The sequence below is a fragment of the Symphalangus syndactylus genome, chromosome 11 (assembly GCF_028878055.3).
Source record: "Symphalangus syndactylus isolate Jambi chromosome 11, NHGRI_mSymSyn1-v2.1_pri, whole genome shotgun sequence".
In the NCBI taxonomy this organism is placed as follows: Eukaryota; Metazoa; Chordata; class Mammalia; order Primates; family Hylobatidae; genus Symphalangus; species Symphalangus syndactylus.
Genome location: NC_072433.2, coordinates 74,584,629 through 74,872,986, shown reverse-complemented (window position 1 = coordinate 74,872,986; position 288,358 = coordinate 74,584,629). Strand labels below are relative to the sequence as shown.

The 288,358-nt window shown below is 36.8% G+C and overlaps 3 protein-coding genes, 2 non-coding genes and 1 pseudogene across 13 annotated transcripts; 4 read left to right on the top strand and 2 right to left on the bottom strand.

The window, feature by feature from the left end:
- Positions 1-49,418: 49,418 nt before the first annotated feature.
- LOC129457859 (U6 spliceosomal RNA) lies at positions 49,419-49,525 on the top strand. Its single transcript, XR_008649411.1, has one exon. It is a non-coding gene; the product is annotated as a U6 spliceosomal RNA (small nuclear RNA).
- A 7,376-nt stretch (positions 49,526-56,901) lies between these two features.
- Positions 56,902-158,559, top strand: CCNH (cyclin H). 7 transcript variants are annotated; one of them, XR_010114453.1, is made up of 11 exons: positions 56,931-57,192; positions 58,526-58,648; positions 60,473-60,546; positions 61,647-61,857; positions 64,809-64,972; positions 68,076-68,146; positions 70,345-70,456; positions 74,721-74,781; positions 76,922-77,056; positions 90,760-90,888; positions 93,200-93,467. XR_010114453.1 is itself a non-coding variant. In XM_055233032.2 (9 exons), exons 1-9 carry the CDS (start codon positions 57,076-57,078, stop codon positions 75,371-75,373), a joined length of 972 nt encoding a protein of 323 aa, XP_055089007.1. In that variant the 5' UTR covers positions 56,902-57,075; the 3' UTR covers positions 75,374-75,542. The 7 variants fall into 7 exon arrangements, 3 of the variants coding, with proteins under 3 accessions (XP_055089007.1, XP_055089005.1, XP_055089008.1); XR_010114454.1 differs by lacking the exons at positions 90,760-90,888; positions 93,200-93,467 and adding an exon at positions 157,238-158,559; XR_010114452.1 differs by lacking the exon at positions 90,760-90,888.
- Positions 77,912-200,889, bottom strand: RASA1 (RAS p21 protein activator 1). 3 transcript variants are annotated; one of them, XM_055233024.2, is made up of 25 exons: positions 199,492-200,889; positions 138,262-138,414; positions 137,117-137,252; positions 136,434-136,504; positions 131,715-131,832; positions 128,598-128,629; positions 123,195-123,247; positions 120,563-120,713; positions 116,733-116,811; positions 106,280-106,400; positions 105,462-105,618; positions 99,829-99,916; positions 97,533-97,610; positions 95,362-95,519; positions 94,718-94,794; positions 93,153-93,325; positions 92,675-92,834; positions 91,171-91,313; positions 89,859-89,974; positions 89,111-89,197; positions 86,052-86,119; positions 84,442-84,530; positions 82,940-83,017; positions 80,302-80,436; positions 77,912-79,037 (listed from the first exon to the last, which is right to left on the bottom strand). In XM_055233024.2, the coding sequence occupies exons 1-25, from the start codon at positions 200,028-200,030 to the stop codon at positions 78,954-78,956; spliced, it is 3,144 nt and encodes a 1,047-aa protein (XP_055088999.1). In that variant the 5' UTR covers positions 200,031-200,889; the 3' UTR covers positions 77,912-78,953. The 3 variants fall into 3 exon arrangements, with proteins under 3 accessions (XP_055088999.1, XP_055089000.1, XP_055089001.1); XM_055233025.2 differs by having other exon boundaries at positions 136,434-136,500; positions 137,113-137,252; positions 199,492-200,794; XM_055233026.2 differs by lacking the exon at positions 199,492-200,889 and adding an exon at positions 138,781-139,399.
- Positions 96,958-97,075, bottom strand: LOC129457959 (uncharacterized; annotated as a pseudogene).
- Positions 146,413-153,501, top strand: LOC129457638 (uncharacterized). Its single transcript, XM_055233034.2, has one exon. It carries the CDS (start codon positions 150,292-150,294, stop codon positions 150,940-150,942), a length of 651 nt encoding a protein of 216 aa, XP_055089009.1. The 5' UTR covers positions 146,413-150,291; the 3' UTR covers positions 150,943-153,501.
- LOC129457870 (U6 spliceosomal RNA) lies at positions 170,263-170,373 on the top strand. The gene has a single exon (XR_008649420.1). It is a non-coding gene; the product is annotated as a U6 spliceosomal RNA (small nuclear RNA).
- Positions 200,890-288,358: the final 87,469 nt, after the last annotated feature.

Genomic DNA, 288,358 nt, shown 5'->3' with positions numbered 1-288,358 from the left:
CAAGTGTCTCAAGAACTCATACCAATTTTCCTGAAACTATTCCAAAACTGTGAAGAGGAGAGAATTTCTCTAACTCATTCAACAAAATCAGCATTGCCCTTAATACCAAATACAGATGAAAACATAACAACAAAAAATAAAACTACAGGCCAAATTTCCTAAGAATCATAGGTTAAAAAAAAAAATAACAGCAAACAGAATCCAACAACATATCAAAAAGATAATACACCATGATCAAGTGGGATTTATCCTAGGGGTGCAAGGATGATTCAACATACCCAAATCAATAAATGTGATATGTCACATCAACAGAATGAAGGGCAAAATTTATATAATCATATCAATAGAAACAATCATTTGACAAAATTCAACATACCTTCATGAGAAAAACACTCAACATACTAGGCATAGAAGGACCATTGCTCAAAATAATAAAGGCCATATATGACAAACCCACAGCTAACATCATACTGAATGGGGAAAGAACTAGAACAAGAATAGAATGCCTACTTTCACTTTTTCTATTTAACATAATACTAGAAATCCTAACCAGAGCAATCAGGCAAGAAAAAAGAAAAGGCACACAAATTGGGAAAAAAAAAAACAAAGGAAGTCAAATTTTTCCTCTTTGCAGATGACATAATCTTATATTTAGAAAAATTTTAAAACTCCACCAAAAAACTCTTAGAGCTGATCAACAAATTCAATAAATTTGCAGGGTACAAAATCAACATCCAAAAACCATTAGTATATCTATAAACCAAAAATGAAATTGCCAAAAAATAAATCAAGAAGGTAATCCCATTTAGAATAGCTACCAAAAAATAAAATAACTAGAAATAAATTTAAGGAGACAAAGGATCTATACAAGGAAAACTAAAACACTAGTGATAGAAATTTAAGAAGACACAAAAATGAAAAGACTTCTCAGGCTCATGGATTGGAAGATTTTATATCCTTAAAATGGCAATGATGCCCAAAGAAATCTACAGATTAAATGCAATTCCTATCAAAATACCAATGTCATTTTTTACTGAAATAGAACAAACAATCTTAAAATGTGTATGGAACCAAAAAAGAGGTTGAATAGTCAAAATAACTGTGAGCAAAAAGAACAAGGCTAAAGGCATGACACTATCTGACTTCAAAATATATTACAAGGCTATGGTAACAAAAACAGCACAATATTGGTATAAAAACAGACACATAGACCAATGGAACAGAATACAGAACCCAGAATAAATCCACATATTTACAGTCAACTGATCATTGCCAAAGTTGCCAAGAGCATACACTAGGAAAAGGATACCCTATTCAATAAATGGTGCTGGTAGAAGTGGATAACCATGTGCAGAAGAATGAAACTGGATCCCTATCTCTCATTGTATACAAAAATTAACTCAAGATGAATTAAAAACTTCTTACACATAAGACTCCAAACTATAAAATACCAGGAGAAAACATACAGAAAATTGTTCAGGACATTGGCCTAAGCAAAGATTTTACAGCTAAGGCCTCAAAAACATGGGCAATAAAAACAAAAATAAACATATGGGACTATATTAAACTCAAAAGCTTCTGCACAGCAAAGAAAAAATCAACAGAGTGAAGAAACAACCTTTTAAATGGAAGAAAATTTTTGCAAATTACTCATCTGACAGGGGACTAATATTCAGGATATAAAAGGAACTCAGACAACTCAAAAGTAAAAAATGAACAAATAATTCCATGTAAACATGGGCAAAGGACATGAATAGACATTTTTCAAGAGAAGATATACAAATGACCAATAGGTGTATGAAAAAATTCTCAGCATCATTAATCATCAGGGAAATGCAAATCAAAAACCACAATGAGATATTATCTCACCCCAGTTTGAATGGTTATTATTAAAAAGAAAAAAAATAACAGATCTGGCAAGGATGCAGAGGAAAAGGAGCTCTTATCCACTGTTGGTAGGAATGTAAATTAGTACAACCACTATAAAAAAATTGTATAGAGATTTCTCAAAAATTAAAAATAGTACTACCATACAATCCCACTACTGGGTAGCAGCCTCACTACTGGGTATCTATCCAAATGAAAAGAAATCAGTAATCAAAGGGATAGCTTCATTGGCATAGCACCATTCACGATAGCAAAGATATGGTAAAAAAATAATGTGATATATACACACAGTGGAATACTATTTGGCCATAAAAAAGACTGAAATCCTGTCATGAGCAGCAAAATGAGTGGAAATGGAGGTCATTATATTTAGTGAAATATGCCAGGCACAGAAAGACAAATACCACATGTTCTCACTCATATGTGGGACCTAAAAACCTTGATCTAATGGGCACAGAGAATAAGGCAATAGATACCAGAGACTGTGAAGTGGGCGAGTGTGGGGGTGATAAAGAGATTGATGATGGGTACAAACATACAGTTAGATAGAAAAAATAAGTTCTTATGTTTGAAAGCAGGCTAGGTTGACTATACTTAGCATCCATATTATATATATTTTAGTAACTAGAAGAGAGGACTTGAAATGATGCCAACACATAAAAATGATAAAAACTCCTTGTCAAAGATCAGTTGGTTGTAAGTACTTGGGTTTATTTCTGGGTTCTCTGTTCTGTTCCATTGGTCCATGTGCCTATTTTTATACCGGTACCATGCCGTTTTGGTGACTATGGCCCTATAGTATAGTTTGAAATCAGGTAATGTCATGCCTCCAGATTTGTTCTTTCTGCTCAGTCTTGCTTTGGCCATGCAGGCTTGTTTTTGGGTGATACAAATTTTAGAGTTTTTTTTTCTAGTTCTGTGAAGAATGTGGTGGTATTTTGATGGAATTGCATTGAATTTGTAGACTATTTTTGGCAGTATGGTCATTTTCACAATATTGATTCTACCCATCCATGAGCATGGGATGTGTTTCCATTTGTTTGTGTCATCTCTGATTTCTTTCAGCACTGTTTTGTAGTTTTCCTTGTAAAAGACTTTCACCTCCTTGGTTAGGTATATTCCTAAGTATTTTATTTTTTTGCAGCTATTGTAAAAGGGGTTGAGATATTGATTTGATTCTCAGCTTGGTCGCTGTTGGTTTATAGAAGACCTACTGATTTGTATACATTACTTTTGTATCCAGAAACTTTACTGAATTCTTTTATCAGTTCTAGGAGCTTTTTGGAGGAATCTTTAGGGTTTTACAGGTATACAATCACATCATCAGCAAACAGAGACAGTTTGACTTTCTCTTTACCAATTGGGATGCCCTCTATTTCTTTCTCTTGTCTGATTGCTCTGGCTAGGATTTCCAGTACTATGTTGAAGATAAGCAGTGAGAGTGGGCACCCATGTCTTGTTCCAGTCCTCAGGGAATGCTTTCAACTTTTCCCCATTCAGTATTATGTTGGTTGTGGGTTTGTCATAGATGACTTTTATTACATTGGGGTATGTCCCTTGTATGCTGATTTCACTGAGAGTTTTAATCATAAAGGGATGCTGGATTTTTTTCTGTGTCTACTGAGATGATCATGCAATTTTGGTTTCTAACTCTGTTTATGTGGTGCATCACATTTATTGACGTGTGTATGTTAAACCATCCCTGAATCCCTGGTATGAAACCCACTTGATCATGGTGGATTATCTTTTAGAAATGTTGTTGGATTTGGTTAGCTAGTATTTTGTTAAGGATTTTTACATCTATATTCATCAGAGATATTGGTCTGTAGTTTTCTTTTTTGATTATGTTCTTTCCTGGTTTGGGTATTAGGGTGATACTGGCTTCATAGAATGATTTAGGGAAGATTCCCTCTTTCTCTAGCTTGTGGAATAGTGTCAAAACATAAAGTGGGGAAAGGACAACCTATTCAACAAATGGTGCCTGGATAACTGGCAAGCCCCATGTAGGAGAATGAAACTGGATTCTTATCTCTCACTTTCTATAAAAATCAACTCAAAATGGATTAAGGACTTAAATCTAAGACCCAAAACTTAAAAATTTTAGAAGATAACATTAGAAAACCCCTTCTAGACATTGGCATACGCAAGGATTTCATGACCAAGAACCAAAAGCAAATGCAATAAAAATGAAGACAAATTGCTGGGACTTAATTAAATTAAATATCTTTTGCATGGCAAAAGGAACAGTCATCAGAGTAAACAGACAGCCCACAGAGTGGGAGAAAATCTTCACAATCTCTACATCTGATAAAGGACTAATACTCAGAATCTACAACGAACTCAAACAAATTACCAAGAAAACAAACAAGCAAACCCATCAAAAAGTGGGCTAAGAACATGAATAGACAATTCTCAAAAGAAGATATACAAATGGCCAACAAACATATGAAAAAATGCTCAATATCACTAATGATCAGGGAAATGCACATCAAAACCACAATGTGATACCACCTCACTCCTACAACAATGGCCATTATAAAAAAAAAAAATAGATGTTGGCGTGGATGCAGTGAACAGGGAACACTTCTATACTGCTGGTGGGAATGTAAACTAGTACAACCACTATGGAAAATAGTGTGGAGATTCCTTAAAGAACTAAAAGTAGAACTAACATTTGATCCAGCTATCCCACTACTGGGTATCTACCCAGAGGAAAAGAAGTCATTATATGAAAAAGATACTTGAACACACATGTTTATAGCAGCATAATTCACAGTTGCGAAAATGTGGAACCAACCCAAATGACCATCAATCAACAAGTAGATAAAGAAATAACACAATAGACTTAAGGAACTCAGGGGAAAGGTGTGGAAAGAAGGTTAGGGATAAAAGACTACAAATTGGGTTCAGTGTATACTGCCTGGGTGATGGGTGCACCAAAATCTCATAAATCACCACTAAAGAACTTACTCATGTAACCAAATAACACCTATTCTCCAAAAACCTATAGAAATTTAAAAAGGTAAAAAAATGATAAAAAACTCAAGGTGGTGAATATACTAAATACCCTGACTTGATCACTACACCTTCTCTGCATGTAACAAACACTCACATATATGCAATAAATATATAAATTATTATATATCAATTAAAAAGAAAATACAATTTAATAAAATTTCAGTTCCAAATGGAATATTTAGCAAGACACACAAAAGCATAGTGGTGATTTTATTCTAACTGATAGGACAATTGATAATCAGTGTGGAAGAAAAATGGAGCTAAGTCCCTACCTTATACCATACCTAAAAGTCCATTACTGAAGGACTAAAAATGTAAATGTAAAGGATAAACCATAAAGTTTTTAGAGAAAATATATATATATGCCCTTAGGATAGGGAAAGATTTTTTAAACAATCTATGAAAAATAATCATAAAAGAAAACACTGCTAAGTTCAACTATATTAAAATTAATAATTTCTATTCATTAAAAGACAAAGTAAAATGGTACTACAAACTGTGAGAAGATATCTGCAAGAAATACAGGCAAAAATTGAATTTTATCTCAGTACAGAAAAAGCTCTCACATAAAAAAGAAGACAAAAGACTCAGAAAAGTAGGCTAAAAAATTAAAAGAAAGGAAAGCATTTTGTGGATGAGAATTATGAATGGCTCATAAACATAAGAAAAGAGGCTCATTAGCAATTATTAGTTGTCAGGAAAATGTAAATTAGAAACACAATTTGATATCATTTGGCACCTACTACATTGGCATAAATTTACAAGCCTGTATTGTAATTTACAATACCAAGTATTGGCCACAATACAAATTATTCAGGAGTCTGAGACACTATTGATGGCAACATAAACTGGCATTACCACTTTGGAAAGCAATCTGTGTATAGTGAATCTGTAAATAATCACATTCCCTACAATCCAGCAATTCCAGACCTGGGTATAGAGCATCTCTCATACATATGTGAAAGAGATATGTGCAAGAAGAGCAGCATAGTTAATGACAACAACAAAAACCCTGGAAACAAGCTAAATTCTATCAACAGTAAGTGAACAGTCATGTATATGTATACTCACCTAGTGGAATATTATACAATAGTGAAATGAATGAATTATACCTAGCTGCTTCAGTATGAATGACTCTTAAACACATAATGTTGAGAGAAAAAGCAAGTGCATAAAACTATACAAAAAACTGCTATTTTATAAAGCTCAAAAAAGTAATGCATTGCTTAAGTATATATTCATGTCATTAATCCATTAAAAAGTAGTTGATAAACGAAAATCAGAATAGTGTTTACTTTCTTGAAGCGAAGGAAGAGGATGAAAGAGGAAAGGAGAATACAACTGGTTGCAAAGGCATTTATAAGGCTCTATTTCCACACTGGATGGTGTTTTCATCATTAATATTTGTTTATATGTATCAAACACTTTGTAACTAAACATTTAAAGTTACATGTGTGTTATGGGCTGAACTGTGTGTCCTCCCCAAATTTATATATTGAAGTTCTATGAATGTATTTGGAGAAAGTGTTGTTAAAGAGATAATTAAGTCAAAATGAGCTTACTAGGGTGGGACCTAATCCAAGATGACTGATGTCCTTGTAAGGAGAGGAAATTAAAACACAGACATACACAGAGGAAAGACCATGGGAAGACAGAGGGAAGAGACTGCCATCTACAAGCCAAGAAGGGCCTCAGAAAAAATTAACCCTGTTGACACTTTGATCTCAGATTTCTGGCCTCCAGAACTGTGAGAATAAATTTATCTTTAAGCCACCTAATCTGTGATATTTTGTTATGGAAGCCCTAACAAATTAATACAATGTGATTCTATAAAACAGGATAAATTACACGTTTTACTTAATTTCTTTAGTTATTCACAAACTTAATTCATTTTTGTTAACTAGGAAGCTAACTACTAATGACATCATTTACATCATTTATGATGTTATTTCCATTAGGAAATACAACACTAGGTTTTTAAAACTTGACTTATAAATTAACATTTTGATTATAATTCATTCACATACACAAGGTTCAGACATTCTCATCTCAACGTTCTATTGAGGGACCTGATATAAACTCTTTAGTCACTCCGGTACTCAACCTTGATTTCTTAAAAAAGTACATAATCCTTTTTGAGAATGGTGAAATGCATTTCCTTCACAAAGCAGAGCCAGGGATAAGGACTTGGGTTCAGGTGGTTTATTTGAGGGGTGACTCCCAGAAGCAGGAGTGATGGAGTGAAGAGTGAAACAGGGAAAACGAGAAAGCCAATAAAAGAGAAAGCCAATGGAGCTACTTTGTGTTGCAGATAACTGGGGCTCCATAGAGCTGGGAAGCCTTGTAAGCATCCATCAACTTCTTTCCTCCACTAGTTAAGAATGTCTCCCAGAAGCATTAACTGCCCCCATGATTCCATATTACCTTGCTTCTGGCTGAATGGTCCTTGGCTTGCAAAAAATACATAGATATAGATATAGATATAGATATAGATATAGATATAGATATAGATATAGATATAGATATAGATATAGTATAGATATAGATATAGATATAGATAGATACAAGTATATCTATAAAATAGATATAGATATATAAGCAGAAAGACCTGATAGGCACTTGAAGTGGGGCTGTGGTACTATGCATAAAAACTCTCCACCACAGCTTGTAGCTCAAGTCAGAGGCAGGCTGAGGGGAAGTAAAATGGGGTACAAAAGGTATCTGTTACCAAGGTGTATTTCACCAATCTGAAAACAGTGTCTGTGCTCTTCACAGTAACAAGAATTGTCTTAGCCTATTGCCTATCAGCCTATTGCAGGGAAAATGACTTTATTGGGAAAGCAAAACCAAAAAAGAATCCCAAATATTAGGACTAATGATCTCACCAAGGAAGACAAATTAAAAAGAAATCAACACCTACCTGGCTGCTGTCCAGGCTTGATGCAATAAAAGTGCCAAAAGGTTAAATGTTATGAATTACATATAGTCAAGCCATGGACTAATGAGAATAAAACTAATTGAATACTTATCAAATTGGGGGGAAGGGGTGGAGGAAGTTTAAGCTAAACTTATAAGTAGTATAAGAAATCGCAAATAAAAGTATCTGTACATCTGAAATAGATAAAATGTAGTAAAACATTAGATATAAAATATATACATTAGATATAAATATATACATTAGATATAAAATATATATTAGACACAAAATTTATGTGTTTAATTAATAACAAATTATGATCATATTATTTTAACTTCTCTTTTCCATTTGATTTAAATAAATTTTGTTTTTCTGGCTAAAACAATGACACTAATGTCAATATTGACAAAAATAATAAATGAATTAATGAATCTGACTCCCTATCATAGTATAAAACTTCAGAAACAAGTACATGCTTGTAATTTGCAAATAGAATGATTTTACTGGGAGCTATGATCAAAAGAGACTCCTTAGTTAAATAGACCCTGAACTGTTGCTGAGAAACTACGCAGAATCACCTTAAACTATGTTGTAAAACTTCTTTCTATTCAGAATATAATCAGCGAACAAAATGCAAAGCCATATATCACCACTTCCCATTCAATTCTTTCCTGTAAGGCCATGTGCCGTGGCTCATGACTCTAATCCCAGCACTTCTGGAGGTCGAAGTGGGCAGATTGCTTGAGCTCAGGAGTTCGAGACCAGCCTGGGCAACGTGGTGAAACTCCATTTCTACAAAAAATACAGTAATTAGCCAGGCGTGGTGTGCACGTCGGTATTCCCAGGCTGAGGTGGGAGGACCGCTTGAGCCCAGGAGGTTGACGCTGCAATGAGCTGTGATTTCACCACTGCACTCCAGCCTGGCATGACAGAGTGAAACCCTGTCTCGAAAAAAAAAAAAAGGAAAGAAAAAGGAAAATTTCTATAATCCCTCAAGAGCCTTGTTTTTGTTAGTACTTTTTCTACCTAAATGTCTTCCCCTGTTTTTTTTTTTTTTTTTAGCTAAATACTTCCCATTCATTAAGAAACAGCTCAAATCTGTTTTCTCGGGGAAGCTGCTTTGTCTCCTTTCCTGATTCCATCACCCCCAATCCTGGGAAACAAATCTCTCTTGCCTCAGGTCTCTCAAAATTCTGGAGCTTCCATTATAGCTATTTATGATCTCCTTCACCCCCACTAAATTATGAAATCTTAAGTGCAGAATTTATATCCAATTCATCTTTGAATTCCTACTGCATCTAAGATGAAGTGTGAGTTCTAAAAATATTTATTGGCTCAATAAGTTAAATAAACTATAAATTATTTGTTACTGTTTGCTTCTATCTCTTACAAGCCACTTGAATCTCTACACATACAGAAATTTAGTTCTTTCATTAGTCTGATCCATTTAATAACAGATATTTTTCACATTAATTCACAAATTACTTATTGTTAATCATTGGCAATTTGAACTTGTTCAAGTTTATCTAATGAGAATAGATTCTCAGAAACTTCTAGTTGGGCCAATGATAGGACTAATAAATGATAAGGGACAGAATTTTCAAATGAAACACTTGTCTCAATTTTTTTGAAAATAGAAAGCTTATAAATGAGTCTGTGAGCACACATAATAGTTCCTTATTTATCCTAGATATGTTTGTAATTATGATATCTTCATCCATAGAAATTATTGAAAATTTAATTGTGATTCTTGCTAGTCAATCTTTCTGAAAGTGATTTCTAAATAGTACAGGGAATTGGGAGAGAAAGAAATTTGCTTGACTCAGCCAGTTGGCAGAAATAAAACACTCATATTCTTCTTTCTCTATTTCTTCTCTGTAATGGCATTCAGAGAAGGCAAGTATCACTCTAATCAAGGAGATTGGAATGAAACCTCTTTTTGAAAAATGTATGGTTCTCTCAGTTTAGTCACTCTGAATCCACACAGCATATGTTTACATTCTAAAAATAATGATTATAAAGAAAGTCCGCAAAGAGCTGGTTTCTGTAAGATATTCTTTATTCTATTATGCTAATACAACAACCTGGAATGCTAAATCTGCAAAGAAGTTTTTCCAAGAATGTATAAAAAGGTATGAACAGAATTAGTTAAGTTACCCACTGTTTTCTAGTCTCTATAATCATATTATTATCAACTTAATTATGGTCTATAAGACAAATTTTGGAAAGGTTTTTATGAACATTTAAGCATTTTTTCAGGAGGACCTAATATTGAATCTAGAAAACATTGCCAAGCTATAAACTTTTCCAGACATTTCAAATGATAGATTTTTGTCTAAGAAAAACAGTATTTCTATAGTATCTGTATCTTAACCTATGGAACTGACTCTCAAATGCCCTTGGTGATATTTTATGTTCTAGACCAATATGTTAGCCACAAGCCACACATGGCTATTGAACACTTAAAATATGGCTAATCTAAATTGAGGTATGCTTCAATATAAAATACAGTCAGATGTTAAAAGACTGGGTATGAAAAAGAGTAAAACATCTCATTAATAATTTTCATATTAATTGAAATAAAAATGAAAATAATATTTTAGCCATATTTGTTTTTCTTTTTTCTTTTTATAAAAGATATTCAAAAATTTAAAATTAAATATGTGACGTGTGTTTGTGACTCACATATTTTTATCAGATAGCATTGCTCTATACTTTTACCTAGTTTTGCTCAAATTAGAAATTTTTTTTCAGGAATATACAACTATTTTTAGTGCTCAGGACTTCACTAACTGTGGGTAAGTCAGGAAATTTAAAAAAACAATAAACAATGACTGACTATTCAAAGGTGGGCCAGTGTTTGAGAGGTACTAGTTTGGAAAGTCATCTTTTCTTTTATCATAGTTGCTTTCAGATAGTATGGAAATTTTTTACTTAACCTGCATTCAGTACTCAGATACCAAAATTATGCCTGGTTGTGTAATATGAAATACACATAAATGTTATGAAATGCTGATCAGCAACTATGGAGAGCCATATTTAGCATGCCATTTCTCATTTCACAAATAATGACTAACAATCACATCAAAGTATTAATACTCTAACATCAAGATAACACAAAAATAAGTGAAGAATTCAGAAAAGAATAAAGTCTTTAAAATAAGATCACTATAAAGAACTAGAATGAAGTTACTAAATTAGAGTGATATTCTTACCTTCTTATCATATAACATAATCTACAAATTGTTTTTTAGTGACTGATGTAGAAGGATAATTTTTAAACGTTAAAAATATAATGGGAATTTTTAAATAAATTTTTAAAACCAGGCTTTTTGCAAGTCCTTTACCTGCTTTGTCTTTGTGAGAAGTAACTATTTCCCAGTGTCATCTAATAAAAAGTGCAAAAGCAATGGCACACCAATAGGAAACAGATAGTTTTGGAGGTGCCTATCAACATACAAAAGTATATTGCACCTTCATCAAATTTCTAAATTCGTTTTTAGACAGTGCTTGTTTGCTGTAATTTCATACACTAGAAATGATTCAGAATCAGATACTTAGCATTCAGACCCTCTATCTGTGTTACTTAAACCAGAGGAAAAGAGCCATGAGCAGTAGATAAGTAGTGTGTCTCCCCCTGCATGGCTATTGTTGCTAGGGAAACCACTTCCTTCTAATCCTTACGTTCAGCTTGTCCATCCCACTATCTGGCATCACTGCCCCTCAAGAAGGGCAACATCACAGCATAGCATAAGAACAGGAAACAAAAAAGACAAAAACCAGTACATTATCCTGCTGCACACAACATTTCTCAGAAAATCTGCATGGCAGTGACTTCTGGGAAATGGAAAAGCAGAGCCAGTCCCTAAAACTGCTATATGCACATGTGCTAGTGGCTACAAGGTACTGCATTCACACATACAAGTATGCAAAAACACCAATTTCCAAGTCACACTTACGATTGCAGAAGAGAATATAATGTGTCAGGCCTGGACAGGACAGGGCTTGGCAGATCAGCATCCTGGAGCATGCTGGGTCAGTAATGGAGCCCTGTGATCTTTCTAAGAGGAAAAGTTACTGGCTGGCAGCATCATCAGTGAAGTGACTTTGTAGCTTCTGAGAACAGTCCAAGGAGAACTGAGACCCTGTAGGTCCTGGGGACAGTATGAGGTGTAAAACAGTCCAACTAGCCAAATACAAGCATCATTATGACTGAATAAAAAGAAAGCCGACAGGTTCTGGTTAAAAAAAAAAAAAAAAAAAAAAAAAGAACAAGAAGAAGAAAGAAAAAACCATAGCCTACGAAGGCAACTGTTCTCATAAATCAAATATTGGCTTCCCCCTGGCTATCTTAGCAACCTACTCACAGACCCAAACTGGCTCTACAAAACAAATAAATGAAACTTTGGAAAGCTATAATACACAGTAGCTAATTTGAATTAATGCAATTAAAATCACAGTTCTAATCTCATCTGTATATAAGACACCAAATAGTCAGTTCCTCTACTGTTTTTTGTGTTACTCTGCTTTTCCAGCATTTATTACATGTGTGTACTGTAAACGTTTGTTAAATTGAGTTGAATATACAAGATTTAGTATGGCAAAGGGTAGACAATGTCTACCAAATTCTGAAGTCAGTTGGCGATATAAAAAAGCTGCAGTCATAGCAGATAATTATGCAACTAACTCTGCTATAAGACTGTAAAAAATAAAATATTACACTGATATGAAAGAACCATAACTCAAAAGGTGCTTACTATGAATCAGAAGTACTAATGGGTATGGCTTGGTATAAGGCCATATTCAAAAACTCTATTCAGGGACAGTCAGTTTCCTTTATTCTTTAATAAACCAGACCACATGAGACTTAACTCCTTTATAATGTATGTATATTTGTGTCTTCTTCTTGAATTATAATAGAGGATGGTCTCTGAACATTGCCACTATAAAAAGTGCTTCCTCGGATAACAATACAAATTTTAAAAGTTGTTTTTCTCAGAGTCTCAAGAGTGTCATTCTGTGCAATCGTATAATACAATCAACATAATGCTGCCTCAAAATTAAACAGCAATTTATCTATAGACTAAATGAAAACAGAAGCAAGTTGCCTCAAGTTCTGTATCACTGAGAACCAAATTCACCCATTAGTTTCTTGACTGCTTTTATAGGCAGTGTCACAAAATAGGAATATGCCTGCTCTCCTCTTGCAAACATATCCAAACTGTCACCTGAAACTCCCTTTTTACATATTTACATCATCTGTTTTGAGACTTTTAGATATACCTAAGATCTCTAAAAAAAATCCAAATTCATTTTTAAAGGATTATGTAGAAAAAAAGGGTAAATTTCTTTGCTCATATTAATTTTAATTTCCTTTTTTTCTAGATAGGCACTATCTTCCCCGTCATCCAAGACTGAATACAGGATTTCCTTCCTCAAAATTTGAGAAGTTAGTTGCAAATACAATGAATCTCTAATCTCCAGGCAATGTAGGAGCTACTTAGTAGGTTATGCCAATAGAAAGAAAGAATACGAGGGAGGTAATATTCAAAACTGTCTCATTGTTACTCGTGGCTGCACTCCCAAAATGCAGTTTTGGCACTTTAGCACCAAAGACAGAGTCAAAAAGACAAGTTGCTTTTTCCAAAGTTGTCTGCTTTTATTTTACTCTGCAATCTAATGTAATGGCACAGCCCTTTGTGGTGTTGTCTCCCTTATACTCATAATATTCCTAACATGAGTATGAGGTTTCATTTTATTATTAGGCATGAAACATAGATACAATTTAGTAACTTAGTTCTGATAGCCATCATGAAATATCAACTCTGTTTGACCAATCAAGGCATTTATGCGTTCCAAGGGCTTGAATTAACTTGCAGTTTGTTTGATGGGTTCAAATGTCAGTCACTGATCCACAGACAATAGTACTATTTGAGAAGACTTCATATATAGTGGAGTAATATTTGATATGTTTACATATCAAATGGGATTAGAATATCCAATGTGTGGAATGTATACCCTTCCCTGCACCATCCTTATGCCCCATCCCCATCCCCCAATGAGACTGAATTTGGGAATGTCCCATTTAACATCTCTTGTTCCCTGCTCTCTGAGAGAGAGACAGCGGGCAGCGCAAGGTGTCTAAACTCACTCAGGCAAGTCTTAAGGGAGCCACTGGAAGCCAAAGATGAACTCCTCTTCACAGGAGGCTGAGTGTGGTGGGGAAGTGGTGAAGTGTCTGGCAAGCTCCATGCAGGAAAGTGCAGCATGGTGGAGAGTGGATTTCGAAAACATAAGAGGCTAGAGAAGAGGAAGCATATGTGAGAAAAGACTGGAATCTCCATTTGTAGTGTTCTTCTTGAAATGCCATTCTAATGCAAAACTACATCCTTTGGGTATTCATTTTGTAAGCATTACACAAATAGTAACTATCAGGTAAATATGAAATATATGGTGTTCAGGTTATGAATTTCTTTAGATAAAATTCCTTAAACCTAATGTTTCCTCTAAAACAAAAAGTCTAAAGAAAATCACAAAACAATCTTATAACTTGGAAGAATCTGTAGTAAGATTATGTTTATGTGCCACAGTCAAGTGTACCTTATCTCCTGGTAGGATGGCACCCATTCAGTGTGCATAAGATCATCCTTGCACACTCAAGCCACAACTTGGGTAGCAGCCAAGGTTAACTAACATGAGAGCTTCCTCCAACCTTCCCTTGCCTTTTACACTTTTCTTTCTCTTCAAGTAGCCCAAAGCCACATTTTAAAAGTGATCTTCAACAAGCAGATTAATTTCTTCAGCACATGGGTACATTCAAAAGCTTTGGAGGATTTAGCTGTAATAAGTAGTCCTAGCAAATAAATGGACTTACAAAGCCTTTGAAGTCTCTAAAAACTTCCCTTAAATAGCCTCAGCTGAAGGTTTGGGATAGATGATTTACAGATCTTCTTGCAAGGCAAAAATCTTATGATTCGAGATCCAGCAGAACTAGCTGGATATTACAGCTTAGTGCTGTTAATATGGCTTTCCCATCTTTAAGAGCACTTTTGGATCCAAAACAGGCAGCTTGAATTGTTCAGCGATTAACTACTAGTTAATGTCCAGTATTCACTGGGATAGCAACAAAACCAAATGAGGCAGAAAGCTTTATTTCCCCAGCATAAAGAATGATTCTATAAACATTTTTCATTAAATGCAATTAGAAAATATTGCACAGTATTGCAAAGTCACAGATATTTTCTATGACTCTAGATTGTCACTTAGCACACTCAGGGCTTGTATTTTTCCTTCAAGAAACTCCTGTACTTGACTTAAAACTCATACCCTCCGCATCTATTTGTGTAATTTTGTAAGCAAATTTGAAAATAATATAACAATATGTTCTTAATATCTAATTTTTCAGTTAGAGTTGTAAAATATCACAGATATTTTCTCTGGTTGGTGAATAGATCAGGTTTCTAATCAGGTTTTCACTAAGTACCTTTTTTGATGTTTTTCAATGAGTTTTTATAGTAATTACTGCCTTTCAAAATAGTAATTGCATACTTAATCATGTATAGCATCTGGGGCGTGATTTTTGGAGAAATTAAATTTTAAATCACCATCACAAATAATAAATACATAAATAGAGAATAATAATCAACAAAAGTGTAGAAATTCATAGAAAATCAATCTACTAAAATCAATTAATTTGACAACAAATTCCTGAATGTTTGACAAACTTTACCAAAAAAAATTCTAAAGGATATTCTAAAATACATTCTTAAAATATTCTTTTAGAATACAAATATTTTACATTTCAACTTTTATTTTAGATACTGGGGGTATATGTGCAGGTTTGCTACATGGGACTATTGTGTGATGTTGAGGCTGCAGGTGTGTTTCCTGTCACCTAAGTAGTGAGCATAGTACCCAATAAGTTGTTTTTTAACCCATGCCCCCTCCTTCTCTCCCCTCTCTAGTAGTCTGCAGTGTCTATTTTTTTCCCATATTTATGTCCATGTGTGCTCAGTGTTTAGCTCCCACTTATAAGTGAGAACATGCAATATTTGGTTTTCTGTTCCTTCATTAATTTACTTAGGATTATGGCCTCCAACTGCATTCATGTTGCTGCAAAGGACATGATTCCATTCTTTTTTCTGGGTGCATAGCATTCCATGGTGTATATGTGCCACATTTTCTTCATCCAATCTACCTTTGATGTCTTGCTATTGTGAATAGTGCAGCGATGAACACACGAGTGCATGTGTCTTTTTGGTAGAATGATTTATTTTCCTTTGGGTATATACCCAATAGTAATAGGATTGCTAGATCAAATGGTAGCTCTGTTTTAAGTTCTTTGAGAAATCTCCAGACTGCTTTCCATGGTGGCTAAACTAATTTACATTCCACCAACAGTGTGTAAGAATTCCCTTTTCTCTTTTTCTGCTAAGTCCCTAAAAGCAACAACAACAACAACAACAAATAGACAAGTGGGACCTAATTATAAACTAAAGAGCTTCTGCACAGCAAAAGAAACTATCAACAAAGTAAACAGGCAACCTACAAAATGGAAGAAGATATTTGCAGACTATGCATCCAATAAAGACCTAATATCCAGAATCTATAGGGAACTTAAATAAATCAACAAGCAAGAAACAAATAACCCCATTACAAAAAGTGAGCAAAGGCCATGAACAGGCACTCCTCAAAGAGAGACATACAAGTGGCCAAAAAACATATGAAAAAATGCCCAGCATCACTAATCATCAGACAAATGCAAATCAAAACCATAATCAGATACTATCTCACATCAGTCAGAATGGCTGTTATTAAAAAGTCAAGAGAAATAGAATATATTTAATAAAAATAAATATTTTAAATATATCTACTTAATCGAATATTTTATTTCCCAACATTTATTGGGGACTTAAAATATGTTAAGCACTATTTTATGTGCTTTATGTTAGTTATTTACTCTTCACACAATCCTGTGAGGTATATTTTATTATTACGCCCATTTACAAAGAAGGAAACTGAAGCAGTCATGCTGAATAACTTGTCCAAGTTTACACAACCAATAAGCTACAGAGTGTGGGCCACTATATCATGCTGCTTCATAAAATGACACTCATCGAAATTATATTAACTAATATATTTAGAATATAACAAATATATCAGAAAATAAGGAGATCAAACCTTGTTATTACTCAGCTTTCAAATGTTTGACTATTTTTTAAAATACTAAGAAGAATATATACATTAGATAAATGGATAAAATTTAAGGAGAACATATTCACGTTTACTAAATGTATTTAAGAATATCCACTAAAACATACCATCACTTAGGATTTATTCTGTTCACTAGAAAGAAGTCACCAAATCCAAGAAGGAGCAGAATTAACCTCCACCTCTTGAAGGAAGAATCAAATAATTTGTTGACATAATTTTAAATCACTATATGAGAAAATTGTAATCAAGAGAAAATCTCAAATATAGATTTTCTGTGAGGATTTCATAAGGTTAAGTTTAGAAATATAATAGGTTAGATGTCCTATGAACACTTCATTGAGATTAAGGGTTTTCTTTTTAAATATTTTTAAAAAACAGAGATAAATATTTGGTTCACTATCTGCTTTACATTTTTCCAATGCTGAAATTTCTGAAGCCCCAGTCAAAGACCTGGACTACTTAAGGCAAGGAGCTCTTATTTGTACAATATATACAAAGATACAAAATCTACTCCTTAATTACATTATTAATTTGGTTCACTGATAGCCCCTCAGGCCAATTATATGGGGAAGTAGTGGTTCTTACACTCTGAGTCATGTCTCTGTAACAGGGTCCTCAGGTTTCATGAGATGATTTAAATCCTAATCCATTTTGGAGTGTCTGTAGGACATTCAATTTATTTGTCCCCTCTTAATTCTCTTAAATCTACTATTAAACTTAGTCATTAGGGCCCCACATAGAATTGCATTAGTCAACCTGGCAGAAAATTCAAGAATAGGATTATATATCTCTTTCCAGTGTTTATTGTAAAGATGATTGTGTTACCCCTTACGTTATGTGGTATGCTCTTCATTAAGACCTATAGGTCTTTCTTAATCTCAGTATCAGAAAAATGAGTTTCTCTTAAAGAATTAATGAATTTTTGTCTTATAGACACTGCAAATCATATTTTCATCTTTGCATTGGCAGTTAGTTTAGAGCCATGTTTGCACCTACTTCTAATTCAGTGTATAGAATTTTGTGACATGATTTTGGAAACAGCTTGCTCCTGCTATATCATTTTCCCCCTACATTCATTCTTTTTTCCAGATTGCTTCATCATTTGTTTTAAATGTATGTTATTATTATACAGGACACAGTTGTAGAGACTGATTCAATTATACCTTAGAACAATTTGAAAAATAGATAAATATATAGATGTACCAGTCAAACCTCTTATTTGTCATTGGAACACTTAAAACATAGTTTTCATCTAACTTTTCCACTGTTCACCTAAATACAATCATTCTTTAATAAATCCTACTTCAAATATCTCACACTGAATTTTCTACTAGGGTATCTCATCCACATGCATGTCTTCAGTTTGCATCTGTACTAGATGTGATAACCAGGAAGGTGTGCCATTCACATCTCCCTTCAAGAAGGGACTTGTCATTCAGCAGTAAGGAAGACTGTTAGGTGACATCTCCACTGCAGTTCTTTCTGGATTCATCACAATGTTTCAGCTAAGACCATTCTTTCTTGCAAACACTCTGCCAATGACTGAGCACAGTGGGTGTACCAGGGCCTACCCAGTCTGTCCAATGACAGACTTATTAAATGGCCAGTCTTTGGTCTGGGGATCACAACTGAGTTGGCCAGGACTCTGTCATATTTACATCACCGTTTAAGGCTCTTGCTGCCCAATTCTGCTCCTTTCCTGTTTGATGTCAGATCAGCACCATGGTCTGATAGCTTCCTATGCCCAATCATGTTTTCTCCTTTATCTTTCTCATGGGTATTATCAACCTTCTACATCCCTGACCAGTAAACTTCTTGCACTCCTAACTCCAAATCAGCATCTTATTCTGGTTTGACACAATGAATAAATGACATAAGAGATAATACACAAATGTACAATTCCTTGTTCTAGGCCTATAAGTATATAAATATATTTAAATTAATCTCCAGGGTGTCTCAAAGATACCTTAGCTGGGACCTAGCCAAAGAGAACTCATGATCTAATTTTTTTCTGTTCTGCTGTTCCCTATCAGTTGATAGTTCTAGCTTCCTTTTGATCGTGCAAGTCAAAAACCCAAGAGTTATCCTTGACATTTCTTCTTGCTCATCCCACAGATCCAATTTATCACCGATTCATATTGTTCTTACCTACTAAATATATTCCTCCTTCTATTATCTCTCCAGGTCCACTGCAATAGTTTTTGTCTGGAATACCATCATCCTTTGATTTTATTCTCTACTGGCCTTCGAAGATCCATATCCACTGTAACCACCATCCAATACATTTTGTCCATATTACCTCCAGAATTATTTTCAAAAGACAGATCTAATCATGTCACCACTTGGCTTAAAATACCTTCTGTTGTTTCCCATTGCTCTTACAATAAAGATAAAACTCTTTCACACAGCCTACAAGTCCCTGTAGTCAAGTTACAGACTCATTTCCCATTCCCCTGACCCTGCCATATTGTAATTCCACTGTGGCAAGGACTGTGCCTATTTCATTGATCTTTTTTATCTCCACTGACTGCTTGAGTACCTGCTATGTGCCAGGTGCTCACTATATAGTTGTTTAATACACAATGAAATGACTGAGTAAGTTAATTGATCGAATGAATCTATTCACAATCCACTAAGCACACACAATTTTCTATTGTAGCTCTTTATTTCAGAGTTGCCTATCTACATCTCTATTCCATAATTCTCAGCTCAAATGTCACTTCAACCAAGAGGGCTTGCTTGACTTATCTAGCTGATAATAGTTATGCTACCCTATTATAAACTTCTATATTCTTATTATGTATGATACTTAATATTTAATCATCTGATTAAGAGCTTTAAGATTTAATATAACTAATATATGCAATTAAACTCTACATTCCTTGAGGGCAAATGTTGAGCTTACTGTTTTATGTATTCTGCCCGTGACCTAACATACACATATGTGTATAACTGTGTGTGCTTTAGTTGATTGAATGATTTGATTGACTGATCTGGCAACATCTGGATGATTTTGCCTGCCACTACAGCAACACTGTTGTGATATTACAAAGAGTAGATGTGGCTAATAAAAATGTGATGGCCCAGTAAAAATGTTGGTAAGGCAATTTATCTCTTGAACCTAACTTTATGTATCAACAATAGGAGACTCATTTGGCCTATAAATTTTTGTTGGTTTTCTAAACTCAGATATTATAAAATCTGCTTTGTAGCTACAAAATGTGCAGTGGCTGTAGGCATTTAAGAATTGCCAAAGCTTTATATTAGAAAAATTTTTCAAAATATTAATATGTGTACTATTGGGACAGGAAAGTATGTTTAAGACAGTTGATTTTTAGAGACAAACTGTCTTTAAAATTTTTGTTATGAATATTTTAATGTATATTAAAAAATAAAGTGCACTACCACATTGTGATATTTCTCACAACATTTCAAACATTTTATTATTATAATATCTGTTATGGTGATCTGTGATCAGTGATCTTTGATGTCCTATTGTAATTGTTTTGGGGCACCACAAACCACAGAAGACAGCAAACTTAATCGGTGAATGTGTGTGTTCTGACTGCTCCACTAACCAGCTATTCCCTATCTCTCTCCCTCTTCTCAGGCCTCCCTATTCCCTGAGACACACCAATATTGAAGTTAGGTCAGCTAATAACCACACAATAGCATCTAAGTGGTCAAGTGAAAGGAAGAGTCACAGGTCTCTCACTTTACATCAAAAGCTAGAAATAATTATCCTTAGTGAGGAAGATATGTCAAAAGCTGAAATGGGTAGAGTCCTCTTGTGCCAAACAGTTAGTCAAGTTGTGAATGCAAAGGAAGAGATCTTGAAGGAAACTAAAAGTGCTTCTCTAGTGAATACACAAATGATTAAAAAAAAAAAAAACGTGAAACAAACTTATTGCCAATATGGAGAAAGTTTGAGTGGTCTGAATAAATAAAACCAGCCACAACAGCCCCTATGCCAAATCTGAATCTGGAGCAAGGCCCTAACCATCTTCAATTCTATGAAGGCTTAGAGAGGTGAGGAAGCTGCAGAAGGAAAGTTGGAAACTAGCAAAGGTTGTTTCATAAGATTTAAGGAAAGATGCTCTCTCCATAACATAAAAGTGCAAGATGAAGCAGCAAGTGCTGACGCAGAAGCTGCAGCAAGTTAATCAGATGATCTAGCTAAGATCATTCTTGAAGGTGGCTACACTAAACAACAGCGTTTCAATATAGATGAAACACCTTTCTATTGGAAGAAGATGGCCTCTAGGACTTGCCTAGTTAGAGAGATGAAGTCAATGCTTGGCGTCAAAGGACAGGCAAACTCTCTTGTTAGGAGTAAGTGCAGCTGGTGACTTTAAGTTGAAGTCAGTGCTCATTTGATATTCTGAAAATCAGAGGGCCCTTAAGAATTATGCTAAATCTATTCTGCCTGTGCCCTATAAATGGAACAAGAAAGCCTGGATGACAGCACATCTGTTTACAGCATGGTTTACTGAACACTTTAAGCCTCCTGTTGAGACACGCAGTTCAGAAAAAAAATATTTCTTTCAAAATATTACTGCTCTTTGACAATGTGCTCAACAGCTCTGATGGAGATATACCAGAAGATGAATGCTGTCTTTGTGTCTGCTAACACAACGTCAATTTTGCAGCCCATGGATCAAGTAGCAATTTCAACTTTTAAGTCTTATTATTTAGGAAATACACTTTGACAGGCTATATCTGTCATAGACAGTGATTCTTTTGATGGATGTGGGCAGAGTGAGTTGAAAACCTTCTGGAAAATATTCACCATTCTAGATGCCATCAAGAACATTTGTGATTCATGGCCAGAGGCCAAAATATCAACATTAACAGGAATTTGGAAGAGGTTCATTCCAACCCTCATGAATGACTTTGAGAGGTTCAAGACTTGAGGGAAGGAAGTAACTGCACGTGTGGTAAAAGTAACAAAAGAACTAGAATTAGAAATGGAGCCGGAAGATACAGAATTGCTGCAATTTCATGATAAACTTGAACAATGAGAAGTTGGTTCTTATGCATGAAAAAAGAAAGTGATTTCGTGTGAAATAATCTGTTCTTTGTGAAGAGGCCGTGAACATTGTTGCAATGACAACAAAGAACTTAGAATATTGCATAAACTTAGTTGATAAAACAGCAGCAGAGTTTAAGATGATTGACTCCAATTTTCAAAAAACATCCTATTGTGAGTAAAATGATATTAAATCACATCTTATACTACAGAGAAAACTTTTGTGAAAAAAAGAATCAATCGATATAGCAAAATTTATTGTTGCCTTATTTTCAGAAATTGCCACAGCCACCCCAACTTTCAGCAACCACCACTGTGATCAGTCAGCTGTCAACACTGAGGCAAGACCTTCTGCTAACAAAAAGATTTTGACTCATGATGATCATTAGCATTTTTCAGCAATAAAGTGTTTTGTTATGTACTTTTTTAGACATAATGCTACTGCACACTTAATATAACTACAGTAGAGTTATAAACAAAACTTGTATGTGCTGAGAAACCACAAAATTCATGTGACTTGCTTTATTGTGGTAATCTGGAACCAAACCCACAATATATCTGAGGTATACCTGTAATATGTGATATCAGATATGGCCAAACCAATGACTAAAGTTTAAGAAGCATTTTTTTGTTTGTTTTTTTTTTTTTTTGAGATGGAGTCTCACTCTGTCGCCCAGGCTGGAGTGCAGAGGTGTGATCTCAACTCACTGCAACCTCTGCCTCCCTGGTTCAAGCAATTCTCTGCCTCAGGCTCCCAAGTAGCTAAGATTACAGGCGCCCACCACCACGCCTGCCTAAATTTTGTGTTTTTAGTAGAGACGTGGTTCCACCATCTTGGCCAGGCTGGTCTTGAACTCCTGACCTCGTGATCCACCCGCCTCAGACTCCCAACATGCTGAGATTACACGTGTGAGCCACCACGCCCAGCGAGAAGCATTATTTTTAAGGACTGAAATATTATTCTAGCTCTTTATTGAAAACTAGGTTCTTACCACTATTTAATAATTGTGTCTGCTAGCTTTCATTCAGCTGTCAGATATTTATAGAGTACTGCCTATGTGTAAAGCACTAGGTTTAGAACTACAGAAATAAAATAATTAAGAAAGTTTCTTCCCTCGAGGAGCTCATGACACCAAGGGGAAGGCACTGTGGAATAAATACATAAACCCAGTAGAAATTCCCCAGTAGAGGCACATCTATTGAAAGGTTACTTATGGAGGAAAAAAAAAAAGTAGGAATGATCAGCTGTGCTTGCTGAAGGTGGTGTCAACAAAAGGGGTCAATACAAGGGCTGCATTTGGGATGCTGAGTAAAAACAAGTGTGGTCACATAATTTCAGGTGAAGGCAACAGTCTTTGTCAATCCACAGAGGCTACTATGACAGCAAGTAATTCCAAATGTCTGGAGCATGGGATGCAGCATAGTGGAGACTGGAAACTGAGGCAAAGCAAGTAGAGGCCTTCCATGCCATGCCAAGGTGATATGATCAGGCTTCTATTTTAAAATAAATAATGTCACAGGAATTTTGTTCCTTATGAATTTCAACGCAAGAAGTGTGAAACGTGCTTTTTCTACAAAGATAATTTTAGGAATAAATGTTTTCCAAAATTTCCAAAAGTCAGATTTGGAGAAGACACACAAACTTAGGTGAGGCGAACAGACTTAATAAACCATGAAAGCTTTCTAAGCTCAAGAATAAACCAAGCATGCCCACTTTTGCCACTTCTATTCAACATAGTACTGGAAGTCCTAGCCAAAGCAATGAGGCAAGAGAAAGAAATGAAAGGCATCCAAAGTGGAAAGAAGATGTTAAATTGTCCCTATTTTCAGACAACCTAATCTTAACCATAGAAAATCTTAAAGATGCTACCAGAATACTGTTAAAACTAATTTTTTAAATTCAGTAAAGTTGCAGGATACAAAATCAACATGTAAAAATCAGTAGTATTTCCACACACTAACGATGAACTATCAGAAAAAGAAATCAAGAAAACAATCCTATTCACAATAGCAAAAAAAAAAAAAGTTAAAGATACTAATGAAATTAAGGTAGGAAATGAAAGGCTTATACAATAAAAACTATAAAACAATGATGAAAGAAATTGAAGGCACAAATAAATGGAAAGATATCCCATATTCATGGAAGGAAACAATTAATATTGTTTAAATGTCCAAATTGGCCAGAGCAATCTACAGATTCAATGCAAGTTCCGTCAAACTTTTGATAACATTTTTCACAGAAATAGAAAAATCCTAAAAATGTGTATGGAACCACAAAAGACCCTGAATAGCCAAAGCAATCTTGAGCAAAAATAACAGAGCTGGAGGCATCACACTATGTGACTTCAAAATATACTACAAAGCTATTGTAGTCAGAACAGCATGACATTGGTAGTAAAAGTAGACACATGGGGCCGGGCGTGGTGGCTCATGCCTGTAATTCCAGCACTTTGGGAGGCCGAGGCGGGCAGATCACAAGGTCAGCAGATGGAGACCATCCTGGCTAACACGGTGAAACCCCGTCTCTACTGAAAATACAAAAAAATTAGCCAGGCGTGGTGGCAGGCGCCTATAGTCCCAGGTAATCAGGAGGCTGAGGCAGGAGAATGGCATGAACCCAGGAGGCAGAGCTTGCAGTGAGCTGAGATCTTGCCACTGCACTCCAGCCTGGGTGACAGAGTGAGACTCCGTCTCAAAAAAAAAAAAAAAAAGTAGACACATGGACCAATAGTACAGAGCAGAGCTCAGAAACATATCAACACATTTGCAAACAATTGACTTTCAACAAAGGTGCCAAAAACACACAATGGGGAAAGAACAGTCTTTTCAGTATATGGTGTTAGGAATACTGTATATCCACATGAAAAACTGAAATTAGACCCCTAACTCACATACAAGGATCCACTCATTATGGATTAAAGGCTTAAACATAAGACCTGAAACTGTAAAACTACTGGGAGAAAACTCTTCAGGACATTGTTTTGGGCAATGATTTTTTTAGAGATAGCCCCAAAGCACAGGGAACAAATGCAAAAAAGACAAATGGGATTACATCAAAGTAAAAAGCTTCTGCACAGCAAAGGAAATAATCAACCAAGGGAAGAGATAAATCTACAAAATGGGGGAAAATATTTGCAAACCATACGTCTAATAAGGGATTAATATCCAAACTATATGAGGAACTACTACAACTCATAGCAAAATAAATAAATAACCTGATTTTTTTAAATGGTCAAAGGTCCTGAATAGATATTTCTAGAAAGAAGATATACAAGTGTCCAGGAGATATATGAAAAAATGTTCAACATTACTAATCATCAGAGAAATGGATATTCAAACCCAATGAGATACCACCTCACACTTGTTAGAATGGCTATCATCAAAAACATGAAAGATAATATGGAAGGTGAGGATGTGAAGTGGGAACCCTTCCACAGTGTTGATGGAAATGCAAATTAGTAGAGCTATTATGGAAAGCAGTGTGGAGTTTCCTCCAAAAATTAAAAATAGAACCACCATATGATCCAGCAATGCCACTACTGGGTATATATCCACAGGATATGAAATCAATATTTTGAAGAGATATCTGCAGTCACATGTTTATTGCAGCATTATTTACAGTAGCCAAGATATGGAAGCCACCCAAGTGTCCATGAACAGATGAATGGATAAGAAAATGTGGTATATATAGCACAGTAGATTACTATGCAGCCTTAAAAAACAAAAAGGAAATCTTGCCATTTGGGACGACATCGATGAACTTGGAGGACATTATGCGATGTGAAATAAGCTAGGCACAGAAAGACAAATACCACACAATCTCACTTACATGCAGGATCTAAAAATCTCAAATTCATAGAAATAAAGAAGAAAATGGTGTTTATTAGGGGCTGAGGGTGAGGGGGAAGGGTGGAGTTGGGGAAATGTTGGTCAAAGGACAAAATTTCAGTTAGGTAGAAGGAGTATGTTCAAGCAATTTATTGTAAAACACAGTGACTGTGGTTAGTAACTATTATATTCTTGAAAATTGCTAAGAGAATAGATTTTACATGTTCTCATTATAAAAAATTATACATATGTGAGGTAATGCTTATGTTAATTAGCTCTACTGAGCTATTCCACAATGTATACATATTTCAAAATATCATGTTGTATATAATAAATATGTACAATTTTTGCCTATTAAAAATTAATAGAGTGAACAAAATCAATAAAAACAAAAGTACTTTATAAATGATATTTCCAATTATGAGTATACTTACATCACATGATATGAATTATGGCATTCCGTTGAAATCAAATTAAAGATGATATATTTTTATTTAAAAAAAAGGAAAAGAAAAAAGAGACAAGGCAAATAAATGTAAGTGTGAATCTTTGACTGGATCCTGATTTTAAAAAAGCAGCTATGAAGGATGTAACTGGAGTGAGTGGAGAATTTTGAAAAAAGATATATATTATCTGTGCATTATATAATTATGGTGTTATTGTTAAATTTCCTTAGTTTGATTTTTTTTTTTTCTTTTGAGATGGAGTCTGGCTCTATCTCCCAGTCTGGAGTGCAGTGGCACAATCTTGCTCACTGCGCTCACTGAGGCTCCCTGCAACCTCCACTTTCTGGATTTAAGGGATTCTGGTGCCTCTGCCTCCCGAGTAGCTGGGATTACAGGCATGCATCACCACGCCCGGCTAATTTTTGTATTTTTAAAGTAGAGAGGGGGTTTCACCATGTTGGCCAGACCGGTCTTGGACTCCTGACCTCAATTAATCCGCTCGCCTCGGCCTCTCCAAGTGGGCCACTGCGCCCAGCTTGTTTTGTATTCATATGGAAAAATGCCTTTGTTCTTAGGAGTTACATGCAGAAATATTTGAGTATAAAATTGTATAAGTTGAGAGTAAGTTATTCTCAAATGTTTCAGAATAAAAAAATATATTAATACGTATATAAACAGTGAGGTAGAGCAAGGAATGTGAGTGTTGATATATTATTCCTATAGACGTTCTGTAGGCTTGATATTTTTACAAAATAAAATGTTAGAAAATAATGGATTCCTGAGTCCCACCCCTAAAATTTCTGATTTAATTAGTTGGAGGAATAGCCTAAGCATGGGGATTTTTTTTTAAGCTCCGTAGATTTTGCTTAGGTTGAAAACCACTGCAATAGTTCAAAATTGTATTTTACAACTATCTGGGGTGTAGAGGAATCACAGCTCCTTCAGCATAGCAATTCTTGAGCTTTGACTTTAGGACAACATCTTTATAGGTGCTTAACATATATTAACTGGCTACATTTGAATAGCATAGGGTATAGGCTTGGATACTTGATTTTAGTCTTTTATTCATTTTTATAAGATATATCTGTGAGTGATTTACTTTGTACCAGAAACCCACCCATTTCAACCCATAAATAAGGCCAGACCATTTGAAATAACATCTGCCTTGAATATGTAAACTACTAGACCAGAGAGTTAAAATTTGAGAATGTTATGTGAAAAACACTCAAAATTATATTCAGTCAGGATATATATCACTGAAGGGCAAGAGTTTTCCACACACAAAAAAATATATTAATGCAAGAAAAGATGTGTTAAAATATGTATGCATCTTTCCCACACTGAATGACCAGAAATATAAATTTCTAAAAATCAATAGCTGAGTAAAAAATAAAAATTCAACTTTACATCTGACCTTCATCCGGAAAAAAAGACTAAAGGTGAAAATCTCAAATTTAGTTATATTTTATGTAACATTTTTAAAAGATTTAATGGATGATATACTATCAAAGGAACCTGATATCTCTATGGCCAAGTATAAAATTTAGATTTCATTTGGTCCTAATTTCAAGGATTTGTGCTGCTTGCTATAGGAAAATTAGACATCATCTGAAGCTATAATTATATCTAACTTTTGCCCTGACATTTGCCAGCCAGTCAATGTCCTTGCTCTTTCCATGTTTTTGCATGTAAAAAAAGTAAACAAATTAAACAGTAATATTTCTATAAAAGGGAAAGTTACAAGAAGAATGAAAAATAAATACTCTTCAATATAACAGATTCATAGACAATCTCTAGGCTTTGATAGTCTCAAACAACCCATTACTTCTTTATCAATAATTAAATCTATCATTAAACAAAAGTTTATCCTTTAAGAAAGTGCATATAATTGGTCTATCTCTTTGCTATATGTGTGTTAGGTGAGGTCTAGTTGCACAGACAAAATTCCATATCAAGCTTAGCAGTTACTTTATACTCTTAAGCATACAGTGTCTTTATCTTCTAATCCTAAAAAACAAATTTTATTTGACCATTACTTCAAACATTACCTCCATATGTACATTAAGCAAAGAAATTCAGTTCTATAATTGTTTACTAGAAAAATAAAATCTATTCCCCCCTCCTTGACTCTTCACTAACATCTGCCACCAAGATCAGAAGAGAATGGTGCATTATTTAAGAGCAATAATGTATACACTTTTGTTTGGTCATATACAGCTAAGAAAGCAGGTATAATGAGACACCTGAACTGGTTATTTACTTTATACCCAGTAGCCTTATGAGATGCAATTTAGAAATGAGGAAGTAAATGAAAAAAATGTTAACACCACCAGAACAAACTTTGGATAACAGTGGCATTGAAAATTATAGGGAAGAAACTTGTTTCTCGTCTTCCTTATGGATTTAGTCTTTCGTGTCCCTGAACGTTATTTGCCCAGAAGAGAGATGTGTATGCATTTATGTGGTGTGTGTGTGCATGTGTGTGTGAGAGAGTGTGTGTGAGAAAGAGAGGGAGTGTGTGTGTGAGAGAGAGAGAGTGTGTGTGTGTGTGTGTGTGTAATCCAACAGCTACCCAAAGAACACTAAGATTAAGGATGCCCATCTGCAACTCACACCGTTGGAGAGATTTTTAGAGATGAGGCTTGTCAAGGCCATACCCATTCTAGACCTTTCTCTAAGACTTGGAGTGTGAATGCCAAATCTGCACTGTCCTTCTTGAGCCCCCATGAAATTATTCCAACTCATACTTGGGAGAATATACTTCCGGGAGGGAGGGAAATAAATTCTAGAGTAAGACTAATTTGTGGATAAGAAATAAAGTTGCTAACCGTAGATAAAGAAACTGACAAGGAGAAACTCTTAGAAACCTGATGATAGAATGAGGTTAGAAATTGGGACACCTTCCTAAGAGGCCTTGCAGCAAAGGTAGAAATTTTGGGACATTTTCCCTTTGGACCATGAGAAAGCCATGTCACTCTCATTTACAATTATTTCTCCATTGATTTTTGTTTTCTTCAATCTTTTAATAAATTCAGATATAATTTAATAACTGTTTGTGGTATTTGTGACATAGAAGGAAGGAACAGGGCCATAAAGACAGATTGGACCTGTAACACTTTTACCACACACACTTCTGCAGAGGACTTTGGCAAGCAGCACCATTTCTCTGAGAGGCCTTGAAGCTCATGAACATGATTTATTTTTTTTTAAGTTTTTTATAAAAGGGTTTTACATCTACTTTTTTGTACCATACTCTATTTCCTGCTACATCTCTTTTTCCTGTGTATTACACTAGATATTGTGAAAAAGTATTTTTGAAACTGAACTTATATCATCAAAAAAGAAAGAAAACAAAGAACTAGAAAGGACTTGTGTAAAATGTTGGATTTCTGTTCCCAGAACTCATTGAACTTACCTCTCCCTCAACCATCTGTAGATGAACATGGGCTATCATAAAATCATAGTTGGAACCTTAGAGATTTTGATGATAAAAGTCTACTGTCAGAGAAACCAGTTTCAAGTCATTTCAAGAAGAATATTAAATGATTTTCATTTGGGAAATTCTGGTTAAAAAAAAAAACATGTTGATGTGGGTCCAAATGAACTCAATGTAGGTACAAGACTTGACCACATCACACGAGCAGTAAACAGCAAAATAAGAGTCTGCCTAGTTTCGTCTAACTCCAGAACTCTTGCTGTTCCCCACTACGCTGCACTATCCCCTAGCTTTATCATGTCAGCCTGCACACCTAAGCAATCATTATGAACCTATCAGTTCCCTGGGATCTTGTAGAATGACAGGAAGCCCTGTTGGAACCCTAGGAGCAGGTTATGACAGCATCACTTCTTTTGAAAATGGGGAAAACTGTTCTGCTTATCAGTTACCAACCGCATAAGGACACTAGTCTTTTTGTTCTTTATTCGGAATTAAGAAAGGGACATGGGGGCATCAAATCTGACGTGCAGCAAGATTCTTCTGCCTGCATCCCTGAGAAGCTGTGAAATTTAGGTAGTTAAAAGGTGACTGGCAGGAGGATCCAATCCGTTGTGTTCTCTGCATTGACACATACATCATAATGTTGGGTAATAGTACAACTCTGAATGCAGAATATAGATTTCTTGTCATATATCATGTGTAAGAGATGTATTTAATATTCACTATTGAATATTAAAACTATATTCCCTCGAAGCAACAGAGTCATCAAGAAAGAAAGAAAAATGACATGTTATCTTTTTTGACATGATAAACATCAAAAAGACTCAGAATAAATATTATCTTAATCATGATAGGTATGCCTGGGGAAAGAACAGGGTAGTTGCTGGAAGCACAAGAGAATCAGATGAGTCCAGCAAGCCCAGTTCTGTTCATGACTGTGACATTAAATATATAAGCTTTGACAACCTTAAGTCCCTCACCTTAGTTTCCTCATCTATTAAAGCCAGCTATTTACATGGCCTGTATCTATCTACCTATTAGCTTATTATGAGGAGTAAATAAAATAATGGGGATGATCACAACAAACTTCTATAAAAACAAAAGTTTGTCTAATACTTTGATAGGATAGTACATCTATTATATGCAAATTTTACTTAACTACAGAATTATTTTAATTAGCAACTACAGATTTGTTGAGTCATCCATCTAAAATTAGAAAATAGAGCTATTAAGTATACATATTTAAACAGGAGTGTGGGAAACGTTGAAGCACTATTTATTGAGTGTAGTTTCTCGTGTGATTCAATTCTCATCCCAAAGACATAGAATGTCTTTTGTTTTCCCAGATTAAATATAGTATCTTTGGGAATTATTGACATTTTAAAAAAACATTTTCAATTAATATTAAATTCTGAGTGGTGCAATATTTTGAAAGAGGAAAGAGAGCAAAGAATAAACAAATGAAATTGATTTTTAAGTCTAAAAGTTTAAAAACATAAAAAGTAGGAATTAAAATATTAAAATGGTGGTGTCAGATGTTGGATAGGCACAACGTCTTAGTCCACTTAAACTGCTATAACAAAATGCCGTATACAGGGTATGTTACAAACAACAGAAACTTTTTACTAACAGTTCTGTAAGGTGAACAGTTCAAGATCAAGGCATCAGCAGATTCAGTGTCTGGTGAGGGCTCCTTCCCTCATAGATGACATCTTCTAGCTGTGTCTTCATGTGGTGGAAGAGGGAAGCAACAAGCCTCATAGTGTCTCTTTTATAAGGACAGTAACCTTTTATCTGGATGCTGAGGAGCCCTCATGACCTAATTGCCTCCCAAAGGGCCCCACCTCCTGATACCATCACGTTGGAGATTAGGTTTCCATCTTTGAATTTTCAGAGGACAAAAGCATTCAGACTATAGTACATAGGCCTGCATATTTCCAGTTCTAGAAGGATCTCACACTTTGGAGTGTTTTTCTTTGCATTTTCTATAGCCTCCTCTATGCCTGGTAGTGGGTAGACCAGCAGTGCCATCCAATCAGGGTTCTCCAAGCTCAGATCATAAAACACAAGGTCTTCATTCTCCATTTCTCCACTGAGGTATTTCTCCAACCCTCTTTCCAGGACATGGGTTCTACCAAATGCCCATGGAGCCCTAGGGCTCATGCAGATGGGATTGTCCTGAGACCCCTGCCTGGCCTCTAATCCAAGAGAGCAGACTGAAGAGTGGTAACTCCCAATGTCAGCATAGCATTTCTTTTTGTGGGACCACACAAGACTGAGTTTTCAGAATGGAACCAACAAGCAGCAGGTGTTGGCTGACTCTCTTATTGATGTAAGACAAATTCAGGACTCAGGGCTACAAAGAATCTACTGCTAAAACTTGAGCTTGATCTGATTGTGTGGTCTAGAACATGGGCTTACACTCATCTCTGTTCTGACCACGGTACCACCTTTGATCCAGCACTGAAGAGTATTCTTTACCCTATGTACCCTTGGCCATCCCTGTGGCAGATACCTACCCCTTCTTTAGGTTCCATGCCCCATGTCTGGCAGTTCTCTGGGATTTGGTCATATTATCTACTCTAAGGTCTTTGAATCTATATCTACTCTGGCTATTGATCACTGTGGTAATGCCATGCTTTTGTAAGATGGACTTCCTCACATAAATTGGACCATTCTTTCCCTATCCCATTCCCCTTCCCCTCAAACTCCTCATCTATTCTCTCCTCTGGTGGCAGTGTATAGAAGGAAGAGAGAGTCAACTTTTAAGAAGATCATGTTTTAGATATGCACTGATTATAGCCTAAGGAGTTCAAAAGAAAACATAGTTGGAAGTCATGTTGTTCTATGCTTATGCATTAAAATTCAAAACGAGAAATTTAACATGAATGGAGAATGAATTGTGGTTCACATGTTTCTGCATAGTCTGGGTAAGTTTATATTTCTGTTCATCATCAACAAAACATAGTAACAACATTTAAGAGAGTCTTTGGGGGCCAGTAATCATGGAAGGCACTATGGATGATGCAAAGTCATGAGCAATCATGTAACCAGAATTAAATAAATGGTATTAGGGAACTGCAGAGGCAAGATCTATATTTTTCAATATAAGCAGGTTCCAGCAAGCCATGACCTTATGAGTAATAACAATGTTAATGCCTTTTTCTTTGAGTAAGAGATATAAAATTAGCCAGGAATGGTACATTTTACAATAAAGAAGAGAGGGCTCCTGTACCTGAACAGGAAAAGATGATGCCTGGATACTAGTAGAAAATGTCATCTGCCATGGGCCTGATCAGGCTTGCACATTCTTGCTCTGTGTGCCAGATTACCAGCCTTATCCATCCGCTGTTACTGATCAGGGGCACATAGGCAGTAAGGAGGTCAAAGTGACCACAATAAGACTCCAGGTTTGTAGCAGGAGGGGTCAGAATGATTTGCTACCTGCTACAACATTTTGTAGCTTGCTCAGAGAGTCCTGGACCCTTGGGACCCCTACTTTAATGCAACTCACTGCATGTACAGGTGTCATCTAAGCCCATTTCGTCAAGCCTTGATACTTGGCAAGGAGAACCAATGCAAATATGCTGATGCTCATGCTTTTTGCCGTACTGTGAGCAATTAAATCCTTTGTCTCTGACCCAGGAGTCCCCTGTTTTTTTGCCAGTGTCCTCGAAATAGTAACAAACTAACTTGTTAGATTGCATTAGGGTAAACTCCCAGAACCTTCACAGTTTTTGGCAGATACTACAAAGAATCTCTTCTCAACTCATTATTCTAAATCACCATCAACATATCACTATAACTCACAGGGGCCTGTGAATTTCATAACACATTTTAAAATCAAATTAACCACATAGACAGGAGCCTGACAAAAAAGTTTTGCCCTGCACTCTGCACACCCTATGGATGGCCCTAGATAGGTTCCCATTATTTGAATGGCCACTTATGTCATAAAGTAGAAAATGTACCCAAGTTTGCTTTTTGTTTTGTGAAACTGAGGGTCTAGAAATAATTTAATAATCAAAGCATGTTTGTACAAGTAATTAAGAAAGATAATAATTTTAAAATAACTTTTTATTAAATTAATATATGCCAGACAGCGATCAAATATTTGAGGAATCTAATCTCTCTCCCCAACTGCAAGACCCCATTGTAGTGGTTCCTATACCTATTACTGTGAGCCTCCCTGGAATAAAGTCTGTCTTTCCATCTTTAAGAAAAAGAAAAAAAAAGCTGAGCACAATGGCGTGCACCTGTAGTCCTAGCTACTCGGGGGAGGAGCTCTTGAGACCAGGAGTTTGAGTCCAGCCTGGTGTGATGTCTCATTAAAAAAAAAAAAAAATCACTTCTTGATCTTTTGGCTAAGATCAAGTGTGAATGTTTGATATATATTATCTCATTTAATCCTACAATTCCATTATCCTCAAATTTTTCTACCAATTAACAACATGTATGAAGTTTCATCCTTAGTTAATATATCAAAGCATTCTACTTAAAGGAACGGATAAATGTAAACTTAAGATAAGGAGGGTCTTAAAAAAGAAGGCGGGTGTATTTGCAGATATTTTTAAAGGACACTGGATCAGCTCATAGATTGAACATGAATGACCAAGACCAGGAATAACAAAAATTAGGGTTCTTGAGGACCTCAGGAATTAGAACTAGACACATGAAAAACCTTTTCAACACTGTTTCTTGTCTTCTTTTCTTTGGTTCCGTCTTGTCTTTTATTCCTCTGTCTGCTTAAAACTCTCATTCCAAGGCTGAATCACTACCACTAGTGAATGCTGGATTAATATCCTTATATCTTTACCATCTGAGATAGAAGGGCTCATTCCTCTAACTCAAGCTTAAATTCATAAGGAAGAGTCTGACTGGCATGACATATGTCTGGTGCCCACTCCTTGGACTAATCACTGTGGGCACAATGTACTATGATTAGCAATCTTTACTAAAGGTAGTCTATTAATCCCAGAAGGAGGAAAAGATGCTGGGAAAACCAAGCAAAGTAATATCCAAAATAATCGTTTAAACAATTATGAGTTTATCTTTACTTTAAAATTATGAACGAACCACATCAATATCATTCACTTATTTTTTGATAGAAAGAATTCTTATTCAAGTCCACAAATTGAATGCCATCTATGCCAGAACCCACACAACTAAGAGATTCCTGCTATTTAAGAACATGACACTGAAGTTTTTTTTTTTTTTTTTAAAAAAGATGCTCTGTGTAGCCAAGAAAAGTATTCTAAACACATTGTAGTTATCAAGGATCATCAACCTTAAAATATTACTATCACAGAAAAGGGATTCCCTGATATGGCCAATACAGGCAGTAGGGCCTACTATTTATCTTTAATAAAGAATTATATTAAACCTATTCAATGTCATAGAAATACTAGTTGATTGGGAGGGTGGAGCCAAGATGGCCAAATAGGAACAGCTCCGGTCTCCAGCTCCCAGCCCCAGCGACACAGAAGACGGGTGATTTCTGCATTTCTGCTTGAGGTACCGGTTTCATCTCACTAGGGAGTGCCTAACAGTGGGTTCAGGACAGTCGGTGAAGCGCACTGTGCGCGAGCCGAAGCAGGGCGAGGCATTGCCTCACTCGGGAAGCGCAAGGGGTCAGGGAGTTCCCTTTCCTAGTCAAAGAAAGGGGAAACAGACGGCACCTGGAATATCGGGTCAGTCCCGTCCTAATACTGCGCTTTTCCAACTGGCCTGGAAAACGGCTCACTAGGAGATTGTGCCCCGCACCTGGCTCGGAGGGTCCTATGCCCACAGAGTCTTGCTGATTGCTAGCACAGCAGTCTGAGATCACGCTGCAAGGCGGCAACGAGGCTGGGGGAGGGGCACCCGCCATTGCCCAGGCTTGCTTAGGTAAACAAAGCAGCCAGGAAGCTCGAACTGGGTGGAGCTCACCACAGCTCAAGGAGGCCTGCCTGCCTCTGTAGGCTCCATCTCTGGAGGCAGGGCACAGACAACCAAAAACTCAGCGAGAACCTCCACAGCCTTAAATGTCCCTGTCTGACTGACAGCTTTGAAGAGAGTAGTGGTTCTCCCAGCACGCAGCTGAAGATCTGAGAACGGACAGACTGCCTCCTAAAGTGGGTCCCTCACCCCTGAGCAGCCTAACTGGGAGGCACCCCCCCAGTAGGGACAGACTGACACCTCATTCAACCGGGTACTCCTCTGAGACAAAACTTTCAGAGGAACTATCAGACAGCTGAATTTGTGGTCTCACGAAAATCCGCTGTTCTGCAGCCACCGCTGCTGACACCCAGCCAAACAGGGTCTGGAGTGGACGTCTAGTAAACTCCAACAGACCTGCAGCTGAGGATCTTGTCTGGTAGAAGGAAAATTAACAAACAGAAAGGACATCCACACCAAAAACCCATCTGTACATCACCATCATCGAAGACAAAAAGTAGACAAAACCACAAAGATGGGGAAAAAACAGACCAAAAAAACTGGAAACTCTAAAAAACAGAGCACCTCTCCTCCTCCAAAGGAACGCAGTTCCTCACCAGCAACGGAACAAAGCTGGATGGAGGATGACTTTGATGAGTTGAGAGAAGAAGGCTTCAGACGATCAAACTACTCTGAGCTACGAGAGGAAATTCAAAACAATAGCAAAGAAGTTAAAAACTTTGAAAAAAAATTAGAAGAATGGATAACTAGAATAACCAATGGAGAGAAGGGCTTAAAGGAGATGATGGAGCTGAAAGCCAAGTTTCGAGAACTACGCGAAGAATGCAGAAGCCTCAGTAGCAGATGCGATCAACTGGAAGAAAGGGTATCGCTGATAGAAGATGAAATGAATGAAATGAAGAGAGAAGGGAAGTTTAGAGAAAAAAGAATAAAAAGAAATGAACAAAGCCTCCAAGAAATTTGGGACTATGTGAAAAGACCAAACCTACGTCTGATTGGTGTACCTGAAAATGATGGGGAGAATGGAACCAAGTTGGAAAACACTCTGCAAGATATTATCCAGGAGAACTTCCCCAATCTAGCAAGGCAGGCCAGCATTCAGATTCAGGAAATACAGAGAACGCCACAAAGATACTCCTCGAGAAGGGCAACTCCAAGACACATAATTGTCAGATTCACCAAAGTTGAAATGAAGGAAAAAATTTTAAGGGCAGCCAGAGAGAAAGGTCGGGTTACCCACAAAGGGAAGCCCATCAGACTAACAGCTGATCTCTCAGCAGAAACTCTACAAGCCAGAAGAGAGTGGGGGCCGATATTCAACACTCTTAAAGAAAAGAATTTTCAACCCAGAATTTCCTATCCCGCTAAACTAAGCTTCATAAGTGAAGGAGAAATAAAATACTTTACAGACAAGCAAACGCTGAGTGATTTTGTCACCACCAGGCCTGCCCTAAAAGAGCTCCTGAAGGAAGCACTAAACATGGAAAGGAACAACCGGTACCAGCCCCTGCAAAAACATGCCAAATTGTAAAGACCATCGAGGCTAGGAAGAAACTATAGCAACTAACGAGCAAAATAACCAACTAACATCATAATGACAGGATCAGATTCACACATAACAATATTCACGTTAAATGTAAATGGGCTAAATGCTCCAATCAAAAGACACAGACTGGCAAACTGGATAAGGAGTCAGGACCCATCAGTGTGCTGTATTCAGGAAACCCATCTCACGTGCAGAGACACACATAGACTCAAAATAAAGGGATGGAGGAAGATCTATCAAGCAACTGGAAAACAAAAAAAGGCAGGGGTTGCAATCCTAGTCTCTGATAAAATAGACTTTAAACCAACAAAGATCAAAAGAGACAAAGAAGGCCATTACATAATGGTAAAGGGATCAATTCAACAAGAAGAGCTAACTATCCTAAATATATATGCACCCAACACAGGAGCACCCAGATTCATAAAGCAAGTCCTCAGTGACCTACAAAGGGACTTAAACTCCCACACAATAATAATGGGAGATTTTAACACCCCACTGTCAGCATTAGACAGATCAACGAGACAGAAAGTTAACAAGGATATCCAGGAATTGAACTCAGCTCTACATAAAGTGGACCTAATAGACATCTACAGAACTCTCCACCCCAAATCAACAGAATATACATTTTTTTCAGCACCACACCACACCTATTCCAAAATTGACCACATAGTTGGAAGTAAAGCTCTTCTCAGCAAATGTAAAAGAACAGAGATTATAACAAACTGTCTCTCAGACCACAGTGCAATCAAACTAGAACTCAGGATTAAGAAACTCACTCAAAACCGCTCAACTACATGGAAACTGAACAACCTGCTCCTGAATGACTATTGGGTACATAATGAAATGAAGGCAGAAATAAAGATGTTCTTTGAAACCAACGAGAACAAAGACACAACATACCAGAATCTCTGGGACACATTCAAAGCAGTGTGTAGAGGGAAATTTATAGCACTAAATGCCCACAAGAGAAAGCAGGAAAGATCCAAAATTGACACCCTAACATCACAATTGAAAGAACTAGAAAAGCAAGAGCAAACACATTCAAAAGCTAGCAGAAGGCTAGAAATAACTAAAATCAGAGCAGAACTGAAGGAAATAGAGACACAAAAAACCCTTCAAAAAATTAATGAATCCAGGAGCTGGTTTTTTGAAAAGATCAACAAAATTGATGGACCGCTAGCAAGACTAATAAAGAAGAAAAGAGAGAAGAATCAAATAGATGCAATAAAAAACGAAAAAGGGGATATCACCACCGATCCCACAGAAATACAATCTACCATCAGAGAATACTACAAACACCTCTATGCAAATAAACTAGAAAATCTAGAAGAAATGGATAAATTCCTCAACAAATACACCCTCCCAAGACTAAACCAGGAAGAAGTTGAATCTCTGAATAGACCAATAACAGGTTCTGAAATTGTGGCAATAATCAATAGCTTACCAACCAAAAAGAGTCCAGGACCTGATGGATTCACAGCTGAATTCTACCAGAGGTACAAGGAGGAACTGGTACCATTCCTTCTGAAACTATTCCAATTGATAGAAAAAGAGGGAATCCTCCCTAACACATTTTACGAAGCCAGCATCGTCCTGATACCAAAACCTGGCAGAGACATAACCAAAAAAGAGAATTTCAGACCAATATCCTTGATGAACATTGATGCAAAAATCCTCAATAAAATACTGGCAAACCGAATCCAGCAGCACATCAAAAAGCTCATCCACCATGATCAAGTGGGCTTCATCCCTGGGATGCAAGGCTGGTTCAACATACGCAAATCAATAAATGTAATCCAGCATATAAACAGAACCAAAGACAAAAACCACATGATTATCTCAATAGATGCAGAAAAGGCCTTTGACAAAATTCAACAACCCTTCATGCTAAAAACTCTCAATAAATTAGGTATTGATGGGACGTATCTCAAAATAATAAGAGCTATCTACAACAAACCCACAGCCAATATCATACTGAATGGGCAAAAACTGGAAGCATTCCCTCTGAAAACTGGCACAAGACAGGGATGCCCTCTCTCACCACTCCTATTCAACATAGTGCTGGAAGTTCTGGCCAGAGCAATCAGGCAGGAGAAGGAAATAAAGGGTATTCAATTAGGAAAAGAGGAAGTCAAATTGTCCCTGTTTGCAGATGACATGATTGTATATCTAGAAAACCCCATTGTCTCAGCCCAAAATCTCCTTAAGCTGATAAGCAACTTCAGCAAAGTCTCAGGATACAAAATTAATGTACAAAAATCACAAGCATTCTTGTACACCAATAACAGACAAACAGAGAGCCAAATCATGAGTGAACTCCCATTCACAATTGCTTCAAAGAGAATAAAATACCTAGGAATCCAACTTACAAGGGATGTGAAGGACCTCTTCAAGGAGAACTACAAACCACTGCTCAATGAAATAAAAGAGGATACAAACAAATGGAAGAACATTCCATGCTCATGGGTTGGAAGAATCAACATCGTGAAAATGGCCATACTGCCCAAGGTAATTTATAGATTCAATGCCATCCCCATCAAGCTACCAATGACTTTCTTCCCAGAATTGGAAAAAACTACTTTAAAGTTCATATGGAACCAAAAAAGAGCCCGCATCACCAAGTCAATCCTAAGCCAAAAGAACAAAGCTGGAGGCATCACGCTACCTGACTTTAAACTATACTACAAGGCTACAGTAGCCAAAACAGCATGGTACTGGTACCACAACAGAGACATAGATCAATGGAACAGAACAGAGCCCTCAGAAATGATGCCGCATAGCTACAACTATCTGATCTTTGACAAACCTGACAAAAACAAGAAATGGGGAAAGGATTCCCTATTTAATAAATGGTGCTGGGAAAACTGGCTAGCCATATGTAGAAAGCTGAAACTGGATCCCTTCCTTACACCTTATACAAAAATTAATTCAAGATGGATTAAAGACTTATATGTTAGACCTAAAACCATTAAAATCCTACAAGAAAACCTAGGCAATACCATTCAGGACATAGGCGTGGGCAAGGACTTCATGTCTAAAACACCAAAAGCAATGGCAACAAAAGCCAAAATTGACAAATGGGATCTAATTAAACTAAAGAGCTTCTGCACAGCAAAAGAAACTATCATCAGAGTGAACAGGCAACCTACACAATGGGAGAAAATTTTTGCAACCTACTCATCTGACAAAGGGCTAATATCCAGAATCTACAATGAACTCAAACAAATTTACAAGAAAAAAACAAACAACCCCATCAAAAAGTGGGCAGAGGACATGAACAGACACTTCTCAAAAGAAGACATTTATGCAGCCAAAAAACACATGAAGAAATGCTCCTCATCACTGGCCATCAGAGAAATGCAAATCAAAACCACAGTGAGATACCATCTCACACCAGTTAGAATGGCCATCATTAAAAAATCAGGAAACGACAGGTGCTGGAGAGGATGTGGAGAAATAGGAACACTTTTACACTGTTGGTGGGACTGTAAACTAGTTCAACCATTGTGGAAGTCAGTGTGGCGATTCCTCAGGGATCTAGAACTAGAAATACCATTTGACCCAGCCATCCCATTACTGGGTATATACCCAAAGGACTATAAATCATGCTGCTATAAAGACACATGCACACGTATGTTTATTGCGGCACTATTCACAATAGCAAAGAGTTGGAACCAACCCAAATGTCCAACAACGATAGACTGGATTAAGAAAATGTGGCACATATACACCATGGAATACTATGCAGCCATAAAAAATGATGAGTTCGTGTCCTTTGTAGGGACATGGATGAAACTGGAAAACATCATTCTCAGTAAACTATCGCAAGGACAAAAAACCAAACACCGCATGTTCTCACTCATAGGTGGGAATTGAACAATGAGAACTCATGGACACAGGAAGGGGAACATCACGCTCCGGGGACTGTTGTGGGGTGGGGGGAGGGGGGAGGGACAGCATTAGGAGATACACCTAATGCTAAATGACGAGTTAATGGGTGCAGGAAATCAACATGGCACATGGATACATATGTAACAAACCTGCACATTGTGCACATGTACCCTAAAACCCTAAAGTATAATAAAAGTAGATATACATAATAAAAAAAAAAAAAGAAATACTAGTTGATTAATTCAACAGCGTGTTTGAATTTACATTAGAAAAGCAAAACCACTTGTTTTTGAATATCTGCACCATCATCTACATGCAAGCATTGTACATAAATGTCGTTCATATTCTAATCATGAATTTTGACATCAAAAGTGCTCAGTTAATGTGAGCACTTTGCAATGAGTAACATTTTCAAAAACATTTATTTTTATAAACTTGAAAACTTTGGCAACCTCTTTCACTAGAGGGCATTTGATAAGACTGATTCTAAGAAAATCTGAGTATAAATGATAGGTCACTATGATTTTTATCACTATACCCATTTCTACTATTGGCATCTTTCCATTAAGGCAACATCAAGATGTATCTGTTCGATATATAGACCAATGGAACAGAATAGAGCCCTCAGAAATAACACCACCATCTATAACTATCTGATCTTTGACAAACCTGACAAGAACAAGCAATGGGGAAAGGATTCCCTATTTAATAAATAATGTTGGGAAAACTGGCTGGCCATATGCAGAAAACTGAAAATGGACCCCTTCTTTACACCTTATACAAAAATTAACTCAAGATGGATTAAAGACTTAAACCTAAGACCTAAAACCATAAAAACTCTAGAAGAAAACCTAGGCAATACCATTCAGGACATAGAGGCATGGGCAAAGACTTCATGACTAAAACACCAAAAGCAATGGCAACAAAAGCCAATATTGACCAATGGGATCTAATTAAACTAAAGAGCTTCTGCAAAGCAAAGGAAACTATCATCAGAGTGAACAGGCAACCTACAAAATGGGAGAAAATTTTTGCCGTATATCCATCTGACAAAGGGCTAATATCCAGAATCTACAAGGAACTTAAACAAATTTACAAAAAAAAAAAAAAAGTCCCATCGAAAAGTGGGCAAAGTATATGAACAGACACTTCTCAAAGGAAGACATTTATGCAGCCAACAAACATATGAAAAAAAGCTCATCATCACTGGTCATTAGAGAAATGCAAATCAAAACCACAATGAGCTACCATTTCACACCAGTTAGAATGGTGATCATTAAAAAGTCAGGAAACAACAGATGCTGGAGAGGATGTGGAGAAATAGGAATGTTTTTACACTGTTGGTGGGAGTGTAAATTAGTTCAACCATTGTGGAAGACACTGTGGCGATTCCTCAAGGATCTAGAACCAGAAATACCATTTAGCCCAGCTGGGTATATACCCAAAAGATTATAAATCATTCTACTATAAAGACACATGCACACGTATGTTTATTGCAGCACTGTTCACAACAGCAAAGACTTGGAACCAACCCAAATGCCCATCAATGGTAGAGTGGATAAAGAAAATGTGGCATGTATACACCGTGGAATACTATGCATACATAAAAAGGATGAGTTCATGTCCTTTGCAGGGACACGGATGAAGCTGGAAACCATCATTCTCAGCAAACTAACGCAGGAACAGAAAACCAAACACTGCATGTTTTCACTTATAAGTAGGAGTTGAGCAATGAGAACACATGGACACAGGGAGGGGAACGTCACACACTGGGGCCTATTGGGGGCTGAGCGCCTAGGGGAGGGATAGCATTAGGAGAAATACCTAATGTAGATGACAGGTTGATGGGTGCAGCAAACCACCATGGCATGTGTATACATATGTAACAAACCTGCACGTTCTGCACATGTATCCCAGAACCTAAAGTATAATAAAAACAAAAAGATTTTAAAAAAAGATATGTCTGTTCAAAAGGAGTAGCTTTGACATGCTAAGTGACTCACTTGGATATAAGAAAGGTACATGCCAAGTGAAAAATCAGGTTGGAAGTATGATTACAGGAACATTCTAAAGTTGTTTGATATGTGAGTACAAGCAACTAACTCTGCTTCTCCTGGGAAGGGGGTGGGAAACTGTATTGAGATAGATACTGATGGTCTGAAAATAAAGACCAAGATAACTTACTACCTGCTATCAGTATTACATCATCTGGCAGGCACATCTGAGGAGACATTTTAGGGCTGAAGGGCTCCTCGCTAGTTTTTCTGAAATGAGGGCCACATGACTTTCCTGGGCCCTAGCTGCTTTTGCCTTCATGGCCAAAATAAAACAGAATTACAAATTGTATTTTATCACTGTGTTGACATAAAGATTACTATATTACTATTTTATGTTAAAACATTTTCTTTGATGCAAAAGGGTTTTTTTGTTTTATTCTTCTAACTTAAAGGACATTAAAACATGATCGTGGGCCCCTAAAAGCACTGTGGTCCTTGGGCACTGCACCTACTGTGCCTAAAGGAGAAGGCGGCCCTGACTAAAATCACACCACTTACTCTTCCATAGTATCCACTCTTGAAAATCCAGTTCAATTAGGGTCTTGGCAGTTTTAGGATGAGAACTATTATAAAGTCAAAGATTCTAAATGACTAGCTAGTGAATACGACCATCCACTAATTTAAAAAGAATATCTGCACCATCATCCACATGCAGGCAGTCCATTTTCTGTTGACTGAAACAGAAATGTTAGAGTTGAGAATTTTAGACTGAAAAGAAGTACAATGTAAAAGCAGCTGTTTCTAAGGAAGTTTCTGATGTTACCTTTGAATTCAATAAGTTGGCAGAAAACTGTCCTCTTTAGAATATAGTTAACATCTGTTGGTTGATCTAGTGCCACGTTCTGTACTCTAAGCCACCGAAAGGCAAGCAAATACTTGAGAGTTGTTTGACAAAAATAAACATCCCTGTCCTAAATAAGAGGAAGCCATTTTAGAGTATTCATCTAGTCATTCAATAACTATTGATTAGTGCCTAGTGTATTAGTTGCTAGAGTTATGAGGCAATTCTGGAAGTGTGAAAATGCCTGGTAAGTTTAGAAGCCTGCAAGCAATTCTTTAGACTGGAACTCTGCATGTGCTGCGGGGTGGAAGATGGTAGTGATTCTAGAAAAGCAATCGTCAGATGTTGAAGGGGATTGTTTGCCTTGTTAATGAGGTTGATTGTATCCTAAAGTTGATGAGGAGCCAATGAACAATTTTAACTGGAAGACTGGTGTGATTAGATTTATAATTGAAAAAGGTGTCTACAGTGGTAGTATGCACTGGTTTGCAACCTTGCTTTCAGGATAGAATCACACATGGAGACTTTAAACATGTGCCAATGTCCAGACTCCACCCTGCAGACTGCTGCTCAATTAGCCTGAGGTAGCGCCCTCAGCATGAGGGTTTGTAAAAATTGCCCAGGAGTTACCAATATGCAGCCGAGATTAGCAAATCACTGCTATAGAAGACAGACTGGAATAGAATAAGATTGCACTCTGCTACAGTGCGATATAATAAGGAACTAAACTAAGAGAACCAGAGAAAACCGCACGCAGGAAGAAGAAATTTGGTTGGTTGGATTTATCATGAGTTATCACAAAACGATGAGGATAATAAAATTGGTGTCTCCAGGATCTAGCCACATGGCTCCACCATGTGGATAAACTGTGATGTGCCAAGTTGGCTCATTGCTTTTTTTCCTTCTGATCCTGGTTGCTGTTAACATGACAATATTAGTTTAGAAATAAATTTTAAAAAACAAAAGTAATGTGCTGATTAGCAGAAAAATATGTATTCATACCTGAAAATATTTAGAATTCCAATACTTTATTCAAACCTGATATAGTACTTACATGTGAAATTCCTTTATAATGTTTCCTTGGGTACTACATTTATTTTTAAAAATGTACTTATTTGCATTTATTAAGTCCCAAATGTATTAGTGAAATTATTATATTTATTTTGAGGTAAAGGATATAAAGAATATTGCTTTAAGAACTCAAAAGTTGGCCAGGCGCGTAGGTCATGCCTGTAATCCCAGCACTTTTGGGAGGCCAAGGCAGATGGATTGATCACCTGAGGTCAGGAGTTTAAGACCAGCCTGGCCAACATGGTGAAACCCCGTCTCTACTGAAAAAAAAAAAAAGACAAAAATTAGCCAGGCGTGTTGGTGGGTGCCTGTAATCCCAGCTACTCAGGAGGCTGAGGCAGGAGAATTGCTTGAACCCGGGAGGTGGAGGTTACAGTGAGCCCAGATTGTGCCATTGCCCTCCAGCCTGGGTGACAGAGTGAGACTCCATCTCAAAAAAAAAAAAAAAAAAAAGGAACTCAAAAGTTCATAAAATGTCAAATATTTATAACTGCTTTTTATATCTGTTAGATTCCTTGAAAGCAGCTTCATATTCATACTACTTTTATTCTTGGAATATGCTAAAATAGTTCAGGTAGAAATTTTAAATTGATTAGAAGAAGAGCAAAGTAAATTGGCTAATTTTTATGACAGCAGAAGTTTCTCATCTTATTTAATTACTCACATAATTCTCTTCAAAAGCTGGAATGTGTGATTCTTAATGGCAAAATAAAACATTTTCATTGTAAACTTTCATACATGATTGGCTATTGCAATTTATCAATACCTCTTCAAGCAAATTCTGAAAATGAAATTATTAAACTAGTGAAATTAACATTGCATTTCTAATTCTCCAGCCTCCGGGCAATTTGCACAATAAGCAGTTTTTCAGTTCATAATTAAGGTGTACTTTTCATCCCAAGGCTTGAGACGTTTAAATTTCAATTCTATAGCCTGATTTAATGTATTAATCCAAAGACTTGTATTTTACTTCAATACTGTCTTTTGTTCAGGAAGAAGAATAATTCTTATCACTGAAATTTATCAATATCATTAAAGAGAAAAAATGAATTAGTTCTAAAAATGTATCAATGACTAAGCATATCACTTCATGTACTGTGATGATGTACTGTTGATTTAACTATATCCTCTCTAGGTGTGGAACAGTAATTAATTTAATAACTATCTTGAGAATATCTTCTATATGTAAGGTACTATGCAAGCCTAATAGGTAATAGATGTCTCAAAACAGAATATCTAAACTTTAAATCTTTTGAAGGAGTTAAGATAGTCACACATTAAAAAGTCAGGCTGGGCACGGTGGCTCAAGCCTGTAATCCCAGCACTGCAGGAGGCCGAGGCAGGTGGGTCGCCTGAGGCCAGGAGTTCGAGACCAGCCTGGCCAACATGGTGAAACCCTGTCTCTAATAAAAATACAAAAATTAGCCAGGTATGGTGGCACCTGAAATCCTAGCTACTTGGGAGGCTGAGGCAGGAGAATCACTTGAACCCTGGAGGCGGAGGTTGCAGTGAGCCAAGATTGCGCCATCGCACTCCAGCCTGAGGGACAAGAGTGAGACTTTGTCTCAAAAAAAAAAAAAAAAAAGTGCAACAACTGGGGAACACAGAATACATTTAAAGTTTAAGAATGTGAAACAAAGTAAGTACAATGAGGAAGAAGAGTTCACAATAAGATGAAATAGTTGGGAGAATAAATAGAAGTAACAGGATTTAAGTTCGATGAACCTAAAGAGAACCTGCATAGGCAGGAGTTTAAGTCATTATAGTTAGGGACTATGAGAAGAGCAAAAATTGAGAAATAGAATGTACAGTTTTCAGTCTAGCAGCACTGGCCTCACCCAGGAGCATGATAGTGATGGAGAATTTTGGCTATGACCTACTGAATCTGAATCAACAATTTAACAAGATCCCCAGTTGATTTGTACATATATTAAAATGTTAAAAGCACTCTCTTAGAACATTGGTGAGCAAAATTTTTTATTGTAAAAGATCAGATAGTAAATATTTTGGGTTTTGCAGGCCAAATGGTCTGTTTCAGCTCCTCAGCTCTGCTGTTGTAGCTTGAAAACAGCCAAAGATGACAATATGGAAATGAACAAGTGTGGCTTTGTTTCAATAAAACTCACTTAAGTGGTGGTTAATTTTATATGTTCACTTGACTGGAACACATGGTGCAAGGTATTTGGTTGGAAATTGTTCTGGATGTGTCAGTAGGGACATTTATAGGTGAGATTAACATTTGAATCAGTAGACTAAGTGAAGCAGATTGCCCTCCGCAATGTGAGTGGGCCTCCGTCAATCCATTGGAGGACTGAATACCACAAAAGGTGAAGTAAGGGAGAATTCACTGTCTGTCAGACTGTTTTCTTCTCCTGCACTTCAGCTGAAACCTCTACCATTGGTTCTCCTGGTCCTTAGCCTTGCACTGGAACTATAACACTAACTCTCCTGGGTCTCCACCTTGTAGAATGCACATCCAAATCATGAGACTTCTCAGCCTTCACAATTATGTGAGCCAATTCCTTATAATAAATATATACATAGGGGCACTGATAGTTCATGGCATGAACTGGCAGCAAAGATACACAAAATACCTGCACTGAACACTCCTAATTACCCACTTACAAGAAGCAACAAGTTGGGTGGCTGTGTATATGGTACTTCCAAGCTTTTTTGGAAAACTAATCAATACAATAAGATTGACTGGTTGTTCCACTGTTGCTGGACAAAGTGGTGAAGGAAAAGAATGAGCTCAGGGATTCAAATTCACAGCTTGAGCACCACATAAATGACCTGAGTTTCTATCTGTGTCCTAAAGGAGACCCTTATCTCCTATAGCCAAAGGGCTAGGTTGAAAATTGAATGCAGAATACCAACCCTAGACTAAATTACAATTTAATTTCTTATAAATCCCCAGCCTTGTCGAATGTCTACTGTTAAAGTGTGGGCATTGAGTGGGAAAGAATAAGATTTAGGATGAGGATGTGTGGGAAGACCTTGACAAAGCTGAGGATATTTTGTCTCTAAATTCTGATGTCTCTTTACCAGTGGAAGAGGCCTCTCCACCCCCAGAAAGTATGCCTCCCCATCCCCAGTGGAAACAGCCTCCCCATGCCCCAGTGTTAGTGGCCTCCCTACTACCAGTGGCATCAGCCTTTTTAATCCAGTCTGAGATTAACCCTGCATTGCCTGAGGAAAGTTTAATGGCCTCCCATGAGACAGTTGCCATGCAAGACAATGCTGACTGTCCTAAGACCCACCTCTCTTTGTTTCTAGACCTATAACTAGACTCAAGTCCCAGCAGGCCCTTAAAGGTGAAGTAAAAAGTGTGACTCATGAGAGAGTTCACTACATGTCAATGGAACTGTTTGAGCTTTCTAATTTGTACAGACAGAAGTCCAGGAAACATGTGTGGGAATGAACATTAAAAGTGTGAAATAAAGGAAGATAAAGTTAGGTCAGGCTGAATTTATTGATATGGGCTCACTAAGCGTAGCCGGCATTTAGTGTTACAGCTCAGAGAGTTGGAAAGGGCACCATGAATTTGTTCAGCTGGTTGGCTGAAACATGTTCTAAAAAGTGGTCCACAGTAAGTGAACTGAAAATGTCAGACTTGCCTTGGTATAATGTGGAGGAAGAAATTCAAACGCTTAGGGAGATTGAAATGTTAGAGTGGATTTGTCATGCAAGACCTATCCACCCATACTGGAAGGATCCATAAAACAAACTTTTACCAGTACTGAGAGAAATAAATGTGTGAGGGGGGCCCTGGCATCCTTGAAGAGCTCTTTGATGCCTCTTCTCTGTAAGCAAGACCATCTTAAGTATGGATTTGCATGCAATGCTTCCACCAAAACTGTGACCCTGGACTTACAGAATGCCTTATCCACAGGCACGGGATTCCACAGATTCCACACAGCATTGCTTCTGATTAAGGAACTCACTTCACAGCAAAAGAAGTATCGTAATGGGTCCATGCTCATGGAATGTATAGGCCTTATCATGTTGCCCACGATCCTGAAACAATTTGTTTGATAGAACAGTAGAATGGCCTTTGGATAACTTAGTTACAGCATGAGCTAGATGGTAATATTTTGCAGTGCTGAGGCAAGCTTCCCCAGAAGGCTGCACATTCTCTGAATCAACATCTAATACATAGATAGAGCTGTTTCTTCCATAGCAAGGACTCATGGGTCCAGGAATAAGGGGCAGAAACGGGAATGAGTTTATTCACTATTACTCCTCGTGACCCCCTAATAAAACATTTGCTTCCTGTTGCCATGACCTTATGCTCTACTGGCCTAAAAGTCCTAGTTCCTGAGGGAGAAATGCTTCCACTAGGAGACACAACAATGAAAACTGTGCTCACTTCAGCAGCACATATACTGAAATTGGAACGATACAGAGAAGACTGGCATGGCCCCTGTGCAAGGATGACATGCAAATTCATGAAGTGTTCCACTGAAAAATAAACTAATTAATAAAACTGCTGCCCAGCCACTTTGAATTCTTCATGCCTCTGAATCAACAAGCAAAGAAGAGAGTTGTGGTGACTGATCAGAACTAGCAAGGGGAAATTGGACTGCTACTGTACAATGGAAGTGAGGTTGAGTATGTCTGAAATGCAGTAGAACCTGCAGGATGTCCCTCTGTACTACATGTCCAGTAATTAAAGTCAATGTAAAATTACAACAACCCAATCCAGGCAAAACTCCTAATGCCCCAGATCCTTCAGGAATGAAGGCTTGGGTCACTTGACCAGGTAAAGAACCAGCTGAGGGGCTTGCTAAAGGCAAACAAACAAACAAAAAAAACAGGATAGTTAGTGAAAGAAGGTAGTTATAAATATCAACTACAACCATGTAATCAGTTACATAAATGAGGACTGTTAGGAGTATTCCCCCTTATTTTGTTAAGAAATGTTTGTGTGTGTATAGTAAATACCTTTTTCTCCCCCTCTTATTCCTTTATTATGTATTATATGATGTATTGATTTATTAACATAATATTTAAGTATTGTTCAATTTACATCATAGTATTTGTTAAGTTACAGGATGTCAAGGAGAAGAGTAAACATCAAGAACTTTACCTCCTTTTCTGGGGATTGGGTAATGCATATTCAGTTGTATGTGGGATAGATGTATTATGTAAAGTGGAGTTATGACCTTGTTATTGTGTTTATTTGGAGATTAAATATGATTTAAAGAGATGTGAGTGAATGCCAAGCTGAGAAGGGATATATTTTGTTGACTAGGACAATGGGGTGCCCAGACATTTGGTTGAACATTGTTTTGCGTGTGTCTGTGAAGGGTTTATAGATGAAATTAACATTTGAATCAGTAGGGCCAGTGAAGCAGTTTGAGCTCCCCAGTGTTGATGGGCCTTATCCAATGTATTGGAAGTCTAAATGAAGCAAAAGATAGTATAAGGAAGAATTTTCTCTTGGTACCTGACTTTTTTTGTGATGGTGCATTGATCTTCTCCTGTACTTGGACTGGAACTTACACAGTCAGCTCTCCTGGGTCTCTAGCTTGCAGTCAGCAGATCATGGAACTTCTCAGCCTCCACAATTGTGTGAGCCCATTCCAATATCCAAAATATTATGTATTATATATACATATGTATATGTACATGCACACACACACACACACACACAGACACACAACTCCTATTGACCTATTGGTTCTGTTTCTCTGGAGAACTCTAATACATTTATAGACATCAAAATTTGGATTTTGTATAATTTTCATGAGTCATGAAATAATACTCTTCTTTTGATTTTTTTCAACCACTTAAAAATGTAAAGGCCATTCTTGGCTTGTGGACCATACAAAAATAGGCATTGACTGAATTTGGTCTGTGAGCTCAATTTACATTTTACTGACCCCTGTCAATACAGAAACCAAAAAAAAAAAAAAGTATCCTTTCAATTACCTTTATCATCTGAATTCTAGACTTTAAAACAACAGAAGAATAACTAAAGTGGTTGATAATTTTTGTTACTCTACAACAAAAGTATATTTCAATCCAACTGTGACAGAATACACTTTTTCTTCACCTTTTATTTGTCCAGTGAGAATGTTATTAGTCTTTTTTTTTTCAAATGGATATTAAATTTCACCATGGTCACGTTGTCTGGATAAGGCCAACAAATGACTAAGTATCCTCCATTTTTTTATCTTAGGTAACAAAGAATAAAAGTATGGTTTTGTTCAACCAAATAGAAAAGGTGAAGATTCTTAACAATACGGACACCATCATTCTCCCCATTACCCAGGCTATAAAAATCAACTGGAGTAGTGGTTCTCAAACTGTGGTGGTCCACGTTCCAAGTATTATGTGGAAATTAGTTAGAAACGCAAATGCTTGGGTCCGCCCAGGACTGGCTGAATGAGAAATTCAGCAATCTGTGTTTCAACAAGCTTTCCATATGAGTACGATGAACACTAAAGCTTAAAAATCACCAAACTCAAGGTAACACTTAAGGATCCAGATTCTTGGGGCTTCATTCCAGACCTACTGAATTGGAAACACTGATTTGTATTTTAACATGATCCAGATGTTTGATAAGTTGATTCATATTTGAAAGTCACTACTTTTTAGAGTTGCTGTTCCTCTTTCATCCCACCACCTTATCCATCCTATTTACCAAGTCCTGTAAATTTTACATTTGCGAAAACTTTCAAACATGATTTTTATAAACCAAAATTCCTAGGCCCTACTTCATAATTTCACACAAAAATATATTATATGGATTGGTTACATCTCATAGAGCATACGTTGTATGATATACATGATATACTACCTATCTCTCCGTCTGGAGACATAGTGAGGAATTCCCCTTTATAATCCTGAATCTCATGTAGCTAGTTCAAGAACACAGGCATTTGGGTATCACTTATAGACTTAATCCCCTGTTCTATTTCAATTATTTTAATGATGGCTTTATAAAGTCCTCACTATCAAAAAAGTCACAAATAATTTGCAGATTAAAGTAATGCAACTCTGATCATTTCATTCTCCAATTGAAAAATTTTGACATTCAAAGCCCTGTTATTTTCCAATCAATCAAGCTATTCTACTTCCTAGTCTTTAGACACACCCTGCACATTGTGCCCTTTTGCCTTTACTCAAGCAAATCCTATCCACCAACAGTGCCCTCTCCCTCAGTATCAATACAAATTCACAAAAATGTTATACCTTACAATTAGCCTATGCCATGTGTCAACGAAGTAGTAATTAACAATTTAAAACATTTTATAGAAGCCAGCCAGTCTGCTATATCTTCACATGTATTAACTAATTTAATCCTCACAACCACCTTATGAGGTAGCTACAACTATTTTCTTCACTATGCAAGAGATGAAACTTAGGGTAAGATAGGTTGAAGTGACTTTCTCAAAAATGCTTTATGAATGACACTTGTGAAGAATGGTGAGATAGACCTTTTCAAAGTCAGCTATGGAGACAGGTTTTGGGACCATTGCAGTAAGGTCTTGCAATGGGGGAGTGAGATTGGACTCAATTCTAACTCCAATAAGGACAAGTGGGAATTTATAACCAACAAGCAGGGTGGGGAGCAATGGATGGAAAATTACTAAGAGGAAACACCAAGGATAAAGGATTTCTGGCTAAACTGACCTGATAGGATTATTGCTGAAGGCAGGTCAGAGTGATAAGATATTGAGGATGGTCTGATACCAAGGGTGGGAGATATTCATTAAAGTGACATGTCAGGATTCTTGCTCCAACTGGATTCTACAGATGGTCTCCAACTTACAATGATTTGATTTTATGATGGTGCGAAAGCCATATGTATTCAATGGAAACACTACCAGTTTTGAATTTTGATCTTTTCCCGGCGAGTGACTTACAATACAATACCTGCTCCTGATGCTGGGCAGTGGCAGTGAGCCTCAGCTCTCAGTCAACCATGCAGTCACAATGAGCATGTTTAAGGTAGGCTAGGCTTGAGCATGTTTAAGGTAGGCTAGGCCAAGCCATGATGTTCAATAGGTTAGGTATATTAAGAGCACTTTCCACTTGGAATATTTTCAACTTATGATGGGTTTTTTTTTTGCATCGTAACTTCATCCTAGGTCGAGGAGCATCTGTACTAGAACAGAGAGGAAAGCCCAAGATCAGACTTAGTCAAGCAGAGGACTCAGAGAAAAGCCTGATTAAAGTTTTGGTCAAAGGAAAGAGTGTGTGTCAGCCCTATCCAAGGTTACCGTCATTGAGAGGGGATTGTATTCGTACATGCCATAATTCTACTACAGTCCAAGGATCCTGGGACAAGAACTATGAGATAGTCATTTTTGTGATCCCATCACCGTATCACTACCACCTAACAATTAGTACTAGGCCTTGTGTATAGTGATTTACTAATTTTTGCTGAATTGAAGATGGCTTTATAGGATTTTCTCTTTAGTATGTTGTCATGTCTTCTTTATGCCTTAATTTGAAATAGTCTTAAAGCAAAATAAAAAGCATTTCAATTTTGAGGGGGGTCACATATAGATCAACGATATTTTTTAAATGCTATTTCTTCTTATTATTTCTTTTCCTTTAGTAGTATTCTGTTTTCTAGAAACTAGGTACTTGCTTCAGGCAATTCCTTTTCTTCTCTTAGTTGTAACTTGACATCTGAGAATAAAACTAAGAAAGGATTTTGCAGACAGTGCTCCAAATACAAATTTGTTAATTGTGCATTAACCAAATACAATTGCAAAGGGTTATTAAATACTCATTGTAAAGCTGTATTTTAAATGTCAGAAATCCATGTCAGTAGCTGAAGGCATATAGTTTTATGTTAGATTTTAAAGTAAGAAAGATATCGTGTGTTTTTGTGAGCATAGATGTGGTTTAGTCTCTTCTATCCCTTTTGTGTGTATGTGTGTGTGTTTGTGTGACCCTGCAATCAGAAATGGTGTGAACGTTGAGTAAGCTGATGTGTTTGGGAAATGAGGACTATAAATTAATCTGGTCACTTTATAAGATGTTTTATATTAGATTGCAAAATTATTTCAAAAATATATATTGCAAACATATTTACTGGCCACTCCCACAACCTTTTAATTCCCCTTTTCTTCCTTTTCTCCTCAGATCAGGCAATATGACCTTTTTACTTTTATTTTTCCCTAAACATTAAGATCACTAGGTAGAGCGCGAAGAAGAAGGAAGACTGTCCTGAAGCAAGAGAAAGGAAATCCTAATACACTTACGGGAAATTTTGGAACAGCATGTGGATAAGTACAGGACATTTCTGTGGTGGCCAAACAGATGACACCTGCTCGGCATCACCTAATCTCTGATTGGTAACCCTTAGTTTACAGGTAATGGCTGCAAGTCAAAATATTTGGAATTTGTCTACAAGTACATACCATAGCACGATTTAACAACTGCAGCACAATAAAAGAGATTGTATTTACTTTTAAAAGTCATTGAAATATTTCTTAACATTTCCCTTCTGAGTAGTGTCTAATGAAATTCAACAAGCTGTGAATTTCCCTATTAGTCTTCTAGGAAGAATAGGTTCTGTCTGGTTAGTTGGTTTGTTCTTGTTTGAAATATCTTCATTTAGTAACAGGGACATTGTGATTTAAAACTAATGGAGTTGGGAGGCCCAGGCAGGCGCATCACTTGAGGCCACGAGTTCTAGACCAGCCTGGCCAACATGGTGAAACCCCATCTCTACTAAAAATACAAAAATTAGCTGGGAATGGTGGCACGAGTCTGTAGTCCCAGCTACTCAGGAGGCTGAGGCTGGAGAATGGCTTGAACCTGGGAGGTGGAGGTTGCAGTGAGCGAAGATTGTGCCACTGCACTCCAGCCTAGGCGACAGAGCAAGACTTTGCCTCAAAAAAGAAGAAGACGAAGAAAAAAAAAACCTAATGGAGGTGTGGGTGCAGGGTAGAAGGGAATTGGCCATGTATTGTTTCTCTGTATTCTTTATATTTGAAATTTTCCATAAATAAAGTAAGTAAAAATAATAGAAGTGAAGAGAAACACTTGCTACTTTTTAGTTGAAACTAGAAATGGAAATAGGTAAAGGCACAAGTTCTGCATTCCAGTGTGCCTCCTGTGGTAGCAATAGCAAAGAAACACTGTCGCACAACAGGCTGAGTAGGAGACTGTCACAGCATCCAGTCTGCTTACTTTAATAAGAAAAACCATACATGAGCCTTAATGTTAGGGCATCAGCAACAATTGTATTCCACAGACAGTTAATTTAGACAGAGCCCAATTCCTACTACATCTGAAAAATAAGATCAATGTCAATTTACATGGACTAAAATTTGTTCAAGGTTTAAAAAAAGTTACACCAGCAATGCCAGGTTTTTCATATATTTTTCCTAAATGATATTCAGAAATTTTACTCATATCTCTGTGGAAATCACAGTCTGCCAACTCTTTTAAATGCCTATTTTTATTTTCCTTTACATAAAACTAAGGAGTTGTCAAATACCTTTCAGAAAAACAAAATGAAAAGAATTTATATGATATATATAACTGTCATGGGTCTAAGACTTTATATAGACATTTAATTATCTAATCACTTATTTTCCTATCTTTTGTACCATTACGTTTTTCTCTTTTAAATTATTCTTTTCCCAGTATGCGACATTTTAGGTTGTTCACAATTCATTGTAATCAATTTGCCATGCCCTTCAACCTTCTCTCTTTTTCTCTCTTAGCCAATTTACGAGACCAGATTAGCCACATATGTTGAGTGTCTGGATCTCCAAAATTATAAACCACAAATGGCATAAGTTTGAGGAATTCAGATAACTGTGGCAAACTCTAACCTCAACTGTACCCAACAAAAATGAAAAAGAAAAGACTTTCCCTTTCTTAAGCCTCTAAAAACATTTTCATAGAAAGCAGAGTTAAAGTCATCCTGCCACTTCTTTTTACCTGTGTGGGCTTTTCAAGACCTAAATTCTCTATGTCTCATCATCTTTCTCTTTCTTTTTATTTATTTATTTTTTAGAAAAGCTACTTGCCATAGGGAAATCCATTTTTCGGATTGGATATATAATCAATACATGAGAGAATAAGGTATGCCTAAATGGGACAAACCAGAATCAATGTAAATTTTGAACCTCATCTGCAATTTTGAAAGTCCTATTAATTTAAAAAATAGTAAATACCTTAATATTCATGATAGCTTACTGTAAGGCTCCGTAGAGGCAATGAAAATGGGAATCTCAATAAAATGAAAACTACCATACATCCTGGCTTCAGAGATGAAAACAGAGGGAGAGGATTGGCTAGTTATCAACAGAAGGGTAAGGAAAAAAAGCACAGAGAAAGAATAGACAAGGCAACAGAAGTGGCAGAACTGTAAGGGCCAATACACATCCACTGCTTCAAGTTCTTCAGCCATGTTCCATTCTCCGAGATTTCTGGTAGTGCCTCAAGAATACTGGTCTCCAAACTCTTCCTGAAAAGGGCTAGGAATGCTTCTGCCTGAAGATCTTACCTGTTCTTTCTGGGCCCCATGATCTCCCTACATGATTGATCAACCTACTATTTCAACTCTTTCAAGCCTTTTCACAAATGTCAACTTCAGTGAGGCCTCTATTTAAAAATGAACACCCTACGAAATCCTTTCCTCATTTCTGATTATCCCCTGTGAATTTACACCAGCCTACTCCATACCCTCAGTTTATGCCCCTTGAACACGCTTGCCGGGCGCTTCTCCTTTAAATCTTGCTTGGAAGGGGCGGAGCTTTGTCCCAGGCTCACTGAGAGGAGCGTTCCCTAGGCTCCGCCCACCTACGTCTCAGGGGGCGTCCCAGCGAACCTGGGATACGGTCTCTTCCCAGTCCGCTCCGGAAATGCAACTGCGTACGGGCTCGCCACGTAATCGTGACGTCAGCGCGCCCGCGCCGGCTGGCCGGACGCCCTAGTCTTCCGCGAGATCTTCGGTGGGGGTACGGGTGCTTTACGCCACCGCGCTGCTGCGTTTGGGTTCTCTTCTACATACTCTGTGGACCTGGTCACGATTCCACAATGTACCACAACAGTAGCCAGAAGCGGCACTGGACTTTCTCCAGTGAGGAGCAGCTGACAAGACTGCGGGCCGACGCCAACCGCAAATTCAGATGCAAAGCAGTGGCCAACGGGAAGGTGAGGTTTTCCCGACGGTTGCCCAGTTGCCCGGTCACCACATTCTGAGCAGCTGCGGGAGCTCTTCTGGCTCCCAGGACAATCTCACTCCCTCATTTCTCTACCTCAGCGGCGCGGAGTGCGTTTATCTATCAAAATAAGCGAGCACCTTCCCAGGTTCAGTGGGTACAAAGACGAACAACGTCATTCCTGTCGTCGAATGGCAGACAAGTAACCAGTCTTTGTAACGTAGTGAAGAAGAGACTAAGTAGTGTGCTAAGGTAGTGCGTGGCAAGAGCCGTTCACTTGTAAAGCGGTGATGTTGGGGAAGGTTTTTCCCAGTAGCCAATGCGGAGAAAGTAGGGAAAGGATGTTCCATGCAGTTAGAACTACCGTGCAGAGTGGGAGGGAGGTCAGAAGTTACAGGGCTGGTGCGTGGACGTGTTTGTGGTTGTATGTGGCCGAAGTTGAGTACCTGTGCAGGAGTGGCTGGAGAGGGTAGGAAGGGAACTTGTTAAGTGGAAGTGAGGCGTTTAACATTTCCACTGAAAGGATGAGGAACCTTTGAAATATTTAAAATGGGAAGCTAACGTTATCAGATTTCCGTTCTGGAAACAGCGCTCTAGCAACCTCGTGGTGAATGGGTTGGATGAGGGAGGGAGACCAGAGACCAAGTACAAACCAAGTGACTGAAGATGGTTTGGACTATGGCCCGCTAGCCAAGTCACTTCTGTTACAGCTCTCGGACTGGTTTAATCTTTCCTACAGGCTCCACTCCAGCAAGTGTTCAGTGCCTCCAAATTACTGATACTGAGTTACTTTACTTTCTACCTTTAATTCACATCTATTTCATATCACTGATTTTAGCACCTGAATTAGTTTCCTAAGGGCTGCCTTAAAAAAATCACCACAAACTGGGTAGCTTAAAATAACAGAAATTTATTGAAACATTTGCCGTTTTTTACAATTTGTGACGTAATGACTGACCGAGAAACGGATGTTGGAAGCTTTCCAATCATATTTTAAAAAGTCTATCTACCTTTTAATTTATAAATAATGATATCACAACTGTGAGCATGTGCACACAGCCTGTCATGATTGTTTATACTTTAATGAAGCAAAGGTGTAGCTGATATTCCGAAAAGTCGTGAAATGATGGTACAGTTTTAGTTTATTAAATATTTTCCTACAGCTATTTTGTGTAATGATTAGCTAATCTATAAATAAAACGAGGCGTGATATATTCCCCTTCGTTGGATATATAAACTAAATTTAATCTGGATAGAGAAAAATGTTTTACAATTGTTTAATTCATTGAATTCATTGAACTTGTGTTGTAATTGTTGATCTAAAGGTTCTTCCAAATGATCCAGTCTTTCTTGAGCCTCATGAAGAAATGACACTTTGCAAATACTATGAGAAAAGGTTATTGGAATTCTGTTCGGTGTTTAAGCCAGCAATGCCAAGGTCTGTTGTGGTAAGTTACAGTAGTGATGAAATATAATGTGCTTTAGTTGGCTTGTGAAATTTGACCTCTCTAAATTCCCTGTCCACTCTAGTCTTAAAAATTCACCTTAGTTACAATTAATTAGTTTTTGGCACATTATATATTTTTCAATACAGGCCTTAAATCATGAGTTGCTGTATCATATCTTCAAAAGTATTTCAAGTCTCATTTTGTGGTCAGAAAAACATTTGAGGTCAGGTAATGTCATAAAGAAAGAAAAAAATAAATTACTTTCCTCTAAGTTCTCAACTAGTGAGCCATAGAACTGGGACTAGAACATAGACTACTGCTTTTCCAACTCTGTGACACCCAATAAATGTTTGAAATAATGCATTCATTCATCATTGGTAATCATATGCCCCAGCTGAAACTGATACCATAAGATTTTTTAAGCCTTGATTAGTAGAAGCTGGAGTTTTATCTTTGGTTAAAAAGATTGTCTTATTGTTTCAGATATATAGTTCTGAGGACCTATTTGTTTTTTGCTGGGGTGGGCAACCGTGAGGGGAAACAGCTGAGATTAAAAAGCAGAAAGATAAAAAAGCTAGAGTGGGAGGGTGTTCAAAGTGTTTTTACATTATTCTCTCACAGGTTTGTTGTAAAGACCAAATATAAAAGTATATCTTAAGTAAAAGTCTTTTAAGTTTTAAAGTTATACAGTGTGACTAGCTTATGACCCAGTAGAGAATAATTTTCTAGGAAATTATTTCCAATTGAAGTATGTTGAAAATATTAAGTCCATAGAATTTATAATTTTTTTTTCATCTGAGATGTCAAAGATTCAGAGAGAGTTTTAGGTATGCTCAATTAGTTTATATCTTCAGATTTGGCTTATTCTTACAAAAGAACTGTAAAATGAGGCAGTAAATTTAAGTGATCTTATAAAATGAAGAAAAAAATCCTTTAATGAACTTTATGGAATTTATTTTTAAATAACATGTTTATCATTGGTGAATAATTTTTTGTTTTACATAATGACAAAACTAAACTTTTAAAATACTTAAAAGGAAATATTCTTTTTTCTATCATAAAATAGATAAATGGTTATTTCATTGGTTCCAGCCAAATGATATAACGGTTAAAAGTACAGGCAGGTCTTACTTGAATTCATTCCTGTTCCTTATTAGCTGTGTGACCTAGATAAGTCAGTTGACCTCACTGATACTCAGTTTCCTTCTCTGTAGAGGTAATAGTACTTCACCAAGCTGTTGTAAGGATTAAAACATGATGATAGTTTTGTGCTTAGCACAGAGTCTGGCACATGGTATGCATTCAGTAAATGGTAGTGCTGCTTCTGCCATTCAGTTGGCAGCAGTGATGACAAATCATGGAATGGATACATGGTTATATCACAAATACGGAGTGGCTTTACAGAGAACGCTTATTGCCTTGCCCACGTTTTTTTGTCAGTATTTTTATAAGATTGGTCAATCTGTGAACGTTTGTATTTTCTTCCTGAATTTAATTCACGACATTTTTGATACTCTGAATTCTAAAACACACACACACACACACACACACACACACACACACACACGTATTTTTAAATCCAGTGACCATAGGAAGGATTAGCCAGAGTAGGCTGGGGATAGACAAGCAAAGGATGGGAAAGAATCTTTTGGCTATGGCATTTCTTTAGTAATTCATCAAAATTTATTTTGATTAAAGAAGAATTAATGAGTATTAGTATTTTTCTGGGTAATCTCTACAAAGAAACCTTTCCATAAATAAGTTCTGTTTCACAACATTTAACATTTGTGAATAGATACTGATGATATTTTTTTTAACCCTTAGGGTACGGCTTGTATGTATTTCAAACGTTTTTATCTTAATAACTCAGTAATGGAATATCACCCCAGGATAATAATGTGAGTATGTCTGTCTAATATATTGTTTTCATTTAAGAAGACCTTTATACTCTTGAGTATTTTTTGGGAGGAGAGAATTGTGAAGAATTGTGAGAGAGAGAGAGAACTGACTTCCTAATACAGGGTAATTTAGACTTGAATTCTATTTTTTTTTTTTTTTATTCAGAACTTGAGATATCTATTTACCTGTACTTCAGTAATTCTGATGGCATCTGAACTTCAACTTGTCCAGATTCAAATTTTGTTTTTCTCAAATTAGCTACTTCTCTATTAGACACCTTTGTTCTTCCAGTTGTTCAGACTGAGAATCATTTGTAGTGGCCTCTCCCACATCCAGTTTACAGATCCTATAGCTTCATGCTAATTTCAGTTGAACAAAGGTCTGTTGTTGCTGCTCTCTGCTGAGCGCTGTGTCTATCATTAAAGATGAAATTAGTATGAAACTCATCAAAGAGTTTGCTCTCAATGACATTGTACCTGTTTTCTCTTTTTGATTCCCATTTCCACCAGTCAAGATTAGGCCCTTGATCTCACTGCCAACTGTTTTTTTGCAGTAGCTTTCTTACTGTTTTCTCATACTGAACAGCATGAAATGGCCAGGTGAATTTCACATGTTTGTCCCTTAAATAATAGTTCCTTATTCAGATGCCCTTAGAGACTTCCACCAATGGCCTTCCACAATGTTCCTTTAACCTACTTTTCTTCCCATACTTATATGGTACATATGTGGGTACTGCTTTATTTTTAACTCTTCCATCTACATTATACAAAGGACTCTTATTCCTCAGTTAATTTGTTTTTCCAGATACTTAGGTTGTACTGCATAACACTGTCATTGAGTCAGTGATGTTTGAATGCCATGGCAATATTGGTTTGACCTAATTTTATAGTTTGTCTTATGTCTCCTAATGAAGTGTGAACAGGAACTGTCTTTTTAAAAAAAATTCTTGCAATGTCTAGCAGTCACTTTTCAATATTAGGCAATTATAGAATATACTTTTAGAAATAAATTCTTTAGATACTTCTCAAAGTATATGCATGTTCTTCCACCCCACCCGCCCCCCGCCCCCTGCCTCCCGCCTCCTTATTTTTTCCTCTAGGCTCACTTGTGCATTTTTGGCCTGCAAAGTAGATGAATTCAATGTATCTAGTCCTCAGTTTGTTGGAAACCTTCGGGAGAGTCCTCTTGGACAGGAGAAGGCACTTGAACAGATACTGGAATATGAACTACTTCTTATACAGCAACTTAATTTCCACCTTATTGTCCACAATCCTTATAGACCATTTGAGGGCTTCCTCATTGACTTAAAGGTAAACTTGATGTAAAATAAACTAATACTACATTCTCCTTTCCTATTCTTTAACAAAAAGAATCCAAAATTTTAAAACTCACAATCATCCTCGTTGTTATAGCATGGATACGACCTGTGGGTCTGGCCTGGTCGTCTAGGGCAGTTGTTTTCAAACTTCAGTGGGCATCATCAGTCATCTGGAGAAATTGTTAACTGAGATTGTTGGGTGGGACTTACAGAGTTTCTGATTTAAGTGATCTGCAATCTGATTTAAGTGATCTTCATTATGTCCAGGGATGTAATGATGACTATTGAGAGTTTAGAACGGTGCTTATTATAAAGGCTTAAGATAACTCTTCTAACTTTGAATTATATTGTCATGGATCTGGGCCTGATTTAAACCATAAAAAATTCTTAAACGAGAAGATTGCTAAGTGACTTAAATTTTTAGAGGTTTGTGAACTTGAGTCACTATGTAGGCATCAATAATATACATAAACAAACATTGACAAAAGCAACTTCTAAGTTGTTTTGTTTGGCTCTAAAAGAGAAGTTGGATAGTCTGAGTCGAATCAAACAGAAATCAGGAACTGGTTCATTCATATTAGATTAGTGGCTCAATTTGGGTACCTTCTATGTGCCAAACTTTGTGCTTGAGGATGTAACCAGAAATAGGACAGGAACAGTCTCAACTTTTGTAAACCTTACAATCTAAAGGTTTTAGACAATCATATATCCAGTGTGCTCAGTGATACAGAGGGGAAAATATATTTTAGAGGGAGATAACAAATTAAGGGGTAAGGAAAACATTCTGAGAACGTATCATTTAAAATAAAATTCAGAGTAGGAATAGGAGAGAGAACATTCCAATCAGAGACTTCCCTGGTAAAAAGCTCAAATTCAAGAAACCATTCCGTGCTAAAGAGCCTGAACAGAGCCTAGTAATGCAGGGGGAAGAGATCACAGACAGCTGCTGCCAGAGTGGAAGGCAGAGTCTAGACTGGAGACAGTGTTACAGATTTTGAATAGAGCAAAGAGAAGCTAGTGAAAGGTTTAAATTTAGAGAGTGGCATGATTAGATTTGCAGCTTTAAAAGATCATGTTGGCAACCTTATGGATCAGGTATTTATTGCGCATCTGTATGTGTCAGGCATAACGTGGAGAATGGATTAGAATAGATTAAGTGAACAACGGGGTACCGTTAAAGGAGTCCAAGCAAAAGATAGTGCTGGGCTTCACTCGTATGAAGGTTGTGGATACAGAAAGAGCTTCCTGGGCTTCAGAGATACAGGATGAGTATCTCTTATCTAAAAAATTTGGGACTAAAAGTACTTGGGATTTCACTTTTTTTTTTTTTTTTGATTTTCCAATATTTGCATTGTGCTTACTGGTTGAGCATCCCAAATCCAAAATCTGAAATGCTCCAGTGAGAATTTCCTGAGTGTCATGTCAGTGCTCAGAAAGTTTCAGATTTTGGAGCATTTCGGATTTTGAATTTTTTGGATTTGTGATGCTTAGCCTGTAGTCAGGTAGAATCAATAGAACATGAGGATTGATTGCATATAGAGATGAGGACAGAGGAAGAATCCCCAGGTTTCTGACTGGGTGAGAGTTTTTTTGTTGTGTTTTGTTTTATGGAAGAGACTGATGCACATTTAAATACTGATGCAAAGAGCTAGTAGTGAGAGAAAGATGAAATACAAAATAGTCTCTTTGGAGTAAGATGGAAGGGGTTGGCATGGGATTTGGAAGCAAGGTATAAGAACTGGCCTTAGAGGGAATAATAGCTCTTTCTCTTAACAGTGGAAAAGGGGAAATTATGGGTTAGGATACTGTTACGCCTCAGGATTTGGTGTTGACAGGAAATAGCGCCTTTCTTTGGTAAGAGATGGTTTTCTGAGAGTGATGGAGTTTCTGGGAATTATCAAAGACATTAAAACAGATGGAAAATATTTATGCAGTCACTGAAAAATGGGAGAGTAAATTGTGGAAATACTATGGTTGCTTGGCAGTGTTCAAGAGCCTTGCTGAGGTCAATGAACATGAGTTTATAGTAACATTACCAGACTTCTGCTCGTACGGTTTTCTCTGGCAGCCCTCAGAAATCTCGGTATAGTTGCAAAGCGAAAGTTTGTTGGATTCAACCACTGTTCAATTTCTGGTTTTGCCAGAAATTTGTTGGCAGCATATTTGGGCAGGGAATTCAGGAGAGAAATGAAGACCAGAGGACACTGGTGAGTTGGAGCAAGTAGAGGGATAAGTGAGCAAAGGTTCAGAGGAGGGAGAACAGCTGTGAAGTAAATGAGTAAATATATTAGGGAGGCATTGTGGTCAGAGTAGTGGGTCTGAATTTCCCTCATCACAGGTGAGGCATTTTTGCACAATTGACTGAATATTTTGTTTCAGAGTGTAGAGAAGCTCTCTTACTGCTTTAGGTGTTGAATATGGATATCTGAGGACTTAGGATTTATGGTTTATTTTATAAGGTATGAAGAACTGTCAGGAAATAGGAGGTCTTCCACATCTCTTGGGCATACTCTAAAACTTTTTCTGTGGGAATTTGAAGTCTAGTGTGTTCTAATCAAATCGAGATTCATTTTTATTTACTTCTTCCTGAAAGCAAATTTTAAGTAGAAGGAATTTCATATAAAAGTAAGGTGTATTCCTAAATGTGGCCTTACATTTGAAACACCTGGGTTGCCTGAGAGACGCATTCACCTGGGAATATGTATTTTTTGGCCCTACTTTAGACTCAGTGGAATCTCTAAGAGCTTCCCTTCCCTCTCCTCCTACTCAGGTGGAAAAGGACCAAGAGAAGGAATGTAAATTGAGGACAGTGTCAAGTACTGTGCTAGGAACTTTAGATATGTTATAGCACATATTTCTTAATAGGAGTTGTGTAATTTTAAACTGTTGTTATACTCCATTTAAACCCTCAGAAATGGTAACATTTGCAAACTTTCTTTCTAGACCCGCTATCCCATATTGGAGAATCCAGAGATTTTGAGGAAAACAGCTGATGACTTTCTTAATAGAATTGCATTGACGGATGCTTACCTTTTATACACACCTTCCCAAATTGCCCTGACTGCCATTTTATCTAGTGCCTCCAGGGCTGGAATTACTATGGAAAGGTATTAATTAGTTTTTTAACTTAGGTCAAATTCAGTCACTGGGTTTATTTATTCATAGAATCATTTCTGACTATAATCTTTAATATTCCTTGTGGCTGGGATTGTTGGTGAAGAGAAGAAATGAAATTGCCTTTTGAGGAAATCTTTAAACATCACGAAAAATATTGTTGAACTAAGAGGACACATTTAGGATTAAAGTAGAAGTAAACCAGGTGATCCTTGAAAGACTGATAAAGCTATCAGTATATGACAAATTTAGAAGTTCCTGTGAACTGGTGAGCAACTTGAGTGCAGCAAATGTCTGCCTTGTTTTGTCTTTATTCCCCTTCTGTAGAGCATGTATGACACGTGGAAGTTAAATATTGTTAACTAACTGAAGCACAAGCTAGCAGCCAATTAGACATTTTTAGTTTCTATATTAAGTTTCTCAATTTATGACCTTTGAGGTTCTGCTTGATTTCATTCCTAGAAATAGCTGAGGAAGAAAGATAAAACTTCCTAAAGTTAATTAAAACTATTTTACATGATTATAATCCCTTATCCATAATTTCAGAATCCATTGATAAAGTGGCAGCAAATAGAGCAGATTGTATTTAGTTTTTATTTCACTTAATAGGAATATTTGTGTTCCCTTGCAGAAATCTTAATATTCCTGATTACAGACATCACTTGGGTATTTCACATTTCATAATATATACACCAGATAACTTTTCTAAGACATGAATACTTATTAATAAGAATTTCACAACACATCTGCATCTAGGATAAGGGATTGTAGGTTTATATTTTATTTATGATACGCCTCTTCTCTGCAAACGCAGCTCACTAACTGTATATAAATGTATACATTTAATCCCAAAGTGATTTATATCGCCACTTATTTACTAAGCGAACATTTATTAGATACCTTCTATGTACTACTGTGCACTGTACTACACTTTAGGAATATGAATAAGATAAATCTCTGCATGAGGAAAGATAGTCATGTAAATTATTGATGTATATGGAGTTAAGATGTGGACTTCCATTAATTTTGCGGGGTTGGTTGGTTATTTTTTTTGAGACAGCATCTCACTCTCACCCAGGCTGGAATGCAGTGGCACAGTCATAGCTCATTGCAGCCTCAACCTCCCAGCCTCAAGCGATCCTCCTACTTCAGCTTGCTGAGTAGCTGGGACCACAGGCACACACCACCACACCTTGGCTAATCTTTTTGTTTTTTCGTAGCGTTGGGGTTTCCCTATGTTGCCTAGGCTCATCTCAGTCACTCCTAGACTCAACTAATCTCCTGCCTAGGCCTCCCAAAGTGCTGGGGTGACAGGTGCACACCACCATACCTGGCCTGCGGACTTCATTCTGTAAGGGAACAAAAGTCCTCTTTTCCACAATTCAAATAACCAAAAGTTTGATTAATCTTGAAGCATTGTATATAGTACATCTATAAATTCTTCAGTGATGAGATTTTAATTACATAGAGTGGGATGAAGCATCCTAAGGTCCAAATGAGTTTATTTCATCTTAGAAGTTTAGTTCATTATAATTCCAGGAAGGCAAAATTGAAATTGCGATACCTTTGGCTCCCTGCAAATTTAATAGGCTTTTGTAACATTCCCAGAGACTAGACATTGGGCCTTTTTTTTTTTTTTTTTCCTTTAGGGAAATGCTTTCCAAACATTTTTAACTTACAGCTGATTTACAGGCAAATTTTTGGGATATGTGGAAATGAGGTTTACATTTATTGCTGATTTCAAAAGGGAAAGCCCCTGTGCTGTTGTCATACTCTGGATAATGCCTCAGATTATTAATCATAGGATTATTACCGTTATTTCTGGGTTTTCTTCTCTTTCTTGTAGATTTAGAGCTTTATTTTTCATCTGCTACTTTAGGTATTCTTATTTGCCTGTGGATTTTATTAAAACACCACAATATTAAAATTCAAATTCAAAAATGAGGTTAAGAGTTGCTAACTTCACAGAGATAATGAGTCTAGTCAGCCAACTCTTAGCACCAAACCTATGACCCTTATGCTTAAGAAATCAAAAGGAAATGAAGAGTAAAAATTAAGGAAGATGACAAAAATGGAAGAAATTTTAGGTAGGAAAGGGAAAGGAAAAAACTAGTTATTTTGAATTACTAGTAACTGGAAATGGATTAGTTGTCAGGAGATTTCCTGATTTTCAGATCCAAAATTTATTCCCACAGTAGATGATGATGATGTAATATCAAACAATTATCAAAACTTTATAATAAAATTTAAATAAATCTGGATAAAGACAGCAACAAGAGTTCTTAAAGCATTGCTTTCTATTTTTCTAACTATTACCCCCAAGAGAAAAATAATTTTTTTGCATTTGTGTTTGAAGAACTATTTAACACTTTGAGAATCTGTTCATTTGGGCTTTTATCAATTATAGGTCAAGTTCAGGTATGTAAAACTTCAGAGTAACTAAAATTTTAATATAGAAATTGTATTTTCATACTGTCAGTGGCTCTGAGAAAAACAGGTAATTTGGGTTTATATCACATTGATAAAGAAGTTTAACACCTTTGATTTGGACTTGATGCAAATAAGATGTAATAGATTTATAAAGCATTAGGTGATAGTCTTGTTGGTTTGAATGTCTGTTACTCCACAAAAGTGCAACTATAGATAAAATGGCTTTCATATTAAGGGAATAGAGAATCCTTACTAGTGCCAGATTCCAGTTTTGCTGCTTCCTAGTTTATTACTTTGGGCAAGTTACAAGATCATGACTTGTTCATCCCTGTAACTCAGATTCCTCATCTGTAAAATAAGGTTAGACTCATTGGGCTTCTATATTAAAAGATATAAATGTTATAAGTACTGGCTATTACTGTTGCTTTCATACTATTTTCCCTCCGAAAGGTTGTACCTGAATGTCACTAAACTTAAAGGAACAATAAACATCTTTTAATGTAAGTGGTAATAAATCCTTAAAACATAGGAGTTACAGATTATACATTCATAAATTTAAAAGTTTTTTAATTGCCTTTGATGAGGATGGAGGAAAATAATTTATGATGTCATGTTTTCTCAATGTGCTGTATGTTCTCAACAGATTTTTTTTCTTTTCTTTGCTAGTTATTTATCAGAGAGTCTGATGCTGAGAGAGAACAGAACTTGCCTGTCACAGTTACTAGATATAATGAAAAGTAAGTAAAAGAGAACACTTTACAAAATGTTCTTCTAATACAAAGCTCCTTTCTAAATAAATATCTTGGTGTTTAACTAGAAATATAACATAGATTTTTGTTTAGATTTCTTTTCATTGAATTACTGTATTATGGAAGCATGAAAGACACATTGGTCTAGAACAAATAGAAAGTACATAGAAGGAAGTAGTGTTCATATACATGGAACTTATGCAAAGAGTGAAAATAGAGTCAGATTTAGAAAGGATTTAGAGATTGACAACAGGATCCTTTTAAAGAATAAAGAAACATACTAGGCACTGAAAAAGTTGTAATGGGAAATAACTTAAGGATAATGTTTAAATTTGGAACTTCTATTTTGTAGATAAATTTTTTTTTAAGAGAAAGGTAGACGGAGATTTGACAAACTCAGAGAAGGCACTGTTAAGACAGCAGAGAAAGATTTAAAAATGCTTGCCGTGAAAATTGGAGTGATGTGGCTACAAGCCAAAGGAAGCTGGCAGCCACTGGAAGCTGGAACAGGCAAGGAGTGGATTCATCCCTGGAGCCTCCAGAGAGATTATGGCCCTTCTAGCACCTTAATTTTGGCTCAGTGAAACATTTCAGACTTCTGGGCTCCACAACTATGAGAGAATACACTTCCGTTGTTCTAAGCCACCACTTTTGTGATAATTTTAATAGCAATGTCGGGAAACTAATATAGCCCTGTGTAACCAAGACTTATCCAGCCCAAAAAGTTATTAGTGCTGGTGTTGAGAAACCCTGTCCTAAGAGTTGAGTAAATCTCTACTTAACTTATTGGCTGGATTAGCCAGCATTCTCCATTCTTGCCCGTGGCACACTTGGTCATGCCTGCTAAGCTACTCTTTGGGGTTAAAAGTCAATCATGTTTGTTTCCAAACCTTCTTGTATAAATTGTTCTTGTTAATTAAATGTGTATTATAATTAAATATTAAACCAGTAGAATATAAGATTGAAATCTTGATCTTCGATGACAGTAAATGGGTATACATTTTATATATTTTGTGTTTTAAAATTTAAGATGCTTCAGGGCATCTATGTATCAGGGCATCTATGTATCATTTCTTGATTCTCTGCTCGAAGTGATCCTGAGGGCTTCCTTCTTTGAGAATGGCGGCTGTGATTCATGAATTATAAACTGTAGGTCTTTAGTTACACCACTAGGGGGTTCACTTTAAAAGCTAATTGTGATTTGACTGTAGCTATTATTAGGATCATAGAATTTAGTAGGTAAAAGGTCTTATTCCACTGTACTCATTTCATAGCTTAGTTTTATTACTGATTTCTTCTCAATACCTTTATTTTGCTCCACTTATTTTAAAATGAAATAAAAACAGCTCTTCATAAAACACTCAAGTTTTAATGCTACTAAGATATTTGTAATTTTTGGAACATAGATACTGTCCTAAGGGTGTTGAGTTACAAGTATTAATTCAGTTAAAAATACGGCTTTGTTTGCATTATGAAATAGGTCAGTAGTGTAGTCATTTGGATCACATGGCTGGCTAATAGTAATAATAAGCCCATTGGATCTCTCATCATTCCCCTAATCTTGAAATTTGTATCCTTTGGTTTATTATAGTTGAATAACAAGATCAGCTAGAGGATGCTTTTGCAATTATAAAGTTACTGATATAGTGTTTGCTTTTAACCTAAAGTGGACATTTTTGTATAGGGTCTGCGTTTTGTTAAAGCAAAGGATTATTAACAAATTTTTACTAAGCATCCTCCCTTTATTGCATGTTGTGTAATAACAGTTTCCTTTGAAAACAGGAAGTATACTCTTGGCCCACTACGGGATAGAATACTACGAAGATGGTTGGTGACAGAGAACAAAACATGTTCACTAAATCATTTAGGGATTTTTTTTTTTAAGTCTTAAAACTGAACAAGAAGTGACCCCAGTAGGATTTGCCAAAAATTAATACTAGATTATACAGTGTGCTTTATGCTGTATATGATATGGGCGAAACAGCAGAGAGCCGTAATTACTTGAACTAAACATACCGTGCTTATTGGATTTTAATGTAGAATGAAATGCAGAATAATGCAAATCCTGAGAATAACCATGTCATTTGAAGAGTGTTGTTTCCTGTGACAAAATGGAAAAGTAACCAGCTCCCTTTCTATGAGGAGGTTTGCTTATTCAGTTTAAATTCTTTTTGGTATCCACATAGGCATGAGAAACTTAGTAAAAAAGTATGAACCACCCAGATCTGAAGAAGTTGCTGTTCTGAAACAGAAGTTGGAGCGATGCCATTCTGCTGAGCTTGCACTTAACGTAATCACGTAAGTTAATGTGACAGTGTTAATCAATAGACATAATTGTTATCCAGTCCAAGTGGTTCGTAAATCATTTTATTGGTGTTTGCTCATTTGAGGAAAGCTGACTGATCCATTAAATCAGATTTTCTTTATTGAATGGACATTTCTAATGAGATTAAGGTAATAGTTCGGCATTCACTGTGCAGCTCTGATCCTGCTGTGACTCATATGTTCTTTGGCTTGCAGGCCCTGTCCTGTTCTGTTACTTCTCATGGGATTTCAGGGGTCAGGGTCTTCCTAAGGAATCCTTTTACCTTTTCCTGTCCTTTTAATCTTTCATCTCTTTGAAGTTGTGATATCTGGTCTGAGGAACAAATATGCTGTTCCAGACTCTTCTGTTAGCTAGAGTAGAGGAAGTTGGCATACTACTTTTTTTTTTGAGATGGAGTCTCGCTGTGTTGCCCAGGCTGGAGTGCAGTGGCGCAATCTCAGCTCACTGCAAGCTCTGACTCCCGGGTTCAGGTCATTCTCCTGCCTCAGCCTCCCGAGTAGCTGGGACTACAGGTGCCCGCCACCACACCCGGCTAATTTTTTGTATTTTTTGTAGAGACGGGGTTTCATTGTGTTAGCCAGGATGGTCTCGATCTCCTGACCTCGTGATCTGCCCACCTCGGCCTCCCGGCATACTTCTTTCAGTGACAAACTTTATAGTGATGATAAAGCCAATAGGAAGATAGGCCGTTTAATTTCTTCTTGTGGCTAGCCATAAGAACACCTTTAATGTCTCTTGATTTGTAAGCTGAATGTGAAAATCACCATAAAATTGGCAATTTATGCTTTGCAAATTGAAAGATCCACTGAAACTTTTTTAGGTGTTTAAGCAGTTGGGAATTTGGACAGGTACTAGGATTAATGAAACTGCCATTTTCTGTTTCCTGTGGGATGCATTTTGTTAAAGTTATACCTTATTTGTATAAATTTAATGGGAGTTATCTGTGGCATCTTATATTTAAGATGTATTTGAGGTATTATTTCTGCAGTTGGTGAATATGTGCTGCTGGATACCTATGAAAAGCCAGAATAGCATTCCAAGGCCCTTATGTCAAATACACATGACTCAAATTCCTTACCTATACTGTTGTAGTCGGGGAATATCTACGGACTTAGGAAGCGTGCAGAATATGAGGTTGTTTTATTATAGTTATAGCTATAACGACAAAGCATGGTTTAGCATAGAACTTGAAATTGGTGGATTTCATTCACTCCCGGGTTTCAGTGGTAACAGGAATTTTTCAGAGTGGTTACAGAGAAGTAATGTTGGCTTTAATGAATGAAAGTATTGCAGCACTGGTTATGTTCTTTTTGCATTGATTTTGAAATGGGATTAGACCAGGGGTTGGCAAACTGTGACCTACCAGGCATATCCAGCCCACTAGCTGTTTTTAGAACACAGTTTCTTGGAATGTACCACACCTATTCGTTTATATATCACCTATGGCTATTTTCATGATACAGCAGAAAAGTTAGGTAGTTGAAACAGAAACTGGTTATAGGGCCTGCAAGGCCTAAAATATTTACTGTCTCTTTAAAGAAAAAGTTGATCCACCCCTGGATTAGACCACTGAACTACTAATCCTACCCTTTCTAGCTAAGTAACTGAATGGACCATAATCCAAAATTCTTAACTGCCATAGCTTACATTTTATTCCAGATTGCCATCTGCCTTGTACTGGGCCAAATTCTGAATATCTGTGAGTACTTGAGGGGTGCTTCTCAAACTGTGAAGGACTTTTTAAAAAAAATCACTTGATGTATACTGTAGTAAAATTCAATAAAAAATGAATTACTAGAAAAGTGAAGACAAAAACATAAACTCAAGTGTTATTAGATTCAGCAGTCATAAAATTATTATATCAAATTGCTATTAAAAATTTCTAGAGCCGGGCACAGTGGCTCATGCCTGTAATCTCAACATTTTGGGAAGCTGAGGCGGGTGGATCACCTGAGGTTGGGAGTTCGAGACCAGCTTGGCCAGCATGGTGAAACCCCATCTCTACTAAAAATACAATAATTAGCCGGATGTGGTGGTAGGTGCCTGCAATCCCAGCTACTTGGAAGACTGAGGCAGGGAGAACTGCTTGAACCCCAGAGGGGTCGCAGTGAGCCGAGATCACGCCATTGCACTCCAGCCTGGGCAACAGAGCAAGACTCTGTCTCAAAAAAAAAAAAAATAAATAAAAAAAAATAAAAAAAAACAATTTCCAAACACAATTCCTATACTTAATTCACTGCAAACTGGGAACTGTTCACGGACCAGCTCTGGTACTCGCTACCATGAGTAGTGCTACTTTAGGACTAAATATTTGTTTTCCTTGATCTTCAAAATTATTTTACGTTTATTTTTCATGACACAAAAACTGTTTCATCATTGTCAGTCAACAAGTGAAACCAAAGTTCCCTTTGATCAAAACCCAAATCTGTCATGACCTCAGAAGTTACTTAGCAGTTGTTTACCTTTGCCAGCCTTTTCTCTGCATGTCTATCCATAAGTGTATATTTATGAAATAAGTCACGTTTTTTTCTTTGCATTTTTCATACATATTGTACAACAGGTAATTATCAATGCTTAGCTTTTGCTAGTCTGGGTGAAAAAGTATCACATTGGTATTTTAATTTGCATTTTCTTGATTATGGGACATTGAACTTTCCATATTTAACGGTCACTTATATTTCTTCTGTATTGCTTATTTATCCCCTTTGCCCAATTTTCTGGGTTTTTTTTTGTTTTTTTTTTTTGAGTTGGAGTCTTGCTGTGTCACCCAGGCTTGAGTGCAGTGGCGTGATCTCACTGCAACCTCTGCCTCCCGGGTTCAAGCAATTCTCCTGCTTCAGCCTTCCAAGTAGCTGGGACGACAGGCACATGCCAACACGCCCGGCTAATTTTTTTTTGTATTTTTAGTAGAGACGGGATTTCACCGTGTTAGCCAAGGATGGTCTCAAGCTCCTGACATGATCCGCCTGCCTCAGCCTCCCAAAGTGCTGGGATTACAGGCATGAGCCACCGTGCCTGGCCACATTTTTGTGGTTTGTAGTGCTTTATAGACTCTACATACGGTCATCCTTCAGTATCCATGGGGGATTGGTTTCAGGACTTTCTGTTGATAACCAAAATCCACAGATGCCCTAATACAAAATGGTGTATTTGCATATAACCTATACACATCCTCCCATATACTTTAAATCATCTCTAGATTACTTATAATACCTAAATACAATGTAAACGTTATGTAAATAGTTATACTGTATTCTTGAGGGAATAATAATGACAAGAAAAAAATTCTGTACGTTCAGTACAGATAGAATTTTTTTCCTTGTTTTCAATCTGCAATTGGTTTAGTCCAGATGTGGAACCCACAGGATACAGAAGGCTGATTGTACTTATTTATATATGATATATTCCATTGTTTTTCACAACTTTTTTCCAAATACTAATTTTTGCCCCAGCTGCTCCCATACCCCACTTTTTTGAGAAAAAGTCTCTGTCATCCAGGTGGAGTGCAGTGGCTCGATCTTGGCTCACTGCACCCTCCGCCTTCTGGGCTCAAGTAATCTTCCCACCTGAGCCTTTCGAGCAGCTGGGACTACAGATGCTCAACCACGTTGGTTAATTTTTTAATTTTTTTGTAGAGATGAGGTTTCGCCACATTGCTCAGGCTGGTCTCAAACTCTTGGGCTCAGGCGATCTGACGCCTCAGCCTCCTAAAGAGCTGAGATTACAATTGTGAGCTCCTGTGCCCAGCAGGTCCCAGCTCATTTTTTATTTCATGTTTTCCTAGTTACTTGAAACACTTCTTATCATACATTAAATTCGTACTTCTGCATAGTCATTACTTTGCTTATCTAGTCTGATCATTGATCTGTTTAATATCTCACTTTTAGTTACCGTAGCTTTCGTAGTGTGCTTTGAAGATAACTGGGACAAGGTCCTCCAGCACTGTTCTTTTTTATATTCTCTCCTATTTTTTCACACTCTTTCCTAGGTTCAGTGTTAGACTTGACAAATTCCATGAAAAATTTTATTGGGATTTTAATTAGAATTGCATTTAATTTAAAGATTGATTTTAAAAGTATCATTTTCCCTACCCATAGCTCTTTATCTTTTTCCATTTATCCAGGCCTTGTTTTTCAGTAGATACATGATATTGCCTATAGCCTTGCTAGTTTATTTTACATTTTATAGTTTCTGTGGCTGGTATTGGATTGCTTATTGATAGTTGCTTAATTATAGGAAGAAGAGGAAAGGCTATGAAGATGATGATTACGTCTCAAAGAAATCCAAACATGAGGAGGTATGTTTTACTCCAAAAATGAACTCTGAGTCATTTTTGTTATACATTCTGGTGTGACTATACTGTTAAGATTTATTCTCCAAGAGTACAAGCATTATAGAGTTGTGCGTTTTTTCATTTTTTGCATACTTCCTTACGTACAGTACTGTTGTCCATTATTAAAGGGATTTTTCTCTCTTCTGTCTTTACTTAAGAATCCTTCCTGTGTTCATAGGAAGCAGAAGCAATACACATACATACTACATTTTTGCTTTATTTCTTATTCTCCAAGGATTTTTCCCTTACCCCCTTTTAAAAAAAATTTTTGTATCTGTCAAGTCAGATAAGTGAATAATCAGAGGAAAAAGGTCACAGCTGTAACCTTTATTCCTCATTGGAGGGGTCTGGTGAGACCATGCCAACATTACTAACAGTGAACTATTATAAAATTTCCTGGTTTATCTTTTGTAATCCACATGGTTAAAAGGAGAACATTTTCCTTAAGGGGAGGTAAGAGGTAAACAATACTGGTTATGCTTCAGTTTATCCTTACCACACTTTTTTTCCTTCTTAGGAAGAATGGACTGACGACGACCTGGTAGAATCTCTCTAACCATTTGAAGTTGATTTCTCAATGCTAACTAATCAAGAGAAGTAGGAAGCATATCAAACGTTTAACTTTATTTAAAAAGTATAATGTGAAAACATAAAATATATTAAAACTTTTCTATTTTCTTTCCCTTTCACAGTAACTTTATGTAAAATAAACCATCTTCAAAAGAGCTAGAATAGCACCTGTTTTGAATATTCTTATTCCATCATGACTAATATCAAATTAAAGCTGCAACTCATTTGACTAATTTTTTAAGCAAAATATGATAGGCAAACCTATGCTGTTTTAAAAAAAGGCACCACAAAAACCAAAACTTAGCAGCCAGCTTTAAAAGTGTTAAGGAATGTGTTTTGCCCTCTAGAAACCTTTATAAATGGCTTTTTGAATGCCATCCTAATATACTTAGCTATTTGTCCATTACTATTAAACTGCAGAAGGTATTTCAACTGTTACATGGTACTGAAATCCAGTCGTCTGGGTAATGAATATTATTTTTCTTTACTTACCCGAAAACATTTCCAAATGGGTTTTTTAAAAAAACCAAATATATGATTTTGAATAGCTGTCTACATCAAACTCTTATGCTAGTATAGATAAGTAGGTAGCAGCAAATTGTATATTCAGTTGTGGTTTTTTAATTTTGTTTTGATGTAGGGTCTTGCTGTGTTGCCCAGGCTGTCTCAAACTCCTAGGCTCTAGTGATCCTCTGCCTCAGTTTCCTGAGTAATTGGGACTACAGGCACACGTCACCACAGCCTTATAATTAACCTATTAGATCACCTATAAGTGAATCCGTGTAAGTAGATTATAACAGTTACTAGGAATTTTGCAGATTAAATATGTTCGAGAAATGTAATTCAAATTGAAATGAGTCAATATAAAAATATAAAAGCACAGACTATTACAGCAAATTACTTAGATATGAATCATGGCTACCTGTATTTCACTATGTGACCTTGGTAAGTTATTAAACCTCTAAGTGCCAGTTTCCCACACTGAAAATGGGGAAGATAAAAATGCCTACTCTTCATAGGATTAATTAGAATAGTACCTGCATACACTAGTATTCAGTAAGTGTTAACTATTATAATTGGAACCAAACTGTGGACATCTGTTTATCAAGCCAGATTTTCTTCAGGAAAACTGGCTTGAAGGAATTCCGAGTAATTCAAGTGTCCTGAATCTAATTAAATTGCACAAATACACACACCTCCTCAGTCTCAATACATCCCAGGCTGTACTTTGCAGAAAGGTAGGTACCATTATAGTTACATCTATTTTAAGGCAATACTTACTATATGCATATTCACCTCTCTAACAATTCTTTACACTGTAGGCTTGAGTTCTGTGTTTTTTCTTTGTTGTTTTTTTTTTTTTTCTCATTCTAGAGTGAAAGGAATAAACTTCGTGATGTGAGATTTTTACAAAAGCAGAGTGGAAGAAGCCAAAAGTTATAACTCCTCCATCATGGTCCTAGTTAAGTACATTGCTGCTAGGCTCTAGAAAGAATTACAAAATGTTCACAATTTGTCTCATTTTCCCTTTCAGATCGCCAAACTTTGGCATCAGAGCAAGGTCCACACTTATCACTGAAAATTTTCCCACCCAGCCCCATTAAAAAAGTTAAAGTGTGAGAGATTTTATTTCAACACTGACAAGCTAGTTACTACAGGGCCTACAAAGGTAAGTAACAAGTTTCCATTTCAACTTGAGAGACAAATGATGTTAAAATATAAGAAGCAGGGTAAGTCAGGTTTGTGATTTTAAATAAAAGGGAGAAGGATTTCAGACGGAGGAATGACAGGTTAGTATGGCTAAAGATTGAGGCATGATTAGCGGGAGCCAAAGTGCACAACAAAAATATCTTGACTAGTCCATATCCTCCCTGTTTTCTATCCCAGGAAGGAGACCACCTGGGATACTATGTTGGTCCAAATCCAGCTAAAAACAGAAGGGATGGAAAGGAGAGTAATTTGATAAAAGAGCCAAGAAGGGAGAGAATGGAATGAATTGAGTTGATTTCAAGGAAAAGGAGCATGGGACATGTTGAGATTTTTGGTATCAGTGTTAAACTGTGATTGAAGCCACATAGATTAGCAGCCCCCATAGAAATAATTGCCTTCTGTAGCTTGGAACTATTAAGCAGACATCTTTTAAGCCCTTAGCATTTTTTTTCCCTGTATTTTATACATTAGAGGAATAGCAAAAAGTGTTGCTCTTGGAATCTAGGCCTTTCCTTACTGTGAGAACACCTCCTTGGGTTCCTGTCTTACTCACTTTGATTACCAATATCATTCTGCCACATATATTCTATATCTCCTATCTATCTGCCCTGCACAATTATGAGAGGGAAGGGATTGTTGCATATATAGAATCCTTTTCAAAAGAGGCCATTAGCAAAAATACTAATCTAAAGCTTCAGCTTCTCCCTGGGCCTTGCTCTGGTGCTAAGGTTTAAATTGCCTCCGAAGGAGGAAGAAAATAAACAAATTAAATGCTTAGCTCTATTTAGACTGATTATTAGACAGAAGTAATCAATTATGCAAGATATCCCTTGGTTTTATTTTAACTTAACCTTTGTGAATACTTCACAAAAATACACATACAGAAGTAAATAAAACTATACAGTTGAACTAAATATCCAGCAGATACAACAAGTAGTCAGAAGTTCAAAGATGGATAAGTTAGGCAGCTGATGAGGTTGTCTGCATAATCAAAGGGGTAGCACAAATAATGAACAAATAACTTTTAACAAAAGCATTCTAGTTAACATAAAAGAAATTGGTAGTCTATAAAATGGTTGAATGGGTAACATGCATTGATCAATACAACAACCAATAATATTTACTGAATTCAAACTATTTACTGTTGTAAACATTTAACAAAGCATTATGAGCTCTAAATACAGTCTTTGACAATTTCAACAAAATAAGTAGTATGTTTAAAAAATAAAGCTGATGAGCAATAGATCATTCTATATATTTTCTTTCAACAGTTCCAGCAAGAGAAATAGCAGAGTATTTTTTTTAAAGTATACAGCAAAGATTGTTCCTATTATAATGATAAACTCTGGAAACTGTAAATACAAATAATCATTGAACAGTCAAATGGTCATATTCCTAATCAGGAAGTAGTTACAGTAAGAACAGTCTGCAATCCAGTTATACACAATTGTCAATAAGAGAATGTGTTTCTTGTCAGTTGATTACATAGTTCTTTCTCTAAGAGACAGCAAAACTTTGGCAACTGGGTGTACTGAAAATATATTTTGAAAGTTCAAGATATCAAGATATAGTCATAGCATTTCATTTTGTGAAAGGTGATCTGTACACCAAGGCTCAGAGGTTGTTAAAGAATTGATTCCATGTGGAAATAGTGCAAATATCCTGCACAGACAGCTTACAAGGTTGCTGGCATAGTTATTCACCAGCAGAATCTTGGATTTTGTTTGCATAGCTCACACATCACTGGAATGTGGAAAAGTGTGCTATTTTTTGGCAAGAGCAAAGGAGACATTAAACTGAAGTGAATTACCATGTTGGGCATGCTGAATCCATGCAGAACACTGGGGCGAAGGCTGCTACCTGACATCATTGGTTTTTGTATACTGGTTTTGTTTTTGTTGAAGCAGTTCTGTTATAGCCAGAAGCTTTTTCAATACATGCTAGACAGAGGAAAAAATGGTATGAAAATAAATGAAAGCTCGGTCAGCAATTTCAGGATGGGAACCTGGATTTTAAAAAAACCATATCAAACCAAAGGATGCATAAAATATTACAATTCCACTCAAAACATAAGTTTCTATTATTCAGTCATTGGCTGAGTATTTCTGGTAATAACTAAGAGAATTTTTATACCCTAAAGCGAACAGAAACTCGTTTGTGTTTGGCATGCTCCTATTTTTTAGGCCAGAACTATCACACTATCACATGCTGCCAGAAGCAGTTTACCTCTCTTTTTTTTAAAAAAAAAAAAAAGGCTTTTATTTTTTATTTAATATCTAAGGCAAGTCCAAGTCGTTTATTAGTTTTGAAAGCTGGTGGGGGAGGGGCGGGGAGGAACAGGACTTGAGGATTGTAGAGAACTCAGTCACCAAACTCAATGCTTTAAAATCCCTTCTACAAAATCCCTGCCAATGGTTAGCCAGTGCAGTGACAGCATTCACCATCTCCTGAAACTACATTAGAAACTAGTCAAAACTGTCCCTGTGGTCACTTCCTCTCAGTGGCCCTTACGTCAGCTGAGGACATTCAAAATGTAACTCATTTTGTTCTATATCTCCAATATCTTAATTGACCTAGTGTTAAGTCCCTTCAAATTCTGGTCTGGTCTTTGAATACGTCCTAATCTGTATCTGTTTGGTGCAGACGGCAGATAGAAGTCTTATCATTGTAGTCTACTGTTTCTCAAAGTGTAGGCCATGGTTCACTTGCATCAGAATACCTATAAATTCCTGTTAAGAGTTTGTTAGACGTGCAGCTTTCAAGGCCACACTTCAGAATCTCTGGATGTGAAATTTAACAAACATCCCAAATAATAGTCATTTGTTTCACAATTTGAGAATCACTTTGGCCATGCACTGTATCTGTATGTGACAGAGAAAAGACAGAAACTGAAAGAAAAAATAAAATCAATATTGACTAACTAGCCATTTTCACATATGCCACCAAAGTATTGTTACACTGTTTTCCAGTAGAATTAACATTCGGACTCAAGAGCAAAACCTGATGTTTTTCAGTATTAAATGTACATCATTTTAGTCTGGGCCGGTTATTTCTGTCTGCTGAGATATTTTGTAATATGATGCAGAGTCTCAAAAGTTTAATGTAACAAGATAAAAATGTTAACCAGAATTCAGCTATTTATTACCTCTCAAAAGTGTTACATCCTTGAAATATCATTGTTAATGAAGGCTGGCAAAAGCCTACCTGCTGTGCACCACGCTCATTACTGAGTGTTCGAAGTTCATCTGAATGAGCCACGCAAATCTCATGCAATGCTGCTAAATCACGGGACAGGTCCGTTCTAGAATGCTCTGTAGTGTCCGGAAGTTCAGGTACATTCTTTAAGGGAATCGTAAACTTGCATTTAGAAATACAAATCTTTTTTTTTTTTTTTTGAGACAGAGTTTCGCTCTTGTTGCCTAGGCTGAAATGCATTGGCATGATCTTGGCTCACTGCAACCTCCGCCTCCCAGGTTCAAGCGATTCTCCTGCCTAAGCCTCCCAAGTAGCTGGGATTACAGGCTTCTGCCACCATGCCCGGCTAATTTTTTGTTACAAATACAAATCTTTCTTTAGATTCTAATTGGGTATATTAGATAATTTTTTTTTAATTCTCAAATTTCTCTTAAAATTCTAAAGATTCTTATTGAAATATAATATTTAGTATTAATGATGGTAAAAATACAGACTTTGTAACCTTTGTATTCACGAAAGCCAGATTCCATTTTTTTCCATAGCATGATAGATGTGGTACAATATTATTGCTATTCTAAAAATAAGGGTCAGGGGGTGTGGCTTCCTAACAATTAGCTTTATATCTGAAATCTAGAACATATGCCAAATAGTGTAGGTTAACTGCTAATCTGGATTAAATGCAGCCTAAATTTAAAATTCCTACATGAAATTTCATTATTAAGCTCCTGTAGTTTGTCTAAGTTGATAACGCATATAAGTAGGAACTGTACTATGAAAACGCAATGAGAACCTGTCAGGTTTGCAATTATCTGTGGACTATGCTCAGAATACTTGCTAATGTGTGGGAATAATCAGTATTAATTATGGTACTTTCAGATAAGGTTCATAAAGTAACTTAGTCACTGTAATTAAAGTTTATAGTATAGGTTGAGTATCACCCAAAATGCTTGGGACTAGAAGTGTTTCGGATTTTGGAATACTTGCAGTATACTTGCCAGTTGAGCATCCCTAATCCAAAAATCCGAAATTGGAAATTTTCCAAATAGCATTTCCTGTTGGTGCTCAACAAGTTTTGGATTTTTTAGCATTTCAGATTTCAGATTAGGGATACTCAACCATTAGGGATACTCAACCCGTACTTTATCAACACTAAATGCCAGTGTTATTTTAAGCCTTGGAGTAACATTTAACAAGGGCTTGGATTACCAGTAAAATGGTGACAGTATTTGCTTTACATTGCTAAAAACTGCAAAACAATGTTTTCTATGGGATAGAGAAACACAGATACTCAGAATACATTCAGTGATTAAAGGATTATAGCGATGAAAGACACCATATTTGCCTTCAGAGAACTGACTCTAGTAGAAAGGACTTTAGAAAAGTAATCATAGCAACACAGAGTTACATATCACAGATACGCAGGGGATGCTTAGGAGGTAAAACAAAAGTTATTTTATTCATGTTTGGGGTTCAGCAAAAGCTTCCTGAAGGAGATAATAATTGAGGTGGGTCTTCAAAAATAAATTTGGCTTATACAGGTGGTGAAGAAATATAGTAGTATCATATTTGGATTCTAAGCAGTATGAAATCCTAGATTGTGTGTCATAACTTCTCACACAGTTCCTTAAACATTATAGTAAAAATGTTTGTTTGTTTTCCAGTGATTGACCAGCTATATCCCAGTTCACATATAGAAGCATGATGGACTTTTAGCATTTTTGTCAATTTCACTATAAATTTCACTATAAATATAGAGCTATGCCATAATTTTTCATACGCTAGTTTTTATACCTGAGGTTGTAAACTAGTGACTCACGGCATTCCTGATTTGTTTGCCACAAATTGTGGTGGTTTTTTTTAACTGAATCTGAATACATTAAGACAGAACATGAACACCTCAATCTCCAATCCTAGCACTCCCTAATACCATGCATTATACCTGGCTCTATTCACATGTACATGCACCTTCCTGGTTTCTCTATATATGAACTGAATTACTAATAAGTTTAGTTTAAAACTGACTCAGTACCTGAAAATCTGTTCAATCATGAAAATTTAACTTAAGAAAGGCAGGCTCCTAGAAATTACAAAATACCCTCATTCATAATTTTGTAATCACATTTTATTTATTAACAAGGCCCAAATGAGGCACAGATATTCCCACTGAATCAAGTGTTCCCACTGAATCAAGTGTAACACCAAATCCATGTCTTTTATTCCTAGAAAAGAAGACTTTTCAGTCTATTTACTTATTTAACCTGGTTAGAACTGTGTCATCGTCTTGCTTCAAGCCCCACATAGTAGCAGCAAAGTAAAAAAGCTAAGGAGGCAACAGAATGTCATGGCAGTCAGATGTGATAGCTTTAAAAGGATATGAAAAGCAAGATATAGACCCTAAAAAATGATGGAGGTAGTCTAAAAGCAACAATAATGTATGCTTTGGTGTAAACTATGTAGTGTAAGAATAAATGGTTTTAATTACAAACAAAAATGCTGTTTTTTGTTTAGGAAGGCAGACAAAAATTTGCAGGCTTTTTGTTTTTTTAGTTTTGGATACAAAATCTTTCTAAAGATTGCTGCTTAAATGGGTTAACTCAGCTATACCAACTATAAGTCTTAAAAAAGTACCTAAAAACTATATACATACCCCAAGTTCATCTAAAAACATGATCATACGATGTTTGTTGCTTTTGATGAATGGATTGACACCTTCCATGTAGGGCTCCTGAAAAATAAAATGCTTCTATTATATGCACCAGAAACAAACCACTGACCTATTAGATTGGTGCAAAAGTAATTACAGTTAACAGCAAAAATTGCAATTACTATCGCACCAAATTAATATAGCAAAACCTACACATGTAGCAATACTTCTTATAAATTAGGTGTAGCAGCAGCAACACATTCACAAGAATTAATTAAATCATATAATGACAGTATTTTCCTTCTAGTATATAAGCAAATGGCTATACGGAGGAGTATGGGTATTTTTAATGAAAGAAAATTCTGGACCCAAGCACAAATCATAACACATAGCCTGGCAGACACAAATTGCTTACATATAAATTCACTCAAACATGGCCCCAAATCATAGGTTCCAATCCAGCAGAGATTACAGGGAATTAAAATACAATATAATAAAGACTGCAATAGTTAAATATCTTATTTGTAACCTGCCTCAAGATTCAGATGAATTCAAAACCTAGGCCATACACGTAGTTAACTGCTCATCATACTAAAATCCTGACTACTTAAAACCATGCTATAAATAGGGAAAAGGTTAAGATTAACACACACTTTTAAAATCAGTAAGAAACTCAATGAGATAAGGACCTCAATAGGCAATTCCAAAGATAAAGACATGAAAGTCTCTCTAACAGTAATAAAATAATGAAACACAAAATATTATGCCTCTCAAATTGGCAAAAAAAAGTACAGTATCCAATGAGTTTTGGCAAGGCTGTGAGGAGCAACAAAAGTATCTTAAATTGCTGACAGGAAATTTTGTAACATAGCAAAAGCCTAAAACATGTATTTACTTAGTAATTTTACTCCAAAGTTCAGCTAATAATTGAACAAGTATGAAAGGAAATGTATGCAAGAATGTATGTTACAACAATAACAGGGACAAATGGAAGCCATCTAAATATCCATCATTAAGAATAATGAAATAGTTATCTATTTCCACATATGGCAAGAAGTCTGTCATGTATTAGGTAACAAAAGCAGGAGGCATGATATAATCCCAACTGAATATTAGTCATTATCCTTAGTACAATTACGTGTAGGTGTTTAAAAAAATAAAATCTTGAGTTTTAACATTTACAGTGAATGTTTGTGAAATTTTTCAATGAATTTTTGTATTAAAATGTACTCATTGATTATTTTTATGTTTAAAAGTGGGAGAATTTGAGTATACTGGACCTTGAAAAATTTGTTTTCTATAATGGCTAAAGTGGTGTTTTTTAAAGTTCCACTATTAAAATGTAAAATTTAAACAAGATGCTTTAAAAACAAACTTACCAACAAAAATAATCTTTCATTGCTAAAAATTTCACTGCTAAAAATTTACTTAAGCCATAATTTACGGTTTTATCATGTCAAACTTGCATTCATAAATTACATTTTAATGTATTAAAATATTTTTACCTTAGCTCCAAATTCCACAAGATTTGCTAAGTTCTGCACAGATTTAGCCACTAATATCAGTGTTCTTGCAGCTATAGGAGATGGAGAGTCTGTAATAGAATTGGGCACAGCTAATGACACCAAGTCCAACAGCACTTCCAGCTAAACCATTATAAATTTAGCACTTTAATATTTCTTTACTGTTAAACTACTACCCATTCTTCCATTCAGAACTCAGAATGTTTTTTTGAAAAATTTATAATCTATAGAATTCAAAAGAACTTGAGTTAAAAGAGAAAAACTGAATATGCTTATCAGTGCTTCTAGGCTTGCGAAAAGGGTACTACAAAACTCAGCAATTTCCAATGGTTGATATTATTTCAAAGAACCTCAAAGCTTTACCTTTATCACTAAAAAAGACTGTCACTCCTCACATCTTTTGTGACAGTTCACAAAGCTAATTTCAACCTACTCAGGTTAGCAATCTGAGCAATTCCCTGCTCCCAACATTATTTGCAGTCCAAATAATTCGCTTAAAGCTCAAGCAGCAAGATAAAGTCTAGGACCTCTGCTTTATTTTGAGGAGAAAACCATGAAATTTAATAAACTTTTAAAATATTTTAAAGGTAAGTCAGGAAGCATTTCCCTGTGGAACACAGATAATAGGATGTAAATGAAAAGTATTGTTGACTATTAAATGTAAGCTCTGGAACTTAATTATTTAACAGTAAAATCCCATAGATAATCTACCTGACTGCCTAGTTTTAGATAGTGTTGTCTGAGGCGAACGTCCAGATAAATCTCTCCAAAAGAATTTCAAACCCTTAATCTTAATAGATTTGTAGATTTAACCACGTTAGTAGCAATAAAAGATAATTACAGAGATGTGATGGCTATATAGAAGTAAAAAGACATTCCAAAACATTTTTAGTACAATTTTGAGCTTCAGATTATTAAGGTAAAAATGGTTCTGGTTCCTACTGTTTATAATGGTTCATTATTACATTCAAAGTCACAAATATCCCTGTTATCCTTTCTTTGAAAGAAGCTTGTAACACCTGAAAGTCATCTCAAAATGGATATATGGGTAATAAAACTGGATCGGGTTTACCAAAGTTTAAAATGGCCAGTTTACACTATATAACTGGTGACTTTAAAAATCTCTAACGGGAGGAACCAGGACCGCTTTCTTCGTAAGTACTCACAGAACACTATTCCAACTGTAGATATCATTTAATTTGATCTTGAAGATCCAGCTGGCAGCAGTCTAGCAATGGGCTAAGCAAAGCTCTTCCCAACTTAAAAAAGCCAAGTTGCAGACTACAAGAAGTCATTTATTATAAAGGTTTGAGACACAATAGGGGTAGAAAAAAGGTAGAATGTGTGTAATCATATCATCTCAGACCAGATATGAGATGGAAGAAAAGAAACAAAAAGAAAAAAGCCCAAGAAGCACAAGGAAGGAAGGAAGGAAGAAAGGGTGCTTTGGAATACTTTATATATGCCATGACTAGAATTGGATAATCAAAAAAATATATATATTTAATTTCTTTTAAGAGTAGTCTTACTAAATAGTATGAAACTGTTAATTCTAATATTTTGAATTTCAAAATTTATCAAAAGCTGATTACCTGAGATGATATTGAACATCCGTGGATTCAGGATGGCAGGACAGATGAGTCGAAGAAAAACAAAACCACTGAATGGGAGGGAAATTTTTTTTTTTTTTTTTTAGAAAACACCTATATAATGTGTTACATTAAAACAATACGTATAAACAGAATTTTTAGTACTCATAGAACCATAGAATTCACTCTAAACCAATAAAAGAAAGCCGAGACACAGAAAGCTTTAAGAAAACAGTAAGCCAAAGCATCATATTTTAAGAATATATATGTCTGCTTCTTGAACGTATTACCCACTTTTCCCAATTTAGAATTTGGATTAACTTTGGGAAAATGTTGTTTATCTGTAGTATTTACTGTCTTGCTTACTATTTATTATTTCCAGGCTAGTGGTCATTTGATACTTAGAGAAAGTAGTATCCTCAGGAACCCTAAGAATTTCTGAAATACCACAGGAGTAGAAATAAACTTTTTATATAAGCATAGTTCTGTACAGTTTTAGAACTTCAGACACCTTCATTTCTTACTTTATTTAAACAGAGCAGCCTAAGTTGGTTGCATTGATTTTGTTGATGATTCACATAAAAATAAGAATCCATTGCACTAGAGAAAAAGTGACTTATTGATAAATGAAAGCGTCTATAATAGAACACTGGAAAGGTTTTGTTCTGTCACCCAGGCTGGAGTGCAGTGGCCCGCAATCACAGCTCACTGCAACCTTGAACCCCTGGGATCAAACAATTCTCTTGCCTCAGGCTCAGAGCAGTTAGGACTATAGGTGCACATCACCATACCTGGCTAATTTTCTTTTTTTTTAAATTATTTTTGTAGAAAGCAGAGTCTCGCTACGGTGCCCAGGACAATTTCAAATTCCTGGCCTCAAGCAATCCTCCTGTCTTGGTCTAAACGTGTTGAGATTACAGGCTTGAGCCACCATGCCCAGCCTGAAAAACTTTTAAGGCAAGACATTAGGAATTCTAAAGTTTTAAAAAGTTGTCAAATTACAAAACAATAATAGCAAGAGCAAAAATTATACTAACAGCTGTCATATATGATTTTATCTGCTAAGTTTACTTTGGGACAATGTCAGTGTTAAAATGAAGCTTGCATAGATACTCCTATTCTGCCTCCTTTAGTCACTGGTAGGGAGGATATGTTGTCATGTAGATAATTTCTCTCTAATTTCTTTTTAAGAAGAATCCACACTAATAACCTCTTACTTGCCCCATGTAAAGACAAGCATTATTCCTAAAATAATGAATTACGCAATTCCTTCTACAGATTGATAGACATAATCCATGTAAAGACAAGCATTATTCCCAAAATAATGAGTTACACAATTCCTTCTAGAGATTAATAGACACAATCTCTGTTCTCTGTTAGAGTGGATTACTCTATTTCTTAGCATTTACCTTTGAACATGTACCTGTTTGCTAATTTTTGGACTCTTAGAAAGTAAAGATGTTACTTCTCAAACAGCGTTTATAGAAATTTTAATATATTGGCTGGGCATGGTGGCTCATGCCTGTAATCCAGCACTTTGGGAGGCCAAGGTGGGTGTATCACCTGAGGCCAGGAGTTCAAGACCAGCCTGGCCAACATGGTCTAACCCCATCTCTACTAAAAATACAAAAATAGCCAGGTGTGGTGGTGCATGCCTGTAATCCCAGCTACTTGGGTGGCTGAAGCACGAGAATCACTTGAACCTGGGAGGCGGGGGTTGCAGTAAGCCGAAATCACACCACTGCACTCCAGCCTGGGCAACAGAGCGAGACCCTGTCTCAAAAAAATAACAATTAAGTCTTTAATTTGGACTTCCCAAATTTAAAGAATCTTGTAAACTTTACTTGAAAATATTGTGATAATTATACATAGTAGGTCTATGAGCAACTTTGGCAAAAATGCCCTAAAACACCCTCTTGCATGAAACAGTTTACAATTTCCTGCTGTGTTTGCTTAACAGTTAAGTTGTTTGAAACTTACAAATTTATAGAACAGTTTGAATTTACATCTCACACATAACTGTGCTGGAATATTATGCTTGTAATTCTTTTCTGTTCCTCCCAATCACCACTAATGCCAAGAAAAACAGAATCTGTAGTTCTTAAATATTATGTCATATCATAACCAAGAGAAATTTTACCTGCCCCCCCAAAAAAGAAATAGAAGCCCCTTGACAAAATTTAGGTTGGAGGCAGGATTAACACACATTTTCAAAACAAACTGTAATAATGGTGTTAATGGTTGCCTAATTATTTTAAATATAGCATGACATGACAGTATATATTCTAAATAACAAATTATATTATTAGAAAACTGCTGTATTCCATGACGCTTTTGCATAAACTTCCATTTGCCTGGAATTAGTTGGGGTATTGGTTGGAGTATGCTTAACAAAAGCAAATAAGGATATCAGATTGGGTCTTAGAAAATTACCTGTAGTTCTGCCTTAGCCACCAGCTTTCTATATAACCTTAGTTCAACTTAACCTCTCCAGACAGATCTGCTTCTTCATTGGAAAAATAAGTTAGAATAATGATAATGAAGTAAACTTACATAAGCTCCCAAATTCCATGGTTTGCCAAAACAGTTCTTCCTAATTATGGTACAATGAGCAGAATGAAACACAGCTTCAGAACTACATGTTCTGGTTACAGATTAGCTCAGAGTCACAGATTGTAACAAACCAATTAATATCTAAATCGGTCAATTACTGCTCTTCTCTCTCACTAGCAATCAATGTGTGTGTGTATGTATGAAGAATACTATATGAAGTTAGCTACAGATTTTGTTAGTCATATAACTTTTAGCCCTATCTTGTAAGGGTTTAAAAATCCCCAATACTTGACTATAAATGAATGTTCATGTTTTTAGAAAACGCAAACGGTAGCTAAATCTCATAGTAACTTTAAGTTTAGGAGCCATCTGGACTTAGAAAATATGCAACAGGGCTTTGACATAAAAGCCAAAGAAAAAAGCATTGAATTGTATATTGTTATTCTTCAATTTCTCATAATTATCCACCTATCAGTATGTGATTTAACAAATGAATTGATGAGCCTTACCTCACAACTCTTGTTCTCATGGTGGTATTTGTAGGCCACTTATGCTGAACAGATTTCTGTAAACACCCATAAATATATCTCAATGTCCTGCCAAAATAACACAATCATCTCAACACAGAAAGCAAGTGAAAATACTGATCTGCTAGCAGCCAAAAGCTTAATTTACCCAAATATATCACAGTTTAATAAAACTGGCCTCTTCCCCCAAAAAAAGTATTTTGCCACAGGTAATGAGACATTCAGCAAGCGGTAAGGAAAACTTTATCCACTAAGTTTATCATCATCAATTTATTCAGTCAACTTCCTGACATTTACTTTCAGATATAGAGAACTAACCAGATGCAAATTCTGGGGGGAAAGATTTAGACTTGTTAACTTCTACCTGAACAAGTGAGTTCACTAATACTGGAGGCCTACAAGCATATTAACAGAGTGATTAGTCTATCGAGTATAGACTAAATGGATAGACAAGATATCTTTTACAATCTCAAATCTGAAACTATAAACCTCTATTCACTCCCCAAGCTACTATAATACAAACCAGACATATTGGCTTGTACAAAAGTAATGAGTGGTTTTATTAAGACAGTTATTTTCTTTAAATACAATTCATCTTATAAAGATTAACCATGACTTTTTCAGAGTATAATAATATTAGGACAACAGAAAAACTTTCACGTTTTAGAAATAGAAATTTCTCAAGACATAGATACACAATTTCTTGTCAAATGAAAATTTCACCACTTACGGTGGAAGTATTTCTGAAGCCATGAATATTTTCTCCACAAGCTCTGAAAGTATGTTCAATAGGTGTGCTAAATTAGTGTTCACATCTTCATTTTTTTCTAACTTTGATGGACTTAACTAAAAGAAGGAATAAATCAATATAAATGCATGTTGGCAATGACAAATGCAAATGAATAGAGGAAAACAAGCAGTTGTAGTTTTCAAGGTTGTCTATTTTTCAGTATCTCTGTGTGTATTGATCTTTTTTCTTTGTATAAATGGCAGTTTTTAAGTAGTTTTCTCTATGGAACTCCTTCTGGTAGGTTTGTTACCATTTATTCCCAATTAGCCAACTGAAAAGCAAACAGTGGTTAGTCAATTCTATTTATTTGAGGGGAAAAAAAGCTGATTAAAAGCTTTTCTGAATGAGGCTTATTTAATGGCTAATAAAAATATCAAATGTCTCAGGCAGAATCACAAACCTTTCTCATAACTTTTTCTGTAACCCTTCTGATCTAGTGTCAGCAGAGTACATTTATCTGTGGAAGTCGGAATTCCGTAGCCTATCTCTAAAGTCCAGAGACTCACTACCTACCTGCTGCACTTCTGTGTCATCCTTATGTTAGGCCAACTATGGCATTACCCCACATTTCCAGCATTAAATCACTAATTTCTTCCCTTCAAGTTATCAGTACGAATTGACACCTTCGTGCAGGATTAACATTTGCTAGGTCCCAGTGTCCACTGTCAAAAACAATTCGTTAAACTGATTTTTGTATCAGATCTAAAATATATTATTTCTCTGTAGTTGCTTTACCATTAAAATGAGAGAATATGTGTGTGAGATTCCTTACTGTCTTAATAGTTTATTATGAATTTATACTGAAGCTTTAATAATCCTAAAAAGATGTTTTTTGTTTTAGTTGAGGTTATCTCATAATTCTCCTCTTGCAAAAAAACCTTCAAGGACAAACCAAGATGTAATGAAGTGCTACGTGGGTTATATAATGAGTGACTAACAAAACCTTCCATTTATCTTATGCACGCTTTCTGTAAGTAGTATATAGATTATTAGTACAGTAGAGGAAATGACAAAGTATTTTCATGAATTTCTGGTGCAACTTGATGGTTTTTAATCCCAAAATAAAGTACATCTTTTTTAAAAAGTCCATTTTGCAGAACATTTTTATAAATGTATTACAGACAGGTGTAACTGCTATGAGGAATAATTTTAGAAATTTAATATATTTTCCTTAAAATGTAATTGGCTACAAATTATTACCTATTAAAATATGTTCTTTGCAAAAATACTTCTTAAAACATTAAATTCTTACCTCACAAGACTGCTTGCTTTCCATTATCTTTAAAATACAGTCTTTCAAAGCATGATGAACAAACTGTGTAGCAGTGGCTTTCATATACTGCTCCATCAAGGTGCTTGCAAGTGTTGTGGCTCGAAATAGGGTAGTGGCTTCATCTACACAAATATTTACATTAGAAGATTATTTGTAAAGGACTGACCTAATGTGACCAAATTGGAAATTAAGTGAATTCATTTTACCTCAACAGGAATAGCCACTTAAATGTACTTTTTGCATGCAGCGCTGAAGTACTAATTACAATGACATCCTATACTTCTACAGACTTAACTCTGTTAAGACTTTCATATGTATTATCTCATTAGAGCATAAACAGGAGAAGGGATTAACACTGCCATGTTCATATGGAAAAATGAAGACTCAGAATTGTTATATGACTTAAGATCAATTAGACAGCTAATGACAAAATTAGGACCATAAATCAGCTTTGCTGCCCATTCACCCCATGCTTTGAAATTTTGGGGTTTATTTACAATTAAGGATATAACACAAAATCCCAGTATAGATTAATTTATTAGCTTAAAACGTGCCTACTGAGTTTCAGTAAAATTTTAATGAAATACAAATGCTGTCAGAAAAGATAAACTCAGTGTAAAATAAGGACCACCATTTTATCTATTCCTTGACAAATCTATATTTTGTGATGAGGAGGAAATAGTTCTAAACTTTACAATTTATTTGGGGAACCCAGAAGCAAGAACTGTTACTGAATCAAAGTGCTTGGTGGTCTGTGTGGGGGGCGGGGGGAGGGTGGATTATTTTGTAAGCCATTAAAAGCACTGTGTCCAGCAGCTTGGGAACTACCTATCTATAAAAGTTAGAAATAAAATGCAGCTGACACCCAGCTTCTGTGTAATGAAGAAGTAAAAATTAAACAAGACCTGTAACCCCGGCACTTTGGGAGGCTTGAGGTAGGCGATCACCTGAAGTCAGGAGTTCAAGACCAGCCTGGCCAACATGGTGAAACCCCGTCTCTACTAAAACATAAAAATAAAAAATTAGCCGGGTGTGGTGGCACATGCCTGTAGTCCCAGCTACTCAGGAGGCTGAGGCAGGAGAATCGCTTGAACCCGAGAGGTGGAGGTTGCAGTGAGCCGAGATTGCGTCACTGCACTGCAGCCTGGGCGACTGAGACGCCATCTCAAAAAAAAAATAAAAAATGAACAAGAGAATACAGTTAAATATGCCAGTCAAGCCATTGATGTAGACACAGGTACCACTTTCTTGTGGCTTGTAGTACTTATCTGCCAAAACCTACATTAGAAATACCAGCTCCCCATAGTAACCAACATAATCAGAACTGACATCCAACTGCAATTTTTAAGGAGGGAAAACAGAATAACTTATTTTGCAATATAATTTAACAATTTAGTATATTCAGAGATAGAGTCCCTATATCCTTGATATAAAATCTAAACCCAGTTTCTTAAAGTATCACACTAACATAGCCATACTATACCTTCCATGCTTATTTCTCTGTCATTTAGTGTGCATAACAACAACGATTCAAGCTTTTCGTGAAGAAAAATCCTCAGTAGGATGCTGGCCAGTAGTGTTCGGTCTTGTCCACATACATGTGATAAAGCATAGACTACATGAAGTTCTTTTTGCAGTATAAGCTAAAATGACATTTTAAAAGACTGTTTAAAGTACACAGCATTATAAGCATGCTCCATGAGACTAACAAGAAATATGTTCTTTCACAAATTCTTATATTTAAAATGATGTACCATTGAATAAATTTATTTAAAATAGAATGAATTTGTAGTCTATCTATTTCTACCAAAATTACACTATAAAACAAGGTTTTAAATCTTCTCTGGCGTCAGTGTGCTACTAAGCTATGAATTACTATGTTTAGCTTCATGGATCTTTTATTAAATGTTAAATGTTTCTGTTAATTCCAACAAGAACAAGACTGATAAATAATTTAATACCTCTTTAAATTCACTGTACTCTTCTTCTGGCATGATTTTTTCCATAGAGTATCGTGCTCGAACACGCAGGGACCCTGGTTCAATACCTTTTAATGGTATATGGGAGCTGAGCAGAAACCATTCATCTGTGGCATGCCCTTTCTGTAATCGGCTCAACTGGCAGCGCATAAATACTTGGGAAGAAAAACAAGCAATTATTGTCTAAAAAGATAACACAATAATTAGTCATGCAAGTAAATTTTCCTGGTGTTCAGTCTTCCCTATGGTGTTAAATGCTTTTCATTAAAGGAGTTTTCAGTAACATCACAAATTCAATATTTAATTGTTTCATTCACTTACTGAATGTCTACTATGCACTAAACTCTGATAGGTAGTAGAGAGTATAGAGATGATTGAGATGTGGTCTTTGAGTTGCATAGAGGTCAGTTTAGTCAAGAAGGCAAGAAATCAATTATGTTTCAGCATTGATAAGTGCTGTTAACAGTGGTGAATGCTATTTGAGTACAGAGAAATAATATCTAATTCAGCCTGTGGAGGTGAAAACTCCACTTTCAACAGGTAACCCTTGAGCTGACAAGATCTGGAGGTGTAGCTAAGAAGAAAAGTAGTGAAAAAAGAAAAAAGAGCACTTCAAATATAAGGTATGGCCTTCCTTCTGTGTTACTACTATGGGGTTTGGATTTTATCGTAAAAGTAATGGAAAACTAAAATTACTACAAAAAATTACAGAATAAACATTTTATAGAGAAATATTCAGGCTTTGATCTGTCTGTTAATACATATCACTTCCTTCCCTAAGCCTGAGTTTTAAGAAGCTATTAACCTAATTCACCCTGATGTGAATCGGTAAATCCCACTGTCAACTGTTTTAGCAGCAGGATGGAAGGAGTTGTGCTGCTGAGGACAGGAACTGGGAGCCTTTGACTACCAGAAGTGAATAAGTGACATATTCAATTTAAGGGAAATTTTTAAATAGAATACTTTTTTACTTATATGCTAATGTAATCCCAGCACTTTGGGAGGCCGAGGCAGGCAGATCACCTGAGGTCAGGAGTTCGAGACCAGCCTGGCCAACATGGTGAAACCCCGTCTCTACTAAAAATACAAAACTTAGCCAGGCATGGTGGCGGGCGCCTGTAGTCCCAGATACTCAGGAGGCTGAGGCAGGAGAACTGCTTGAACCTGGGAGGCGGAGGTTGCAGTGAGCCAAGATCACACCACTGTACTCCAGTCTGAGCAACAAAAGCAAGACTCCATCTCAAAAGAAAAAAAGAAAAAAAAAAAAAAAAAACAGGAAAAACCTAAAAAGTAGAAAGAAGGGATGAGGGCAAGCCCTACAAAAAGACCACTCTACTCACTTCCTTATTCTTCCTATTCATTGGAGAAAGAAGTGTGGCTAGATATTTTAATCTTAATTGCTTAACAGTATGTACAGAAAGAAACTATCTCAAATTATACTACTTGCATTTCTGTTTTTTTATTTCTATTTTAAGACTTTCATTGTGAATTTTACAAATATATAAAACATGCTTTTTCTATTTTAGAAAGTTTCTGTATCAACTTACAGATATCAGGATCTTTGCTTTTCTTTGTTTTATTACTAAGAGTTATTTCAAATCTATTGATGTCAGGAGGAAGATCACTAAAGAAGCAAGGAGAAAAAGAATTAACAAAATGTTTTGGCATCAAACTACCTTATTTCTTTAGTTCTAGTATCAAATAAACCCCTTATTTCTGCTTTAAAAAAAAAACAGTGAGTGTGCTAGACCTAAAACCAGATTCACAACATATTTTATTATTTGGTATACAGAAGACATGCAAATTACACACTTTTCCTACCATCTTTAACCTCCTAAACTAATAATTCATTCAAATAAGTACTGGAAACCCTAGTAAATGTTTTGTATGTGTGGGTTAGTAAATGTTTTTTGACTTGCTAATTCATGTTAATAACTAAGTGGAAAAACCAAGGGCATAGCACCTCACAAATAAAGGTGAACAAATAGAACAGAAAACAAAATACATTTTTTTTATATATATATATATATATATATATATATATATATATATATATATATATATATAATGCTATTAGAACACCTGGATATGGTACCTTGTTCTGATGGTTTAGATACAGAGACTAAAAAAATAGAAAGAAATGCAATATGGTAAAAGAAAATGATTAATGTAATGATAAAATAAGACTTACTCAAAGACAAACTCTTCTGACCATACTGGGTTTTGCCCTTCCCTTGCATGAGTTTTTGCTACTTGGACACTATTCAGGTAGATGTTACAATATGGATTAGTAAAATGTTTTACTGGGAGTTTATGGGCTTCTTCAATATGTAAAACAAGGCTGCTGACCTAAAAAAAAAAAAAAAAAATTATTACCCCAGATTTCTAGAATTGCACTACATTTCAAAAGCAATTACTCTAAGATACAAAGCCAAAAATAATGACTTATTTTCCTCTTTTTTCAAAAAATGTGAGCTTTGGTTATATATTTGTATATGACATACTTAAAACATTCAAACCTTTAAAATAATTCTTCCCACCTAAAAGATAAAACAATGCAATTTTATTTTACAAGTTATTTCTCCCAGTATATTCTTAGAGAAATAATGAAATACACCTTTTCTACCATAAAACGATAAAGAGAAAATGAAGTTAAGAAAATTCTTTATCAATATAAGTAAACAACTGTCACTACTCAAATCAAAATCCCGTATGTTATATAATACTTACCTGGAAGATTCTATAAAAGAGTTCCTCAGCTAAAAATTTTTAAAACACTGACTTTACCCTCTTATTTTATAGGAAAGGATACAAACCTAAAGAAACTAAGTTATTTGTTAGTTTGGATGCCAAAACTCAGATCATCCACCTTCTAGTATCAGGTCCTTTTTCTCTCTTGCCATATACTACTTGTGTGGCCTTGGACAAATCCGTCCCTCTAAACCTCATCTTTCTAATATGTAAGTATAAAGTCTACGGTACAGGTTGTAATAAGGATTACAAACTAGTTATCCCTCAGTATCTGTGGGGGACTGATTCCAAGACCCTCCACCTCCCTGTCCTGGCAAATAACAAAGCCCAAGATGCTCAAGTCCTGTATAGAAAATGACGTAGTATCTGCATAAAATCTATGCATGCCCTCCTGTATGCAGTAAATCATCTCTAGATTACTTGTAATACCTAATACAATGTGAATGCTATGTACATAGTTGTTATACTGTATCTTTTTATTGTATTTTTTTCTGAATATTTTTGACCCGCGGTTGGTAGAGTCCACTGATGCAGAACCCATGAATAGAAAGGGCCGACAGTATATGTAAATCACAAAATCGCACTGCCCATTGATATATAAAAAGTGCTTGAGAGATGTTAGCTATGATTATATTAAACCTGCAAATGTCAGTTTAATGGCTCAAGTTTCATACAAAATACAACTTGCTCTTATTAGCAAAAATCCGATCTGATTTTTGATAGCTTACAAAATGTTACAATGTTATGAAGACATGGCGATTGTGTGTATACTTAAATTTCCCTGGGGAAGAGCCAGACTTTGGGTTACAGGGACTATTTAGTCACCTAAATATCAACCATTATCCACTCCCAGTAGAACACTATGTTAATCACTCAGCTTATCAGATATTCACACAAAGAGAACAGGAGACACTTTGGTCAGTAAATAAATATTGTACTAAACTTTCTTTAAAACCTCGAGAATGTCAAAATTTGCCTAACTTCTTCCAATTATACAAGGATTACTAAAAAGAAAAAAGCCAAGAAATGGAGGTTATAAAGTTACCCTTGTAAAGGCAAAAAAAGAGAAAGCCTAGCTTAACTCTCCACAAATCAAAGTATAGGGCATGTTACAGTTTCTACACTTGATCTTAGCCAAAAGGCCCAGAAGCGATTGTTACAGTTTCAAATAAGATTAAATATTTCCTAAGAGTTAAGCAGTAGGTTTTAAAAGCTGTTCTTCAAAATGAAAATCCCAAAAAAGTTTACTGGGATTAGTGCTATAAATCTGATGATCTTTTCAACGTTCTACTTTTTTGAAAGAGGCCAAAATAATTTTTTGAAGGAAAATTAAGTGCCCAACAGAACAGTTTCTGCTGTGTTGGTTTAGTGTTGTTATTTAAAGTGGAAGAATAATCTTTCTTATGTTTTTAACAGTTGGCATTTTGGACTAAGAAAGAACATTCTCTTTCATAAAGAAGTAACGTTTTCCTGCTACTGAAGCAAGTGGCGGCATGGCTTAACCCCTCATAAGATATGATGTCCAAAACAGTTCAGATAAAAATAAAATAAAAAGAGCAAAGTGTTAGAGCAAAATGTGACAATTAAAAATCCAAGAAAATTAAGCTTCACCTGACGAAGGCGTTTATTGGATGTCCCTGGACTACTTTTCCGTAAATTGCAAAATGCCTGCAGACCTTTCATCCAATCCTGCAAAGAAAAACATTTCGAAGAAATATACACTTGTTTATTTGGTTTCCAAATCATCAGTTAGGTTTTTTTTTTTCAAATTCAACAATTCTTTCCTTCTTTACACTGCCATTTCTATTCTCAGACTATACTGTACTTTATAACAATAACCAATAATAAAATAACAAAAATAACAAATAATAAAATAATAATAATAAAACAACCAAAACAATTGTAATTCTGTATAAATCTTTGTTTGAATTTATGTATTAAACACATCAACAAGTGGCCACTTTCTTTAATTACATTAAAGAAACTATTTCTCCCAAACAGATACTACCTTGGAGAAATTAACTGTCAATGTATAATTAAGCTGTTACACTTGAGGCAAGCTTAGGTGGCATTTAACTTGATACATTTTGTGAGAGAGGGAGAGGGCTGATTGTAAAACCAACTGATAATGTGATGACTGATCCCATGACAAGCATACTAATCTATACTTTAGACCATGATACAGGTAGAAATGTGTAAGGGGATTTGGGTTATTTTTAAGCTTTTCAAATATAACATTAGATTTTAAAAATCATTTTAGCCTAATATTCAAATCAAATTGCAGCCATATTTTTAAAATGTTTATCTAGTGCTTTGGGGAAAAGGAGAGAACTAAGGTTTATTAAAAATAAATCTAAATATTCACTTTGGTTTTTACATGTTTCTGGAAAGCTGTGTACTATTGCTTTATTCAATTGTCTTTAGTTTGTTGGCTATTTCAATGAAGCTGAACTTTATTAATATTTAGAGACTGTCTTTATATTACAGCAAATTAAAACCAAATCAGTTACCATAGCTTTTTGAAATAGAAGAGAATAACCAGAGACCCCCACAGCCCAACAAATCAACAAAAACTGGAAATACCATTTATGGAAATATAGAAATATTATTTATAAATACATTAAAACATGTTCTATGTCAGGCTTGCAAAACATGCTGAAATGTCATTATGGTATGTGACACATTTTTATTCAGAAAGAGGGACCATGGTAAAATAATTAGAAAATAGGATACTGAAGTTTAAATTTCTAACTCAATTTCTAACATTTAAAAAAATCATGTAAGTTACCAAAATGTTTTGAGCACTACCTTTCTCATCTAAAAATTAGGGATACATAGCCATAATATTTTATGTGCATTACATGTGAAATGAGCATTTAAGTGAGATATTTTATAAAGATGTGAAATATGACATTCAGTTATAAGCTCATTCAGGTTTATTCTGTGAGTCTCATGCTAGGATCTACTTTTAAGAGCATCTTCCTCATATCTAGGGTTGGCAAATTATATTTCCAACAAAGCCACTTTCACTTCTTAACCACCTTTAAGTTCCTTCGTTAGAGTATAAGCAGAAATTTAGCCATATTTGTATGAAATACAACCATATACTCCAGAAATACTACAGTTGAAAGAAAGCAAAAAAAATTTTTAAGAGACAGTGTCTCAGTTTGTTGCCTAGGATGGGGTACAGTGTCTTGATCTTACTCACTATAACTCAAACTCCTGTGCTAATGCAATCTTCCTGCCTCATTCTACCCAGCGGCTGGGACTACAGGCATAAGCCAGAACACCCAGCTAATTTTTCACTTTTGTTATAGAGGTGGGGTCTCCCTTTGTTGCAAAATATTTTTTAAAGAGTGTTTTTTTAAAAATATTATTTCTTCACACAATTACTTAATAGAAGCTATAAGAAGGACACTGCACATGGATCAATAGCTAATCTAAAGTAGACATTATATCTTGACTTGGCTTGGAGAATAGATTCCTGAAATATCTTTCCTTGTGTTGACTGACTTATTTTCAGACATGGAGTTCAACCAGTGAAGAATAATAATTAATGCTTGTTAGCAAAATTAACTGGCTTACCTTTGGATTATACTGAGATTATCTATAACCTTTATGCAGAGAGGATTTTAAATGAGCATTCTCAGTTGGTCTCAACATCATAGAGTATTTAAAGGTCAATTTAAAATGGAGTTTTCATTCCTAATAACCCTTCACTGTGTTTGTTTCTGCATTTCTTTCAGAAAACTTTTTACATATGAAATCTCATTCCTTAAAATAAGAGATGATTAGATTTCAGGCCTTCTATCACTTTATCTTGAATGCAATCATTTTCTATTCCAGTTAATAAGAAAACATGGGCTAACATAAAAGTTTACGGTAGTTTGAGAAACAGTAATCTTACCTCTGCTTGTTCTGGAGTTTCTCCTGCAAAGTAAAAGATGTAATGTTCTTCACTAAAGTGCTGAACTACTATCTGAAAACAGTTTGGCCTTTAAAATAAAAACAAAAATTATTAGGAAGCTTAATAAAAAGTAGCAAAATATTTATACCAGCTTCCAAAACACTCAAAATTAATTAACATGAAATTATAATTCTTAAATACTCCACTGTACCAGATCACTACTAAAAAAAGTCAGCTGTATATATTTTAGAAAACTTTATGTCAGCACTATTAAAATTTTGTCAGTATTTCAAAGTGTAAAGAAATTTCAATTAATTGTAAAAGACATTAGAAATAAAGTTACAAACAAATTGAAGCTGAACTGCACACAGCTAATCTGAAAAGCTTTATACGCACAGGAAAAAGACTAGAAATGTTCTTAGACCAAAAATGTTCTAAGTAATTATCTCTAAGGATATTGTAGGTGATTCTGTATATTCAAATTTTTCTGAACTGATCATTTTTCTTCACCTGTTAAAATGGAAACATCATCTCCTCATACATATGCTTGTTCTAGAGTTTAAGTGAACAGTTTTGTACAAAAAATGTTCTTGTCTTCCTTTAGTATTATTTTAAATAATTTGATATGTAAGTACAATATTAGGTAATAATTTATATCACTTTTGGAAATGTGCTATCTTTCCAAATAGACTTGAAAATATTGATAAAATCTTTATTAAGGGCCTGCATGTTTTTGGAACTCAATAAATGTTACTTCTGTTTCCTGCTTTAAACAAAGATTTTATATCATGCTAATGTTAGGAAGCCATAGCAAAAATACACAGAGGACAAGCTTAACACTTATTAAAGATAAAGACTATCTTTTCATGCTTTGAGAATGTCTTAAAAGTAATCATGGAAAATAGGAATTGGAAACTTCCAATTCTAAATGTTGCCTCTATCACACTAACCACCCTAGTTGGATAAAACTTAAAATAGTAATACAAAACAGAAAAACAACTGTTTGAAAGCACTGGAGAACAATCAAAGCAGCTAAGGTTTGAGGAGCCAAGATCATACTATAATTAACCTGACATTCTCCACAGCTTTTCCATTCAAGTCAGTTGCCAATTTGTAAGCTGTGTAGCTGAGACGCTAAGCAGAAAATAGTTGCTAAAAGGCTAAAAAACTAACTACAAATCCAGTAGTTTGATAGTGCTAGGAGAAAAAAAAAATGAATTTCAGGCTTTCCATTGAGACCCCTGAAGGGCTGTGCCTTCATGATAACGGCAAACCAGAAATAGAACAGCCTTTACAAGATGCACTATCCCTACACCATCCGTAAGAACAATTCTTTCTGGACGCAATAACATTATTATCCATAGTTTCCATGGTTTTTCATGTACAATGTCTACCACTCAGTCAAAGTAAGCAGACACTACAGGCATCAGGATTAAATGGCTAAAAGTTAAGATGAAAAACCAGAAAGACATACATATAATCCAGATACTGAAGACAGACAAGACTTTCAAGTAATTATAATTAAAATGTTTAAGAAAATAGGTAACAAGAATTTTGCCAGAAACTGGATCTTTTAAAAAATGAAAATTCTAAATTGAAAAAAATGTAATAAAATGAAGTCTTGAAAAAGTGGATTTAACTGCAGAATGGAAGATTAGTGAACTGAAAGATCAGAAGAAAATATATAGGTTGGCACAGAGGAAAAAAGGATGAAAAACATAGAAAACAGCATGGGAAATAGTGCAACTTTTTTTTAACAGGACTCCAAGAAGAAAAAAGAATGTGGCAGAACAACTGTTTAAATTAGATACTAACCATTTAAATAGATATTAACCAAGAGTTTTCTAATACTGACAAAAAACATCAGGTCTCCGATTGATGAAGCACTACAAACCTAAGGATAATTTTTTTTTTAATTTATAGTAGGTACATTTTAGTTTTACTGCTAAAAATATAAGGAAAAAGCTCAAAGCATCCAGAGAAAGTTGTGTGAGATACATTACCTCTAAAACAGAAACAATTTGAATGACAACGAAAATGTTGGAAGGCAGAAAACCATCTTTAAAATGGCAAAATAACTGCCAATCTTAAATTTAATATCTAGCAAAACATTTTCATAAATAAATGTAAAGCAATAAATACCACAGTGAGATCCAGCTATGAAAAGATGGTGTAAAAATTAATTACCACATGGATATTCACAAGAATAACTTTGTATCACTAAGACATCTTTCTAAGTAATGCAGTATTAAAAGTTAGAAGTTTAACACAAGGAAATGGAGTGCTTGGAGATCTCTTAATATTGAAAATAATCTGGAAAAATTGCACAGCTGTGCAACTAAAGCCATGCAAGAAAACAGCACTGCCATCCAACATTCGTTCAGCATCAGGCTGAGCATGCGCACTAATCACCTACTGCAGAAGGTGGCTGTTAACTGTCACATTAGTCTTCATCTAAATGCTAAAGGTCGGCATATCAGGTTCTATGTGTACACAATGCAGGAAATGTTCAATGCCTGACATTAATCTGATAATAAGATATTAACATTCATCTATAATTTCCCCTTTTGTCCTCTGGTATTTGCATCCTATGGTAATACATAATTTATCAACCTATTTTTCTACTTGTCCTATTATATGGTCTTCTCATTTCCTTGAAATGTACTTTGTTAATGCTATTTGCCTGGCATTCAGTCTTTCTCACTAAGTGCTTCTCTATTTCACAGGAAGGCACTTTAAAAAAAATAGTTGATGGTAAACTAGCATACTTTGAAAAAAAAAATTTTATTGTTGTTTTTGGTTTAGTTTTGTTTGAGACAGGGCCTCACTCTGCCGTGGGTGTAGTGGTACAGTCAGCTCACTGCAACGTCCTGGCAGTTGTGAGCCTGGGCTCAGACAATCCTCATACCTCACTCTCCTGAGTAGCTAGGACCACAGGTGTGCACCACCACACCTGGCTAATTTTTTAATTTTTTAAAGAGATGGGGGTTTGCCATGTAGCCCCAGCCTGGTCTCCGACCCCTGGGCTCAAGCAATTGGCCCACCTTGGGCTCCCGAAGTGCTGGGATTACAGGCATGAGCCACTGCGCCCAGCCTTAAAAGAAAAATCTGTTTTCTAAATGAGAGACTTGAGTTTAGTTCTCATGAACATAACTTTTTCATACTAGGTTTCAGACTTGGTATCATTAAATATAATTCATGACAAAGACTTTTTTTAATGTCTTCAAATTCTTTTAAGTCACCTTCAACAAGAAACTGCACAAGAAGCAAGCTACAATCTTATAGCAAGTGGTAAATGTATATTTATTGCTTTTCCCCCTACCAGACAGAAACTCCTTTCTTGTTACTAACCAGAACAGGAATCATTCAGAATCTTCAACTTGTGCTTCCAGGATCTGATCCTTCTTTTTACTCTAGCAATTATATCTCTTTTACCGTCAAGTGTAACGTGGACCTTTCTTTTGATTGTGCCAACAGACTTCCAATCTAACTGCATCTGTTCATATAAACTATATCAAAATAATGCTAAAGCTTTTCTTCAATCTTACAGATATTGTAATATTCATCTTAATACTTCCTTAAGATTCATCTAATTCCAGTTGTAAGTATCATTAGTGAATCATTTTTAACCTCATTTTTCCAAGGTTGAATTTCTGCCTTAAATCCATAAACTGTCAAAACACGTATCTTTTTGTATTGTACATATAATTTGACGAAGTTTACTCATTCTTCAGTAAATCCGCAAAATGAGAAGCATTCACCAAAAGTTTTTCTCCTGTAATCATAAACTTTCATCAAAACTTTTCTTTTGGACAGGTAACATACTTCAGCATCCAACAGTAGGTATTTTGATTCCATTTCTCACATAAAACTTAAAACACATGCAACTGAAGCAGCTTAGATTTTATTACAGCCTCCATTTCATTATATTATTTAATATGGAATTCAGGTCTACAGACAAACATATATATAATCTTGACATAAAATCTTTACATGTTCCTATCATGAAGCCTTATCATCAGTCATAAACTTAACTAGCATTTCCATAGGACCTTCTTTGTTTCAAAGTATTAAAGAACTATTTAGCAATTAAATATATTTCAGGGCCTAGTGAGTTACATTTTTTTTAAATTATTTTTTATCTTATGAGTCTAATTACTTTCCAATGTTAGTCACTAAATTGCCCTTGTGGTGGGAAAATTAATATCTGTACATTAAGGCTAAAGTAGTAAAAATGAAAAATATATCAAATTCATTATGTTCTTTTCAAGAACCTCCTTATATATTTTATGATAATTAAAACAATTTTAACTTCTCTGTTAAATGAAAAAAGTAAGAAACAAAATGAGACATTTCTGCTTGAACATAAAAAGTAGCTTCATAATGAAGCTGTGAATAAAGTAACATTCAGAGTACCTGGATGATTGAACAAGCAAGTAGGAAGTACTGAAGTATAGCCACTATAAAAAGCTCTCTGTCTCCAAGTGTTATGCACCAATTCTTTTGCCCCAATAAAATAATGAATTAGAACAGTTTATACAGGGATCATATGATTTTGAGTGTTACAATTTTTGAAATATAAAACATTTGTTAAATATCTGTACTACAATAGGATTTTACAACCACTAGTATCTCCAGGGACACCTATACTGATTAATGGAACACTGGTTAGGAAGCTCTGCTCAACTATCCAAATGAATTCATACCCATCCTCCAAGAATCAAGAGCCACCTATTTCATATTACTGATCTCAATAAAGTTGTTCCCAAAATATTCTACTTTTACTGTTTTAACTGTTTTCACGATAATAAACTACATTTAGTAGTGAATAGTGTTGTCTCTCCAATATCCATTTCACCCATACATATGGTAAGTAGAGCATCCTCACTATTTGGGTGAGATCATTTCCAGCAACAGAGCTGGGCACAAAAGGGCCTCCTCATTCTATCAGGATAATCCCATTCCTTTCACTACCTCAGGTAACCCAAAACTAAAAATTGGTTGAGAGGTGGCTCAGTAGAATATTTTCAAGATTTTTTAATAATTATGGGAGTGAATGCTTACAGCCCTTTCTCTGGTGCTGTTTGCTACCTTGCTACCATATAGGCAACTGGTTTGAGGAAGGATTCAACCCACAAGAAGGGTGCAGAGTACATTTTTTTAAAACCAAGAAAACATAAGAATTTTTTTTAATTTCAAATACATTTTTCCTATCAAGACAATTTTAAGATTATTTTTTAACGTTAACTTTCTTAAGAACTTGCATATAGAGTTAATAGCAGAATTGAGTGCACCTAGTACTCTTGGGTACACTGAGTTAAAGCATGTGAAAAAATCAGAGGAAAGGTGACAAAGACTCTAAGTCACTCAAAAGATTGCTGGTTGGGGCAGGGAGAAAACATGCTTTATACTACAGGAAATGTCATGCCAAAGATTTCTGTGCAACACAATGGAGTAGACTTTATGTGTATGTTAGTCTAAAATTAAGCAAGGAAGGCAAACATTACCTAGGAAGTACATCTGCTACTTTTAGAAGATGATTTTAGGGCTCTCAAAATTGGTTTGCTTTGTTTATACCCACTATTTTATTATTAAGACAATTCCAAAAGAAAAATAGGAAACCAGTCTCTTACCTGCCAAAGAGACTATCATGAACGACATAGACAGAACATACACTGAGATCTATTAATCCTTTTGGTTTGGTAGCTCGTTTTTCGCTTTCAAAATAAATAAGTTGGGCATCACTACCCTCTAAGATAAAATATAAATTTTTCCAACGTTTTCCTTTGCCTGTTTAAAAAAAAAATTGTTTTCTCTTAGCCAAACAATTGTGAAATGCTATGTATTATTAAAATTAGTATTTCTAAAAATATGTATCAATTTTTATTCCAAAGCTTATGTAATATGCCAATTCTTACATAATGAGAAAATGCCTATAACAAATCTGTACAAAAATGCCTTTTGTTATATTACTTGTTTCAATCAGAGTAAATGCTGAGAATACCTTAACTATATCTTCAGAGATTTCATCATGATGAAATCGTCAGCATTCTTGTTTTGGGGTAATTCTTTAACAGTCTTAAGGAAAAAATTCTTCCACTAAAGCACACCCCACCCACAATTCCCCAAAATGTCTTTATGTCAAATTGAGGTAAATCTGTAAAATATCAATACTATGAATGTGCCATGTGGCATAAAGAGTTCCTCAAAAAAAAAAAAAAAAAGAAAGAAAAAAATAAACCATGGGTGGAAGAAACATTCTGGATGAAAATGTAGACTTTTAATATACCTACACTCTAAATTTTGAAGAATGCTTATACATGGGCTCTAAACAAGTGTCAATTACTAATAACTCATGTCAAAACTTATTAAATATATATCACAATAAGTTTGGAGCTCCATATTTACAACGTCTCTATCAAATGGGTTAATGATAAAAGTCTGAACTTACCCTTTTTCAGAAGATAACCTTTCTTAACAATGTTTTTATAAAAGGCATCCTTTGTTTTACGACGGATGGTATTATAGATTTCCTTGCCATCCACTGTGTCATTGAGTACTTGTTCTTGATCCTGAATTTTAAAAAACATTAAAATTGTTTCATACATTCTTGATGGAAATGAAGTAAACATCTATAAAATTACCAATTAAAAGCCAAAGTGCTTAAAATACTAAAATCTAGATGTACATAACACATAAATGATCTTTTGCTTTCCAAAGAAATTCTCAGAAATGTTTCCTCATAATTTCGAAGAACACGGACAACAATGTTCACAGAAAGGTTTCCTTGCCAATCCCAAGAACAACTAATAAGTTGTCTGTTTCCATGGATACCTAATAAGCTATTTTCAAATATAGTCAGTTATATTTTACAGCAAATAATGTTTTAAAAACATAAACTTGTCCCAGCATAACTGGTAAATTAGGACCCAATATAAGCATAAAGCAAATTCATGTTTGCTTATGCACAATTGTGTCTGTGAGAAATGCTAGGTGAATACAGACAACAGTACCAGGTGAACTAAGACATGAGAATGAACAAAACATACACACTTCAAATACCTAACAGTTCCCTCAATCCACTAAGTGTGTCACATGCCACACCCATCCATCCATAGCTGGTGTTATAACCGTGATTTCAGATAATCCTCCTCTGCCACTCTGCAGCATTCCCATGCTTCAGTTCTACCAATGGCCATTTCCTCATGTAAACTTCAGGTCTTTTTTCAAGGTAAATTGCCATATTTATTGTAGGATGTACATATTTCTTTAAAAGAAAATGTATAAAACTAAGCAACATATTTTTATTAGGTTCTTTCTTTCTTAATGTATCCCTGATGAAATTTCTAAGTGTTACACCCCTAACCTCACTTTTCCCAAAAGCCCTGTGGTTTTGATTGCCTGATTTTACATAATGCTATGATTTTTAGGAATGTATATGTTACATTATAGCAGAACTTACATTAAGTGCTAAATCCCCTGAGAAAAAGAATTATATCAGGATGCCTTTATCATGATCTTTCCAGAATAAATGAATCTTCAATTTTACTATTAAGGTCAATTGGACTCAGTTTTAGTTTTTTGGTTTCCTTTTTGAGTAGTTCTTACTATTTTGCAAGGATTAATATTTTATGACTTTTAGTCCATCTTACAAACTTCATGGGTCCATTCAATCCTCTTACAAATCTAAGTTATGCTGTGGGATTTTCATAATCCTCTCTCTCCTATATCTTGAAACATTATGCTGTTTCATCATCCTAGGAACTATTTCATCACTACTCAGAATTATTCCCAAGTTAATGCTACAAAATTACTAAAATAATAAGAAAATAGAAGAATGAATTGCTTACAGCAGGGTTGACAAACTATGGCATGCATGCTAAATCTAGTCCACCACCTGTTTTTTATATATAAAGTTTTACTGGAAAACAGCCATGCTCATTCCCTAACATGCTGTCTGTAGTTGCTTCCAGATAAAAAGACAGACTTTAGTGGACACACTAAATGAACTGCAAAACCCTTTACAGAAAACTTTTGCCAACCCCTGGCCTAGAAGATGATATAACTGAAATAATCTCTATTGCATCACTCTGGGTGTGTGTGTGTGTGTGTGTGTGTGTGTTTAACTGTGTTGCAAAGTATTGCAGCGTCTTTTGTAAAAACATAAAAGGCTATCTTTGCTGTCTTTTTAGCTTTGATTGAACATACTTAAAATATTCAGAACTCTTTATTTTCTGCTCATAAATGATAAAGAGAAAAAAACTGATCCAGGAAGATGTTTGACAATTAGAAAAATCAAAAAATGAATGCAAAGAAATAGCAGCACTCTAGACTCTATCATGATGGCAGAATTGATTTTGATAAACAAATCTCAGACTATGATTTTTCAGATGATGATATACTTGAATTTTCTCAAACTCAAGAATCACTGATTGAACCATATTCTATTATGCTGTTTTGCTAAAAAGAAATGAGACTATTTAAATTTTTGTATGTACATCAAAATTTACTTAATATGATTTGTGAATGGGCAAATATTAAAGGGCCTTTGTATAAAAAATTACTGAAAGTAAACATATAACATAGAAATTTTAAAATTCACTGGATTGATCACTCTTATAAACATCAATGTTAATTGGTGTTTTAAAATCTAAACAAAAATATTTTACAATTATGGAGCAATGGACACTATACTCTCCAACAAAATTATGAGCCATCAAAGTTTTCAAAAGTAATGCATTTTGCTCGCGCCTTTAATCCCAGCACTTTGGGAGGCCAAGGCGGGCAGATCATCTGAAGTCAGGAGTTCAAGACCAGCCTGGCCGACATGGTGAAACCCCGTCTCTATTAAAAATACAAAATTAGCTGGGTGTGGTGGCACGTGCCTGTAATTCCAGCTACATGGGAGGCTGAGGCAGGAGAACAGCTTGAACCCAGGAGGCAGAGGTTGCAGTGAGCTGAGATCACGCCATTCCACTCCAAGCCTGAGCAAAAAAGAGCAAAATTCCATCTCAAAAAAAAAAAAAAAAAAAAAAAACTACTGCATTTTGATAATACAAAAACAAGACAGAATAAGCTAGATTCCAGTAGTGATGTACTTAAAATCTGGAATTGATATGATAGATACAATGCAAGAAGAACCAAAGTAATTACAAATAGAACTTATTAGACAAGTATCTGATTTCAAATCTGGAATCAGAATTTACAAGATGGCTGTGTTCCAGGTCTGTGCACGAAGGGTGAAGAACTGTTAGTTGCATTGAAAAGACTGTCCATTTCAGGCACGTAAGCCTTTCTAGACATGAAAACATGGAACAAAAATTTGGGTACACTACATTTAAATTCTTATTACATTTTCCAATGAAGTTGTTTTTGGATTATACCCTTAATCTTGGTGATGTGAATTATTTGTAAAACGACTTAGGCATATAAAAAAATTAAAAGGGTACACTAGACCATGATGTTACAAATAGTGATGACTTCACTTTCCTGGTAATACAGATTTGTATTTATCAAATCTTTAGGTCAATGGTGACGGCACTTAGTATTAGCTGCAGAATGGAACATTCTTGAAGTCTGTCATTTTAGATATGTAACCACACTAATATTTGGATTTAAATACTTGATTCCAAGATGCTCTATATAGGTCTTTTAAAAATCCTATTAAAGTGGGGACTAGCCCACAAATCCTAAAGGATTCCAGTACACTAGAAGATGCTATGGGCAAAAACACAATTTCACTTTTCAAGTCCTAGTCAATGAGAGGAGAAAGGCTTCTCTGCGTGTTCCTTTTCTCGGCCTGAGAGATAGTTCTTAGATTTTTTACATTCCTCCCAAGGGAAATTCAGTAATCTGATTGGTGAGAGTCTAACAGCCATTGAACCAAGTTTTTCCCTAGAAGTTACATATGTAAGCTCCTGAAGGCAGACTTAACTTGCAGATCCTAGCTTTGTCACTTAATGTAGGAAAACACCATTTAATATATTAATTCAATAAATGTTTGTTGAGTCTCAGGCACTGTTGTAGTTCTTGAGATACATCAGTGAACAAATCAAAGACCCCTATCCTCGTGGAACTTATATTCTAACCAGGGAAAGATTAAAAATAAACATAAGTAAATAAATTGTACTATATGTTAGAAGGTAAGTGCTCTGCAGGGTTGAGCAAGTTGCAGTGTTAATTAAGGTGTCTAGGTAAGTGTCATTTGCTAATTTGCTAAATTTTGAGCAAAAACTTGAAAGATGTAAGAGTGAGGCTAGTGGATATCCAAGGGAAAATAATTTTGGACACAGTGAACAGCTACAGCAAAGATCCTAGGGAAGGAAAGAGTCTGGCTTATTTACAAATAATAGTACAGAAGCAAGTATGAGTGAAAAAGAGTGGCAGGAGGATAGCAGAAAGAGACGAGTTCAGAAAATTAATGGACCACTGTTGGGTCTTGTATGCCATTCTAAGGACTTTGGCTTTTATTCTGAAAGAAATGGAGAACATTTTCAAGTATTAAAACAGAGGAGTAACACGATCTGACATTTTAAATGGATCCCAGTGACTGCTGCGCAGCATGCAGCATAAGGGGACAAAGCTAGAAACTAGCAGATGAAGGCAGATTCTGGTGGTGGTCATATTCTAGACATACTTTGAAGGCAGAGTCAGTATGATCTTTCTGACAGGTTAGGTATAAAGTACAGGAAGAAAAAAGAGAAGAATTGAGGATGATTTAAGTTACTAACCTCTCAGCTCTCAATTGCCTTATCTTTGAAATAGACATCATTATAGTGTCACCTTGGTAAAGTTGTTGAGAAAATTGAATGAATATGTATAAAAAACAGTGCTTAAAATATAGTGCTCAAAAATGTAAGGCATTTTTATTATGGGGTATATCGTCTCAAAAGGCCCCTTTTCGTCTAATGCTTGTCTCAAAAAGTGTTAATAGTTCCAGGAAGTAAGCAAACCTAGCTAGGACTCTGCTGTTTCTTAGCCTTTGCCAGCATCTTAGCCTGAGTCTGGGTACCTCATTGGAAGATGAGGTGATTTGCTAGCTAATCAATTTGGCAATTAGTAAAAAGATAATACTTGCCTTTGTACTAATAGTTAAAATCCTGCTTGAAGAATGGGTGAGTTTTATTATTCCCCAAACTTCTACTAAAACCTACTTTTCATCACCCCATGCTCCAAAATAATAGACTACAAATAGCACTTAATAGTTTCAGCATCAATTATTTCTGAAGTATTCAAAGCATTATAGGCACTTTTGCAAAACCAACTGGAGGTTTGTTCAGTTACAAAACTAACACAAGAGTGAGGCACATTATATATCTCAAGTAATTCTTAAAGCAGTCTTATAACACATACTGCAAGTTTATTAGATGCCACATACTATTTCTTTTTCTTTTTTTTGAGATAGAGTCTCGTTCTGTTGCCCAGTCTGGAGTGCAGTGGTGCAATCTCGGCTCATTGCAACCTCCATCTCCTGGGTTCAAGCGATTCTCCTGCCTCAGCCTCCAGAGGCTAATTTTTTTGTATTTTTAGTAGAGACGGGGTTTCACCGTGTTAGCCAGGATGGTCTTGATCAAAACTTAAATTAGAAAATTCTAAGTACAAATTCAGTATGGGGAAATGTATGATTTAATTTGGGGTCAAATAAAATTAAAATCACTAACTCAAAGAGGCAAAGGGGAATTAGAATTGAGGATACAGCAATGGAACTATATGGCAGGATCTGTCATCTGGAGGCAAAGGTACCTCTGATCCTGAAAAAAGACCCTAGCCGTGGTCTAAAAAGCACTCACCCATGTTATTTAAAAAATACACATATATAAAACATATATATATATTTATATATGTGTGTGTATGTTATATGTTCTGGCTACCTTCTCTTCCAATTACTCTGCGGTAATAAAAAAAAATTACTCAAAAAGTGAAACAAAAATGGCCGGGTGTGGTGGCTCAAGCCTGTAATCCTAGCACTTTGGGAGGCCGAGGCGGGCGGATCAGAAGGTCAGGAGATCGAGACCATCCTGGCTAATACAGTGAAACCCTGTGTCTACTAAAAATATAAAAAATTATGCAGCCAAAAAACACATGAAGAAATGCTCCTCATCACTGGCCATCAGAGAAATGCAAATCAAAACCACAGTGAGATACCATCTCACACCAGTTAGAATGGCCATCATTAAAAAATCAGGAAACAACAGGTGCTGGAGAGGATGTGGAGAAATAGGAACACTTTTACACTGTTGGTGGGACTGTAAACAAGTTCAACCATTGTGGAAGTCAGTGTGGCGATTCCTCAGGGATCTAGAACTAGAAATACCATTTGACCCAGCCATCCCATTACTGGGTATATACCCAAAGGACTATAAATCATGCTGCTATAAAGACACATGCACACGTATGTTTATTGCGGCACTATTCACAATAGCAAAGAGTTGGAACCAACCCAAATGTCCAACAACGATAGACTGGATTAAGAAAATGTGGCACATATACACCATGGAATACTATGCAGCCATAAAAAATGATGAGTTCGTGTCCTTTGTAGGGACATGGATGAAACTGGAAAACATCATTCTCAGTAAACTATCGCAAGGACAAAAAACCAAACACCGCATGTTCTCACTCATAGGTGGGAATTGAACAATGAGAACTCATGGACACAGGAAGGGGAACATCACGCTCCGGGGACTGTTGTGGGGTGGGGGGAGGGGGGAGGGACAGCATTAGGAGATACACCTAATGCTAAATGACGAGTTAATGAGTGCAGGAAATCAACATGGCACATGGATACATACGTAACAAACCTGCACATTGTGCACATGTACCCTAAAACCCTAAAGTATAATAAAAAAAAAAAAATATATATATAAAAAATTAGCCGGGCGTGTTGGCAGGCGCCTGTAGTCCCAGCTACTCGGGAGGCTGAGGCAGGAGAATGGCGTGAACCCAGGAGGTGGAGGTTGCGGTGAGCCGAGATTGCGCACTCCAGCCTGGGAGACACAGAAAGACTCCGTCTCAAAAAAAAAAAAAAAAAAAAAAAGTGAAACAGGATGGATGTTAAAATAGCAGTATTTAGACAGGCAGAGAGGAAGACTGATATGGTGATAGGAAGGAGCACATTAAAGTGTAAGACATTAGTAACAATACAGGCAAGGGTAAAGTAGGTACTTCTTGCTGGAAAGCAGAGAATCATTCATTCAATCAATATTTATTGAATATCTAATGTCAGGTACCGTTCTAAGCACTGGGAAAAAAAAATGCAAACAAAAATCTCTGTTCTCACAGACCTTAAATTCTACTAGGAAAGCATGCAGGAATGAAGGAAAATATAGGCATACCTTGGAGGTATTTCAGATTTGGCTCCAGACCACCACAATAAAGCCAGCCATATGAATTTTTTGTTTTCGCAGTGCATGTATGTTATGTTTACAACTATACTGTAGTTACTAAGTGTGCAATTGCATTATGTCTAACAATGTACACGTGTTAATTTAAAAATATTTTATTACTAAAAACTGTTGGGGCAACCAAGGTGGCTCACAACTGTAATCCCAGCATTTTGGGAGACCAAGGCTTCTGCCTTGGAATTCAAGACTAGCCTGGGCAACAGAGCAAGACTCTATCTCTACAAAAAATATTAGCTAGGCACGGTGGTGTACACCTGCAGTACTAGCTACTGGGGAGCCTGAGGCAGGCTTGCTTGAGCCCAGGAGCTCAAGGTTGCAGTGAGCTACAGTTGAACCACTGTACTCCAGCCTCAGCCACAGGGCAAGACCCTGACTCTGGAGGGGGAAAAAAAAAACTAACAATCATCTAGGACTTCAGTGAATCATCATCTTTATGCTGGTGAAGGGTCTTGCCTTGATACTGATGTCTGCTAAGTGATTAGGGCAGTGGTTGCCAAAGGTTGGGGTGGTTGTGGCAATTTCTTAAAAATGAAGTCTGCTGCATCAATTGACTCTTCTTTCACAAAAGAAATTCCCTAAAATGCTGTTTGATACCATTTTACCCACAGTTGAACTTCTTTCAAAACTAGAGGCATTCCTCTCAAACCCTCTTGCTACTTTATCAAGTTAAGTTTATAGAATATTCTAAATTCTTTGTTTTCATCTCAATAGTGATCACAGGATCTTCACAGGAGTAGATTCTATCTCAAGAGACCACTTTCTTTTCTCATCCATAACAAGCAACTCCTCTTTCGCTCCAGTTTCATCACAAAAGTGGAGTAATTCAGTCACATCTTCAAGCTCCACTTCCAAATTTAGTTCTCCTGCTATTTATACCACATCTGCAGCTACCTCCTCCTCAAAGTCATCTTGTAGTCTTGAGCCCCTCAAAGTTACCCATAAGAGTTGGAATCAGCTTCTTCCAAACTTCTGTTAATGCTGTTGTTTTGGCCTCTGCCCATGAATCACAAATGTTCTTAATGGCATCTAGAATGATGAATCCTTTCCAAAGGGTTTTCAATGTACCTTGCCCAGATCCATAAGAAGAGTCACTATTTTTGCAAATATAACATTATGAAATTATTTCTTAACTAAGGATTTGAAAGTCAAAATTACTCTGATCCATGGGCTGCAGAATATAAGCTGTGTTAGCCAGCATGAAAACAACAATCTCCTTGTACATCTCTATCTCAGCTCTTGATTGTAGAGTTGTTTGTTCTGAGCAGTAGGTTTCAACAGTGGCCTTAAAATATTCAGTAAACCAAGCTGTAAACAGATGGGCTATCATGCAGGCTTTGTAGTTCCATTGACAGAGCACAGGCACAGTAGATTTGGCATAATTCTGATGCTCCTAGGATTTTCAGAATTGTCAATGATAATTGGTTTCAACCTAAAGTCACCAGCTGCATTAGCCCCTGAAAAGAGAGTCAGTCAGCCTGACCTTTGAAGCTTCGAAGCCAAGCATTAACTCTTGCCATGAAAGTCCTAGATAATATTTTCAGATAGAAGGATGTTTTCTTTACACTGAAATCTGTTGTTTAGCACCTTCGACACTTATCTTCTGGATAACTGCTAGTTATCTTCTGGAAAACTAGCTAGATGTTCTGGGTAACTTGCTACAGTTTCTTTGCTTCACCTTACGCTTTTATGTTATGGAGATAGCATCTTTCCTCAAATCTTATGAATCAACCTCTGCTAGCTTCCAACTTTTCTTCTGGAGCTTCCTCACCTCTATCAGCCTTCACAGAATAGAAGGGAGTTAGGGCCTTGCTTTGGATAGGCTTTGGCTTAAGGGAATGTTATCCCTGGTTTAATCTTCAATCCAGACCACTCAAATTTTCTCTATATCGGCAATAAGGGTGTTTCACTTTATTAATCATTCATGTGTTCAATGGAGTAGCACTTTTAATTTCCTTCAACAACTCTTCCTTTGCGTTCACAACTTTGCTGTTTGGTGCCAAGAGACCTAGCTTTCAGCCTATTTTGGCTTTCACCATGCCTCCCTAAGCTTAATCATTTCTAGCTTTTGACTTAATGTGAGAGACATATGACTTTTCCTTTCACTTGACCATTTAGAGGCCACTGTAGGGTTATTAATTGGCCCAATTTCAATAGTGTTGTGTTTGCAGAAATAGGAAGGCCCAAGGAGAGGAAGAGAAACAGAACCAGCCAGTCAATGAAGCAGTCAGAACATACACTACATTTATCGATTAAGCTTGCAGTCTTCTTCAGGTGCAGTTCATGGCACCCCAAAACAATTGCAATAGTAACATTAAAGATCACTGATCACAGATAAACATAATATATAATAGTGAAAAAGTTTGAAACATTTTAAGAATTACCAAAATGTGACATTAAGACACAAATGAGCACATGCTTTGGAAAAACAGTAGCAATAGACGTCCTTGTTGCCATAAACCTTCAATTTGTAAAAAAAACTATCTTTGAAACATAATAAGGCAATGGGTAATAAAATGAGGTGTGCCTGCATATTAAAATGTGACAAGATTATGATGATTCTTGAATTTATATTTAGCTTCAGATTAATGATTCGTCACCCCCCACCAATTAACTGCAATAAGTAGTAGCTATAGCCATGTGAAATGAACTTGTTAGGAGGAAACATCAAGAAACTAGGCACACTACAAATCACTGTACCATTGCAGCTGGGTACCCAAAACCCTTAATAATCCTTTATGTCCCTAGAATAACAGTACCTCCATTTTCTACTTAGGAAAATTATTAATCCGTCTTTTGAAGCACCTTTTTCTAACCCCTGTTATACCATTTCCCTACCATACACTTCAGAAAGTGCAATGAGGAAGAAACAGAAGCTAATCACCCTAAGTGTTAAGCAACTAACATTTAACAGGCTCTCTTGCTAAAGGCCAATCTTTCCTTTTATGTTCTAGATTCTATTCATTTTTGTCTAGGACCCTATCTGTAAGACACTGCCACCACCCATCTCCCCATACAACATCACCCTCCTCTTTACTACTATACAGTTTTTACTCAGAATATACAGACATTCTCAAATTCTTTCACCATAAAACTACAGGCAAATAAACAAAGAAAAAGTGTAAACCATTTTTTGCCCTAATCCTCTTCTATCAGTATTTTTTATTTCCTTTTATTACTCCCCAGGCTTTAATAAGCCTGGCTGTGGTTTATCCCTGCTGTCTCTACTTTTGCCTCCAAAAAACTCACTCCTGGATCTACTGCAACTTACCTTCCTCCACGACTGCTTCTAATCTCAAAAAGCCACTAGGTTGTTCCTGATTACCTAAAATCAACATAGATAAAAACTAAAAGATTCTTACAGTTTACTTTCTAAAAAATCTAAATAATCTGTAGTTTTAAGTTGTATCCAATTTGAATTGTACAAATGTGTGCAAAAACATACCACCAAAATGCATTTTAAAATAAAATGCTAATTATTGCAATAAGAAATGCAACACTGACCTGCATTGGTACAGGTTCCTTAAGATAATATCCTTCAACAATCTGTTCTTTTCTATAGTGATCTATGATGTCCCCAATGCTGTTAAAATAAAAATTTCTAATATTAATCTGTCTCATAAAAATGCAAAATCTTTAAAAATATGTGTAAACTTTCTTACCAAGGATTATTAGCAAATTTTTTTCAAAGCACATAACACAAATACATTAATAGAATAAATGATCATAACATTCATATTATTTTAGAAAAACCAGAATGTTCTCAATATAGATTTATAGGCCAGAATACATGGCCCAGATTCTGATTTTCCATACCCATCAAGTGGGCAGCCAGGTCAACAATACCATATTCAAAGAGTCACCATAAATGAGGAAATGATTAAAAGTCTACCTTTTTTTCACCCTCAAGAGTATATATGAGATACTAAGAATGAAGAATTCACAGAAACATGGCATTTATTTAGGAAGCAGAGTTCAGGTAAATTAAGAATTTTTTATTATCACATTTACACATACTGGTTTTATATCAGAAACAGGTCATAAAACACATGAAAAGCAGGCAAAAAGAAGAAAAAAAAAACCCCAGCTAATCTTACATGTAGGATTATCACTATAGGGAGAAAAGCTTATTATTTTGATTAAAAGTGCTACAAATTGGGAAATATTGGGAAAATATTACAAAAAAATAAAATGACATACTGTATTTTAATATACATTTTAGTGAACCACATATTTTTTTAAATATAAAGTTGTTTCTCTATAATCAGTAAGAGCATTCTATTGTCCTGAATATGGAAATCTTGGAATTTTAAACCTTCCTTTAATATACTGGACAAATGGGAACTTTTGAGCCACCTAGGAAACACTTCTCCAGACAGGTTTTGTTTAACCTACTATATATATATAGTTAGAATATATGTGTGTGTATGTATCTTCAAGTATGTTATCTTCCCTATACTACAAAGTTAATTTAAACCAAATATAAGTAATGTTTAAAAACCAAAACAACAAGACCAGAAAAGTTAACTAGTAGTATGAATGAACTTAATACCAGAAGCAGCATTTAACACAAGCCACAGAGGGGTGTGGTGAAAATGAGATAAAAAAAAAGCATTATTAAAAGAACAAGCAAAGTTTTATGTTTTTAATAAAAAATCTAATACCATATAAATCCAAAATTGTTAAAAATGAAAATCAGGAAATATATTTGAAGATACAGATTCCACTAAAGACATGACTGTGTTTTAAAGCAAAAAGCACCAAATCTATGAAAATCAGTAAACATCAAAGGTTTTCGGGCTCAGTAACTGTAAAATACAATCAATCCACCGTAGCACCTCAATGTTACAATATAATTGCTTTCCATAAACTAAGAGAACAGGAAACCATTGGGAAGTACAGTTCAGATTGTCCAGGAGCAAATTTAAAAGTGTGTGGCAACCAATCAGATAGGTTTTTACCAATAAGCTAGACTTAAGAGTTTTTTTAACAATTACTCTTCCATTTATACTCTACCCAGAAACACCAAAATAAACAGTCAGGGGAGATAAACCAGCATTTTCTAGACATTCATATAAGTTCCAGCCATGAAATCAGATAGATTTACATCTCAGAAAACTAAAATATATTCAATGTAAACTTACTTTTGAAATAAATGTGAGTTTCTAGAGACACTGTGTTCTGTACTTTAATTTTTGTAATGCACTTAGCACATAAAACCATGTGCACTCTTCTTGAAGTCTAGATAAATGTTAATATTGTCTCCTCAAGGTCTAGCCAAAATCCATTGCCTTCCTTCTCACCCTCCACTGAGCTCTCATCTACTGATTCCCATGCATTTATATATCCCCTTAATTTATCACAGTCTGCATACCATACTTTCTTTTCTAATAAACCTGAGCACTAATAATGAAGAAACTGTATCTTTTTCTTTAATGTATTTACACAGGATTTGTACAGTATATTTCACAAAGTAGATAAGTCGATAAATGGCTGCTGAATTAAATTTGCTATTAAATGCCTCTTTTTTAAAAAAAAAAACTCTGAATATAGGAACATTAAAGTTATGTCTTAACAGTTTCTAAATGAAAGACATAACTACTATCCTTCTTTATCAAGGTCTCGTGTTTAGTTAATGGGGAGATGCGACAGCAGAGTATGGCTGTTAGATTTATTGAAAAATCTTTATACATTTATATCTAACAATAAACAATAAGCACAAAGATTTATCTTCCTAGGAATTATTTCTGACATTACTAATATTAATGCTGAAATGAAGTATATATTTCCAAAACAATTACAAAATCCTTCATTTTCATGGCACCTGATTCACATAATTTGGGGCTTTTTAAAAAAGTTTAATGTTAAAACTAGAAACAATAAGATGAATTTATAAACAAATTCACAGGGAAGAAAAATTATAAAAATCAAAGTTCTGGGGGTCAAGTCCACTAAATTAACATACATTTAACTTTTTTTTTTAAATCCTCATTTTGAAAACATAATATTGCAATAATTTGGACAGAAATCTACTTAAAATACTTCTTTTTTCATGTTCCATCATGGTATTTAGCAACAAAAAGCGACTACCTTTACATGTTTCACCGACTGCCTCCAGTATGTAGGAAGAATTTCCAGTTTTGTGTGATGTATCATAAGGAAGTTTAAGTTAGTAACAAAACGAACTTCAAAAAAATAAATTCATGTAAATTATTTTATCTTTAAAAAGGATCTCAATATGGACATTTATTCAGTTAAGAAGATGGTATGTTTTCAATGCATTATTTTGTATGTTCTAAATCTCCAGAAAACTGGAATTGGGAAAAATTACATTCTTAAAGAGCTCAAATTGCAGCTAGCTGTATTTTCAGTGAGGACATCTAGAACTCAGATTGTCATGTAGAAATACTCAAGCAACCTGTGTATGAGGTAGGCAAAAGGGTACAGCTGCCTAGACTCACATCTTACGTTTGATGTCTTTTAACAGTCAACTGAGCTTCCAGCAAGCAACTAGAAGAACTTGTTTTTGTTTTTTCTTTTTTTCAGATAAACAAGCTACAGAATCTCTATTCACTCAAATGTCTAGTTTGACAAATTCTAATTCGGATAGAGAATGCTGCTGTGGTACTGAGGGGTTAAACTAGGCAAATATAAGCATTTTAGAACAAGATTATGCCTGCCTCTGAAATAGGAAATAAAGTTATTAGGTATAGGAAAACCTTTACATTCACAAATGAAGATTATTTTCTACTTGACAGAAAAATTGCTGACATTCTATCATATGGTTTCTTCTATTAACTTATTTTCCTAATCAAGTAACTATAATTCATTCTGAGTTTTAGGACAAACAATGAGTTTACTTTGAAGGTGAGAAGTAAAAACCAACAATCACATATAAGAAATGTCAACTTGAGAACAACTCAGTTACATGATAGCATCTGTATAGTAAGTCTCAGGTATCTTTAGAAACTTTTTTTTTCCTACTAAAGTATCTCACTGATAAAATAATGTTGATATATTTTCTTTTCCTTAGATATTTTGCTCCTCCTACAGATAATACATGGATTTAATAAATTTGTTGCAAATAGCTTATGTCTAATTTTTAAAATCACAAAAATTGTTTTGGAAGGAAACAAAGTGTAAGTTACTAATTTGTATTCATATTTGACACTGTCTAAAGAATTCTTGGGCATGACTATTATGAAATTATATTGAAGGTCTTATAATTTTTAGAAGTTAGAAACTTTTATATAATTTTGACTCTGAATACTGTATTATCAACATTTCAACTATTTTTGCCAAAAGTAAAAGATAGCTAAAAAATTATGACTTACCTGTTATAATACCGGCCTCCCATCATAAACTGATTGTTTGGCGTTGGACATATTTTAAATCGCTGAATATTTTCATTGGTCCGGAAATAAAGTGAATAATCACCAGGAGTATTATCTGAGGGCCTCACAAGAAAACTGCAGACTTGACCAACTGTAAAAATTAAGCTGTTAGTTTTTCCCTAATTATCAAATAAAAAAGATGTTAAGTAGTATTATTACAAAGTGCATTCAAAGTCATAAACATATGTAAATTTTCACCAGGAACTTGTTTTTTTTTAAGATAATTTCTTTCAAATTTTCTGGTTTATGATTCACAACCATCCCCATTGCTTGTCTGCTATCTCTCTGGTGTATCTTACCAGCTTCAGTACATAAAAATAGAGAGCAGAAATTTTGCAGCAGTAACTTCTGGTCAGTAATATCTACACCTGTCATAATTTGGAAGGAACCTAAGCACAGTTAGGGAATACTGGCTAAAAATGCTAAATTCTGTATGTAAATCTTCGTAATAAGAAGATTCTAAAAAGTGGAGACCAGTTTGCTTAAGAATACTCTGTGCTTGATCAATGTTTTCTATTAATCATTAAACAGTAATGACTGTGCCAGGCACAGTGGTACATGCATATAATCCCAGCTATTCAGGAGGATCACTTGAGCCCAGGAGTTTGATACCAGCCTGGACAACACAGCAAGATCCTGCATCTTAAAAAAAAAATTAAAAAGTAATGACTGTAATAAAATAGTACCAAAAGCTTTTTATAAAGGTAGATTCAAAACAACTGAAATATGTGTATACATTATCAAAATCAATACACATACACTATGTTTTATTCAATAGGTATGCTCCTGAAAGGAATTATAGAAGCAAATTATCATATATTAAATATGTCATATTAATTTTAGAGAAGTATTTCTGGTATCTTTGATTGGCAGTGACTCATAATACTTAGATGCTCTGCCTTTTCTCCATGTAAGTCCAAATGATCCAGAAAAGATCAAGACTTGATTGTTTTGAGGAAAGCACAATGAATGCTTAGATTATAAGATATAATTTGGGGGGTAAATTACTAATAGTTCCAATCATCCAATCAAGGCACTTATCAAGTAACTTCACGTTCAGTAAAAAGAAAAAAATAAATCTCCTTAAACTGAATCTTCAAGGCTTAATACATAAGTAAACATAATAATTACAGAAATTGATTGTATAATATGGGCCAAAATGAAAGTGTTTCTAAGTTGATACAACAAATCTTAGTGACAAGAATCCAAGATACTCTCTAAATTTCTTCTAGAATATGATAGGAATTTCATGCAAAACTGTGCATGCAAGTGCTTATTTGTACTTCTCAGGAGAGAAAATCCCACCAGATCCTCAAAAGAACACATGACACAAAGAAAATGCAAACTAATGTAAGGAAATAAACTTTAGCTCCTTTTCAACCTTGTATGCCTTAAAACAAAAGTACCTCAAGTACTTGGTGGTACAAGTTCCAAAAAAGAAACATATCCAAAATTCAATAAATTCACTAAACTACATATTTTTGGTTCCATACTGAAATAGCTGACAGAATGTCATTTTGGTTTAAAATTTCTTCTCTATTACTATCATATAGCATTATCATAATCTTTTTTAACTTATTTTTTGAACCTACTTAACCTGCATCTTCACAATAAAATTGAGTACTTCAAAAACTATCTCAAATCTTTCAAAAGAATAAAGTATTAATTTAAAATGCAATGCTTTATGGATTAAAACAATTCAGATTACCTCTTTAACAACTAGTGTTATCACCACAAGAATCTATTTCACTAAATACAGAAACTATTGAATAGTCAACATTTTTGAAGAACTGAAACTTTTAAATTACATACTAAAGCTTAAACTTGTCTGAAATCTTTGTAAGATGTGGTTTGCCAAAGAAATGCTTGGTATTTAAATTAATTCAGCCTTAAATATTTAGTAAGAACAAACAATGACAGGATGGTTAAAACCACAATACAAGTCAATTTTTACTTTGTATTTATAAGCACAAGAGTTTTGGGAAATGTTAAAATTAATACATATTAAATAAAGCTCAATCATATAATTCCACAAGTATACAAAGATAAATACAAGAATGTCTGCTATGGCTGAACTGCAAAAGAATAAAAACAATACAATATCCTTCTACTGAAGACTAGTTAATTATGGTATTTATATAATGAAAAGTTTAAATCCATAAAAGAGAGTAATGAAAATTTTTATCTGCAGATACAGAATCATCTCCCAATATATATCTAACATGAAAAAAGTGTGTTGCATGTTCCTGTCTGTGTATGTGTAGGGATGAGAAAGATTCACAGAGACACAGAAAACTTCTAGAAACATATGGGAAAAAAAACTGTCACCTAGTGTTACTTCTGAGGAAGTGGACAGGGGCCTGGGGTAAAAGAAAAACACACTTGACTAAATTTTATAACACATGTATGTTTAAAATATAAATAAAAACACCAGCTTCTTAGCACTGGACACAAAATTATAACATGCATAAACACTAACTGAATGCTAAAGGCAAAACACATGATAAATGGTTTGTTCACTTTTTTATTCTCTTTAAATAGACATTAGAAAAGCAAGTAAATAAGTAAGTACCTGTCATTAGTAAATTATAAGCTTCCTGTTTGGAAATCTTCCCATGGAACCATCTTGAAAAAGAGAATAAATTAGATATATAAATAAAGTCCTTTTTGCTGTTATATGATCAAAATTAAACAACCAATATAGTAAGTTTAATTCAAAGTGATAAAGTAAATGTAATTAATCAAATCATCTCATTCTTATTACATTTTAATAAATTTTATATACATATTATATTTAATTTCAACAAAATGTAGTAAAACTAGAAACTATCAAATATAAACTACAATTTTCATTATCAATATAAAAATGGCAACAATTTTTAATCCTGATAATAACGGACTGTTATAGGTCTTTTTTTTCTTTTTGTGGGGTAAGGGGAAGGAGGAATAGTACAGATAGAGCCTACTCCAGAACTTCCCTGAAAAAATTAATGAATTCATTTCTGAATTTTCCTATAACATCTGATAAATTCTTTCTTCAAATAAAATCAAGATATTGACTCTTACTTTGCTGAAAGTCAGAATATAAGATTGGGTGATAAGAATGAGTGGATACCACCATCAAGAACTGAAAGAAAAGAAGGACTTAGTGTTCCCAACTCTATTTGAGCTAACAGCCTATCAAAACTAGGTTGCTATGTATTTTACATTCTGTATTCTTAAATTAAGCCTTTAGAAATTATTATAAATGGCATCATAGTCAAGACATAGAGCATACAATAACCTAAGTAAATTTTACTTTCAAATAAAATGATATATCTGATTGAAAAAGTAATTACTAGTCATCAAAGTACATAAAATCACCTCTTATTTACCTAAAGGCCTATTATCTATCTTGCTGATTAACACATCTTAATGCCAGGCTGACAATTCCCGATCACCTATCTACTACTTTGTTGGATCTTCTTAGGGTCTACAAGTATTTTTAATAATAAAGAGCAAGCTGGAAAGTAAACATACGACTAAAATATGTAAGTGCTCGAAAGTCCAGTGTGACAGGTTTAGAGGTCATTCACATTGTTTTAAATGATCCATACAATTATTACTGGTGAAGTATGAAAATATACCTGAATTTTTAAATTTTCACAAGAATGAAAAGGTAAACTTTTCTTTAACATCATTCCAAGCATTAACTCACTAATTCAGATCTCCTGGTACTCCCTGTGTAAATTTTGAATAATATAAAGCAAGAATACAACAACTAAAACAGTTCAGACTACAAGTAGTGAGGTTCTATACTGCATTCAAGTATAGGCTAAATGACCACTTACTACAAATGCTAGAGCAGGATTGTTATATTCTGGAGGAGTCAACTACACGACCTGACCTCCAAGGCTAATCCTCTACTTCTACAGTTTGAAAAAAATTCAAAAAAAAGAAGGGTAAAAAAATGATAGGGTTTACAGATGAACAAGATTATTTAGCATAATCACACAGTCTGAAGCCAAAGTGGCAATATCTCTTTCTAAAGGTTTGCGTTTCATTTTTCAGACATTTATTCCCATATAAAATTTATGTATTTCAACCACATGGTTTGCAACAGTGATAAAAAAATGAGTCCCTGCTCTTATGAAGTTCCCACTCCTAGGCCAGGCATGGTGGCTCACACCTGTAATCCCAGTACTTTCGGAGGCCAAGGCAGGAGGATCTCTTGAGCCCAAGAGTCCAAGACCAGCCTGGGCAACATAGTGAGATCCTATCTAACTATAGAAACAATATAGAAACTATAATAAGCGCAGTGATAGGTAGTGCTGAAGGCATTTTGGGAATAACAGAGAAGGGTACCAATACTGTTGAGTGTGTAGAGAAGAAAATAAAGGAAGATTTTCTAGGGGGAAGTGATGAATGAGCTAAGTATGAATGGAAGAATTCTGGCCTAGGAAGCAGCTTGAGCAAAGGTATAAAGAAAAATAGCTAGCAGCAATGGCTCACACCTGTAATCGCAACACTTTGGAAGGCCAAGGTGGGAGGATCACTTGAAGCCATGAGTTTGAGACCAGTCTGGGCAGCATAGTAAGACCTCATCTTTACAAAAAAAAAAAAAAAAAAAATTACATTTGCCAGGTGTGGTGGTACACACCTGTAGTCTCAGCTACTCGGCAGGCTCAGGCAGGAGGATCACTTGAGCCCAGGAGTTTGAGGTGAACTATGATAGCACTACTGCACTCCGGCTTGGGCAATGGCAAGAACCTATCTCTAAAACAATAAAGAAAAAAGTATTATGCATTTGAAGACCTACATGCTGGAGATTAGGAAACTAGAGATGATAAGTGCTAGGAGTAGTAAGGGACAAAATAACCAGATAACAGATTCTTTTTTAGGCTCTGCTAAGGTAAAGGTGGAGAATCCGTATAAGATTAAATTTTTTAATTTTTATTTTTTCTGTTTTTATGGGTAATGTATACAACTATTTTGTATATTTTTATGGGGCACCAGTGATGTTTTGATACGAGCATATAATGTTTAATGATCAAGTCAGGATAACTGGGGTATCCATCACCTCAAGCACATATAATCATTTCTTTGTATTAGGCATATTCAAATTCCACTCTTTTAGTTATTTTTAAATATCCAGTAAATTAGATCTTATTCATTCTATCTAGATGTATTTTTGTACCTATTAATCAGCCATATTGTATCCCCCTTTCCCTGCTACCCTTCCCACCTTTTGGTAACCATCATTCTACTATCTATCTCCCTGAGTTCAATTTTCTAATATTTTGCACCCATATGAGTGAGAACACATGGTATTTGTCTTTCTGTGCCTGGCTTATTTCACTTAACATAGTATTTTCCAGTTCCATTCATGTTGCTGTGAATGACAGGATTTCATTCTTGTTTTTGGCTGAATAGTATTCCATTGTGTGTATGTACTATATTTTCTTTATGCATTCATCCACTGATGAACACTTAGGTTGATTAAACATCTCAGCTATTGTGAATGGTGCTGAAACACAGGAGTGCAGCTGTCTCTTTGATATACTGATTTCCTTTCTTTTGGATATATACCCAGCAATGGGATTGCCAGATCATATGGCAGCTTTATTTTTAATTTTTTGAAGAACTTCCATGCTATGCTCTATAGTAACTGCACTCATTTACATTCCCACCAACAGGGTACAAGGGTTCCCTTTTCTCCACATCCTCACCAGCATTCATTATAGCCTATCTTTTGGACAAAAGCCATTATAACTGGGGTGAAATGAAATCTCATTGTAGTTTTGATTTGCATTTATCTGATGATTAGTAATGAATGGTGAGCATTTTTTCATATACCTGCTGGCAATTAAGGATTTTAAGTGAAAATGTGATTCAATCTAGGTAGATTATTCCAGCTACTGGATAAAAGGATTTGATGAGGCTAAAGAGTCAAGGGAGATCAACTTGGAGGTTACTGCTATATCAAATCCTGGCAGGAGATTTAAAAAGGCCTGAACTAGAATGTAGTTATTTAAGATTTGAGAAGGCGGTAAACATTTAAGAAATACTTTAGGAGATAAAATCATCAGGACTTGGTGCCTATATCATCTAAATAGGGAGCTGGAAAGAAATTCAACCAAAGTTATACCATCTATTTAATCTCAAAGGTTACTTGTGGATGTTACTGAGGACACTTTAAAGAATTTAAAGTACTGCCACAGTCTCTATATTAGGAAATTAAAGGGAACAAACATACACATAAAATAAACCAACAGTGCAAATTTAAGTTATGCTAAATACCAATTAAGAAACTACATAAAGTTAAGAAAAATGGAAGAATGACAATGCTATCAGGTAAAAAAAGACTTCCGAGTGAAAGTGGGGTTTACATTTTATACTACAAGAAAATTGATGTGGCTTTAAATGTTTACTGGCATTTAACCTACATTTTTAAATTTAAAATTCCATTGCTATTATCTAAAATAAAAAAACCTAGATTTATGGTCTTTTTTTGAAAATCAGAAGGATCTAACAACACTAGACTCACATTCCTACACATATCAACTAGACAACTAGACAGAGTGATTACCTTACAATACGCAAACACTTTCTAGTTTTCTACTTCCCACAGTTTTCCCTAACACCATGAGTGAATATTAGTTGCCATTTATTACCACACGTACAGTGTTGTTTTTGGATAGTAGGGCATAGTTCCATGTACCCTGATCTCTAGCAAAGAGGGAAAATGAGAAAGATCAAGATTATTGTGTCTAAAGAAAACTGGGAATATATATACTTGACCCGCTTCACTTGCTTACATTGTCTGTCTGATTCTTCCAAGCATTAATTAGAATTTGCAACTCCTAGCTGGGCACAGTGGCTCATGCCTGTAATTCCAGCACTTTGGGAGGCTGAGGCTAGTAGATTACTTGAGGTCAGGAGTTCAAGACAAGCCTGGCCAACATGGTAAAACCCCATCTCTACTAAAGGTACAATGATCAGCCTAGCGTGGTGGTATGCACCCATGGTCCCAGCTACTCAGGAGGCTGAGGCAGAGAAACGTTTGAATCCAGGAGGCAGGGGTTGCAGTGAGCAGAGATCGTGCCATTGCACTCCAGCCTGGGCGACAGAGCAAGACTCTGTCTCAAAAAAAAAAAAAGAAAAGAAAAAATAACAAAAAAGAATTTGAAACTCCTGATATAGGTAGAGAGGAGACTTCAAACTAATACAAACAGCAGGGTACAGTCTCACTAATGGAGTCTATTTTGTAGCTACAAGAAACAATAAAAAATGAACTCAGAATATATCTTACATATTCCACTTACAGAAGGGTGAAGCATTAAACAAGGTGACTGCAAATGGAGTAGTCAGTTGAATGTTTTTATATTCTAATGGTTAGAAAACAGAAAAAGCAAACACTTGAGGCAAGCCTCAAGTTCCATCCCTAAATGCTGAAAGATAAGAAAAAAATGTTGTACTGAAAAGATATTAGGAGATGAATAGTCTATTAAAATGTGAGTAAGAGAGAATTGGGATTAATGGTTCAAATCTTCGAAAGAAAACTTACATATACATAAAATCAGTCTGAAGATTATGAAAAAAAAAAGACCTCGCTGAATCTTATTAAAATTGTGAAGAACCGTTATTTTGGGGGGATAAAAGATGTGGCTATAAAACAAGAAATACTATGAATAACCAAGAAATATTATGAATAATTTTAAAATGTGCCAAATTGTGACATTCATAATGTTATAAATGTAGTGTTTATTGAAAGTCTTCAGTGTGGTGATAAAGAGTTGTATTTAGTTATCAGCTACCTTTTATTTAAAAATAAGACTTTATCACTAGATATTTAAGAAAATATTTAGAAATCAGTTCCCTAAGCCAAATTTAAAAGTCAGTCCAAAAATTAAAAATTTTTTTTGGCCAAAGTTTTCCAATTAGTAAATTTACAATATAGATTTTTTTTTCATTTTAATAATTAACACAAACTCACATTTTTCCTTCATGTGGATCTTCTTCCCGGCCCTAAAGGGAAGACATTAAGACAGTATTTTATATAATTAACTATTAATCTACTTTTATTAAAATTCATGAAAATCGTATCTTCAAACATATCCCCACACTATCCTTATTTATGTGTATATAAAAAAAGATGTTTCTGTTCAGTAAATATCTTTCCATACCTCTCTTAATCTTTTCTTGTTGGCATTACCCTAACTTAGGCCCTCTTACCGACTTTTCTTAAACTAGTACAACAGCCCAACTAATATAATTATGTCCTACTCTACCACTCTAATCTGGATAAATCAGTTTCAACAGCAGCTTTGCCCTACATTAAGAAAAAACAAACAGACAAAAAAACACCTCTCTACTGCCTACAAATTTCTCGTTCTGCAACTGAAGTCCTTTACCACAGGACTTCAAGTCTACATTTCCTGTCTCATACTACCAATTGTTTTTTGGTTCCTATACCATGGTCACACATAACTTCCTATTTGCCAATCTCCCACCACTGTAGCTTGTTCTTTTTGTTCTTAGAATGTACTTTCCACTTTTTGCTTTCTACTTGTTAGATAAATACCTAACCAATCTAGGAAGGAGCTATCTCAAATGCTACCTCTTCAGTAAGACATTCTGAGCCCATAAAAAGTGAACATCAACTTCTACTTTGAATATAAAAGACATCCCCCTTTACCATTTTTTGAACTTTATTTTATTCTATATTCCTCTGATTTAAGATACAATAGTGTTACTCATTCCACTATTATGGAGAAAAATGGTCTAACTACATGTGGATTTACTTCTCACAATTTGGTCCTCACTCATTAAATACCCAAACTAAAATCAAACACTCACTGAATGCTACTATATCCAGCAGAGTAGGCTAAAAAAAAAAAAAAAAAAAAAAAACTATAAAAATGAATAGCATTATCATTGTGTCACTGCCCAAAAGGAGTTAATCTCTTGTAGAAGAGGTTTACACAATAAATTAATTTTAGACAGTGTAACAGAATGCAGAATTAACAAAGTGCTATGGAAATACAGAAGGAAACAATTTTGCCTAAGAGACTCCAGAAAGGCATAAATCCTCTATGAAACAGGGGTGACATATGAACTGAGCTGATAAAGATGAATCAAATTTTACAAGGCAATCTATCAGGGCAGGAATGTCAAGGAAGAGGGAAAACTATAAGCATAGAAATATTCATTTACTCAACAAATATTTACTGAATGCCTACTAATGCCAGACACTATTCTAGGCAATGGTAATACATCAGTGAATCAGAGACAAAAATCCCTCCCCTCAGAAAGCATACATTCTAGAGTTAATATGTAAAGTATAAATGTGTTTGGGGAACAGTAATTGGAATTTTAGAAGGAGAAATTCCTTAAATCTAACCACTAACTGAATGCCTGAAACATCTTCACAGACTAGACGATGTCCAAATGGTTTTTCAATCTACAAGGAATTCACTACCCTCTAATAAAGCCCATCATGAAAGTTATTCTACATATTGGAGTGGAAATTGTTTATAATTGACGTGGAATTATTCCACTATTAATTTATAATGTTACTATATTCATTTTTAGCAACCACATCACATTATTAACTCATACTGAGTTGCTAACTTTTTCCTTGATCCCTTGTATTGATGTGAGGTCATGTGTCCTTATTCTGGTTTGGGTTGTTATTATTATTTTTCTGTATACATTCAGTAATTTTCACTTTTCTTTAAAGTTTATCTTGTTAAATATGATCCAAAATTCCAAGAGCTCAAGAAAAGTTCAACTATAGTGCAATTCCTTTAAGTAATCAGGATGGGGAAGATGGTGGTACAGCAGGGAGAGGGAAACCCAAACTAAAAGTTGTAACTAACAAATTGTATAGGAAAACTATCATAGATAATAAGATGCTTCAGTACAAATACTGTTTGCCTATATGGAATAAATATCTCTTTTACTGTAGAATACAGAATACTAATCTAGGAATTAGGAGTCCTAATCCTAGCTCTTTCACTAAATAACTATATGACTATGAGTATGGACTGTATCACACCATTTCCTCAACTTTTTCCACCTCTACTCAGTATCTTTTACTTCTATGGCTCAAGATTCGGTTGCCAGAATAGGCAGGTAAGAGAATTAATAGGAAAAAAAAATATTCTCCACTGCAGTCTTCCAGGAGCAATAATCTTCAGAATATTATCAGGTCTGTGGCATAATTTAAAAACAGTAGCTTTGAAGGCTGTAAAAGACAACAGAAAGCCACTCCATCTCACTAGAAAAATCCAAAAGGAAAGGGAGAATTCCAAAGTTATAATGTATAATATATTTGATACTGAGTATTGTCTCTGAAATATAAAAGCCGTTCAAATGCTGACCTGTTATTAAAAATGCACCTGGTAATTGATACCATATGATAACGTATTATATGATGGAAACAAAAACAAGGACGAGATTCAAAATGTAGTACCATGTGATAATATATGTATAATATAAATGAATTCTTCCAAGTTTACTGGAAAATTATACATATATTTGGAAGACAAATAATCTAAAACCAACTGAAACCAGTTGAGATTCCATGATCAGACTGATACAACTTCACTTATGAGGAAGAAAAAGACAGCAAAAAAAGAATAAAAATAAGCACATGGTAAAACCCCGTCTCTACTTAAAAAAAAAAATATATATATATATATATAAATTAGCTGGGCATGGTGGCACATGTCTGTAATCCCAGCTACCTGGGTGGCTGAGGCACGAGAAATGCTTGAACCTGGGAGGTGGAGGTTGCAGTGAGCTGAGATCGCGCCACTGCACTCTAGCCTGGGTAACGGACCAAGGCTCTGTCCCAAAAGAAAGCACAAATGTTAATATATTTCTAATTCATAGAAACTCATACAAGCTTTCTGAATATTGGCAGCTATGTATTATAATATGCTAGCTTGATTATGTTCCATACTAACAAACAGCACTTATAATTCTTGTACTTATCAATTAAGTTCTTTTATAAAAGAAATGTATTCATAGCTACTTTCTCTAATTATGGACAAGATCCAAATTTATAAAATATTTAGAATCTAGAATTGAGAAGAACAAAACTTACCACCTCTTCTACTAGGTCTTCAACAATAAGGCCTTGTTCATCTGTTCTTAAATTTGTAACCCACATCCATCCATCTTCTAATTCATTATGAACAATGAACATATCTCCTTTTAAGAAACTGAAAATAGCAATTTTAAAGTTATTAAATTAAAAAATTTTAAATACAGAAATTAGAATAGTCACATACCACAAAATAGGATAGGGATAGTATTATATTGAAACATGCAAGGAATTAGAGTCAAACACCCTAAATTTGTATCCTATTTCTGGCATTATCTACATATCAATTCCTGAAAATAATAAATAATCTGAATTTTAATTTCCTCATGAGTAAAATGGGTTTGATAATAGTATCTGCACTAACTATATCACTAAATTATTGTTAGATTCAAATTACAACTTCTGTTAACAGAAACTGATTATACATATATTGAAGGTTTTGGGGTGTAACTACAAGAAAACTGCATTGAAAAACTTATGTTTCAATGTTATTACTCTTTCAGATGTAGGGTAGATATAAAATCAAAACACAAAATAAATATAAGATATAGAGTTACTTCAGAAAATGTTTATTTTAGATAAGCATGATGTAGATGCTTATGTCAGTTAACATTTTTCTTATAAAAAAACTAGGGCTTGTTTAATTCACCCAGATACCCATCATCCAATGGGTACAGCATTCTTTCTCTGAAAGTGGTAGGTACCAAGGGATACATTATGAGAAAGGAATGTATGTTTTTTTTCTGTTACCAATTTAAGAGTACAGAGATGCATATACAACTTAGTTTCCTTTTACTGAAACCTAGATGTTTTCAACCTCCACACAATTATGGAAACAAGTTGCTGATGTATTTCATCAACATAAAACCATTAGTAATTCTTGAATTTGTCCTTTCAGGCTTAAAAGAATGCGTCTGAACACAAAGTTTCCAGATTTGTCGGATGGTACCATTAACCCTGTATCTATAACTGTATTTGTCTTTTTTTCCAGCAATTTTCCTTTCAATCTTAATATTCACAAACCAAAATCTATTAAGTAAATTTAAGTAAATCTCTTCTCCTATCCTTGAAAACTTTAACTGCTTTCTCTATGCTATCTCAAGCTTCATTGTATCTTGGACAATGTTTCAGACAACAGAACTTGTATTATACAACATTTAACTCAATATTTGAATAATCATAGAATATTGTATTCTATCTTGATTCTACAATCCTTCTTAATGATGGCCAATATTTCACTAGCTGAATGGCAGCAGACATTACCACTTAACCAATTAAACTATTCCTTTCTAGAACCACCTAAATAAGCACATTAAAGAAAATCATTATGAGTAAAAGGAGGGTGCACATGAACTGGTAAATTTCATTTCTTAGTTAAAAGTAGTCATAAGAGAGATTTCTAATTTCAAGTTTCATTGCTGTTGCTATACCAACTTTTCATGGTGCAAAAACCAAAAAAATGTTTTAAATAAGCTTGTTAGTAGTTATACAATCTAATCATAACTCATTCTGTATTATTTTGTGTTATCCCCCCTAAAATAGGCTAAAGTGCTTTATTAAATCATTAATTTTTAAGGTATTTTTATTTTAAAATTCACAGGTATGCATAAACTTTTTAAGACTCATAAATCCAAATTTATATCATCAAAGTATTATTTAAATTTCCATCTTCCTAGATCAGCTATTTTTTTTTTCTTTCTGGTCTCCCAGGACCTCTTTACACTCTTAAAAATGACATCCTAAATGGCTTTTATTTATATGGATATCTACTGATATTTACCATATTCAAATTTAAAACATGTTTTAAAATATTCACTAATTCCTTTAAAAATAGCTCATTAAAAATATGAAAAAGATACTTTTACAAATTTAGTGAGAATATCACTGTTTTATAATTTTGCAAATCTCTTAATGCCTGGCTTAACTGAAAACTGCTGGAGTCCCATATCTGTTTCTGCATTAAATTTGCTGCTACATGATTTTTTTGCTTAAAGTATATGAAGAAAATCTGGCTTCACCTAAGAATGTAGTTGTGAAAGGGATAAGTATTTTAATAGCCTTTTCAGATAATTATAGATATTCTATGAAATTACACCAAAAACTCAACGAGTGGTACTTTCTTGAAGGTTAGTTGTAATATGGAATCCAAAACTATTTATCAGTGAACTTTCTGTATGCATTCCAGTAACATCTATTGGTCTATCTTGCACTTTAAATGAATCTTTTACCCATGCATAATTTTGTTAACAACCTGCATTGACCTTATAGAAAATATTAGTTCACTGAGCTATCTATATCTTCTAGTTTTTAACACATTATACACTATCAAAACCTCTCATTCTTGGCCAGCCACGATGGCTCATGCCTGCAATCCCAGCACTTTGGGAGGCCAAGGCAGGCAGACCACTCGAGGTCAGTAGTTCAAGACTACCCTGGCCAACATGGTGAAACCCCATCTCTACTAAAAATATCAAAATTAGCCAGGTATGGTGGCAGACGCCCATAGTTCCAGCTACTCAGGAGGCTGAGGCAGGAGAATCGCTTGAACCCAGGTGGCGGAGGTTGCAGTGACCCAAGATGGCACCATTGCACTCCAGCCTGGGTGGTAAGAGCGAAACTGACACACACACACACACACACAAAACTCATTCTTTATTATCACCACCTATCTCATCAGAAAAGTCATTATTTCAGAAGCTGTCAAACTCTTGATGGCCAATACAGAATGTCTAAAATTCAAATTTTTACTCAAAATTCAAATTTTGTCATTGGCAACAAACACTAACAGTTTTTTTCCTTGAAATAACAGACTCACTTTGTTCTTCTTCAAAAAATGTCAAACATTCTCTCAAGTGAAAATGGTGTGCACAAAAGTAACTGCTCAGCCAGGTGCAGTGGCTCAGGCCTACAATCCCAGCACTTTGGGAGGCCAAGGCGGGCAGATCACTTGAGGTCAGGAGTTCGAGACTGGCCTGGCCAACATGGCAAAACCCCATCTCTACTAAATTACAAAAATTAGCTGGACTTGGTGACACACGCCTGTAATTCCAGCTGCTCGGAAGACCGAGGCATAGAATCCCTTGAACCCAGGAGGTGGAGATTGCAGTGAGGCAAGATCGTGCCACTGCACTCCAGCCTGGGTAACACAGCAAGACTGTCTCAAAAAAAAAAAAAAAAAAGGAACAAACTAGTTCAGCTCTCAACTCACTGCTTTTCCTCATGACACTGATCTCTGGTACACTGCAGAAGTGTTTTATACATACTTCCCATTTCATCATACAGATTAAAGTTGTGTGGTCACAGGTTGAAATTTAATAAATATTTTTTACTCCCTCATCAACACTCTTAAATGAAACTGTCTTTAACTCCAAGTGTGTAACAGTGAAGAATACGGTACGCTTTTGTGCTACAGCCTTTATTTCTATTAAGGCACCAGCAGTTTTACCATCCATTGCTTTTGTACCATCATTGTAAAATTTACAGTGAAAAAGGCAAATTATGTCTTAGTACGTTATGAAAATAACCTGATCTCATGGACTGTGATGGCTAATTTTATGTGTCAACTTGGCTGGGCTGTAGGGTTCCCAGATTAAACATTATATTTCTGGGTTTCTCTGTGAGGGTGTTTCTGGATGAGATTAAAATTTGAATCAGAGGACAGTATCCTGCCATCACCAATGTGAGTGGGCATCATCCAATTCACTGAGGGTCTGAACAGAACAAAAAATTGAGGAGGAAGAAATTCATCCCTTTTTGCTGCCTTACTGGTTGGGCTGGGACATCTCATCTCATCTTCTCCTGCCCTCAGACTACGATTTACACCATAGGCTCCCCTGGTTCTCAGGTCTTCAGATGTTGACTGAATTATGCCACTGGCTTTCTTGGGTTTTCAGATTGCAGACAGCCGATTGTGGGTCTTTACTGTCTCCATCTATCATTGTGTAAACCAATTCTCCATAAAAAATCTCCTCTAGAGAACACCAACTAATACATGAACCTTCTAAATCGATCTCAAAGATCCCCACAGTTACATGAAACACACTTTGAGAACTGCTGTCCTAAATGATCCCACTAAAAATTTTTAAAAATTACCTAAATTCATAAATTTGTAATTCATCACTGTTCTTTAATATATGCATTTTTTCCTTTGTCATTTATAGGCCTTTCCAGTTTACAAATAAAAATGTGTCAATAAGAATCAAATGAGAGAATTAATGGTAAGAAACAATTTCCACTAGAAAATTAAATAGCTTACAGAAAGACACAGATAATTTGATTATCAAATTATATTATATAGAAATAAAACCACAAACTAACATGTTGCATAGTTCCATAACATTCCTAAGGTTTAAAATTATTCACCCATTACATAAAGTAGAAGCTTATCCTTTATAGCTGCGGCATAAATGTCACGTGGTAACAAAAATTTAAATAGGATGTAGATTGAAACAGAACTCTCCTTACTTTGTGAGAGACACTGGAATAAAACCTAATTATTTCTCCTATCATATTCACTGAGGCCACCCTGATCCAAAACCACAGTCTGAACAAATAAGCCAACCCAGAGGTACAGGACCAACAGACCCAGTATCAAAAGCTCTTTCACCTTGCTGTATGCCATTTCTTCAAATTTCAAAAGCTTCCTAGTCCAAGAGTAATAAATCTTCGAAGTCTAGCTCTCTTTCAAATGCCTATACATGGGAATAGATTATAAAATACCTTATTTCATCAGTGTCTGGTACTTTTGTGTAAGGTAGAATAGCTCGTACACGCCTTCTATCTTCTACTGGCTAGAAACCATAAAAAAAAAAAAAAGATTTAAAAAGATAGTCTTTTTATCTTAAAGTCAAAAGAGGTATATCCACATAAAGCCAATAAAAATTCACATTAGAAACTCCATGGGATCATTCAAATAAATTTTTACTTGGACTATAAATACCCAGTGCCTAGAAAGGCTTTTTTGTTGTTTTTATGAAAATTATATTTTAAATATAAGCAGTATGCTTTTATAACGTAATATGAAAGATCATTTCATTTTAAATATACTACATGAAACATATACATTAACCTTTCATTGATGATACACAAGGCATTTCAGAATCTTGCAGCAAAGTCAGGGTTAGTACTATGAAATCAGTAATTTGTTCTCATACATTCAGAAATATTTGTTAGGCTATCACCATACAGTATTTTTTTAATCTGATTATATAAATACAAAATTATTGAAAAATATTTTTTTTTCAAAGAAGTTGTCCATTTTGTTCTGACATTATAACCCGAATTAAAATTTAATACAACAAATACTTCTTGAATTATAATAAACATAAGAAACTGAGCAATAGCTAAAACCATTATTGTACTGAAAAAATAAAGTTTTGAAAGATTTTATTCATTTTACTTGCCTCTGGTGGTGCAACTGGGTAAAGTAATTTTTCTCCTTTAAGCAAACAAGAAACATGACTGTAATAACCTATTAGGTCTGACAGTGAAGAAAAACGTCTTCCACCAATGTAGTAATCTCCACACATAGCAATAATCCTATTTGAACAGGAAAAAATACAGTATAAAAAAATCTTTACAGCCAATTTTAAAGATGAAGTTTCATAAAGAAATTATAAATCCATAATTTCCATACTCTTTTCCTTGTAACTATATCCTTATACTAAAATACCACTTATTAGTATCTTCATCACAGCAAATTACTTGGGGCTATTTCTCTTACATATATATACATGCATTTGATGTGAAATATGTATCAGGCTTATAAACCTCAGTTACAGAATTCCATCAAATATTTGAAAACTCACCCTCAGATACCTCTTCTCACTTTCCATATTTAAGGCTGAATTAACAATTTTAGTAAGTTTTCTCTGGCTAAAAGGAGCACACAGATCTCTTGAAATATTTACACAAAGTACAGTAATAATTTCACATACTACATGTGGTATCATGGTACTACTGAACCTTATTTTAAAATCTAAAAACCAAGGGTACACAAACATTTTATCATTTAACACTATATGCATTAGATGATATTTTTCAATTTCTTCTATAAAAATGAAATAGAATACAATATGGGTAAATATGTTTATATATACAGAATATTTGTACTTGAAAATTTATATGCCTGTTTCACTGAAGTGCATGTCTGCAAAGAGTTTTAGAATAGTGAAGCTAAAATAAAGGACACAAAATTTGAGTTTTAAACAAGGTTTCCTACACTTTTTGTTATTCTGCATTCTAAAAGTATACAATTCCTTTATTTTAGCCTTACCACTCAAAGTTTATTTGTAATTCTTTATACTTTAAAAGCTATAAATATATTTGAAGATCAGCAGAGTAATGCCCAACAATATTGTTTTTAAACAAAAAATGTAAACATTCAAAAGAATCTCTCTAAATCACTGATTAAATCATTTGACTGAAAACAAGCTTCCTTCTCTATTATTTGTTACTGAGTCATTCACCTTTATTATACAGGTATATTTATGAATATTATATCAAAATAGCTACACCATTTGGCTTCATAATAGGAATAAAGACTTACCTAAAATGGTTGACAACATTCATCTGGCTAAGAAATGAAAGTACAAAGGACCCTGGCCTCCGATCACTCTCTCTTATAAGATAACTGCCAGACTTCCCTGCCTGCCTGAGGCGTTCTTCTGCTATCGTTCTGTCAAGTTTTCCGTGATACCACCTAGGGGAAAAAGAGAGAAGATATTACAATATAAATAGCAAGTGTAAAATTTCTATTGATACTTGAAAAACGTAACTACTAGAGGTTTTAAATGCCTACATGTAACTTAAACATTTACATTTTACTCTGAACCAGTTAATCCAATTTTAACTCAATTTAACCTCAGTCTCTCAAAAAATACTCACTTACTTGGTCTTTAATTTGCTCTAAAAGCTCAGTCCTAGTCATCTCATATATAAATCTCTTCCATTTCTACCCATCTCCCTACTTCCAGGATTGCCTGCTATTCAAAATATAAACACTACTGCAACCAAATCCTTACTTAGAAAAATAAAAGATAGACAAATGGAAATATTAATTTACTACCTCAATCTTATACTGAGGAACCATGACTTCACAAGGCACATGGAACCTATGAGAATATAAAATGTTCTATTCCATTTTAGTGTTTGTGCCCTGCGACAGGAAAACAGAATTACACTATCTAAAGGATGCTATTTTAATTTCCTGTTTGAACGTGAAGCTAATTAATCCCTTTGGCTCTAAGATAATCTACTCCATGACTATACATTTTACATTTGCACTCAACTTTCCAAATTTATTTAACAAACACGTGGGGGAATAAATAGCACCTTTGTCCCTTCACCCTTCTTGCTCTCAGTTTAACTGTATTCTACCTACATACTATCAAATGATCTACTTAAGAAACTGGCTGTAACTCTAGCATACCAAGTATGCCTATAAAAGCCTCATGAACTGATATAAACAGAAACATGCTTAGAAATATACTAGAAGTATCAAACAGGCATGGTAACAAATCTCCAAAGTAACTGCTATAAAATATTTTTACATTTGATAGTTTAGCCAAACTCATCCTTAGATACTTACAGCCTAATTTGAAACAGAGAAAAACAATAAACATTCATATTACATTGATATATTCAATTATGTAGCATAATATAGTACTTCAGCTTTACCAAAGTTTATTTGTAATCTTGTATTTGTAATAATATATGTATTATATATATATAATAAGCCAATGATAAAAGCATTATGTTACTATGACTATTTTTGTAAGCTTGTTGTAATAAAAGCTCATTATTTTTGACTCCTTAATTTTTAAAAATAAAACAAAAACGCAGAAACTCAGCCGGGCGCGGTGGCTCACGCCTGTAATCCCAGCACTTTGGGAGGCCGAGGCGGGCGGATCACGAGATCGAGACCACGGTGAAACCCCGTCTCTACTAAAAACACAAAAAATTAGCCGGGTGCGGTGGCAGGCGCCTGTAATCCCAGCTACTCCGGAGGCTGAGGCAGGAGAATGGCGGGAACCCGGGAGGCGGAGCTTGCAGTGAACCGAGATTGTGCCACTGCACTCCAGCCAGGCGACAGTGCGAGACTCCCTCTCAAAAAAAAAGAAAAAAAAAAAAACACACAGAAACTTAAAACTTATGGAAAGAATTACTTTTAGTTTTCTTCTAAAACCAACCCATTTATTTAGAGCCCTATGCATAAGGCTGAAAATAATGAACTTATTTACAGCGTTCCATTACAACTTAACAAACAAAATATAATTGTAACCTGTTAGTATTAGAGGAAGAAGGGAAAGAATAATCAATACTGCATTCCTCTAAAATCCTAATCTTAGTTCAGCCGTTATCTTTGAGACAAATGACAAGTAAGTTTAATTTTCAAGAGCTCAGGGACTTTTTAAATCTGAAATGGAAAGTTTACACCAGAGATCATAAACGAACCCTGAGGAACTATAATTTAAAGACATAAGAGAATAAAATTTTGAAATTTCAGGCTATGAGTTTATTTAGTTGTGAAAATATATGGGATATCCTTAGGTTATCCTTAGAATATGAAACTAGTGCATTCCTCATTACTTAAAGCAGTAGAACTATCCCAGACAGCAGATTTATATACCCAACAAAGATAAAATTAAGGACAATTTTAAGCAAATCTCTATTTTTGTATACTTGTTATTTGTTAAATTTCTGTTATGTCTTAGGTAGTGTCAAGATGAAAAAGGTTTTTATTTAATCTCCTTCATCCTTTGAACTTACCATGAAATGATACACAGAGATACATGAGGCATTACACAAACTACTTTACAAGAAATATCCAACTTACGATTTTAAGTGATATTTATGTTTGTGGTTTTTAGTTGTTTTTGTTTTGTTTTGTTTTGTTTCAAGACAGGAGTCTCACTCTGTCGCCCAGGCTGGAATGCACTGGTATGATCTCAGCTCACTGCAACCCCCACCTCCCGGGCTCAACCCATCTTCCTACCATAGCCTCCCAAGTAGCTGAGACTGCAGACACATGCTACCACATCCAGCGGTTTTTTTGTTTGTTTGTTTTTTTGTAGAGACAGAGTTTTGCCATGTCACCCAGGCTGGTCTCAAATTCCTGGACTCAAGTGATCTGCTCACCTCAGCCTTCCAAAGTGCTAGGATTACAGGTGTGGGCCACCACGCCAAGTTGATTTTTTACATCTATGTACTTTCTAAGATCTGAGCATTAAAATGGGTAAGTCAGTTCAGGAGAAAGACATTAATCTAAATAAGTATTTCCTACATGTTAGCAATTTCCTTTCATGTCAAAAGGTCGTAAGCTTCAAACACATAAAGCAAAACATGTCAATTCTTGATTATGACTATAAACTGCAATTAAATTATCCAGCCATCAGCTTGTAAACATTTATGTAGTTGATTTGATTCTTAAATGTTTTATAAATAAATCACAATAAATCCAATGTTATAAGATTTGATTCAGACACCTTACAGATTTCTAGAACCTAAGTAAAATACTATATAACCTTTAAACACCAGTCCTTGGGTTTACTCAAAAACAGTATTTCTCAACCTTTTTTTAACCCACAATCTTTTTTATAAATATAAAAATTTTACCCTACTGACAGATTCAGAGTCCCTAAGGTGGCTGTCCTGAATAGAGAATCATATATTCTAATTAGCCCCAGTAGCCAAGAAAATGCTGTCTACCTTAACTTTGTGAAGTCTCTAATTCTTTTTATTTCAGGTGGGATATGGCTTTACAAAACATACTCTCAGTAACAAAGACATAACATTTCCCAAGAGTGAATACTTTGCGAGCGGTTGTCTAAAATACTCAGTTTTTAAAAGTGCTGAACTTTCTGCCTCTACAAATAGCCACAGCAAAGAATTACAAAGAAATACACGAAAACATTTAATCAACCCCACTATTACTCTTCAGTCTTCACAGTCAAAGCCTTATTATATCTCTTTAAACGTAGATTTGCTGGTGACCGTTTTCAAATAAGTTTTAAAAAAAATTCAACTGGAATCTAGAATACCTCAAAGAAATATAAGCATAAGAGTCATACTGGTGGTATGAGAATACTCTGAGTATAACATGAGATAACTAAATAATAGCTCATCACCTAAGTTAAAGTTTATAAATCTGCTCACATTTGTGGCAATTATAACAGAGTATACCTGGCACACAGCAATAATAAGTTTTAAAGTATTTGCCCAATGAAAGAAGAAGTGTTGACTCATAAAACAATGTTGAAAAATGCTTTATAAGTCATCTAGTTGAACCACCTTGCCAATGTAAAAAACAAAACAAAAAGCTCTTTTTTAACATCCACATAGGAAGTTCTCTTTTTTTTTTTTTTTCTTTGGAAACAGAGTCTTGCTCTGTTACCCAGGTTGGGGTGCAGTGCCATGCTCTTATAGCTCACTGCAACCTCCACCTCCTGGGTTCAAGTGATTCTCCTGTCTCTGCCTCCCAAGTAGCTGGAATTACAGGTGCGTGCCACCACATGTGGCTAATTTTTGTATTTTTAGTAGAGACGGGGTTTCACCACGTTGGCCAGGCTGGTCCCAAGCTCCTGACCTCAGGTGATCTGCCTGCCTCGGCCTCCCAAGGTGCTGAGATTACAGGTGTGAGCCACTGCACCCAGCCAAAAATTCTGACATGTGAAAAGAATGTGAAAACAGTTTAGGCTGACAGAACTCGAAGGATGATTATGCTGACACTCCCTGAGCTTGTTCAAAAGAGACAATACATACTAACAGAAGACCAAGACTTAACAGAAACCCAAGAAACCTCCAATCTATGGCGATGCCACCCTAAACACTGTGTCCACAGTTATGGCCAAGTCTTTACATTTTTTATGTCATTATCATCACTTGTAAATTAGGGAAATTAATTTCTATCTCAACCTCAGAATAAAATTAATGACTTGTCCTAAATTCCTTTAAAGAAAAATACAAAAATGAAAAATACTACACAGGCTTTATAGTAGAATGGTTAAAAGACTCTAGAGTCACTGTCTTTGAATCCCAGCTCTGCCACCTAGCTGCACAAATGTAGGCAGATTACTTTATCTCTGAGCCTCAGTTTCCTCATCTATAAAAGGAATATAACAGTGTCTACCTCAGAGAACGTTGGCTTAATATTATTATTAAATGAGCTAACACATATAAAGTTGCTTAGAAGAATACCTAACGGATACCAAGAACCCAGTAAATATTAGCTTAATTAATATCAAATCAATATCACAGGGGAGTAGAGGATACTCAAAGGATATGGGACTGATTAATAAACTTCTTCAAAAAAACTAACAAATTTTATGACTGTTGCATAATGGGTGATCAATCTGTGAATCATCTTAGTCTCAATTACCTATTTTCTAGTCTTGTTTAATTTCCATCTAATTTGGGGAAGAGAACAGGAGAAACCAATCTTTTTTTCTACTAAGGCATTAATTTTAGGAGGAAATTTTCTCAAAACTCTTTTTGAACATTATAGAGCATTCAAATTAATTGGGGCTGCAAGTGCCATACTATTAATAAACTAGAAATTCTATTTCACCTGGCAACTCTAGAAGGACATCCCCAAAGAGCCCCCATTCTTTTCCCAATGTGTGTATATTTTGGGTGTTGGGGGGCAATATAAAGGATAGTATGTACTTGAGATACTATGACTTAAAACTGCTTAATATAACACGTTAATAATAAAGCATTTATAATGTTCTCCTATTTTAAAAGTAAATTTCCCTCTCTCTTCTTCTTTGCCTCTCTAAGGAAGATGGGGAAAAGGAACAGCAGGAGGAAATTCAAAAAGTACATACATGTCTTCCCAGCTAGCTTTGTAAATTTTTGTTGAGAAATCTTACAGGTAGATATGGAGTCCCTTAATTTCATTTTTTTGGAAATACAAATCAATTTATATACAATATCATACATCTAAGATGAAACTGCATGTTAAAAAAGTGAACAATTAAAAAAAAGTCAGAGAAATCACTCTATTTTAAATTTGGAATCACATGAACATTTTTTATAAATGTGTGCTGTGGCCAGGTGCAGGGGCTCACACCTTTATAGACCAGCAATTTGGGAGGCTGAGGAGGGGACTGCTTGAACCCAGGAGTTCATGACCAACCTGGGCAATATGGCAAAACCCCACCTCTACAAAAAATACAAAAATTAGCCAGGCATGGTGGCACATGCCTATGATCCCAGCTACTCGAGAGGCTGAGATGGGAGGATAGCTTGAGCCCGGGAAGTCAAGGCTGCAGTGAGACAAGATCATGCCACTGCACTCCAGACTGGGCAACAGAGGGAGACCCTGTCACGGGGGAAATAAAAAGGGGGGTGGGGGCTGCTGCATATTGCTGGAACACATTTGAAGGGCCTTAGAGGGGCCTTTGTGTTTTATAATCTGTCTCACTTGATCAGAGAAAAATACGGAAATTTGTGCAATGAGAAAATATCCTAGTGTGAATACAGACAGGCATTTCATTGAAACTATACAATTATTTACAACTAACTTGACAATCCCAAATGAAAACTGTCTACTACACAACAGAAAACCATTAAAACAGTGCTAACATCAATAGACTTCCTTTTATAAAAAGAAAACTAAATTGAAGTTACCAGCAGATCACTTTTACTTTCCACTTTGTTTTTCCTTCTGGTTATATTACTGACAGGCACCAAAGTAGTTACAGAGAAACATACATGCAGAAATCCAATTACCAAGAAATCTTTTGCATCTGAATCACTTGGGACTCTGTGTGCCTGATCATACTACAAACTTCTGAAGTTATTCTACAAGTCTCAAAATGCTGATCAGACTTTGTTACACATGCTTGTGTCTTCTAAAACTAAACTGGTGATTTCAAGTTGGTATACATTTGATAAAACATAAAAATCTTCTCAAGCTCCCATATTTATTTGTAACAAATACATTCTTACTGTCTGTGATATGGTTTGGCTGTGTCTCCACCCAAATCTCATCTTGAATTGTAGTTTCCATAATCCCCACATGTTGTGGGTGGGACCCAGTGGGAAGTAACTGAATTATGGGGGCAGTTACCCCCACGCTGCTGTTATTGTGATAGTGAGTGAGTTCTCATGAGATCTAATGGTTTTATAAAGGGCTTTTCCCCCTTTTGCTCAGTACTTCTCCTTGATGACACCATGTGAAGAAGGACATGTTTGCTTCCCCTTCCGCCATGATTTTAAGTTTCCTGAGGCCTCCCCAGCCCTGCGGAACTATGAGTCAATTAAGCCTCTTTCCTTTATAAATGACCCCATCTCGGGTTTGTCTTCATTAGCATCATAAGAATGGACTAATACAGTCTGCTAAAGGTTAAAAAAAATAAAAAAACTTAAAAAGCAACTGATTATTCTTAAAGTGAAGAGGAAAGTAAAGAAAATTTATCTCATACTAAGTGACTTTACTTGGCCTTTTTTTCAAATCACCATGATAGAGACTAAAATTGGGTCACTGGTAAATTCACTTGAACAACCACTAGGCTAAGCAAAACAGGTGTAGTACCCCTTAGACCAACTACACATCACTTAAACTTGGGGAAGGGGAGAAGAGAGCGTGTTTATGTTAGCTATTCTTGGGTATATTTGTATACATCCAGATAACTAGAGTGCATATGTATGTGTGTGTGCACATGTGTGCATATGTGTATGTATTTATCTCAGATCAAGTTAGTTCAAAGTAAGGGCAGAAATGCTGTTTCCTTTTTCAACAGGTAACATATTTACAGAATCCAAGAGGTTTTAGTTTTGAGAGAGCATTTCTAAAGAAACAGCACTATCATACATTCTGTCTACCCAAAATTCACTAAAAGACTAACATACAAAAGGTGAGAATACAAAAGTTTACACTGAAATGCACTCAACCATGATTGTGAAGTTTTTACTACCTTTAACTCCCATCACCCTAGTAAACAGATAACGAAGGGAAGAAAAAAAACCACACCTCTCCAAGAAATGTTATGCACTAATCAAATGTTGAAACAGAGGAGGAAAAGGGAGGGAAGGCTAGCACAATACCTACTAGCAGGAGACTAGTATCAGTTCCTACAGCACATTTTCAATCTCTTGTATCTGTGTTCTTTAAATCCTCAAAACAGTATCAATTCTTATAGTTGAGTTTTTCTTAGAACTTCAACAATTACCGTATCACACCATTCAGCACATGAAGATAAGAAATCACTACCTCTGAAGGTTAAAAGTAAACTTTAGTCTAACATTGTCTCTTGATTTAGTTCATCTCCAGCAAACTATGTGCCAAGCATTGTGCTACATGGTAGAATATAACAGTAAATACGACAGAACACCATGACATGAAAGTTTAGGATCTAGTGGAGAAGACAGACAAATTAAGCAACTGTAATCTGGTATAGTAAGTAGGAGGATACACAGGGATACAAAAAAATACCTGTTTCAGTCTTAGAATTTTGGCATACATTTCCTGAAAGAATGGATGGCTAAACTGAGACCTAAAAGATGAATGGCAACTGATTTGGAAAAAGTGAGGGACTGAGAAGGAAAGTGAGAAAAATGTAACAGGCAATGGGAAAAAGCACAGGCAAAAAAAAAAAAAAAAAAAGAATTGACTTATCAAAAGATATATACCCATAACAATACTCCAAACATTCTTTATGGATATACTTTACAAATCTAATTCCCACCAAATAAAATGGAAAGAATATAAGCTTATATGCAGACATGTGACCTTACTTGCTGAATATAGACATACTACCTTACTTATGGAATGTCTTTCAGTTCCTCAAACTGAAATATGCCTCAAAGAACATTTTAAAAGTTCAAATATTCTCAGATCTGTCCTTTCATCTGGTATCAGCAATAACCCTATGAGCACAGGGCAGGGGAATGGGCATTATCCACTCTATCCCTCAAAAGTTCTCCACAATATGCCCATTTTTCCACTATACATAGGCTTATATCCCAAACAAGTTACAATTATTCATTCAACAAAAATTTTTTTAAGCTCCTATTATGCATTAGGCAATGTTTTAAGGCATTAACTTTCTCCCTCTGTGCTTTCTCAAAGTGTTTCTCCTATTTAACTTTTTTAAAAAAATAAGGGTGAAATATTACACAATTTACTCAAAAGTCACCCTAAAACTAAGGCATTTTCTACATGTCTTTTCCTAGGAATTTTCCATTTCTGTATTTATTCACACTCATGGAAATATCAGTTATCCATCAGCTCAAATTATAACCTCTATGAGAGCGATCCCCAAATTTCCCTCTCTAAATCTAACTTCCTTCCTAAACACCAGGCTTAAATTAACAAAGCCCTCCCAAGAATCTTCGCCTTAAGGTGAATATATCAAAATCTTAAAAAATTAGCAAGTATCTCCACAAACACAGACACAGACACACACGCACACTCACACTTCTCTTCCTCTTTATTGTTAATAACACCAGCATCCTTCCTAGTGTCCAGACCTGAAATTTCAAAAGCAACTTTGACTCCTTCTTGTGGTGTTTTTTATTTACGTATGTGGTTGTGTTTATATACGATATTTTTAAAAATAGGTTTTCATCCACAGTTCCCAGCTTATAACTCCCACAGCCCTTTGTGTTTGTCTTGAGACTGGGTAATTTGTAAAGAAAAGTGGTTTATTTTGGCTCATGGTTCTGCAGGACTACAGAGGAAGCATGGTGCTGGAATCTGCTTTCAGTGAGGCCTCAGGAAGCTTTTACTCATGGCAGAAGGCAAAGGGAGAGCTAGCATATCACATGACCAGAGAGAGCAAGAGAAGGGGGGAGGAGCCAGGCTCCTTTAAACAAGTAGTCCCCTCTGGCACCAGGGACTGACTGATTTAGTGGAAGACAATTTTTCCACAGACGAGGGGTCAGGGGAGATGATTTCAGGATGAAACTGTTTCAGCTCAGATCATCAACCATTAGATTCTCATAAGGAGTGCACAACCTATATCCCTCACTTGAGGAGCTCACAATAGGGTTTGCGCTCCTGTGAAAATCTAATGCTGCTGCTGATCTAAGTTCTGCTGATCAGAAGGTGGAGCTCAGGCAGTAATGCTCACTTGCCTGTGGCTCACACCTCCTGCTGTGTGGCCCAGCTCCTGACAGGCCATAGACAGGTACCAGTCCATGGAGCAGGGGTTGAGGACCCCTGCTTTAAACAACCAGCTCTCGCCCGAACTCATTACCACAGGGGAGGGCAGCAAACCACTCATGAGGGATCCACCTTTATTATCCAAACACCCACCAGACCCCACTTCCAACAATGGAGGTCTCATTAAATACGAGATTTGGAGGGGACACACATTCAAGCTATATCACCCTTGTTACAGTCTTTTATTACAATGTTTGGTGTGTTAGGCCTCAGGAAACAATATCCCTGACCTTCTTCTGCCCTCCTTTCATCTGCACCAAGGCAGGACTCTAATTTTCCTCCATTTTTCTGACTGTGGGTCATTAATGCCCTCATTTCAGAGAGGGTCCTGTGGGGGGCCTTCCTATTGGGGAAAGTGCTGATGTCATGAAAATTCCAGAAAAAACCAAAAGGACTGGCTTCACAGCTGAACATGTGAAGGTGGGCAAGAAGGTGAGCAAGAACTCATCCACTTGCTGGGAGAGTGGCATACCCTAACTCCACAGAAACAGAGGCTCCTACCTTTGGGACCCTTCCAGACCTTGCCCTATGGCATCCAGACCTTGCCATATGGCTGTTTACTTGTATCCTTTAACATATCCTTCATAATAAACCAGTAAACGTGTTTCCTTGAGTTCTGTGAGTAGCTCTAGCAAATTAATCCAACCCAAAGAGGGGGTTGTGGAAACCCCAACTCGAAGCCATCTGGTAGAAGTTCCAGAGATCCAGACTTACAACCAGTGGGAAGGAGGGCCCAGACCCCAAGACTGAGCCCTTAGCCATTGGGATCTGACACTATCTCTTGGTAGTGCCAGAAATGAATTGAAGGCCAATTAGCTGGTGTTCACTGTAGAACTGATTGCTTATTTGGCAGGGAGAAATACCGTGCCATTTGGACACAGAAGTCTTCTGTGTTGATTGCTGTGGTGTAAGGGCAGAAGAAAAACAATTTGAGAGTTTTTCCTAAACACTTCTTATCTTCCTAGCCATAAAACTACTGCCAACTCGTATACTGCACCTCTAGTATCATTGAAATTATTCTCCAGTTTTCCATTCCTTCATTCATTACTACCCTCTCCATATCATACTGTTCCAACCCTTCCTACAACTAGGGAAAGATTTATCTCCCTAATAGGCTCTTTCTTCATAAACCACAGGCTTAATTATTTCACTCTAATAGCTCAGAAGTGTACAAATGGCTATTCAATAACAAATAAAGCACAAACTATTCACCATGGCATTCAAAAGCCACCATGAAAGGCTCCAGCCTCCCTTCTAGCCAAATCAGACTATGTGTAACTCTACAAATACTACCTTGTTTCACCATGTCTTTTCACAATACAGTCATCATTCGATTTTTGCTTGTCAAAACACTATTCTATGTTGAGTTACAGGGAAAAGTATACTTGCATAAAGCCATTTTTAATCCCCTTTCACTGAATACATTACCTCCCTCTGATATGGCTGCTCTGTATCCCTACCCAAATCTCATGTTGAACTGTTACTCCCAGTGTTGGGGGAGGGACCTGGTGGTAGATGATTGAATCATGATGGCAAATTTCCCCTTACTGTTCTCGTGATAGTAAATTCCCACAAGATCTGATAGTTTAATCAAAGTGTGTGGCACTTCCCCCCTTTACTCTCTCTCTCTCCTGTCACCATTTGAAGACGTTCTTGCTTCCCCTTTGCCTTCTGCCATGATTGTAAGTCTTCTAAGGCCTCTCCAGCCATGACTCCTGTACAGCCTACAGAACTGTGAGTCAATTAAACCTTTTCTTCATAAATTACCCAGTCTCAGGTAGTTCTTTATAGCAGTATGAGAACAAGATAATACAGAAAACTGGTACCAGAGAAGTGTGGCACTGCTATAAAGATACCTCAAAATGTGGAAGCAACTTTGGGACTGGGTAATAGGCAGAGGCTGAAACAGTTTGCAGGGATCAGAAAAAGACAGGAAGATGTGAGAAAGTTTCAGACTTCCTAGAGACTTGCTCAATAATTGTAACCAAAATGCTGATAGTGATATAGACAGTGAAATCCAGGCTGATGTGGTCTCAGATGGAGATCAGGAACTTATTGGGAACCAGAGTAACGGTCACTCTTGCTATGATTTAGCAGAGACTGGCAGCATTGTGCCCCTGCCCTAGAGATGTGTGGAACTTTGAACTTGAGAGATGATTTAGGGTATCTGGCAGAAGAAATTTCTAAGCAGCAAAGCATTCAAGATGTGACCTGGTTTTTTTCTAAAAGTATATGCTCATATGTATGAAGAAAGAGATGGTGTGAAATTGGAACTTATGTTTAAAAGGGAAGCAGAACATAAAAGTTTGGAAATTTTGCAGCCTCACCATGCTATAGAAAAGATAAAACCATTTTTGGGGGAGAAATTCAAGCTAGTGGCAGAAATTTACATAAATAACAAAAAGCCAAATGCTAATAGCCAAGACAATGGGGAAAATGTCTCCCAGGGCATGTCAGAGATCTTCATGGCTGCCCCACCAGTACAGGCCTGGAGGTCTAAGAGGGAAAAATGGTTTCATGGGCCAGTCCCAGAGCCCTGCTGCTAAGTACATCCTTGGGACTTGGTGCCCTGCGTCCCAGCCACTCCAGCTCCAGCTGTGGCTGTGGCTAAAAGGGGCCAATGTACAACTCAGGCCATGGCTTCAGAGGGTGCAAGCCACAAGCCTTGGTGGATTCCACATGGTGTTGGGTCTGTGGATGCACAAAAGGCAAGAGAAGAGGTTTGGGAGCCTCCACCTTGATTTCAGAGGATGTATGGAAATGCCTGGATGTCTAGGCAGGACTCTGCTACAGGGGCAGAGCCCTCATGGAGAACCTCTACTAAGGCAGTGCAGAGGGGGAAATGTGGGATTGGAACCCTCACAGAGAGTCCCCACTAGAGCACTGCCTAATGGAGCTGTGGGAAGAGGGCCATCATCCTCCAGACCCCACAAAGGTAGATCCACTGACAGCTTGCACTGTGTGCCTACAAAAGTCGCAGGCACTCAATGCCAGCCCATTAAAGCAGCTGTGGGAGCTGTATCCTGCAGAGCCATGGGGCAGAGCTACCAAAGGCCTTAGGAGGCCACCCCTTGCATCAGCGTGCCCTGGATGTGAGACATGGAATCAAAGGATATGGGAGCTTGAAGATTTCATGACTTCCCTGCTGGGTTTCAGACTTGCATGGGGCCTGTAGCCCATTTGTTTTGGCTGTTTCTCTCATTTGTAACAGGAACATTTACCCAATTCTCATTGTACCTTGGAAGAAACTAACTTGTTTTTTATTTTACAGGCTCATAGGTGGGAGGGACTTGCCTTGTCTCAGATAAGACTTTGGACTTTTCAGTTAATGCTGGAATGAGTTAAGACTTTGGGGGACTGTTGAGAAGGCATGATTGTGTCTTGACATGTGAGAATAATATGAGATTTGGGAGAGGCTGGGGAAAATGATACGGTTTGGCTCTGTGCCCCCACCCAAATCTCATGTTGAATTGTAATTCCCAGTGTTGGGGAGGGGACCTGGTAAGAGGTGACTGGATCACGGGAGCAAATTTCCCCTTGCTGCTCTCGTGATAGTGAGTTCTCACAAGACCTGATGGTTTAAAAGTGTGTGGCACATTCCCCTTTACATGCTGTCTCTCCTGTCACCATGTGAAGATGTGCTTGCTTCCCCTTTGCCTTCTACCATGACTGTAAGATTCCTGAGGCCTCCCCAGCCATGCTTCCCGTACAGCCTGCAGAACTGTGAGTCAATTAAACATTGCTTCTTTATAAACTACCCAGTCTCAGGTAGTTATTTATAGCAGTGTGAAGACAAACTAATACACGCTCCTTTAAAATCCTCTGCATTTAGATAGCAATCTTCGTCTATCTCATTGTACTTTTTTACATGTTCCCCTATATTGGCCATAAACTCCTCTTCTAACAGGCCAAATTTTGCTGATTTTTATATCCCCTATAGCATTCTCAATACAGTGCTTTGCATACAGTAGGGAATCCACAAATATTTGTGGCGGTTATAATAAAAGCTCGGGTAGAACTGTTCTCTGGATTTCTATATGATATATGAAAGCACCCTTCAAAATGCCAAGAACGTATTAGCCCAGCAATGAATCTCAACCTAATGGTAGTACCATTACTCTAAATATCCTTTAGAAAACTGTTTCATTACAACTATCTATTATAAAAGGGGGATATCTGAAAAAGCAAAGCTCTAAAAGAAATGGGAAAAAATGAGCTTAAGAGTGAGAAAAACAGCCGGGCGCAGTGGCTCAAGCCTGTAATTATAGAAATTTGGGAGGCTGAAGTGGTTGGACTGCTTGAGCTCATGAGTTCAAGACCAGCCTGGGCAACATGGCGAAACCCTGTCTCTACAAAATGTACAAAAATTAGCTGAGTGTGGTGGTATGCGCCTGTAATCACAGCTACTCAGGAGGCTGAGGCATGAGAATTAATTGAACCCAGGTGGCAGGGGCTGCACTGAGCTGAGATCGTGCACTCCAGCCTGGGCAACAGAGCAAGATTCTGTCTCAAAAGAAAAAAAAAAAAAAAGAGCATGAGAAAAACAGTCTTATTAGGGAAGAAGGTCATATTTTCCTTAAAAACAGAAGAGATAAAAGATAGGTGGAAACACAATGTCTACAATCATGGAATAGCAAAAGAATATACAGTTGCCTCACAGTAAAAAGTAGAGAAAATTATTTTAAGATGAAATATCTGGGATGGAAAAAGCTTTCAGATATCTAGTCTAATTCCTTAAGGTCACAAATAAGCAAAGTGATGAGTGAACTTGAAAATATGTAATTTTGATTCTCCCTATAAAGTAGTAACCGAGGCCATCTAATGAGGAAGAAGATAGGCCTTAAGCAGTGTGGTAAAATGGCAAAGCAGAGCAGCTAAGGGGAATATATTAAAAGTCTGGAAGGCACGAACAAAAGGACTGCAATAAGAGCACCATGTAATAAAAGCACAGATGAAGTTAGCACAAATTTGTGGTATCCACCAGGTGCAGTGGCTCACATCTGTAATCCCAGCACTTTGGGAGGTTAAGGCAGGCAGATCACATGAGGCCAGGAGCTCAAGAACAGCCTGGCCAACAAGGTGAAACCCCAACTCTACTAAAAATACAAAAATTAGCTGGGTGTAGTAGCACACGCCTGTAATCCCAGCTACTCGGGAGTCTGAGGCATAAGAACTGCTTGAATCCAGGAGGTAGAGGTTGCAGTAAGCGGAGATTTTGCCACTGCACTCTGGCCTGGGCAACAGAGCGACACTCTTTTTCAAAAAAAAAAAAAAAAAAAAAAAATGTGGTATCCAAGTAGCAGAGTCAGGTGACTTTTCCTATAAACTCAGATTCTTGGCACTTCAGAGCCACTTTAATTTCCAAAGCTCTTTTTCTCACATGGAAGAAGAAATCAGTGAGTCCACAAGTTACCAGAAAACAGCTTTGTATCTATAATTGTGAGAGGCTTTGACAGTTTATGTGCAGGAAGTTCCCCAAAACAGGGATGCTGAGGCACAGGGTATTAAAAACAGATACAGGAAGGACCATGCAACTTCCTTACTCCCACTCTCCATGTTCTCAATTCTCAAGTCTCTGTGGGACAGGTCTAGAAATTTCAGAGAAGAAAGATATTTAGATAGTGGCAATCCTGACACATGAAATAAAATGCCATGAAATTTGAAGGACAGAGGTAGAAAATTTAAGGATGAGAAAAATGAAGAAGAACCTTTGGTTTTGAAGCATTTTTGTGATTGTCCATTTAACTGTTTATCTACTGATAACGTGGGAATCGGAATAAGCCATCCATTACTGTCTTTTGAAAAGCTAATTATTTTTTCCACAGCTATTTTTCCCATTTTTTAAAATGCATTCTGAAACCAACCGGCCCTCAATAAGCTAACTATAGTAACCAGGCAAAGAAGGAATTATCTTCCAGGTACCATAGCGAGAACATCTTAGAGGGCACATCTATTACAGGCAACAGAAGCCAAGGCACAAGCTAATCATTCGTCATATTAGCTTTAAATTTATACTCGTGATTTGCCTTTTCAAACAAACAGATCTGGTCTCAGAGCATTCTAGCACAAAAAAGTTAAACATTAATAGTTCTGAAAATTATCCAAAAATGTCAGTTTAAAATGTATTACTTGGTATACAGATTATTTTAACATAGTGTCCACAATTTTTTTTAATTTTAATGAAATTACTAATAAATTGAATTACAAATTACTGAAGAAACCACAGAAAACTTTTTATTACAATTCCAAACGACTTTAAATAATTAAAAAAAGAATCAGCCTATATATCTATTTTTTGAAATTAAACTTTTTTAACCTGCAGTGTACTTTAAATCAACATTGTTTTTGAAGTAAAACAAATAACCATAATTCCTGGGAAGTATTTAATCTGCTTGATTACTAATATACAAAAATAATGGAAGCAGACTATTATTCGCAAGGTGCTACTTATTTAATAGCACATAAAATAATCTTGACAGTTGTTCAACCTTCTCCCATATTAAACATTCTAATATGAGATTATTAAATAGTATTCTATATTTACTCTAGGTTGAGAGGGTCCCTGAAAAACCCAAAAGATAGCACACTTCTTTAAAAACACAAGATTTTTTAAAAGGAAGTTGCTATGATTTGAATGTGCCCCCAATTTCCTGTGTTAGAAACTTAATCCCCAAATTCATAAATTGATGGTATTTGGTGGTAGGGCCTTTGTGAGGTAATTAGGATTAGATAAGGTCATCAGGGTGGGGCAGGCCCCCATGATGGGACTGGTGGTTTTTATAAGAGAAGGAGAGACCTGAGCTGGCATCTTCCTGCCCTCTTACCATGTGACTACTTGCACTTTGTTATTATGTAGCTAGATGGCCCTCGCTAGATGTCAACCCCCCTCCTCAGTCTTGGACTTCCCAGCATCCAAAATTGTAAGAAATAGTTTTTTAAAATAAATTACCAGTTTCAGGTATTCTGCTGCAGTAATAGAAAATGGACTAAGACTGAAGTTTTTTCCTGTTAGCCATTAATATAAGCTGTGATGTAATTCTGTACTTCTTTACGAACATAGTGAATATGACAATAAGAATAATATATCCATTTTAATATAAAACTCTTTATACTTTACGTAATTTGGAAACCACATTCTGCCTAGCTCCCAAATATAATACTCTCAAAAAGGTGTAATATTCAAAAATGTTTTATTTACGATCTTTGAAACAAACTTAAAGATGGGGGTGTCACTTATATAATAATCTAGGTCACATATCTGTCATACTCATCCAGTATCACAATAAAGAGCATTTAACAATGTAAATAATTCCTAACTCTCCCATCAACCTTAAAGACAGAATTGCATTTCCACCAGCTACTGGATCTTTCAATCTGGATATCTCAACTAACAACTGAAACTCAACACTTTTTTTTTTAAATGACCATCATCATTCTTCCCACAGCCTTTCTCTTTACCTCTCCTCTCTCTCCTGTTTCTCATCTTTACTTGCCATTAACATCAATCCAGATACCCAAGCTATGAGCTGAACCATCTATTGCTGGTTTTTTTAAGGCCAAAAAATTAAATACAATTCAACTTGATGGAAACTTCTCATCAGTATCTCTGACCTATTTCTCTACCTGTTTCCCTCATATCCAATCAGTCAAAAAGCCTTAACGATTCCACCTTCCTATGCTCTCTTCTTCCATCCTGTCATTTCCTTTCCCACCCATTATGTTCTCTATTCCTACAACAGATTTTTCAGTTTTACTGGTCTTCCATCTCCTTATACATCTATAATATTATCTCCAGAAACAACTATGCCCAAAACACAAATCAAAACTGAAAAAGTCCCATTGCTTACAGAATTAAATCTAAACAACTGGTACAGCATTCAGTAATCTTTATGACTTCGCCAGTCTCCACTGGACTACCTGTCATTTCTTAAACAAACCAAACATGCACTTTCTTTCTTTTTATTTTTTATTTTTTTGAGACAGAGTTTCGCTCTTGTTGCCCAGGCTGGAGTGCAACGGCATGATCTCAACTCACCGCAACCTCCACCTCCCGGGTTCAAGCGATTCTCCTGCCTGCCTCAGCCTCCCGAATAGCTGGGATTACAGGCATGTGCCACCATGCCTGGCTCATTTTTTGTATTTTCAGTAGAGACAGGGTTTCTCCATGTTGGTCAGGGTAGTCTCAAACTCCTGACCTCAGGTGATCCGCCCACCTCTGCCTCCCAAAGTGCTGGGATTGCAGGCATGAGCCACCACGCCTGGCCCAAACATGCATTTTCAGACCTCTACCCCTTTGATCATACTACTCCTGTAATTTCCAATGTCCTTATTGCCATCCCTTTGTCTATAGAAATCTGTCTCATTCTTCAGTGTCTAGCTTAAGTGTCATCTCCTTGATCCCTTGGTCATAATTAATCGTCTACCATGATGTCTGCTGATTTCTTACACTTTTTTTGGCATTTTATCTTATCTGTAATATAATCAATCATTTTCATATCTGTTTTCTCCATTAAAGTAAAAAGTTACTTGTGGATACTGGGGGACATTTAAGTCATCTTCACAATTCTCTAGTGTAGCACATGGCACAATGCCTTGAACACACTAGGCACTGGCAGGTGGGAGATGAGGAAAACAAATCTGTCAAAAAGTCCTGCCTATGCAGAAATTCCAAAGTCATAATCCCTTACTGAAATCCACATATCTAGCCTAACTGGAGAATGACTTTCACTCTCCCATTCAAGCTATTTCTCACCTCTCCTTCCTCTTTTTCCTGGTAAAGTCCTGCCTCCAAACTATTTGCATTGTCCTCCCACCCTGTGGTAGTTATCTATCACTCTTCCCTTCAAGGAATACCTATACCTCCAGGGAGAGCCAAAATTCAGCCACCTCGAAGATATTAGCTAAAGACCACCTGTGCCCAAAGTGATATTTTAAACCTAAACTCACCCAGTATAAAATGCCATTTGATCACATCAAAAACTGAGATAGAAATGTGAGTTTCCTCACTTAAACACCCTAACCTCCCCTACTCTGAACTCCCATAGTATCTGCAGTCTATACAACTTGTTGACACTCAAAGATGATTTGTAAGATGCCTGTTCAGCACCCATCCAATTCAGGGAAAACACTCACAGTCTCTCTGTGGGAACTCTTTCTCCCTCAATTCCAACAGGGAAAGTATCATTTTCCTTCAATAATCTGGCCTACTCATAGTTGATCATTCCATGATAAACATCTGAACCAAGTATTCAAGTATTTTTTTCACACTCATACTGACAAATCTGTTTTTTTCTCTGATAGCAAAAGATTTAGGATGCAAGATCAAAGAAAGAGTTCTTGTTTATTTGTCTGCTAGATTTTCCAGTATTCTGAGGAGCCTGTGTATAATAAGAAAGAATGAAGCTGAGAGGGCCAAACAGAGAAGAGATGGAAATGAAGATTCATGGTAGCATTCACATCTCCGGTTCCAGATATCCCTGAGATTCCAGTTGCAAACTGTCTTTCCCTTAGTTTAGTTGTTCATCTCATCCTTTGATAACCTCTAGCCCAGAAAGAAGAGACCCAGCGAAAAGGTCTCTGGGCCGCTTCAGATGTTTAAAAAATTGCTGGCCCCTAAAGAACTTCCGTTTTTGTAGGTTATAGCTGTCAATATTTACTGTATTAGAAATTAGAACTGAGAAAACTTTAAATGTTTAGAAATTTATTTAAAAGTAACATAATGGAGTAACTGTTAATACAGGTAACATATTCACGTAAAATATGTTCTCCAAAAAAATTTTATGAGAAGAGCAGCACCAATTTACATTTTTGTACAAATGTTTAGTATCTAACTTAACAGAAGACAGATTTCCTTATCTGTTTCTGCATTCAATATGTTGCTCTATATTGCTTGGTTCATAGTATATGAAGACTATTACTTACTAAAGTTATATATAAGTTAGATGAAATGTAGAATCTGACCACATGTATAACATTTGTATTCTATTCCATTAAAATCCACTGGTCTATCATTTACTCATGCATATCATGAGTTGCATCATGCAGTGGTCATCTGAAAAATACTGCTTCACTGAGCTATGCAGATCTTCCAGATATTAACACATTTCATTTACATTATCAAAACATTACATTCCTTATATATCACCAGTATGCAGTAAAGGATTAATAACTCAGTAGGGCTAGGTTGTCCACACCTTGGATATTCCAAAGGAAGGTTTGGCCCTTGCCCACCCAAGGCCCTTGAAATATCCTGCTTAATAAGAGTGCCTTTGTTTACTGAAAGCCTTCAGCCACACCATACAGATTATGCTAACAATGTAATTTATGGTAGGGGCCTTGGGCCTTGGTCCATGCAGTATCAGTCTGACCTCTGGAGTCAAACAGATGGAGTTACTGAAGTCAGCAACGTGGGCACTTTAGACCTTCATGAAAGATACCAAAAAAATCCCTGGACACCAAGACTCAGGTGAGTTCTCCTGGTTGGCAATACTTGACACGTGTTGTCACATACTACTGCTGTGAGCAGCAATTAGGCACTGTCCCTATGACTCCCCTGGGAGAGGGCAACTGGAAGCTTGCATGTAATCTCTGCTGGACTCTGCCCTATGCACCTCTTTCAATTGCTGATTTTAAACTGTAGCCTTTTGCTTTAATAAACTATTATTACTGTGAGTATAACAGTTTTGCCGTGTTCTGTTAGTCCTTCTAGCAAATCACTGAACCTGAGGGTGGTCTCAGAGACTTCTGACAACCATCAATCTCATCAGAAAAGTCATTAAGTATTTGGGAAAGCCTCAAAGTCACAGTTGTAGATACAAAGCCTCCAAAATTCTAATTTTTGCTTGAAAATTTAAATATCGCCTGAAAGCACCAGATACTGCCATTTTTTTTCCTCAAAGTGACAGGCTCACTTAGTTCTTTTTCAAGAAAATGTCTGCCATATACTGAAATCTGAATACCCATAGTTTGTCAGTTATTTTTCAAAGTAAAACTAATGTGTCATAAAAGAAGTGGCCAGTTCAGGTATCGACTCAATAATCGCATAACTATTTTTTCTCAAGACATTGCACGTCAGAATACAGTATCATGTGTTCGTTCCATTTCAACCCACAAAATACTAAAAGGACATATACTCGAGGACTGCAATTTAATAAAATTAATAATTTTTACTGTTCTATCAAAGACATTCTTAACTGGAACTGGCTTTATTTTTTTCTGCAGCTATGTGGCAGCAAAGAATACAATAATTACTAGTATAGTTTGATGCATAAATTACTTGATAATGAATTATTTGGTACATTAATGCAATTACTACATTAATTTATACTAAGGCATCAGAAGTTTTTGCTTTGTACCATAGTGCAAATGTCAAGAAACTGAAAATGGCAAATAATGCATTAGTATTATGAAAATTATTTGACTTTACAGACTTCTTGAAAGGGCCTCAGGGAACCCCATGGTTTGGAACTCTAGTGAAAGCAGACTAGAAGAGACTATCAATACCAGGAAAGCCATTCCAACCACTTTCTTGAACAATCTTAACTAAGTCTGTCAGCGCTTACATGAAAAACAAGACTCACGAATATTGTAACCAAAATTTTAATTCCTTCCTACTTCTTTATGCAAAGCCTACTCAGACTCCATTAGTTGTAAATTTTTGGTGGCCATTGTTTTTAAATAAGATCAACTCTATCACAAAAAATAACTCTGGAAATAAGTTATTTCTAAATAATTTCTTAATTCAACTCTCATATTCTATTGACATATTTCAGATTTAACTTACTAGCTTTGCATCTTTCCTTTGCTTACAAATATTTTGACGATAAATTCCAGTCTCTTTTGATTAGTAATTTTTCTTTAGATGAATCACACATCTATGGAATTCTTTTTTTAAATTCCTTTTTCTCTTCTTGATAGTTTGCTATGATCCTCATCTTTAACACAATTTCAGAAATTTAGGAATGTCTTACATATAACTTAAAGTTATTCAAAGAAATCAACCTCAAAGCAGTCAATTGATCTTCAAAAGCAACAAACTGCTTGACATTACTTGCCCCAACCAACAACAGAAGTCTTTCCTGTAGTCAAAACATTACATTACCTCTCTTTCTTCTTTTTCGTGGTAAAGCCCTGCCTCCAAGTCACCCAACAAGTAGAAGAGCTTTCAACTAGCACATACACATAAATCCTAAAAAAGGATCTTATCACATATAAAAATTTAATGTATAATAGAAAGCATATCACAAAAAATATTCAACAAATATTGATACAACATTCAGTTAGATGCTTGGAAAGTTATCAACTTAGAATCCCAAACCGTGCCAAATTAAATGTTAAACCAGTTAAAGTATTTTTTTAAATACTATAAAAACTATAGGTTTATATATAAAATACTGATATATGATAATCTTTGCTTAAAAGCCAAAACAAAAACCAAAAATCAAAGAAATATACAAAGACTGAGCTTTGACAGTACAAAATGTATGAAAGCAGGCAAAATACAAGATGTGCATGTGCTCACACAACACAAGAAAGGATCATCACTGTGGCTGTTTACAGTATCATAAGACTAGATAAAACTTAATCACTAGAGATAAACAGTAAATAAATTATGCATATCCAATAGAAAACTATGTGGTTACTTAAAAGAGTAAGGCAGTTTAAACATTCAGAAGTACACAAACACACTGTGTGTATTACCATATGTCACTCAATGAGTCCTATACTGACAACCCTATTTAAAATGGCAACTTCTCTGGCATTGCCAGTGCCCTACTATCCTGTCTGATTGCCTTTTTCTTTTTGCCATGGCACTTACTACCTTCTAGAATTCTATACTATTTATGTACGTATCATATTTATTTTATGTCTCCTTTCTGCAAAATATAACCTACAGAGCAACAGTCATCTAAATCTGCTTATTCGTGTATCCTAACCATCTAATAACACATGGGATAAGACAGGTTCTGAAAATTTCATCCCTTAAATAAACCAATATACACAGAATTGGTATTGACCCTAGAAAGTCTAACTGGGAAACTGAGAGCCAGTCGCAGAAAGGGATCTTTTTAATTAAAGAGTACCTTTTGTAATACGTTGTATTTTTTCCCTCTGTGAAAATATACATTGCCTATTAGAAAACTTAATCTTATGCACTGCTTAATGACAGGGGTACATACTAATAAATTTATCTTCAGGCAATTTCATCATTGTGCAGACATCATAAAGTATACATACACAAATCTAACTGCCATGGCCTACTACACATGGTATAGCATATTGTTTCTAGGCTACCAAACTGCACAGCATATTGCTATACTGAATACTATAGGCAATTTTCACACAGTGGTATTTGTGTATCTAAACATATCCAAATATAGAAAAGATACAATAAAAATATGGCATTATAATCCTATAGGACTGACCAAAATGTCATTATGCTAACATTACTGTATGTTACACATAGGTAAACGTATACTTATGTCTTATACAAATGCATGTACGTTATACATGTACATACACAACAGCAATGGTTACTACCAAGAACAGTGAGATTAGGGAGGCATGAGGGAGTAAAGACTTTTTCCTATATTGTTCATTATTTTGTTCTTTAATGATAGTTGTAATACTTGTCACATTACTTGCAGCAGAATAATCTCCAATCAAGAACTGCTAGAAAAGACAAATAAAATACAAAAAGTAAAAAATAAAAAGATCAGTCTGTTTAAATCATCCAAGAGCTCAATATGGAGGCAATCAGAACTTAAGAAACCAACATTTCAAAAAAAGTAGAATCCTAAAGAAGGTGCCATTCAGCAGCCACTCTGCCACTTTTTCCCTCAAACTATTTATTTGCATATTGTGGTCACAAAGCAAGAGGCTGAGAATTCATGCAAAAGACCCAGGTCTTCTGTCTGGGTCTTTTGCATGAATTCTCAGGAGGAAAACAATCCAGCAGAACTTTCAACAGTCTCACAAAGCTGGTGAGACAAATATTAAGAAACTTGAAGAGCCAGGATTCTGGTCATGAAAAAGAAACAGAGAACTGAACCACAGGCTTAACTATTTCCCTCCAGCGGTATCTACTGAACTGTGAAGCTACACAGATAAGAAGCTAAGTAAAGACTGCACAGCAAACTGCAGTATTCAAAAGTTTTGTGATTAAGGTGATCTAACTTCATTCTATTTGCCTAACAAAGCAGTGGCTAAGCTATGCCTCCTTTATAGCAAATGATCATTCAGATAACCTATAAAATTGTCAAACACAATGTCTGGCATTTAATTAAAATGTAACACATGCCGAGAGAGTATACAAGAAGACAAACAAGTAAATACGTGAAACAGATATAAAACTTCAGGAAAAAAACAAAAGTTGGTTCTTGGAGAGACTATTAAAGTCAACATTTTGTTAAGACTGATCAAAGAAGAAAAAGTCACAAATTATCAATTTCAGACCCAATGGGGAATAAATTTTAAAATTACAGACAGAAGGCTCTAACAGTTATTCAAGAAAATATAGGAAAAGACAAAATAAAGATGGAATTTAATGATAAAATTTGAATATTTAAAAAGTAATCACATTTGTAAAAATAAGAGCTAAATATAATATTAATAGCAGATTAGGCAGTTTTTTGTTGCTTTTTTTTTGAGACGGAGTTTTGCTCTGTTGCCCAGGCTGGAGTGCAGTGGCACGATCTCGGCTCACGGCAAGCTCCACCTCCCGGGTTCGTGCCATTCTCCTGCCTCAGATTAGGCATATTTTTAAGAAGCTAATAATTTGAAAAGTTTCATAGAAAATACACTTACTACAGCATAAAAAGAAAACAAGGACAGAAAATACAGAAAAGTTATACCTGTCAAACGGTAATGCAGAAAAAAAGAAAATACAGAGAATAATACAAAAGATGAATGAGACATCGCTTTTTAAAAAGTGGCTAACAGGCTGGGCAAAGTGGCTCAAACCTGTTATCCCAACACTTCAGGAGGCTGACGAGGGAGGATCCTTGAAGCCAGGAGTTCCAGACCAGCCTGGACAACAAAGCAAGGCCCCCAGTTGTACAAAAAAGGTTTTCTAAAACAAATAAGCTGCACACAGTGGCGCACACCTATAGTCCCCAGCTACTCAGGATGCTGAGGCAAGAGGACTGCTTGAGCCCAGGAGTTCAAAGATGCAGTAAGCTATGATCGTACCATTGCACTCCAGCCTGGGTGACAGAGTGAGACCCTGTCTCAAAAAAAGGGGAGGTGGCGGGGGGGACGTAGACATACATGGACAGTACCAGAAAGGAGGCAATAGAGAATAGAACAAAAGCAAAGTATGAAGAAAAAATGGTCAAGAATCTTCCAAACTCAATGAAAAATGTTAAGGCAAAGATTCAAGCATTCTATATACCCCAGCAAGTTTTTTTCTTTTCTTAAAAAAAAAAGGCCACATCTAGGCATATCATAGTAAAGATGCTAAAAACCAAAGGCAAGACTGAATTTTTTTTCAACTTTTAAGTTCAGGGGTACATGTGCAGGATTGTTACGTAAGTAAATGTGTGTCATGGGAGTCTGTTGTATAGATCATTTCGTCACCCAGGTATTAAGCCTGGTAACTATTAGTTATTTTTCCTGATCCTCTCCCTCCTCCCACCCTCCACCCTCAATTAGGCCCCCGTGTGTGTTGTTCCCCTCTATGTGTTCATGTGTTCTCAACATTCAGCTCCCACTTGTGAGAGCATGCAGTATTTGACTTTTCTCTTCCTGCATTAGTTTGCTGAGGATAATGGCTTCCAGCTTCATCCATGTCCCTGCAAAGGACATAATCTTGTTCTTTTTAATGGCTGCATAGTATTCCATGGTATATACGTACCACATTTTGTTTATCCAGTCTATTATTAACAGGCATTTAGGCTGATTCCATGTCTTTGCTACCGTGAACAGTGCAGCAATGAACATACATGTGCATGTGTCTTTATAATAAAGTGATTTATATTCCTTTGGTTATATACCCACTAATGAGATTTATGGGTTGAATGGTATTTCTATCTTTAGGTCTTTGAGGAATTTCCACACAGTCTTCCACAACAGCTGAACTAATTTACACTCCCACCAACCACGTATAAGCATTCCTTTTTCTCCACAACCTCGCCAGCATCTGTGATTTTCTGACTTCTTAATAACACCCATGTTATTAAGTGTCATTGTGGCTTTGATTTACATTTCTCTAATGATCAGTGATGTTGAGCTTTATTTCATCTGATTCTTGCCCACATGTATGTCTTCTTTTGAAACATGTCTCTTCATGTCCTTTGCCCACATTTTAATGGATTCTTTTCCTCGTAAATGTGTTTAAGTTCTTCTAGATGCTGGAATATTAGACCTCTGTCAGATACATAGTCTGCAAAAATTTTCTCCCATTCTGTGGGTTGTCTGTTTACTCTGTTGATAGTTACTTTTGCTGTGCAGAAGCTCTTTCATTTAATTGGATCCCATTTGCCAATTTTTGCTTTTGTTGCAATTGCTTTTGGCATCTTCCTCATGAAACTTTGCCCAGGCCTATGTCCTGAATGGTACTGCCTACGTTGTCTTCCAGGGTTTTTATCGTATGGGGTGTTACATTTTAGTTTTATTTCATCTTAATATTTGCATATGGTGTCTAAGGAAAGGGTCCAGTTTCAATCTTCTGCATATAGCTAGCCAGTTATCCCAGCACCATTTATTGAATGGTCCTTTCCCCATTGCTTGTTATTGTCAAGTTTGTCAAAAATCAGATAGTTGTAGGTGTGAGGTCTTATTTCTAGGTTCTCTATTCTGTTCCATCGGTGTATGTCTCTGTTCTTGTACCAGTACCATGTTATTTTGGTTACAGGAGCTCTGTGGTATAGCTTGAAGTTGGGTAGCATGATGCCTCCAGTTTCGTTCTTTGGCAAGACTAAATCTTAAAAGTAGTCAAAACAGAAAGACATTATATTCAAAGAAACAGATAAAAAATTTTTGCTAACTTTGCAACAAAAATACTGGAAAGCAGAGAGAATGGAATATCTTCAAATTTCTGAAAGAAAGTAACTGTGAATCTAGAATCTAATGCACAGAAACAATATCCTTCAAAAACAAAAACAAGTACATTTTCAGATAAATAGAAAGTATATTTGACAACTGATGTTAACCCCCCAAAAAAAAAAAAAAGTACTAAAAGAAGTTCCATAGGCCAAAAAAAAAAAAATTTAAGAAGTTCCTAACCTACAGGAAAGAATGGAAATGAGTGAAGAGCATCATAAAGAGTAAATATATGTGTAAACAAACACTGACTGTACAAAGCAGTAATATCTAATGAATATTAAAACGTGTATAATAGGCCGGCACGATGGCTAATGCCTGCAATCCCAGCACTTTGGGAGGCAGATGCGGGTGGATCACTTGAGGTCAGGAGTTCAAGACCAGCCTCCCCAACATGGTAAAACCCCATCCTACTAAAAACACAAAAATTAGCTGGGTATGGGGGCACACATCTGTAATTCCAGCCACTTGGGAGGCTGAGGCAGGAGAACTGCATGAACCCAGGAGTCGGAGGTTGCAGTGAGCCGAGATTGTGGCACTGTACTCCAGCGTGGGCAACAGAGTGAGACTCCATGTCAAAAAAAAAAAAAAAGTGTATCATAAACATGCAGAGCAATAATGTAAAAAGCAGAAGGATAAGTGAAGTTCAGATGTTCTAAGTTCCTAGCATTGTTAGGGAAATGAGAAAAGTAAATATTTTCAGTAGACTGTAACAAGTCAATGATACATGTTGTAATCTTTAGGACAACCACTAAAAGACTAAGATGTCAGGCTATATAAAACAATAAAACCCACTTATAAGAGATGTATCTTAAATATAAGAATACAGAAATGTTGAAAGTAGAAGAATACAAAATACTTTACCATACTAGCACTAATCAAAAGAAAACTGATGTCAGACAAACTAGATTTTAAGACAAGAAGTATCAGCTGGGCGCAGTGGCTCACACCTGTAATCCCAACACTTTGGGAGGCTGAGGCAGGAGGATCACCTGAGGTCAGGAGTTTGACACCAGCTATGGTCAACATGGTGAAACTCTGTCTCTACTAAAAACACCAAAATTAGCCAGGTGTGGTGGCGGGCGCCTACGGTCCCAGCTACTCGGGAGGCTGAGGCAGGAGAATCACTCGAATCCAGGAGGTGCGGTTTGCAGTGAGCCAAGATCGTACCTCCAGCCTGGGCGACAAGAGCAAAACTCTGCCTCAAAAAAAAAAAAAAAAAAAAGACAAGAAGTATCAAAGATAAGAGACATTTCATAATAATACAGTAATCAATTCATTAGGAATTGGTGTATGCATATCTAGAATTATGAATTTTATATATATAACATATATATATAGAATAGGTGTATATATATATATATATATATATATATATATATACACCTTTCAAGTGAACATAGAACATTCATCCAAAACCATATGCTGAACCAAAAAGCAAGCCTCATTTCAAATGACTGAATTCATTCAGAGTATGTTCTCTCAAGGGAACTAATCAAAAAATTACTAACCCCTAAAAAACTGTAAAAGCTGACATCTATTTGGAAATATGTCTTCACAATATGCTAGTGAAGAAATCAAAGGTGGATAGGTCATATAACAATTTGTGACATGTAGCTGAAGTTATGCTTGGAGGGAAATCTGTAACCTTAAATGATTATATTAAAAAAGAAGACTGAGAAGAATTATTTAAGTATCTACCTCAAGAAATTAGAAAAGACAAAAAGTTAAACCTGAAAAGACAGAAAAAAAAATAGGACACAATTAATGAAATCAAAAGCAAAGGTACAACATAAGACTTCAGGAAAAAAAATGAAAAATTAGTTCTTGGAAAGATTAACAAAATTGGTAGACTGGAGGAAGACTGAACAAATGAAAAAGGTCACAAAGCATCAGTTTCACTAGTGAAAAAGAGACAGGTCCTACTGAAGAACAATCAGTCATGCTATTATACATTAAGAATTAATGTAAAAACAGACAAGTAGACTAATGGGACAGAAGTGAGATGTAACAAACTCATACATGTATTGCCACTGATTCATGACAATGATGAGTCTGAAAAATATGAGCTTTTTACTTGATGGAAATGGGTCAACTAGATATCGACATTGTTTTTAAATGAATCTTGACCTCTTCCTTGCTCCATTCACAAAAATCAATTCCATATGTATGTCTAAAAGAAAAAGATAATAAAGCATCTAGAAAAAAATACAGGCAAATATGTTCATCTCCTTGGAGCATGCAAAGATTTCTTAAACATGACTCAAAAAACCTCAACCTGTTTATGATTCAATTTTATTATATAAAGCTGAAAAAGTCAGAAATAATCTGGGATGTGAGAAGTTAGAATTCTGTTTATTCGGGAAGAGGTAGTGTGCGTATTAGGCAGAAAGCAGGCCCAAAAAGATATCTAGGATGCTGATGATATTCTGGGGTTCTTTAAGTATGGATTACATAGGTACATCCACTTGTTAAAACTCATTGCGCTGAACACTTAGAATACTATGCTTTAGTATAGTATACTAAATATAGTATATAGTGTAGTATATTATAGTATAGAATACTATGCTGTATGTGTGTTACACTTCGACCACAAAGAGAAAAAAAACTGATAAAATTAACTTCTGTTAAAAAAAAACAGTAGTTCAAAATTGAAGATTTCTATAAGATATATGCTCATCAAAAGACTCACAGCCAAGACAGAGAATAACTAGAAATAAATACAAAAAAAGACAAACCAATAGAAAACTGGACAAAAGACTTGAAGACCTGAACTATAACCTCTTCATAGAAGAGGTTATAGAAATGACCAATAAACATATGAAAAGATACGCACTTCCACTAGTCATCACATCAAGAAAATACAAATTAAAACCACAAGAGCTATTACACCACCAACCCACCTAAATCACTACAATGAAAAGGGTAAACAATACTAAGTGTTCACAAGAATGTAGAACAACTGAAATTCTCACACGTTGCTACTCAGAATTTAAATAGGTACAAACACTTTGCACAACTATTCAGCAATACCTACCAAGCTTATTATATGAACATCCTATGACCCAGCAATTCTAATCCTAGGTGTATAACATAAATGTCTATACATGTTCATCAAAAGTCATTATCAGAAAATTCATAGCAATGCTATCTGTAATAGTCAAACTAGACACACCCTAAATGTCATGTCCATTACTAGTAGAAAAGGATAATATACTGTTGGTATAGTAACAATGTAACACAAGCAATGGAGATGAGTGAAATAGTGCCACATGCAACAACATGAATAAATCTCATAAACTTAACAAAGTAACACACAAAAGAATAGATATTAAAGGTTGAGTATCCCTAATTTGAAAATTGAAATCCAAAATGCTCCAAAATCTGAAACTTTGAGGACCACCATGACACACAAAGGAAATGCTCATTGGAGTATTTGAATTTCAGATTAGGGATGCTCAATTGGTATAATGCAAATAAAGCCCCCCAAAAATAAGAAATCTGAAACACTTCTGGTCCTAAGCATTAAGGGAAACTCAACCTGTATATAATTCAATTTTATAATATAAAACTCAAAAAGTCAGAAATAATCTAGGATACAAGAAGTTAGAATTTTGTTTTTCAGGAAGAGGTGGTGTGTGTATTAGGCAGAAAGCAGGCACAAAAAGACATCTAAGATGCTGATAATATTCTGGGATTCTTTAAGTATGGATTACACAGGTACATTCACTTGTTAAAATTCATTGTGCTGAACACTTAAGATACTATACTTTATATGTGTTATACTTCAAGAAAAAGTATACCCAAGGAAAAAAAAGTAATTCTAAATACAGAAAAACTCTATACTAAAACTTTCATTTCAATACTAAAGGGAGCATGCTTTAAAATTAGTATGTGCATATATATTATATGTAATTACGCAGATACATAAATAAAACATTAGACAGTCAAAATCATATCTACACTAAACACCTTATAACAATGCGTTGTCCATCTGTTACCCTCTCCCTCATCTGTTATATTATCTTGGACTTAATCTCCCTTAACCCCCAATACTGCCAAATGTTTGTAGAGGCCACAACAGTGGTAACTTGAAAATTCACTTATGTCCTGTTCAGCACCCTAAGACTAAGTGGTTGGTACTAACAGCTGAGTCAATGGGTGACTCAGAGCCAGGACTGAGCACTGCCTCATCTTTTCTGCCTTTCCGTGACTAATGTCTCATGCCCACTAAGGTCAGAAACAGGACAGAAATTCATGCATCTGCCTCTTTGGCATATGTAGTTTTATACCTCTCAGGATTTTGTCACCATTTTTCATTTTGTCTGTTCTTTAACTATGTAAATTTTAATCATATAATCATCTTTTAAACTTTTTCAATAACAAAAAAATCTGAATATTTTCTTTTCATATAAAAAGCGCTTCTATCCCCAACTATTGTATGCATTATTCTAAAACTCATTTTAACATCCTTACAACAAAATAATTAGAATTGTAGATATTACCTTACAAATAATTGCAAAAGATTTCATCCAAAACTTTATTCTATCATGTTTCAACTATATTTCTGTCATTAGTAAGTAGGATAAACTTACCAGCTAGGGAAGCTTTCTTGTAATCCATCTAACTTTTTATTTTAATATTTTTTTGAGACAGGGTCTTGCTAGGTTGTTAAGGGTGGTCTCAAACTCCTGGCCTCAAGCAGTCCTCCCACCTCAGCCTCCCAAGTAGCTGGGATTACACGCAGAGGCCACCCTGCCCAGCTTATAAGACAGCTCTCACTTTGTCACCCAGGTGAGAGTACAGTGGCAAGATCAGAACTCACTGCAACCTCAACCGCTTGGGCTCAAGTGAACTTGTACCCCAGCCTCCCAAGTAGCTGGGACCACAGGTGTGCCACCACCATGCCCTGCTAAACTTTTTATTTTTATTTTTTGTAGACACAGGGTCTCCCTATGTTGCTCGGTCTGGTCTCTAACCCCTGGGCTCATGCAATCCTCTCTCCTTTGGCCCCTCAAAGTGCTGGGATTACAGACATGAGCCAACTGCACCCAGCCCCCTGCTTAACTCTTAATAAGCAACACTAAGTATCTATTATTCTTGCTTTATTGGTCATCTCTTCACCACATATTATGGTGTCCAAAGGAAAAAAATTATAACAGTATAACTCCTTAGCACTGTTGCCTCTACATAATGTTAACACACCATTCCCTTGCATACTGATTTATTCTTTCAACATCTATATAGGTTTCTGACTCCTGAAACAATTCACATCAACATCACACCTACTACCAGAAAGCAGGTGTCAAACGTTCCCCTTCTTTGTAAGAACCATATACAGTACTCACTTCTGCAGCACATATACTAAAAATTGGAATGATAATAGAGAAAAGATCAACATGACCCCTGCTCAAGGATGACATGCAAATTTGTGAAGCATTCCATATTTTTTAGGCACTCTTACCACACATACACACACACACACACACACACACACACGGTTAACTATGGGAGATGCGGGATATGTTAATTTACTTGACTGTAGTAATTACTTCACTACATATATGCATATCAAAACATTATGTTGTGTACCTTACATATAGACAATAAAAAAGAAAAAAGAACCATATACAAACCTTATATGTAAGTACTTTATTATAGCCTTTTTGGTAACTATAAAACATCAGCATCACTGTGAATTAGAAATGAAGAAATGTTACTATATTTTACAAAAGGAAACAATCATGAGGAACTTAAATTAACTTTTCCAACATAGTGATTCACTAAAAGCATTAAAAACCACAAACTCAGGTTTTCCAAAGGCTAAAGTTGGGTTCTTCCTCTATACTACTCCCACTGTAAGCACCAGGTAGATAGAAACTTAACTACTTGCTATTACTATGTTTCTCAAAACACGCCCTGCAAAGAATGATCACTAAGCACGTAAAGTTTAGAAAAAGCAGAGTTAAACAAGAAAGTTTGTTTAGTATATTAATGACTCATAGGACTCCTGTATTTATGTCTAAGGTTGCAATTTTTTGAGTGTGAAAAATCAGACCTTGGCAATGACCTTGAGCAGTAGGATATAAAGAACTCCCAGATGCTTAGCATTCCATTAATGAACACTAGGCATAAATAAGTTAATGTACATTCTGGATTTCCAAGAACACAGGCCCAAAATGCAGAAGTTCTCAAATTATTTAACTGTCAAAAAGTCACAGAACGCCAATTCCTTTAACTGAACAATGCAGTACACAATTTAGGAAATGTTATGCCATGCTTATAAAACAGCCGACACTTGTTAACTGGCTAGTAATTCGCTCTCTTTGTTCAAAACTGCTTTCTTCTGACACAATGTCTACCTCAATTCTCTAGGTTTTGATTAAATACATCAGCAAATATTGAAAATAAAGCATCATTTACTTTCAAATACACTAGGGTAAAAACAAAAAATCCAACCTCAATGATTGATTTATAAAATAGCTAAATATTTACTATTAAGAATAAAAAACATCATCAAACATTATCTTTTGCTATTCTAAAAAAACTACTCCCCTTAATTTGCTATCCCCTCAAACTACTCATTCTCTTAAAGGATATAGCCTCCAAATTCCCACAAACCAATCTCTTTTTAACCCCTTTAAAACTTGTAACCTTTAAGCAGGCTTTAAGCCGCTGTCAGTTTCCTGTTCCTTCCTGTTCCTTTTTTTTTTTTTTTTTTTTTTGAGACGGAGTCTGGCTCTGTCACCCAGGCTGGAGTGCAGCGGCACGTACAATCTAGGCTCACTGCAAGCTCCGTCTCCCGGGCTCACACCATTCTCCTGCCTCAGTCTCCCGAGTAGCTGGGACTACTGGCGCCCGCCACCATGCCCGGCTAATTTTTTGTATTTTTAGTAGAGACGGGGTTTCATCATGTTAGCCTGTCTCAATCTCCTGACCTCGTGATCCGCCCGCCTCGGCCTCCCAAAGTGCTGGGATTACAGGGGTGAGCCAACTTTCCCAGCCTCCTGTTCCTTCTTTACATGTAAGAAGATTAAAAGTCACCACTCCATTCTAACAAGTAAAAAGCTGAGCAAAGTGAAAAACCAATAGCTCTAGTTAGATCCTTCAGAGAAGTGAGGTCACAGGGCAAACCACTGTTCCCCAAAATTGAGAGACAGGGAGGCAGATAGAGAAAAATCTCAAGTCATCAGAGCAGAAACCCACAAGGAGAAACTTCCTTGGGAACCAGTGCCAGGGTAAGAAAGCTTCAACTATAATGACAAATTGCTGGAGACTCAGTGCAAACAAATGACAATTAAAAACTCCAGGAGGATCCAGTCATGTGAGGCCCTGACACTCTCGTGAATTTTACCTCCAGGAGCTCTACTAGGCCCTTACAGTAAATATCAGAGAAAAATCCCTTTGTGCTTCTCGTAGGAGGAAGGAAAAAAGAATAATTTTGAAATACGTCAGAGCAATCAGTTCTTAACAAGGTCTGCCTTGAACAGAAACTAATTTACGAGAGCCTAACCTACCTGTGGGTAAAGAAGTACTGTGAACAACTCCAGTTCACTTCAGCCTTTCACAAGAGGGAAGGGAAATACCAAATTCCAGCCCTTTCTAGCCATTCTGTCCCACCTAAAGGTGACAGGGATAAGGGTGGGGGACTGAGAAACAATGGTTACGTTCACAGTCCAGGAGCACAGGTTCACCAAAAAACTGGGACCTAATACTAGGACTACACAATGCCTCCCTTATAACTACATCACTAAAGGCCTATCTGCAGCAGTTCCTTTTACCTAGTACATCATGTATACCTTTCAATAAAAAATTACAAGACATAATAAAAGGCAAAAAACAGCTTGAAGAGACAGAGCAAGCATCAAAAACAGACATGACAGGAATTCTGGAGTTACCAGACTGGGAATTTTTTAAAACTATGATTAATATGCTAGGTGCTTTATGAAAAAGGTAGACAATATGCAAATACATAGACAATGTAAGCAGAGAAATGGAAATTCTAAGAAAGGATAAAAAGAAATGTTAGAAATCAAAAGCAATGTGACAGAAATGAAGAATGTCTTTAATGGCTTCATTAGTAGACTGAACATAGCTAAGAAAAGCATCTCTGAGCTCAAGGGTCTAAGAACAGAAACTACTTCCAAAACTGAAAAGCAAAGAAAAAAAAGAGAGGAAAAAGAAAGAGTAGAACATTCAAGAACTGTAGGAAACTAAAAAAGGTGTAACTTACACTGGTAACACAAGGAAACAACAATGACTAAGAATTTCCAAGTTCATATCAGACACCAAACCACAGATCCATAAAACTCAGATAACATTAAGACTGAGGCCCCTAAAAATCTAAAAATAATTTTTAAAAATCTAAGCATATAATATTCGAGCTTCAGAAAATCAAAAGCAAAGAAAAAAATCTTGAAAGAAACCAAAGGCAAAAAACACCTTGCCTACAGAAGACCAGCTTCTCCTTAGAAACAATGCAAACAGGAGAGTAGAATGAAATACTAAAATGTTGAGAGAAAAAAAAACATGAACCTAAAAATTTATACCATGTGAAACTATCCTTCTAGAGTGAAAGAAACATAGACGTTCTCAGACAAACAAAAATTGAAGAGATGTGTTGCCAGTAGACCTGCCTTGCAAGACATATTAAAATAATTTCATGAAAGAGAAGGATAATGATATAGGTCAGAAACTCAGGAAGAACATGAGAGAACAAGTGAAGGTAAAATAAAAACTTTTATTTTTCTTATTTTTAATTCAGCTAAAAGGTAACAGTTCAAAATAGCAATGATGTATTTGCTTGCGTATGCCTATGTATAAGTGAAATGAATGACAAGATAGAAAAGGACAGAAGCAAGGAAACAGGAATATTTTGTTATTATAAAGTACTTATACAACCCATGAAGCAATACAGTATTATTTGACAATGTGCTTGGAAAAACTGTAAATGTATATTGCAAGCTCCAGGGCAAACACTTAAGTAAGGAAAAAAAAGAAAAAAAAAAAAAAAAGGCCGGGCGCAGTGGCTCACACCTGTAATTCCAACACTTTGGGAGGCCAAGGCAGGCAGATCACTTGAGGTCAGGAATTCAAGACCAGCCTGGCCAACATGGCAAAACCCCGTCTCTACTAAAAACACAAAAATTAGCTTGGCGTGGTGGCACACGCCTATAATCCCAGCTACCTGGGAGGCTGAGGCAGGAGAACTGCTTGAATATGGAAGACGGAGGTTGCTGTGAGCCGAGATGGCGACAGTGCATTCCAGCCTGGATGACAGAGCAAGACTGTCAAAAAAAAAAAAAAAAAAAAAGTAGAGGACAGGCGTGGTGGCTCATGCCTATAATCCCAGCACTTTGGGAGGCCAAGGTGAGTGGATTGCTTTAGCCCAGGAGTTTGAGACCGGCCTGGGCAACATGGCAAAACCCTATCTCTACAAAAAAAAGCACAAACAGTAACTAGCCAGGCATGGTGGCGTGCATCTATCGTCCCAGCTACTCAAGAGGCTGAGGTGGGAGGATCACTTGAGCCAGGGAGGTGGAGCAGTGAGACAACATCACACCACTGTACTCCAGCCTGGGTGACACAGTGTCTCAAAAAAAATAAATAAATAAATAAATAAAATAAAATAAAACATATATATCTAACTGATGTGCTCAAAAATGAAAAATGAAATCATATAAAATACTCAAATCGCAAAAGGCAGAAAAAGTGCATAACAAAAAGTTACAAAGAAACAGGGCAACAAATAGAAAATTGTAAGAAATATGGTAAATATTAATTTAACTATATCAATAACTACTTTAAACATCAAGTCTAATATACCAATTAAAAGACACTGTCAGAGTAGACCAAAAAACAAGATCCTACATATGAACAAGAAACTCATTTTAAATATAAAAACACATACAGATTAAAAGCAAAGGGATGGAGAAAGATACACCATGCTAACACTAATCAGAAGAAAGTGGGAGCAGCTATATTAATTTCAGACAGAGCCAACTTCAGAGCACAGAAAGTTACCAGGGATAAAGACAGGCATTAAGTAATGATAAAGGGATCAATATCTCAAGAAAACCCAATGATCCTTTATATATATATATATATATATATATATATATATATACGCCTAACAATGGAGAGTAAAAATAAATGAAAAAAAAAAAAAACAGAACTTCAAGAGGAAATACATAAATGCACCATTAGAGTTGAGATTTCAACATAGCTCTATCAGGAATGGGCAGATCCAGCTAGCAATAAATCAGTAAAGATACAGTTTAACTCAGCAACACTTTCAATCAACTGGATATAACTGACATCTACAGACTACTTTATCCAACAACAGCAGACTGCATTCTCTCCAGGCTCGAATGAAATATTTACCAACATAGACCACATTCTGGGTAATAACACGCCTTAACAAATTTATAAGTATAGAAATCATATAATGTCTATTCTCAGACCACAGAATTAAACTAGAAATAAAGAACAAAACATAGGAAAATTCCAAAGTACTTCTAAATAAACACATTAATCAAAGAGGAAATGTGAAGAGCAATTTTAAAATACTTTAAATTAAAATGAAAATACAATTTAACACTTCTGGGATGCAGCAAAAGCAGTGCTTGGAGGAAAACTTATAGTTTGAATGCACATGTAAGAAAGATAAAAAATCAGTAATCAGAGCTTCAGCTGGGAGCACTGGCACACACTTGTAGTCCCAGTTACCTGGGAGGTGAAGGCAGAAAAATGGATAGAATCCAGAAGTTCTGGACTGTCGTACACTATGCCCAGTAAAACTCCACGATTAGTTTGGCATCAACACCCCTGGAAACAGGATACCACCAGGTTGCCTAAGGAGGGGTGAACCAGCCCAGGTTGGAAACAGCAGGTCAAAACACAGATCAGTAGTGGGATTGCACCTGGGAACAGCCACTGCACTCCAGCTTGAGCCACGTAGCGAGACCCTGTCTCTTAAATAAAATTTGTATATAATAATAATAATCTAAACTTCATCATAGAAAGCAAGAAAGAAAAGCAAATTAACTCAAAGTACGCAGATAAAGAGAAATATAAAAATTACAGCAAAAATCAATGAAATTGAAAACAGGAAATCAATAGAGTAAATTAACAAACCCAAAAGTAACTTTTCTGAAAAGATCAATAAAACTGATAAGCCTCTAGCCAGACTTACAAAAAAAGACAGAAGACAAATTACTAATATGAGAAATGAAAGAGAAGATCTTTACTAATTGCTACTGACCCCAAAATCATTAAAAAGATAATAAACTAATATTGTAAATAAATCTATGCCCACAAATTTGCAAAGCTAAATGAAATGGAGCAATTCCTTAAAAAACATAATCTGCCAAAACTCACACAAGAAGAAAAAAACAATCTTGAATAGACCTATATCTATTAAAGAAATTGAATCAATAACTTTCAAAAACAGAGGGAACCAAATCCAGATGGGTTCACTGGTGAATTCTAATAAACATATAAAGAAGAAATAATACCAATTCTCTACAATCTCTTTCAGAGACATAGCAGTTACTTCTTAAGTCATTCTGTGAGGACAATACTAACCTAATACCAAAACCAGACAAAGACATTACAAGAAAAGAAAACTACAGACCAATCTCTAATGAACATAGATGCGAACATCCTCAACAAAATATTAGCAAATTAAATCCAACAATGTACAAAAAGAATTACATACCATGATCAAGCAGTATTTACCAAGACTGGCTCAACATTTTTAAAAATCAATGTAATCAATCACATCAGGCTGAAGAAAAATCACATGATCATATTAATAGATGCAGAAAATCCATTTGATGGTATCCAATACCCAATCATGATTAAAACGCTGAGCAAATTAGGAATAGAAGGGAACTTCCTCAACTTGATTAAAAAAAAAAAAACTACCAAAAAAATCTACAGCTAACACCATACTTAATGGTGAGAATGTCAAAGCTTTCCCACCAAGATGAGGAAAAATGCAAGGATGCCTCCTCTTACCACTGTTTTTCAAAATCATACTCAAAGTCCTAGCTAATGCAGTAAAACAGGAAAGGGAAAAAGGTATACTGATTGGAAAAGAAGAAATAATACTGTCTTTGTTCTCAGATGACAGGATTGTCTAGGTAGAAAATTCTAAAGAACTGACAAAAAACCTCATGGAACTAAGAAGCAAGGCTGCAGAATACAAGGAAAGCCAGTGGCTTTCCTGTATGTACAAAAGAAATTTAAAACACATTACCATTTACATTAGCAACCAAAAAATGAAATACTTAGGTATAATTCTAACAAAATATGTACAGGATCTATAAGAGAAAAACTACAAAACTATGATGGAAGATAACAAAGAACTAAATAAATGGAGAGATACTCCAAGTTCATGACTAAGACTTAGTATCAACATGTCTGTTCTTCCCAACTTGATGTACAGATTTGGCACAATTCCAATCAAAATCCCAGAGATTATTTTGTGGATATCAACAAACTGATTCTAAAGTTTTTATGGAGAGGTAAAAGACCTAGGATAGCCAACATAACATTGAAAGAAAAAGTTGGAGGGATTGACACTACTAGACTTATTATAATGCTATAGTAACCAAGATAGTATGGTATTTCGGAAAAGGACAAATAAATCAATGGAACAGAACAGGAAACCCAGAAACAGACCCAAATAAATATAACCAATTGATCTTTGAAAAAAAGAGCAAAGGTAAGATAATGCAGCAAAGACAGACTTTTTAACAAACAGTGCTGGCATAACTGGACATCCACATGACAAAAAAAAAAGAAAAAAGAATGTAAACACTCACCTTACACCCTTCACAAAATTTAACTCAAAATGGATCACAGACCTAAATTAAAATGCAAAACTATAAAACTCCTAGATGATAACAAAAAAGAAAATCTAATGACCTTGGCTATGGTGATGCCTTCTCAGACACAAAAGTCACAATCCATGAAAAAAAAAACGAATAAGCTGGATTTCATTAAAATTAAAAACTTCTGCTCTACAAGAAGCAACTGTCAAGAAAATGAAAAGACAAACCACAGACTGGGAGAAAAACATTTTCAAAAGCCACATCTGCTAAAGGACTGTTATCCAAAAATATACAAAGAACTCTTCACAACAATAAGAAAACAAATCTGATTTTAAAATGGGCAAAAGACCTGAACAGACATCTCACCAAAGAAGATATAAAGATGGCAAATAAACACATGAAAAGATGTTCAATATAATATGTAGTAGACCATTCTTGCATGGCTATAAAGAAATACCTGAGCCTGGGTAATTTATAAGTGGTTTAACTGGCTCATGGTTCTGCAGGCTGTGTAGGAAGCATGGTGTCAGCATCTGCTCAGCTTCTGGGTAGGCTCAGGAAGCTTTTACTCACGGTGGAAGGCAAAGTGGGAACAAACATATTACATGACGTTTCGTGAAAGCAGAGCAAGAGTGAGTAGCGGGCAAGGTGCCACACTTTACAACAACCAGACCCCGTGAAAACAAACTCACTATCAGGAGGATGGCAGCAAGCCATGAGGGATCCTCTCCCATGACCCAAACCCCTCTCACCAGGTCCCACCTCCAATATTAGGAATTACATTTCAACATGAGATTTATTTATTTATTTATTTAGGAGACAGGGTCTCACCCTGTTGCCCAGGTTGGAGTGCCGTGGCACAATCTTAGCTCACTGCAGCCTTGACCTCTCAGGCTTAAGTGATCCTCCTCACTCGGTCTCCTGAATAGCTGGGACCACAGGTGTGCTGACCACTACCTGGCTAATTTTTTTCTTTTTTGTAGAGACAGAGTCTCAGTCTCATCATGTTGGCCAAGCTGGTCTCAAACTCCTGGCCTCAAGCAATCCTCCCACCTTAGCCTCCCAAAGTGCTGGGATTATAGGTATGAGCCACCACCCTGGCCATAACAAGAGATCTAGAGGAGTCACATATCCAAACCATTATATATCATCACATGTGATTAGAAAATGGCATATTCAAACAAGATATCACTATACACCTTTTACAATGGCCGAAATCCAAAAATCTGGCAATCTCAAATGCCGGCAAGAATGTAGCGCAACAGGAACTGTCACTCACTACAGGTGGGAATGCAAAATGATGCAGCCACTATGGAAGACAGTTTGGCAGTTTCTTCCAAAACATACTTTTACTACACTATCCAGCAATCAGGCTTCTTGTTATTTATCCCAATAAATTGAAAACTTCTGGCCACAAAAAAACCTGCACACAAATGTTTATAAGCACCTTTATTCATAATTGCCAAAATCCACAACCCCCCACTAGCTGACCGGATAAATTATGGTACATTCAGACAAAAAAGGAAATTAGCTATCAAACCACGGAAAGAAAGAATGAATCCTAAATGCATGTTATTAAGTGAAAGCAGCCAATGTGAAAAGCCTACATACTGTACAATTCCATCTATATAACATCCTGGAGAAGGTAAAACTATGGAGACAGTAAAAAGATTAGTGACTGACAGGGGCTAAGGGGGAAGGAAGAATGAACAGACAAAATATACAGGATTTTTAGGGAATGAAACTATTTCGTATGACACTACAATGTGGGACACATGTCATTAAACATTTGTGAAAACCTATAGAATGTACAATGCCAAGAATAAACCCTAAAGTAAACTATGAACACTGGGTAACAATAATATGCTAATGTAAGTTCATCACTGGAAACAAATGTGCCAGTGTGCTGGATGTCAATAGTGGGAAAAAGAAGGGGTGGAATATGGGAACTCTACTTTCCCCTCAATTTTGCTATAAAGCTAAAACTGCTCTAAAAAATAAAGTTTATTAATTTTTAAAAAGTGAACTAGGGGAAACAAAATTTTTGTGCCTATCTAGAAGTATTCACCATTTTACTCAAACTGCATTCCTGTCCCTTATATACCACCTTTAACCATTAAATCCAATGCCTTTGTTGATTTTGCATCCTCTTTGTCCTCAGTGCCTTGAAATAAATCACTGTAAAAATGGAATACAAATGGGTAAAGATGCAAGGCAGAAGGGTTTCACCCAGAACAAGCTATATAACTTGCTAACTGTCAAGAAACATCATTAAATACCAAAACTCAAGATGCCTGCTCCAGGATATACAACTTAAACTCGAGTGAGTCAACTATTAAGAGTTGATGGGATATAAGGTTGTTGATCCATTCTAACAAAGCTCAAAAGTGACTAATATAGAAACCACAAGGACAATTTATCTATTAACAACAACAAAATTAAGCCAGGCACGGTGGCTCATGCCTGTAATCCCAGCACTTTGGGAGGCCAAGGAGGGAGGATCATTCAAGTCCAAGAGTTCAAGACGAGCCTGGGAAACTGGTGAGACCCTGTCTATACAAAAGATAAAGCATTAGCTGGGCATGGTGGCATGCACCTGTAGTCCTAGTTAATAGGAAGACTGAGGTGGGAAGACCGCTTGAACCTGGGAGGTTGAGGCTGCAGTGAACAGTGATTATACCACTGCACTCCAACCTGAGCAACAAAGCAAGACCTTGTCTCAAAAAATAATAATAATAAAATAAAATACATGCATGCCTGTATGTATCTCTGTCCAGCCTAATCTCCCCTACAAGCCTACTAAGTGGGAAGCCAAACTGTAATCCTAAGATTCTCTAATGAAGACTGCCAACTAATAAATTTCAACAAAATTACAAATAGAGGGAAAACCCACCATTTTACAATATCATTACAAGAAAATAAATGATTCAGGTAAAAATAATCAATGGCTATTAAAACCAATGGGTACTTATTATTTATTAATTATAAAGGGAAAGGTATCTTTCATAATAGCAAAATCTGGTGGAATGCACCTTAACCAAGTTCAAACTTAGGTACATCATCAATAGGATAATTGACATCATGTGCCCCTATGTACTGAGAACTCATGACCTATGGCATATCTCTGCCAGTAATGGTTAATCTAAATCTAACTATGAGAAAACAATCAAATACAAATTGAGACACATTCTGCAGAACTATCCTAAACTCTTCAAAAATGTTAATGTTACAAAAGAAATAAAAAGCAAAAAGGACTGTTCTAGATTAAAGGAGACAAAAAAGACATAACAAATGCAGTTCATTAAAACAGACAAATATAAACGATACTATAGGAACAACTGACGATATATGAATAATATATTAATGTTAAATTCATTATATTTGGCTTTGTAAGCTATTGTCCTTATTCTTGGGAAATACATGATAAAGTATTTCAGTGGAAAAGAACAAGATCTCTGCAACTAACTTTTAAACAGTTCAGCAAAAATAATATATACATGTGTGTATAAAGAGAAAGAGACAAACTAAAATGTGACAAAATGTAAAGTTACTCAGTGTTTCTGCAACTTTTCTGCAAATTTCAAATTTTCCAACGCAAATACTTGGGGTAAAGTTGAGCACGCAATCTGGACCAAAAAAAAAAGCATATATCTAATAAAAACATTTACATAATAACAAGAATAACTCCACCAGAAACACATTCCATCCTTGGGCTAAAAAAAGCCCACTCACTTGAACTTAGATGACACCTGACAAGCTAACCCTTAATAAGGCTCCATTTTACATGAGTCCATTATGACCACATCGTTTGCTACAATCCCTATTATTTAAATAAGCCAGTATTACCAAGCAGGTACTGTCAGGTCTTTCTAACCAGAAAACTTGTGTAATTCATTGCACGTTGATTTAATTGATTTCGTGTGGTTTAATTCTCTGAGAAAACAATTCTTTCCAAGTTGGTTTCATGACATCGTTGCTGCCACTGTTTAAGAAGAAATCTTTATTTTTTGTCATATTACATCAACTTCAAGAATGTCCCAGCTGTATTCAGAAGAATAAATGAAAGTCTGTCATGTAATCAAGGTAGGGAGAAACGTGTCCCAACAGAAGAAATAGTAAATGGAAAGGCATAAAATTGCTTCTGGTATATATATATATATATATATGTGTGTGTGTGTGTGTGTGTGTGTGTGTGTGTGTGTGTGTGTGTGTGTATACATTTATGCATATGCGTATGCTGGGTCACAGGTGTAAAATCTATTTCTTTTAGTAAGTCATGGTCAAAATTATATCTGAAGGCCACTACTCTGTAAACAATAGATCCACAAAAAGGTTTTAAGAAAGTATAAAATTTGTCTTTACAAGATTACACTGAAAGTAAAATAAAGCAATTTTTCAAACTGCTGGGAGTTTCAAATTCAATTTAGTTGCTTTCTACCAGTAATTTTTAAGTAGAGTATAACAGAATTAAAATGAAAATAGAATTGTATCACAAGTAGTAATTTAAAAGGTTATTTTTCATTAAACCTTTGCAGTTTTTTCTTTAATTTAAATATACACATAAGCTCTGTATCATAATGTACCAGGAATTTCTTAATTTTTACTTGGGTTGAAGTTAAACATTTTGAAAGCCAATAATAAAGAGTTATCAATTGGCTGAGGAAGAGATCAGTAAAAGGGAAAAAAGTAACAGACCACTCTAATAGGAGAAGAAAGAGAAAATGAGGGTGTGAATCAAAGTAAAGGAAATAAAAAAGAAATGTTAGATCCTTTTGGGAGGCCAAATGCGAGTGGATCACTTGAGATCAGGCACTCGAGACCAGCCTTGCCAACATGGTGAGACCTTGACTCTACTAAAAAAATACAAAAATTAGCCAGGGGTGGTGGCACGCACCTGTAATCCCAGCTACTCCAGAGGCTGAAGCATGAGAACTGCTTGAAGTGGGAAGCGGAGGTTCAGTGAGCCAAGATCGTGCCACTGCACTCCAGTCTGGGCTACAGAGCAAAACTCCATCACACAAAAAAATAATAATAGTAAAAGAAAGATGTTAGATCTATTTCGGAAGCAGACTAGAATAATCTAGACAACTGGTTATAGTGGAAAAGGAGAAAAAGAGACCGACGGGCCGGGCGTGGTGGCTCAGACCTGTAATCCCAGCACTCTGGGAGGCTGAAGCAGGCAGATTACCTAGGGTCAAGAGTTCGAGACCAGCCTGGCCAACATGGTGAATTCCCATCTCTACTAAAAATACAAAAATTAGCTGGGCGTGGTGGTGTGTGCCTATGATCCCAGCTACTCAGGAGGCTGAGACAGAAGAATCACTTTAACCCGGGAGGTGGAGGTTGCAGTGAGCCAAGATCGCGCCACTGCACTCCAGCCTAGGCGACAGAGCAAGACTTTGTCTCAAAAAAAAAAAAGGGAGACTGACTGAAATCTTAAAAGAATTGTTTTTAAAAGTTGAGAAGAGAATTGCATTACGATTCCACATATCTACACTACAATGCTATGCACAAGCCATTACCATAGCATTCAAAGCATAACACAATTTGTCTCCTATTATATTTAAACTTTTATTCCACTGTACTCTCTCAAGTGCCCTGTGCACTAGGAAGATAATACTATCTCCACAAAAATTAAAAGGTACCATTGCCAGATGCGGTGGCTCACACCTGTAATCCTAGCATTTTGGGAGGCCGAGGAGGAAGGATCACGAGGTCAAGAAATCAAGACCATCCTGGCCAACACAGTGAAACCGCATCTCTACTAAAAAATATAAAAATTAGCTGGGCGTGGTGGCACTCGCCTGTAGTCCCAGCTACTCGGGAAGCTGAGGCAGAAGAATCGCTTGAACCTGGGAAGCAGAGGTTGCAGTGAGCTGAGATCACACCACTGCACTACAGCCTGGCGACAGAACAAGACTCCATCTCAAAATAAATAAATAAATAAATAAATAAATAAATAAATAGTACCATTATCTTCGCAGCACTTTAAAAGTTGTATGACTTCTGACACTAACTTTAACGTTAAATGTTATTTTATCACATATAAGGTTCTTAAAAAACAATGTCAAAACAAAAATACTAGGTTATTTCCTGTTCACTTCTGTTATAATTTCAAAAACGGCTTCATGATAAAAAGATTTTGATCCCAATGATCATACAAAAGGAAGATATTCAGGAATCCTAATATTAACTAGAGGATATGATCTCCTGTTAGTGTGAGGTTTGGGTTCTTTTTTTTCCAAATTCATGAGAAATTAATCAGATTTATGTGCTAACCAAACACAAACAAATACAAACAAACAATATTCTTTTTAATTACCAACAATGACAAATGTGGAGAATTACTACATGATTCCAAAGAACTACTAAATCTAACTGAAACTTTATTTCTTCTACCACCAGCAATAAAGCATTGCCGTGTCCCCTAAGTCTAAGCAGAGAACAGTTCCACTCCAGATACCTGGATTAGCTTTCTTCATCAAGGAGGAACTAAAAGACAGTAAAATATTCCTAAGTTTTCATATGGTCACTACTTAATGCAGTGATTAATAATTTCTTCTAAATCCATGCTTTGGCAGCCACCCTAAAACCCAACTGATGTGAGTGAACAACTAAGCTCATCATCTGCCTACCTACCTGGCTGTCTGTATATAGAGAGAAAGCAACCTATAGTCACTTAAGTGACATAATGTATGATAGAATTCCTATACAGTGGCTGTTCAATAAATAAGAAAGCTAACGATGGTTTAATTAAAACACTACAATTACATCCTCACTTCATCACTGATAGATTCTTAGAAACTGCAGCCTTAAGAAAACAACATACAATAGGTCCTCAAATAATATCATTTCATTGTAACACTGATAAGAAAAAAATTGGGTTTCGTTATATGTTGTTTCATATTTCTGCATTTGTCTTGAAAGATTTAAAAATCTGTCAAAAAAAAAAAAAAGGCCTTCAACCTTAAGGAGGTATTTGTTGATACAAATATTTCTAAATAAATGCATACACAGAAGTATCAAAGCTCATTTCTCTATTGCCTGAGATAACCTCCAGAATGCATGCAAGTACATGAATATCCATAAATGCTGAACTACCCAAAATAAACACTGTATTAAGTCCCTTAAGATGGCTATAACACCCTAATTCCTCCTCAAAGAACTTCATTCTCCTACTGAAACAATTTTTCTGAAGCATTAAGGAAGAAAAATAGAAGCGGGAATGTAGCATAGTAGTTAAATAGACTTAGGGGTCAAAAGCTTGGGTTTGTATCACTTGGTAGGCTCTGTGACTCGGGAAAGTTACCTAAAACCCTCCACATCTCAATGTCCTCATATGTGAAAATGTTAGCTATAATTATATTTAGGGGGATAGGGATATATACAGATGTATTTTAGATATATATAATATACAAAAACTTAGTGATTATTACCTTTGGTAGTAAAAGTAAGGATTGGTTTTTCCCCATATTTTCTAATAGTCTCCAAATTTTCTATAGTAAACATATATTAATTATATTTAGGGGAAAAGTGATTATTTAAAAATCATCTAGAAGCCAAAATGTCCAACATACAATCAAAACTCACCCATCATACCAAGAACCAAGAAAATCACAACTTGGATGAGAAAAAGAAAATAAACATGTTAATGTTGATGTGTATTAGATGTCGGAAAGGTTTTTAATTTTCAATCAGCTATCATTAAAAACACTTCAACAATCAATTACAAATTCTTTTAAAACAGATTTAAAAAACAGAAAATTTCAGCAAAGAAAAAAGTTGTAAAACCAACCAAATGATGATAAAACAAGCTATAATAACAACCAAAAAAAAAAAACACACACACACAAAAAAAACAAAACTTACTGGATAGGTGAGGAAATGCTGATCAAAGGAGATAAATTTCAGTTAAGAGGAATAAGTTCAAGAGATCTATGGTACAAACATGGTGTCCATAGTTTATAATAATAATTTACTGCATACTTTAAATTGCTATGATTGTGTTGTCAGCACACACAAAAAAATGCTCAGTATGGAAGGTAATGCAGGTTAATTAGCTCAGTTTAGCCATTCCATAATGTATACATATATCAAAATATCTGTTGTACACAACATACGTACACAATTTTTGTCAATTTAAAAATTATTTTTTTCAACTTAATGGGCTCAATAGCAGATGACAGAAGACAGAATCTGTGAACTTGAGGACCAACAGATCAATAGAATTTACACAATCTGAACAACAGGAAGAAAAATGACTAAAAAGAAGTTAAAAGTCTTGAGGACCTGTACGACAGTAACGTAAGATCTAACTCCATATCACTGGAGTCCCAAAGAAAAGAGGATGGAATTGAAAGGGTATTCAAAAATAATGGCTGAAAACATCCATATTTGGAGAAAAACATAAACCTACAGATCCAGGAAGTGATCAAATCTCAAATGTAAACCCACAGAAACCCTGACATATCACTAAACTTCTGAAAACAAAGATAAAGATTTTGAAAGCAATTACAGAGAAAAGACACATTACCTTATAGGGGAACACCAATTCGAGTGGCAAGAGATTTATCATCTGAAACTACAAAGGACAGAAGAAAAGTGGCACAAAATTTTTCAACTTCTGAAAGAAAAGAATTGTCAACCATAAATTTTATTTGTGGTGAAACTAACTTTCAGGAATAATGGTGAAATAATGACATTCACAGGCAAAAGGAAAACGAATAAATTGTTACTAACAGACATACCGTTAAAGAATAAGGAAATTCTTCAATAAAAGAAGGAATCTTGAAACACCAAGAAAGAAGAAAAAACAATGAGAAAAGCAGAAATTTAGATAAAAACAACAGACTATCCTTCTACTCCAGAGGTTTTCAAATCATAGTTGATGACTGAAATAAAAATTATAGGCAACAAAAGAAAAAAACAAGTAAGCTGGAATTCATCAAAATTAAATTAAATGCATCAAAAGACACTATCAACAAAATTAAAAAGTAGCCTGTGGAATGGGCAAAAATATTTGCTAATCATATAGCTGATGGGGGATTAATATCAAGAACATATAAAGAACTCCTACCAAAACAAAAAAACTCAACTCAAAAATAGGCAATAGGCTGGGGGCGGTGGCTCACACCTGTAATCCCAGCACCTTGGGAGGCTGAGACTGGTGGATCACTTGAGGTCAGGGGTTCGAGACAATCCTGGCCAACATGGTGAAACTCCATCTCTACTAAAAACACAAAAATTAGCTGGGCGTGGTGGCATGCACCTGTAATACCAGCTAGCTGGGAGGTTGAAACAGGAGAATTGCTTAAACCCAGGAGGCGGAGGTTACAGTGAGCCGAGATCGTGTGACTGCACTCCAGCCTGGGCAAAAGAGCAAGCCTTCATCTCAAAAAAACAAAAACAAAAATGGGCAATAGACATTTCTCCAAAAAAAAGATATATATACAAATGGCCAATAAGCACATGAAAAGATGCTCAACAGCACTAATCTTAGGAAAATGCAAATCAAAACCAGTTACTACTTCACACCCCTAGGATAGCTATTATTAAGAAAATAGAAAATAAAAAGGTTGGCACTGGGGAGGCTGAGGCAGGAGAATCACTTGAACTCAGGAGGTGGAGATTGCAGTGAGCCGAGATTGCACCATTGCACTTCAGCCTGGGCAACAAGAGCAAAACTCCCTCTCGAAAATAAAAAAAAAAGTGTTGGCAAGGATGCAGAGAAATTCTAATCCTTGTGCACTGCTGCTGGGACTATAAAATGGTGTGGTCACTATGGAAAACAGTATGATGATTCCTTAAAAAATTAAAAACAGAATTACCATATGATTCAGCAATTCCACGCCTGGGTATACACCCAAAATGAAAGCAGGTACTGGAACAGATATTTATATACCATGTGCACACTGGGAACCACAGCCAAAAGGGGCAAGCAACCCAAGTGTTCAATGGATAACTGGGTAAACAAAAGGTGATATATACATGCAATGGAATATTATTCAGCCTTAAAAAAAAAAAAAAAAAAAGAGAGAAATTAGCCAGGCGTGGTAACGAGCGCCTGTAGTCCAGCTACTCGGGAGGCTGAGGCAGGAGAATGGCATGAACCGGGGAGGTGGAGTTTGCAGTGAGCCAAGATCGCACCACCGCACTCCAGCCTGGGTGACAGAGCAAGACTTTGTCTCAAAAAAAAGAAAGAAAGAAAATTCTGACACATGTTACAATATGAGTTGAACCTCTTGAAACTCAACAATTTTAAAAAATCCAATTTGAAAATCGGCCAAAGACACAGACATTTCACCAAAGAAGGTATACAAATGGAAAAAGCACATGAAAAGATTTTTCAAGCTGGGCGAGGTGGCTCACGCTTGTAATCCCAGCATTTTGGGAGGCTGAGGCAGGTGGATCACTTGAGGTCAGGACCAGCCTGGCCAACATGGTGAAACCCTGTCTCTACTAAAAATACAAGAATTAGCCAGGCGTGGTGGCAGGTGCCTGTAATTCTAGTTACTCGGGAGGCTGAGGCAGGAAAATCGCTTGAACCTGGAAGGTGGAAGTTGTAATGAGCCATTATCGTGCCACTGCATTCCAGCCTGGGCAACAGAGCAAGACACTGTAAAAAAAAAAAAAAAAAAGAAAGAAAGAAAAGGATTTTCCAACATCATTACTGTGATGGTTAATATTAGGTGTCAGCTTGACTGGACTAAGGGATGCCTTGATGGCTGGTGAAGCATAGTTTCTGGGTGTGTCTGTGAGGGTGTTTACAGAAGAGACTAGCATGTGAGTCAGTGAATGAGGAGAGTAAGACCCACTCTGGGTGGGCACCATCCAATCCAATCGGCTGCCAGAACAAAGGCAGAAAGAGAAAAAGAGCCAACTTGCTGAGTTCCCCACCCCCTTCTAGTGAGGGATACTTTGCTTTTGCCCTCAGGCATCAAACTCCAGGTTCTTTGGTCTCTGGACTCCAGGACTCAGGCTGGCAGCCTCCCTGGGGGTCTCAGGCCTTTGGCCTCAGACTGTCAGCTTTCCTGGTTTTGAGGCTTTCCAACTTGGACGTGGTACCAGCTTTTCTCATTCGCTAGCTTGCAGATGGCCTATTGTGGGATTTTGACTTTGTAATGGCATGAGCCAATTCTCACTAATAAACTCCCTTTTATATATGCATATATCTTATTGATTCTCTCTGGAGAACCCTGACTAATATAATTAGACATTAGAAAAATGTTAATCAAAACCACAATGAGATATCAGTAAAGACAGAAAGGCTAAAATAAAAAATGATGACATCATCAAATGCTAGTTAAGACACAGAGAAACTGGATCTCTCATACATTGCTGGTGAGAATGTAAAAATGTATAGCCATTACAGAAAATACTGGCAATTTCTTATAAAAGTGAATGTGCAACCACCATACAATCCAGTAATTGTACTCTCGGGGACTTAACTGACAGAAATGAAAACTTATGTTCACACAAAAACATATATACAAATGTTTATAGCAGCTTTTTTTGTAATACCCAAAACTGGAAATGACCCAAATGTTCCCCAATGGCTGAATGGTTAAACAAACTGTGGCACATCTATACCATGGACTACTACTCAGCAATGAAAAAAAGGCAAAATATTGATACTTCAACTTACATGAACTTGACAAATTATGCTGAGCGACAAATGCCAATCCCAAAAGGTTACATACTATTTGATTCCATTTTGAGGCAGGGTCTCATTCTGTCAGCCAGGCTGGAGTGCAGTGGCACAATCATAATTCACTGCAGCCTCAACCTCATAGGCTCAGGTGATCCTCCCATCCCAGCCTCCTGAGTAGCTGGGACTACAGGTGTGCAACACCACGAACAGCTAATTTTTGTTTTTTTGGAGAGACAAGGTTTCACCATGTTGCCCAGGCTGGTCTTGAACTCCTGGGCTCAAGCAATCCAACCAACTCAGCCTCACAAAGTGCTGAGATTACAGGAGTGAGCCATTGCACCCAGCCTGCATAATCTTCTTTAAATGACCAAAAAAATAAAAATAAGAACAAATTAGCAGTTACCAGGGGATAAGGAAAGGCGAAGGAGACTCTGGTTATAAAAACACAGCACAAGAGATCCTAGTGGTGAAGAAACTCTTCTGTATCTCTAGTATGGTAATGATTATACAAATTTACATGTTATAATACTGCATAGAACTAAACACTAAATATATCACACACCCATGCATGCACACACACAAATGAGTATATGTAAAACTGGTGAAATGTGAACAAAATAGGTGGATTACAGCAATGTCAATGTCCTGGTTTTGATACTGCACTATAGTTATGCAAGATGTTACCACTGAGGTAAAATAGATGAACGGGTACATCTCTAACTTATTTTTCTTTTCTTTTTTTTTTTGAGACGGAGTCTCGCTCTGTCGCCCAGGCTGGAGTGCAGTGGCATGATCTTGGCTCACTGCAAGCTCTGCCTCCCGGGTTCACGCCATTCTCCTGCCTCAGCCTCCAGAGTAGCAGGCGCCCACTACCACGCCCAGCTAATTTTTTTTCTTTTTTTTAGTAGAGACGGGGTTTCATCGTGTTAGCCAGGATGGTCTCGATCTCGAGACACTGTGATCCGCCCGCCTCGGCCTCCCAAAGTGCTGGGATTACAGGCGTGAGCCACTGCGCCTGGCCCATCTGTCTTATTTCTTAAAACTGCATATGAATCTACAATTATCCCAAAGTAAAAAGATTTAAAAATTAGAGAAATGAATCAATATTTAGATAGAAAAGAATATAGGTGAGATATGGTTCTATCGTTACACAAGTGTCCAATATGAACCCAGTTTAGCGAGTTATTCCCACAAAAAAACACTTAAAAGATGTGAGGGAGATCTCTGAGTCTTTCCCTTAGCTTGAGACAGATGTACTAGAGAAAGGAAATTTTTAAAGTAAAATGTTACAACAATGAACACACATTGAATACAGAAAATTTGCTGGAGTAACAGCTTATCCATAGGATATTCCATGGCTACCATGGCCATGTGTAGGATCTTTCCACACTATAATAATCAGACAGGCATTTAAATATGCTTTCCATCTTTCAACAGAGGTACAGCCAAAAAAGATAAAGGTCACTGACTAACAAAGAAAGAGGTAAAGGCAAGATTTTCTCTCCCACAGTGAAAGAAATTAAAAGAATGAGGACCTTATTTCTCAAGCAGCAGATATGCATTTCATCTGCTCCAAAATAATCCAAATCCATTTTTAAAGATGTAGAGTTACCCATGTATTAGTCAGTTTGGGCTGCTATAACGAAATACCACAGTCTGGGTGGCTTAAACAACAGAAATTATTTTTTCACAGTTCTGCATGCTGGAAATTGAACTATCAAAGTGCTGGCAAGCTTCGTTTCTGGTCAGGCCTCTCTCAGCTGACAAATGAAGGCCTCCTCACCATGTCCTCACATGACCTTTTCTCGATGCACTCATACTCCTGGTACCTCTTCTTATAAAGGTACCCGTCCTATCGGATTCACCAGCCATCCTTATGACCTCATTTAACCTTAATTACCTCTTTTAAAGGCTGTATCTCCAAATACAGTTACATTGGTGGTTAAGGCTTCAACCTATGACTCTGGGGGACAGGGGGGAACTATTAAGTCCAAAATGCCAGTTACTGCCAGCCCTGAAGTAGGTTAAGTTTTATGTGGGTGCATATATGTGTGTACATTCTATGTAATGGAAGGGGGCAAGACAAAATTAAAAGCATAGTATTTACATTAAAATTCCAACTCTATCACTCAGTTTTCTCAACAATGAGGATGATGCCCATTCTCACTATATCATTCTAAGAATTAAATAAAATAATCTATATAAAGTACATGACATACAGCAAATGATTAGCAAATACTGGGCCTTTGCTTCTAGTCCCCTCTAAAATTAAAAAAAAAAAGAATTATAAATATTAACCAAATCTAAATATATGTGAAATATTATGAGAATTGGATTCTGTCCCAGTTCTACCACTACCTAGTTATATGAACTTAGCTAGGGTGTAGGGTAGAGTGAAGCAAGTCACTCTACCTAAGGCTACTTCTGTATCTAAGCAGAGAAGCTTCCCTCTATAACTAAAACTCTATGTTACACATAACAACTTGACTACAATTTGAAACACAAACGCTACAAAAGTTAATCACACTTTCTCACTGTAATAATCCTAAATGAAAGAATGGTACTGAAATCTCCTCCAAGAGAATTATGGTATGAAATTTCAGTATCATTCTTTCACTTACTTTCATTCTTTCACTCTTTGGCAACTATCCTCTGAATTTGAAAAATTTACCTGTACATCATATCTGTAGACTACTTTTATCATCTTATTTCCCTATCAGTAATGCCTCATCTTCCAACTAGACTGTAGAATTGTGTATTTCTTTTTGTCCTCCATGCTGTTCATTATTTTACTGACTAAATCACATAACCAGTAAAACACCTAAAATCATCATACCCTAAATCCTGTAGAGATGTGACAAGACATACGTAGTTATCAATAAGTTGTATCTAATAATGACAATTTTTAACATAGCACAAAACTGAAATGTACTGCCAGTAATTTCAAGGTAACACAGAAATACCTGCATATTCAAACAATAACCAACATCCATATTCAGTATTTTTGGTTTAAAATTAAGGTAATGGTAGCCAAAAGGCAACATCTATTGTGGAGAAATTTGACTCATTTAATGAAAGACAACTTAGCTTGCTGGGCCTGAAGGAAGAACTCATAAGTATTTGCCCTATCCCCCACCCTGTCCCTCACTACTAGTATTCTATTATCTGGTATTACATGAAAATAAGTAATATAGACATGGTATACTGTTACTTTGGTGCCCTGAGGAAAGTTCAACTTGCTGTATTCATGCCATTTTATAGTCCCCTCCCATATTTAATGCACACTGGGTTATGTGACCAGCACTCGCCATTGGAACATTAGCAAGGATGAGGAACACAGAAGCTTGATAAATACCGGCACACTAGGGCTTGGAAAGGTCTTTCATGGAACTGCCATAGCTGCCATGCTATGAAGAAGGCCAAGCTGGCTGGGCACAGTGGGTCATGCCTGCAATTGTAGCACTTTGGGAGGCCAAGGTGGCAGATCACGAGGTCAGGAGTTCCAGACCAGTCTGGCCAACATGGTGAAACCCTATCTCCATGAAAAATACACAAATTAGCTGGACATGGTGGCACACACCTGTAATGCCAGCTACTTGGGAGGCTGAGACAGGAGAAACGCTTTAACTCGGAAGGCAGAGGTTGCAGTGAGCCGTACCACTGCACTCCAGCCTGGGCAACAGGGCAAGACTCCATCTCGGGAAAAAAAAAAGGCCAACCTTCTTCAAGTGGAGAGGCGACATGGGTAGGAAGAGAGAGGGAAATGCCCAGCTATCCACCAGCTGCTCCAGCCATCCCAGTTGAGGCACTAGATTTATGAGTTAAGAAGCCACAGTGGACATTACGGCCAACAGATCACATGTGGAGAAGTCACCATAAAGCCATACACAAATTTTAGAATCAAGGGCAAATACACAATTGTTTTAGCCACTATGTTTTGGAGTGCTTTATTATGCAGCAATAGATAACCAAAACAATACAAATAAACCAATTAGAACTGTTCCTGTTTGGCAGTAAGCAACAACAACAACAAAAAATGTCAGTGGTAACCACGGTTATAGTTAATAATTACTATAAAAAATCTTCTCCCCAAAAGGTACTTTTTTGGGTATTTAAGTGTTCTTAAAGCGACTCTGTTCATTTCACCAATGGTCAGTAAAGAGAGAGAAGTAAAGCAACCAGAAAGTCTACTCTTCATTTTTCCTTTTCCCTTCCAAACTTATGGCTGTCTTTTTTAGCTTTGCCAATAATGGTTGCCTGTTTTCCCCAGAGTGGCTAATCAATGATCCATACCGATTCTAGCATTCAACTGTGCTCTGTACCTCGGTCACTACAGACATCACCGTCAACTTCCCTCCAGACCACAGGTAACTAAAAGTTCTGTAGACCAGACTCTTCGCTAAGGGCGAAAAGTTTAAACTCATCTAATTCATAATTATGTTTTCTTGATAGAATCATTAAGCAAAGCGCATCAGAACCAATAACCTCTTGCTCAGAAAATAAATTAAGTAGCAGGAAAAACATACCTGCTGTTTTTCCCCAAAGAATTTACTGGTCCTAATTACATAAATTTCTTTTTCTTTTAATCCTCATGACCTTTGCTCATACTTCACTCGTGATATTTATCTTAACCTAGCCTGAATCACAGTAATTGGTTTACTTAATTTCCTACTAGATCTAATACTCCCTTTTCTCCCATTGAGAAAAGGGGCATTTTACTCTTGTAACCCTTGAAGCACCTACTATATTTCTCTACTACTTTTACAAATACAGTAAAAAATATGAGTTCTGGTCATCAATCATTGTCCGTAACTAATCTTAGCAAGTCTCACCCCCATTTTTATTAAGAAACAATGGCTCACCCATTTTCCTTAAAGTTTCAGGCTTGAGAAGTCTGAATATTAGGTTCAGGGTAAGATCCAGGCCAGATGCCAGGCAAATACTGCAATAGCAAAGGCAAAGCAGACCTGGTGGAGACTGCAAATGGAGACCTCAGTACCCACCTAAAAGGGTCAACCGCTACTCAGCTCTGGCAGTCTAGTCTCAAGCAGGAATGGCCACCAGGTATAGCCAAGTCCTGTGGGTTATCTAGAGATGCTAGAAGTTGAGACTTCTTAAATATGAAATCTTCCTATTGGCCGCGAGGTGGCTCACGCCTGTAATCCCAGCACTTTGGGAAGCCAAGGCAGGCGGATCACCTGAGGTTAGGAGTTCTAGACCAGCCTGGCCAACAGAGTGAAATCCCATCTCTACTAAAAATACAAAAATTAGCCGGGCATGGTGGTGTGTACCTGTAACCCCAGCTACTGGGAAGGCAGAGGCAGGAGAATCGCCTAAATCTGGGAGGCGGAGGTTGCAGTGAGCCAAGATCACTCCATTGCATACCACCCTGGGCAACGGAGCAAGACTCCATCTCAAAAAAAAAAAAAAAAAGAGAGAAAAAAAGGAATCTCTATTCTTAAATGGTGATAATTACCAAATATTCCAAATACCCTAAGAGCAAGCAGTATATATCTGCACACTCACAGTTAAAAATCTCTACATATAACTGATGGTGCACTACACAAACAATATGCCTTTACCACCACTGCCCCTCACCCCGCAGAAGAAAAAAAATGAGAACCATGAAAAGAAACTCCAAAAAATTATGGAGCACTAGTGACAAACTGCTTTAATTTAACCTTTTCTCTCTCGAAAAAGAATTCTGTTAACAGTCTTAGATATAGAAACTTTTATAGTAGAAAAATAGAGGCAGTTTTTTTTTATTTTTATAATTTTTTTCTTAAAACTTTCGAAAAAGAAAATATTCAAATAAATAGTACAAATTACATAAACATTTCCAGCCTCAACCAAACTAATGAAAATGCTCAGTAATAAAAATGAGACTAATGATTCACCACGTACGCAGAAAAACAACGTACAAAATACTAATTAATAGTGTTAATTTATTTGCACTGGTCTACCTACATATTGTCATTTGACTCTTTTGTGATCAATAGCACAAAACTAACTGGGAACAAAGTTGAAATAACTTCCTGACCATGGAACACTCGAGTAACAAGCCACTTGTGGACTCAATCCTGTGACCTAAACCCCCTTAATACCATGCTATCCATCACTAAGGAGACTAGTTACTCATAGTCAGTATTTAGTCCAACAACATTTCTTCAATACTTTTACAAAAGATAAATATTATTTGAAAATGTCTTTAAGGTTTTTCCTCCCACTTAAAAATATGAATATCTACATTCAGGAATAGGAATTTATAGAGAACACTTGAATTTTACCTCTAAAATTGCTTAACCTACTGCTAGAAGCCCTTATAAAGTTAAAATAAAATTCTTTAATATAATTAATCATGGTAGGCTTGATTTGGAGTTCAAAACATTCTCTAAAATAGTCATTTAATAAGGGAGACTCTCTAACCAAAAGAATTAGTAGCAATTTAGTGATAGTAAAATATTACGGTTATGGGCACAGGGGACTATGTATTTATCGAACACTTACTATGCCCAAGTACTGTGCTGAATACATCAAGGTATTCATTAAATCTTAAAAAAAAAAAAAAAAATCATATGAGGAAGGTACCATTCCTATCCCCATTTTACAGATGGGGAAACTGACCTTTCCAAGAATACCCAGCTAGTAAGTGGCAGAGTCGGGATTCCAACCCAAATCTTGTCTAACTTCAGAATCTGCACGCTTAACCACTACACTGTATTGCCTCCAGTGACTCTGGGTTGATATCTAAGATGAAATAAGAAGGAAATTTGTACTTCTCGGTGGCAAATTTTAAAAACATACTAGAAATGGAGGGTATTTTTTAGAACATGAACAAGTTTCATATACATAGTCACACAATTTTTATTTCCAAATACATGTAGTAATGATGAAAATCCCACACAACGAATTTCTCACAATTTTTCATTAAGTACTCAATCATGGTGTTTTTTTTTTTTTTAGACAGGGTTTCGCTCTTGCTGCCCAGGCTAGAGTGCAACGGCAGGTCTTGGCTCACTGCAACCGCCACCTCCCTGGTTCAAGCAATTCTGCCTCAACCTCCAGAAGTTGCTGGGATTACAGGCGCCCGCCAACATGCCCGGCTAATTTTTTTTTTTTTTTTTAGTAGAGACGGGGTTTCACCGCGTTGGCCAAGCTGGTCTCAAACTCTGACCTCAGGTGATCCACTCGCCTTGGCCTCCCAAATTGCTGGGATTACAGGTGTGAGGCACCACCCCCAGCCCAATCGTGTTTATTATTAAAAATTTAATGGGAACACCCTGTATTTTCCCCTCAATTTTGCTGTGAACCTAAAACTACTCTAAAAAACAGTCTATTGGGCCAGGCGTTGTGGCTCACACCCGTAATCCCAGCACTTCAGGAGGCAGGTGGATCATCTGAGGTGAGAGTTCGAGACCAGCCTGGCCAACATGGCAAAACCCCGTCTCTACTAAAAATATAAAAATTAGCCAGGCCTGGTGGCGGGCACCTGTAATCCTAGGTACTCAGGAGGCTGAGGCAGGAGAATCGCTTGAACCCGAAGGCGGGGAGGGGCGGGGCGGAGGTTGCAGTGAGCCGAAATCACGCCAGTTCACTTCAGCCTGGGCGAAACAGCGAAACTCCATCTCAAAAAAAAAATAATAATAAGTCTATTAAAATAAGTTTTTTTCAACTACAATATCCTAAATATACCTAATTTAGTTATAAACTAGCATAAAACTAGATTCTTTCAGTATGAAAAGTTGTATTGTTTTTCATAACCATTGTACCAAGCATGCTGTTAGCATTTAATAAAAATTGAACTATTTTTTTCAAAAGCAGTACTGTAATATTGTTTTCCTTTGTTTGTTTTGAGACGGAGTTAAGCTCTTACTGCCCAGGCTGGAGTGCAATGGCGCGATCTCGGCTCACTGCGACCTCCGCCTCCCGGGTTCAAGCGATTCTCCTGCCTCAGCCTCCTGAGAAGCTGGGATTACAGGCGCCCGCCACCACGCCAGGCTAATTTCGTATTTTTAGTAGAAACGAGGTTTCTCCATCTTGGTCAGGCTGGTCTCAAACTCCGGACTTCAGGTGATCCACCCGCCTCAGCCTCCCGAAGTGCTGGGATTACAGGCGTGAACCACCGCGCCTGGCAAAATTGGAATTAACACTCCCAGAACACTCCCAGGGACTCTGCATTACAAAGACATTAAAATTTGAACAACAAAACTCTGATGAAAGACTTGAACCTTTTACTGAGGCATATAAAAAGTGGAATACTACATCCCGTTGGCTGGCATAAATATGACTAACTTTACTTTTCCACTTTAAGTATCAAACGATGTAGCCTTAAGTCAAAAATGGATTAGGGTAACAGAATCTTTTCCTAATTAGTTTCAGAACTTTCTAAATGCTCCAAAGAAGCTTATCCAAAACAAACAAACAAAAAAAGGCTGGGAACGGTGGCTCACGCCTGTAATCCCAGCACTTTGGGAGGCTGAGGCTGGCGGATTACCTGAGGTCAGGAGTTCGACACCAGTTTGGCCATATGGTGAAATTTCGTCTCTATTAAAAATACAAAAATTAGCCAGGCATGGTGGCATGCGCCTGTAATCCCAGCTACTAGGGAGGCTGAAGCAGGAGAATCTCTTGAACCCGTGAGGCGGAGGTTGCAGTGAGCCGAGGTCACGCCCCAGCACTCCAGCCTGGGCAACTGGGCGAGACTCCGTCTCTAGGGTGCGGGGAGCGGGGGAGAAAAAAAAAAAACCTCTGAATTGTCCAGAGTGACTGTCAACATATGAACCAAATCTTTTTTTCTTGATATTCAACAAAGTTGTTAAAATTCTTTTTCTTTTTTTTTTGAGACAGAGTCTCGCTCTGTCACCCAGGCTGGATGGAGTGCAGTGGCACGATCTCGGCTCACTGCAACCTCCGCCTCCCGGGTTCAAGCGATTCTTCTGCCTCAGCCTTCCGAGTAGCTAGGATTATAGGCGCGTGCCACCGCGTCCGGCTAATTTTTGTATTTTTAGTAGGGACAGGGTTTCACCAGGTTGGCCAGGCTGGTCTCGAACTCCTGACCTCAGGTGATCCGCCCACCTCAGCCTCTCAAAGTGCTGGGATTACAGGCGTGAGCCACTGCGCCCGGTCGGTTGTTAAAATTCTAAGGGTCAATTAAGACTTATAGGAGAAATCTATAACAAGTTTTGCCTAATACCACTTCCCATCTCAACATTTTCATCAAGGTCCACCTTTATGAATAAACACTTAAGTTCAATTAAGACAAGTGAGGAGGAGGTATTAACTTACATTAAAAAAAGTCATTGTCCTGTGTATTCCACAGACTGTAAAACTTAATTTTCAAATAGAATACTATACTGGCCACCAACAAAAAATGTTTAAGGGAAGCTCTATTAATTTTGTTTTGCCTGTTGTACTTCCAATGTCTCGACTATAAAAGCAGTGCGTTAAGTGGCAAGCCAATGGAAGAAGATACATTGTTGGAATATAGCCTCTTAATCACACCTATAATTCACAGTATTCCTTTCCTTTCTCTCTGACCCAAGTTCTCATTAAGTAACCCAAAGACTCTTCTGCATCACTATGCTTTCTCTAATCAGAAGCTGGGATGTGCACTGAAATAAAAACATTCTAACCAATACATTTTTCAAATTAATATAGTACTCGTTTAAATACTTGCATTCAAAGCTTCTCACTAATCATCTAGCTTTATCAAGTAACACACACAGGTTAATATACACTATGACTGCCTTGGTAGCCGCAGTTTGACTAAATCCTGGGACACCACCTCAACTTGGAAGGGACAGACCATATCCGGTTCTCATTAGATACACATTTTCTCATGCTTTCCATCTTAAAGACTTTACACTTTCCCAGAGGAGCAATAAATGTAGGAAGACGCCAGGTAGTATGCCTGTAAGGAAGATAAGTGATCAAATTAAATTCCTACGCAAGAAACCTGAAACTTCAAAAACTTTTCCTAACAAACCACAGATGAAAAGGACAAAGTATGATTTACCCCTTCATTTCCACTTCTTTTCTGGAGCCAGCTTCCCAAATTCCTGAACAGCAGTCTTAACTTACTGGTTAGTTGGAGGAGCGGTCAACGGTATGGCCACCTCTTCCTCCTCGTATTCTGGTCCATCCAGAGAGTCACCTTCGTCCACTGTCCCCAGGCCCGCCCCCAAAGGGGGCAGGTAAGGGGGAGGGGGCAGAGGGGGAAAACCGCCGCCTGGCCCGAGAGTCTCAGCAGGCAACGAAGTGGGCAGTTTGGTGAGAGCCATGTCTCCACTAGGTCCAGCGACAGCAGCACCGGCCACGCCAGCAGCAGCACCAGCTACGCCAGCAGCAGTACCTCCCCCTGTCAGTCCGGCTCCCCCGAGTGCCCCTGCCACAGACCCGGCTCCTAGAAACCCTGACCCCAAAGCGGCTCCGCCACCCAGAGTTCCAGCACCTCCGGTCTCCACCAGCCCAGGATAGGGGGCGGCTGCCACAGGCAGGGCTGCGGGTATCTTCACCCGACACACTGCGGGATAGGCACTGGAGCCCGCTGCCGCGCCGCCTCCTCCAGCTCCGGCTGTTACCGGGCCGCCCTCCTCACTGCCGGCCTCGGCCGCCATCATGTTGAAGCCCGCTCTACTCTGCCCTACCCTGCCCGCCCGGGAGCCCCAGGGGCCACCAGGCCCGGGCTCCGAGCCGCCCCACCCAGACGCGTCTCCCCTTCAGCTCCCCAGGCTGAGGAAACAACAACAAAAGGAGAGCCCGCCGCCGCGCCCCCTCCTAGGGCCACAGCCCAGGCTCTGGAGCTGCCTGGGTTACGGGAAGCCAAGTGGGCAAAAATCCCAACGCCTGCACAAACGCCACCCAAACCTCACCGCACACACCCACACTCACGCACACAAACACATGAACAGAAGCGAAAACTTCCTGGCTGCACTAAAGAGGAAAGGAAGCACAGGGAAAGGGGCTGAGACTGCTACCGCTCCTTCAGCCGCCACCACCGCTTCTTCACCACCCCAGTTCCGGCCACCCACACCGCAGCCACTGCCGGTGCCGCTGCTGAGGCTGGGGCCACTGCAGCCGCTTCATCCTCCACCAGGCAGCTGAGAGGGGTGGGGGCAAGAGAAAGGGGGGCGGGGTGACGAGGAAATCGACTGAACTGCTCACTACCTGGAGCTCTCAGTGAGTGAAACCGGAGAGAGAGAAAGGAAGGCGGGGCAGGGGAGGAGGGACGGAGGGAAGGAAGAGCGGAGAAGGGAGAGGGCAGCTTGTGCGCAGGCGCATTCCCGGAGCGGGGGTGGGGGGCCGGGCCGGGAGGAAAAGGAAGAGTCCAGAGGGAAGGAAGCGGCGGGGACGCGCGGTGCGTGGTCGCGCTGGCTGTCCTCCTCGGGTTCCAAGCGTGTGGCGGCGCGGCCGCATCCCCTGTTGGTGTGGCCGGCGGCGCGCGCCTGTCTCCCGGGGCTTTGTTTGATGGGCGGGAGAAGAGGGAAGGGTACCTGAGTACTCGGGTGCTTGGCGCTGTGAAAGCCGGAGGGACCAGAGGGGGACCAGGAGGCGAAGGAGAGGAAGGAGGGGGAAAGGGAAAGGAAAATGCCCAGAAACTAGTTCCGTACTTCCTGACCGGTGGAAAAAACAGCCTTAACCAGCAGCACAGAAATCAGGCAGGGGTCAGGTAGCTTTGAAGATCGGGGCAGTACTGTTAATGTTTTCTTTTTCGTTGCATGCTATAAATCCCTATGACTATCTCACACACACACAGATAAAATAGATTCTGAAACTCCAAAACGAAATAAAGGGCACCATATGAGAAGGGTGGAGAATTTGGGTAGAAATAGTGGTTATGAGGTAAGATTTCTACCAGTATATGCTTACGTTTTTATCAACTGTCTCATATACTTACCTATGCCATTATAAGTCTGTTGGATACTGATGAAGAGGAGGGGGTGCCACAGAAAACACTAATCAATGCACTTTTGTCCTCGTTTGTGTGCAAAAGACTGCAGGGTGTGATCCAAAATGCAAGCACCTTCAACAAGTCAAATGTCATGAATGTCCCAGAATGCTAGTTATAATTATATATCGTTTCAAAAGTAGCAATAAACTAAAAACTCATTTTTAATACAATTAAGGAGAAGGGTGTTATTTTGTCTTTTATACTAAAATGTATACAAACTATGCATTCATGTAGAGGGAGCTTCCCAAGGTTTGAAATTAACAGTATTGTTAAATTCTCCCAGGAGTGATCACACATTGAATACCATCGGATATTGATCTTTGAGATCAATATTTTCTCTGCTAAGGATGATCAAACCAACACTCAGGATGGCAAGTGGCTGTGATAGAAACCCAGGAACAAGAGAAAAGACCACTAAAAGAGGTGACAAGATACAGGCAATGCATTGTCTTTGTAAGTTTGCATAGGCCTATTTACCTAGTCAATGACAACAGTCCAACTTGATTAGGAGTAGTCCTGGGGCCTCCATTATGCTTATCTCTTAGGCCATGTGCTACCTGGGAGAAGGAAGATGGACCAGTCACAGGAGCTAGAGTTCTCAGAGTGAATTCAGGCCAGCAACATCCTAGGAATTCAGAAATGCCACCTCAGACCTTCTGAATCAGAAAATGTGCAGCAATCCGTTTTAACAAACCCTCCAAGTGATTGTTTGCACACTTAAGCTTGAGAACCACTATAATAATGTATAGTATACTAATCAAGAAGGAGGGATGCAATACCTAAAAACGGTTCTGAAAGAAATAATAGATGTCATTCATTAGGTGGGTAGGTAAAATAGGTGGATTTTGAGTTGCTCAGCTCTGTGCTGTTCTAGAAATGAGAATGAAGTAGTTCCATAATACTTAATGCAGTACTACTTATGGTGGCCTGCCTGAGAACAGTTTTCTTTTAAACTTATACCCTCAGTTAGACAAGACTACCAAAATACGTACTCTACTTCCTGTCTGCTGTGTGAACACCAAGTGCAACATTCCCAACAAATCTTAATATAGCCTGTGCTTGAAAACCTCCAGTGTGTTAGCATCCCAATCCTCCAACATTCCTGTCCCAATCACCGTCAGCCCTTGAATGCAGGACATTGGACTGGCAGGTTATCACCAGCTCTTGGTTATCACTGATCTCTAAATGTTCACACACCCTCTGTGTGTTGCCTGAGAGTCCAGATGAGGCTCACTACTCTTACTGCAGAATCACCTCCTCCTTTTTTGACAATTCTTTAGCACTTTTAAAGGTCAATATTTAATGCAGTCTAACACCTATCAAATGCTCAATTAAATGTTTTCTAGACTTCTAGGTGTATGTACCTACAAAACTGTACTGCAAATACAACGTGTGGTCTGTTCTACTGCCTAGCCCAGTCCTAGGCAACCTCAGTATGCTACTTTGAACAGATCTTCATCCTTTTAACAAATACCAAATTTGATCAGCTCCCATCTTTGGAAATCAATTTCTTAACCAGTAGGAAATAACTGCTATGTCTATTTGTAAATCAGCCTTATACCAATATCTTACCTAGTTTATGTTTAGCCTCAGAATTAGCCCTGTTCTTTTCCTCCAAAGAAATTGCCACATATTTTTATGAGGTATTTTCAGATATTTAATATATTCCTATTATTGGATAGATCCAGGCTCTAATCTTTACTATTGCTTGTGTACTTTCTGAAAATACGTTGTCTATCTTTAATTTCATTTTTTCCAAAAGGATTTAATGTTTCTACTTCCTTTATTTTTGTCCATTGCCTTTCTTTTCTACCCACCTTAACTTTCTGCCCAGTTAACAAAGGGAAGTAAACTATCTTAATTAAATTCACAGGTATTAAACAGGGAGGTATTGAAAAACAGAATAGTACACAAAAGAAAATTCAAAATACATTTTACCTTTAGTAACATAAGCTATTATATCTGTGATTTTAGAAAAGTTACTTGAGATTTTGAAACATAGTATTTAGTGAAGACTAAATAATAAAAAGTGCTGGACAAAAACTTGTGTATGAAAAGAAACTGAAAATTTAAGAAATGAAATTGGCTCATTCTGGTTTCATTGGCAACTGAAATATGAATGTGGCCGAGTGCGGTGGCTCACACCCGTAATCCTAGGACTTTGGAAGGCCGAGGCGGGCGGATCACGAGGTCAGGAGATTGAGACAATCCTGGCTAACAAACACTCCAGCCTGGGTGACAGAGAGACTCTGTCTCAAAAAAAAAAAAAAAAAAAAAAAAAAAAAAAGAAATATGAATATACTACGTTCTAAAATATTTTATAGTTTTGATATCTTGAGTATGTGGAAAGGTAATTCTTACTCAGTAACATAACTGTAATTTTAGAGGACCTTAGAGCATATGTGTGAATAGTTTCTGATGGGAGGACTAACCAAGAAGTAATAAAGAGCTTAATGCTGTGTGTGAAGAATGCCAAATTGTGTTCCATGCCCTAGTACATATTGAGTTACACGAATAGCCTTCCAAATTTACCTAAATAGTATCAAAAGGTTTCATTGACCCAATAATTTTGAAAGAAAGCCTTTACTTCTAACCCTAATGTCCCCACTGCGTTTATTGACTTTATCTTAAAACCCTCCAGAGCACAAATTTTTTTATTAGAAAGATCTTTTGAGAAAATAACATTGAGGAGATACAGGTTAAAGGAAATACTTTGATGAAAAGGTAAATAACTCTGCAGAGATTACAATATGTGGCATAATAACTAAGATTTATGAAAATTATAAATACCATAGAGAAATTGAAGAACTGTGTGATGATCTCTGAGGCTGTAAAATAAATTCCAAGGTAAATTATCCAGAGCTCTCTCAAAACATTCAAACCAATATATGAGTAAAGAAGATGAGAACAGTTAGATCTAAATATCTCTTCTCTTAAAATATAAAATAATAGAAAAATATATTTATTTTTTGTTATTTACTTTATTCCTATTTTGTCTTTATATTGCAGGTATTTCATTATTTTTTGTCAGAACCTTTCCTCCTTCATGATTTCTAGTCTCTTTTTCTTTACCTATTATTTTACTCTGACCATGTATTTTCCTTTCTTTTCCTGGCTCCTATATATGATAGTACCCCATGGTAGAAGTAAAGGAGAAAAGGGAATGGAATGGTTTCAAGGCAAAGAATGTGGGAGAGTTGGGTGGGTAGGACTTTGCCATATTTCCCTCATTATTACACTCCCATTTTTCACAGATAATATTTTTTGAATATGCCAGCAACAATTAAATAGCACCTGAAGCACAGTCATGAAATCCAACTAAGCTTTGGTCTTTTCACCTCAAGAATCCTGCATAGTCTCTAATTCAAGTTACATTCCTTGGTCTACCTGAGAGTCTTCCAGGAACGCTTTCACTTCCAAATTCAGTTAGTATGACAATACACACTGCTCTTTAAAGTAACTATACAATGGAAGGGCTAAGTGGAGCCTTGAGTCAGATAATTATCATAAATAAGGTGAGAGCTTTAACTACTGTAAATGCATTGTAAGTAGTGTAACTTTACTCAACTAAAAACAGCTTTCTGTTTCTAACTATAATTATTTCTCAATCCACGTGCTCTTTTGAAGACTTTTCAACTTCACTTGTTATCTTACTAGAACTCTTATTTTTCAACTTCCTATTCATTGTTTATCTAATTGTTTTTAAAAAGCAATGAAATATGATATGTAAATATAATGGTATGCATCAGTGATTTTCAGACTTCTGGGTTTTATGGACTACTAAAGTTTCCACAAAAATTGAGAGACTACAGAATTGCCAATTATGAGTTTGCCAATGTTGTGAAGAGAGAAGTATTTTGTTGTTACAACAAAACTGCCATTTCCTGCTGCTTTATTTCATAAAAGGAAAGGACATTTCAAGGCAGGGAGAAAAAGGGAAGGAGGAAAGAGAAAGGATGGAAATAATTTTAGAAAAAAAAAGGAAAAGTCCTTAGAATTACATAAATTTAACTTCATGAAATATTCATCATATATTATGTTCTTATTTTATCTTTTTCGATGGATACATTAAAAATTGGCATTGAAGGCCAGGCATGGTGGCTCAAGACTATAATCCCAGTACTTTAGGAGGCCAAGGCAGGAGGATCACTTGAGCCCAGGAGTTCCAGACCAGCCTGGGCAACATAGTGAGACTCTGTCTCTATGAGAAATAGAAAAAATTAGCCAGGCGTGGTGGTACATGCCTGTAGTCCCAGCTAACTGGGAGACTTAGGTGGGCAGATAGCTTGAGCTCCAGAGGTTGAGGCTGCAGTGAGCTGTGATTGTGCCGCTGCACACCAGCCTGGGTGACAGCAAGACCCTGTCTCAAAAATAACAACAACAAAACAACAACAACGACAACAAAAAACAAATAGCATTAGTTTGACAAAATATCTTAGTTTGGATTTCCCTAGAAGCAGATTTTGAGACTAGTACTTGAGTGTTAAATTTTTTATTTAGGAAGTGATTCCAGAATACTTCAGTTCAAGAGCAAGAAAGGGGAGGGGGCCAATACAGGGAATGCTAAAATGAGCAGGTTGCTGCTATGGATAAGTAGGGCACTCCATTCATGTGAAACTCTGGGACACAGCACAGAATCCACCTGAGAGTTGTTACACCTAAGGGACAAAGAAACTGTGTTTTATCTATCAGTTCTCATTTGGCATTGGTTGAGGGCTGCTCCTGGAAGCATCTCCTCTGCAGACTGCCTTGTGTGCAATTTGAACATCTTCATGGCTAGAGAAAGCCCTCAGGGAGAGAGCCACTGGTGCATGCAGTAAGAGACCACTGGCATGCACAGAACATGTGACTCCAAGGGGGCGTGGACTTGACACTGACAGTAGCTACTGTACCAGGATTTCAGAACCCCTGGATTGAAGAACTTATTTCTGTTTAGTACAGTTGCTCCTTGGCTTAGATGGAGTTACGTCCTGACAAAACCCCATTGTAAATCGAGGAGCATACTGAATGCCCATCACTTTCATACCATCATAACGTACAAAAATCATTAAGTGGAACCATTGTAAGTTGGAAACTGTCTAGGTACTTTGGAATGTCATTGTATTTCAGCCATTTTATATTTATCTTACTCTATAAAGCCTTAGTGTGCTAAGACTATTTAGCACACATGGTTAAGAAGCTTATTCAGCTTGGGTGTGGTGGCTCATGCCTATAATCCCAGCACTTTGGGAGGCTGAGGCAGGAGAATCCCTTGAGCCCAGGAGTTTGAGACAAACCTAGGCAACATAGGGAGACCCCATCTCTACAAATATTACTATTTTTTGAGACAGTCTCACTCTGTCACCCAGGCTGGAGTGCAGTGGCATGATCGCGGCTCACCGCAGCCTTTGCCTCCTGGGTTCAAGCAATTCTCCTGCCTCAGCCTCCCAAGTAGCTGGGATTACAGGCACCTGCCATCATGCCCGGCTAATTTTTGTATTTTTTTAGAGATGGGGTTTCACCATGTTGGCCAGGCTGGTCTTGAACTCCTGACCTCAGGTGATCTGCCAGCCTCAGCTTCCCAGAGTGCTGGGATTACAGGTGTGAGCCACCACACCCAACCTACAAATATATTTTTTTAATTAGCCAGGTTACAGTGGCTTCTGCCTGTAGTCCCAGCTACTCAGGAGGCTGAGGTGAGAGAATAGCTTGAGGCCAGGAAGGTCAAGGTTGCAGTGAGCCATGATCATGCCACTGCACTTCTAGCCTAGGTGACAGAGCAAGACCATTTAAAAAAAAAAAAATCAGTGTTAATGGTATGACTGAGACAGGAGCTCCTAATTTCTCAGTGATGCATTTTGTCTCTAGATCAGGGCCTGCCAGAAGTGGTTTTCTAAGACTATTGAATTATTGCTTGCTTCCAAACATATTCCATGTCTCCTCTTTTTATTTAACGTGTTTTTTGAGCTAGAAAATAGAAGCATGGTCCAAAGGTCATGACTTAGTAGAAAATTTTAAAGTTTTCAAAGTGCTTCTTTGTACATTGACTCTTTCACAACTCCAGAAAGTATGACAGTATTATGATCTTCAACTGACAGATCTGAAAGGCTTTTAAGTTCCAAAGGTGTGGCCAGTTCACCTCAAGTGACGAAGTTTCATTATAAGGATTCTTGGGGGAGTAAGGCAGGACAAGAAAACTGTTCCACAACAAAATGTCTAGTGTCATAGGGAACCATAATAGTATTTATTGTTCAGGATTCAGAAGCTGCTGCAGAGAATGAACAGGCATGCCTGTGTTATGTCTGAAGAATAAGGACCATGTTATTATCTCCTTCGGGTGCTGCACCATTCCCATGACTCAGGTGCTCTGACACTGCTTCACTCACTGCTTCCCCAACGTAGTCACTGCTTCTACTGATTCTGAATCTGTCCCCAATACCAGCCATCCCTCTCTCCACACCTCTCTAGCTCATGATTTTTGCTTACTCGTGGCTCCCACTACTTCTCTGCTTCCACTTACAAATATTTTTGAAGTGCTAGGGAAACAATAGTATGCCAAAATAGGTACGGTCTTTGCTCTCATGGTGCATACAGTTTAGAGAGAAGAGAGGCAGACATTTAATCAAGTAACCACATAAATAAATGCAGCATTTAACACTAAGATAGATTATGTTAAGGAAAGAAAAACTAAACTAACTTGAAATCTTTATGGATTTTGTAGTCACTTGACAGTCTTTGTTGGGTGTTCACAGAGTGTTACAGTGTAATAATATAGACATGGTAAGTTAGCCCCAAACCTAGAATCCTGCCAGAGATAGATTATGTTTGATTGGCACCTCTGCCGCTACTAGCTCCATAACTTGGCCAAGTTAATTAACCTCTCTGAGTCTCAGTTTTCACATTTGTTATATGCATGGAAAGCAACACCTATTGGCTTAGGGTGGGTTCCCCCAGAAGGAATTTGAAACTAGAATTGGGTTGTAAATTATGTATTTGAGAAGTGATTCCAAGAAGCTCCATTGCAGAGAGGAGAAGTGAGATAGGAAAGTGAAGGAAGCCAATGAAGGGTGTATCATCAAACAACCACTTGGGGCAATAAGTTAGGGGAGCAGGGGGTCAGTCCCATGAGGGAATTATGGGAGACCATGTAAACATGTCTCAGAGTTAGCCCACATGAGGAGTGAGGTAGCTGGAGGTATTTAACCTCCAACACCCTTCCATCTTTGGTGAAGGCTGCTTTGTGATTCATTAACTCCCTGTACTCCCAAGATGTCTCATGCTCACAGTGGAGAGAAAGATGAGTAGTCACCAGTTAGATTCTGTAGCCATGCACTAGAATGGCGAGTGACAAAGGAATATGAGTGGGGCACTGATAGTTGCTACACCTACTGTATTAGGGTTCTCTTAGAGAGACAGAACATATATACATCTATATGAAGGGCAGTTTATTAAGTATCAACTTACACGATCACAAGGTCCCACAATAGGTTGTCTGCAAGCTGAGGAGCAAGGAGAGCCAGTCTGAGTCCCAGAACTGAAGAACGTGGAGTCTGATGTTTGAGGGCAGGAAGCATCCAGCACAAGAGAAAGATGTAGGCTGGGAGGCTAGGCCTGTCTTGCCTTTTCACGTTTTTCTGCCTGCTTTATATTCGCTGGAAGCTGATTAGACTGTGGCCACCAGATTAAGAGTGGACCTGCTTTCCCCAGCCCACTGATTCAAATGTTAATCCCTTTTGGCAACACCCTCACGTACACATGCAGGATCAATACTTTGTATCCTTCAATCCAATGAAGTTGACACTCAGTATTAACTATCATACGTACCTTTAGGAGATTTTTATGAGGATTTGAAAATAGGAAATAGTGGAACAAAGTAAGAGCTAAATGAATTGTATCTATTATTATATCTGTCTATCTATATATAATCATTGATAAAAGTCTTATTGAAATGGACTGTGCACTCATGAAATAGTAACATCATACACTATAATGTAAAATTCAATATATAATTGTTAACATGAGCAGTATAGATTACTGCAAGTGGCAGTTTAGAAAATCAGATAATTTGTGTCCTGGAGTAAAAGGGCAAACATTTTCCTTTGGCTTCTATTAACTTTCACTATTGACTCCTTCAATAGTGAAAGAAGGACTGATCTCCCAGGCAAAGATGTAAAGAAAGGTGAGGAGACAAGATGAACATTCTTTTGTGGTAGAGAGTGAAGAAGCCAGCCTTACTAGAACAGAGAACTTTAACCAGAAAAAAAATACAGACGTGTAAGTTAGGACAAGGTTATGGAAGTTTATTAAAGCTAGTCAGAGGCATTAGGATTTTATCTTGAGGCAAATATGCAGCAGCTGAAGATTGTTGAATAAGGAAGACTGTCATGAAAATGAAAATCTAAAGATCAGCATCAAGTCTTAGATCTTGAAAAGGAGACCTAGCATAAATCCTACCCGTACAAAATACTCTTCCAGAAAGTCTGTAAGTTGGTGACAATTTGAACATTTTCAGTGATTCAGTGTTCATAAGAAATGTCAGAATGTTAGAAAGTGGTTTCCTTTATTGATTAGAAGTGTGGTTTTGGTGACTTCCTCACATTGGTCCCAGTGCATATTTCTAAATCTATAGTAAATATAGAGCCCCTAAAATACTCAAAGCTAACTAGTAAGTCCTCCAAAAAATTCCTCACATGAAAAATTCTGGTTCCTTTTCTCATATTTCAAGTGACCAGCTATAGACCCCTCACCATCTTGCTCCTGATTCTCTTGACATGCTCCCATTGTCACTGTCATTTGTTCATGATACCCTACACAACAGCAAAGATATATTTTGACCAACCTAGTAAGGAATATAAATGATGTCCCTCATCATGAGCTTTCACTAATAAAGCCTAAGGTTGCATATATCCTTATCATAACCTTCAGCAGCATCTAAAAGTTCATCCCTTCTCCCTTCTAAACAGAAACTTTTTTAACTTGGCTTCCAAAAATATCACATTCTTTTAAGTCACTGGCCTCAGATTCCTGTGCCAGATGCTTTCCCTCTTCTAAATGTTGAAAATTCTAATGTTGAGAGTATCCTGGACTTTCTTTGGAATCAACTGTTCTTCCTAAATGATTTAACCTAGATCCATGAATTTAAATATCATATATATGCAGATGACTCACAAACTAATATCTCCAACCCCAGTCATTTCTCTTAGCTCAAACTGTCCCTTGTAATCTCCACTCAAATATTTCATGTCCAAAATAACACTTGAATTTACCACACATAAAACCTGCATCCCCAGTATTACCTATTTAGTAAACAGCACCACTCACTTAGTAGCCAAAAATCTAGATGACATCCTTTGATTCTCTCTCTCACTTCCCACAGTTAATTTATCAGCATGTTCTGTCAACTCTTTCTCTCTATCAGCATGCTCTGTCAACTCTTTCTCTCTATCAGCATGCTCTGTCAACTCACACACACACACTCTCTCTCTCTCTCTCACACAGTTAATTTGTCATCATGTTCTGTCAACTCTCTCTCTCTCTCTCTCTGTCTCAGCAGGGTCTTACTATGTTGCCCAGGCTGGATTTCAACTCTTGGGCTAAGTGATCTTTCCAGCTAAGCCTCCTAAGTCTTCACATTGTGTAATGGATGAGCTCTCTCTGGGCCCTCTTTTTTAAGGACACTAATCCCATTAGGTCTTCACTCTCATGATCTAATCAACTCTCAATGGCCCCATCTCCTAATACCATCACCTTGGGGGTTAGAATTTCAACATATGAATTTGGGCATTCCAGGACATTCAAACCATAGCACTGTATTTGATCACATTTCAATCTTGATTGCTGCCACTTCCGTCTAAGCCACCATCCTCTCTTACCTGAACTTCTATAATAAAATCTTCTAGCAGTCTTCCTGCTCCCACTTTTACTCCCACTGTCTATTCCACACACATTAGCCCGAGTAATCTTTTAAAAATGTAATCAAATCACCTCCCATCCCTTTTAAGAATTCTCCCATGACATATAATAAAATTCAAACTTCTTCCTATGATCTAGAAGGCCCTCCATGACATGGCTACTGTCTTTGTCTTAAACCTCAGCTTCTACCACACATCTCCACTTTTCAGTTGCCTTTGATACCTCCTGACTGTGACACCTCCTGTCACACTTATATCTATTTATTGGATGTTCCAAGAATCCTACCTCATAGCCTTTAGACTTGCTATACCCTCTAAGCAACATAATCTTCAACAGAGCTTTGCCTGGCTAACTTCTTCTCAAATGTTATATTCAATGTTATATTCACATTAAGTTCTTCACTGACCACTCAAACCACGAAAAGACCTCCATCTACACTGTTTGGTTTTTCTTCTTAGTGCTTTTCAGTGCCTGAAGTTATGCCATGTATTTGTTTACATATTTATTTGTCTTAATTTGATTAGAGTGCTATAACAAAAATACAATAGATAGGGTGGCTTTTAACAATAAACATTTATTTCTCACTGTTAGGGAGGCTGGGAAGAATAAGATCAAGACACTGGCAGATTTGGTGTCTGGAGAAACTCGATTCTGGTTTATAGATGATTGTTTTCTGTATCCTCACATGGTGGAAGGGGTGAAGGCACTAATCCCATTCGTGAGGGCTCCATCCTTATGACCTAATCACCTCCCAAAGGCCTTACTTCCAAATATCATCACATTGGGGATTAGGTTTCAATATATAAATTTGGGGAGAACACACACTTTCAGTCTACAGCAATCATCTACCTCAACAAACAGTGTGAAAGTTTCATGAGTGCAGGGATTTATGCCTTCATTATTAACTACTATATTCCTCTTGCCCAGGGCAATGCCCACCATAGAGTAAGTGCCCTATGAATCTCTATGGAAGGAAGGAAGATGGAAGAGGGAATGAGGAAGAGAAGGAAGAAAGGAAGGAATTGGAATTCTTGGCAATTCATATCCCACTGTTGAAAAACATTGAGTTTACAGCAATTACTATTAAAACATTTTCCCTGTGAATGTGCATCAAGTCACATTTTTCCAGTGCTGTATTTGTGTAATGCGTAATATTTCATGTGGTGCATTCTTTTGGTTTGTATTTAACATTTCAAGCTTCTAAGATTTAAATACTATCTAGGTGTTTCTGTGAAAGTATTTTCACGATGCAGTTAATATCTATAATCAATCAACTTTAAGTAAACATTACCCTTGATAAAGTGGGTGGGCCTCATCCAATCAGTTTGCCTTAAGAGCAAAAACTGATGATCCTTGGAGAAAGAAATTGTGCCTCATGACAGCAGTGTCAACTCCTGCCTGTTTAAGCCTGCCATTCTGCCTTGCATATTTTGAATTTGCCAGCCACACAATTGTGTAAGTGAATTCCTAAAAATAAAAAAACTCTTATATATCTAAATATATTTACTTATATATTTATATATACTTATATTTATATATTTATATATATAAATATATATACTTATATATTTATTTATATATTTATATATATAAATATATATACTTATATATTTATTTATATATATATAAATAAATATATAAGTATATATTTATATATAACTATATATATTTACTTATATATCCAAATATATGGATATATACTTATATATGGATATATGATATGTATAATATATATTATATAGTATATATAATATATTTATATATTATATAATTAATATATGTATATATATTATATATAATATATTATATATCCAAATATGTATCTTTTGTATATATATTTGGATATATATGTGTGTAATATTTATTTTGATGCATTCTTTTAGTTCGTATTTAACATTTCAAGCTTGTAAAATTCAAATACTATATATAATATACAGTGTGTATATATATATATAATCATAAAGTGATCATCACATCTGTAAGTTCTTTCAGTAGCCCAAGGTGTCATTTTTATGAATCAGATTATTGGAGCTCATACTACACATCTTGCTTGAGATATATATATATACACGTGTGTGTGTGTGTGTGTGTGTGTGTGTGTGTAATCTCCTGTTGGTTCTGTTTCCTCTGGAGATTTCTGACTGATACAGTGCTCAATTATGTGAAAAGCAAATCATCAATATTATCACTTAAATTCAAGACTTCAGGCTGAGCACAGTGACTCACTCCTATAATCTAAGCACTTTGGGAGCCAAGACAGGAGGATCACTTGAGCCCAAGAGTTGGAGACCAACCTGGGTAACATAAGGAGACCTCTGTCTCTACAAAAAAATTAAAAAGGTAGCTAGGAGTGGTGGCACATGACTGTGATCCCAGCTACTCAGGAGGCTGAGGTGGAGGCTCACTTGAGCCCAAGAGGTCAAGGCTGCAGGGAGTCCTGATTGTGCCACTGTACTCCAGTCTGGGTGACAGAGTGAAACTCTGTCTTAAAAAAAAAACAAACCAAGGCTTTAGTAATACAGTAAACAGAATAAATACAAAGTTAGCAACCTGTCCATGTGGATGTACATCCACTATCCATTATCCAATATTACTTAGGTATATTTGATCAATAAGCAATAATTCTATTAGCCTACCTTTATTTTATTCCCATGTATAAGTGATTTTGAAAAGCACCTTGCTAATTCCAAAAATAATGTTTATAACATTTTTATCAATTTATTATCCTTATCAAAAAAACAAAACAAAATTAAGCAGTGCTTGGTATGTCTTGTATCAACTTCTAACTAATTATTTTTTTTCATTCTACCCTCAAAATAAATTGGCTAATAATCTTTTCTAAAGTTTTGTTAGACATTGGCATATGTTATACATTTTGGGAAATATTTTTAACAGAGGAAAGAAATAATATTTTAAAATTCTACTGTTGTCATATGTCATCTCATTTAATCCTATCAATGACCTTAAGGAATAGATAATAATGTTCTCATTCAGTAAATGGGAAAACATGCTCCCAAGTTTAATCTACATATTTGCCAAAGTCATGTTATACAACAGTATTCTTCTAGTCAGAACATGTGTCCAATATCTATCTTTTGATTTCTCATGTGATTATTACCACTCATAAAATTTACCAGCAAATCCATTGTTACATCTGTAAATCTTTCGGTTTCAATGAAACCTAAGATATAATTTTTATGAATCTAGTTTTTGTAGCCCACTCAACACAGCCATCTTCCCTCTTAGGATTCTCTTACCTACTTTGAGTCACATATCTTTTTTAGGTTGATCTCCAACCCAGCAATACTCAGAGGAAAAATTGTAGAAAATTGTGACTGACTAGATGTAAGAAGCAAAGAAAGATTTTCTTTTTTTTTGAGATGGAGTCTCGCCCTGTCATCCAGGCTGGAGTGCAATGGTGCGATCTCAGCTCACTGCAACCTTGGCCTCCCAGGTTTAAGTGATTCTCCTGCCTCAGCCTCCTGAGTAGCTGGGATTACAGGCACCCACCACCACGCCTGGCTAATTTTTATATTTCTTTTTTAGTAGAGACAGGGTTTCACTATGTTGGTCAAGTTGGTCTCAAACTCCTGACCTTGTGATCCGCCCGCTTTTTTTTTTTTTAATGACTCCAATATACTGAGCCTATGAGGTTACAACCAATAGGTCCTTTATTCACAATCAGCTTGTTCCACGTTGATTTGTAAGAGTATTATATATCCCCACCCACTGCCATATAACTTGCAGTGCCACCCCATCAGTGGAGTATACTTTTCTACCACATTGTTCAATGATATGTATACAGAAAGTAACATGTCATCACATCTTTCTTTTTTTTAAGAGGGGGGACAAATTATTATTATTTTAAAATTTGATTACAACGAATTTTGTTAGCATTAAAATTAGAGGCATTAAGCTAGAATGTATATATACCAAAAGCCAGAAATTGAATTTGGCAAAAATGGGAATAGGAGTTTTCCAGTAATTTCAGATTAGAAATCAATTTAGAGAAACAAACCCCATGTTTCTTTCTTTCTCTTTCCTTCTTTTCTTCTCTATCTCTCTGTCTCTCTCTCCCCCTCTCCTCTCTCTCTTTCTCCTTCTCTGATTGCCCACGCTGGAGGACAGTGGCAGGATCATAGTTCACTGCAACCTCAAACTCCTGGGCTCAAACAATCCTCCCATCTCAGCCTCCTGAGTAGCTGAGATTACAGGCATAGACCACCACACCTGGCTCTCATGGATATTTCTGCCAACAATCTTGCTCTTATCCATTGCCATAACAATAGCATATTCCAAACAGAGACTATTCCTTTAGTTAGGGCCCCAGAAGATACATGGAGCAAGTCACAGGCAAACTTGGCAGCCAACATGTAACATGAGAAAGGAATAAGCCATTGCTATTTTAGGTAACAGAATTCCAGGATCATTTGTTACTGAAGCAGAGTTGACTAATAAAGGCAATGGGTCTATAACAAATAGAATCAAATATACTGAAAAATATGATAATTTAGGATTATGCTAATGGATTGGATAATACAGACTAAAATCTGAATTATCAAAAAGCTTTTGCTACCATTTGGAAATAAACAAAAATACCTTCCATAAGATATGAAGAATTATTGAAGAAAGAAAAAGCTTTTGTTATGGTTGAGTGTATGCATCCCTCCAAAATTCCTATGTTGAAACATTACCCCACAATGTGACAGTACTAGGAGGTAGCATCTTTGGGAGGTAACTGAGATTAGATGAGCTCAGGAGGATGGATGCCTCATGGATGTGCTTAGTAGCCTTATAAGAGCTTGCTTCCCTTCTTTGCTGTCCACTATGTGAGGATATGATAAGAAGTAGGCAGCCTGCTACCTGGAAAAAGGCCCTCACCAGAACTTAACCATGCTGGCACCTTGATGGATATCCAACCTCCAGAAAAGTGAGAAATACATTTTTATTGCTTGTAAGCCACCCAATCTGTGGTAATTTGTTGCGGCAGCCTGAACTAAGACAGCTTTAGAATCTGCATTATTTAGATAACCGTTTACATAGCCACAGTTAAGTAAAAAATCTTTGACTTATCTACAGGTTTTGAGCTACGTGATAGCATAGAGAATGAGGTTTTTGTTTGGGGATGAGGATTCTTTATTCTTTTGGACCGAGATATTAGAATTGATTTTATATTTTCATTTTTACCATTTCTCCATTTGCCTTGTTTATTGATAAACCCTAAGGATGATGAGAGTTTCTGAATTTGTGCTTTATTTGGTATATTTTTTATATCTTAGTTAATAAAAAGGATATCCATTAAGTTTCTATGCTTTATTGAGATGCTTGAATCAACTAGAAAAGCATGTTAAGAATTTTTGGTTTGAAAATCAAAACAAATACAGTAGGTTAAAAAATACAGCAACATATTATTTTTCTAGTCACCTAAAAATGTATGACTTATGCACATAGCCTGACTGGTTTACAATTGTACTTTCCTCAAGTAAAATAATCAGTCTTTTAAGACTTGGTATGAATCAAAACATGAGATTATTTTGGCCTGAAGTTTCTTAAATTAATTATATACTGATGTTCTTATTTCCTGAGCCTTCCAACAGAGGTCATGTATGATATGCTGCTTATATAATCTTGGTTCTTAGACAATATAAGCCTGTTTAGCTGTTTTGTTCCGCAAAACCAATCATCATAGCATCACAGGAATAAATTCATCTAATTAAATAATTATTGAATGATTAAGTGGTTATACTTATTATTTCTTTCCTTTTTTTTTTCTTTTGAGACGGAGTTTCACTCTCTTTGCCCAGGCCGGAGTGCAATGGCACAATCTCGGCTTACTGCAAACTCCGCCTCCCAGGTTCAAGTGATTCTCCTGCCTCAGCCTCCCAAGTAGCTGGGATAACAGGCGTGCACAACCATGCCCGGCTAATTTTGTATTTTTAGTAGAGATGGGGTTTCTCCATGTTGGTCAGGCTGGTCTTGAACTCCTGACCTCAGGTGATCCGCCCGCCTTGGCCTCCCAAAGTAGTGGGATTACAGGCGTGACCCACCGCACCCAGCCTATAGTTATTATTTCTTTATATTTTGCAGCTATAAAGTCTTTATATTATATCATTGATTCATTTGATATAAATAAAGATATAAGTAAAAGTTTTATTAAAGGAATAAAACTCTGTGATTCATTTTCATCTGAAACAATTTTCTATCCCTTATGGCAAATATTTTTATTTTTAAATTGAATTTTTCTTTTTTAATAAGTTAATATATATTAACATTTTCTTTCATTTTACATAGACTACACAAACATGTTTTCTATAACTGTTTAATATGAATTCATCGTTCCATAACAACAGTACATATAATTTTTCTGTCATATTCTATAGTAGCAAATATTTTATATCATATTTTCTGATTGTTTTGATATATTAGCATTCATTTTTACTGAAGTAATTAAAACATTGAAAGATAAAATCAGGCAATGCACTTATAAGAGTAGTCCAGCTACTCAGGAGGTTGAGGCAGGAGAATCGCTTGAATCCAGGATGCAGAGGTTGCAGTGAGCCGAGATGGTGCCACTGCACTCCAGCCTGGCAACAGAGTGAGACCTATCTCATTTCTTGCTAACTGAACTTTTCCCAGCTACACTTGCAACTAAACAGGGCCATGTGATCCAGTTGGGTTCCTTCATTGCTTCTAGACTTGTGTCATAGTTAAAAACATCTCCATTACAAGACTATTTTTAGAAACTCTCTCAAGTTATCTTCTGGTGCTTTTTTACTTTCAATTTTCATGTTGCTTAAATATTTGACTCACCTGGAATTTATTTTGGTGTATAGTTATCTTTTTCTCCCTTTATATAACTTTCTCCTTTCATGCACTTAGTTATTGTCTTTGCTTTTTCTCCCATTGCCCAGTTATTCAACTTTAAACATATTTTTCACTTTCAGCAGTGAGATATTATTAAAAGGAGGAAATAACATTAGGACTTTCATATTTTAATTATCTCTAGCATTCAGGAAAAGCTTTTGTTATATTTAAAAGTTTGGGTAATGACAGATCAAGAACAACCTGCTTGAAATTACTCTCTCTTTCTCCACCCCATACAAACATCCACTTTGGAGTGAAAATACCAAGGTGGAAAAGAGAAAACTCCACAAATATATGAGAAATATAATGATCTATCCAAAATTTGATTAAAATCTTTTTTTCTCGTCAAAGTAATTTCTAGCTCCACAACTTTTGAAAAGTTAAACGTAGGCCTTCTGCAGTTAAACTTTATATAATATATATAAATGTATATATATAAATTTATATATAATATATAAACTTCATATATATTTATATTAATATATAATATATATAATATAAATATATAAATGTATATAATATATATAAATATATAATATATATTATGTATTATATAAATTATATATTTTATTTATATATATATATATATATATATATATATATTTGAGACGGAGCCTTGCTCTGTTTCCCAGACTGGAGTGCAGTGGTGCAATCTCGGCTCACTACAACCTCCACCTCCTGAGTTCAAGCGATTCTCCTGCCTCAGCCTCCCAAGTAGCTGGGATTATAGGTGCCTACCACCACGCCTGGCTAATTTTTGTATTTGTAGTAGAGGTGGGCTTTTGTCATGTTGGCCAGGCTGGTCTCAAACTCCTGACCTCAGGTGCCACCCGCCTCAGCCTTCCAAGATGCTGGGATTACAGGCGTGAGCTGCCGTGCCCAGCCTAAACATTGTATTATTTAAAGAAGGAAGGAATCACTTCTCTGGAGGAGATATACTTCATGTATCTCCTTTTCCTCTGAGTAGATGATGATTCTCTTTATCCGCAGACATAGAACACAACTATTTAAAGGTATGATCCAAGTTAAGAACATGGGGTTACAGGAAGATCTGCTTAAAGAAATAAGTATCCTCATCAAATACATTTAAGAAGAGATAATTTATTATAAAACTGACAAAATATTGATACTTGTTAAAGCTAGGTGATGGTACACAAGGTATTCATTCTACCTTTTCTGTATGTTTGAAAAAATCCCATAATAAAAAGAGAAATGCTTTAAAATTTTGTTGGTCATTTATACCTGACTTTGTGTAAAGATCCTTAGACAAATCAAAGTTTCCAGCGGGAGGTGAAGAGGGCTCGCCTCAGAAAGATTCATTCAAATCAACCAACAACTGGTGAAAAAAAGTTACGAATTCTTAAGTATTTGGAAATAACTCATGTCCAGCCGAAAAGAAGGAAAAGCATGAAGGATAGTACAAAATGGATCTGAAGACATCTACAAAATATTCCGGAAAACAGAATGCCTTTCCATTAGAAGTCGAATCACAACACTCTATTAGTGTGGATGACTAGTTGTTGAGTCAATATTACATCCCAAATTTTGGGACAGTATGTCATAGTTTCATAGCTATTTTTCTTTTGTTAACAAAGAATCTTTCTCTGCACTATAGTTTTGAGCTATTAAAGCAAATTTAGATTTTAAAAACAGTATGGCATTTAGATTAGTAGGGACCAAAATAAATAAACCTGATTGCCATTTCAACTCTAAGATTCAAATATTCCTTATTTGAAGTGAGCTAAGACTGAAAAAGCTTGATGTTCCTTAAAGCTGTATTTGTATTCAATTCTCACTCAGATTTTTCCAGTCATATAGCTTTATTTTCATCAGGATTCACTTCTACAAAAATATAATTAAATGAACAAGAGGAAAGGTTTCAGAGAACGTGATGTGCTTTGTTCCCAACCAGATCCTTCTTGTTGGTAATTCAAGCCAAAAGTTAAATCATGTTTATTCTTATCCCATTCTTCTACAAAAAAAATTGTTTTCAAGCACTTTGCAAAGATGTAAATGAAAGAAACTGAATAAGACTGGCTTGCTTTATATAATAAAGAGAGGGCAACGAAGGAAGAAATAGAAGAAAAAACAAGCTAAAGGTGGAGAGCAGCGTTGTGTCTTTTTATTGTTGTTTTATTTTGGTAGGCAGGAGAGAAAAGAAAAGACAACGCTGGTAAAGAAAAGAAACCATAAAACAAACTCTGGTAAAAAGAAGATTATAAAGATGATTTTTACAAAGTTCTGAAGGGTAATTAGAATATATATGATTAGGTTTTACAGTCATATTTGTATTTATTTGGGATGTGTTTCTAAATTGATACTGATCTGAGGTTGAAATAAAGTAAGCCCAGTTTTATTCAAGTTTTAGTTCTATAAAATAACCTTTACATAAGTTAACCTAAAGTATGGGTATTAATGCTCTTCCTTAAGGTCACCATTATAAAGATGTTATTTTATTAATGACTCAAATATTAAAGTTAAATAGAATGATTGGCAGGAGACATATATTAAATTATTAAATTCCCTCATTGCTCATTATTTTTTTCACTAAATTCAAGACAAAGTATAATAAAAAGATCATAGACATTGTTTTTACCTAGAACAGCTTGTGTTTCAGATCTGGCATGCACAGTGGGGTGATTTTAGGCAAATAAAACTTAATGAACTTTTATTTCTATCTATGTAATTGTAATGACTTTTTTTTAGTTCTAGAAATTCTATTTGGTATTTTTTCAATATTCCCTGGTATCATTTGAAAATATAATGTTCTTTTTTCCATTTTTTATTTCATATCTTGAATCATTTGAAACATAGTCACTTTGTAGTTAATATCTAATAATTCTATTTTCTAAAGCTTTTTTGGGGGGGTCTAAACATGTTGTTTGTTGTATTTATTGACTTCACCTCACAACCGACTATTTCACATGTTTTGTAACTTTGGATTGTGAATACATTTTAACCACAGTGTTAATCTGTTTGAATCCTGCATGGTGTGTCCTTCTAGAATAGTTTGTATTTCCACATCTAAGCAAGATGAAAAAACAGGGACTGGATTTACCCTTCTGCCTGAAACAACAAAAAATCTGGACAGAATATATGAAACAACTGTTTTTAAAGACAGCCAACATTGAGCAAAAAAGACAATGATTCCTGAGAGATAGGAACATAAAGAGAGCTCCAAGGAGAGATGGGAAACAAATGAGGATTTCCAAGGAAAGGGTGCACAGAAAGAGACTGCCAGGTTTTCTGAGATGGGGAGACGGAACTGGAGATATGTAAAGGCCAAGGAGACCAGAGTTTATAGATCAGAGTATTAAGAAGGAGAAAGCTATGTAAAAAGAGAATTCAAGAGATCTCTAGAAGGTCCCCCTGAAGTCAACACCCTAATGACAAGGCACACATTAACAGATTGGACAAAAAAGCAAAATCCAACTTTATTCTGTCTACAAAAAAACCTACTTTAAATAAGGCATAATTAAAAAAGAAAAGGATAGGAAAAGATATACCCTGCCAATACTAATCAAAATAAAGATGAAAAATGAGTTTCAAAGCAAAAATATTACCAGGGCAAAAGAGGGTCACTTCTTAGAATGATTTGGTATTTGCTTCTACAAGGCTCCCTGTGAGTATTATTAGCTTTCATATTCATGGACACAGAGAGGAGAGTAAGCCTAAGAATAAGAGGTAGAGACTTGGCACTGAGACTGGAATTTCTTGGCTTAAAGGTCTTCAGGCCCTATAGAGAGTGTAAATTCTAATCTCAAATCTGAATGCTGCTCTGAGGTAAATTCTAAGAGGAGACTGTTTTCAGACCCAGAATGTAGTAAGATGACAAACTTTCCTGCCCCCTGGTGTCATGCGTTTTTTTTTTTTCACTGGATTCCAGTGAGTCCATCTTTTTGTAGAGGGCCTCAGTTCTAAGCCTCTACCTTGCCTCATCCGAGCTTCACCTCCCTGTATATCTATGTGAATAAAACACATCCTTTGCTCTACCCTAAGACAAGTCCAGCACCAATTCACATTTTGAGATCTAGTTTTTAGTTTTGTCTTCACGTTTGACCTCTGGGGATTTCCTTACTCTCTTACAAGCTCAGCTATGCACTTAAAAGTAGGTTTGCTATTTTTATCCAGCAATTTTTTGTTGTTTCATTTTGGAAGTTTTTCAGATATAGATTGCACTTTGCTGGTAATGGAAGTCCGTGTTTCTCTAAGTGGAGTAGGAGTAAAAGTGGCTACTGTAACATGAGGGTAAGGTTTGGAGATAATATTCACAAAACACTGAGCAGAGTGCCGGGGCCAAAGTTAGTGCTCAGTACGGATAGTTATTATGGGGTGACTAAAGGTCAAAGGCATAGTGCTTTGGAGGTACAAAACAGGAGAGAATGCACTTTGGAGAAAACAAAAATACACTGGATGGAGGTCTGGTTATTTTTGTAGACTTTCTGTAGAACTTTCATCAATACATCTTTTTTTTAAGAACTTGCTACTTTGGGTATTAAGTAATACCAAATGTAAATTTTTTACGAGTTACTTTTTACTTTTCAAAAGAAAATTTGTATAGAAAATGGTTTAACTATATGATAATGACTTGTCTACAGGGATTAGTTATTAGACAGGAAATTGATTCTGAAAGAAAGAAAATTCATTCATGTATGTTAAAGTCAGGGTTGTGGGTACTGAGACACAAAATAAACAGTTTCTGCTCCTAAAAGAGCTGGAGATCTGGTCAAGATGTTATTCGACACATACGTACTTACAAAAAATATCAACTGCCTATATTATCAGATAATATCTGCTTTTTTTTTAAAAAAAAAAAGGTTACAAATAACAAGTACTGTGAAAGGTCAGAAATGGGAAAAGCATCTTGGGTTGAAATAGGAAAGACTTCACAGCCAATGGAGATTACTACTCCATAGCTGAGTAGTAATTAGGTAGTGGGGAGAAACGTAGCCAGAAGAAGAGATGTAAAAAAGGCACAGGGCTGGACACGGTGGCTCACGCCTGTAATCCCAGCACTTTGGGAGGTCGAGGCGAGCTGATCACGAGGTCAGGAGTTCGAGATCAGCCTGGCCAACATGGTGGAACCCCGTCTCTACTAAAAATACAAAAAAATTAGCCGGGCGTAGTGGTGCGTGCCTGTGATCCCAGCTACTGAAGAGGCTGAGGCAGGAGAATTGCTTGAACCCAAGAGGCGGAGGTTGCAGTGAGCCAAGATCGCGCCACTGCACTCTAGCCTGGGCGAAAGACTCCATCTCAAAAAAAAAAAAAAAAAAAAAAAAGAGGCCAGGCGCAGTGGCTCACACCTGTAATCCCAGCACTTTGGGAGGCCGAGGCAGGCGGATCACGAGGTCAGGAAATCGAGACCATCCTGGCTAACACGGTGAAACCCTGTCTCTACTAAAAATAGAAAAAATTAGCTGGGTGTGGTGGCATGCGCATGCAGTCCCAGCTACTCAGGAAGCTGAGAAAAGAAAATCGCTTGAACCTGGGAGGTGGAGGTTGCAGTGAGCCGAGATCGCACCACCGCACTACGGCCTGGGCGACAGAGCGAGATTCCATTTAAAAAAAAAAAAAAAAAAAAGGCACCGGCATGGAAGTGATGGCAGCCGCTGGCCGTCTGATGTGGCTGCTGCCATCACGCTGGGCACAGCAAGGGGAGGAGGTGTACAGCCCACCTTCCACCCTCCCCGCTCCCTGCAGCCCGCTACCTTGGGGGCCGCGGTGATAAGGCCCGACCTGGTTGCGCTGAGCTCACGGGCGGCGCTCCAGCCCGTCCCTGAGCGCTGGGACACAGGGGTAGCTCAGAGCAACCTCCCCCCCATACCAGATGGCGGCGCAGGTCAAGGGAGGACCTGGAACCCCTGTCCCTGGCTGCCAGGAGGTGCGGCTGGGTGCCCACTGCGCCAGTAGGAGCTGGGGACAACCGGGAGCACTGCTCTTTCCAAGTTGGCCAGGCGGGAGCTCCCCAGGTACAACTGCAGCCACCCAAGCGAGCTGCATTCCGGCTCCGGTGCTCTTGGGAACTCAGAGTAGGCAGGAGCCCCGCCCAAGAGGCGGGGCATCCCTGAACTCTTAGGAGGTCTGGGAAGGCCCCGCTTGCCCTCGCAGGCTCAGAGGAACCTGCTCCAGCTGCCTGGCCTCTTCCCACTCCCGGCGCCAATCAGATCTCCGACCCGGGCTGGGGCTGAGCTAGGGTGCTGTCATATCCCCTCCGGGTGTGTGCACGGGTCAGCGGTGACAGGTCAGCCCCCTGCTAACTCAGCCCCCTCCAGACTTTGGGCATGGAGAAGCGGGTGGGGAAGCTGAGGAGGAGCTGAGGGTACCTGGGCACTGCAGGTTCCCCTTGGTGCCAGCCGTGGATGCCAGGGGAAGCAGACATGCTCCTGGGCGGAAGTGGGTGGGTGACCCGTGAAGCCCCACCTTCAGGCCAGGACAGGCCTCAAGCCTGGGGGCGTGTTGACCAGTCCAGTCCTGCTGATGGGAGGGGGATTCATGGTGCTTTTTCCTGGGCCCTCCCATGGCTGCCCATGGACCAATCAGCAGCACTTCCCCTCTCTGAGGCCTATAAAAGCCCTGGGCTCAGTCAGTGCAGGACAGAGGACCAGAAGACCAGCTGTGGAGAGCAGCTACGGTCGTCAGGAGTTCGAGACCAGCCTGGCTAATATGGGGAAACCCTGCCTCTACTAAAAATACAAAAATTAGCTGGGCGTGATGGCAGGCGCCTGTAATCTTAGCTACTCGGGAGGCTGAGGTGTGAGAACTGAGAATCCCTTGAACCCGGGAGGTGGAGGTTGCAGTGAGCTGAGATGGGCCACTGCACTCCAGCCTGGGTGAAAGAGTGAGACTCAGTCTTGAGAAAAAAAAAAAAAAAAAAGAGACGACCTACCCTCTCTGCCCTTAGAGAGGAAAAGACAACCAGCTGCAGGGGAACTACCCTCTCCAGGGCCTCCACTGAGCTGTTTTAACACTCAGTAAAGCTCCTCTTGGTCTTGTTCACCCCACTGACTGCGAACCTCATTCTTCCTGGATGCAGGACAAGAACTTAGGCAAAGGTGCCACCAACCACCGAGGTTTCTGGCAAGAAAAGTGACACCGCAAAGCTCCCATAACAGAAGTAGTAAAAGTAAGTATTGAAAAGGGGAAGAACCCACACTGGGTCCTGCGTGGGGGGACGGAGGGTGGCGCAGGGGTGGGGGGGGGGGGCGGCAGGAGACCATTAGGATAAATAACTAATGCATATGGGGCTTAATACCTAGGTGATGGGTTCATAGGTGCAGCCAACCGCCATGGCACACATTTACCTATGTAACAAACCTGTATGTGCTGCACGTATATCCCGGAACCTAAAATAAAATAAAATTAAAAAAATATATAATATAATGGTAATAATAAAAGAAAAGCTGAACTAAAGGGGATAATTTGTAAAAAGAAGTAGTGGAAAGGAGGGAAAAGCAAATTGAGGAAGGCCCTCAATTTGTTTAATTTGTGACAGTTTGTTATGTAGCAAAAGAAAATTAGCACAGCACCTATAACTTTATTATAATCTGCAATCTTTATCTTATATATTAAATATTTGTATCATATCCTACTTTTGAATTTTTAGACACTGATAACCTCAATTTATATGTTTTTTGGCCTTAATTATCTAAGTCTTAGGTTTAATGGCCTCTGGTATGGATTCGTTGATAAATTGCATTTGGGTTATCATTTTAATTTTTTAGAATACCTTATTAGAAGATTAATTATCACTGACAGACCATAACCTTTTCCTCAATCTTAGCTAATCATATAATTCAGTTGAGAATGCTTTTGGTTACATGCTGAAAATGCAAATTGATGTTCGGATATTAATTATGAATAATCATCTTTGGTACTACACATAAAGGTATGAAACCATGGGTGTGTGTGGGCATATGTGTGTGTGTGTGTGTGTATGTGTGAGACAGATCTATAGGTTATAATTTGCATGCTTTTAAATTTCAAATGGGTATTTAATACTCTTATTTTTCCCTGAAGTGCAAATTGATGTTCGGATATTAATTATGAATAATCATCTTTGGTACTACACATAAAGGTATGAAACCATGGGTGTGTGTGGGCGTGTGTGTGTGTGTGTGTATGTATGTGTGAGACAGAAAGATCTATAGGTTATAATTTGCATGCTTTTAAATTTCAAATCGATATTTGAAAATTAATACTCTTATTTTTTCCTGAAGTTTTAGCAATAGGTTTAACAACCTTTTAAATGTTAATTTTCAGTTAATCAACATTTTAGATAATGACAAATTAAGATAATGACAAATTAATTAAGTGGTTTTTTTTTTGGTTGTGGGATGGATGGTGTTTTAGTTTCACTTTTGAATACAATTTTGTTGATATATGCACAGAAGTATACAAATCATAATGTACTGCTCAATTGATTTTCATAAAAGAAGTGCTCCCAAGAAATCAGCGCCAGGTCAATAAATAAAACAATGACAGAGTCTCAGAAACTTCTTTGCAGTTCCTACCTTGCTTACCCCAGTGGTAATCACTAACCTGACTTCCAACACCAGAGAATAGCTTTGCTTACTTCTGAACTTCATATAAATGGACTCATACCAAATATTCTCTTTTGTGTCTGTATTCTTTATCTCAGTTTATGTTTGTGAAATTGATTTCTGTTGTTGTAGCTCATTCATTTTATTGCTATATTGTACTTTATTGTATAAATAAACAATAGTCTCTTCTGCTGTAGATAGATGTTTGGCTTGTTTCCAGTTTCTGGCTATTACAAATACTGCTGCTATAAACACTCTTCCCCATGTCCTTTGTGGAACATATATATATACATTTTTGTTGGGTATTTAGTTAGGGTTAAAATTTCTTGGTCTGGGTGCGCTGGCTCAAACTTGTAATCCGAACACTTTGGGAAGCCAAGGCAGGAGGATTGCTTGAACCCAAGAATTTGAGATCAGCCTGGGCAACATGGCAAGACCCCATCTCTAAAAAAAAAAAGAATCTAGCCAGGTGTGGTGGCATGCACCTGTGGTCTCAGCTACTCAGGAGGCTGAGGTGGGAGAATTGCTTGAGCCCAGCAGGTCAAGGCTGCAGTGAGCTGTGTTTGTGTACTGCACTCCACCTAGGGTGACAGAGTGAGACTGTCTCAAAAAATTTTTTTAATTAAGAAATTGCTTGAATTTATGTTATACATATTCAGCTTTACTAGATATTGCCAAATAGTTTTCTAAGGTGTTGTTTCAATTTACATGCTCAGCAACAAACATGAGTTCCAGTTTCTCCACATCTTCTCCAGCACTTGACATTGTCTCTTGTATTTATTTTATTAAATTTTTTTTTAGAGTTGGGGTTTTGCTGTGTTGCTCAGGCTGGTCTCAAACTCCTGGGCTCAAGCAATCCTTTTTTTTTTTTTTTTGAAAATAAAAGAGGTCATGAGAGTTGCCAGATCAAACGGAAATTGTAAGACCACTGATAATTTTTGTTTAATATTCTTTAAATAGTAATCTTCTTACTGACAGCATATGTAGCCCAAGCCCAATTTAATGCTCAATTAAATAACTATTTAGACATTAAAATTAACATTTTGGCTTCTTCTTTTTATCATTTTATTTTTTTATTTGTGTTTATTCAACTTTGTGAATGATTTATGTTAAGTCACCTCAAATCCTTTTTGAAAAGCAATGATGTATAAATAAATACTGTTAAGACCATCAAGCATCTTCTATACACTACAGAAGCCAAAGTATTTAAAAAGCGTGACACATTTTTTTTTTTCACTATTCCTTCTGGATCCTATAACCTTACTTTTTATGTAACATCATAGATGTTACGTAGAAACACATCACGCTGATTTTTCTTCCTAACCATTTAGTCAAACTTTAATTGGTGAATTTCTGAAAACTTATGTACTGATTTCTGAGAACATTGATTGTATATTTATTTGAATCTTTTCCAATTTTATACACCATATTTAAAAGGAAGATAGGGTAAAGTTCCAAAGTATTAATTGCAAGTCCAACCATAAATTTAATAGTATAGCTATTCTAAGTGAAGTAAATTATGTTTCATGAACTAAAAATGTAAGTATAAATGATATTCTTCCTACATTCAAAATAAATTTGAGGTGGGCTTGTAGACTAATTTACTCTAAGCTTCTTTCATTTAAATGTAAAATATTAATGCAAATATATATAATATACATTACACATGCCTTTTTCATGTATTATTATTATTTTAGTATTTTTTATTTAAAGATGACATATTAATGTCACATGAATGTATATAAATAATACAAGATATGTGGTTATTAAAACTATCCAGAACTTGGTTCTAAAATCACTAGTTTCATATTTTGCCTTTCTTATAATTATCTTACCTTTACCATGTAACATATCAAAATTTCATTCATTCATTCATTCATTCATTCATTCCAATATATTTATTAAATGCCTACTATAGGACAGGACATCAGTTTTTTTGTTTTTTTGCTTTTTTTTAAGATGGAGTCTCACTCTGTCACCCAGGATGGAGTATGGTGGCGAAATCTCGGCTCACTGCAACCTCCGCCTCCTGGGTTCAATTGATTCTCCTGCCTCAGTCTCCCAAGTAGTTGGGATTACAGGTGTGTGCCACCATGCCCGGATAATTTTTGTATTTTTAGTAGAGGTGGGGTTTCACCATGTTGGCCAGGCTGGTCTTGAACGTCTGACCTTGTGATCTGCCTGCCTCGGCCCTGCAAAGTGCTGGGATTACAGGCATGACCTACTGTGCCCGGCACAGGATATCAGTTTTCTATTGCTGCATCACAAATTATCACAAACTTAGCAACTTAAAACAACACAAATTTACAAACTCACAGTTCTCTAGGTCAGAATTCCAGATGCATCATGAGTGGATTCTCTTCTCAGGGTCTCATCAGGCTGAAATCCAGGTGTTGGCTGGGGCTGCACTTCTCACTCTGGGCTCAGGTTTCTGTCCAGGCTCGTCCAGGTTGTTGGCAGAATTCAGTTTCTGGGATAGTAGGACTGAAGTCTCTGATGTCTTGCTGGCTGTCAGCTGGGGGCTGCTCTTAGCTTCTAGAGGCTGCCCACCATTCCCTGCCATGTGACCTTGTCCACAATATGGCAGTTCCTTTCTTCTGAACGTGTCATATGCTTCTCTCTGACTTCTGAAATCAGCAGAGAAAAACTGAGTTTTTAAAGACTCATGGGATTAGGTCAGGCCCACCAGGATGCTCTCCCTTTCTTAAGGCCAATGATTTGTAACATTAATTATACCCGTAAAATGTCTTCATAGCAGTTCTTAGATTAGTGTTTGAATAAGTAGGAGAATACATCAGAGGCTGGGAATCTTGGAGGGCCATCTTAGAATTCTGCCTAAAACAGCCAGATATTTAACTATGTGTCCTGTTACTTAGGACCCATTAGTGAAAAAACAGATAAAAATTCTAGTCCACGTGGAGCATACATTCTAAGAGAGTTTAAGGGGAAAAGTGTTTATACTGTTTATTTGTATTGTCTTATCACTTCAGGAGTTTTAGGAGATAGCCAGATATAAATAGTCATCGGAATAAGCAAATAACCTGTTTTACATTTTTTATCCTCAGCTAGTATTCAGTTACCTATTTTTAACAGATGGCATTTTTTCTCTGTATGTGCTTATAAGTGTGTATATAATGAAAATGTCTGAATTGTGTTGAGCACTTCTTTTTTTTATTTTAGTCTCGTGCAATTTCCAAATGGGGGAAGGGACCTCAAAGATCATGCTATATTTTGTTAGCATTTAAGAGTAAGGCAGGCAAAAAGAGACTTTTCTTGTTTATATTTAATAAAATGCCAAGGTGCTATTAGATGTTTTTTGAATATGTATACTTCTTTTCAAATGATCACAGATGTGACCGTCCCTAATGAGTGCATTTCTTGAAATAGAGCAGAAACTCAAATAACAAGAATGGGCAGGATACCAAGGAAACAGACTAATCAGGCAGATGGTGACTATTTCATAGGGAAAGTCTGAGTAAACCAATAGCTCTACAACAGGGATCTGAAAATAAAGGAACATTAGTGAGCATGAAAAAAATCTCTTTTTCATATTTTTTCATTACCTTATAAAAATCATTAGATTTACATACACATTTTTACCTATTACCACAGATTATATGATGAAACTTAGTTTTTCTTTCATTATAATGTTTTCTCTTCATATTAGCAAAATTTTGTCAAAAACAACTTTTTCATAATTAAGATGCAGTAATGGATTTCCTTTTTTGCTATACCTTCTGAGTTCTTGCAATACTTTTTAAAACCTATTGGTCTTTTAAAATTTCTTAATCATTTTGAAATGAATTGATTTTTAAATTTAATAAAATAGATTTATATTTTGTGTAAAATATAAACATCACAATAAACTGAAATACATTTGCCAAAGAACAACATTTTTTTGTAAAAAACAGAAGTAAAAAAACATCCTAGCAGGAAACCAGGAACGGAATAAAAACACAAAAAGGTATCTCGGGCACAATGCCCTGAAGGTCAACAACCATGGCCAAGAGCATGAGGTAATGTCAGGAATAAGAAAACACCCTGGGTTGGATCCTTGACACTCTGATCCTAAGATCATTAGTGATTGTGCAAAAATGTAATGTGTAAAGTGACTTATAAAGTTGTCAGGTGAATGTTGCTTCTCATTTCTACTTGACAAAACCCTGGTGAGGCAAAGCAGTTCTTTTTCCCATTTTACAGATGAAGATATACATATAGAAAAATTAGTTTGCCAAAATTCATAGTTGCCAGAGTGGCAGAGCAAGAACTAAAACTGAGTCTTCTAATTCTGAATTCAGTGCACCTTGGGACTGAAGAATGGAATGATCAGGAGACAGAGAGGCTATCAGTTGAAGAAACAAACTTTTTTCCACTTAGCATCTTAATATATACATAGCCTATATTTGACTTCATTCTTACTATAGCATACTGCATTTAGTGTATAAAGATAATGCTTTGGGGTTAGCATTATATATATAAAAAAAAATCCCTGTCCTTAGTTTCTTTCTAAATTTGTGAAGAGTGTGAATTGTTTCATGGACATTTCATTGCACAAATTTGTTTCTCTTCATATGAACTGTAAGAAATCAAAGAGAGTGGCTGGATGCAGTGCTCAAGCCTGTAATCCTAGCACTTTGGGAGGCCGAGGTGAGTGTATCACTTGAGGTCAGGAGTTCAAGACCAGCCTGGCCAACATGGTGAGACCCCATCTCTACTAAAAATACAAAAAAATTAGCTGGGTATGGTGTCATATGCCTGTAATCCCAGCTACTCGGGTGGCCAAAGTGAGAGGATCGCTTAAACCTGGGAGGCAGAGGTTGCAGTGAGCCGAGATTGCAACACTGCACTCCAGCCTGGGTGACAGAATAAGACTGTCTCAAAAAAAAAAAAAAAGAAAAGAAAAAGAAAGAAAAATAAAAAAGAGCAACCACATGCACACACACAAAGGAAAATCTGATGGGCCAGACAGGGGTGAATCCCTCACACTGATTTCATGATGCTAAAGTTACTTTCTACAAACATCCAAGTTCATTGCAGTAGGGTAGGAAAGGTGAATTTTAAAAAGGCAGTGAAGAGGAACCAGGTTTTTAGGGGCCTGCAATCTGATGAAAGCATGAACACTCTCTGGTGATTTGCTCTTCTCTTAAAAGAGAACCACTCTCTTAAGAGGCACAGTTGTTCTATATGAGTCTGCTCCCCTCCCTTATCTATTACAAAGTAAAAATAATACCTTAAGAAGAGTAGGAGTAAATAGACTACTTCCACCTCCTCCCAACATCTATAATCCATAGTAACCTGTAGCCTTCTAGAGAGCAAAGACTGTTGTATATACTCTTAAATTTTTGCTTGAGTACAGGCAGAAACACTAAAAATATTATTGTTTACAAGCATGTATATAATGGAAGTTTTTGGCACAGGCTAACCACTGTTTACTAGACCCTTTTCCTTTTATTCTTGGATGAACCACTAAACATTACCTTGCAGTTAGGTATGAATTCCTTGCAGTTATGCATACCCGTAAGATGAAATCCAGCCAGTGGAATATTAGAGAAAGTACTGTGTGTCATTTTGAGACCAGGTCCATGGCATCCTACATGCTCCTTCCTTTTTTCACTTGTTGGATGTTGATGCCCAGTGTGTTCTTGGAAGATGTGTATGCAAGTCAGCAGTCTCCTTTAGTCCTGGTCCCTGGATGACTGTGGTGGACCAAAAAACAAACAAACAAACAATGCTACATGAAAACCTTCAGCTGCCTTGGTCTGCTTATGTATAAGAGAAATCAATTTTCATTATATTTGAATCATTATTTTGGGTCAACTTCTTATAGCTGTTAGGCAGTTAGCTTACCTTAACTAATTTGTTAAATGCCCTAGACAAAGTGCCCCATGAGAGAATACACTTGTGATTTCCTTCTTTCTTTGTGACTGACAACAGTTGCCAACTTCCTCCCTGTGGCCTTGTCTTTCTGCCTGAGAGTCTTCACTATTGCCTAACCTCTGAGCTTGTTGTATCATTTCTGGAGAAAACAATGTGTTACCATATCATTTTGTGTTCAAAAGTGCTAGCCACTCTAGCCCTAATCTCAACTGTTTCATGTCTGTTAAGTCGAAGTACCCTAGCCAGTTCAGCTGAAATTTCCATTTATTCAATATAATCCTGGATGAGAAGCAGTCAATATTTGATAATTCTTAAGTGGCACAGTTGGTCCACATTTGAACCTGAGGCACCAGAGAGGCCAGGGTATCACCCAACTTCCATGTTTTGCTATGACTCACCAGCACTGTGAATGTTACTCTGCTGTAGTCAAAGCAAAGCTGGACTGAAATTGTCTGTCTTTCCCGACACTAATGGATGTAAGGGGAATATTAGAAGCATAACTGGAATTGTTATGAAAGAAGTTAGATTTGTAATCTGGATGCCTGACATAGCAGAAAGTGGGTTAAACACTTACACTCTGAAGTGTATTAGTTACACTCCAAAAAGGGTAGGGGCCATCCTAGTTATAAATAAATTCATTCAGATGTGGCTAATATGATACTTTAGGTACAGAATGAAGAACAGGAAGGGTAGTGGCACCTATTAAGTGGACTTCACAATCTTTTCTATTTCTGGTAACAGCTTTTCATATACATGGGAACATGATGGGACTTTATTTGCTTATTCATTTCTTTAAAAAACTTTTCATTTTGAAAAAAGTTCAAGATTAGAAAAAAGTTACTAAGTATGACACAGAATTCCTATATTTACTTTGTCAAACTAGTGTTAGCATCTTACCACATAGCAAGTATCAAGCAGGAAATATTGAGAAAATATTAACTAATTTATAGATCTTATTCAAATTTCATTATTTATTTCCCTAATGTTTTTATCTGATCCACACATTGCATTTAGGTGTCATGTCTCCTTGGTCTCTTCCAATCTATGAGAGTTCCTCAGTCTTTCCTTGACTTTCAGTTCCCTGTCTTCCATAGCTTTGATACTTTTAAAGCTAACTGGTCAGGTTTGTTTTTGTTTTTTCCTGTACTCACCGACAGCAGATGGTCAGGTATTTTGAAGAATATCCCTCAGTATGTGTTTTATGTTTCCTCATAATCACATTCAGGTTAGGCATTTTTTGCAAGACTAGGACAGCAGTCTTTCTGTCTTTCTCAGTGTGTCATAGTAGAAGACACATGATTGATACATCTCAGTACTGATTATGTTACCCTTGAGATACATTGATATCATGTGCCCCTTGACATTATTCACTGAGAAAAGGCACAACATGTTCAGACATGCTCTTCTCCTTTTTATTGGCTGAATGTTTTTGTTTAGAGTGACCCTGGAAGTTACCTGTGGTAGATAAAATCTCCTTCAGATTGGGTCCCTGAATGATTATGTGGAGCAGAATCACCTCCAGCTTCACCTACTAACTTATAGTTATGTTGGTCTGTTTATGTATAAGAAAAATAAACTTTTATTGTGTTTGAGACATTGTACATTTTGGTTCTTTTCACCCGCTTCAGCTTCCCAAAGTGCTGGGATTACAGGCAAGAGCCTGTAGAAAAGTCATTTGCCTACTTCATTACATTACTTAGGATTAGTTAGATTCACTTCCCTGCTGGGGAAAGCACTTCATCCAAAAACATTTCTGTGATTTTCTTCTCCTTTATTGATAGTTGCTAACTCTGTTTCTGTAGCACACATCGCCCATCAATATTTCTATCCAGTTCGTTTCAAACTCAAGTAGTCTGAAATATTTTAAGTTTAACATCCCACTCCTGTCTTTAATCGTACCATATTTCAAGTCGTCAAGAACCCCCAAATTCACTTTTTAGAGTATTTAATCAGATTTATCAACATGTTCACCAAGTATTATTTTTTACAGACATTGCTTTTTGCATTCTGCATACTTCAGCAGTTATTTTAAAGAGGGTCTGCAAGTGGTACATTCTGTCTTATTCTGAGAAATGTTTATTTCACAATACATCTTGAATGATAGTTTTGCTCTTTGAAAATATGTTTTCTAGTATCAAACTTGTAAAACTGAAAATGGATTAAATTCACCTGAAAATACAGAGATTCTCAGATTGGATTTAAAAAACTAAGTTTAGGCTATGTGCTTTTTTAAAGAATCACACCCAAAATACAATAATCTCAAGAGGCCGGGCGCAGTGGTTCTTGCCTGTAATTGCAGCAGTTTGGGAGGCTGAAGCAGGTGAATAGCTTGAGCTCAATAGTTCGAGACCAGCCTGGCTAACATGGTGAAACCTCATCTCTACTAAAAATACAAAAATTAGCCAAGCATGGTGGCACACACCTGTAATCCCAGCTACTCTGCAGGCTGAGGCATGAGAATCACTTGAACCCGGAGATGAAAGTTGCCGGGAGCTGAGGTTGCACCACTGCATTCTACCTAGGGCTACAAACTGAGATTTTGTCTCATAATAATAATAATCTCAAAAGACTGAAATTATATCAGGTGCTCAGATAATGTTACTTTGTTATAATGTTGATGGGAAAAAAATTAATTCGTGGTTGAGGCTAATGTCTTTGTGAAATTTGCACCTTTTCCCCATGTCTGTGTGGATTTTCTTCAGGTACTCCAGTTTCTTCCCACATCCTGAAGATGTGTATTTTAGGTGAGTGGGCATGTGTCAGCGATCTCAGTCAAGGTGAGTGTGGGTATATGTATGAGTGTGCCCTGTGATGGGATGGTGTCATGGCCAGGGTTGCTTCCCACCTTGTATCCTGAGCTGCTGAATGGGCTTTGGCCTCCTGTAACCTAAACTGGAATAAGTGGGTTAGAAAATGAATAAATGAATACAAATTATGGTAAGATAAAATATAAAGTATTTGATGATCATACAAATGCAAAATAATAAGCAATGTTGTATGAAAGTGCCTAGAGAGTCTGCCTTATTGAATATTGTTTGTTTTTGAACTGTGTGTTGGTAGGAGGTACTCCTGACAATTTTCACTTTGCAAACATTTATTTCTTGATTTAACCTACCACCAGGATGACTGTTGTCACTCACTGATTCACCAAAAATTGGACAAATAGCTTACTTATTTTTGATGATTTTTCTTAAATGTATGTATAGCTTACATTTATATCAATATTTAACATTAGAAGTGTTTCAAGTCTTCACTTAGAAATTTGGTGATGTTTTTGTGATACAAATATGCCATAGGAACTAATTCTTGTTTACATTAATTAGCCTATGGTAAAACTGGTTTTGTTACATGGCATCTCACTTGAAGTTGAAGTTTCCAAGACCCTATCAACAACGTTGAGAACTTACTGTCATAGGTTGAAAAAATGTACACCAGGAATCTGACCAAAATAGATCTGACAGTAATATTGATATTAGAAAACAACGTTAAGTCTAATAATGATTCTTCTCTAAAGAGGTTGATTACTTCATGACAGAAGGATCATGTCACCATGATGACACAGACTATTAGTGCACATCAATATCCATTTTGTCCTCTTCTTTTTTGGCATACAACCAAAACTTACATAGGCTTTTTATAATTTTATTGGACCTGTGTAACTGAGTTTTAGCCAGTGGAATATGTCCAAGTGACATTTGCCACTTCTAGGTCTGGCACATTAACACTTGATGTATTACATTTCAGACTCTGTTATCATTCTGCAGTGTATTTGGCGATCTGTTGTTTAAGATCTATATGCACTGGGTACTGTCGCTTGCCTTCCATTCCTACCCTTACTAATCAGATTCCTACTACAGCTACTCCTGTCCTTGATTCATTTTGTATATTAGATGTGTGTGTGTTCATGTGCATGCATGCACCCTCATATGTAGGTGTATATGGGAGTGGTGGTAAAGACAGATAGGATAGTTCTTCAGTTCATGGGATTTTATTTCAGGAGAATTCGATCATTCACGTATTGGAGAAGATGACACATTTCTTGAATGTCTTTGGCTTTGAGCTGAACGCACTCACTAGAAGGGACTTCAGATTGCCCTCCTTAGGGGGAGATAAGTATATTCTTCATATACAGGTAAGAGTGAAATGATAGAAGAATGTTCCTCCTTTCCTTTTCTTCCTGGACAACAGATCAAATATTTCTCAGATCTTTTACAGTTGAATTGGAGTCACATGGACAGGTATGATCTTAAAATATAAAAAATTATTTTAAAATTACATGCTAAAATTTTATAAAAACAAATTCTAAAACTAACTCAAATGGAAGCATTTGATTAAAAAATTTATCCAAAAAAGTTTGAATTTTATATGAAATAGGATAGAAGATGAAAAAGCTAAAGAAACAAAATATAAAGAAATTATGGCTGGGGACGGTGGCTCACACCTGTAATCCCAGCACTTTGGGAGGCTGAAGTGGGAGGATTGATTGAGGCTAGGAGTTTGAGACCTGTTATTTGAGGCACATGGGAAGGAAAGTTTTCCTTGAGATATTCCACATTTTATAATATTCTTTAAGAGATTTACAGAGTCCCTTGAGTGAATTGTTGGTTTGTTCTTAATACTGAATTTCCTATTCAAATTTATTTAGAAGTTCATTTCTTACAGTGATCTCATCTCCTATTAAGATATTCTTCAAGGTAGGTTCTTGGCCAGTTTCTCAATGACAGATTTTTTAAAATATTGTTAATCTTTTTATTAATATGAGAACATAACTGTTCCAGATCTGGAGGCCATCCTTTAAGCTTCTTGCAACAGTCTGGGAGCAGAGTCTACTCACCACTGGGTAGTGGGCCATGGACACCCCAGTCTCCACCAGAAGTTCGGGATTGCAAAATGGGACTCTGGCAGCAAATTTCAAACTGTATGCCAGACCTGGCCCTTTGCAGGTGAGCATCACTAAAAATTTAAATTACCAAAATTGACTCAAGATTGAAACCTATGTCTGAGGAGAAAGCCTTCGGAAAAATTGAATTAGTAAGCAAAAACCTACCCAAAATAAATAACAGTAAGTCTAGAAAATTTTACACAGGTATTACCAACAAACATTCAAAGCACAGAAAAATCTCTTTTTCACAAAATGCTACAAAATATAGAAAAAGAGGAAAATTCTGTAGTTTCTCTCATGAAGTTAATATATTCTAGTTACCTGAACTAGAAAAATAAGAGAAAGAAAAATTATAGGTTAATCTTCCTTATGAGTACATGCAAGTATCATAAGATGTTGACAAATTGAATCAAGCATTTTAAAAAACGAATTATGATCAAATATGATTTATCCTAGAAATAATGTATGAGAGTTATAAAATTCTCATTAACATTAGGAACAAGCATTAGTACTTATTATCTCCACCAATAATCATCATTGCTCTGAAGTTACTAACCAATGAAATAAGAAAGAAATAACCAGTTATATGGATTAGGGAAGATCAAATATTGATTATTTGAATATTCTTTTTTATAGAAAATCCAATAGTTGTACAACTGAAGAACTAGAATAGGAGAGTTAAGCAAAGTTTCTACATACAAGAGCAAAGTAGTCAAATCAATAGGTTATCTGTAGGCCAGTGCTAATTACATTGACATGGTGGCCTTAAAATTTTTACTTGCAATTCATAAATCAGTTTCACTGATATTACTCTACCAGATATTGATTTTCTAAAGTTGTAATTATATGACTGTATTGTGTCAGAAATAAAATTAATAGACCAACAAAACAAAACTCAGAACAGATTCACATATTTGTTAACTTGGTGTATGACAAGTGTGACATTAAAACCAAGGAGTAAAATAAAAAAAAACAAATAATGCCAGGATAATTGGTTAGTCACATGGGAAAAAGTCAGAAAGATCTCTGCCTCACTCTATTTACGTGGAATATACTTCAGATGAAAGAAACTTAAATATAAAGAGCAAAACTTTAAGACTTTTAGAAAAAGATAGGAGAATTTATGACTTCCAGTAAGGAAAGCTTTCTTAAGCTAGATGCAATGGCATAAACTATAAAATACATTGATCTTTTTTTAATAACATTAAATAAAACATATGTTCTGTAAAAGACACCGAAATACAATTAAAAGGTAAGTTACAGTGTCTTAGTCCATTCTGGCTGTACAAAAAAATACCATAGACTGAGTGGCTTAAACAACATTTATTTCTCATAGTTTCTGGAGGCTGAGCAGTCCAAGTCAAAGTGAGCCCACTTTCTAGTTTATAGACCACCGTCTTCTCACTATGTCTTCACATGGCAGAAAAACAAGATGGCTCTCTGGAGTACTTTTTACAAGAGCCTATTTATGAGGGATTCACCCTCATGATATAATCACTTTCCATTGGCCTCAGATCCAAATACTATCACATTGGAAGGCAGGACAGGGGTGGGAGGGTTGGATTTCAACATAGGAGTTTCTGGGGGACACAAACATTCAGTCCATAGCACACAGACCAGGAGAAAATATCTGTGATGCATACATCTTACAAAATAATTCATATCTAGACTATAAAGAGCTCCCCAAGTAGATAAGAAATATCAAAAGAGAACAAAAACATAAACATAGTTCACAGAAGAGGAGACTCAGATGGCCATAAATATATGGAAAAAATGCTTAACCATTTATCATGAAAATGTGAATGTGAACCAGAGTTTACCTATAACATACAACAAACTTCCAAAATGACTGAAAAAAAAAACCTTATATTAGCAAGTAAAACACATACACACACAAACACACACACTTCTACAGGAGCAGGAATTTATACAACCATGGCGGCAGTCACTATTTGTTGCCCATAACATATCTATCCACATTTCTTCCTAAAGAGCAGAAGCACAATTTTATAAGTATGTGATTTCTAGGTTCTCTATGTCTATGCGTCTATTTTTATGCAATATTATGCCATGTAGTTACTATAGCTTTGTTGTATATTTTGAAGTCAGGTAGTGTGATGCTGCCAGCTTTGTTTTTGTTTTTGTTTTGTTTTGTTTTTGTTTTGTTTTGTTTTTGTTTCTGCTTAGGATTGCTTTGGCTGTTTGGATTTCAGGGTTTCTTTTCTATTTTTGTGAAGAATGTTATTGGTATTTTGATAGGGATTGGATTGAATATGTAGATTACCTTGGATGGCATGGTAATTTTAAAAATATTAATTCTGGCAATCCATAAATATAGGATGACTTTTCATTTTTTTGTGTCCTCTTAATTTTTTTCATCAGTGTTTTATAGATTTCATTTTAGAGATATGTCACCCCCTTTATTAAATTTATTCCTAGACTTCTTTGGGTAGGTATTATTATAAATGGAAATGCTACTGATTTTTGTATGCTGATTATGTATCTTGCAACTTTACCAAATTTGTTTATCAGCTCTAAGAGTTTTTTGGTAATCTTTAGCATTATCTATATATAAGATCATGTCATCCGCAAACAGGGACAGTTTGACTTCTTCCTTTCCAATCTGAATGGCTTTTATTTCTTTCTCTTGCCTAACTGATCTAATTAGGACTTCCAATACTATGTTGAATAAGAGTAGTGAAAGTGAGCATCCTTGTCTCATTCCAGTTTTTAGAGGAAAAGCTTCCATCTTTTCCCCATTCAGTATGTTAGCTGTGGGTTTGTCATATATGGCTTTTATTGTGTTGAGGTGCTTTCCTTCTGTGCCTAATTTGTTGAAAGTTTTTATCATTAAGTGATATTGAATATTATGAAATGCTTTTTCTGCATCTATTGAAATGATCTTTTTTATTATTCTTCATTCTATTGATGTGATATATCACGATTTTTGACTTGCATGTTTTGAACCATCCTTGCATCCTTGGGATAAATCCCACTTGAACTTGAAGCCAGGCTCAGAGGCACATGCCTGTAGATTCAATATGTGTGGTTGCAACAATCCCCCCATTCCTGAGGTGGGAGGATTGTTTGAGCCCAGGAGTTTGAGACCAACTTAGGGAACATAGTAAGAGACCAGCTTGGGGAACATATTAAGACCCCATCTAAAAAAAATGACAATAAAAATCCAACTTGATCATGTATAATCTTTTTGATATGTTGGTAGATTCAGTTTTCTACTATATTGTTGAGATTTTTTGCATCTATGTTCATCAGGGATATTAGCCTGTAGTTTTCTTTTTTTGTTGTATTTTTGTGTAGAATTATAAAAAAAGATCTACACAATACATCTTCTAATTGGAGATTGTGGTTGAAATGTGATCTTTTCATATACAATTGTTTCAAATTAGACATTGAAGTTTTTAATACACTTATTTATAACTGGCATTTAAATTATAACCTCAAACAACAGTATTTACTTAAACTATGATTTTTGACTATTAGCCAATATGTAGCGGTTAGAATTTTGGCTGTTTCCTGAAAGAAACTTCCCCAAATATCTGTGAAAAGTATTATGAATTAAAGACATATTAATTCTACTGTTTTAAAAATATATTTTATACATAATTAAGGAAATTAAAATTTGTGCAATAACAGTCCTACTTTTTGTAAAATAGAAAACTTCAGTTTAAATGCTAAAATGGAAATGATTTAGGCTGGAGATAACTCATATCTGTTGCAGGAAGTATAATTTTTAAATTTTATCTCAATAGGTTTTGGGGGAACAGGTGGTGTTTGGTTACATGAACAAGTTCTTTAGTGGTGATTTCTGAGATTTTAGTGCACCCATCACCTGAGCAGTGTACACTGTATCCAATGTGTAGTCTCCTCACTCCCCTCCCACCCTTTCCCCTGAGTCCCCAAATTCCGTTGTATCATTCTTACACCTTTGCATAGGGTAAGTGTAATTTAAATAGATCTCTGATAAAAACATGTATAGTACTAAATATTTTGAATTAAAGCTTATGATTAATAGCTATACTTAAAAGATAAAATTAGTGGTAGATGACACCCAGGTCATTTGATAGAACAATTTATTTCAAAATGAACAATTTATACCTAAATGCTGAATAAGAAATTAACACATACTGTGAGAGAGGGGTCTTTGCTTCAAATAGCTTTGCACTCTATCTTCCTAGGAGGTGACTAAAATTAGTTCTCTAAATTTATATTATTTTCCCCATCTATTGGGCTATAACTATCTCCTTCATGTAGGACATTGATGTCTCATGACTTCACCACTACTACGGAGGGAATTGTTGCCATATAGGCATTGACTGTGAAGCTTCTAGAACACTGGTCTCCAAAATGGAGATGTATACTTCCAAGAAGGCGTGCAAGTCAATTCTAAATATAGCTAGGTCCAGCCTGGGCGAAAGAGCAAGACTCCGTCTCAAAAAAAAAAAAAAAAAAAAAGAAAGACAGAGATATTAAGCTTTACTTGTGTTTAATATATTAATTGATACTGACAAAATCAGGCTTTTTTGTCTGATGGTCCCATTTTACATACAATATGCAAGGTATGCCTAAGAAACGAATCCCACACAGGATTTACACCGGAAGGTTTTACACTGGCACCACATTTATGTAAAATTATGTTACCACATATTGCAATTAAATGTACTTGGTTAAATGGATCAGATGATTGTAGTACGTCCTCACTAACGTCATCAGTAGGTTCTTGGAAACTGACTTGAACCAAAACAGTGTACAACAAAACCAATTTTACCATAGGATAACTAATATAAACCAAAGTTAAGTTTCTATAGCATATTTCTGGTCACAAAACTCACCAAACTTCTAAATAAAGACCAAAACACTTCTAATAATAAACATTGAAATAAATGTGAGCTACACATACATTTAACGATTAATAAAACAAGTAAGATAATTTTTTACCTGCTTATTCCAGTTCATGGTTGCCGGTAGCTGGAGCCTTTCCTGGCAGCTCAGGGCTCAAGGCAGGAACCAGCCCTGGAGAGGACACCATCCCATCGCAGAGCACATTCACATCCACGCTCACTCAGACCAGGACAATTTAGATGTGCCAATTAACCTAATGTGCACATCACTGGGATGTGGGAAGAAACCAGAGTACCCAGAGAAAACTCACACAGACATGGAGAGAACACACAGGCAGACTCTACACAGTTAGTGACCTCAGCCAGGAATACATTTTTTTTCTCATCAACATTGTAACAAAATGACATTGAATCATATACCAGGAGGACCTGCTGTATATCTCCTGTATTACTTGAAATACTTTGTAATTTGAGGAGGTGTTACCATGAGCATATTTTATACAATTAGAGGTTCATTCTTTACCTCACGAAAAAGTATTTCTATTAACTTAGGTTTAGAGACTGAGGGGAAGGATTATATGTTATATCCTCATCTGTAATGCAATCCTTAGGCCCAGGATGAAGCAAAGCAAGAATGTGGCAAGAAATGAGAGAGAGAGCCAATACAAAGCTGCATTAACCAGAATGCCACTACTAGTGTCAAATGCCATGGCTCAGTCTCATGTGGCCATCTTCTTAGAGGCTTTATAAATGACTTCATCTTCCCAAGAGAGTCCCTTGGGAGGAGAAATGGGGAAGTAATAATCTTCTGGCCTTCTTCTCTTGGCCAAAGCTTGTGATTATTAATTTTATGTGTCAACCTAACTGGGATACTGGATGTCCAGATGTATGGTAAAACATTATTAGAGGTGTCTGTGAAGTTATTTCTAGAAGAGATTAGCATTTAAATCAGTAGATCAAGTAAAGCAGATTGTTCTCCGCAATGTGGATGGGCATCATGCAGTCTGTTGAGGGCCTGAATAGAACAAAAAGGTAGAGGAAGGTTGAATTTGCTCTCTGTGTGACTGCTTGAGATGAGGCATCAATCTTTTCCCTGAGTGCTCCTGGTTCTCAGGTCTTCAGACCTACACTGAAATCAGCACCATCAGCTTTCCAGAACTACATTTCTGGCTATAATACATGGGAAAAACAAACCCAAATGTTTTTCAGACTCTCTACTAACATACTCAATACAACACTTCAGAGGCCAGATGTGTGAGGTTATCTCTCCACACACCAAGCAAGCACTCCTCCAGCAGACACAAGCTGGGTGTCCTATAGTTCAATTCAATCCTGACACTGTCTACCTGGAGATAACATCAGACTCCACAGGTTGAGGGCTCAGTCCCCCAAGAGTGTCCTCCACTTCAGATGCCAACTGCAAGCCCCAGGTTGTGGCCTGTGCTTCCGACAGAGCAGCCATAAATCAGGGTTCCCATGACCCCCCTTCTCAGTTTCTATTAATTTACTAGAGGTTCTCACATAACTCAGTGAGACACTTACATTTACCCACTTATTATGAAGGACATTATAAAAAATACAGATGAACAACCAGATGGAAAAGTGCATAGATTAAAGTATGGAAGAAGGGACATGGAGCTTTTGTGCTCTCACTGGCACATTACTTTCCAGAAACTTTCACATGTTCAGCTATCCAGAAGCTGTTCCAAACTCTGTCTTTTTGAGTTTTTATGGTGGCTTCATTGCATAGGCATGATTGATTATATCATTGGCCATTGCTGATGGCCAACTCAATCTTCAGCCCCTCTCCCTTCTCCATAGGTTAGGGCTGAAAATCTCGACCCTCTAATTATGTCTTGGTCTTTCTGGAAACCAGCTCCCATCCTGAAGCTATCTAGGGTTCAACACCTACTGGTTATCTCATTAACATACAAAAGATAATCCATCATTTCTGAAATTTTAAGGGTTTTAGTATCTGTATGCCGAGAAACAGGGAAGAAGACCAGATGTATATTTCACAATACCACAATGGCTTTCCTGGGTCTTCAGGTAAATGGCAGAACATAGGACATCTTAGCATAATCTCATGAGCTAATTTCTTACTAATTTCTTATAATACATCTCTCTTTATGTGTACACACACACACACACCCTTATTATAGGCTGGTGCAAAGTAATTGTGGTTTTACCACTAAAAGTAATGGCAAAAACCGCAATTACTTTTGCACCAACCTAATAGTCCTGTTTCTCTGGAAAACCCTAACTAATACAAAGTTTCACCCCGTGGAGCTTTGATTCTCCCACATTTTGGACTTGTACATATGTGACTGCCAAGGAATCATGTGGTGGCATCTTATGCCTTAGCATCAAAAGAGAATCCCAGGATGGGAGGACAGGTGCTGGTAGTTTGTACCTTGTGAAGTCACACAGGTCACACAGACCTGTATGTTGCTGCAATGGCTGCTGGAATAAGTACACAGAGTCCCCAAAGACTAGTGAGGCCAGGATGTGTGAGTCATTTTCCATCACACACAAAAAAACCCAATTGTTCTAAGTATGTATTTTACCAAGCAGCTTTATAGAAAGAAAAACAAACAAACAAACCAAAAAACAAACAAACAAAAACCTTGGCCAGGCACAGTGGCTTACACCTGTAATCCCAGCATTTTGGGAGATGCAGGCGGGTGGATCCATTGAGCTTGGGAGTTTGAGATCAGCCTGGACAATGTGGCGAAACCTCATCTCTACCAAAAATATAAAAACTAGCCGGGTATGGTGGTGCACGCCTGTAGTCCTAGCTACTTAGGAAACTGAGGTGGGAGGATTGCCTGAGCCCAAGAGGTAGAGGTTTCAGTGAGCCAAGATTGTATCACTGTACAACTGTTGCCTGGGCAACAGAGCCAGATCCTGTCTCAAACAACAAAAACAGTTCTTATATTTAATCTCTTACAGATAAAAAAAAATAGTATTTTAGCAATTATTAAAAAGTATCTTGTTTTTGAAAGAAATTTGTGTTATGAAAAGGGCATTTTGAATATAAACTGAAAAATTTTCCATTTTTAAGTGATACAGCTAAAAATTATTACAGCTTCTATAAAATCCCCTTATCAGCATGGCTAAAAAGATTTTTCTAATTTATTCTACACCTTTCACATAAAGAATTCAGTGAGCTTTAAATTCATTTATTACATAAGAATATTATAACTTTTTATTAGTTTATAGAAAAGTTTAGTGACATCAGGATAAATTGATATTTATTATATAAAAGTTATGAAAACTTTTGTATAGTTGCTACGTAGGATTAAAAAATGAGTATCAGAATTTGGTAAATATAGCCAGAGATATATTTCATTTGGACACAAATGTTTTTGTGAGGTTTCTTTTTCAGTTAGGAGAATCATTAAAATCATGTACTGATATAAACCAAACTTAGTATCAGACTTTGAAATCACTTGATTCCAAAGTTTAAATGAAGGTTTTTAAAAATAAAGTATTTTCAATTATAAAATGATTAATAATTTTCTAGTGAGAGTAAAGATGTTTGCATTATTAATAAATAAAATGAAATATTAGGCTTAGTTTATCTGATGTATATATTTAATCCTATAAAATTTCTTTTGTAATAACTGTATCTGCAGAGTAGCATATTTGTGATTTATAAATATTATATGTTCAGAATCCTTGATAAGAGCATATGATTAAAAAATGAAAACACTTATTGTAGAGTTATTCATAGTTACATATATATGTAACTATGTAACTATGTAAATATGTAACTACGAATATATACAAGATATATGTAATATAAATATATTTATATAAAATATATATATATAAAAAAGAGCCATGCTACATTGTCTTTAGGACAATATCCTTCCAGTCTTAGCTGATCAAGTACTCTGTGTTTTCCTATCCAGTTTTACTACCCATGACTTCTTGGCGGTAATTCCTATCTACATTCCTAATCATTTCTCTTCATTCACTTAATACTTCAACTACTGACTCACTGCCTTCCTGTACATCTTCATTCCTGTCATTGTTCTTAGTGATTCCAAGAACCATGTAGAAGAAACACTCTGAACTTTAGCTTCTCTATTCCTTGACCTCTCTTCTTTCAATGTTTACCTCTACCCCCACCTTTGCCACTTATCACAAGACCACTGGAACTTATCACCACTAATGAAACCACCTGCTAATTCTTTATTTGAAGCATCCTACTTTATGATCATCACCTCCTGTTCTTCTAATTCATTTACCTGAGTCTTCCATTGCTGCAGTTCTTTAGCCCTATTGTAATCTCCAAACTACTGTTTTCCTTGTTTGAACTTCAGTAGCTGAACATTGGTAGAAAATACTAGGGTGGCTGATAACACTTGAAATTCATCACAAAAACTTCAACTAGCCATTCAATACTGCCTACCATTCTTGTATGTTTTTCTAGCAAATTTGCTTTTGACTTTCTCAGATGACAGTTGAAAACCTGCACTTCACCGGTGCTTCACACACCTTCCCTGCTTAACTGAGAAAATAGAAGGTATCTGCTGGGCACAGTGGCTCAAGTCTGTGATCCCAGCACTTTGGGAGGCTAAGGTGGGAAGATTACTTGAGCCTAGGAGTTCCAGACCTGCCTGGTCAACATAGCATGATCATGTCCCTATTAAAAAAAAAAAATTAGCCAGGCATGGTGAAGCATGCCTATAGTCCCAGCTACTCTGGAGGCTGAGGCAGGAGGATTGCCTGAACCCAGGAGTTCAAATGACTAGGTTTGTGAAGGCTGCAGTGAGCCATGACTGTACCACTGCACTTCAGCCTGTGCAGCAAAGTGATATCTTGTCTCAAAAAAAAAAAAAAAAAATAAGAAGAAGAAGAAGAAGAAGAAGAAGAAAAAAAAAGAAAGAAAAGGGAAAAGAAAATAGAAAACATTGAAGGTAAACTCCCTCATCTTCCCACACGAAATCTAACCAAACGGAAACTTTGCCCTCTTTGTTACAGTGAAGGAAATATCCCTGCCATTATCAAATGCAAATCTTCCTACTTTTCTCTAGATTTAATCCCCTCTTGCTTTGTCACGGACTAGGAGTATTTGCTCCTCTGCTCCTCTATCTAGCAGCATCACTCTCATCCTTTCTGGTAGATCATACCTATTAACATATCTGACATGCCCCATGTTAAAAAAAAAAAAAAAGTAAACACACTTCTGCTGATTCCATCTTATTTTCTGGATACTGCCCTATTACTTTTAATTCTTCTATTTAACATCTTAAACATGTTATCAATGCTCACTATCACCACTTTCTTTCTTCCAATTAATTATTCACCCCATTCTAATCTAGCTTCTGTTTCCACCTCTGCAGTGAAACTGCCTTTGTCAAGGTCTCCCACAGTCTCTGCATTGCCAAACCCAACTCCTCTCTTCTTACCTCATTTGATGCCTTGGCAGCATTAGACCCAGCAAAACACTCTCCCTAAAGCGTTTCTTTCCTTGGCTCTGTGACATCATCATCCTGGTTTTCCTCTTACCTCACTGTTACTCCTTCTCTCTTTGCCAAGGCTCAGAGCTAGTCTCTTTTCAATTCTACCAGAGCTTTCTCCCTAAGTGATCTTATTTAGTCTCATGGATTTAAGTAACTTGTACTGTATACACTCATGGTTTTCAAAATTAATTTCTAGCCCAATGACCCAAACTGAGCTTTTGACTTTCTTCACAAACCTAGTTATTTGCAACTCTCTCTCATCTCAGTATATGGCACCATTATTCATCCATTTTCTAAAATAATCAGGTATCAGCTTTAATTTTTCTCTTTCTGCAATTCCCTACATCCAATTCATCATCTAGTTCATTTTTTTCTACCATCAAATAATATCTCAGGTTTTACCACTTGCCTCTATCTACATACCACCATTCAAAATTAAGTCACCACAATCTCTTTCTGTACTATGTGAAATAGATTTCTTTGCTTCTTCTCTTGCCCTTCTCCAAAAAAAATTTGTCTTCGCATAGCAATCAGTAATCACTTAGAAACACAAATCAGGAATCATTTTTTTCTTAGATTAATTCAGTGGTTTCTCATTGTCCTTAGAATACGTCCATTCTTCTTACAATGGCCTGTCTGGATGATGTGGCTCCTGTATACCTATACAATATTACCTTCTACCCTTTATATTCTCCTTTAATTATTTTATGGCAATCCAATTGGCCTCTCTTCTGTTTTTCAAATTCCCAAGGTGCTTTCTGATGCCAAGGCATTTGCACTTCCTGTTCTCTTTGTCTGCAAAGCTCTTACCTCAGCATTTTTGCATAACTAGCTCATTTTCATCCTTCAGGTCTTAGCCTAAATGCTATCTCCTCAGAGTTCTTAATTGACTGCTCAAGACACACCTGCACTGAATATAATTATTCTTTATTTCATCTTCCTTCTTTCATCTTCCTTCATACCACTTCTCATGATCTATATTTGGCTTTTCTATTATTTCTTGTTTGTGACATGCCAAAAATGTAAGTTCTATGCAGGTAGAGATTGTATCATGTTCATTATCCTAACTTTGGGATCTAGTACAATGTCTGGCACAAGATAAATTTTCAATAATATTTATGAACAAACAAAAGAAGGCTTCTTTTTCCTTGTCTTACTTTATGCTCTCACTCACTATTCACTTTTTTCAGTTTACCCTCTGGTAACCATCTGTATTAGGCAGTCAGGATGCAAAAACAAAATACCACAGGCTGGGTGGCTTAAACAACATAAATTAATTTTCTCTCAGTCTGGAGGCTGGAAATTCCAAGATCAAGGTTCTGGCCCATTTTCTGGGGAGGTCTCCCTTCCTGGCTACATTCTCCATATACCTCCACGGCCTTTTTTCTTGGTGTGTGCACCTTGCAGTGAGGGAAGGGGAAGGGGGGTTTCTGGTGTCTCTTCTTATGAAGACACTAATCTAAGAAGATTACGACTCCATACTCCTTACCTCATCTAACTTTAATTAATTCCTTAGAGGCCCATCTCCAGATACAGCCATATTGGGTATTAAGGCCTCAGCATATGAATTTTGGGGGGACACATCATTGTCTTTTCATTACTGATTTCATTCACACTGACAAGTGTGCATGGAGAAGCCTCTGTCTACTGAACTCTTAGCTAGTTCTTATTTAAGCACATCCGCGTTTTTAAATTATTTTTATATAGACATATGCCTTGGTTTTCATTTTAGTATACATTTCCTTTCCCTACTCCACACAGAGTTCTTTAAGTAGTGGTTCCATATATATTTACTGATTGACTAAATCTACATCCACATTTCCATTTACAAACGTTCACCCAACATCCAATTCTTTATCACCAACTGCTGATGATGTTTACACTTGGATTATCCATTTTTGTCTCAAATTTGTTGTGTCCCAAACTTATTTGCTCAACCACCAGCAAGCTTTCTCTTTGTCACTGCATTACATTCTCCTGACAATAGAGGCCTAAAACTTTGGCATAATCTATGACTCATTCATTAGTTTTCATCTACTTTATCTAATTAATCACTAACCCAGTTATTATTTCCTCTAAAATCTTGCATAAAATGTTTCTTCCTCTAGAATCTTTCTGTCATTTGAAAAATAAACTTTTTTATTTAAGGGATTTATATTTACAGAAAATTGCAAAGAGAATAGAGAAATCTCTTTTATCCTTCATGCAGTTTTTCCTATTATTAGCATCTTAACATTAGTATGGTATATCTGGCAGAACTAATCAAACAACACTGATGCATTATTATTAACTAAAGTTCATAATTCATTCATACCTCCTTGGTTTTTACCTAATTTCTTTTCTATTTCATAATCTTACCCAGGATATTACATTGCATTTAGTTGTAATGTCTTCTTAAGCTTCTTTTGGCTGTGATAGTTTCCCAGATTTTCTTTGTTATAGATGACCTTTAGAGTTTTAAGGAGTACTGGTTAGGTATTTTTTAGAATGTCTCTCAGTTGGTTTGTATGTAGTTTTTCTTACAACTATACTGGGGTTATAAGTTTTCGGGAGAAAGACTACAGAGATAAAGTGCCATTCTCATCATGTATCAGGAGTGCATGCTGTCAACATGATTATTGTTGCTAATGTTAACCTTGATCACCTGGCTGAGGTGGTGTTTGTTAGATTTCTCCATTGTAAAGTTATTCTCTTTCTCCCTTTCTGTACTGTATTCTCTGGAAGGAAGCTATTATATGCAGCCCACACTTAAGAAGTGGGTAGTTATGCTCCCCTCTTTGAGAACAGAGTTTCTTCAGGAATTACTTGAATTTCTACATAGAAATTGGTCTATTCTTGCCTATTCAATTATTTATTTATATCAGTGTGAACTCAGGGATATTTATATTATACTTTGAGTTATAATTCAATGCTGTTATTTACTTCATTCCTCAAATTGTTCCAGCTCTAGCCATTGGAAGCTCTTTCACTCAGCTCCTATGTTCCTTTGACATACCTCATTTTTTTTTTTCTTTTAAACATTTCCTTACATCCTGGCACTATAAGATGCTCTAGGGTCATCTTGTATATTTCTTGTCTGTATTGGTTTCCTATTGTTATTGTAACAAGTTACCATAAACTTAGTAGATTAAAACAACACACATTCATTATCTTGTTATTCTGATGGTAAGAATTCCAAAATGGGTCTCACTGGGCTAAAATTGAGGTATATGAAGGGCTGCATTCTTTCTGGATGCTGAAAGGGAAATTTTGTTTTTTACCTTTTCCATCTTCTAGAGGCTTCTAACATCCTTGGATCATAGTCTCATTCCTCCATTTTCCTTTCTTTCTCCTTTCCTTTCTTTTTTTTTTTTTTTTTTTCCAGAGTCTTGCTCTGTCACCCAGACTGGAGTGCAGCCGTGACTTCCTGGGCTCAAACTATCCTCCCACCTCAGCCTCCTGAGTAGCTGGGAATACAGGTGCGTGCCACTATGCCTAGCTAGTTTTTTGTTCTGTTTTGTTTTTTTGATCTCACCATGTTGCCTAGACTGATCTTGAACTCCTGGGCTCAAGCAATCCTCCCACTTTGGCTTCCCAAAGTGCTGGGATTACAGGTGTGAGCCACCTAACCTGGCCTCCATTCTTCCATTTTCAAAGCCAGCAATATCAAGTTGATTCTTTCTTATGCTGCCATCTCTCTGGTTCTCCTTTTCTGCCTCCCTCTTCTACACTTAAGGATTCTTGTGGTTATATTGACCCATCAAAAAAAATCCACAATAATTTCCCTCTGTTAGAGCTAGCCGATTAGCAACTTACAATCCATCTTCTAGAGCTGGGTGTGTTGGCTCACACCTGTAATTCTAACACTTTGGGAGGCCAAGGCAGGAGGATTATATGAAGCCAGGAATTTGAGACAAGCCTGAGCATCAAAGTGAGACCCTTTCTCTAAATAAATAAATAAATAATAATAATAATCATCTATCTGCTATCTTAATTCCTCTTTGCCATTTAACATGACATATTCAGAGTTTCTGGGGATTAGAATGTGGACCTCTTGATGAGGAAGGACATTATTCTACCATATTGCCACAGTTTTGACTCAATTATTTCTCCAAGGATTGCTGTTTCCTTTTATTGGAGAAATGTCTCTGCAATCAAGATTTGGGCACTGGGTGTGCCCATTGGTATTGGGGTATAGTTTCTTTTAGGCCCTCTCAACCGAGAAAGGAAACATATATATGTACACTATTCCATGGATACATATAGAAATCCCTATTTCTACATATATACATTTGGATTTATATTAAGCTAAATATGAGTTCATATTGATATCTTCACCTCTAATATAGTGTCTGTCATTAAAAAAAATGTAGGGCGGGTGAAGTGGCTCATGCCTGTAATCCCAGGACTTTGGGAGGCTGAGGCAGGTGGATCACCTGAGGTCAGGAGTCAACACCAGCCTGGCCAACATGGTGAAACCCTGTCTCTACTAAAAATACAAAAAATTAACCAGGAGTGGCGGCATGCACCTGTAATCCCAGCTACTTGGGAGGCTGAGAGAGGACAATCATGTGAGCCTGGATGGCAGAGGTGGTAGTGAGCTGAGATCATGCCACTGCACTCCAGCCTGGGTGACAAGCAAGACTCTGTCTAAAAAAAAAAAAAAAAAATCTAGCCCTAGGCACTGTAAGCATAAGTTACCCTAAAGCATCCTGACTAAGTGGTCACCTTAGTTCATTCCTTTATTTATTGTGCATAGTACCACAAGATCAATTTTTCTTAAAGACTGCTTTTTTATCAGGTAACCATGTTTAAAAACACCCAACAGTATTCTATTCAATAACAATTTGTCCATAGTTTAGGCAAAAATCTTTGCCTTATGAAGCTTTCTGTAATCAGTGTCCATACTAACCACCCAACTTTACTTTCTAGAATTTCCTAGGATAGCCATTGACTCCTCATAGCTCCTCATGGCTTCTCATGTTAATCAGTTTAGCTTCATTGTCCTTCACAAATGCACCATTTTAGGTTTTACATGGTATCTTTGCTTTTGTAAATATTTCTTCATTAATACTTCATTTGTGTTCAATTCCACTTGCCATTGAAAATCCACTTATTCCAACTATCATTAATGTATTCCAGCCAACATTAATTTTTCTCTCTTTTAGATCCTATAGTACTTGAATAAAGAATCTATATCTTATACAGAAAAATTTAATAATCATTGTAAGGAGGGTTCAGTGTTCAGTATACATCACTGAACAGGTTAACTTAACTATTTCTTTATTTTCCCAGCTTTGTAGGTCTTCTAAACAGAAGCCTGACTATCTTGTCTCTCTTTCTTTTTTTTTTTTGCCTACATTATAAAGGTAAGAAATGTATCTTTCCTTTAAAATATCTTCAATTTGTTTTTTAAACCCCTCAAGACCAGTTGTTTTCCAATGTTAGAGTACAAAAGATTCACCTGGGAAATTGATAAGAAGGCACATTCCTTGATCTTATATTCAGAGACTTTGATTGGTGCATATTTTTAGTTTCTTATTGCTGTTTTAATGAATTACCACAAACTTAGTGGCTTAAATAACGCAAATCTATTACCTTACATTTCTGTAGTTAGAAGTTCGAACGGGTCTCATTGGGTTAAAATCACGGTGTCAGGAATGCTGTGTTCCTTTCTGAAGGCTCTAGAGGAGAACCGCTTTTCTTGCTTCTGGAAGGCACCCACATTCTTTGGCTCATGGGTCTCGTTCTCCTTGAAAGCCACCTCATGGCATCTCTGTGCCTTTCTTCTGTAGCCACACTTTCCTCTGACTGTTTCTTCGCTTCTGCCTCCTATTCTACTTTAAGGACCCTTCTGATTACATTAGATCCATCTGGATAACCCAGGTGAATCTCCTTAATTTATTTAGTTATTTTTTGTAGAGGGGTCTCACAATGTTGCCCATGCTGGTCTCTAACTCCTAGGCTCCAGTGATCTTCCTGCCTTGGCCTCCCAAAGTGTTGGGATTACAGGTGTGAGCCACTGTGCCCAGCTTTAATCTCCCTATTTTAAGGCCTGCTGATTAGCAACCTTTATTCCATCCACAACTTTAATTCTCCTTTGCCAGGTAACACAACATAGGCTGTGGTTTTGGGGATTAGGATGTGGACATATTTGAGGGTCATTCTTCTATTACAGTAGCACTGGGGCGGTGGAGCCCAGGAAATTACCCTTTTAACAATCATTCCAGCTGATTCTAATGAAAACAATCAGGATGACACAATTTGAGAAACACTCCTTTGGTTATTTATGCATAACAGCTATATTTATTCAACTTTGGAATTCAAACACAGAGGTGGTTTAAGACTTAATTTAAACAGAAGATTTAGTACAAAGAGAAAAGTAAAATCAGACTCTGATAAACGCAGTTATCTAGAAAGGGCTGTTTACACAGGAAGAAGAGACACTGGCAGATTTCTTGATCTTTCAGTGTTTTATTCTGAGGTGTTGCAGAGTGGTAACATAGTTTTACAATGTAAAGAAACATTTTACAGCCCGAAAACCAAATATTAGGAACAACACCTATAATATAACTTAAGTTATGACATTAAATTTTACTTGGTTTTAAGAGTATACTTGGCTAAATGTTCTTTATTGCTTGGTCCCTTTTATACACACACACACACACACACACACACTATATATATATAAATATACACACACACACACTATATATATATATAAATATATATATATAACATTCAAACAACATCCTAATCCTAAAGCACTCTTTTCTTTCTTTTTCCTTTTTTTTTTTTTTTTTTTTTTTTTTGAGATGGAGTCTCGCCCTGTCCCAGGCTGTAGTGCAGTGGCTTGATCTCGGTTCACTGCAACCTCCACCTCCCGGGTTCAAGCTATTCTCCTGCCTCAGCCTCCTGAGTGGCTGGGATTACAGGTACCTGCTACCACACCCAGCTAATTTTTGTATTTTTAGTAGAGATGGGGTTTCGCCATGTTGGCCAGGCTGGTCTCAAACTCCTGACTGCATGACCCACCCGCCTCAGCCTCCCAAAGTTCTGGGATTACAGGCATAAGCCACCTGACCTGGCCTAAAGCACTCTTTTCTATCTCTCCAAACCAGCAACTAAGCTGAACTATGCTAGGAATGGTCTATAGTTCCTTTACATATCTTATTGAAAAGATTCAGTTTGCTGAGATTTATATTATATATAAGAATAAATTCAGCTATTTTATTAAGTACTTTAGTCTAGCTTAATAGTATTTTGAAACATCATCTACTCTGCATAGCCTTTTTATTGGTTTATTGCTCATAAATCATATTCTCTCAAAGCTCAAGAAAAATTACTTTAAAAAATCTGGATGCTGGGCATGGTGGCTCATGCCTGTAATCCCAGCACTTTGGGAGGCCAAGGCTGGCGGATCACTTGAGGTCAGGAGTTCGAGACCAGCTTGGCCAACATGGTGAAACTCCGTCTCTACTAAAAATACAACAATTAGGCCAGGCATGGTGGCTCACACCTGTAATCCCAGCACTTTGGGAGGCCGAGGTGGGTGGATCATGAGGTCAGGAGTTTGAGACCAGCCTGGCCAAGAAGGTGAAACCCCATCTCTACTAAACATACAAAAATTATCCAGGCGCGATGGTGGGCACCTATAATCCCACCTACAGGGAGACTGAGGAAGGAGAATCGCTTGAACCCCGGAGGCAGAGGTTGCAGTGAGCCGAGATCACACCACTGCATTCTAGCCTGAATGACAGAGCAAGACTCTGTCTCAAAACAAACAAAAAGAAAAAACACAAATTAGCCAGGCATTGTGGTGGGCACCTGTAATCCCAGCTACTTGGGAGGCTGAGGCAGGAGAATCACTTGAACCCGGGAGGTGGAGGTTGCAGTGAGCCGAAATTGTGCCACTGCACTCCAACCTGGGTGACAGGGCAAGACTCCACCTCAAAAAAAAAAAATTGAAAAATGAGTTTCATCAGTTTAGTTCCCCCTGTTCTTTAAATCATAAAATATTTAAACCTAATTATACGCTTTATTTTTTAAAAGTACTTTTTAGAGCTCAAGTTTAGCAGAGCTATTTACAGTATTATTGTGAGAGAATAGAGAAGAACTTTAGAGAATGATTAAAATTTTAATCAATGAACAAATGAATTAAACCAATATTTAGTCAAATCCAACTAACCTGAAATGTTAACTCAATTGAACTCTCATTACAATTCATGAGTAAACTATAATTATCCCTTATTTCTTAGAGAGGAAACAGGCTATGTTGAGTGATTTCGCCCAGCCTTCATAGCTGTTAAGCAATGAAGTTAAGTAACTATTCAAACTTGAGTCTCTGACTCCAAGGTAAATGCTCTTCGTAGTATAATCAGGCTTCTATATGCTTAACTCATTAGGTTTATTATTATTATTATTATTTTGGTAGGGAAACACTCACTAACCCACAAGGGTAGAAGGCAGGCGTGAGGTGGGGAAAGGTTGGCCAGTGTTGGCCCTGGAGGTAGAAGGCGATGTCTTCCAGGGTTGGCTTGATTACATGTTGAACCAAAGAGCTGATTTCTGGAATTTAGTAATCAGTCAAGAGTCAGTATTAGAGTGTCTTTGTTTTGTGTTACTATAACATAATATTGGAAACGATAATTTACAAAGAATAGAGATTTAATTCTCACTGTTCTGGAGGCTAGGAAGTTCATGATTAAGGCACTGGCATCTGGTGAGGGTCTTCTTTCTGTATCTTAACATTGTAGAAGGCTTAAGGGCATAAGAAGGATGAATTTCCTCCATCAAACCCCTTTAAAATGGCATTCATCCATTCATAACGGTGAAACCCTTATGACATAAATACTTTCCCCAAAGCCCTACCTCCGAATACTGCTAGATTGGGGGGACATGAATTTAGGGGGGACGTATTCAGACCATAGCAGGGTGCCTAGTCCATAATTTCAAATAATTCAGTATCCTTCAAGTCACTGAACTAAAATGTCCTCTGTAGTAATTATTTTTCCACATGAAATAATTTGGGGTAATCAGATATTTCAGTTGTTGAGACATATTTTTATTCTATCTCATCATTGAACAGCTTGCACTGCTCTCAGCTGTACAACATGGAGGCAAGCAGAGGCCAGACCCTGAGAGCATAGAGTGTGAATATTTTTCTATACCAGATCATAGCCTGGTCAGTAATCATCACCTCACCACAATGAGGCCCCTGGACATGGGCCACCAATGCTAGATGCTTTGAAAGACAAAAATCAATTAATATAAGATCTAACTCCGAACAAAAGATATGGATAATCACAAGTCAGTTGGCTTTGATTCCTAAATTCATCTCGGGTTGTAATTAAAACACTTTTAAATTAGCACTAAATTATTCAAATCAAGTAATCTGGTTTTTTAGACTTGAAATTCAATCAGCATTTCCTATGAAATTTAAAATCAAAAACTTTTTTTTTGAGGCGGAGTCTCGCTCTGTCACCCAGGTTGGAGTGCAGTGGCGTGATCTCAGCTCACTGCATGCTCCGCCTCCCGGGTTCACGCCATTCTCCTGCCTCAGCCTCCCAAGCAGCTGGGAGTACAAGGCGCCCACCACCACGCCTGGCTAATTTTTTTTTTTTTTGTATTTTTAGTAGAGACGGGGTTTCACTGTGTTAGCCAGGGTGGTCTCGATCTCCTGACCTCGTGATCTGCCTGCCTGGGCCTCCCAAAGTGCTGGGATTACAAGGCGTGAGCCACCGTGCCTGGCCAAAAACATTTTTAATAGAAATTTAAATATAACTACCAGTAAAATGTTGTATGACTCAGTTTACTACTCCATGTGATACCACTGAGCAGTGTTTCCAGAAATGTATCACCACTGGTAATACCTGAGATAACATTAGGAAGCATGAGACATGATTTCATGTTCATGGATATGGCATTAATTAGCATTGAATCACATAACGATGAAGTTATTTCCTCCTAAACAACATTTAATCTTTGTGATTATCTCAAGGAGGACGTCTCAGTTTGGTGTTGTCTCTAAATTTCTCTAATTTTTCATTTTGCCAAGGTAGAGTAGTATCATCAGGTAATATACTAGCTAGAATATATTACCATGTTTTGTTATTTTTACTCTGTCATGTTTATATTTACGGTTACTTTCCATTCATGGCAAATAATTTGGTTTTTCTATTTGCAGTAGTGATATAAAATTTTTCTTGAGGTATCTGGAAAGATGGCTGAATAGGAGTAGCTCCGCTCTGCAGCTCCCAGTGAGATCAACGCGGAAGGAGATAATCTCTGCATTTCCAACTAAGGTACCCAGCTCATCTCATTGGGACTGGTTAGACAGTGGGTGATCAAAGGTAGATAAATCCATGAAGATGAGGAAAAACCAGCACAAAAAGGCTGAAAATTCCAAAAATCAGAACACCTTTTCTCCTGCAAAGGATCACAACTCCTTGCCAGCAAGAGAACAAAACTGGATGGAGAATGAGTTTGACAAATTGACAGAAGTAGGCTTCAGAAGGTGGGTAATAACAAACTCCTCTGAGCTAAAGGAGCATGTTCTAACCCAATGCAAGGAAGCTAAAAAAGAAAAAAGGCTGGAGGAATTGCTAACTAGAATAACCACTTTAGAGAAAAACATAAATGATCTGATGGAGCTGAAAAACACAGTACAAGAACTTCGTGAAGCATACAGAAGTATCAATAGCTGAATCGATCAAGCAGAAGAAAGGATATCAGAGATTGAAGATCAACTTAATGACATAAAGTGTGAAGTCAAGATTAGAGAAAAAAAGAATGAAAAGGAATGAACAAAGCCTGCAAGAAATATGGGACTATGTGAAAAGACCAAACGTATGTTTAATTGGTGTACCTGAAAGTGCTGGGGAGAATGGAGCCAAGTTTGAAAACACTCTTAGGATATTACCCAGGAGAACTTCCCCAACCTAGCAAGACAGGCCAATATTCAAATCAGTAAATACGGAGAACACCACAAAGACACCCCTCGAGAAGAGCAACCCCAAGACACATAATCATCAGATTCACCAAGGATGAAATGAAGAAAAAAATGTTAAGGGCAGCCAGAGAGAAGGGTTGGCTTACTCACAAAGGGAAGCCCATCAAACTAATAGCAGATTTCTCTGCTGAAACCCTACAAGCCAGAATAGAGTGGGGGCCAATATTTAACATTCTTAAAGAAAAGAATTTTCAGCCCAGAATTTCATATCCAGCCAAACTAAGCTTCATAAGCAAAGGAGAAATAAAATCCTGAGAGACAAGCAAATGCTGAGCGATTTTGTCACCACCAGGCCTGCCTTACAAGAGCTCCAGAAGGCAGCACTAAACACATAAAGGAAAAACCAGTACCAGCCACTGCAAAAACATACCAAACTGTAAAGACCACCAACACTATGAAGAATCTGCATCAACTAACAGGCAAAATAACCAACTAGCATCATAATGACAGGATCAGATTAACACGTAACAATATTAACCTTAAATGTAAACGGGCTAAATGCCACAATTAAAAGACACAGACTGGCAAATTGGGTTGCAATCCTAGTCTCTTATAAAACAGACTTTAAACCAACAAAGATAAAAAAAGACAAAGAAGGGCATCACATAATGGTAAAGGGATCGATGCAACAAGAAGAGCTAGCTATTCTACATATATATGCACCCAATACAGTAGCACCCAGATTCATAAAGCCAGTTCTTAGAGACTACAAAGAGACTTAGACTCTCACACAATAATAATGGGAGACCTTGACACTCCACTATCAATATTAGACAGAACAATGAGACAGAAAATTAACAAGGATATTCAGGACTTAAACTCAGCTCTGGACCAAGCAGACCTACAGAACTCAGAACTTGAACTCAGCTCTGGACCAAGCAGACATCTACACAACTCTCCACCTCAAATCAGAATATACATTCTTAGCAGCACCACATCACACTTATTCTAAAATTGACCACATAATTGGAAGTAAAACACTCCACACCAAATGCAAAAGAACGGAAATCACAACAGTCTCTCAGACCACAGTGCAATCAAATTAGAACTCAGGATTAAGAAACTTACTCAAAACCGCACAACTACATGGAAACTGAACAACCTGCTCCTGAATGACTACTGGGTAAATAATGAAATTAAGGCAGAAATAAATAAGTTCTTTGAAACTAATGAGAACAAAGACGCAATGTACCAGAATCTCTGGGACACAGCTAAAGCAATGTTTGGAGAGAAATGTATAGCACTAGATGCCCACAAGAGAAAGCAGGAAAGATCTAAAGTCAACACCCTAACATCACAATTAAAAGAACTAGAGAAGCAAGAGCAAACAAATTCAAAAGCTAGCAGAAGACAAGAAATAACTAAGATCAGAGCAGAAATGAAGGAGATAGAGACATGAAAAACCCTTCAAAAAAATCAATGAATCCAGGACCTGGCTTTTTGAAGAGATTAACAAAATAGATAGATCACTAGCCAGAATAATAAAAAAGAAAAGAGAGAAGAATCAAATAGACACAATAAAAAATGATAAAGAGGATATCACCATTGATCCCACAGAAAAACAACCTACCATCAGAGAATACTATAAACACCTCTATGCAAATAAACTAGAAAATCTAGAAGAAATGGATAAATTCCTGGACACATACACCCTTCCAAGGCTAAACCAGGAAGAAGTCGAATCCCTGAATATACCAATAATAAGTTCTGAAATTGAGGCACAAAAAAATAAAATTTCAGGCCAATATCCCTGATGAAGATCGATGCAAAAATCTTCATTAAAATACTGGCAAACAGAATCCAGCAGCACATCAAAAAGCTTATCCACCACGATCAAGTTGATTTCCTCCCTGGGATGCAAGGCTGGTTCAACATATGCAAAATAATAAACATAATCCATCACATAAACAGAACCAATGACAAAAACCACATGCAGAAAAGGCCTTCGATAAAATTCAACACCCCTTCATGCTAAAAACTCTCAATAAACCAGGTGTTGATGGAATGTGTCTCAAAATAATAAGAGCTATTTATGACAAACCCACAGCCAATATCATACGGAATGGGCAAAAATTGGAAGCATTCCCTTTGAAAACCGGCACAAGACAAGGATGCCCTCTGTCACCACTCCTATTCAACATAGTATTGGACGTTCTGGCCAGGGCAATCAGGCAAGAGAAAGAAAGAAAGAGTATTCAAATAGGAAGAGAGGAAGTCAAATTGTTCCTGTTTGCAGATGACATGATTGTATATTTAGAAAACCCCATCATCTCAGCCCAAAATCTCCTTAAGCTGATAAGCAACTTCAGCAAAGTCTCAGGATACAAAATCAATGTGCAAAAATCACAAGCATTCCTATACACCAAGAATAGACAAGCAGAGAGCCAAATCATGAGTGAACTCCCATTCACAATTGCTACAAAGATAATAAAAGACCCAGGAATACAACCCACAAGGGATGTGAAGCAGAACTACAAACAACTGCTCAAGGAAATGAGAGAGGACGCAAATGGAAAAACATTCCATGCTCATGGATAGGAAAAATCAATATCATGAAAATGGCCATACTGCCCAAAGTTATTTATAGATTCAATGCTATCCCCATCAAGCCATGATTGACTTTCCTCACAGAATTAGAAAAAACTACTTTAAATTTCATATGGAACCAAAAAGGAGTCCAAATAGCCAAGACAATCCTAAGCAAAAGGAACAAAACTGGAGGCATCACACTACCTGACTTCAAACTATACTACAAGGCTACAGTAACCAAAACAGCATGGTACTGGTACCAAAACAGATATATAGACCAATGGAAGAGAACAGAGGCCTCAGAAATAATGCTGCACATCCACAACCATCTGATCCTTGATAAATCTGACAAAAACAAGAAATGGGGAAAGGATTCCCTATTTAATAAATGGTGTTGGGAAAACTGGCTAACCATATGTAGAAAACTGAAACTGGACCCCTTCCTTGCAACTTATACAAAAATTAACTCAAGATGGATTAAAGATTTAAATTTAAGACCTAAAACTATAAAAACCCTAGAAGAAAACCTAGGCAATGCCATTCAGGACATAGGCATGGGCAAAGACTTCATGACTAAAATGCCAAAAGCAATGACAACAAAAGCCAGTATTGACAAATGGGATCTAATTAAACTAAAGAGCTTCTGCACAGCGAAAGAAACTACCATCAGAGTGAACAGGAAACCTACAGAATGGAAGAAAATTTTCTATCCAGCTGACAAAGGGCTAATATCCAGAATCTACAAGGAACTTAAACACATTTATAAGAAGAAAAACAACCCCATCAAAACGTGAGTGAAGGATATGAACAGACACTTCTCAAAAGAAGACATTTATGTGGCCAACAAATATATGAAAAAACACCTTATCAACACTGGTTATTAGAGAAATGCAAATCAAAAACCACAATGAGATATCATCTCACGCCAGTTAGATGGCGATCATTAAAAAGTCAGGAAACAACAGATGCTGGAGAGGATGTGGAGAAACAGGAATGCTTTTACTCTGTTGGTGGGAGTATAAATTAGTTCAACCATTGTGGAAGGCAGTGTGGTGATTCCTCAAAGGTCTAGAACCAGAAATACCATTTGACCCAGCAATCCCATTACTGGGTATATACCCAAAGGATTATAAGTAATTCTACTATAAAGACACATGCACACGTATGTTTTTTGCAGCACTATTTGCAATAACAAAGACTTGAAACCAACCAGTTTATCAATGATAAACTGGTTAAAGAAAATGTGGAACATATACACCATGGACTACTATGCAGCCATAAAAAAGGATGAGTTCTTGTCCTTTGCAGGGACATGGATGAAGTTGGAAACCATCACTCTCAGCAAACTAATACAGGAACAGAAAACCAAACGCTGCATGTTCTCACTCATAAGTGGGAGTTGAACAATGAGAACACATGGACACAGGGAGGGGAAGATCACACAGCAGGGCCTGTTGCTGGGTGGGGGCAAAGGGAGGGATGGCGTTCAGAGAAATACCTAATGTAGATGGTTGACAGGTGCAGCAAACCATCACGGCACATGTATACCTATGTAACAAACCTGCATGTTCTGCACATGTATCCCAGAACTTAAAGTATAATAAAAATTATTTTTCTTTATGTAAATGTATTAAGTAAAAACTGAATCAATTTCAGAAAAAAATGATAGTATTGGTGATACTAAGACGAGGCAAAAAGTGAAGAGGAAACAGAAATGACTGAGGATTGGCAAACATTGGCATAGAATAATAAGAAACTTGACCTAGTTGTCTGAAGGAGATTCTGACAACTAACTTATTAGCTAACCTTGGGCCCATCACTAAATGATTCTCGTTTCAGTTTTCATATCCTCTAATCGAACAGTTTGAGCTAGATAATCTCTAAGATATTTTTTAGGAATAAACTCCAGAATATAATAATAATGTTAATAAAGATGAAGGTGAGGGTAAGATTAAGATAAATTTTATTGGCTGGAAATACGTCTTCGGGCCAATTAGATTTTGTGCCTTTGATTTTCGGGTGAGTCACTCCAGAGGCACAGTGATCAAGTCAGCTAAATTTATTATTTGTGTATTCCCTCTCTCTTTTTATGACTTTTCCTTCTCCTTGGTCTCTTCTAAGTAGCCAATTTCTCCTTGATTCTCCAGTCTACCCAGAGAACCCTGAGGCCCCAACAGTCAGCCCAATCTGAGGTTTCTAGGGTGGGTCTAACTTCTGTCTTTCTTACTGTTCTTTCTAATCAGAGTGCACCTATATTGGTCAACTGGCACTATTGGGACTATTTCTGCCCCTATACCTCCATGTTTTTTTTGTTTAGTTTAGTTTTGTTTTCAAAGGAATCCTCTATGTTCCAAGGCTAACCCTGATGCAGTCCCATCACAGCCTCCAGGTATGGGATGGCAAAATATTTGCCAGAAATTCCCTGATACTTTTGGCATTCAGTCAGGCTGTGCCTCTGAAAGACTCACTATACAATGTAAAGTAAGCCCATTTTCCATTCGCATATTTAACTGTACTTTTCTCTACATTTTTAGTCAAAGATTGATTTTTGGTACAGGTATTTGTACAAATTCAGTCCACTTTCGACTGAGATCAATGTGGGTTTCCAGAACTACATTTTTTTTTCATCTAGCTATGCTATATGTGATTTTGCTTCTACCACATTAGAGAGTTTTTATTTCTTCTTGGTTGGCTGGCTGCCCAGTAGATCCAGATATTGAAAAACAGGTTAGATTAGTTTAGTCCATGTCTGTCAAGCTCAAATTCTTTAGGTGGAGGAAATGATTTAAATAAATCTCACTCATTTTGAAACAGCTCTATCAAAGGCTGCTTACAGAATAAGGCCTGTCGATTTCAAAATTACTATCATAAATGAATACCATGGCAGTCTGCTGCCAAATTTTAAAATTTCCTTTGCCAAATCTAAATGCCAGCCTTTCATCACCATTTAATTAAAAAAATCTAGAATATGAAAATTCAATGAGAACTATTTCTGCTTATTTGTCTATATGAGTGCTTTTATTTATATTTCAGAAAAATATTGCAAGTATAAATCACCCAAAATACACAGTTTGTATGAGGATCACCTCCAAAAGGCACTGGCTGTGGAAAAAGTAGTCTCTTTCCCTTTTATATATTATGTGATGCTAATGTTAATTGTTCTTCAATTATAGCTGGACTAGCAAAGCAAGTGTGCTAAGGTAGGTATGAGGAAAAGTGGAATTTGGGAGACTGTTGTTATACTCAGTTACAATGGGTTTAAATCTGGTTTATAGTTGTTATTATAATTATTTTCTTTTTTTTTAATTTTAGCCCATTGGTCATAGAAAAGGATTATCTGGGATTGTTTGGCTAACTCAGAGAATTCAAGAGAAGGTTAGGAAGGTTAATTTCCTCTAAGTACATTAATAATAAAATAACAATGACTAAGGGCTTAGTTATGATTATCTATGATTATCTGTGCTTTCAGTCTCATTCCTCTTTGAGATGAATGTGAAGCAAAGTTAAAGTAGAAAGCCAAGAAAAGAGCTAACCTCTATCTAGCTCAGATCCTAATATATTTTTTTTTAAATTCAAGTCATTTATTTGCTCCAGTTAGCTGAATTATATACTGTGCTACAGACCTTATACTCTGACTTCTGGGCTTGATTCTGTGAGCCTGGGAGGCTGAATAGAGATTAGTAAGTTTGGCGTTTTTGGGGACAAATGATACAGAGATTCAAAATTCACATCCTAAATACTGTCTTGGTCAGGTCACTTCACCTCCCTTAGTCTCAGTTTTCTCGTTAGTAAAATAGGAAAATAATACTTCCTTGTACAGGGTGCTTAGTGTAAAGATTAAAGTTGATTTATATGAAATGCATGATGCTTGGCAATGTCAATGTTTAAAAAATGTTTGTTGTAATAATTCATATTAAGTAAGAGTAAGCTATAAGTTTAGCCTGTATTATTTGTAGATGTTGGCTGTAATAATTATCATTGTTCAAATCAAAGCCAATTCCTAGTTCTTAGCCTTATGGTAGGACATTTTTCTCTGCTACTGTAATAGTGTCGGAACCATAAACCTTCCTTTTAATTATATGTTATGCAGGTGGAACAATTAGTAATGGCTTTGTGAAGATTACAAATCTACTTATAAAATAAATCAACCACATAGGAATACCTTCATTATCCATTTTCTTACACTGGGACCTAATTACTTTTAAGGCTCCTAATATAATTTCAGCTCTATGAAAACCAACTAACAACTTCTAATAATGCATTTGATTCACAGTTGTTGATTTGCATTACCAGGAATAGTTAATAAATAGAACAGAAAGCTTTCTCTTCTTAGGACATATTAGTCTCCTTGATTCATAATTATTAACAGTCCATAGAGTACAATATATAGTTTAATTGCAAGATGTCATAATCACAGTCCTAAGATCTTATGATAAAGATAATAAAGGAAACTGCAAGACTGATTCCACTGCATTGCATAATGCTACCATGAAAGCTCCACAAAGGTAGGGATCTCTGTTTTGTTAACTTCTGTACTCCCAGGGCTTAAAACAATTACTGGCATGGAATAAGCATTGAAAAAATATTTGTTGAATAACTGAGCTAGACTATTTATAATATCAAGAAGCAGGGTTTCTTTAAATAAATATTTTATGTTTAAGTTTTGTGTCTGAAAGCCACACCAGATAATATATGAATTTGATATTATCACTTGAAGAATCATTGAATAAAAATGCACCTTTGTGACTAATTCAAAAAACTCCTAGATCTGATGAATGAATTTGGTAAAGTCTCAGGATAGAAAATCAATGTGCACAAATCAGTAGCACTGCTTTACACCAACAATGACCAAGCTGAGATTCAAGTCAAAAACTCAATCCCTTTTACAACAGCTGCAAAAGCATACAATAAAATACCTAGGAATATACTTAACTAAGGAGGTGAAATATCTCTCTACAAGGAAAACTACAAAACACTGCTGAAAGAAATCATAGATGACCCAAACAAATGGAAACACATCTCATGCTCATGGACGGGAAGAATCAATACTGTGAAAATGACCATGCTGCCCCAAAGTAATCTATACATTCAGTGCAATTCCCATCAAAATACCATCATCATTCTTCACAGAACCAGAAAAACAATTCTAAAATTTATATGGAACCCGAAAAGAGCCCACATAACCAAAGCAATACCAAGCAAAAAGAACAAATCTGGAGGCATCACATTACCCAACTTCAAATTATACTACAAGTTACCAAAACAGCCTGGTACTGGCATGAAAATAGGCATGTAAACCAATGGAACAGAATAGCGAACTCAGAAATAGAGCCATATATGTACAGCCAACTGATCTTCAACAAAGCATAAAAAACATAAATTGGGGAAAGGACATCCTATTCAATAAATGGTGCTGGAAAACCGGCAAGCCACATATAGAAGAATGAAACTGGATCCCCATCTCTCACCTTATACAAAAATCAACTCAAAATGGATCAAAGACTAAAAGCTAAGTCCTGAAACCACAAAAATTCTAGAGGATGACGTCGAAAAAACTCTTCTAGACATTGGCTTAGGCAAAGAATTCATGACTAAGACCCCAAAAGAAAATGCAACAAAAACAAAAATAAATAAATGGAACCTAATTAAACTAAAAAACTTCTGCACAGCAAAAGAAATAATCAGCAGAGTAAAAAGACAACCCACAGAGTGGGAGTATATATTCACAAACTATGCAACTGACAAAGGACTAATATCCAGAATCTACAAGGAACTCAAACAAATCAGCAAGAAAAAACATAATCCCAACAAAAAGTGAGCAGAGGATATGAATAGATGATACTCAAAAGAAGATATACAAATGGCCAACAAGTATATGGAAAAATGCTCAACAGTAGGGAAATGCAACTTAAAACACAGTGAGATACTACCTTACTGCTGCCAGAATGGTCATAATTTAAAAATCAAAAGGCAATAGATGTTGGCATGGATGTGGTGAAAAGGGAACAGTTTTACATTGCTGGTAGGAATGTAAATTAGTACAACCACTATGGAAAAAATATGGAGATTCCTTAAAGAACTAAATGTAGAACTACCGTTGGATCCAGCAGTCCCATTACTGGGTATCTACCTAAGGAAAAGAAGTAATTATATGAAAAAGACAGATGCACCTGCATATTTATAGCAGCACAATAGGCAATTGCAAAGATATGAAACCAACGTAAGTGCTCATCAACCAATGAGTGGATAAAGAAAATGTGGTATATATACACCATGGAATACTTCAGCCATACAAAGGAATAAAATAATGTCTTTTGCAGCAACATGGATGGAGCTGGATGCCATTATTCTAAGTGAAGTAATTCAGGAATGGAAACCCAAATATCATATATTGTCACTTATAAGTGGGAGCTAAGCAATGAGGATGCAAAGGCATAGGAATGATACAATAGGCTTTGGGGATTTGGAGGGGTGGATCTTGGGAGGGAGGTGAGGGACAAAAGTCTACCTACTGGGTACATTGTACACTGCTCAGGTGACAGGTGCCCTAAAATCTCAGAAATCACTACTAAAGAGCTTATCCACCCATCACTTCACAGCCTTGTAGCTGAGATCAAGTGTAGAATTTATCCATCTAACTAAAAACCACCTGTACCCCAAAAACTACTGAAATGAAAATAAAGCTGGGCACGGTGGCTCACGCTTGTAATCCCAGCACTTTGGGAGGCCGAGGCGGGCGGATCACGAGGTCAGGAGATCGAGACCACGGTGAAACCCCGTCTCTACTAAAAATACAAAAAAATTAGCCGGGCGTGGTGGCGGGCGCCTGTAGTCCCAGCTACTCGGAGAGGCTGAGGCTGGAGAATGGCGTGAACCCGGGAGGCGGAGCTTGCAGTGAGCCGAGATTGTGCCACTGCACTCCAGCCTGGGTGACAGAGCGAGACTCTGTCTCAAAAAAAAAAAAAAAGAAATGAAAATTAAAAAGTAAAAAGAAATGCACCATTGTGAACCATTGTGATAAAAAAGCATTTTTTAAAAGTATGACTTTATCTACCTGAAATAAATTATAGCAGCATAGACTTTCTCCTGAGAAATAATAAAATATAAGTAATTTTAAAGTATTCAATTTAAATTTATTTTGGCATATGCTCTCTCTCTCTCTGTATATATATATATATATATAATATACATGTATAAGTAGTATGTATTTGTGTAATGTGTATATGGAGAATATACAATATATGATATGGATCTACATATAGATATGTATATATGTATGTACATCTGTTCTTATATACACATACATATTAAATAGCTATGCATATTAGCCAGCGACTTCATGGTGTGAAGATACTCTCTAAATACGCATTTATTTGAAGTAATTTATCATTGTGCCTGGTATGTGGTAGGTGCTTAATCAATATTTATTTACTAAATGTATCTGACTTAATAAAATGTTCTCCTATATGTGTGTATGCATTCTGTTCTTAATACATCTATTTATAATACATATGAATTTTGTAGTGTATTTGGAATGCAGAGTAAATCAAATAATTTTACAAGTAAAACTGAATATTCTGAAACACAGGATACACTATATTAACCAAATTGTTTAAATCACTAGACTTTTTTAGCCTCTAGGACCTAGAGTGTGAATTCATAAGTTTATTTTTAAGGATAAAATGCGTAAATAAAAAACATATTAACTGTGTTAATTTTAAAAGCCGGTAAGAATCTCTTCATTTTAAACCACTGAATATAACTTTTTTTTTTTTTTTTTTTTGCTAGAAATTAAACCCATTATTTTATTTCACCAATTAACTTTATTATGGAACACAAACCATCTATGCGTGCATGTGTCAGTCCCAGCATACACATTTGATGCTAGATGATAAATGTTGCAATTTGCAGGGTAAAGTTAGTATTTGCATTACTCCGTTGTCTCTTAATTTTAAACAGAATTGGCACCTCTTCCTGGAAGACATCCTGTCCTTTCCTGTGCCATTTCAAGGGTTGTTAACTTTTTCTGACTGCTGTAGTTCTTTTTTTTTTTTTTTTTTTTTATTATACTTTAGGGTTTTAGGGTACATGTGCACAATGTGCAGGTTTGTTACATATGTATCCATGTGCCATGTTGATTTCCTGCACCCATTAATTCGTCATTTAGCATTAGGTGTATCTCCTAATGCTGTCCCTCCCCCATCCCCCCACCCCACAACAGTCCCCGGAGCGTGAAGTTCCCCTTCCTGTGTCCATGAGTTCTCATTGTTCAATTCCCACCTATGAGTGAGAACATGCGGTGTTTGGTTTTTTGTCCTTGCGATAGTTTACTGAGAATGATGTTTTCCAGTTTCATCCATGTCCCTACAAAGGACACGAACTCATCATTTTTTATGGCTGCATAGTATTCCATGGTGTATATGTGCCACATTTTCTTAATCCAGTCTATCGTTGTTGGACATTTGGGTTGGTTCCAACTCTTTGCTATTGTGAATAGTGCCGCAATAAACATACGTGTGCATGTGTCTTTATAGCAGCATGATTTATAGTCCTTTGGGTATATACCCAGTAATGGGATGGCTGGGTCAAATGGTATTTCTAGTTCGAGATCCCTGAGGAATCGCCACACTGACTTCCACAATGGTTGAACTAGTTTACAGTCCCACCAACAGTGTAAAAGTGTTCCTATTTCTCCACATCCTCTCCAGCACCTGTTGTTTCCTGATTTTTTAATGATGGCCATTCTAACTGGTGTGAGATGGTATCTCACTGTGGTTTTGATTTGCATTTCTCTGATGGCCAGTGATGAGGAGCATTTCTTCATGTGTTTTTTGGCTGCATAAATGTCTTCTTTTGAGAAGTGTCTGTTCATGTCCTCTGCCCACTTTTTGATGGGGTTGTTTGTTTTTTTCTTGTAAATTTGTTTGAGTTCATTGTAGATTCTGGATATTAGCCCTTTGTCAGATGAGTAGGTTGCAAAAATTTTCTCCCATTGTGTAGGTTGCCTGTTCACTCTGATGATAGTTTCTTTTGCTGTGCAGAAGCTCTTTAGTTTAATGAGATCCCATTTGTCGATTTTGGCTTTTGTTGCCATTGCTCTTGGTGTTTTAGACATGAAGTCCTTGCCCACGCCTATGTCCTGAATGGTATTGCCTAGGTTTTCTTGTAGGATTTTAATGGTTTTAGGTCTAACATATAAGTCTTTAATCCATCTTGAATTAATTTTTGTATAAGGTGTAAGGAAGAGATCCAGTTGCAGCTTTCTACATATGGCTAGCCAGTTTTCCCAGCACCATTTATTAAATAGGGAATCCTTTCCCCATTTCTTGTTTTTGTCAGGTTTGTCAAAGATCAGATAGTTGTAGCTATGCGGCATCATTTCTGAGGGCTCTGTTCTGTTCCATTGATCTATGTCTCTGTTGTGGTACCAGTACCATGCTGTTTTGGTTACTGTAGCCTTGTAGTATAGTTTAAAGTCAGGTAGCGTGATGCCTTCAGCTTTGTTCTTTTGGCTTAGGATTGACTTGGCGATGCGGGCTCTTTTTTGGTTCCATATGAACTTTAAAGTAGTTTTTTCCAATTCTGTGAAGAAAGTCATTGGTAGCTTGATGGGGATGGCATTGAATCTATAAATTACCTTGGGCAGTATGGCCATTTTCACGATATTGATTCTTCCAACCCATGAGCATGGAATGTTCTTCCATTTGTTTGTATCCTCTTTTATTTCATTGAGCAGTGGTTTGTAGTTCTCCTTGAAGAGGTCCTTCACATCCCTGGTAAGTTGGATTCCTAGGTATTTTATTCTCTTTGAAGCAATTGTGAATGGGAGTTCACTCATGATTTGGCTCTCTGTTTGTCTGTTATTGGTGTACAAGAATGCTTGTGATTTTTGTACATTAATTTTGTATCCTGAGACATTGCTGAAGTTGCTAATCAGCTTAAGGAGATTTTGGGCTGAGACAATGGGGTTTTCTAGATATACAATCATGTCATCTGCAAACAGGGACAATTTGACTTCCTCTTTTCCTAATTGAATACCCTTTATTTCCTTCTCCTGCCTGATTGCTCTGGCCAGAACTTCCAGCACTATGTTGAATAGTAGCGGTGAGAGAGGGCATCCCTGTCTTGTGCCAGTTTTCAGAGGGAATGCTTCCAGTTTTTGCCCATTCAGTATGATATTGGCTGTGGGTTTGTTGTAGATAGCTCTTATTATTTTGAGATACGTCCCATCAATACCTAATTTATTGAGAGTTTTTAGCATGAAGGGTTGTTGAATTTTGTCAAAGGCCTTTTCTGCATCTATTGAGATAATCATGTGGTTTTTGTCTTTGGTTCTGTTTATATGCTGGATTACATTTATTGATTTGCGTATGTTGAACCAGCCTTGCATCCCAGGGATGAAGCCCACTTGATCATGGTGGATAAGCTTTTTGATGTGCTGCTGGATTCGGTTTGCCAGTATTTTATTGAGGATTTTTGCATCAATGTTCATCAAGGATATTGGTCTGAAATTCTCTTTTTTGGTTATGTCCCTGCCAGGTTTTGGTATCAGGACGATGCTGGCTTCGTAAAATGTGTTAGGGAGGATTCCCTCTTTTTCTATCGATTGGAATAGTTTCAGAAGGAATGGTACCAGTTCCTCCTTGTACCTCTGGTAGAATTCAGCTGTGAATCCATCAGGTCCTGGACTCTTTTTGGTTGGTAAGCTATTGATTATTGCCACAATTTCAGAACCTGTTATTGGTCTATTCAGAGATTCAACTTCTTCCTGGTTTAGTCTTGGGAGGGTGTATTTGTCGAGGAATTTATCCATTTCTTCCAGATTTTCTAGTTTATTTGCATAGAGGTGTTTGTAGTATTCTCTGATGGTAGATTGTATTTCTGTGGGATCGGTGGTGATATCCCCTTTTTCGTTTTTTATTGCATCTATTTGATTCTTCTCTCTTTTCTTCTTTATTAGTCTTGCTAGCGGTCCATCAATTTTGTTGATCTTTTCAAAAAACCAGCTCCTAGATTCATTAATTTTTTGAAGGGTTTTTTGTGTCTCTATTTCCTTCAGTTCTGCTCTGATTTTAGTTATTTCTAGCCTTCTGCTAGCTTTTGAATGTGTTTGCTCTTGCTTTTCTAGTTCTTTTAATTGTGATGTTAGGGTGTCAATTTTGGATCTTTCCTGCTTTCTCTTGTGGGCATTTAGTGCTATAAATTTTCCTCTACACACTGCTTTGAACGTGTCCCAGAGATTCTGGTATGTTGTGTCTTTGTTCTCGTTGGTTTCAAAGAACATCTTTATTTCTGCCTTCATTTCATTATGTACCCAATAGTCATTCAGGAGCAGGTTGTTCAGTTTCCATGTAGTTGAGCGGTTTTGACTGAGTTTCTTAATCCTGAGTTCTAGTTTGATTGCACTGTGGTCTGAGAGACAGTTTGTTATAATCTCTGTTCTTTTACATTTGCTGAGAAGAGCTTTACTTCCAACTATGTGGTCAATTTTGGAATAGGTGTGATGTGGTGCTGAAAAAAATGTATATTCTGTTGATTTGGGGTGGAGAGTTCTGTAGATGTCTATTAGGTCCACTTTATGTAGAGCTGAGTTCAATTCCTGGATATCCTTGTTAACTTTCTGTCTCGTTGATCTGTCTAATGCTGACAGTGGGGTGTTAAAATCTCCCATTATTATTGTGTGGGAGTTTAAGTCCCTTTGTAGGTCACTGAGGACTTGCTTTATGAATCTGGGTGCTCCTGTGTTGGGTGCATATATATTTAGGATAGTTAGCTCTTCTTGTTGAATTGATCCCTTTACCATTATGTAATGGCCTTCTTTGTCTCTTTTGATCTTTGTTGGTTTAAAGTCTATTTTATCAGAGACTAGGATTGCAACCCCTGCCTTTTTTTGTTTTCCAGTTGCTTGATAGATCTTCCTCCATCCCTTTATTTTGAGTCTATGTGTGTCTCTGCACATGAGATGGGTTTCCTGAATACAGCACACTGATGGGTCCTGACTCCTTATCCAGTTTGCCAGTCTGTGTCTTTTGATTGGAGCATTTAGCCCATTTACATTTAAAGTGAATATTGTTATGTGTGAATCTGATCCTGTCATTATGATGTTAGTTGGTTATTTTGCTCGTTAGTTGCTATAGTTTCTTCCTAGCCTCGATGGTCTTTACAATTTGGCATGTTTTTGCAGGGGCTGGTACCGGTTGTTCCTTTCCATGTTTAGTGCTTCCCTCAGGAGCTCTTTTAGGGCAGGCCTGGTGGTGACAAAATCACTCAGCGTTTGCTTGTCTGTAAAGTATTTTATTTCTCCTTCACTTATGAAGCTTAGTTTGGCGGGATAGGAAATTCTGGGTTGAAAATTCTTTTCTTTAAGAATGTTGAATATCGGCCCCCACTCTCTTCTGGCTTGTAGAGTTTCTGCTGAGAGATCAGCTGTTAGTCTGATGGGCTTCCCTTTGTGGGTAACCCGACCTTTCTCTCTGGCTGCCCTTAACATTTTTTCCTTCATTTCCACTTTGGTGAATCTGACAATTATGTGTCTTGGAGTTGCCCTTCTCGAGGAGTATCTTTGTGGCGTTCTCTGTATTTCCTGAATCTGAATGCTGGCCTGCCTTGCTAGATTGGGGAAGTTCTCCTGGATAATATCTTGCAGAGTGTTTTCCAACTTGGTTCCATTCTCCCCATCATTTTCAGGTACACCAATCAGACGTAGGTTTGGTCTTTTCACATAGTCCCAAATTTCTTGGAGGCTTTGTTCATTTCTTTTTATTCTTTTTTCTCTAAACTTCCCTTCTCTCTTCATTTCATTCATTTCATCTTCTATCAGCGATACCCTTTCTTCCAGTTGATCGCATCTGCTACTGAGGCTTCTGCATTCTTCGCGTAGTTCTCGAAACTTGGCTTTCAGCTCCATCATCTCCTTTAAGCCCTTCTCTCCATTGGTTATTCTAGTTATCCATTCTTCTAATTTTTTTTCAAAGTTTTTAACTTCTTTGCTATTGTTTTGAATTTCCTCTCGTAGCTCAGAGTAGTTTGATCGTCTGAAGCCTTCTTCTCTCAACTCATCAAAGTCATCCTCCATCCAGCTTTGTTCCATTGCTGGTGAGGAACTGCGTTCCTTTGGAGGAGGAGAGGTGCTCTGTTTTTTAGAGTTTCCAGTTTTTTTGGTCTGTTTTTTCCCCATCTTTGTGGTTTTGTCTACTTTTTGTCTTCGATGATGGTGATGTACAGATGGGTTTTTGGTGTGGATGTCCTTTCTGTTTGTTAATTTTCCTTCTACCAGACAAGACCCTCAGCTGCAGGTCTGTTGGAGTTTACTGGAGGTCCACTCCAGACCCTGTTTGGCTGGGTGTCAGCACCGGTGGCTGCAGAACAGCGGATTTTCATGAGACCACAAATTCAGCTGTCTGATAGTTCCTCTGAAAGTTTTGTCTCAGAGGAGTACCCGGTTGAATGAGGTGTCAGTCTGTCCCACTGGGGGGGTGCCTCCCAGTTAGGCTGCTCAGGGGTGAGGGGCCCACTTTAGGAGGCAGTCTGTCCGTTCTCAGATCTCCAGCTGCGTGCTGGGAGAACCACTACTCTCTTCAAAGCTGTCAGTCAGACAGGGACATTTAAGGCTGTGGAGGTTCTCGCTGAGTTTTTGGTTGTCTGTGCCCTGCCCCCAGAGGTGGAGCCTACAGAGGCAGGCAGGCCTCCTTGAGCTGTGGTGGGCTCCACCCAGTTCGAGCTTCCTGGCTGCTTTGTTTACCTAAGCAAGCCTGGGCAATGGCGGGCGCCCCTCCCCCAGCCTCGTTGCCGCCTTGCAGCGTGATCTCAGACTGCTGTGCTAGCAATCAGCAAGACTCTGTGAGCATAGGACCCTCCGAGCCAGGTGCGGGACACAATCTCCTAGTGTGCCGTTTTCCAGGCCCGTTGGAAAAGCGCAGTATTAGGACGGGACTGACCCGATATTCCAGGTGCCGTCTGTTTTCCCTTTCTTTGACTAGGAAAGGGAACTCCCTGACCCCTTGCGCTTCCCGAGTGAGGCAATGCCTCGCCCTGCTTCGGCTCGCGCACAGTGCGCTTCACCGACTGTCCTGAACCCACTGTTAGGCACTCCCTAGTGAGATGAAACCGGTACCTCAAGCAGAAATGCAGAAATCACCCGTCTTCTGTGTCGCTGGGGCTGGGAGCTGGAGACCGGAGCTGTTCCTATTCGGCCATCTTGGCTCCACCCACCACTGAATATAACTTAAGAGCAGAATTTAATTGCTCATACATTCTATTTTTAGTTTTATTATTTATTTTATTGTTTTATTATTTATTTTTATTTTCACTACCTTATGAGTGAAAATACTCCTATTATTTTATTCCAACACCAGGGAAGAAATTTAGGTTCTTTTTATCTGAATATTTTGTTACAGCAATCGCATTCAAGAGTCCTTGAAAGCTTAGGTAGAGCAAGTAAAGACATTCAAGCTGTTTTTAATGTGTCTAGTTGGATTAAAGCAAATGACAGAATTAATTATTATCTTTTCTTTTTTGGGATGGGGCCCTGCAACTTTAAATGTTATACATTTTAGATCTAAATAAAACTATGCTTTTAATGTTCTTTGTAACTCTAGGTCAAGTAAATTGTTTTCTAAATGTAGCATTGCTCAGATTGTCAGCTGCTGAAGCGAGAGAATTGCAGTTTTCTTAAACCTACAGTAAGAGTAAAAAATTATGGAAAACAGAGGAAGATTATGTTATAATCAGTTCTCTTTACCTTGCTCTCTCTCCCTTTCATAGAATTAAAAAAAGCCAGGTGTGGTGGCTCACACTTTGGGAGGCTGAGGCCAGGGAATCACCTGAGGTCAAGGGTTTGAAACCAGCCTGGCCAACATGACGAAAACTCATCTCTACTAAAATAAAAAAATTAGCCAGGAGTGACAGCGGGTGCCTGTAATCCCAGCTACTTGGGAGGCTGATGGAGGAGAATCACCTGAACCCAGGAGGTGGAGGTTGCAGTGGGCCAAGATTGTACCACTGCACTCCTGTCTGGGCAACAGAGTCAGACTGTCAAAAAAAAAAAAAAAAAAAAATTAGCTACTACTCTGGAGGAAAAAAAAAATCTATTTTTTTCAAATTTGGCAAGGGTTGTGTGTGTGTGTGTGTGTGTGTCTTCTGTGTATCATGTATGCACACATATAAGAAGTTGGGGGTTATGTTTCTCCACACTACCCAAACTACAAAATAACTGTCATGGGCACTGACACTATTTCTCAGCGTTTACATTAGAAAATGGTGGGACTGTTCTAATCTACACAGCACTGTCTTGGAATTTAGATTTATTGGTAGTCTATTGTAGTCAACTCCTTCAGGGTAGGAAGTCAGTTTTTTAAAACTGTGACGTCACCTGATAGTCTATCGTTATCCTGAGTGAAAAAAATCTGTTTGGCAGAAATTAATATGATGAGCTCCCAATTTAACCACAGTTTACAGTTCAAAAGTTTATGTGTGAGTTTGCTATCTGAACACGGAACAAACATCTTTCTCAGAGAGACAAGTTTTCTAATATCAAGACCGATAATAGAAGTGGTACAAAACTGGAGGTCTTTAGGGACAGACAGTTTAAGCACTTAAGATAACAGCATTAGGCCAAGTGTGGTGGCTCACGCCTGTAATCCCAGCACTTATGGAGGCCAAGGTGGGTGGATCACAAGGTCAAGAGATCGAGATCATCCTGGCCAACATGGTGAAACCCTGTCTCTACTAAAAATACAAAAATTAGATGGGTGTGGTGGCACACGCCTATAGTCCCAGCTACTCGGGAGGCTGAGGCAGGAGAATTTTGCTTGAACCCAGGAGGCAGAGGTTGCAGTGAGCCAAGATCATGCCACTGCACTCCAGCCTAGTAACAGAGTGAGACTCTGTCTCAAAAAAATAAAATAAAAATAACAGCATTAAATATTGGGCTGTCTTATGGATGATTGTGTGGTCATAAAACCTGAGCAAAGATTGGAGTGTTGAATTCATGGTCACACCTCCAGCAAGGTCAAGTTTTACAAAGACTTTACTCACAGAAAGATTAAAAAGTAGTTGACTGTCCATAGGAGCTGAATTTCATTGCAGTCTAGGAATCTTGTTCAGAGGAGAGGCTGGCAAGATGGATGAATAGGAACAGCTCTGGTCTTCAGCTCCCAGCAAGACCACTGCAGAAGGCGGGTAATTTCTGCATTTCCAACTGAGGATCACAACTCCTCACCAGCAAGGGAACAAAACGATGGAGAATGAGTTTGACGAATTGACAGAAGTAGGCTTCAGAAGGTGGGTAATAACAAACTCCTCTGAGCTAAAGGAGCATGTTCTAATCCAATGCAAGGAAGCAAAAAATAAAAAAAGGCTGGAGGAATTGCTAACTGGAATAACCACTTTAGAGAAGAACATAAATGATCTGATGGAGCTGAAAAACCCAGCATGAGAACTTCGTGAAGCATACAGAAGTATCAATAGCTAAATTGATCAAGCAGAAGAAAGGATATCAGAGATTGAAGATCAACTTAATGACATAAAGTGTGAAGTCAAGATTAGAGAAAAAAAGAATGAAAAGGAATGAACAAAGCCTCCAAGAAATATGGAACTACATGAAAAGACCAGATCTACGTTTGATTGGTGTACCTGAAACTGACGGGGAGAATGGAACTAAGTTGGAAAACACCCTTCAGGATATTATCCAGAAGAACTTCCCCAACCTAGCAAGACAGGCCAACATTCAAATTCAGCAAATACAGAGAACGCCACAAAGATACGCCTTGAGAAGAGCAACTCCAAGACACATAATTGTCAGATTCACCAAGGTTGAAATGAAGGAAAAAATGTTAAGGGCAGCCAGAGAGAAAGGTCGGGTTACTCACAAAGGGAAGCCTTTCAGACAAACAGTGGATCTTTCTGCAGAAACCCTACAAGCCAGAAGAGAGTAGGGACCAATATTCAATGATTTTAAAGAAAATAATTTTCAACCTAGAATTTCATATCTAGCCAAACTAAGCTTCATAAGTGAAGAAGAAATAAAATCCTTTACAGACAAGCAAATGCTGAGAGGTTTTGTCCCCACCAGGCCTGTGTTACAAGAGCTCCTGAAGGAAGCACCAAACATGGAAAGGAAAAACTGGTACAAGCCACTGCAAAAACATACCATATTTTAAAGACCATCAACACTATGGAGAAACTGCATCAACTAACAGACAAAATAACCAGCTAGCATCATAATGACAGGATTAAATTCACACATAACAATATTAACCTTAAATGTAAATGGACTAAATGCCCCAATTAAAAGACATAGACTGGCGAATTGGATAAAGAGTCAAGAACTGTCAGTGTGCTGTATTCAGGAGACACATTTCATGTGCAAAGACACACATAGGCTCAAAATAAAGGGATGGAGGAATATTTACCAAGCAAATGGAAAGCAAAAAAAAGCAGGGGTTGCAATCCTAGTCTCTGATAAAACAGACTTTAAACCAACAAAAATCAAAAGAGACAAAGAAGGGCATTATATAATGGTAAAGGGATCAATGCAACAAGAAGGGCTAACTATCCTAAATGTATAGGCATCCAATACAAGAGCACCCAGATTCATAAAGCAAGTTCTTAGAGACCTACAAAGAGACTTAGACTCCCACACAATAATAATGGGAGACTTTAACACCCCGCTGTCAATATTAGACAGATCAATGAGACAGAAAATTAAGAAGGATATTCAGGATTTGAACTCAGCTCTGGACCAAGTGGACCTAATAGACATCTACAGAACTCTCCAACCAAAATCAACAGACTATACATTCCTAGCAGCACCACATCGCACTTATTCTAAAATCGACCATATAATTGGAAGTAAAACACTCCTCACCAAATGCAAAAAATGGAATAATAACAGTCTCTCACATTACAGTGAAATCAAACTAGAACTCAGGATTAAGAAACTCACTCAAAACCACACAACTACACGGAAACTGAACAACCTGCTCCTGAATGACTACCAGGTAAATAATGAAATTAAGGCAGAAATAAATAAGCTCTTTGAAACCAATGAGAACAAATACACAACATAACAGAATCTCTGGGACACATTTAAAGCAGTGTTTAGAGAGAAATTTATAGCACTAAATGCCCACAAGAGAAAGCAGGAAAGATCTAAAATCAACACCCTAATATCACAATTAAAAGAACTAGAGAAGCAAGAGCAAACAAATTCAAATGCTAGCAGAAGACAAGAAATAACTAAGATCAGAGCAGAACTGAAGGAGATAGAGACACAAAAAGCCCTTCGAAACATCAATGAATCCAGGACCTGGTTTTTTGAAAAGATCAGCAAAATAGATAGACCACTAACCAGAATAAAAAACAAGAAAAGAGAGAAGAATCAAATAGACACAATATAAAATGATAAAGAGTATATCACCATTGATCCCACAGAAATACAAACTACCATCAGAGAATACTATAAGCACCTCTGTGCAAATAACTAGAAAATCTAGAAGAAATGGATAAATTCCTGGATGCATATACCCTCCCAAGTCTAAACCAGGAAGAAGTCAAATCCCTGAACAGACCAATAAGTTCTGAAAGTGAGGCAGTAATTAATAGTCTACTAACCAAAAAAAGTCCAGGACCAGAGGGATTAACAGCTGAATTCTACCAGAGGTACAAAGAGGAGGTGGTACCATTCCTTCTGAAACTATTTCAAACAATAGAAAAAGAGGGACTCCTCCCTAACTCATTTTATGAGACCAGTATCATCCTGATACCAAAACCTGGCAGAGACACAAAAAAAAGAAGAAAATTTCAGGCCAATAACCCTGATGAACATGGATGGGAAAATCCTCATTAAAATACTGGCAAAACAAATCCAGCAGCACATCAAAAAGCTTATCCACCAGATCAAGTCAGCTTCATCCCTGGGATGCAAGGCTGGATCAACATATGCAAATCAGTAAACGTAATCCATCACATAAACACAACCAATAACAAAAACCATGTGATTATCTCCATAGATGCAGAAAACGCCTTCAAAAAAATTCAACAGCCCTTCATGCTAAAAACTCTCAATAAACTAGGTGTTGATGGAACCGTATCTCAAAATAATAACAGCTATTTATGACAAACCCACAGCTAATATCATTCTGAATGGGCAAAAACTGGAAGTATTCCCTTTGAAAACTGGCACAAGACAAGGATGCCCTCTCTCACTACTCCTATTCAACATAGTATTGGAAGTCCTGGCCAGGGCAATCAGGCCAAATAAAGAAATAAAGTGTATTCAAATAGGAAGAGAGGAAGTCAAATTGTCTCTGTTTGCAGATGACATGATTGTATATTTAGAAAACCCCATCCTCTCAGCCCAAAATCTCCTTAAGCTGATAAGCAACTTCAGCATAGTCTCAGGATACAAAATCAATGTGCAAAAATCACAAGCATTCCTATACACCAAGAGTAGACAAACACAGAGACAAATCATGAGTAAACTACCATTCACAATTGCTACAAAGAGAATAAAATACCTAGGAATATAACTTACAAGGGATGTGAAGGACCTCTTCAAGAACTACAAACCACTGCTCAAGGAAATAAGAGAGGACACAAATAAATGGAAAAACATTCCATGCTCATGGGTAGGAAGAATCAATATCGTGAAAATGGCCATACTGCCCAAAGTTATTTATAGATACAATGCTATCCCCATCAAGCTACCATTGACATTCTTCAGAGAACTGGAGAAAACTACTTTACATTTCATAAAGAACCAAAAAAGATCCCACATAGCCAAGACAATCCTAAGCAAAAAGAACAAAGCTCAAGGCATCATGCTACCCGACTTCAAACTATACCACAAAGTTACAGTAACCAAAACAGCATGGTACTGGTACCAAAACAGATATATAGACCAATGGAATAGAACAGAGGCCTCAGAAATAACACCACATATCTACAACCATCTGATCTTTGACAAACCTGAGAAAAACAAGAAATGGGGAAACGATTCCCTATTTAATAAATGGTGTTGGGAAAACTGGCTAGCCATATGCAGAAAACTGAAACAGGACCCCTTCCTTACAACTTATACAAAAATTAACTCAATATGGATTAAAGACTTAAACCTAAGATCATAAAAACCCTAGAAGAAAACCTAGGCAATGCCATTTAGGAGATAGGCATGGGATAAGACTTCATGACTAGAACGCCAAAAGCAATGGCAACAAAAGCCAAAATTGACAAATGGGATCTAATTAAACTAAAGAGCTTCTGCACAGCAAAAGAAACTATCATCAAAGTGAACAAGTAACCTACAGAATGGGAGAAAATTTTTGCAATCTATCCATCTGACAAAGGGCTAATATCTAGAATCTACAAGGAACTTAAACAAATTGGCAAGAAAAAGCAAACAACCCCATCAAAATTGGGTGAAGGATATGAATAGATACTTCTCAAAAGACATTTATGTAGCCAGCAAGCATATGAAAAGAAGCTCATCATTACTGGTCATTAGAGAAATGCAAATCAAAAACCACAATGAGATACCATCTCACACCAGTTAGAGTGGCAATCATTAAAAGTCGGGAAACAACAGATGCTGGAGAGGATGTGGAGAAATAGGAACGCTTTTAGCCTGTTGGTGGGAGTATAAATTAGTTCAACCATTGTGGAAGACAGTGTGGCGATTCCTCAAGGATCTAGAACTAGAAATACCATTTGACCCAGCGATCCCATTACTGGGTATATACCCAAAGGACTATAAATCATGCTGCTATAAAGACACATGCACACGTATGTTTATTGTGGCACTATTCACAATAGCAAAGAGTTGGAACCAACCCAAATGTCCAACAACGATAGACTGGATTAAGAAAATGTGGCACATATACACCATGGAATACTATGCAGCCATAAAAAAGGATGAGTTCATGTCCTTTGCAGGGACATGGATGAAGCTGGAAATCTTCATTCTCAGCAAACTGATGCAAGAACAGAAAACCAATCACTACATGTTCTCAGTCCTAAGTGAGAGTTGAACAATGAGAATACATGGACACAGGGAGGGGAACATCACACACCATGGCCTGTCGTGTGGTGGGGGGCTAGTGGTGGGATAGCATTAGGAGAAATATCTAATGTAGATGACAGGTTGATGGGGGCAGCAAACCACCATGGCACGTGTATACCTATTTAACAAAACTGCACATTCTGCACATGTACCCCAGAACTTAAAGAATAATAAAAACAAAAAGAATCTGGTTCATAATCCACGTGTGGTCTCTACATTTCACCTTACTATCTAGCTCTCCTTTTAGTAGTATCACAAAAGATGTTTTTTACTAGGATATGAGTTTGTTTCATTTAACTATTCTTCCTTAATTTTTTTTTCATATAGTAATAGGAATATTTCTGGATTTGTAAGCTCTCTGTTCCTCAGAGGATGTATTGAAAAATCTATTGGAAGGTCAGGCATGGTGGCTATGCCTGTAATCTCAGCACTTTGGGAGGCCAAGATGGAAGGTTGTCTTGAAGCCAGGAGTTCGAGGAAAATATACTGAAAACTACTAAAATTGCAACCTTTTAATGGTTTGCGTGCTTTGGTTACAGATTATTTTCCAAATAGTTTTTGTATCATCCCCTTTTGATGATCACTAGAAGATGCTAGAACTAAATGTCTTCGTTTACATTCATGACTTTATTTATTTATTTATTTATTGAGATGGAATCTTGCTCTGTCTTGCCCAGGCTGGAGTGCAGTGGCACGATCTCAGTTCACTGCATCCTCCACCTCTCGGGTTCAAGCAATTCTCCTGCCTCAGTCTCCCAAATAGCTGGGATTACAGGTGCACACCACCATGCCCAACTAATGTTTTGTAGTTTTAATAGAGATGGGGTTTTACCATATTGGCCAGGCTGGTCTCAATCTCCCTACCCCAGGTGATCCACCCACCTTGGCCTCCCCAAAGTGCTGGGATTATAGGCGTGAGCCACCATGCCCGGCCGCAACTTTATTTATTAAGACTGTGTTCACTAGAAACTTTAAGGGAGCTTGAGGACTTTAGGAAAAATACAGTTGGTCTTATGAGAAATGCTGAGGAATGCTTTGTGAATTTGTGTTCTATTTTGAGCAGTATGTTTTCTCAGAAGGATCCTTCCAACATAGCATGTACTCCATGTTCTCCATATGGTGCACTGAAATTGTAGGGAATGTATATCTATCTATATATTCTGGATGTACATTTCCCTTATTCTTCAGTCCTTCTGGCAAAATCTTTGTCTCAACATGCTTCAGATGACATTTAGAGAAGTTTATACTTTCAAGTTTGTAATGAGTAGAGGAGAAGATTCTCAGTATAGTTTTTCTCAGGGCATCATAATTGACCAAACTAGTAAAGTTACAGAACACCACTGAAGTATTTCATTAATAAGTTTATATGCAAGGTGATAGTGTGATATGTCACCTAGAATTCAAGATTTCAGTGTGAAGAAGGTAGCACATATTCCTCAAAAAGCTGAGACAACAAAACTGTTTTTGAGCATCTATGTAATATTCACAAAAATTATATACCAGGCCAGGGATGAAGCCTCCAAATGTTCTAAATATTAATATAAGACAGACTATGCTCTGTTACCATAATACAGGGTAATTAGAAACCAACAACAAATGAATATTTTTAAAAACTCTACATAGCTTCACTATAAGCAATATTTTCTCTAGGCTGCAAATTCTGTTTAAGAAATTTAAGTCTGTAAAAAATAAAAGGTTGGAACTGCATATGTTATGAAAACCAAAACCAAATGGCACTTAATAAGCATGTCCTTTAATAACACAGCAAGTTTATCAATAATTTAACAGTTGAGGCAATAGGTAGTAGTCATTTTTTTTTTTTTAGACAGTGTCTCACTCTATCGCCTACGCTGGAGTGCAGTGGCACAATCATGGCTCATTGTAGCTTTGAACTCTCAGGCTCAGGCGATCCTTCAGCCTTAGCCAACTTAGTAGCTGGGACCACAGGTGTGTGCCACCATGCCTGGCTAATTTTTTTATGGAGACTAGGGTCTTGCCATGTTGCCCAGTCTGGTCTTGAACTCCTGGGCTCAAGCAATCCTCCCACCTTGATCTCTCAAAGTGCTGGGATTATAAGTGTGAGCCACCTCACCCAGCCTAGATAATCTTATTAAGACAAATGCTTAGGACTACAAACAGGATTGTTCCATGTTATATTTCTGGGTCAGTATTTGGTGGGACCAATGAATTAGCTGATTTTTCATTTTTTCTTGTGTATTTTAGAATGTTTTTATAATTGGCAGATATTACTCTTAAGTGAAAAAGATAAAATCTCAAGGAAAGGCTGGGTGTGGTGTCTCACATCTGTAATCCCCGCACTTTGGGAGGCCAAGGGGGGCATATCACTTGAGGTCAGGAGTTTGAGATCAGCCTGGCCAACATGCTTAAACTCCGTCTCTAATAAAAATACAAAAATTAGCTGGGCATAGTGGCACGCACCTGTAAAAATCCCAGCTACTCGAGAGGCTGAGGCAGGAAAATCGCTTGTACCCAGGAGGCGGAGGTTGCAGTGAGCCAGGATAGCACCATAACACTCCAGCCTGGGAGACAGAGTAAGACTGTTGTGACACCACTACCAACAAAAAGACTCCCAAAAAACCTCAAGGAAAATAAAGAGTACACTCCTGGCAAGTAGCATTTTCTAAAGCTACTCTTGAAGAGTGGTCTATGTTAGGAAAATCTAATTTCCTCAAGAAAGCAAAATCTTTTCTTAACCGACTATTTCACAGAAAACAAAATCCTATGTGTGTGTGTATTATATATATATATATATAGTTTAGTGAGGAAAATATACTAAAAAAACCTCCTCAGATTCCTTAGAAAAGAATTAAATTCGGTACTTTCTCAGAATTTACATTTTGTTAAGAGTAGCAACTAGGTTTATTTAAACTAAATTTAGTTAGTTTAAATAAACTCAACAGTCAGTGTGTAAGGCCTTGAAGCCAGCATCCTTGCTGCTTTGCCTGTAGCCTCCTGGCCCACCCTGAAGGTCAGCTGTGGCTGGGGTGGGCAGTTGCAGTACTTGCCAACAGCTTTCTGCCTCAAGCACCTGCGTCTTTGCCTCAGGGTCTTCTCTGGATACTTGGAGAAATGCTTGGCCTGAGTATAGGACAGGCCAGAAGTGATTTGTATTAATCCTCTCAGGAGCAACCTTCAAACAAGGAGGGCAGAACTGAGGGGTTTATGGCCCAGCTTTCTCATCTCAGAAGGACAATCTGAGGCATGTCCGCCATAGTTTCTCAGTGGGTCCTCAGCAGTACTGGGCCCAGTTGCCCATAGCGGAAGCCTGCTTCTGATTAATGTACCCTTTTTAACTTTCCTTCCTTTACTATGTCACTTCCTCACTCCTCACTTCCCAAACACTTATATCCAAATCCTGTGTCACAGTCTACTTTCTGACAGGGGAATACAATCTAAGGTTGCCTGCTAGATATGAGACAGCTTCTTGAAACAAAGGCTTTTTCGTATTTACTCTGGAATTCTTGATACGTAACATGCTCCCAGCACATATAAAAATCAGATATTTTCCTAGGCCTCAATTAGATCTGAATACAGCAGAGAAGACAGTCAAGTGTTCTACAGAATGAGGTATACTGGATTGATTTCTAAAGAGACACAACAAAAGTGCTATAGCATGTACTTACTAATTATAAATTAGGAGATCGGCAAAGGCTTTAAGGAGGAGGTGGTAGTAAATCAGGCGTTTGAAGGATGCACAAGATTTTGTCAAGTGGAGAAGAATGATTAAAGTGACATTCCAGGCAAATGAAAGAGCAACATCAAAGTCTCAGAAGTGTTAGGGTACACGGACTACTGAAAGAAAATAATAGCGCTCCTGGGCCGAACCTCAGAATACATGAAATAAGAGGGCAGAAAGCAAAATGAAGCTAAGTTAGTCCATGGCAGCCTGCACATTCGAGGAAGCTCTGAACAGACGGGGAGAGAATGTTTCAGAACTGCACATATAGAGCTATTTTTTTGGTGTGACTTCTAAAAAAAAAGCCTCACCCACGCATTGACGGTCACTTCCTTTGCTAACATTATTTTGAAAGTCTGACTCATTAATAGAGCATTTTTCCTGAAACTCAAGACATTTAGAATTTGGATATATTTTTCTTTTGTTTCTTAAAGAGGACAAGAAAAAGAGAAAAGAGCTCTTCTTGTCTGGGATTTCAACAAATGTTTGTATCTCACGTTGTCTAATTTATTAGAATTCATTTCTTTAAGCTTTCCACTTTGAAGCTATCACTTTTTCTGAAGGGGACCATGATGTGCTCATTCTCCTCATATAAATTAGTTTGTGAACAGAAAGATTTGGGAGAGCAATGCAATGATCATGTAGTATGACAGGTGGGATAAGTATTGGTCTGGAAACAAGGAAACCTGGGTTCTGACTCTGGATCTTCTTCACCCTGGCTTTTTGGCCTTTAGGGAATCATTAAAACTTTCACTCCCTGTTCAGTGAGGTGTTGGACTAGACGATCTCTAAGATTTCTTCTAGCCCCAACCTCTTGTCCACTTGACAAAATCTTGTGCAATCATGGAAGACATGCCTCAGATTGTCCTGACATGATTAAATCAAGGTCAGAGGAGGAAACTGAGTCTCTTATGAATGTCACTAAAAAAGGTTATTTGAAAATTGATGACATGATAACTTTTTGAGAAAATATAATGCAAACATCATTGTCACTAGTTCCTTTAAAAAGGCTATTTTTTTCTGATGATTTAATATAAGCACCATCAATTAAAATAGGCATAATTGTGCTCATATAAAATAGTAATTTTCTAAAATGCATCTGATGGCACCAGGCCTTGGGGCATATTTCATTAGTTGTTGGAAAGATAATAGCATTTAATTAAGGAATGAATCACAATGAACAAACTAGATTCTGAATGTATTTCCCACTGAAATATAGACATTATTGATAGATGATAGATGACAGTCTGTTTTAAGGGCTAGCATTCTTTAAGATGTTTTAGCACAAAACAAGGTTAAAAAAAATCCTATCTCCTATCGTCTGAATAAAGTAGTAGCCAGAGAAGCAGTCTTCATAATTTACTTCTACTTTATCATGAACCTTCTAAATCGAGTTGTTTTTTCATATTGGAAAGTACTTTAGCTTATTCTGTCAGTGATTTTTCCCCCATGTGGTAATGATGGAAAGGTCTTAACTTACACAGAAATAAATATGGGAACAATACCTGTTTAAGCAGCAAGCACAGGGGCAGGTGAGAGAGTCTGGGAGGAAGTTCTTTTGCCTGAGGGTCACTGTCATGCAAGAGTGCTGAACACAGCAGCATCCTCTACTAACTTTAAAATTTAGAAATCTCAAGTAGAGTTCCAGTATTATCCAGGGAATCTGAAAAGAAAAACCACTGTGCTCAATAAATATATTTTTTTAAAGTCACATTGGGGCCGGGCACGGTGGCTCATGCTTGTAATCCCAGCACTTTGGGAGGCCGAGGTGGGTGGATCATGAGGTCAGGGGTTCAAGACCAGCCTGGCAACATGGTGAAACTCCATCTCTACTAAAAATACAAACATTAGTTGGGCATGGAGTTGTGTGCCTGTAATCCCAGCTACTTAGGAGGCTGAGGCAGGAGAATTGCTTGAACCAGGACCCGGGAGGCAGAGGTAGTAGTGGGCAAGATCATGCTACTGTACTCCAGCCTGGGCTACAGAGCGAGACTCTGTCAAAAAAAAAAAAAAAAAAAAGAGTCATATTGGACTTGAGAGCTCTCTAGCCTGATTATTTACTTTCTACACCTCAAACAGTTCAAGAGAATACAAAACAAACTATACCTTGAACCTAATAATACAATGACAAAATAATTATTTTTTCCAAAACATTTGAAAATATGTCCAGTGCACTTGTTAAGACAAAATTCCAGATCCACAAATACTAAAATCACAAAAATGGTTTTGGTGAGAAGTGGCGAGGAGACCAGGCAGGAAAGGTGAAGAAAGAGAATTAGCATTCACAGCATACTTTCCTGCCAGCTAGCCTGATATACGCTTTATTTATGCTAATT

Bases quoted from the DNA above. Each gene is read 5' to 3' on its own strand.
- LOC129457638 (XM_055233034.2), top strand. From the start codon at position 150,292: ATGCTAATAGCCAAGACAATGGGGAAAATGTCTCCCAGGGCATGTCAG.
- RASA1 (XM_055233024.2), bottom strand. From the start codon at position 200,030: ATGATGGCGGCCGAGGCCGGCAGTGAGGAGGGCGGCCCGGTAACAGCC. The intron at 97,611-99,828 runs GTAAGATTACTG...TTTTCTTTGCAG, and splicing joins AAACTCCAGAACAAGCAGAG to GATTGGATGAAAGGTCTGCA. The intron at 92,835-93,152 runs GTATTAAATTAT...ATGTCATTTTAG, and splicing joins AGTACAGTGAATTTAAAGAG to CTTATACTGCAAAAAGAACT.
- CCNH (XM_055233030.2), top strand. From the start codon at position 57,076: ATGTACCACAACAGTAGCCAGAAGCGGCACTGGACTTTCTCCAGTGAG. The intron at 60,547-61,646 runs GTGAGTATGTCT...TTTTTCCTCTAG, and splicing joins TATCACCCCAGGATAATAAT to GCTCACTTGTGCATTTTTGG. The intron at 68,147-70,344 runs GTAAGTAAAAGA...GTATCCACATAG, and splicing joins GTTACTAGATATAATGAAAA to GCATGAGAAACTTAGTAAAA.